Source organism: Strix aluco, chromosome 7 (genome assembly GCF_031877795.1).
Source record: "Strix aluco isolate bStrAlu1 chromosome 7, bStrAlu1.hap1, whole genome shotgun sequence".
NCBI lineage: Eukaryota > Metazoa > Chordata > Aves > Strigiformes > Strigidae > Strix > Strix aluco.
In genome coordinates this window covers 13,325,679-13,577,184 of record NC_133937.1, presented here as the reverse complement: position 1 = coordinate 13,577,184, position 251,506 = coordinate 13,325,679, and the positions used below count along the sequence as shown (strand labels likewise).

General features: G+C 38.1%; 2 protein-coding genes across 6 annotated transcripts; one reads left to right on the top strand and one right to left on the bottom strand.

The window, feature by feature from the left end:
* Nucleotides 1-10,020: 10,020 nt before the first annotated feature.
* On the top strand, nt 10,021-44,410 carry CSGALNACT2 (chondroitin sulfate N-acetylgalactosaminyltransferase 2). The gene is made up of 8 exons (XM_074830513.1): nt 10,021-10,107; nt 27,413-28,658; nt 36,136-36,352; nt 36,882-36,983; nt 37,848-38,026; nt 39,616-39,710; nt 41,129-41,210; nt 42,368-44,410. The coding sequence occupies exons 2-8, from the start codon at nt 27,995-27,997 to the stop codon at nt 42,658-42,660; spliced, it is 1,632 nt and encodes a 543-aa protein (XP_074686614.1). The 5' UTR covers nt 10,021-10,107; nt 27,413-27,994; the 3' UTR covers nt 42,661-44,410.
* Nucleotides 44,411-54,679: 10,269 nt separating this feature from the next.
* Nucleotides 54,680-228,965, bottom strand: RASGEF1A (RasGEF domain family member 1A). 5 transcript variants are annotated; one of them, XM_074830507.1, is made up of 14 exons: nt 228,852-228,965; nt 110,046-110,160; nt 79,422-79,601; nt 72,979-73,107; nt 67,601-67,738; nt 63,920-64,141; nt 63,553-63,627; nt 63,293-63,385; nt 61,436-61,538; nt 61,061-61,140; nt 60,219-60,410; nt 58,597-58,720; nt 58,288-58,360; nt 54,680-57,227 (listed from the first exon to the last, which is right to left on the bottom strand). In XM_074830507.1, exons 2-14 carry the CDS (start codon nt 110,085-110,087, stop codon nt 57,203-57,205), a joined length of 1,476 nt encoding a protein of 491 aa, XP_074686608.1. In that variant the 5' UTR covers nt 110,088-110,160; nt 228,852-228,965; the 3' UTR covers nt 54,680-57,202. The 5 variants fall into 5 exon arrangements, with proteins under 5 accessions (XP_074686608.1, XP_074686612.1, XP_074686610.1 ...); XM_074830511.1 differs by lacking the exons at nt 110,046-110,160; nt 228,852-228,965 and adding an exon at nt 108,367-108,490; XM_074830509.1 differs by lacking the exons at nt 110,046-110,160; nt 228,852-228,965 and adding an exon at nt 82,124-82,372.
* Between the last annotated feature and the right edge of the window lie 22,541 nt (nt 228,966-251,506).

Here is a 251,506-nt window from a genome sequence, read left to right as displayed (position 1 = left end):
CTCATGTTTGAAGCTTGAGGACAAGCTACTGAGTGGGCAGAATGGGCAGAAGACAAATGTGCTACCTCCCAGGCACAGGCCACGCAGAAAGTATCATGTGAAGACTCACAGGGAGGCTCGCTGGGAAACGCAGGTCCAGTCTCACTCATGTTCATAAACCCTGGAATATAACAAAAGCAATCTGAAGAACAGAGGTTCACCTTAAAAGTACAGTCCTGATCTGAACTGAGAACTTAACGTACATGTACCCTCTGACATTGAGAGGTTTGGTACCTAATAAACCTAGCATGGTTTGTGATTGTATGTGCCCAGAGCGCTGAAGTTGTTATGAAAAGTTATTCTTACATGGAATCATAAAATCATAGTATCGTTTAGGTTGGACAAGACCTTAAAGATCATCCCATGGGGTTGTAGCTTACACATCTCTTCCCACAGAAAGCTGTAGCTGTTAAAATCCCTTGGTACTTCCAACACTGGGTTCTCACTGTTAATCATCTGTTTATATGATTCTCTCTAAATGTGCAATGATCACTAGACAAAAATGTTTAGATTTTTAATTTCAACAAATTAAAGCTAGAAACAAGAGGAGGGTTTAGAAATACCAAAATAAACCTTCAGCATCTTTAGGGGCTTCAGAGGTGTGAAACAGATCCAGTCTGTGTTCAGATGCAAAGCACGTTTGGTTGGAGCACATACGCATTTCCCTGAGTTTTTGCTTTTAGACATCTCATTTAGAACAACTCAAGAAACTTTGGACTGCCAAACTTGAATTTTTTATCCCATGATATAGCCACAGATTTGAATTCCTGTAGAAACTTAACCTAGATCTGGATATCAATCAAACATTGCAGTTTCAAGTCTGATTTTTCTGCATTCTGCAGGTCACATAAATACTTGTGAAACCCCTTATATAATTTTTCAGCTGTTCATGCCCTCATGACATGATCGTAGTTGAAAGAGTTTGATATGAGCACTGATTTTCATTTGCAATGTGCTATTTTGATAGCTCCCTGACAATGCAATTTCCTGTCTGAATTTACTATGCTTAAGAAGTATTTCAAATTTTTTAATAAAACTAAATCAAATTAACCTGTATTATAAGCATTTGGTTTGCTAAGAATCTTGCTTGCCTATATTTAGGTAAATTTGAAGGTTATTTTCGGGAAAAAAACCAACAATTCCACTTCCTCTTTCAGATTTTGTGAAGAAGTAAGCTATAGCCCAACACAAATCAATAAAACAGTAGGATACGCTGATCCTAGTCGTTTACCAAATTGCTACCAATAACAAGAATAGTATCCATTTATTCAAGAGTATTTCACAAAAAAGGAAGAGATCTGGAATAACTTCATTACAACCTTACATCTGTTGGGAAGGAAAACATCGAAAGAGTGGAATCCCAAGTAAGTGGTGGCTGATATGACAGACAAGGAGGTTGCTCGAGAGGGCCGCTCTTGTTCCTTGAGAAAGCTGGTAAAGGGTTCGTCTTCTTAAGATGATTGCAAAGTTGGGAAGAGTGTTGTAACAATGGAGATGTGGGAAAAGCGTATGGGAAATATCCAGGAGATAAATATCAGATTTATAGTATATGTTTTTAAAATGTGTATGCAGCTTCAAGAATCAGCCAGAAAGAAGCAAGCAGAGATCACTGTTCTCCAAGATAGTTTCTGTCTGGTCAGGACTGTCAGAGATTGATTTGACCACAGAAGACAAGAATGATTCTTTCTGCTACAGGGTATAAATAATTGAGAGAGATTTTAGCCTTGAGTCAGGAAATTATTCAAACACTTACTTAACTGGTTTTCCTGTGCAGAGAGGCTTTCTGAACAGTGGCCTGGTCCAGACACAGCAAATAGAAAGGCATTAAGTTTATGCTGATGATAAGGATTTTTATTTTAAAACAGGACAGTTGGAAGTCTCACCCTGTGTTGCTCTTCCAGGACCATTTGTTGAAATGAACTGTGACAAATTGTTAAATACTGAGCAGAAACAGATGATGGGGGTTTTTGTAAAAACACTACTGAGAATATTTTAATTTATACTTAAAGGCATTTATTACCATTTTTACATGCACAAAGATAAAGTAAGCAATCAAATTAGATTGCAACAAGTTGTCATCAGAGACAACTTTTTAACCAAACAGAAATAATGTTATTGAATCATTTTAACTTGCTTAACTGAGTCTTTGTTATGCTTTACTAATGTTATGAAATTGAAATGTTTTGAAATGCTAGGCCTTGAACTAGGGATTACTTATAATAGTTACCATTTCAAATGATAATCATATATTTATTAGGCAACACATAAGAGAACACTATTCATGGTATTAGACCTTGAAATGCAGTAATATGAATAGCACATATTATCTTAATTGCTATAAAAGGCATTAAAATTACAGTGAAGACCTTATTATACAGAATTTGAACATAGCTCAGGGGAGCAGAGGGAGAAGGTACAGTACTGTACCCTGCATATTGACCCTATAATCCACATTCCAACAGAAAGCGCACAAAAATATCACATCCCCCGCAGCAATTAAGCAGCACCTTCTCACGTGTCACAGGTAAACAAGAGGCCCTAGTTAATCTGGGTACTGGAGTTAAATTTAAAAACTGAGACTAGAGCTTTTAGCCTCCTTGCTTATTCCAAGCAGTGCCTCGGTGGCTCCCCATCCCCAGCATTAGATTTACTGTGCCCCAACCTACCTCCACAGCAGGGAGGTTGCTGCTGGCCTGGGAAGCTGGGGCAGACAGTTGTGCCAGTTTGTGCCAGGAGGCTGCCGGCAGTCACCCATCTCAGGCAAGGGCTGCCCAAGGACCCCTTCCTTTTGGCACCACCTCAACTTTCCAGAGCCTCAGCCCTGCTGGGTTTTCCCCACATAAACAGCCTATGTGCAGAAGCACAAGCAAGCACCATCCTCATCACCAGTTCTGCCTCATGTCTCCTTATTAGCTGGAGGATTCAGGACATGCTGCTTGGGTTTAGCCCAAGTCTTACCAAACCTTACAGCCAGCCTGTACCAGTTGCAGCTATCAAACATCAGACTTGTGACTGAGAGAGCAAAACTGTAGACATTTGCCCCCCCCCCCCAAAATAATCAGCAGCCTGTTAGCATTCACAGGTTAAGCTATTTTTTTCACCTGCTATACATGGCCAAATGTAATAAACCAGCCTGCATTTGTAATGGAAGATCCTCAGGTTCAGAGTAAACTTGAGTAACTTTAACACAGCCTGCACACAGTTTGTAAGATGTGTGAGTTGCAAAAACTGTCAATTTTAAAAACTTTTTTGTCTCTGTGCTTATCCTGACATAGATATGATTTGTTTCTAAAAGCAGTACAAATTGATGCTTGCCTAGCAGAGTCAAGGATGGTAACTGACATTCCTGAAATGTAAAAAGAAAATAAAAATGGAATAGAAATGTCATTTACAACCATTCAATTCCTTCTAGTAAATGCTTCTGAACTCTGATATTCCTTAATTTAAATGGGGTGCAGGCTGTCAGATCAGGTCTTTGTCATTCTAGTTTTAAAAATAGGAGCAGGAAAGGAGAAGCAGGAACAAATTTTCCTTGCTCTTGAGCAGAAGTGGGAACAAATTCAAGTGAATTTCAAAGCATCTTGCTATTCAGCTGTCCTATTTACATTTCTAATGTAAGATCTTGCTTTGAATTAATTTGATTTGGAGCTCCATTTCACCGACAGATGTGAGACATTGCAAGATTCTTATTAGCAAAGCTTTTTCTTAACAAAGATAAAGACAAAACAATTGTTACAAGCCAAAAATTAAAGAGGAGCTTGTGAGACTGCTAGGAAGGTAGTGCAGTGACATTTGATCCTGACTTTGTAAATCAGTTCATCTTTACCAGTTGGTATTATAATGTTAACAGTGAACTCTCAACAGCGTGCTTTAACACGTTTCTCAAAATCAGACAGTCTTTATGCACCACAGGAACAGGTGCCGATTTTCCTGAAAATCTAAACACAGTGTTTTCAACTGCTCGACTGAGGTATGTTATTTTTTTCTGGTTGTCTGTTGATATTGTATGGTGCCCAGGAGGCATTGACAAGGGAACAGTGTACATCCCATCTTCCTTCAGCCCTGTCTTACCCATTTCAACACTGTGAGAATTTTTCAGTCCTTGATAGTAAATACCATTTTATGGGAGTCATTAATAACATTTTATGGGAGAATAGTTTACAAATACAGAAACTGTTGCACTTAAAAACATTTCAATGATGTATATGCAACAATGAGTGGTACCAGAAACAAGAGAAACAAACATACCTTATTTTATGAACTGTCTGGAGTGAGACCTTCTTTGGGCAGTTACAGACAAGCCTGTAGCTAACACTGTCAAAAAACCCCAACAAAACTGGAGTGCAGTAGATATATATTGCCAAAAATGGGCCAGCACAGTACAGACAATGAACACATGAGAAGTTTCTTTGTTCCTGGTCCTGTCTACTGTACAAACAAACGAACACCGCCTTTGTACTAACTGTTTGCCAGTTTATCAGCATGGATGATCATCTCTGTATTACACCTCCCTACAGCTTTGTCTTTATTTTGTGTGGAAGGTGGTGGTGGTTTTTTTGACAGCTGGACAGGCCCAGTGGTACAACAGATTATGCAGTAAGGCATATTAAATACTGATATACTGAATATTTTGTATAAAACATGAAACACCTCAGATTAAGGAAGCTCAATTATTTCCCTCCATAAAGATACTGTATTTAATGTAGATATTATCTGAGTAACTTGAGCTTTGGTGCATGAGGTTTTCAAGTACAAGAAGGAACCCAACTAGATAACCAACCAAAAGATCTTGATAATTTGTACTCTTATCTTCTCAGACAAGGAGTGCTCATGGAAGACTGTCTGGCTTAAATCTCATATAGCAAATGACCTAACTTATTTCTCTTTCTGCATCGTAGATAGTGAAATCTAGAGTTTTAAAAAGTAATTTAATAAGATTGATTTAAAATATATTACCTTACAGTTTTAACAGGTTACTGTTCTACAGTACTGGAGAAGGAAAAAAAAATGTATGTGTCATTTTTGGTATGTTTTGCGTAGTGTTGAGTCCTCTAGTCAAAGTCGTCCTAATTTGTTTTCCATTCTTGGAAACTTTGTTTCAGAGCTGCTTTCTAGTCAATATACTTGTGATAAAATTGTCTCCTATTTTTAGAAAGATGCCCAAAGCACTTCTTGGCATCATTAGACAGAAGCTATATAGTGAAGGTGTCTTGGAATAGTCAGAAATAAATCAATATAGAATTCTAGCACTACATATATGCATTACTTTCCATACATGTGGTTACTGGTTAGTCTGGTGTGACACTCTTGTGCAGTTGCAAGTGAGCAGCAGAGCCCTGGGCACATGACCCATTGTGCCTGCTGGAAGAAATAATGGCCAGGAAAAATGATCAGCTACCACTGCAGAATATTGCCTGCTGCTCTCAGCTGGAGCAGGCAGCAGAGTTAACACAGCTTCCTGCAACCCCATTCTGCATTCCCATTCCTCTGCAGCACAAACCAAAGTGACACCTGTACTTCTTGTACAGTAATCTTTCTGGGATCCACTTGTTACCATCAAAGAGCTCAGCAAATACTTGTTGCTAACAGTGATTATATATTGATTGCAAAAAGGAGAATTTATTTTAAGAGATTGTATCTGAACAATTCTGATATATCCTTCCATACACTTTTCCAGATACCAATACCATTGATAGTTACACTAAATTATCACTATTCAAAGAAAAAAAATGGACTATAATAAGCATTTTTGTTACCAGAAGAAAGCTTTTTCAGATAGTAGAAAAAATTAAAACTTGTTTACATTCACTTACAGTTGTGATTGTATTATCTTTTCCGATAATGAATGTCTTCTATTTTCATGGATGAGTTTAAAAATTACTGAGTCTGCTTTAATGTATGAAAGGACGCTATATAAATTTAGAGTCAGTTAATACTGTGATTGATACAGTCTGTACAGACTGTTTTCTAATGGGAATTTCTGAAAGGAAGTAATTTAGCAACTGTGATCCCAAAACAGCAGGAAAAAACAATCTATAGCAGTTAATTTCCCAAACATTATATAAATTATATGCTTCTAGGTCCAAAATTTAGTACATTATAATACCAAAGAATTAGTATTTATTTGATACCAAACCGCTACATCAATAAAGGCAGCCCTTCAACATTCATAGACGTAGAGGCCAAAAGTCCAAGCATTGCCAAAATCAAAATGTCACTACAAGGCAAAATAAAGGGAACAATAACAATAACTAGAGGTAGATTACTGCATGGTAGAGTTCCTCTGGTGTGTTGGTACAAAATAAGTTTATATATGCACTGTCTCTGCTAAACCTATGGTAAATCAAGAGATTTTTTTCAGCCTCTAAAGCAGTGAAGTAAAATATCCAGACCTTCCAAGCACCTTTAATACTCATTGTAGATGCCCCACAATGACGGTAAAACAGTAATGGTGTCCTTTTAACTTTGGGAACAAAGCGAGGCCTAGGTTAACTTTTCTGTGACCTGGTTGATGCTCACACTACAGCGTGGACAGCAGAGCGTGAGGTTGAGGTTGGCATTCCCCAAGCCAGACATAAGTTAATTCTACTGTAGTGCACCACCTCTCCTATGACCCCTTATTTCATAGCCCGTAGCAACAAGACGTATTTGGACAGGACCAGTGATAAAGGGTTATGGAATATAATTTAGAATAGAAGTTCAAAATGAGGATTTTAAGGGAAGAAAATATAAATCAAGATGATTAAAGTAGTGTAGTATGGTTTATTTCAGGCTATTAAAAATTCTTTATACTTTTGGTTGCATTGTTCAATATCTGTTATAAATAATTTGCAACAATTAAAACAAGGATAAAGAAAGGGGCTTCAGATGGAATTGTGTTGGAATTATGCTATCAGTAATGCTGAGTTGTGGTCTTTGACAAAAAGCCCTGTGTCAAGGCAAACTAATGACTATTGTTTGGCAATTAAAGCTCTGAATTTTCAGGCAAAATAACAGACCATTTTTCTTATTCCACATGCACATTTCATTTTGGCTCGAGAGGATAAGAGAACAAAAATATCCACTGTTGAAGGATTGCTTTTTTTTTATTTTCTCCTTTGGTCTCATTTACATTACTCCACTTTGGCATCATGTTCTCAGATCAGCTCCTCTCTCTTTCTTTCTATTGTTTCTTCCCCCCCAGCCCACACATATGCTTAAAAAAAAAGAAAAAAAAGAAAAAAGAAAAAACCCAAAAACCACTAGAGGCTGGAGCTAATGCTGTTCTGGAAAAACTCTTTCGAATCAGCTATTGCCAGCCACTTCCTTTCCCCTAACTGTACCAATTTAAGAACAGCATTTACCAAAGTTTAGCAAAACATTTTTTAAAGTCTGTCTCTATGTCTCTAAAATAATCATACTATCATAATATTTTAATAAAATTCAAAGCTCTGTCACCTATATATATATACACTTACTGCTTTCAGATGCTGGGAGGTCTTCAAGTACCTCTCTAAGGAGAATCCCCAGGCTGAAATTAATTGTGTCTTAAAACACAGGCATTTGCTAAATGTTGTATTGCCTACTTTATTCACAAACAAAATGGGAATTCCTCTGTAGGCCTGTAAGACTAACACCAAATAGGAACTACAACATCTGTTAGCATAAATATAAGTCTGAGCTATGAAGGAGTCTCTAATCTTGGAAGAGCTCATTCTGATAGAAGAGTCAGGAAGTTATACACAACAACACTGCAAAAACATTGTTTTTCCTGTCGTGGTAGACTTCTTATACAGAGATGACTATGAATATCCAAACTGTTATTACTAGAGTTTAAGAAACCTATTCTTCTTTTCTTCTCTCAATCTGAAAAAAATAAAATAATCTTTCTGGAAATGAAGGAACACTCGTAAATAGAGGAAACTGGCACTTAAAGCAGAAGAGAAGGTATTCTGTGTACAATCTCCTGTAAGGCACTGTAGAGATCTCCCCACATAGTGGCAACTAGCTCTTACGCAGAAAAGCAGTACCTGGGAAGCCTGAGGACAATATTCAGTGCCTGGTTGCTCTCTGTAGACCGGTTGATGCAGGGCTGTCAGAGTTTGTCTGAGATCTACATTGTAGCGTTAGTTAATTAAATCAGTAATTTCAGTTATTTCCATTCTGTTATATTCTTATACTTCCAAATAATATTATGTCTAGAATACTGCGGTCTCCAGTATCAGCAAAATAACACAGGTGTCTAGTAAACTCCTACCCATTTACCACAACACAGAAAACAAGCAAGAGCTGAGAGATACTCAACAGTCATCTGTAATATGCAACACTGAAACTCTGCATGAGGTTTGGTTTAAAATGGTAGTATATTTACATACTGTTTAAAAAAAGAATGAGCCCACGTTTAGCTAGTTTCAGGAGCGCATATGTGAAAATCTAAAACCTTCTGATAACCCTCTTCTCCATTAGCCTCTTCAAATATATTTTTGATGGACACCTAACTTTGATGATCCAGCCTCATGATAACTTTCAAGGGGTAGGAAAGTGCCCGCATGGACAGCTGGTCACACCAGCCAAGTGTGCCTTCCCTGCTTATGGATCAGAGGAGTGAAGTGAAGCCTGACAGCAATGAGTAGTAAGAGGGTTTCCAGTCCATGTGGAAAAAACCCCATCTGCTTAAAATCACCATTTATTTAAGGTATTCCCTAGAAAGGCCATTGTTTGAGGGCTTGAAGTCTAGACTGAACAGACCAGGTCCTTGGACACGCAGCCCCTCCCAAGCTGCGCAGTGTAGCTATTTATGAATGAACGGGTTTCTGTCTGCCTGAAGACACAGGGCTGCTCTGTGCTAAATGGGGTGCAGACCTCGACAGAGCAATAATGTGACAGGGGAGGGGGCCTCTGCTGCAGAGAGCATCGGGGGCTCCACTCCGGAATGCACTTAGTGCCCCCCTTTCAGGCAGGTGAGCAGACACTGTCAAACCAGCAGTAATGTCAAGTGGGGAGTGCAGGTCTTTACAGAATAAGCCTTTACTTGCTTTTCAGCGTGTATGACTCTTGTTTTGGATGAGCGGGGCCAGAAACATTTAATATATAGTTAAGAAAGAACATTGCTACCTCATCCGCTTCCTGAGCTGTTCTTGGCCTCACCCTTTTAAGCTGCTACAGGCCACCCTTCATGCAGATAGCTGAAAAGTGCACGAGATGCTAAGCCTGACTTCAAGTCAAGCCCTGCAGAAAAATAATAATAAAAAGGAATATAATGAAATGTTCTTCTGGAAATACAGAACTGTAAATGTCTGGGTAAGTAGAAAATACTTATCAGGAAGTTCTGCTTGTTGTAGACCCTGCATCTGCAGCACAAAGACTACACCACAGTTCTAGGGTTTGGTTAACGTTTGAAAAACCGGCGTCACTGTGCTGCTGCTGGGCCCCCGCCAGCCGCCGGTGCCCACGGGTGGCACCGCAGCGCCCGCCGCCTCGCCGAGGCCGCGCCCGGGGAAGCGCCCCGGGGCGGGCCCGGCCAAGGGCAGCGCGGCTGCCGGCGGTCACGGCCGCCGGGGCGCCGAGCGCGCAGCGGCGGGGCCAGCCCGGGCCCGGCGCAGCCCGGCCGCTCGCTCCGGGGCTGGGCTCCGCCGCGCGCCGCTCGCCCCCTGCCCGGGAGACCCGCGGAGCGCGGGGCGGGCCTGCCCCGGCGGCGCTCCCCGGCAGCCACGCGTGGGGACACGTCTCGCACCCCCCACGCGAGCTCTCAACCACGCGCTTCTCGCCTGCCCACGGCGCCCCGCAGCCCAACGCGCCTTCAGCCTCGGGGGGGGCACGGGGGGGCCCCCCCGCCGCGCTAACGGCCGCTCGGCGCCAGCCCCGCCCCCTCGCCCCCTCCCCCCCCCCCCCCGCGGGCCGCCGCCACGTGCGAGGGGTGGGGGCCGCTCCCACAGCGCGGCGGCGGCCGGTGCCGGTGCCGGTCCCGCCCTGGAGGCGGTCGGGGGCGGCCGGTGCCGTCCCCTTTAAGGGCCGCGGCGGAGGCGCCCCGCCCGCTCATTTCCTAGCGCACAGGAAGTGGGGCCGCGGCTCCGCGGCGGGGCCCGCGCGGTGAGTACGGCCGCCCCGCGCCCCCCCCGGCCCTCCCGCTGACCCCGCTCGGCGCCTCCTTCCCCCGCTCCGCTCCCCTCCCCGGCCCGCTGCGCGCCTCGCCCGGCTCCTCGTTCCCTCACCTGCTCGCCGGCCTCGGCCCGCCAAGGGGAGCTGGCCCGCCGCCGCGGGAGGGAGCCCGGCCGGCGGCATCGCAGCCGGGCGGGGGGGAGCGGGGGGTGCGCCCGCGGGCCGGCCGGTGGCCTCCGCTCCGCTGCGCGGGGGCGGCGGTGCCTGGAGGAGAAGCGGCTGGGACCGCTAATCTGGGCTGCGCCGAATCGTCCTCGCGGCGGGGGCCTTGCAGACCGAATTCGGTTTTTATCTTGGCGCTATCTCAACAATAAAATTCATCTCTCTTCCTCCTCACGGTTGCGTTTCCATTGTGTGAACCAGCCTTAAACGCGCCGGGGAGCGCGTTTGTGGAGGTGCCGGCGCCTGGAGGCAGCGCTGAAATGCGCTGAGGCGGAACCTCTCCGCGGGAAGTGTCGCCGCTGCCCACCCCTCCCCTTGCCGCGGGGGTCCGCGGAGCCGGAGCCCTCCGCTCCCAGCCCCCGGGCACGGGCCGCTTGGGCGTTGCGTTTGAACGTGCTCGAACCGCTAGGCACCCCGGTTCCTTCCACCAGCACCCCCCACGCCCCAGAATAGAGGAGTGATGATAAGAGGACACTTAATTATTTTCGGTGGGATGTTTAGGCTTGTTTAACCGTGGCTTACATCTCCTGCTTTTTGTCAGCCAGGTTCTTTCTCAGTAAATTCTGTGCTCTTGTAAACTGTGAAAGTTGGAACGTTTTGATACTGGACATCAAAAATAAAATTGTATCATTGTTACCAGCCTATTAATACTGCAATTAACTCATTTATAGGAGGAATGCTAAAGCAGAAACAGGGGGATTGCAATTTGCAAGACAGTTTTTAAAGCTAGGTATATGAAAAGTTAAATTTGCTACTACGTGTTTTCAGTGAAATATAATCCGGATCTGCTTAATTAACACTTACTGTATTCCATGGTTTTGTAGTTTGTTTGTTTGTGGGTTTCTTCTCTTCAAGCCCCTCTATCAGGCGGAAATTGAGATACTGATCTCTTCTGCTAAGCTTGTAGATGATGGATAAGGACTAAGTGTGTTCTATTGCTCTGCTGGGTAACTCAGAAGAGCTGGAAGAGAGAGGCTGTTTTAACACAGAGTGAATATCCCTCAAGCTAAGGTTATACAGTGAAATTTTTTTTTTCTTGGAGACTGTAAATGCCAGGGCCTGTGAGTAAAGCAGTTTCTTCTTTTTGAGTGTGCACTAACTGAAAGTTCCTATCCTGCTTCAGTGTATTTGAAGGAAACTTCTGGCTTCCCTTTATTTATTAGCTACATAGGGAGTCCCCAAACACTGTCAAAGACAGCGACTTGGAAGCATTCCCAGTAGCTGTCAGTGGAGGTAGATGCGTTTTGTGGATGGGGTGTTAGCTATGGACCTCAATTATACCCTGAGGCTTTTAAGAGAGACTCTTTGCCAGTAAGTCCTTATCGTAAGTATCAGGAGACCCACGCTGAGTGTTGCTACAGCACCACTGTCCCAAACCATCAGTAGGCTGAAAATGGAGTCAATAACAATGATTTTTGAAGTATGGGACTGTGTGGCACAAATAGAAATTGTTTAGCTTGTGTGTTCCTGAAGGAAACCCATGAAAACTTCAGTGTGATTAAGGTTAGTTGACTCTGAATAGTTCTTTCCCTTCCTGATCCCATGACTTTGTTTCAGTATCTTCCTCAGGCTTAAAGGGGGAAGAAAAGAGAGAATCCCAAACCTATCATTAAGGCTGCTGCATCGTGATAGAAGTTGCACCAGGTTATTCTTGAATTTAAGTTACTTGCTTTTAAGTTCCAGCCCTGGGATATGGGTCTTTCCAAGTCAGTGAGAAACATCATCTGAGGGCAGAGTTAAATGATAAGTAGCTGTGGTCTGCTGCCAAAAAAACCCAAAAGCATATATGCCACAACAATTTCTACCCCTGCACCACAGTCTGCTACTTTCATGCTTGCCTGAAGTGTTTGATGGACTTCTTTGTTAAAAGGATCACCAGAATGACCTGAATTTTTGAGAGAGATAAAACTAAACTTGGGGGAGGGAGGGTATGAGAAATACAAGGCTAGTTTTTTTTTTACTGCAGAAAACAAATTGCATAATATTTTTCTTAACTCTGAAACAGTCTCTCATTATGAAGCAAGCTTCATGACTTGCAGTATTTTCTCTTTAAATAGTGCTGAAGCAAGATCATAGAGGTGGGATGAAACTCAGGCTTTGAATAAGGATTTGGCTGGCACTGGAACTGATAATGTGCTTGGCTTTCAGTTAGTTCATCTGTCTTCTACCCTCTTCGAAGACCAGCCCTCCAGAATAAAAGTATGGGAAGAGAACATAATTTGCTTCTGGAAAAATAAAATAACAAATAGACAGGGATTTCGAGCACAAGACTTTCTTTTTAAAAAAAGTCTTCAAAAAAAGAGTTCTCAAAGGGCACAATGGAAAGAAAATGTTTCAGGAGCATAATAGCTTTTGTTAAAAAAATACTGTGCTTTATGCAACTAATTATGTTCTTGTAAGTTCAGTGATGGTTGTAACTCACAAGATGTTCAGAAATGTAATGTTTTTGTGAGGGAATGGGAATATAGCTCTACTTCTGAGTTACAGCTACAGCTTGTAAGAAGAATTTGCAGAAGGGCGCTTCTCATTGTCTGCCAGAGCAGTTTCATTTTGAGCGACGATTAGAAAAGACCAGCACTTCCATTAATATTTTTGTTTGTTAGAAAAATCTGGAAGTGTGCAATGACTGTAATACTCTTAATTTCTTCTTTATGAAGCTCTTTAAAAAACCTAAAAAAACCCAAAAACAAAAAACCAAACTCCCCACATTTCTGAAAGCAGGAACAGTACTCCAAGTTGCAGTCCTTCTTGTTGTGACTGTCTTCTGGTGCAAAAGGAGTGGGACAGGATACTGTCAGAGGCCTTTTTTAGGTGCATTTAGCTGCTGCTTTCATCTGAGCCTGTTAAAAATTTTTATAGTAAGGCTGTGGGTATCTTATACCTAAAAATGTAGATAGACATCTTCATAGTTCTTGGGTATTTTACACCTTGGGTGTCTAATCTAAATCAGTGGTTCTGATGGTTACTGCTATCTGAGAAACCTTTTTTTCAAAGTAAGAATAAGTAGATAATCATTGCAAGCTATATGTAGTCACTAAAAATGAGAGTTTCAAGGGGAAAGGAGAGGCTTCCTAATACTGAAAGATTTTGCTGCATGTGGGAATACGGCATGCTAAAATACATGTGAGAAGCTTGTACTCTTTCTGTGCTGGCACTAGGCTGTCTGTACTGCTTTTTTGTGTATGGCAAGGCTGGCAGGAGACACTTGCTCCACAATTATTTCAGAGTGGAGTATGGTGGGAAGAATATCTTGGAATGATCTCTGCATTACCTTACCTGTTTTTAAAGGCTTTTCCCATTCACAAACAAAATGCTCTGAAACTTATTAGCGAGTTGGTAAAGCTGGCAAGCCATTGCAGGTGCTGTGAGTGCAAATGTGAGCATTGGAAAGAGCATCAATGGAGTGTCAGCGTTTCAAAGCAAAGTTCAGAGCATCCAAATATGACTTGAGGCGAGGAAGCTGTTGTGTGAGGAAATCTCGCATGTACTTTTTTTATCTAACCATTTCCTGCCATTCTTAATCATCTCCAACTGTAATCAAAAATAACTATAGTGATTGACCTGTTTACTCATTAGCATCTGCCTGCAGTACATGTGCCTTCCAGCACCATGCTCCTCTTGGGTATAATTGCTTCCTTTAGCCTCCACCGTGGTTGTGGGGAATTCTTGGTCTGAACCCCATCTGCATCCTGGCTTATGGTCATGGCTGGGCATGTCTCCTCAATAGGTGCATTTGAGAATCTTGTTGCTGGCAGCTGTGTTGGTGGGTGACAGAAAGGGCAGGTCTGCCAGTGTTCTTCTTTCACCTTCCTCCTTCATATTAAATCTTTTACTGGTGGAGTGGGTTGGTGATAAAGGGCAAGTCTGTCTCACTGTTTTTCTTGCCCTTTCTTCCTCCTCTGTTCTAAGCGGTACTGTTTCACTGGTGAAACAACTCTGGAAGAGGATCCTTCTCCTTTATAGTACTGAGCTTTTTGGTAGAGATGTCACTTAAGGCAGCTGTCTGGAAAGCCTGGATCAGCACCTGGCAGACAGCATACATGTCCTTCTGGTGTCAAAAGTGAATCTTCCCATCAGCTTCTCTGCTATGGCCAGAAATGACCTAAGTTGTCAATTAATGCATTACTTCAATAGATGGAGGGATAAAAACGTTTACCTGTGGGAGTTTGAGTACAAGTACACAATAGGTGACTAAAGAAAAAATGTGCAGAACTGAAGTAGCGCAGCTGTCTTAGCAGTGTAGGGATGGCTAGACTGATGCTGGGAGAGGGTTGGGCAGGCAGACACATTTGGCACTTGTTCTCCCAAAAACTAGGGGAACTCATTTTACTCTTAGGCATGCTGCAGAGAATTTCTGTTAAAGGAAACTGATATTCCATTTGTAGAACAGAAATAGAATTCTTTCATGTCTGCTGAACCCTCTGGAGATGGGTCCTGCCACATACTTAATGGCTGTTACAGGCAACAATCCTCTCACTGAGCTGAACATAACTCAAGACTGGTTCTCATGTGTTCAAAGGCAAAGTAATACAATGCAGAACATTTAGGAGTTAAAGGTAGACTTAGAAATATAATACTTGTACATATTAAATATTTCCAGGTAAAATTGCTAAACAGCTTAGGGTTTTTTTATCCCTATTAGATAACTGCTGCTCGTATTTAACTTTGACAAATGAACATGAACCACAAAAGGAAGTTAATGTGTCTGCACTGTTAATCATGATTTTTGTCAAGACAGTAGATCAGCGCTTCCATAAAAGATCAAAGTTGTAGGACACTGCTGGTTTTGGCTGGGATAGAGTTAATTTTCTTCATAGTAGCTGGTATGGGGCTATGTTTTGGATTTGTGCTGGCAACAATGTTGATAACACCGGGATGTTTTCATTATTGCTGAGCAGAGCTTACACAGCTCAAGGCCTTTCCTGCTTCTCACCCCAGCCCACCAGCGAGGAGGCTGGGGGTGCACAAGAAGCTGGGAGGGGACACAGCCAGGACAGCTGACACCAGCTGAGCACAGGGATATCCCAGACCATATGGTGTCATGCTCAGCAGATAAAGCTGGGGGAAGAAGAAGGAAGGGGGGGACGTTCAGAGTGATGGTGTTTGTCTTCCCAAGGGACTGTTACATGTGATGGAGCCCGGCTTTCCTGGAGATGGCTGAACACCTGCCCGCGGGTGGGAAGTGGTGAACAAATTCCTTGTTTTGCTTTGCTTGCGTGCGTGGCTTTTGCTTTTTCTATTACACTATCTTTATCTCAACCCACAAATTTTCTTTTACCCTTCCGATTCTTTCCCCCATCCCACCAGGGGGCAGTAAGCGAGTGGCTGGGTGGTGCTTAGTTGCCACCTGGGGTTAAACTGCAACAGACATCTGAGTTCTCCAGAAAGTTGTATACAAAGCTAGGCTAGTTTTGTATTAATGTATTAGGATCTGGAAATCAGGATGACTGGTCCCAGATAATCTTGTAAGGAAAAAGGGCCCTAATAGTTTTTCAGATGCCAATTACAAGAGAAAGACATGGAAGGACAGTTTCTAGCTTGCAGGTTACAGGAAGCTGTGAGATTTTTAAAGCTGATGGCTGAGGTCCTGCTGTACAGAGGTGCTATAGATAATTCTGTTTGTAGATGCTGTGGGTATATCCTATGACGTTTATCATGTGACAGTTAATAGTAGCAAGGTAACCACAGATTTTCTGCTCCTCCCTATGTGTATCTTCTCTGTAGAAACAGTAGCAATAATACTTAAACAGTTCTGCGTTGGGTTTGTGTTGTTGCAAGGGCAGGTGTTGAGCAGTGGTGCATGGGGAACACTGCTGCATTAAAGCAGTGAAAATGGATTAAAGCAGTGGAAATGAGGTAAACAAGCTTGTGTTTTGAAGCACACTGAAAATGCTAGTCTTGAGCACAGTTTAGAGTCTCTGGAATTGTATGGAGGGCTAAGTCATCAGTTTCTATGAAATCAAATCTGTCCAGGAAGAGTGTTTTGGGTGATAGTTTTCAGATGACTTGTGGTAGCACTTCTGCTGTCTCTTACAAGCAGTGGTGTCAAAAGTAAAACACTTGTCAGCACTTGTTGATACTACTCACAGCCCTGGGGGCAGCAGATGGCTTGCATGTCTTTCTAGGGCTCCAGTAGAGTGGAAATTAAGCCTGCTGAGTGATAGTAGTTTAGTCCATCTTTTGTGTGATCTGGGAGATTCTGATACGGATAGGAGTCTTCTGAAGGAGACATACAATTTGAAAAGTAGGAGGATGAGTATCAGTTGCAGTTGGTGCTGGCTGGACAGAGGCTGGCATGACTGGTGTGCCTGCCTCTTCCCAGCACAGTGTGGAAGCAGTACTCCAGTAAAATACCTGTGCAGGGCAAACTCTGACCCAGCCCTCCCACTGTTTGCCACAGGACTGAGTTTTAACATCCAAAATCTGTATTAGGTTCTGCTATTAAGTGCTACTAAGGATGTTTAAGTTGTTGGGTTTTTTTTTTAGATTTCAGACATAATTCAGTGACTCTGAATTTTTTATGTTTAACCCTTCAGAGTTGCTCCTTAGTTGTGTAAGGTCCTGAACTTCTATTAGTTCTACCTAGCTAGGTGGAGAAGTGCAAGAATGATAGGGATGTAAGTAATCTGTCTGAAGGGACAAGAGGAGAAGGTAACAGAACTTTAAATCAGTGTTTGAATAGAATAATAGAAGTTCCTGCCAGTAAGACCATGTGTCAGATGTGACACTTTGAATAGCTTGCAACAAGTGTCTGTAGTAGCAACCTGTATGTCCCTGCTGTGAAGCAAAACTAACAAAAAAATAAAAAAAAGAAATTGTGGAATATGAGCACAATGGAAGAATGGCACAAGGAACCTGCAAAAACTCCACAGAGGTTTACAGAAACGCCTGACTTCTCTCCAAATCATGATCATCTCTTCTTGAAGAGAAGAGGAGGAACGATGATCCAAGTGGTCCGGTCCAAAGACTGACTTCAGGGACTTGAAAAACAAGGAGAGATGGAGCAGGGTAATGTGAAATGCTGAGTGTTTGGTGTTTCTATTTTTCATATTGATGTCTTTTTCAGTGCAAGGCAACTTTAAAAAAAAAAAAGAATATCAAGATAGATTGGACAAACTGCTAGCTTCTCTGCTTTCAGTGAAGCCTGGTATTGCTAGTGCTTTAAGAGTAAGTTAATGTTTAGTTATAATGTCAAATTGAAAAATTACAGATGACATAAATGCATCTAGCTGTGCTTCTGGAACGCACCAGATGTTTCTCAATCGTTTGGCATCCAGCTTTCACTTCTGGTGACATATTCATGGCTGATTTGTTGTGCTGAAAGCAGAACCAAAACTACTACGCTGATTTTTAGCCATTCTAAAAATATTTGTAGGTTCTGTTCCTCCTTCAATCTTAGATTGATGGACTGAGGAATAGCAAAGTGAGCCCAGTTTTGAATGCCACATCTGAACTTAAGCTAGCTGATTCAGTTTACTTAAGAAAAACTTTAGGGTGATTGATTTTTTCAAGGCAGCATTTTTCTCAGGATTTCTGTATCAAATTGTATTTAAAACTTTCAAGCTAAACTACCAGTTGGACAAAATGCACAGAAATGTCTTCCAGTGGTCAATGTCTTCCCTGGCTAAGAACTGTCCTTTTCCACCTTTACTTTTCATAGTGTAAAAAAATAAATCTGTATGTGATAACCACCTCTTAGGTACCTTTGAGACCCTCGAAGGGAATCTGGTTTGCTCTATAGGAGTTTCAGATTTGCTTTACAAGTGTAAGGAAACTGGATGCATGACCTCTCTCCTTACCTCTCAAAGTGGGAAATCTTCCACTAGGTCTGTGTATGAACTTGGATGACAGCTATCTTTTAAAAATAACACAAGAGTTTACATATATTGGCATTTATATTTTCACTATGCTCAGGGTACAGTAACTACGTTGTCTCGATCTCCATGAATAGAGAACTAGATGATAATCAGAGATGTGAGAAAATGGAAGACAACTTGATTCTGAGAAGGTAGTTAGATGTGGTACTGAGGTGAAGCAATTCCAAAAAAGTCACATCATTCTCAGCTCTTTGTTTTTCCTTTCTACTGTTCCCACAACGGACAATTTCAGTCATGCTCAGTGTTTGGTTTTTTAATGAATAGAAAATAACATCAGTGAAAATGTTGGTATGTTGTGCAAATGCTATGTGCCTGAGCTAGGATCACTAGTTTTTACTGTTCTATTGCATTTGCTGGAGAGTGTTCATCATGTCTGGGCTAAATATTTAGCTGGGGCCTTTTTAAGATGTTTAGAAACTTTTGGGTGTCTAAAGAGTATTTTAGCTTTCTTCATTCACTGTAAGGTGATGCACCTTTAAGTGTAACTGGTTTTCCTGTCCTAAAACCCCTCCTACAGTGTTACGTTTTTGAACACTACTGGGCATCAGTTTTATTTCTGCTTCTTGCTGCAGCTCTTGCTCTAACATACTGAAAGGAGTATAAAGATTTCACTCCATGTACTCTAACAGAGACTACTATGCATCTTTGAAGATAAACTAAAGTTGCCATAAGAACTGTGATTTAGTTTTGCTTAAGCTATGCACCACAGTAATGCAGCTTTCCTTTTACCCTTGATGGAGTGTGCAATGTCATATGCACTGTTTCGAGGTTCTGTCAGCCAGTGCACTGCCATCAATTGGGTGGTGTGGCCTGGACCGGGAGCCCACCTCACTGTCATGTTACGATTGCCCGTATAACTTATGCAGTTCCTCATGGACAGTATGTTGTTAATAAGGTTATTGTAAAGCGTGTGATAAAAGTAGGTCAGATTCTTGCCTAATGCTAATATAAGATATTACATTGTTTGAGATGTTAGCAATACCAGTAGAAAGTGCTTCCCTGATAACTGTACTAAGGTAGCTGCTTGTTCTTTTGTTCCCATTTCTAGGTTGAACTTTAACAACCTATAGGGTAGGCAAAATAAGGGGAAGAAGACTTGCTTCTCTAAGTTTGGAGCTTGTGGATGTTTTGCCAAATTTAAAAAGGGGAATAGTGCCTACAGCAGCTGAGGAGTATAAACTATAGGAAAAGGTGTGTAAATACAAAAGTTATTTATCTTATGGAACCTGAAGGTAGTGAGTGTTTCAGGATAGCTATTCAATAATAATAATAATAATTTAAAAACAAGCAAACAAACAAAACTCCTTCAGCTAGTCTTACCTAGGACATTTTACCTAGCTTCTTTCTTGCCAAGCAGATGTCTCTTCATAAAACTAAAGTGACTACACGTTGACTTTTATTTCCTGGCCTTATCTGAAATAGGATAATACTGACCAGCATAGGTACAGTCTAGCTGGTTGGGTTTCAAGTTCCAATTTCGGTTCAGCAGTTTCCAGACAAATGAGCTTGCTCTGGCTTCACTGAAGCCAAAGCAGGGCTCCTATTCATAAGCTCATTGCTTACTTTGGATGAGGTATGAAGTAAATAGTGTGAATAATGTTGTTCTTTCATTTGTCCACTTAACTATGTAATGGATTTGGTTTTATGTAGGAACAAGTGCCAGAACAGATGATAATTTGCTTGCTTCTCTAACTTATGGGAGATAAAACCACTTCAGCAAAAGACCATTTTTCCCCTTGTCATTTCACAGTAGATTATGTAAGAACTGCATTTAAGCCATTTCAGTACAGTTAACATTTCCTTCATTTGAGGATGACATCATGATTGCTTTTTCCAGGGACTGCTGTGGTAAAAACATCACCATGTCTAGGTTGTTGGATATCGCCTTCTGCTTGCTTTCTCTGCTACATTAGCTGTAGCATTGAGAACGGAGACAGTAAACCCCATATTATTTCCTATTCTGTGGGCTTGGCATGCTGATTTATCTTTTGGTCATCTATGCAGGGTGAGGAAGGGGTATGTGGTGCAGGGGCAGGACAGGTCCTTTGCACTCTCCTGATGGTCTGTGTTGTGAACTTGTTGAAACTGAGGCAGAAATTTCAAGGGAGGTTTGGGAAGGGTGTAAAGATCAAGACCTGCTTGATTGTCCTTCATAGTCTAACCCTAGGTAGACTCAATCTTACTCCACTATTAAAATGAAACCCTACCCTTTTCTATGTTTTCTTCTTAAATAAGGTTAGTATAAAGTGTGCTGCTTCAATTGCACCTCCTGAAGAGATGCAGTTAGTAAACAGGATCAGAGCCTGGAAAAAGGCAGAATTTCTTACCAATAAAGTTTCTCTAGCATTGAAACAAGGGATAAAGGAACTCTGTATATCCTCCCTGAGTACTGGAGTCTCTAATGTGACAGTGGAAACTTGTAGAGAGTTAGTCTTAATTTTATTTTGGAGCAAAGCATTTCTGCTGGCAAAAAGATGATGTTACCTTTGTAAAATAAACCATTTGCATAGGGAATGTTATTTTTTGAGTAATAAATCCTGTGATTGTTGTCACCCATCACTGAAGTAGCTTTTCCCTACAGGTTCCCATGCCTGAACTACTAGTCCCTGGTGTACTAAGAGTACTACTATGATCCTTGTGCCAAAGTCATGAATTGTTTTCCTTCCCGTTCAGAAACTAAACAAATGTCTGAAGTTACCTATTGCAGGTATGCTTGAGCACTTAATAGTTCATCACAGGCTGTTCATAATCATAGAATCATTTAGGTTGGAATAGACCTTTAAGATCAAGTCCAACCATTAACCTAACACTGCCAAGTCCCACTAAACCATGTCCCTAAGCTCCACATCTACACGTCTTTTAAATACCTCCAGGGATGGTGACTCAACCACTTCCCTGGGAAGCCTGTTCCAATGCTTCATAACCCTTTTGGTGAATAAATTTTTCCTAATACCCAATCTAAACCTCCCCTGGTGCAACTTGAGGCTGTTTCTTCTTGTCCTATCACTTGTTACTTGGGAGAGGAGACCAGCACTCACCTTGCTACAACCTCCTTTCAGGTAGTTGTAGAGAGTGTCTAATGTATGCAGTAGTTCTTTTGTTGACTGTGTGGTGGATTTTTTTCTGTCTTTAATTAAAAACAAGCTAAGATGCTCAGTGATCAGTGTGCAGTCATCATTGTCCCCCTGCCCCTCCCCATGGAACTCTGGTTTTGGCAGTGTTTACCAGTGGGAGTTTATAACAGAGAACGTGGAGGGAGACAAAAAAACCCCACCTGTAAGTGAGTAGGAGCAGTGCTAAACTGATAGCTCAGCATTACCTTGGGTTGTTAGTTGATGAGCAGCCAGGTGAGGCTGGCTGCAGTAACTGGATGACAGCATATCTCATACTGCTTGGGAGTCTCCTGTGTGACTGATGGACAGGAGCTGAATGCAACCATTTCTCATATTTATCAAGCAGTTTGAGCTGATAAGTTTATAAGAATTAAGATCACAGATTTTGTGGGGTTGAGTTAGATCTGTTGGAGAGCTGATTCTGTCACCTAGTCTCTCAAGGCAGATGTTTTGTTGTGGGTTCTTTTTTTAACTCTTGGACTTCTGGTTTAGATGTGCAATGTCTGGAAAAACAACTTTCTGTAGAAACTGCTCTGTCCTGTTTGAGGAGTGCTGGTGTGTGCTCTTACAGGTTTTGTCCTATACAGGTTCATCCATGTGAGTATGCCAAGGTAGCATGCCATGCAGGGGGAATGCTGGGAAGGTACAGAAGAGGACATGAGGAAATTTTGATGAAAGTCATAAAAGGTAGCTGGAAGAAAATTTCACTTTAGTGTCAGATAATGTGAGTAACAAAGCTACAGTTCTGTGCTTACAAACTAGACTGCATGTTATGATGAATTGGAACAGTGTATTATGCTCTAAACTTTCAAAAAGCTGAAAATAAGCTGCTGCTTGTGCCTGATGTGATTGATTACAGTGGTTATGATGTGCATAAGCACAACTTTCAAATTCTTTAGGGTTTATTATTAAATTAGTATGGTCTAAAATATTTTGCAATTATTTTCACTTTCCTGCTGGTTTTCTTGAAGGTAGATCTTCTTTCCATAAACTGATAGACTTTCAACTTCTCTCCCATCCAGCAGTGCATGTGTGCTGAGGAGGCAGAACTGTAGCTGAAAGCAAATCAGATGGTAAAATAGTGATAAAAACATGTTATTTACAGTCAGTCCAGTGAGGCTGAGGTACTAGACTAAAGATTTGTTTTCTGTGGAAAGTGAGAACTATGGCCCCTAACTCTCCTCTTGGATATTTTTTTCTCTTCTTTGCTTTTCCCTCTCTATTAACATTCCAAACAGCAGAAGAATCTGACTTTGGTACTCATTTGACTAGAACTGTATAATAAAGCCCTGAACAAATTTCTTTGTGCCTTTTCTGAAGCTGTATGTCAGCAGACTGGCTAAACAGAGATGATGTGTTTCTGTGTACCTAAGGTATGGTTTGAGGTTTCTCACTCTAGGGTTTATGCAAAGATTGTCCACAGCAGCAACTTGCTTTGGTGTTGGTTTCAGCAAGCAAGAAAATAACTGTGTGTGCAATGTTTCTCTAACGTTCACAAGCAATTCTGTTTTCAGTGACACTCTTCAGAGTAAGATGGAATATTCAGGGGATGATATTGGACCTTATGTTTTCATTGTATAATCTGCCAAGGAGAGAAGTATGTGTGTGTGGAGGGGGTTTGAGACAGTGCATATCTGTGGCATCTGGGTGAAATTATGAACAATAAAATAACTTATGAAAATCAGCTGGAATGTCATAAACAGCTAAACTATGACCATCTAGGGCATGCTGAATGAAAAGGATGTATCTGAAGTAGATCATGCTAAAATGAGGAATGTCCATACAGTCTGGCATGAAGCCAAGTACATACTGAATTAGGTCACTGCTTTAAGTGTGAATGTTTCCCTCTTTAGAAAGACATACTCATCCTCTGCAACAAGGAACCAAAACAGAATGCTAATATAATAAAACCAAATTTAAATGCATTTTCAATTAGCATGCTGGTCTATTCCCGTGTGCTTAGGGAATCAATGAGCTCTTTTGTAAGGAACAGAAACATTTCCATAGTTGAATATACATAAGGCCCTGGAAATGCAGAAAGAATAACAACCAGTTGCTTTTGGAAAACTTGCAAATCTTCATAAGCTTTGTATAAGCCTCACATGTCTCATTCTTTGGAGCTTAAAGGGAGTATTGCAGATAGACTTGTTTCGAAGAACTGAAATAAAGTGAAATATCAGCATGTGCAATTTAAAGATTTGGAACTTAAGTCTTTCAACACTGAAATGCTGATCCCAGGGACTTCTTCATGATTACTTATTTCTAGGTAATCTTATTGTTCTTTTTTCATACACTTCAGAATGTATCATGTGACACTGAATTAGTTTTCCTATTGTGATTCTTGGGATCCTGTGTGCTTTTGCTAATTCTGGGGTTTCACAGCCTGCTTTCTCTTGTAGTCATCTTCTACAGTCTGGGAGAGGTTACTGGAATTACTAAAATAGTGCTGTGCCAGACCTAATACATATCAAATTTAGGTTGTAAATATGCAAAACTAATGCTTTCCTGAAAAGAGCATAGTGAAATAGAGGGCTTGTAAACCCTTCATTTCTGATGGGATGAGAATTAAGATTCTTACTGGCTTCACTCACTCCTTGAAGGATGCAAGATGAAATCTGTGTCTGACTCCTTCCTGATGACTCTTCTCAGCAGAAGTAATACTGGGAAAAAAGGGAGATGTTCAGATTGGCTCAGTCCCCACTGCTTTAGCAAACTAACTTACCCCTTCAGCTCTCCATGTGGAATTTAAAATTTTAATGTTTAACATAACTGGTTGCACAAACATTCCTTGCCTTTAAAGGCCACAGGGAAGCTGTAGTGGGAAAAATGCCTGTTCTTTCTGGTGTCACATAAAACCTATTGAAGATAAATAGGCAAGGCCTATCTCTGTGCAGAAAGGCTGTCTTGTTAATAAGATTGTCACTAGCTCACTAGAAAAAGGTTTCAACTAATGAGGGAATAATTAGAGCCTAGAAGGAAAAGAACCAGGGGGCTCTCTGCAGCCCACCACGTGTAGTTTCTATTGCTACAGAAGCGGCTTATTGTTTCCCTTCTCTAAGCACCCCTTAAGGCAGTGCTCCACAAAACAGCCCTCTAGCGTAAATAGGTGAAGTGCCAGTAGGAACACTCAAAAATCTACAGTTATTCATAATCTTTTGCTCTTGCGTTGGTGATGCAATGCAAGCGCCGAGTCCCTGTGGAGGCATGCTGACTTTCTTAATCCATGTTTACCATAATGATGTACATTTGGCCACAGTTAAGAAAGTTAAGAACAGACTTGTTCTTTCACTGCTCCCTGCTGTTGTCTGGGGGAATCTTAATCTCCCAGTACATTGTGTCGTCTTGACACCACATCAGGAAATCTGTTGTCACTTGCTTCTAAGACATGAATGAGACCTAAAGAAACTTAGTGACTCATCGAAGTTGAACACAGGGCAATTTATTGGTAAATCAAGAATTGAATAAAGGCCTACTAGGCTAATGTCCCAGCTTCAGGGATGTCTATTTATTGCTTAACAACAGTTACTGATTGTTTAAAGCTCATGGTGGTAAAAGGTTGTGTGACTTAGGTGGCTTTAAGTTAGAGATTCAGTGATGAACCAAATCTGGCCATGGTTTGCAGCTGCCTGCACTGCCCATTGACAGACTGTACCACGGTAGCCCAAATAATCTCTTAAGACAGTCTTAACTAGAAATATTAGCTCCTGCTTTCTAGTACATGCTTTCATTTTCTTTAATTGTCCTGTGAAAGTGAGGAGAAAGATAAAGGAAAAACACAAAGCTCTATTCTTCATGTCCTGCTGAGCTGTAAGACTCAGCCTTGTTTCCTACCCTGTCACCAGTACCAAAAGCATTTCTTCATAACTTGAAAAGCTGATTTCTGTAGTGGTACAGTAGCTGTGTTTGTGTATACAGTGATGCAAAAACACTGCTGTTCTTGACAACAGTAATCACACTGTGCAGTGAAAAATAGTTGGGGCTGGATTTGTCAATACTTTATGCAAGTCAGGTAGTTTGATCATTTTTCAGTATGCCTTGACTGATCTAAGATGTGCCAGCTTCTGCATGGAGTGGCTTTAGTACAGTCTAGCATGTATCTAGGTTTAAAGAAACATATGGTTCTTTGTTGTTAGTCATGACTTTACCTCTTGCTGTCTAACAGAACAAGAATTCAGGATGAAATGTGAAAAAACATCATATAGGAAACTTTGCACTAAAGAAAACTTGGGATGATATTACATCATTTCTGTGAACTGGTTTTATCCTGTAGACTGCTTTTTCTTCAGTCTCCCTTGATTCACCACATCTGGACCCTGGTCAATAGTCTGAGGATACAGCTGGTGTTGATCACTCTTTATAGATGTTTAACTTGCATTTATATAATGTTGTGTTTGTGCAGTGAGCAGTGACTAAATTCTATCTTATTTGGATCTTAAAAGGATGTAATCTAGAATTCAGTTGATAAAATTGTTACTTAGTTTGTGCCAGAGTGTCCAGTAGCTTTACGTGAGTTCAAAAAGCTTTAGTTTCAGATAACTATTGCCTTTAAGCTGCTGTATTAAAAATTTCTACATAATGGCTCTGATTTGTTCATGAACAGCACTAGAAATACTAATAACTGCTTCAAGCAGTCCTATAGGCTTCAGCTGAACAATTCCAAGGTGTGCAGCTCTTGCAAAACTTAGTGTGTGAGACATGCATGCAAACTTTGGATCAGCTATTGGCAGGCATTGGTGTTGGTGGTATGAATAAATTACTGAATCTTTCAGGCCTTGTTATTGGAGCTTTCTTGCAAGTGAGGATGCTGAATACCATGGTACCACTGATACATGGTACCTGATTCTCACTAAAGCAATATCCTGATGCTGGAAGCTGAATGGAAAGGGAGAAATACTGCAAGGTGTTTGTTGTAAACACATGGAGTGCATCGTGGCACTGTGACCTATTTGCAAGGACAGAAGAGGATGGGGTTTGTGACTGCTGGCAGTGTTAGATAACAATCTGTCCAACCCATATATAAAGAGTATTGGAGTGGGAAATTTTTTTTCTAGGCTCATAAACATACTGAAACTAAACTGAAGTTACTCAAGTCCCAGAACTTCTCCCAAACAATAATTGTACAACACAGTCAAAATGGATGTAGAGCTAATAGATTCTGGGATAAATCTTAATGAGCGTCATTTATTTTACACAACCAGGTTTTACATGAAAGTATTTTATTGATGTTAGAAAGTAGACTAACATGCATTGAACTTACTACTTAGCTCTTTATGCTGTCATTGAAGAGGCCTATAAACCGTTTAGCTGACTATTGTTGCTGAGTAGGATTTTTGGTATCCCCTTCTTGCATAACAGTGGTCTTTCTGCATGGTCTTTTCCTCCAAGACAGTTTAGTCAGTGGTGTAAGAGGGTGACCCATGCAAACGGTCAATGCCTCTTCATGCTAGCCTAACCAAATCAAGAGGTGAAAATGTTAGTGAATGGATAGTCTGAGGCTCCCTTTCATCAGTCAGGGATTGAGTTTGAATTTGAATTTCAGTTGAATTTGACCTATTCTGAAACGCTGTTTCTGTGCACTTTGATATTTAAATCTGCAATACTTTATTCATGAGTGAATAATTATTCCCTAAAATATATTTACTTAAAGTAAAAGCAAATGGAAATGTAGGCTTCCGCTGCTGCTTCAAAATAGTTCTTGGAATTTTTTTTACTTTAGATGAATAGGAGGGGCATGGGTTTTGTTGGTGGTTTTTTCCTCCCACAGAGGAAGACAAAACAAAAAAACCAAGAAGGAATGGGGGAGTTAAAACCAATAAAACTTGATGAGACTAGAAGAACCCTTACTGTTTTAGCCAGCTATGTGAAAAATGTATTTCATTAGACTGCCCATATTGCTATTTTCCAGACACTGTGTCAAAGGGAATCACTGATGGGTAATGCAATGGAAATAATGTTTTCTATTTCTCCTTTTCCCACCCCTTCCCACAGCAATCCTTTGCATCCATGCGTTACAGCTTTGTTCATGTGTTTTTCAAATGACTGGCTGCTTTGTAGTTCTAATATGCACCTTTCCTTTAATTTTAGGTTCTGTCTTCATTTTGCTGACTCAAACCACAGATTCCAAGGAAAGGAGGGGAAGTGGAATAAAATACTCAAGTGCCAGAGGAGAAGCCAGACTAGCCAATGAAAATGACTGTTACTAAACTGTAGACTGCTCTCACACATAGTGGGAGAAGAAATTAGTGTTGCTTCAAAGCTTATAGAATTACTTTTACAGACTTTCCTTACTGAACTTCAAATAGGCTAAAACCCTTCAACTACAGTTGAATTAGGAAATGGGAATATGACTCCATTCTGGTGTCTTCCATCTTCTTCCCGCTCTGCAGGGCTTCTTGTTTGGGGTAGGAAATCCTGAACAAATTGTATGGCATCAACCAAACTTACAGTTGATGGTTATGGATAATACAGGAACCTCAGATTTGTGTCTCTGCAATGACACCCGATTAAGACAAAGGTTGGAAACTGCTCACCAGCTACTTTCTCAAAACTTGTAGTAACTATTACGGTCATGCTTTCTCTCTCTTTCTAAGATTTGAACTCTGGGGTGATGTTCCCTGGAAGGCACAAACAGACAAGTCATCTTTTTGGACTGGAAACAGAAATAATATGAGAATGCCCAGAAGAGGCTTAGTAATTCAAGCCAGGACTCGTTGGCTATTAGTGGGCCTTGCTTTACTATTCAGTTTAGTCTTACTCATGTATTTGCTCGAGTGTGCTCCACAAACAGATGGTAATGGATCTCTACCTGGTGTCGTAGGCGAAAACATGGGTAAAGAATACTATCAAGCTCTCTTGCAGGAACAAGAAGAGCATTATCAAAACCGAGCTACCAGTCTGAAACGTCAGATTGCCCAGTTAAAGCAAGAGCTTCAGGAAATGAGTGATAAATTGAAATCCCTGCAGGAAAAAAAGAGCCCCAAGGTCAATGGTATGAACTACCAGGGCACCAAAGAACAAGCATCCAATGATCTCCTAGAGTTTCTTCATTCCCAGATTGACAAAGCTGAGGTGAGCGTGGGGGCTAAACTGCCTAGTGAATATGGCGTCATTCCTTTTGAAAGCTTTACATCCATGAAAGTGTTCCAGTTGGAGATGGGGCTCACTCGGCATCCAGAAGAGAAACCTGTTAGAAAGGATAAACGAGATGAATTGGTGGAAGTTATTGAGGCTGGCCTAGAGGTTATCAATAATCCAGATGAAGAAGATGGACAAGATGAAGATGATGGAGTAGGAGAGAGGCAGCTGTATAGTGAAAATGATTTCATAGAAGGTATGTTTATTACATGCTTTCCAGCCCATTAACAGAATGTCACAACAGGCATTTAATGGTGTTTGTATTTTGGGGGGTTTTACCTACTTGAATATAGTCTTGAACAGTAATTACACAGTAAGAACCTTTATTTGTAATGATGAGAATATTACTGCTTCATTATCTTGTTTTGAGTAGGGAGCAAGAAATCCATTTCAGAAGGGCTTACCACAAGAAGTGTATGGGGGAAGCTGTATCCACTTAAAATACTGAGACAATTCAAAATTGATTGTAGCTGAAGTCAGTGTAACACAAGTGCTTATGATACTAACTGAAAGACTTCCAGTGAAACTGGTGGAGGTGGAAGCAAGAAATTGATTCATCTCTCTTGTTTCAGCATAGTTAAGCAATTCAATATGAAGCTACAGGGTTTTTCTGCATTCATCTCTATGCCGCCTTTAGTTAATATTCAGGCTTTTGACTCTCTTAGAGGTGGCATACTCATATCAGAGGGAGAGCTTTGCTAGACTAACATGTTCTGGTCATGTCAGCTGAAGAACTTGGTGTCCTGAATAGTTATGGAGTCCACTAAGCTGTGCAACCTTGAACTGTTCTCTTGTTCCCTCTTCAGTTCTCTCTCAGCGCTTTTAAGTTTAATTGCAGAACACCTATTATTATAAAAACAAATATAGCAGTTATGCTTTCGACACTTAGTGACCCTTTAAAAGATGTGTTAGTGATAATTCCTATAGAAGTTGGCTTTCAAGGTACAGTGTAATGCTGATGGAGATAGGTACTAGGGCAGTTTTTGAGAATACTTCTTTTTTGTATTTACAGTATTAAATACAGTTCATGCTGCCATAAAAAAAAACAACAAACAAACAAACAAAAAAAACCCCAAAAAAAACCCACAAAAAACCAAAAAAACCCCCAAAAAACCCCAGAAGTTGGACCATGTTATAAGAGCATTACTGTAAAAGGGATTCTGGATCTCTGCAGTACTGATGTCTGCACTATTAAGCAAACATGCTGGAGAAAGGTACTGTTGGCCTTGAAATAATCAGTTCTTTCAGTCTAAGATGATGTAATTGGTCTGTAGCGCAAAAAGTCTCTGCTTTTAACAGCTACTGTGTTTAAAGTTTAATGCAAGTACTCTTGGTTCCAGAAGGTGGGGCAGGGCGTAGAATCCACTCAACTGTGTTGGTGTAACACAGCCAACACAGTGTTAGGCTCTTTGTATAGTTTTCACTTAAAACCATGTTATTTTGTCTGGAGGTAGTCATTCTTGCAGTCTTTTAATTGTTTTCTTTTTATATTAAGTGTGCAGCTGCTTTTCCTTTGCTGTTTTAGATAGTTCTTATACTCTGGTAGATGGGGTTTTTTTAACATTACTGAAATGGCTGTTTATTTTTCTTAGTGTACTGCCTTTAATGACTGTAGACCTCCAGGAAAGCAAGAAGATTTAGGACCTTAGAACTGTACTTCATACTTCTGCCTGTGGTCACACCAGTATATTGATAATTGGCTTTGGAAATCGAATTAATTTCTTTTTCCTGTAAAGGCAGTCTCTTCAAGCATAGGGTTACAGGAACTATAGAAAAAGAAAAGTGTTTTTATGCTGTAGCTCTTGTGAATGTGTTAGCAACTAGCCGTAGTGATATGTATCTCTGTCTTTTCAGACAGAAGTTGTGGGTTGTGTGGGTGTTCTGTGGTTTTGTATGTGCAAATATTAGACACTGGGCCAGCAAAAAAAAAGGCTGTTTCTGAATATTAGCACCTTTTTTTTTCCTATTGTTCCAAAATTTAGAGGTGAGAAATGGAACCAGCCAGTAGTGGTACCTGCAGGTGCCTTGCCCTGCAACCCTGTGACTGGGCTCTAGCGTGCTACCTCTGTTGTCAGTTTGTGCATCCTTGTTTGATGGAAGTCCAGTTGGAAAGCTGATGCCTTTCTGATTAGAAAATACTGTTCCCTTAAGCTATCATAAACTGATGGATTCAAGTTTCATAGTGGATTTGGTGTGTCTGCTGAAGTAACAACAGTTCCTGTAACTGTCCTAAGAGCACAACTTAAGTTGGTCCTGGATTGGCTTTGCTCATTTAGAGGAACAGTTTTTTAAAGTCAGCTTGAGTTAAAACAAATAGTTTAGATTCTGTATCCTCTTCAATTGCTAATAGATTATTTTGTAATAAGTGATTTAGGACTAAGACTAGAGTCTTATGCAATTTGAAACAGGAAGCTGAGAAATTTGATGTGTGGATTTTTTTTGGTAGAGAGAAAACATGATACTGCGTTAGTTACTACATAACCATCATGTTTTATGTTTAATACAGATTTTGCTTTTGTTCCGACTTGCAAGAATTTTTTCTCAAAACTAATGCATATCTATCTACAAAAACGTATCCACAAAACTGTGCCACAAACACAAGCTAAACTAGAAACAAGCATTTTTATTCCAGAAGTGTTCTAGCTTCCTACCTTAACGGGCTAAATTTTCATGTGGGTATATGTTTGGTTCTGGGAATTATTTCAGCTTTTTTTTCTTAGACTTGCAAAGTACGAGACTAAACCTTGAGCTATGTAATCTTTTGTGGTATGTAATTTCAGGTGTATTAGTAAATCTCTAGAGAACTTGGTGGCTGTTTAAACAAGTTTAGAATCTCTTTTCTTATAGACAGTTTTACCTCATGGCATCTCTTCATCTCCGCTGAATATGTCTGAAGTTCTTTCCCAGCATTTACATTGCCTCTGATGCCCAGTCAGTGAAATATTACTGTTTTGATTTGTAAAAAATCAAGAATTTTTTTAATGTATTTTAGGCTTTACCTATATTGAAGTAACTTGTGACAACATAGACTAATGACAGGAATTTTAATCTGCCTATTTAAATTCGTTTATTTTGTAAATAGTAATTTCAGAAATAAACTTTTCTGGAAAAGTATGCTTAATTACTCAATAATACATAGTAGTCTGAATCTACTGATTCTTACTACTCTAGCACCGGATAGGCCAAAAAACTTCAAAATACATGCTGATGAATGCAAACTTTCTTGTTGCTGCTCTGTTTTTTTGCTCTGTGCCCTAAATTTAACTGTTCATGCTCAGCCACTGCAGTCTCTACATGAAGATATTCTGACTTCTACCAGTGATGCAAGGAAGTTGTATCCACAGTAGGGAGCAACCTGTTCAAGTGTCACTCAGACTGATGTAATTTTTTTATTGTTGCAAGACAAAGTAATAATCCAAATCTGTTTTGGCATTGTGATTGAGCAGAGCGGCCACAGCCACATCATGACTATTGGCAGGCTTTGAGCAGTAACACCAAGTAAAAACACAAGATTTGCAAGTGTGCATTACAACTACAAAGATACTGTCTGAAAGCTTCAAATTCCTTTTTACAAGGCTCAACTGATTTGCTCTGCTGATGAAGAGAAAACCAGCAAGTTTCTCAGCTCTGTAGGACTTGGTTTGCCGCATTGTTACCATTTCTGCTTTGCTGCAACCCAGAAGGAAACTTCCAGAATTCTAATTTTAACAGAACAAAAATCTGACCTTAAGGTCTTGTTCTGCAGTTGCTGTTTGAAAAACACTTTGAAGTTTTTTTCCATAATATTTCCATTAGATCTAAGCATATGAGAAATAGGACTATGCTATTCCCCTTGGATGAAGAGTATCCCTAGAGAGAGTAAAAGTTGCAATATTAGATATTTTCACAAACAATGAACCTAATTGCTGAATTGGGCATTCTAAGATAGTCCTGGATTAAAAATAGATTACTTTGAGATCAGTGTTTGATAATATTGAGAAACAGAGGATAAGTAAGATGGGAAGAGCATAATAGTATTACCTCTGTCCATCCCCTTTCTTCAGAAGCCTGTGACATTAAGTCTTGAATAATGAATTAAAACTCACTGAGGAGCCTTCAAGGACATCTATACTTTACTATCAACATAACCAGTTTATATGGGTTGCATTTATCAGTGTAATGAGTTTATTTTATCAAGAGATTAAAAGCTTTTCCATTGGATAGACATTTAAAATTAACCTTTGGAAAATAGAAGCATTAGCATATTTTCAGAAGTTAATTATGAATTAGCTAATCTCTAATAAAGGTCTTGTTACTGAATGTCTACCAGAATTTGAGTGCTGCTGTTTGGGTCCGTTTCTCTTCTGTGTTTCCAGTTGGAACTGGGCAAAGGCCAGAAACTATCTTTAGGTCTGAATCTCAAGGGAAGACTCCCCACCCATCCTTGGCGTGAAAAAACTGTTTATCCCAATGCTGCAAGCTCAAAGTCAAAACTCTTCCAGAGTCCTTGCCATCAGTGTAGATTGTGTGTCATGCAGATACTCCCCTTAGTATGTCCTGCATAAGACCAGAAACTGGCCAGTGTCCTGGGAACTGAAAAGGAGAATTTTAATGCACACAAAAAAAAGCACATATGTGTTGAATTCCATAGACCAAACACTTCCTTGGTAGCTTTCTTGGTAATTGTAAAACAAGAAATAGTATTCAAGGCAATAGATGAGCAGCTTTTTGGCTTTGTTAGTAATTGATCCCCAGTATTCCTAGATTTAATTTGTTTGGTAAGAAACAGAACTTCTGCAAAGGGAGTAAGCTTCAAGGACCAGGAATAACAGCTGTTAAATTATTTCTGCTGCTTTTTACCACTTTGCTTATAGAACTCTACTTTGGATGGCAGCCAGCGTATGCTAGTTGGAAGGTGAGATAGCGGGTTTTATTACATGAGTCAGTCACAAGTGTTAAAAACCTGAACACACTAAGAAGTAAAACAGATGTGGGTTCTTTTTCTAACTGTTCTCAATTCTGGCTTCTGTATATAGAAGCTTTAATACCATAAAAGTATTCAAATTAGCAGATTACCTATGGAGGTTAGCTCATAGCAAGGAGAATAACTTGATGAGCACACACATACTATTTAAAAGCGTGGCACTGGTAGGATGTTGAGATTCAAAAGTCTGGAACCTTATATTCAGTCTGGAACCTTATATTCCAGCAATTGATCATTGGCAAGGCACTACTCAAATTCAGATTTGCATATTAAGGTCTTCATGAAGTTACAGCAGCACATTTATTTTTTTTAAAGTTAGTTGCATCTAGAAATTTTTATTCTGCACTACAGCCTTCTGTTGTAGGTCAACATCTATTGGCAACTGTGACATGCTTTTTAGAAACTTCATTTACATTGTAAATGGTATTTTCATCTGTAAACAGCTATTAGTAGAGAAAGGACTATAATATACAATACTGAATTAATTTATGCAGGAGTACCGGCGCAAAGTATTTGCCATACACTGCATGAGAGCATGGTGTGCAAACACGGTGGTGCATCAGCTGCTCTAACAACCAAGAAGCTGTTTACAAGCTACAGCACTACAAAGGGTTAGAGTGGAAAAGGATTGAGAAGGATTTAAGATCTTTTTCTGCTTCTGACAGTCAACACTGAACTTTTATTGTTTGCAATGCACTTTTCAGTACTTGTAATTAATACTGATTTGAAACTGTCATGCTTTTCCTGAGCATTAAAATGTGGTGCATATTTTACACAGCTCTGTGTTCACAAAGGAATAAATGTGGATTTCTATCTCTTAAATGAGTGCATTGCAAAACTTTTTGTTCAAAGGGTAAAAAGTATTTAAGTTGAAAGGTTAGATTCAGTCATCATTAACTTTCAGTGTGATGGCACCAGCTTGTTCTGGTACACCCTATCTCCCACAGACTCTGTGGTCGTCACCCACATTTTCTATTGGGTCTGCCAGTGCACCCTCGCCTGCAAGAAAGAGTGCATTATAGAGCTGAATATTGGAGGGGAATAGGGAGCTTGCTGTAAAAGAGAGGTTTTGGGCAGATATAGGACAGGAGCAGAAGGAACATCAATGAATGAAACCAGATTTGGTTTGGGGAGGGAATTAGGTAGGTTTAGGGAAAGGAAGGACTCTTTGCCAAGGAAGCCTGCAATATAGAGGGAAGAAGTTGAGGCAAGGTGATGTATGCATTCCTTTGCTTCTTGTATTGAATGAGAAGGTAATGGAAGGAAGGGAACATGGAGGAATTATTTCTAATTCCTGAGATAAACAAACCCAAGCTGCTCTAAGTTTGAGGACTGCGCCCTTCATGTACCCTAACCCTTCTTGATTTCAGTTGCAAAAAAGACAGTAGCAACAAAAAGGACAACCCTTTGTGTCGCCAGAACAGTTCCATCTATCCTGTGCCCTGCCACCTTCTTTCTGGATGGGAATCTGGGAGAGGATTTCAGCTGCTCTGGAGGCTGGCTTGCAGGAGAAGCAGTTCAGGCCTGCCAGGTGAATGGAAATGCACTAGTTGCATGGTGTAAAGGCAGCTGTGTCCATCACAGTTGGGGATATGCAGCTATTCATAACTTTCTCAGTGGTCTGTGTGGCCAGCTCAACTGAAAGTTGTTTGGTTCATAGTGTAGCTTAAGTTTCTTCTCTATAATATACCTTTTCCTTGTGGCTGAGAGAGGAGAGCAGAGATAGGATGAATGTAAGGCCATTCTGTTGGAGGATTTTTCCTATCATCACTCCTTACTCTCAGGTTAGTATAGATACAGAATTAAGAATGCAGAGCTCAGTTCGGTCAAAGCCACAGATGAGTCTTGGTCTTTTTGTGGTATAAAATTAGAGACACTGTTGGCTTAACTTGTGTTCTTGATGGTCCTTAAATTAAAGGACCATGTTCTGAATGGGATGGATTTTCCTGTCCATTAGGAGTAAAATATCTCTAAATAGGTAATCCTGTTTATAGAGGACTGGCATTGTTTTATCAAACTGTTACAGCTATGTAGAAAAGTACTTCTGCCTACATCCTTAGAGGACCATGGCTATAGTAAAACACCACTGTCTTTACTGGATAGAAATCACTGTAGCTAGTCATCAGCAGTGAAAACAATTTTAAAGCATTCCAGCATTTATCACACAATTTACTTATTTTTTTTTTTTTAGATATCACATTTCAGATTTTGCAGGCTTTGTCAAGCAAGTTACTGTGTCATTTGTTCTGCCCACAGCTTGTGTTGTGTTGATTGCTGGTCAGATGATCTCAGCTTTTACTGTGGACTAGCTCAGGGGAAGATCCTTGGTGAAGGGCTTAAGAACAGGCAATATTAGATTTCAGCCATCCTTTTCCATAGCAAATAGTTGAATTCCCTTTTTGTTGGGAAGACCCAGCTAATACTGCCCAAGAAGTTGATGTAGCACCATAAAACTTGTCATCTCTAAGAAGTGGGGGAAGCTGGATTTTGTGTGGGATTTTTTTTCAGATCTGGTCTAAGAAGGTAGGAGGGTGATTGTGCTTGGTGATGGTTTGTGGATTTTTTTATTTGTTTTTAGGAAGAACCCAGACACTTTGACCCCAAAGCTTTATTTTTATCTTCTTTATAGTTCTTAGGGAAAACAGTGTTTCTGAAATACAATTGCTGGGATCTTTGACTTTACAAATTACTTGTGTGACTTATTCTTCAGGTTACTATCGTACAGAAAGAGATAAGGGGACACAGTATGAGCTGTTTTATAAGAAGATGGATGGCATGGAATACAGGCATGTCACCTTGTTCCGACCTTTTGGACCCCTCATGAAAGTGAAGAGTGAAACGGTCGATATTTCTAGATCAATCATTAACATTATTGTCCCTCTTGCTGGAAGAACTGAGGCATTTGCACAATTTATGCAAAACTTTAGGTAGGTGCATGAGATTATGTAGCGAGCTATATCATTGATTTTCAGTATTTTGTTTCCGTTTTGAAATGAATTTCTGTTCTGGTGGATTTGCAGTAGAACTAATGATTCCAACATTGTGTGCAACTGCCTTGAGATGTTTGTAATTGAATCTATTGTATGGAGAAAACATTCCTTCTAAGAGGATTTAAGAGATTCTCAAATTGTACCAAAACCCCTTTTAGACCAAATGCCAGGGTCCTTGTCAACCTGGATGCAGATGGTCTTGAACATCATTTTTGTATTTACATCAGCTTTTGAGCTCCTGATTATAAAATAAGGTGTTGGAATAAGACACACGGTATTGGAACCTTCTGATTCAAATGGGAAAGATGGGGAAAGAAGAGGAAAAACATCTTTCCTTGTTTTCTTTAGAAGCTAGTTGAAGTCTGACCAGAATACTTAAATCTGCTAATGCAATAGCTTTCAAGTACCTGAAGCTTCTGTTGTGTTGCAAGTAATTGTTAATATCAGCTTATCTTTGTGCTTGTAGGGATGTGTGTATTCATCAGGATAAGCGTGTTCACCTCACAGTGGTGTATTTTGGACAGGATGGGCTATCAGAAGTAAAAAGCATCCTAGAATCTGTTGCTAGGTAAGTGTGCTGATCCAATGTCAGTCAATACAAACAATATTGGTTGGCATTTAAAATGACTTTTAAAAAGAAAGAAATAATAAAAAGAATAAGTTTATGGTCCATTACAGGTTACAGGAAAAGTAAGGTTTATTTACAGTACACTATGGTTGGCATGTTACAGCTTAAGTTGCAAAAGTCTCCTGAAGACTACTAAAAATCAAGTTATAGACCAAAAAAGGCTAACAGATCTTCACTTTGTTCTCTGCAAGCATTGCACTCTGTAGTGTCTCTGAAGTAGACACTTAACTTTGCTTGAAGATATTCCCCAGGTGTATTTCCAATCTCCCTTTGCTGCTCCTTCCCTCTTCTGCAATGAGTACAGGCATGTGTGCTACTGGTATGAAAGAGCAAGGAGAAGCAAACTGACTGGGTCAGGGTGGCATCACCACACAGATGGCCTCTTGCCTCATTGGTTTGGTGATGCCAGGACTCTGGCTTTCCATTTGCCCTCCTCTCTGATGTAGTGAAGATAGAGATATTGCTTTATTAGTCAGGACTTCTTAGATTGTGGGGACAAATTTTAGATGGCATTGTAATTTCAGAGAATTCTTTAATTCACATCAGTTGCCAAAAGGACTTTTTAATCTGTCTGATTAAATGCAAAGTGAAGTAAGACTGAGGTCCACCTTTTTACAGTGTCTAAACTCTGATACTTAAAATAGACAACTAAGTGGAACAGTTACTTTTTTTCTCATCCTGATGATATAACTGTTTTTTTAAAAATTTCCGGAATGAAACTACTGTAAAATGCTGAAAAAGTATAAATGACTGTTCTGCCACACACACAGATATATTTTGGGTTTGGCTCTGTTTTTCTTCTAGAGAAACTAACTTCCACAATTACACGCTTGTCTCTCTGACTGAGGAATTTAACCGAGGCCGAGGACTTGACATGGGTGCCAGAGCCTGGGAAAAGGGCGAGGTCCTGATGTTCTTCTGTGATGTTGATGTTTATTTCACAGCTGAGTTCCTCAACAGTTGTCGCTTAAATGCTGAGCCTGGTATGTTCCTTTACAGTTGCTGTAACCAAGTCTTGTCATCTTGTTTGGCTTAGTTACCTGTGTTGAGCTTATAGAAAACTAACTTGAGTGGTGGACCTTTTTCAATGCCATGCACCTAGGAAAATGAAAACTACTCTGCGCACAAAAGACTGAGAAATAACTTCTGCCTTAGGGTAGCTTGCTTTAAGAACACGTCTTATTTTATACAATAAGTACAATTTTCACATTTTCTTAAGATGTGGCTGTCTAAAAGAAAGCTGGACAGTTTACTTGCTTTAACAATTAGACTGCATGTAAATTTATATAACAAAGCTCAATGTAGCACTTATGGTAGAAGATGATTTTTGTTATACTGAAATCTCGAACAAGTTTGGTTTATGTCTTCTCACACTTGTATGGCCAAGACACATCACATGAACAGTTTTCAGTAGAGCTACACAATGTGCTCCTTACAGAGAATGAGCTAATGTTCCACATTTACATCCCAAGCTCTAAAATTTTCTGACCATTTTTCTCAGTCTGTATGAAGCTTGCTTGTTCTACAAGCTTCTGCCAAGACGGATAAAGCTTTCTTGAGTTAACAAGTGTGCTAGTTAAGACCTTCTCCTGTCAAACATGTGTTTTGGGTTCTTTTTTTTAATGCTTACTCTTGTTCCAGATTTGTTGCAGCCAGAAACCATTTTCTCCAAATGTCAATTTGGAATGAATAGATACTTTTACTTCTTATAATAAACAGTCAAGAAATTCTGCTATAAGCCAGATATTTGGGTTCTGTTCCTTGCTTTTTCTTTCATTTCTGTCTGTCTCTGCACTTCATGAAACAAGTTGTATAAATAATTGGAAAAACTTTGGAGAAGAGCGTCTTGTGAGCTTTCACAAGGAAGGGAGTTTGAGAGACTGCTTGACAGTTCATACTGACAGTTCGTCACCTTTGCTTCAAGCGAGATCTGAAAATGCTTCTCATGTTCAACGTTCATGCTCAAATCAGGGTACTGAGTATTCTCATGGGCTGTCATCAATACCTTTGCAGCACTGATGATGCAAGGGATCCTTGAAAAATATTTGTCTGGCTTCTGTAATAGGCATAGAACTGGTGTCACAGCAGAATCAGGATAATCATGATGCTTAATGCTCTTGCAGGACATCCTGGGATGTACACACTTTTAAATGCTGTGGAAAGAGGCAAGCTCATAAAACTCCAGCTATGCAAGATGTTACTTGGAGTTGATTATTTTTTAGCATTGCTGCATACCATTATTGCAGGGATTTTTCACTGTCATCTCATGATACTGTGATACATAATATATAATATTTTATATGTATATAAGTAGGTATGACTGTATATAAATGTATACCTCTAGAGTATATGCAAGTATGTGTATATATTTTTTTTTTTTAATCCTGTGGGCTCTGCCCCACTAGATGTTATGGGCTACCTAAATGGGAAATCCTAGCAGTTAGACCTTATATTTATTTGTTTTTACTAGCTGGCTAATAGCTAATATTTTACATAAAGAGAATATTTGTGGTTTTCTCTTGCCTTCAGAAGGTATGCCCACAGTGAGTAACAACTACCTTTTGGCTTCCAGGGAAAAAGGTTTTTTATCCTGTGGTATTCAGCCTTTATAATCCTGCTATTGTCTATGCCAACCAAGATATAGCACCCCCTGTGGAGCAACAATTGGTAAGCAGAGTGATTTATTCTGGATAGAATTAGTTGTGCTTTGTATTAAAACAAAATTAAGTGTAACTTAATAGTCTGTTTGAAATCTCTTATGACCTTTGACAGTGTGTATCTAAACACTATTCTCCAGTATGGGCAAAGGACTTGGAAGAAAAGGTTATTAAACAGTGCAAAACTCATTCTTAGATAAACTTGGAGTTCTACCTAGATTTAAAAAAAAAAAAAAAAGGCTGTTAGTCAAATGAAGTTGGTAGTTCTGATCTATTGCTTAAATCTGGCGTGGAAAGCCAGTATTTTAGGATAGTGGCATAACATGGCAGCAACTTTTGTCTCATGTTCCAGCAAACGAAGAAGTGGTGAAAAGAAAAAAACTATGAACAGTGCTTGATAAGCTTCCCTCAGTATCGACTCTCTCTGTTAACTACCAAATGGTAGTTGCAGAAAGTGTGCCATGTAACTCGAGGTGGGCTAAGATGTTCAGTCAGTTGCTGGTTTTGTGCTGTGGACAGCTCTACTCTCTTTACCTTTGTCATCCAACATCTGCCAGAACTGTTACACTGCTGATTACATCTTGCTTTTCAAATGAGAAACACTGCTTCTAGGGAAGCTTGTAGTCAAAATAATAAACAAACCCCACAAACATTCAAGAGAATAGGTTTAAGGATAATTTGGGGTTCAGCAGAAAGAAGGAAGTACTGTGTTTCTGGGTCTGTGTTGCCTGAAGATTGAATGGCCATGGTCAATATCTCTTTAAAGAGACTGCATAAATGAAATTGGGTTTTGCAGCTGGGACTTCTGAGGTAGGTTTAGAGGACAGAAAGGAGAGTGCAACACAGCCTTACTAAATGGAAAATAACCCTCACCCCCTATGTTGTTTTCAAGGATCCTATTGAAAGTAGGAGGGAAGCTTTTGCATATGGTCTTAGGTAGTCACAGCTGAGAGGGGAGTGAAGCTCCTGCCTGACAACTCTGCTGTTTACTTTTTTGAATCAAACAACTTTATGGTTGCTGACTTCAATCGCAAAATTTACTTTTCTTGTCATATCAGAATGTGGCCTTAGAAACCAGGTAGGAATTAGAGTATCAGGAACAGATGATTTGGCAATAGACTACCAAAAATTTACTGCTTAGTGTGAACAGATATATAGAAAATAGAGGTGGTGTGTCAGAAAGGTAAACATGGAAACTGCAATGAGAGTAAGTATTTGGAACTGGATGGCAAAGAACAGCAGGTGAAGTGAACAGCAGATAATTAGGAAGCCCACATCTGTGCATGACCCAGAAATACTAGAAGTGTTATATGCTGTATCCTGCACTGAGCAAATGATTGGAAGAGCTTAACTTTCTACAAAAGCAAGTGCAGTGTACCTCCTTTGATGTATTTTGCATTTCAAAATGATACTGTTTTAAAATTGCAGGTACACAAGAAGGATTCTGGTTTCTGGCGGGATTTTGGCTTTGGGATGACTTGTCAATATCGGACAGACTTTCTGACTGTTGGTAAGATGAAACTGTAAAAACAAAATATTTGTGTTTAAAAATTTATTCTCTGTTCTTATCTAATGACAGGAAAGTAATTCATTTATTTCTTATTTTCCCAACCCCAGCAGTCAGACTTGCTTGACAAGTTTGACCAATGAGATAAATTAGTTTTTCTAGATATTGATGTCCCATCTGATGAGTGTTTAAGTCACAATATTTTTTAGTAACAACACTTCACTCTAGAACTTCTACAAATCTTTCTTTTTTTGTACTTTGTGACTGTCTGAAGAAAATTAATCAAGTTTAAGAAACACGTCCCTCAAGTAAACCACTAACATAGAGAAGAAGCATTAAAATTCTTTCTTTTAAATAACCTTGAGTAGTTGAATATAGTTGTTCGAGGCTTTAGAAATATGCTTTGGCACCCTCTTGTGGCATGCTGCTAAAACTGAGATCAGCTTGGCATGCTTAAATTTGGAAGACTATTGAAGTTAGTCTGCCAGAAAGTGTAATGATATAGCCCAGTGTGCTGTTCAATGGCTTGAATGCAGGCTGATTTCTCATAGCAGTCATATTGCCATGTATATGGTATATGCTAAATGAAGGCTTTGTAATTCTAGAGTTTTGAAATTGTGCATGAGTCTGGGTCGATTTTCATTATGGTCCTGGAAAGGCAAGAGAATTTAAAATGGTGGAACCAAGTTCCTTTCCTTAATCCAGCTTTTTGAGTTGTGACCTATGGAGTAATTGCTGGCATTTTTAGAGAGGGCTTTTCATACGGTGCATGACTGCTTCATTTCCCAGCTGCTAAAATCTATTATGATTGCTAAAAATAACCCAAAAGCATAGCCAGTGAGGTTTGCCTACAGTTTTACACAGCTGTTGCATGAGATGTCATGCATAATGTGATTTGGAGACACTGTTCTAAGAGACTTTCTGAAGCCAGCAGTGCATGATCCTGTGTCCTGGGCAGTTTCCACCGCAAAGGATGTGGTATGCTTGAAGGTCCTCTCCGTCAATTTGGCATGCTTTGGCATGGAGAACTTAGTTAATTGCTCCAGGATTTCTGGTATGTCGTACCAGATTTGATAATAAGTTACACAAGGACTGTTGCTCTTTTTGCCTTACATCTAGCCTGTGTGCCAAAATAATGTTTTCTGATATTGTTTTTATAGGGGGTTTTGACTTGGAAGTGAAAGGCTGGGGTGGTGAGGATGTTCATCTTTACAGAAAGTACTTGCATGGTGACCTTATTGTGATCAGGACACCGGTCCCTGGTCTCTTTCACCTCTGGCATGAGAAACACTGTGCTGACGAACTCACTCCAGAGCAGTATCGCATGTGTATCCAGTCCAAAGCCATGAATGAGGCCTCTCACTCACACCTTGGGATGCTGGTCTTCAGGGAGGAGATCGAGACTCACCTCCGTAAGCAGGCTTACAGGACTAACAGCGAAGCAGTGGGTTAAATGTCACCCCTGTGACATTTGATAACTTCAAATTCACAATGAACCAGCATCATTTTACAGCCTTAATTCAGCTTAAAAATGCAGTGCCTCTCTTTTTCAGTGAAGAAGAGTTTAGAGGGATTTTGGTTCTTGTATTTGTTTTCTGAGTAATTCTTTGACTGATATGCTATTACCTACATATCTTGTAAGTTCAAGCACCTCAAATAAATTGGAAAGCGTATGTAGTTCAAGGAAAGTGTCTGTAGTGTCGATTGGAAAAATCAGCGGAATGTACAACTCAACACTTTTCCACATGGTACATTTCAATTCTTATATTTGCATTATTTTAAGAATTAAATTAAATAACCTTTTGTGTTGTCTTGAGTATTTTCAGTCTGTTTGGCTCACTGCACTGTGACTTTAGAAGGATACTATACTTACACTCCGTTGTAGAAACAAGAGAAAGGTGTGAAAAAGAATCTCACTGGTAAAGGTATACAGGACATGCCGACTGGTACACCAACTGTTCAGGTTGCTGATTTCACAGCAAAGGCTTGGTGCCACATTTGCTTCATCCTTGCTTGCCACATTCACATGGTTGAATACAGAATAATTTGTGTGAAAGGGGGGGAATGAAAATCTAAGTGGAATTTTAGAGCATATAAAGGTAATTTCACACTGCCAAAGAGACACCACCTTATCTTGGTGATGGATCAGACAATTTGGGAATTTTCCAGTTGGGCGTTTCTGGGTCTGGTCTTTTCCCACAGTAGATGTCACATCACAGACTCCCTTCTATAAACTGAACTATGTTATTAAACTCATTTGTTTAAAAATTTTTGGCCACACTCTTCCTTACTCAAAGCCCTTGCCTGTATATCTCTTCCTTTAAGTTGAGGAACCATCTTTTCATTCCCATAAAAATTTATTAGAGGCCCATTTGCTATTATGCCAATATTGTCCTTTTGCTTTCTTTTTCTTTCTGGCATTTTTCTGACATGTTTTTGGAAGGCAGTCATATACTCTTAGCTGTTTCAAGTGACTGAAAAAGCAAGTGCTCTTACAGTCTTTCTTCATACAATGCTCTCCATTCCACTGATTATCCTAGTAGCCTTATTCTTCACTTTTTCAGTTTGAGGGGGTTTTAGGTTTTGGTTTGGTGGTTTTTTTTGGTTTTTCTGGGGTTTTTTTAATCTGGGATTTTTTTGTGTGTGTATTTGGTTTTTTGAGCATGCATAAGCAGAATTATCCTGTGGTCTCATTAGTGCCTTGTACAATGGCACTACTACATTGCTACTTCCCTTTTGGGTATTTTGGGATGCATAAACAGATTAAATGCAGGCAGGTCATTTTTCTCCATGTTGTCTTATATGCTACCATATGGCATGCCTCTCTTTTAATAATTTCTTTATAGAATGAATGCTGAGAATGCTAATTCAGTGGTTAAACCATTTGCATGGTCTCCACTGAATTTAGAAATTGGTTGAAAACCCTTCTCAAACCAGGTAATTAAGATCTGATTATGAATTCAGTTTGCTTCAAGAATTCTGAAGGCAACTAAAGATTTAAATGCTTGATTTCTGAATAGCAGATATGCTGTGCAAATAGTTCTGGGCACTGATCCTTTTTATATGTATATAAAATTTGCCTTTATGTAACTTATTGTGGAGAAGAGTGTACTGTATTGTACTTAGAGTGAAGAGAATGCATTGCAAGACTTCTTGCAGTTGAGATTCTCAATATAATAAATGGAATTTCTGCATTTTATAAATTGTTTTAAGCTGTTTCTTTGAAATGTTTTTACAAGGCAGATGACACACCAGATGCAAGTAATAGTATTCGCAGTGAGAAGTTCAACCAGCTCATTTTTGCATCTCAAGTGAATATCTACCCAGATGAGATACGAAAGTGCAGAGTTAGTTCCCCAGACAACTTAAACTTATACTAGATGTTATTGAACTTTAAGATAGCTTGGTGGTTCCTAACAAAAATGGTAAGGTACCAGTGAGGAAAAGATTAAATACATAGGCATGATGATTTGGGGTAACATATAAGTGGGACCTTCTGCTGAGGCTCCAACCCTTAAGACTTCAGCTGCTACTGCTGTCCTCGCTCTGCTGCACAAGAATAAGCATCCAAAATGCCTCTCACTGACACCACCACTGCTTGGCATGCCCCGGAATGGATACTGTGGTAATGCAGAGGTGTTAAGCATTGCTGCAGCTCAGCTCTTATCACTCAGTCGCTACCCCAGAAGGATCCGGTTGTCCTAGTTTCCATGGTTTGGAAACAGCAGACTGCTGATAGCCAGACCTCATACCTTATGCTGTTTTCCACTGGGTGGTTATGCTTATCAGTAATGGCAAGGAAGGAGAACAGTATAAACTGTCCGCATCTGTGTGATAAAAAACAGTCTATGGTGTCAATGCTGGAAGGCAATCAAGCAAGTCTGAAGCTGAATGCAGTCAACAGGAACCACTTTTGAAAACTTTTTTTCATCATTCCGATGTGGAAGTGAATGCATTGGAGTTAAAAGGAAGTCAGAACTCTTACAAATAGTTAATGTCACAGCTGGGTATTGACAGAAGTAGTCTGAATGACTGATTCTTTGAGGACTCCTGAACTTTCAGGGGACCCTGGCAGGCCTGATCTTTCTCTTGTGTTAGTTCAGCTTTCTGAGTAACTGCCTGTGTAAGCACATGTTGCTATGGCACAGAGCGGCTGGGCAGCTCATTAGGAGCCTAGGCTACCATCACCTATTGCATTCATTGAAAAAGCCACAGATACTGGTATGGGCTATGTGCTGTGTTAAGTCAGTGCAAGGTACTTGCAGCCCAGTAGTAGGAACAACAATAATTTTAAGCATGTAGTCTTCTCAGATGCATTTTGCTGCTGCGTGGTACTGGATTTGGTACACACGTCTCACCATGTGCATGTGCGGGGAAGACGGTTGTACTGCTAACAGTCTGTAGAACATTTACAGCAGGAAAATACTTGGCTCTAATAGTACTTTACAGGTTGTGGGGTAGCTTATTAGCAACTTTGACATTGGAAATCAATTACTTAAAAGCTGTTATTCATGATTTAAAATTTGCACTTCTAGAGAATTATTACTAATCATGCACAGTTCATGTTCCCTAATGACTTAGCATTTTACCTACTCAATTGTCTCTATTATAGAATTAAATTAAAAGTTATAAATAACCACCTTAAACTTAGAGCTTTTAATTAAATCTTGAAATAGGTTTTATAATTCTCAAGTATTTTAACTTTTGCTTTTGGGCTAGGCTACAGGCTTTGACTATTTAGTAAAAACCAAGTTATCTAAAATTCTTACTTTGAGTACTGATTGTCCCTCAATGCATTAATAGGCATTTTTTCAAAGTAAGATTCAATGTTCTCCTGTAAGAAAGGCCCACACTGAACTGAGTTAACCAATGAATATTATGTGGATGGATTATTTTGTCTATTTTTACTGGGATTCCCCAGAAGACAGGATGCTTTATATGTCCCTTGTAACCCCAAAATAGAGAAAAGGTTGAGACCTATGAATTGCAGAGAAAATTATTCTGTTCAGTGTACTACTCCAGAAGTTATTCAGATTTATACAGAAACATCATAAGATCACCATGTGGCAACTGCTTTCCTGGTCCTGTTATGCTTTTCATCATTCTTTGGGAGTTTTTCCAGTAAAAAAACCCTCTGGAAGTGCTTTGCTTTTTCTTGCTCCTCCACCATAGTCTCAGGGAAAGGCATGGATAGAGCCCATTTCAGGACTCGGCTTTTTCAGTTGTTATCAGTTACTGCTGTATTACCCTAAGATAAAGTATATTCTGATCAAGTGTCTTCTCTATGTGGCTGTGGATAACAGTGACACTTTAATTATGCTCCTGAGCTTAACACAAAACTGAGTCAGTACCAGTATTGGTCAGAAAAATATATGAATCTGGAGAGTAGTTTGTTTTCCCAAAGTCCTTAGCATACTTAAAAGAAATTATGTTAAAAGAAATATCCTGAAAACTTGTATGGCTCTTTTCTTCACCACTTTAAATCTCACATCATGTTTCTTGTACTATGTTTCATCCCTCTCTATGTGCTACCTTCCTTATTAACCCAGTCTATTTTCTCTTTTATGTCTCCTCTCTTACATCTTCCAACTCTGTGCCTTCAAGCTTTCAGCCTTTTATGAGCTCCTGTACCGGCTTGTTGGTGACGTAGGAGCCGTCGGGGGTCCCAGCTGACTGAGCAGCAGAGGGGCTGGGTGGTGGTGCCTGGCAAGGGAAAGCCCAGCGGCTGGCCGGACCCTGTGGGCGGGCTGGGAGCTCCCAGGTGGCGCAGGAACTGCTCTCTGCCATTTACCAGCCCTGAGAACTGGCTTTAAACCACAAAGGTCTCCATTTATGAGCTCTGTACTATAGATTAGGCTTTTTTCTTATTTCTGTATTTTTTGTAATATTTCATGCTGAAATACAGTAAATTCTTACAGCAACATGAAGTTCATGGCAAAGAGCAGTAATTTAAGACCATTACTCACACCAGTGTTTGATTGCACACCATTGCTTCTGCTCTAATGGAACTAGAATAGAAATAGTAGGATATGCCTTCATTATAAAGTGAGTTTACAAGTGATTTCAGTTACCTGAGTGTGTTGAACTTCTGATTGCGTTTTGGCATAGCCATGCTGTGATACGAGCGCATGTGTTTGTATATAGCTGTGTTGCTGTTTTGTGATTACTGCTGCGTGCTGTAATACAGGGTAGGTTTGCTCTTTCCCAGTAAAATGTGTGACTCTTCCTTGGAGGTGTTTCCTAACCTCATCCAAGAAAGGGAGGAAATTAGTCATGTTTCAAATATGAAAATCTCTCGCTTGAATAATAAAATCTATTCTGCGTGTTGCTTTAGGCATAAATCTGGCTAAATGGCTGGAAAATGTTAGCTAAGTGTCTAGTCTCAGGCTTGTAACTGCTGGCGGGGGACTGCAGAGATAACGTTATGACCATGTGGATCCGCCGCCGTGTGTTGCGCCTCGGGCTGCAGCCCATGCGGAGAGCACAGCTGCCGGGTCAGACGGCGGGACCGGGGCGGCTGAAGGCTGCAGACGCGGCATCGCTGCCCTCACCGCTGGTGAGAAGCTCCCTGTGGCCAGAGGGGCCGGCTGTCCGGCCTTCTCTTTGGGAGTCTTGGTCGGGGTTTGCTGTCTACTGTAGCCACAAACATGGAATTGAATTAATTGAGGGGGAAGTTAAGCCTTAGGGGTGTGTCTGTCCACACAACAAGTTCGGTAACTTAGTTATTAATGCTTCAGTGTTGATACTGAGTTCAGATTATTGCTGGTCACCTCCAGCCTGAGACAGTGGAAACACAAAACCCATCAGCTTGATGGACCAAGGCCCTTTGGTTGGAGCTACAAGCAATTTCTGGAGAAAGGAAGAGCATCAAGGTTTTGAGTGGTGCACTCGGGTCATTGTCAGTTGGCTCTGACTTGCCCTGCTTTAGGGTGTCAGAAATGGGTGCTTGCCACCCATAGACCATCGCCAGCTCAGCAGAGGAGACCTGCTCTTGGCTTTCCCAAGACATGCTCTGCCTGCAGAGAGAGAATAAAACCCACACTATTCAGGTTGGGCTGCCTGCCGCTGGGGCATTGCAAAGATAAATGAAAATATTGTGCTTTGGAGTCAGAATCAACTGTCTGCCCAGGGTCAGAGCTCAGGTTACATGGCCGGGTGTTGGGCCATGTCCTCATGTTTTGACAGATGCTGTTTGCATAATGCACCATTTCCCTTTTTTAAGCTGTGGTCCAAGTGTAAAAAGCCAGCTGTGTTTTCCTGGCGGAGTCACTGCATTTTAGTGTTAAAGTAGTAAATATAGTAACATTTGTTTAAATAGGAACATGCTCCACTGAATTGAGAGTTTATTTTTTTTTAGCTGTTGTATGCTAGCTGCATTAATTGTAACCTTTTCCAAGGAACTTGCAATCTGGGGAGGCAAGGGGAAGTGTTCTTGATTAAGGGAAGTCAAAACAAGATTAGCTCAGGGCACGCTTTTATGTTAGACCCGTTAGAGGAATGAATTCAGGTTGTGCTTTTGAATTTGCAAACTTGAATTTGTTTGAAAATATGTCAGTCAATGGGACCAGTAGATACTGGTTTGGAGAATCAGAAAATACAGATGAAAAAGTGGAAAAAGTACAGGGAAATACTTAGTTCTGGGTCCATTGCATCCAGAAGAAAATACTTTGTGACTTTTTTTTATTTCATAAAAGCCCATGAACCTTTGGGCTTTGAGATACACACACCTATGAAACTCAAAACTTCTTTGTAAACTGTATTTAAGACTGGAGAGTTGCATAAGGGAAAAAAGAGAAGTGGTGGTTAAGCCCTAATTACTTGTATCAATGCAGAAATACATTTATAATTTCAATTTTAGTGCATACTGGAATATAAACTTTAGAATAAAATTAAACAGATTTTTGCATTGTCAGATCAGTGAATCAAAGGAAAAGAACTTCAAAAAGCCTTTAAAATGATGATTCAGCATAAATGTAGTAACTCATTGACTACTGCATGGGTGTAATGATAAAATCTTTGTGTACAGCCAAGGTGGGATTAGCTTTCATTTGCCTTAGGTGTCCTTGTTGTGAGTGTGACCCCCAACTATATCTTAAAGAGATTAGTCATTCAAATTTTACTCAGCTGTGAAGTAAGAGGAGGAACATGGGGACATGGCTAAAGTTAAGCAGTGTTTGGTTGTTTGGTACATTCCCCTTCCACCCCTGCCTGTGCTGCCCTGATGCTCACCTCCTCCTTGTTAGGCTGGATTGCTTGCAAACTGAAGGGCTCCACCTCTTCCTTCACCAAAAAAGCTTTACAGCAAAAGAGACTAGGCTAAGATGCTGATTTTTACATTTCTGTAGTTCCACTGGCTCTGCAGATCTCAGCTTTTATTGGTATAGTAGCAATTTTTCATAATGCATCACAGCGAGAAGTGCATTTGGGCTATGTGACTGTTGCAGTCCACAGGGCAGCTCTGCAAGGCACACCTGGGAGTGGGCTGGTGCAATCACCCCCCACCCACAAACAAAACTCGCTTGTGCTGTTGGACTTTCCAGGGTCCAGACGTGTTTTAAGTTTTAGTATCATGATTGCGTTTGGTTTCTGTTGAATTTGTATCGGCTAAGAGATGGGCCCTACACTGCCTTTAGGAAGGTGCAGAGCAGTGCTATCCCTCAAGGCCAGGCAATGCTAGAAGAGTGCTTTTTGGGCCTCACCCTGGCCTGCTGTGAGGGGCAGCCATTGCTACAGTGGTTGTGTTTGCAGTAATGATGGCAGCTGTGTGCTTAATTAGGGCCTTGTGGAATAATTGGTTCCCCTCATTTGGTACCTGAAGCTGGCAGAAAATGGTTCTTCTTATTTCCCAAGCAACATAGTCTTTGTCTTGGGTTAGAATAAGGTAAATATTTAATTGATTTTTCTGGGATATACTGCTCTGAGATTACACCAAAAAGTGAATGGTTTTCATCTTTTTAACAGGAGAGCTTGTGTGCTTCTGTAAAGGATGTGTTGTGCTGGGTTTGAAGAATAGGTGTTGTAGCTGGGATCTGTATGGCAGTACCATGCACCAAAAGTACTTCTGAACTGAAGGTAGAATGTTAAATGAGTCCCTTTTATATTTAAGACTAAATGTTTGCATAAGATTGTATTAAAACATAGCCCTGTTATGGTTAGCTTAGACCTGTTCTGGGATAAGTGAAACATGTCCCTCTAAAGTTGAAATAAAGTGCCTAGACTTTCTGGTGACTTAACTGGTTCATTGAACTGCTGTAAGTTTGTATGTAGTATGGTGAATTTTTCAAAATGAGCATTTTTAATCCCAATAGTTTCAAGGTTGTCTTGTAGCTATAAGACTTTTGTGTCTTGCATGACTTACATCTCTTGACCCAGGTCCTCTCTTCTTCAACTCCCAACTGCTGTAAAAACCCTTTGCTGATGCAGGTTAACTTGGTTAAAGGCTTTATCATTTTCTTCCATAAGTAGAATGCTTTGCAGTATATACTGAATTGTATGTAAAAGAGGATGTTAACCCATTCCTGCCATTTGTGATGCCAGTGGCTTACCAAACTCTTTTCAAAACAATCTTGTGTTTATGACTGTGGTGGTGTCTAATCTTTAAAATTCCTTTTTTTTTTTCAATTGCTTTGACATTTGCATGTCCATGGGGGGCACACATGGTTTTTGCTAGCACCTAAGTGTTCTCAGAGTGCTGCTAAAAATGATCATTAAAAAAATAATAAATCTCTGAAGTAAAATAAAATTTCATGTAGAGGCTATAAAGCACCATTCACAGATATAGTGTATGACCTAGCTGGCTCCTGCTGAAGTTGATGGCAAGTGTGCCCAGGCAGCAGAGTCACAATTGTGAAGCAAACATGGAGTTTCTCCTGTGAGAAGTAGTGGTGTGTGTTTGCACAGCATGATGAATGTGGAGGAGACAGGAGGTGAAGGTGTATCGAGCTGTGGAAACACGAGTGAAGGGGCGCAGTGGTGGCTTTGGCCCTGGGAGAGCCAGAGCTCTTGCATGGATTTCCTGCAGCCTTATGCAAACTAAAGTGCCTTCTTTCTGACTTTGTTACAAGCCATGAGAAAAATGATCATATTAAAGGGATAGTTTGAAGGAAAAGAAAAACCTTTGAGACTGCTTGGTGCTCAGGTACGCTCTGGAAGGGAGTTTAGGGACAGATCAAAGTTTAGGCTACTCTCAGCACATGAGTTGCATACTTTCCTGGGCTGACCAGTTATTGGGGAGCCGCTGGGATGGTGTTCTGGCCTGCAAATGCAATCCACATAGAGTAGTTGTTGGGGTTTCTTGTATTTGTTTGCTTTTAAAATCTTGTCTAAGTGACTTTTTAGCTGCTGGGTTCTTGTGCTTGGGGTACTGGGATACTGTGAAATTTCTGGGAAGGTGTATAGGAAAAAAAAAATTGGATTTGTGGATTTATTCGTTACTTGCTTGGATTTCATGTTCTTGAAGCATTTTAGGACTGTTCTTGTTTTTAATTCAGACAAGTTCTTTAGCACTGAAGCTATAATATCCACAGACATGAATAGTTCAATGTTTCATTAAATTCTGCTAGTGCTATAAGTGTTAAAGGCTTCATTCAAATGCATCATTTACAGCTGTGCTTGCTGAATCCCTGTGTTCTGTGGATGCCATTGATGATGTGTTGCACTTCATTTCTCTATTTTAATAGATATTTGGGGAGGCAGACTGTTGTTAGTAATATCTTCTTTGAATTTAATGTAATGTTGTTTAAATATTTAAAAGAAAACTTTCAATCCTGACATTGATGGATTGCAAGAGTCTTTGAACTTACTACCTCCCAGAATCAGAAGAGGTCTTAGTGTGCTCATGTGACAGTGATTAAAAAGATGTTAAATACTTTTCTGTCAGTGTAATGAGATTCTGTTGGATCTCATTGTACTTCTGCCTCCAAACAGAATTATATTAAGATACCTGCTTAATCTGAAGAAGCTGGATTAGAAATATTGGAAGTAATTTTCCACTAAACTTTAAGTTTCTTCTCTCCTGCCCCAGATCAGGCAGGGGTATTTGAAATTGGTGCTTTGGTTTGCCTTCACTTTCAGTTTTCTTTCAATCCTGGGAAATGAGTCTCCATATGTTGCATTGAGTTAGAGTTGTTAAGAGGAATCCTCTGCATGGCAACAACCCTGGGGTTTGGGGTTTTTGTTTGTGGTTTGGGGAGGGGTTTGTGTTGTTTGTTTTTCTTCTGGTAGGTGCTAACAGTTCCAAGTAACTATATACTGGTTTTGCAAAGAACAGAACTTTTTATATAGAAGTGCTTTTATTATTAGTTGTTACAAGCCTAAATATTCTTAATTTTGTAATTAAGAATTATGAAGAAATATTCCTAAGGTATGCATCCTAGTAGATCAGAAACAGTATATTTATTGGCTTAGTATTTTTAAATTAATGTTGCATTTCCTGGTGGTTTGAATTTCTTGGTCGATGAGAAGGCAGAGTATCTGTCTCAGACAATATCAGCACTCTGTGCATGACATAGAACTTGATTGCTTCTTAATGTTTCATGATGAAAATAAACTAATATCCCAAAGTTATTTTGCAGCAATCAACTGCATCCGTTTTCTGTGCAAGAGCTGAATGTGGTATCAAGAAGCCACAAAAATGCTGATGTTAGAAATTGTTTACAACGTTGGAAATTAATAATAGACACATTTGAATTCTTTACTGTTACAAACAATGTTACGGGAATGGTTACGGTTTAGGTAGTACCTCCCGAATGTTGTTCCTCTCTCTTGCAAAGCCCAAGAATCACCCTGGGTTGCAGTGAAGGAAGGGAAACCTCTACAGTGTCAGGGAACCGCTGTTGGAGGCCTGTGGAGATGTGCTGAAACCTCAAAGCGTGCCCAGTTATCTCTGTCCTTCTAGGGACAAGCGTGGAAAGAGTAATTTGAAAACAACTATTGCTAATACTTGCATGCTCACTGGTCTGGAAACTTTCTTGATAGCATGCACTAACGTTTTAGGATGAAGTCTTTCTGCAACTTGACTTTTTTGAATTTTTTTAAAAAAACTTTTTAAGTATCTCTCCGTCCACACAGCCCTACTTAACATCTGCAGAGACCCATAAGACAAACTGTGCTTCCATACACTGTCTGCAGGCTTTTCTGGGAAGCTGGGGTTGCTCTGATAAAATTATATACATTGCAGACTGAAGAAGGAAGATGTGTCTGCATGTCCTCAGAAGAATTACTAATTTCTCTCCAAAAGATGTACTAATATCAGTTGTCAGCTGAATTTTGCTACATGAGTTATTAGGTAAAAGAAAGCTGTTTCTTGGGAACTATTAACTTGATAAATCAAGTTGCTGCTACCATAAATAAAGATATCTTACTGGCATTGAGTTACTGCTTGTCATACTGAGCTGTGCTCTAATGGCAGTAAAGTGTCTGGAAAGCAATTTTATTGTTTACTTTTATGCCTGTGTAAATAGTTAATTTATTGTAATGACTGGATGGGACATAATTGGAAGTGAGTTTTCAAGGATGTAATATGCATATTAATTACGAGTGTGAACTGGCCATCAGGAAGACTCTTGTCTGCTTGATCCTCCTAATGCTGGTAAACATCATTATCTTTTCTAATGAGCTGTGATGACTGGAAGTAGTACTGTTCTGCTCTGGGAGTCTGTTGTGGGTGTCTGGTTACCAAAATAATTTTCCCAGAGTTTTCAACAGGTTAAAAATGCTTACAGGACTTCCAGAGCTCCTGCACTTGCAAGATCTAACTTTTCTTTTTAAGGCTCATATCCCTGAGAAGGGAGGTGGTGTGGGTAGCACTGGGGCAGTGCATCAGGAAGCTGGATTGTCCTCGCAGCTCTGTGCTTGTCTAGTCCTTGTGTGACCTTGGAGAAGTGGCTTTGCTTCTGTAAAGTTGGGCATGAAAAAGGGTAGTGGTTGCAACCAAGGGTCCTGGAGTGTTGAAACGTCAACACAATCTTGCCACAGGAAACCCTGCAGTGTGCTGCAGCCAGCAAACATTTCTGTGTTTTCCTGTTAAAAGGATAAGTATGTAGGAGGAAAAAAAAATGAAATTAAACTCTTGGGTCACATGTAATGCTTTTACACGGTGGAACTGTTAATCACTTTCACTGCGAGAATGAAAATATTTCGTAGCAGACACACTGTATCAAATCCATAAAATGCTATCATAGAGAGCACATTAGAAGTGGCAGCATATTGTAGACTTAGTGTTGCTTTTGTCTTTGGTGGAAGATACTTAAATATTTCATAACGTATCTTTATAAATCAGAAAGAAACCAGTTGATTCATTGTGACTATATTGCCTTCCAGGAGTGGTTCACCCCAGTCAGCTGCTGGTTTGTGGCTTGATCAGTTTGCAAGTGAAAAATAACCATGGAAAAAGTGAAGCCTGGTTGAAGCAAGTTTGGTGTTTTGTTTTTTTTTTTTTATTAATGCAAGCACATCCAGTCAAACACGGAATATCCTGCTTTATGGTACAGCTTTATATTTAGCATTTCAGCTCAGAATAGCAAAACACAGTATTTAAGGAATGTATCAAACTGAGGGAGGAAAAATAGAAAGGAACCAATGTGGATACTGCATTGATTTCAAGTATATACTAGGACTGATTGACCAGTGAAGTGCACATTCATGTGAAAGCTTTTTTATATGTTTACAGAAAGTGTTCTAAAATTGCATTTCAAATATATATTTTTTCTTAAATTTTAAGCATCCCTTTTAAATTTCAATTACATAAACAAAGCTGATATACAATCGCTCTTATAGTGTCTGACAATGTTACTAACTAGAACATCTCTGAAAGTGCAAAACACTGTAATAATACAGTATAAATATTCTTACTCTAATCCAGGGCTGAAGGTCAGTACTTCAGCACAGGAAAAATAGCAGCAGATCATAAGAATTATCCCTTCCCCTTTTCTGGGCTGTTCTTGATAACAGTTAGTATTCTACTTCCTTCTTCACGGCATAACTTGTGGGTTTTTTTTCTCTTTGATGTCAATGCTATGGGAATAGAAAATGTTGATTTATCTCTCTCTTCCTTACTCCAACTTACTCTTCTAATTTTAAGTACTTGTCAAGGGGGGAGTGGAACAGGGAGAGAGGGAAGGCTCTTTAATTTTTCACCGTACTACAAGGCCAATACAGCAAATAATTTCTATGAAGTGATTGCAGATGCCTCATGAAACAGTGGCACTGCTCTTGGTTGTAGGCACTCAGCAAGAAGAGTCTACTGGACTGGAATAAACCAGACCCTCAGTCCAGCAAGTCTTGCCCCTTCTTCAACAGAAGGCGGAATAAGATAAAACCAATCTATCTGATCATTTTTAAAGAAGCTTGTGCAGGGGTCCTCTGCAAGGCTCTATGAGGGAGGCTGTAAACTCCAGAGGGTCTTGTTTAAAAAACCAAAAAAGGTATCTAATTGTCTGGCTCAAGTCATTATCTTTACAATATCCAGCCCTCAAGCCTTAAGAGAACAATTACTGGAAAGGACAGTAGATATTCATGGATAATAATTTATTCATTAGACAAAATTGGTTTTATTCTGAGCCTATTTTTTTCTCTCTATTCAGAGATCAGGTGAGAAAGCAAGTCCTGAACTCTGTATTTTTTCCTGGAAATGAATACCTTGAATCTTTAGATTCCAGTGCTCATTTGGATAAGTGTAAACTCAAGACTAAAAGGAGAAATTAGAAATGGTAAGCATCAGTGGGTTAACAGATCACCTCTAATTCTGGTCCTGACTTGGGTTCAAAGGTTTGACCAATTTCTTAGGGTGTTTTCCCTTAATTTCAATGGGTTCCGGCCCAGACACTTAATCATGGTTTGCAAAATACTAGAAAGACTAGCAATTTTCAAAGGAACCGAGGGAATTACATGACCAGTTCAGTGGTGATCAACTCTTCTCAAGCTTCTTTGGAAATTTTAGCCTTAACTTCAAATTGGAGATCAGAGTTTACTTCCCTCTCCCTAGCTCATCTATGATTTTTATTTTCCAAAAACTGTTATCAAATAAAAAATATTGAGCCTGTTTTGCAGAGATAATCTAGGTTAGACATCCTTCTCTTAAACAAAACCAAAAAAATCCCTGATTTTTAAAAAGGAAAACACAAACTATTCTGACAGCCCAAATTTAAAGGATAGTTCCCAGAAGTTTTAAAACTTAGACATGTGTGCATCTTCACACATGCACGCACACATACTCACACACAGACACACATCCCCCAGCAGTTACCCCATCTTATCTCTTTAAATCATGTAACAAAAATATGTTCGCTGCACCATCAGTGTTACAGGCAGGTATACTCTACTTCATGTGCCATATTCTCCATTTTATTTAAAAAGTACATTGTAGCTGGTTTCAAGACATCCATATTTTTATTTTCTTTACTTCCAGTCCAGCGTAATAGAAGGTACACTAAACAATATCAGTACCTTGTAAGGCACTATTTTCTGATGTAGGAGAGGAACATGCTTACTCCAGATGTCTAAGGCCTTGACTCTACAAACACTTCCTAACACATATGAATGGTATCGCTGATTTGAAGGAGACCCTTCACTTCAAAGCTAGAGAGACAGGTTGAGTGTTCTGTAGGATACTGGTCCAATGGAGTATTTAATCTGAACACTGGCTTTAGCTGGGATGTATGTTTTAATTTTTATTTATTTTGGTGGAAGTAATAAAAAATAAAAATTTGGATGCTGATAGAATAAGATCTCCCCAGGGGTACCATCTCCCATGATACATTTCATCTCTGAGAACAGGGCCCTGCCCTTATATTTAAAATAAAAAACCAAAACCCTCCACTTAAGTGCCTTAAGGTTGACATGTGAAATATTTACCATGTTTTATTTCATAAAAGTTACTGTATTTACAAAACAGACCTCAGCCAGTGAGGTCTTTCTTAGCTCAGTCCAAGTCTTTCGGGTTGTAAAAACACATTCGTTCCATGTGCTTCAAAGTCTGCAGATCAGATCCAAAAATCTCAGGCTCTATTAAGCAGAGTTGTCCTAGAAGAAGAGGTAATAGAAAAGATAATTTTATTTTTTATCATGACAAAAAGTTTTACAGTTTTGGTAAAGTTTGGCAATAGGTCTATCTTGCATCATTAGCTGGAAGCCTTTCTTCGAGGGGTAGGTTTTCAACTGCTATAAACTGGAATACATCTATGAATTCCAATAAAGATGCTGACTTTAAATTAAATGAAAATTTAACTTCTGTAATGTTACTTCAGGCCCTTAAGATGTGCTCAGGCAAATACCATATGTTCCTCTGTCATCCTAAACTACTGCTTGCTGAACAGCGTCAGATTTAATGCAAGGTACATTGTACAGGTGTCGTAAATGAAAAGTTTATGTAGACTTCCTAAGAAACATTGGGATCACTGGGAAACGGTGTCTTGTCTAGGACAATACACTCGTAAAGTAGCTCAACTGCAGCTCAGGACACATAGGCTTCTTCATTCTTTACCTGGTACAGATATGTCAAATCTAAATGTTAAACATGATTTACAAAGGTCTAAATCTATCTTTCTGCCTTGGCCCTCAGTATTAGAAGAAATCTCATCTAAATTAACTGATCTCATCATGTATATGAAAGAGGTGCTTCCCTCTCTGAGGGAGAAGTAGTCATTGAGACTTTCTCCCTTAAGAGTAGGCTGAAAATCAGAGTATTCATATAAAATTTCCTCCTTTTATAAGATTTGTAAGTGCATAGGTATGACAAATGATAGCACCTTCTTAGTTTCTCTATGTATTTGTTGCCCTGAGAAAAGCATGTCTGAAAACTGCTACATATGTAAATTCTCTTAATGTATTTGATAGCCTAGAAAAAGCATATTCTCTTTCATAGTCCCAGCAGTGATCTTGCAGCCTGAACTGATCTGGCTGGAAAAGCTGTATGAAAATTCAAGCCCCACTGAATTTTTCGTATTTGAATTTTGAAGAAAAAATAATTTATATTTGGGCCAAAATGGTCCTAAGCTGGATATGCAAATAGGAGGGAGGAAGCTGATGATCATGTGTCTGTGTAAGTCTGCAAAAAGACTCATGTTCTAAGGAAGCTTCATACCTGAGTGTTTTCCAGCTGTCTTTTTCCATGTGGTTTTCTGGTCCTTCACTTTCAAAGGATGCAATGAACAGAGCTAGTAAATAAAATAACAATCAGATACATGGGTTCTTTAACTGAAAAAAAAATTAAAGTTACAATATAGCATGTGTAACTTAGCAGACTTCATAATGAAGTTTATTCTCATTAGAAGCCAATACAGAAGTGATAATACATACTTATCAAATATTTTTAGCATGTTAATTTTTTGGTCTGCATTTCAACAAGTAGGAAGTCATCATAGGAAATATTATGTTCAGTAAGGGATTTTACCTTCTTCACTATAAATGGGTGCTGTGAGTAGATAGCTCTGGATCTTCTTGTCTTTTTCGAAAGGGCACTCAACCTGCTTCCATGTCAGGAAATCATGAATCTGTCTTGAAATTTCCCAGAATTTCTGCATGAGGTAATTAATATTATTAAAATCATTTTTTTTTCTTTCAAATATTATTTGTTTTGTTTCAATTTCAGAGCCTCTCAGTCTTGTTCTTATTCATGCTGCTTATTACCCCTTACTCAGTCTTCTTGTTATCCTCTCTTCTTCCCTTCATCTCCCCCTCTTGCTCCTAATTCCTCATCTGTTGTTAGCCTCACAAGTTTAGAATAGTGTATCCTTGCTAACTGCCTGGTCTTTTGCATTCAATTCTTTTCATCATCAGCCTTTTCTTCATATATAAGAAAGTGCTATTGGCCTGTTTTCTGCATCATATCTCTAAATTAGCTTGATCAGTAAATGGTTTTACTTACTTTACTTTTTACATTTCTAACCTTCAACTTAAATGAAATGTGACATACCTGATTTTTTCCTAAAGCACTTCTTAAATTTAAAAAATAATCAAAATAACATATAGAAACTATAGATATCCTTTCCTTTCTAGGATCTTAAGAAATGCATAATTCCTTAGGGTTTGTCTTGAATATTCTGTGTGCCCCTGCCTTACCCAGCCTTAATGGCAAAACAGCTTCAAAAGTACTTTTGTGGTCTTTTGGACATGTATGTTTATTAGTCAGGGAGAGAGAATCCAGAACCTGTAGAAGCTCCCTTGAAGACCTGCTAAATACTGTTTGCTGGTTGTGTGTAGCATTTATAGCTAGCGAATCTGATGAGGTTAAATTGGCTAACGTTGATGATTTAGGGTGAAGTTACCTATTACAATTTGATCAGATATTATGGCTTGCTGCCACAGAAAATCTTATTTTCCATTCTTTACTGCCTTCTGCTTCCTCCAATCCCTTTTGAACAGAAGGGCTGAGGAGTGGCAAACTTTTGTCTGCCATCATACATGGTATACTAAGATTCTTACACTTCTTGATTTCAAGTTCTTTCTTTTATCTTAAATGTTGCACGAATACAACATTCCTTGAAGAAATTTCCCTTTCCAATTATCTAATCTTAGACTATTTCTTAATTATTTAAGAAAGTTTTAATGCTGAGACTTTGGCTTCTGAAATTCTTATTTTCCTCTCAATCTTTTCATGCATCAGTTTCGTTAACAAATGTTATTCCAATCAGTTCTGCTTATGTGAATTTTATGTTTTGCAGTTCATCTGTCCCATTTCATGTAAAACTAACAAAAACCAATCTCTATTTCAGTACACTTTAAAACTAATCTTTTAACTGAAGGCAATTACATTCCAGCAGTTTTATGGATTCTCTTCTGTAGATGCAATTGTGGATCTGCTGGATACATAATATAAACATGGCAACTGCAAGCGTTAGCTTTCACAGAGATTTGGTGAAATCATTTCCCCTAGATAATGATATTGCTTTATGTCTAGATCACTGCAATGCTGAAGGAATTGGTAATATAATGAGCTAGAAGTTCAAAACTGGCAATGTTTGTAATGTACAATGTTTAACTAGCATTACAGTTTCAATAATAGCAAAGTCCTACCTTGAAGTTTATCTGCCCATTGGGCAAGCGGTTTGTATGTATTTTGTGCAGAAAGTAGATATCTTTAATAAACAGGTTGAAAACTGGGATGACTATTTTCTCTCGATTGCTGTTGGCAGTCTGAGATCGCTGTGCTGCTCCTTGCAGGGCTGTGCGGTAATTACAAAAGTTGCTGGATGGATCCATGTGATGCTGTTTTTATGGGGGGCAAAAAGGCAGTCAAGTAATATAAGTTTCCTAAAAATAAAAAGCTTTGATCTAACCATCAGAAAGTTCATTCTTTATGAATTTGTTGGGCCCCTTTTTAAGCTTTCAAGATAGAGTACCTTATACTGATCAGGTCTGGGTTCAGGTTTTTCTAACTTCTATCTTGTTTGAAAGGAGGGTTCTGTACTGGCTTTACATCTATGCTTTCCTTCAATGGTTAATGGAAGACTGAAAGCAAATGGTAAATAACTATGAGAAAAACCCAAAACTGTAACTTGCTCTCGCCAATCTTTCTGATGATGATTTCAATTAGGTTTTGTTTTCATTCAGATCTCCACTAGATGGAGTACTCTAATTAAGTTTTAGGCATAGCAAAATAGCATTGTATGAAAACTACCTTGGTGTTAAATTGGAAAAAAAATGCTAGGAAGAAATAGCCTCAAGAAAACTTGCATCCACTTCTCTTTGCAGGTAAGTAGGGGGTCTGAAATTCAGGAAATGATCTCCCTAATGCTTATATGCTAGTGACCATTGAGAGAGGTGCATCCGTGACCTCTGACTTCGTAATTCTACAGCAGAGGTTTGGATTAAACTATTTGGCAGACTTCTGTATGAAGTCTAAACCTTATACATACCTCTAAAACATCAAATTTGGCTGTTTTGACCTTGGACCAAGTTTTCTTTAGCCGTGCCACAGGACTCAAGTTCATGCCAGCTGAATGGAGAGAGAATAGACAAAGAAACAAACAACAGAGTTGAAAAAATATAGGGCTAACATAACTCTTTGTTTATGTATCAGCACCACACATTCTGAAAGGCAGTTCAGCTTGACAAACGGAAGTTGTAGCTAATGCTTACCCACCCACCCATTAATCTGTCACTGGTACATACTGCCCCTGTAGAAGTGTGCATGCTGACGTGGTCAGCCAATTTACAGCCAGTACGAACGTATCTTGCCAGTCAGGTTGTAAAATGGAGTGCCTTTTGTCATCTGTGTTAAGGATACTCACAGATAATAGCCATCATTGAGTTGAAGTTTCCAATATTGAAGCATTCTCTTGCCACATCAATGAAAAATTCTACCATTCTTGTGCGCTGCTTTTTCTTTACAACCTGACAAAAAACAAGATCTGTTAAGAGGGAAGGGGTGGCCTGAATTTTGGATGGGATATTCAGTCAAAGGCATTGTAACAGGTAGATTGAATAGACATTTCAAGACTTTATCCAGCTAAATCTTATGATGATATAGGCCTGGGGGTATTTTTATAAGATTAATTTTTAATAAAATAGCAGAAGTATTTGGCACTACTATCAGTTATCTGTCAAGTTGTGGGGGAGTGTAAATTTTTGTTTATACATAAAGTTCAATGTCTGAGAGAATCCTGTATAAACAAGCTAGACACTTTCAGCAATTTCCTGTTACTGGAAAAGGGAGATAACATGAAGCTGCTATCAGGAAGAATATATGCAAAAAATTTAAACCTCTGAAGAAGGGAGAAAAGCAGTGGACAGACTTAAGACCAGGGGCATGTAACCTGTATGTGAGAGAGAACAATTGCCATGTCCTGAATTTCTCATTTTACTGTGTATATTCTTAAATGACCTCTAGAGAACAGGTAGTGATAATGATCAAATATACAGATTCCCACTCAAGCAAACATGCAAAGGATCTAGCAAGTGGTGTTGAACATTTGCTTTGCAGATTCTTTTATAAATGGCAAAGCAAAATTAATATATAGCACTGTCTCCAAACCTTGTTTTCAAAAGCCATCAGTCTTTCTCTCTCTTTTTTTTTTTTTTAGCTAGTACTTTTGCCTAGATTATATTCATTCATCAAAATTTTTCCCACACTTAGAAGTTTGGTCTGGCTTATACAAAAATGGCTCCTGAGTGGTGACTGCAGAGAATTCACCAAGAAATTCCCTTTTTTAAAAAAACAAAACAAAACAAACCCTCTGGCCTAAATACTTGAACTTCTGTGTCGTATCAGAAGAAAATGGTTCGGTAGTCAATGGCTTGGCTTAGCCCTTGGTATGCTAAAACCTTTTGTTTGACCGGTTTACCGGTATTAGCCACACCAGACAGCTCAGGAAGATGTCTTAGTGTATTTTTGTAATAAATTTCTGCAAGAGCAGGACATCTTAATAGATTAGGATCAATATACCAGACTTCATGAAACTGCAGTAGGCATCTGGATTTCCACAGAAGGGCTACTGACCCAGCAGGAATAGAAAGAAAAATTTCCATTTGCTAGAACAGGGGCATATTAATACAAATCTAGAAAGACAGAAAATACACATGCAAAAAAAAAAAAGTGTTTCTAGCACAGTATACCTTCCATTTCTTTGCTTATTATACAATAGAAGTTACTTTAACTTCTAATACGGCTGTTCTCCCTTTTTTTTTAACCTCTCCAGTAGTCCACTTTCTTACCAGACTTCTGAAGAAAGCTTATTCCCGATCTTTCTGCAACAAAAATGAATATATGACAGTGCTAATGATATCTAAATGCAGCAGAAGGACGGCTGTTTATTACTAAATCTGCATTTAAAGATGAGTATCTTTGAGACTTTATGGATGTATTTTAAAAAAAAAATCCAAAAGAGCTCCTAACTCAAACTCCACACAAGTTCCATTTCACTGCATGTCTAATGTTACTGTGGAAGCTACACAGAACTAGAGAATATATGCAAAGTCAAACATAGCCATGAACTCTTAATCATATAAGCATGCAAAGAATTTAATGCTTGAGTAATGCCATTATCTTTAATTGCACTGCTAATGTTTAAATGTCTATTAGACCACTGCCTGCCTCTTGTCCTTAAGTCCAGGATCACTTTGTTATCTTGTTTCCTACAAATACCTACCCGACAAATCTCTGTAGCCACCAGCATGCTGAGACAATTGAACCAATTGTCATAGGCCTCCAAATTGTAGGTTTTGGTCACATCACCTCGGCACTGCAAGAGAACAGGCTACATGTTAATCCTATCCTGTATCAACTCATCATACCAAAGGATAAGCTTCCTTTTCATGTCTTGCTAAAATCTTGCTGGATATTTTTTAAGGCATGAGCTTAAAGAAGGTTAGAAAATTGTTTCTTTTTCCCTCCATACCCTTCTTGTACCTTGTGATTATCCAGGGAGTCCATGTGGCTGACAATCTGCATCAGATCCTCTGGGTAAATGTTGCTCACCCTTTCCTGTGTTTAGAGAGATGAGAGATGGTCACTGTACAGACAAACAGGGAGTTCAGTGGAAAATACATCAATAAAGCCAAAGTTAGGAGAACGTTTGGTAACCTTCATCTTCCTACAATGTAGATGTGTGTGGTGGTTATTATCAGTGTACCTAATTGTTCTTGTTCAGTACTTGGTATTTTTTGATTCAAAATATTGAAGGCTTTCAGTAAAGCCATAGCAAAATTCATATTCATGAGCATATTAATATTTAGTAAATGGAAAATTAAATCATTCAAACAAATTAGTGTCTCACCAGTTCAATATAGGTCAGCTGCTGTGCCAAGATCAGAGGGTCACAACACACACTCAGGATGTCCTTTTGAGTTGACTGTGGCTTGGTTTTGAGGATGGTGCCTTTGTCAGTAACAGGTTGCCGGAATTTCTCTCTAATTTCCTGGTACTGGCTCCGTGCAGAGAGGGCCATCAGGAGATTCTGTGTCATCTGGCTAATGATCTTTTTCACTGTTCCATTTTCCTAAGTAAAAGGCAGAAACAATGACTGCTAAAATCTTTAGCTCTTGCAGACGCAGATCACCAAAGACTTTCCAACTGAGAAAAATACATGCCTATTATCCATTTTCTTTCATCTTACCTGATCTGATCATCCTGTGACAAACGAACTTGTCCTAGCTGCCCACAAAGCTTCATAATGACATTGTTATGCCTGCCTGCATTCTCAGCTGTCTCACTTGCTTGGCTGGTCTGTTCCTTGTGGCAGTTTTTGGCTAGTACCCCATTTCAAGGGTATCCGTGTAAACAGCTTAAAAGTGGGTACAGTGAAAGGTGGTTGCATTTCTTGCACAAAGCTTCTTGGATCCTCTGTGTACCAAGTGCCAAAAAGCTCCTTCTCATTCTGATCAGACCCAATGATGATCAAGTCTGTCTAGCGCAGGCAGAATCCAGGGAAGTCACATTATGTCCAGGAATATATCCCTAAAATACCCTGGCTTTGGTTTGAACAACTACAGCACCCAAAGATTTAGGTATGAGCACAATATACATCATGTTCTTGAACAACCAAAATGCCTTTCTGTTCATCAGGTGCAGATTTTAAACATAAGATCTATAAGGATACATACTAGTAAAGCCACAGAAATATAATCTCAATGTTTTCACAACTAAGGCAAGCTGAATTCTGCCATTGATTGTTTGTGTCCTATAGACATTTTTCTGAGATCAACTGCAAAGAGCTAACTTGATCACTTTCCTACTCCTCCATTCCTCTCCTGTTACTGCTTTAAATGACCCACGTTCTCTGACCCTGTTCTTCCTGCTGCTGGAAAAAATAATTCTACCAAAGACAGTCCTTCTCCTCTTTCCTACACAACTGTTCTCTTGCTTCCATGCAAATTATTTATCTTGAAGTTAGCCACAAGGTTTAACTGTTAGTTTATAACCTGTGGTGTTGGTTTCTGCCAGTCAACTGGATATACTAGAAAGAACTGCAATGAATCTGTGATCATTCAAAGAAGCCACTAATGTGCAGTGATGACTGAAATTATGTAGCAGATGTGAGAGACGATGACTACCAAATACTTGTATACTGCATGCTATAATTAAGCAATAATAGTGTCAGAATGTTGCTTTACAAGGCAATAATCTGACTCCCAAGTGAAATAAAATGAAAAGCTGAAGGCAGCGTAGCTCATCTTGAGGCAACTGGATTACTGCTGAACAGCAGCTGGCTGGAGCCATTTCTGATATTGTGCTACAAGTGTTCAGAAATGCCAAAGGAGCGTGGTGGGGGGACTAAAATAAAGTGCTAATTCTCCTCTCTGGTATGCTGAGCTTTCCATTGTAAATCATTTGACTTCAGCCGCTATGCCTGACACCCATGTGTCTGGGAGGAAGAAGACTTTCTAGATATGGATCATAGAGAATCAGACTTGAAGGCAGGTGAGAGTATCGCAGATATTATGTGAAAGTGAACAAAGAAACTGCAGTGACATGGAAAACTATGGCTTGCTTAAGCTATTGTGAAAGTATTAGCATCTTAATACTTAGACAAATGCCCTTTAGAGTTTTAGCAGTTTCTTTTCATTACTAGCCTTACCCTAAATTTTCTTACAAATTTGGCAAATAAGTCAGTGAGTGTACAATAATCTGTCCTTGTTTGAGTTCAAACAAGACATCTGTACTTCGTTTGGGGCACAACCCTGGCTGTAGCTATAGCTGTTTGGTATACTGGCTGATATCACTAGGACAGGCACCTGACTGCTTTGTGCGAGTTCTCAGTTGACTTTCTATCCTATGTATGGAGAATATTGTCCTAAGGGGATTTGGAAAAGATTTAAAATACAAAATAAAACCCCAAACCATTATCATAATCCCTTGTTGAAGCACAGTATGGGTAATTTCTTGTGGTAACAAATACTGAGAGCAAGAGGTGTTTTTTTGTCAGTGTCAGATTAGGTTTCCTATGGGTCAGATGTGGCATAGCTCTCCACTGATGAAACTTGACTTGTAGCCTTATTAAGGTGATAAACATGGTGATGCTGTAATTAATAGATGTCATCAGATGCCTCAGACACCAGAGCACTGAGCCATGCCATGAAGATGTGTTTTTCTCAAATGACAATTTATTCATATATAATGGGGGGGGGGGGGGGGGGGGGGAAGGGGAAGAGGAAGAGAGGACACAGCTTCTTTCTAGTTCAAAGTAATAGACAAATTAAATACTAAGATACAGACGCTAAATAAAACCTCTGCCAAGTCCCCTTTCACAGTAGTATCTCTGCCAACATACACCTCTTTGCCCTTGTCTACAATGGGAATAAAAGGCATATTATAATCCTGTTTCTTTTTTCCCCTCCTACTAAGGCACTAGCGTTTCATAGTAGCATCCAGGTAAACAGTTTTGCTGATACAACAAAACTGACATACTTCCTTTTGACTTGGTAACACCTAATTTTATTGTGTCCTATCACTGATTCATGCAGTGCTGTCAAACCTGTTGTTCTTCATTTTCTCTGGACTTGAATCAACACAAACACATAATACAATTGTTTTTCCATTTCCTGCTACTTGTTCTCAAAAATATCTTGAAGTTGTGGCTTTAAAAACAAGGAGAAGCTTCTACTTCTATATAAGTAAGCCTTCATGTTCATACAAACACTTTACAATTAATTCCTTTGCAGTTCTTGATTATATCCTTCCTTCTGTCTATTGGTAGTTACAGTGACGTTCTCAAAGAGAAAAAAGTGTAGGCTTTGTGTGTGTTGGAGGAAAAAAAACCCACAAAACCAAACCAGTAACCAACAAAACAGAAAACTAACAGCTCTTGTTTTATTTGAGTTTGCTTTATCTGCTTGCTTTAGAAAAGTCTTTTATGAGGTCTTGTTTTCTTCAGAGGCAAGAAACTCAGAGCTGTTCAGACTGCTGATTGACTAGCTAGCAGAGCTCAAATATAACTTTCTTTGTGGAAATACTGTGCATTTCACCTGAAACACAGCAACAAAACAGTTGCTGATTATTGTTAGGAACTATCAAATAATACGCATCTTCACCTTGAGCAAGAGTATATTTGATAGAACTGGTTGATATGAATCGTGGGACTTAAGACATATAGAGTAGTAACAAAGTACAAAGGATGGTACATAATTCATATGAAAGTTAACTATACTTTGCCATTACAGTCACTGTTTTTTCTTTTCTCCTTCTGCACCACATCCGTTTTTCATATCATCGTGACTATTTTGCCTCTTTTACACTTGGTGACTATATATAGACAGTTTCTGCTATTGGGCCATCAAGTTAATCGCTCAGTCTGTGTCCTGCAGTTACACTGACAGCTTAGCAACTGCTGCCGTAGTCCATTTAGAAAATATTGCATGCAGGAGCAAGGGTTTGTATATAATATGATAAACTATATATAAAGGTTGACAAATATTGCTTTACCACTTCATGGGTTTTTTTCTCCCCGCCCCACCCCTACCTCATCACATTGTGTGATCCTGTGAGCAATCTCTTTCAACTCTTTCATGGATTTTTCATCTTGGAAATCATAGGGGAAAGTTTCAGTCCATTCCTTCAGGAGCTGAATGATTTTGGCAGCGAAGGATTTTAGCTTTGCCTAGAAAGAAACAATGAGTTGATTACTGACTGTAGACCTTTCTGACTTCAGAGTAAAGTAGCTGATGAAGGTTCACAAAAAACTAGAGACACCCTTGAAAATACTTTGCACTACAAGTATGTGAAGGGGATAAAAAAGAACATATTTAACTGTGAGCCAGGTTCCTAAATAGTATGATTTAGCCTCCTTTCATGATAGCTTGGTAACATCTCTTACCAAACACTTTGAAGATATTTTCAAGGTTAGTTGTATAAAGCCAGGAAGATGACAGAATAATTTGTGACTTATTTGATCGAAGTCAATGGGGCTTAAGCTGATTTATGCCATCTGAGGCAGCAGTACCTTAGCGTTTGAATTCAAATGCATACAGACTGCAGCACTCTACCAAGCATCTTTCATGAGAAATGTTCACAAAGACATTTTTGTTCTATAGAATTTATCAGACCCTCCAGATTGAGCTGTATATTAAAATAAATGAATGACAGGAAAGATGTGTGTGTTCTCTCCATGACATCTAAATCAAAATGGACTTTGAAATAAAAAGTATTGGCTCTTATTCAAAAAGCTATCAACCACAGAAAGGGGAGGGAGAGCTATTTTCTAAGTTCTTCTGTTACCCATGAATCTTCTAAGCCTTTTCATCAGTTAGACCTGAATTGGATGCCAATTACTCCACTGTCATAGCAATAGAGAGCAGCATCAGTAAATCCAAGGGAGCACTCTTAGAAAATTGGGAGTGTGAGTGCTAAGAATGCTTTTAATGAACAAGAAGAATCAAAACTTAATTCAGGCTGTATTTATCCTCTCCCTCCAACTTGTGATGCACTGAGGAAAAAGGATGTTTCCATTTGTATTTACCTCCCTACTTGTCCCACTAGTCCCACTACACAGCAGTTCCTTCTCCCCATGCACAATGCACTTTCCTCACTGCACTCTCAGCCTCTTAGGGGTTACAGAAGGCGACTTAGCATGTGAGTGTCACTACAGGAAATTGCTGTATTTTCTTTTAAGACAAATAGAGAATGTCTTCCAAGAATTGATAGGAACTTCTGCCAAAACTTCATCTGATCATAGTATGTCCCAATTTATTTAATCAAAACCAAAAGCCAACCAAACTAAGCTATTTTTTTGAACTTTTTTTACATCTCACTGGTATATAATCAGTGGGAATATTAATACTGATTAATAAGAAATTCGAAGTTAAACCATGCACCCTTGAATCCTCAATCGGAAAATGACCCAGTGCTCCTTGTAAGTCTGAAGGGAATTTTCTTGCTGTTTTTTCAGAGCTGCAAATTGTGCTCTGCTAGCATGCTTTCCCTAGCTGTTTTTATTGATAGCGTTTAATTGATCCTGCTAGTGAGAGAAGCACAGAATAGTTGGATAGTGAGGGCAAAAAGAAAACATCACAATTCTCTTTGCCAGCAGTAGGCATTCTTGCAAAGCCATTCCTGCCAATGCTGCTTCTGTGGACTCCCAGGTTCAAGGTATTTCTAAGCAATGTAGGACAGAGTTCCAGATTATAGTCGTCTGTCCTCTGAACTTCCATTTTTGTCTGCCTTGGGGAAAAGACAATTTATACTACTTTGCTAGGAAATGCACAGAGCCTGACATTATTAAAAGAATGATCTGTAGGTGGTGATAGAGAATTAATTAGCCAGTGTGCTTCCATTCAATTAAGGTTAATAGATACATGCCTTCTCCACTTCTGTCTAACAAAAGTTGCTACGGAACTGGTTTTTGGTATTAATTATCCTGACTATCCTTTCTTTTTAACTTTTGAAACTGAAAAAGGAGGGATGGGGGCAGGAAGGTTCCAAAACCCTTCCTTAGGCCATGGCATCTCATCTCATGTATCTACTCATGAGTTGCTAGGGTTTGCTTCCTTCACAATAGAAAGCTAGGCATCTCTTGCAACACGAATTGCAAACCATATTACTCCTCATGTAATTACTCTTCAGGCACGGAAAAAGCTTAATGTTTTAGCAGATGCTTTTAATGCTCATGAAAATAAGGTATGCTTTCTGAAAGCAACACTAAAAAAACCATCAATATAGCAAAACATGAGATTCCTGTTTCACGTGCACTGCAATGAAACCCAAAGCAGCGTGACAGGCTTGATGCACATAATCTGTGATAACCTAGATATAAATCACACAGATATGTGGGTAGCAGCACATATTTCCCTTTTTGTCATGGTTGCAATAAACCTACCAACCTACTTTTTCTGTAGTCCTACTCCAGATGTCAGCCTCCCCTTGTGAGGCCTGACACAGAGTTCTCTGGAGTCTATAGGAATACTTCTCCCATAAATATTTATTTGAGAAGCAAAATACTTCTATTAAGTACTGTAGATCAGCACTGTTCTGCATGAGACAAGACAGACAGGACTGAGAAACAGCTACCAATCAGAAAGGAGGGCAATGGCAGTACTGTGCTTGTAGGAAAGGGAGTTTTAATGAAAATGACCCAGTTATAAATATTGGTTTGATTTTTGGCTTTTAGGAGGAGAACTTACTGGCAACAAAAACTGAGGGAAATCATAATTTTTCAAGGGACTGATGTATTCCAAGACAGGCAAGACAAGCTTTAGTAGAAATTAACTTCTCTTTTTATTTCTTACTACTTGAAATTTTGATTTCAAAAATACCCTCAAGCTGCAGAAATAATGCACCACAGTTTTAACAACAGGTTTTTCCACTTGAATAATACTATGCATAATACTATGATTTCTGTGACAATCTTGTTTAGGTCCTTCCAATCTCTAATGTGCTTATGGAGTTAAATTTTATCCTTTATGGTCAAGCTTAACTACTGACTTGTATATTCTAATTGATGTCTTAAACTGTGAAATCCTTCCTTTTTATGAGCAGCCAGAAGGACTCTAAGCAGGCTCCAAGACATCCCAGAGTGTTTTTCTTTTTAATCCACTTTTCTCTGACTTGTTTTCTATAGGACTCTTTGGCTAGTCAGGACTGTCAAAAACAAAGGAATTCTAAATATTGTGGTGCATAACCTCAAAACCTGGCTCCTTGCCACTTTTTCAGTTCAGACACTATCCAGGCTATAAGTCAGCCAGCTTCTTGTCTTAAGAGATCTGCATAAGCAAACTCTATCAGAAATGATCAGAGCTGCTTTAACTACTTTTGCCACCAGCTATTTCCTGTTAGAGCCACTTAATTAGAAGGTGTTGGTAGCTCATGATACCTTAATGGGTTATGACTATGAATACTGAGAGTGTCTTGAGTCAAGAATTTCTATGCTGCAAGTGAAACGAGCTTTTATTTGTTGCTAGACAGAAAAACAAATGTTTGCAAATGCTAGTGGCCAAACTATTCTGTAAAACATATAGATGCTTGCAGTAGAGGACAGTAAAGTACTCATTTGAGAAGGATGTCAGAATTTCATGTAGTGTTTTTCAAGAATTTTGTGTTTAGTGGGCAGGAAAAAATTACAGATTATATCAAGGGGGTAGGAAGGGATCAAGGCCATAGCAGAAAAAGCAACCAGCAAAGTATGTGAATTAAAGCAGCCTCCCAAACGCTCATGTTTTATTGTCACCCTGATGTTTGTTGGTTTTCCTGTAGGCCCATTTCCAAATTGTCAGCAGAAGGTGTAAGAGTGTGGGTGTTTGGAATATGAGCTGCTCTATTTTACATCCTGTTGTTAGGGTGTAATGCTATTTCATTTCAATGTGGAAGCATGATTTTTTTTTTTTTTAACACATCTGCTGAAAAGACAGAATGATACTTATCTTAATACTACTAATATCTTATCTTAAACAGCCAGGTGATTTAGTCCCCAGATACTGTTTTAATTTTAAAATCTCCTAAGTGCATTGTTATTTGCAAAAGTTTCATTTTATATCCCATTATTTTTAAATCCAAGTATTTCAGATATATTCTGACACTAGCTACTGACAGCAGTCTTCCTCTTCATATATGTACTTGAGTTTTACTCATTCCACGTTTCAGACAGTCCCAGCATCTCTTACAAGTTCCTACTCCGTTGTTTAGTTACATGTTGCTGAGGAACCACTACAATTTACAGAGCATCAGTGTGAAGTTGCTTAGTCATGACCTAGTTTGGCAGTGGCGATAGAAACAGGTATCACCTCTGTGTACAAAGCTGGATGCAGTGGTTCTTGCACCCTCTCTCCCCAAGCCCCTGAACTCCCCAGCACCTACATGATGAGTTACATGCTATTTGGCAAGTAGATCAGGGGACATGAATGAAAGTCATTTTGCACCAAGTGGTTACTTTTTCCTGTGGAGTAATTTTGTGATGTAATATGAGACTGCACCCCAGGAATAATAAAGGAGAACGAAGCCTTTAAGTCGGTATTGCTGTCAAAAACTCTGTATTGCCAAAACACAGGGTTAACTTTTGTGCTCCCCACTCGGAGTTCTGATATACCAGGGAGAAAACAAAATGGGACCATCAACATGCTGAAGATTAGGAATGTGAGCATGTAATTTCTCACCATAGAAGAATGGATCCAAAACATGCCAAGGATTTGACCAATTTAGGTCTTTAAATACTTGTTGATTTAATCTTGTTTCTGACACTCTTATGTGCATCCCAGCTTGGACTATTCTGGTACTTCAATTTCAGTCAGAAGCCCTTCAATACACGCTTTCCGTAACGGTGAGACTTAGATGGATTTAGGTTTATATCATAAACTGACCCAGCTTGGTTTAATCGGTTGTAGTAAACCTGCATAGTCACATGTGTCAGCACAGGCTACCATTTTAAGTAGTGCATCCCTTAATTTTCATGAGAGGCAACTTTCTGATTTAATGTTACACCAACTTAAAACACCCCACCAATAACCTCCAGCAGAGCACTCAACTCTAACAGGATGGTGAGGGTGCCTGGAGAAAGGGGAATCAGATTCAAGAAAGACCTAACTTGGTGAAAGCTCAAAAGTGCAAAGCAACTTGCTGGGCAGGTTTCACAGCAGATACACATTGCTGCAGTGCACAGCACCGACTTGTAGCTCATGAGCAAAGTTTTATTTCCAGCCACTGTATCCGACTGGTAAGGTAGCACATAATCTATGTTTGTGGCTATCAAAGAGGCAACAGTACTTCAAGGAAAAAGACCCAAATAAAAATGCATCCAATGCTGCCAATTACAATTTATCCTTTATCAATCTATTTAGCTTTACCATGAGAAGGAGAAAGTGGAAAACAAATGATAGTAGCACAGCTAACAGAAGGACATAATGGTTCATTTACCTTTTCTGCCTCAGTCCCCATTTCTAGCTGCTGCTTCTGTTTAATGCAGATCTGCCCCACTTTAGCCAGGAGCTCGTGTGGGTGAATGAAGACTCGTGAGCTCAATAGGAAAGTGAAGATGTAAGTCCTCTGTGGAAGAAGAGAAAAAAAAAAAAAGAGTTGAATAACTTTAGCAGAAATAATCTGTCTTCCTTGAAAAAACTATTCCATAAACCACAAATGTAACTTTCCTTCATTTAAACTTTTTATATTTTTTTCCTGTCTCTGAAGACATGGTGGTCTTTTCTAGCTCTGTTAACAGCCTTGAAGCCTACAGCATTTCCTTTTAACTGTGGTGTTTTCAGATTCCCAAATTATTTCCCTTTAAAATACCAAACTTAATATGCCTAACTAGTCATCACTCAACAAAAAGACAGATGAAATATGTCCAGTGTAGTCTGTTATACCTCTTGAACACCACTATTTCTGCTGCTTTGTTTCTTTAAGAGTGATTGTTTTTCATTGAGCTGCAGAAAACTGATTCATGTGTATTCCAAACCAGAGCTGTAATTTCTACATGTATGGGGGTTTTTTGTTCCTTTTTCCCACAATCACTGACAGAAGCTTTAGCTTGGGTTGTGGCCATATGACAATAATTTAGTTTTAAGATTGACTTCACTTATCTGGGGCCTGTTTCAGAGTTGCTTGAGTACGTACACTGCTAATAAATGCCAAGCTCATTAGAATATAGCCTCTCCATTTGCCATTTAAAAGCTGTAATGTATTCTGAATCGTACTCTGGACAGTTTAGTTGGGTATGAAGGCATTCTCGCTTCTAGTCTTGCTTCAGTGTTTGAAACTTGGCTTCTGTATTTGAATGTAATTGCCTGAGTAATGACAGCAGCATCTCATAAGCACTTCTGTTTTTCCTTTAGGCTTTTTGACAAAATTTGGAGTCAGGAAATTGCAGGGGATCTCCGTGACAATGGATTTCAATTAACCTTTGCTATGTTTGCAGTGTGTACTGTTACTTGCACCCTGTTTTTAGAAATGTGATTTGGGAGGCCACAGCCAAGTGTGCATATAAATAATCAGTGTGTGCATGTACCACCTTGGACTGGGCAAGTAAATTGAGACATCTAAAAACTTAAGATAAGTTGTCTAAAATATGACATCTCTACTATTAGCTACCGAATTCTGCTGCTTGCAGTCTCTGAAACGCACTTGTTAAACAGTAATGATATCTTGAGGACTCCAAAAAGGTTATGGGGTTTATCTCTCTAATCACAATAAAGAGTGCTAAAAAAAGAATATTTGGGAAAAAAGAATATTTGGGGTTTTTTAACGTAATAAAGTTAACTAAAAGTCATGGTGTTCTGGGAGCGAACAGTATAATAGATTAAGCATATATCTATTAAACACCCAACTCTGTCCTGAGCTTGTGGAGGAAGCTAATGAAAGAACAGAGTGGAGTGTGATACAGCAGAGGCATTTAAAATGCTCGTTCTGATTTGAAGATCCTATTAACACTGGGGTTCATGTATTAAATTAGGAATAGAATTAATTCTGTACAATCAAAACTGGAGTTAATCCATAGTCTTTGCCTTGTCTATTGTTTATGAATAGAGGAAGAGAGGAGAAGGGTTAACTGGATGGACAGTTTGGGCCAGGTTCTTGAGTAGTGCTTCCACTGATACCTACAGAGGATGGACAGCTGGGCCACCTAACAATCAGGCTCTTGGTGACTATGAGCAGGTGGCCAGGGCAGTGGCTGGACACTGACAGCATGGCCTTTCTTCTTGATGGCATGGTTGCAATCATACCACACAAGTGTACGTTGGGAAAACTTAAGAAACTGGGCTTCTATTTGGTATTTTTTTACTGTCTCTCTTCAGAATTTCAGAGTTTATTTTTACATTTACAATGACAAAAAACTGAAGTTTGTTAATTTTAAAAAGAAATTCAAAGTAGCTCTTATACCTGCGTCTGGAAACAGTTGATGACATTGTGTAAGCTTTGGAGAAGCTTTATAAAAATCTATAGTAGTGTATGAGGTGTGTTACGAGCACTAAAATTAGACTGAAGAGCTAACCTCATTCACAAAAGGGGGCTTAGCTGTGTTATGGGACAATGTGTCAGATCTTTAATTCTTATGTATGTAAGAACGATCCCTAAACTGATACAGTCCCCATTCAGAATGAAAGCAAGAGAAAGAATAGTGTCAGGTTGTGAGATCGGGGGGAGGGAGAGGGGGGGGGGGGGGCTGGCTGTTGGTAGGGTATTTTTTGGTTTAGACTATACCTGGTTATCCTCTTGTTTTTTGTAGCCAACTTCTGTGTTCATTTCTATCAGTGTCGTCCCTAAACTTAAAACTGTGAGTCTGGAATATCTGGGAAAGGAATTTAGCTGTTGGGTGTGGTAGTTGTATGAAAATTTTTGTTCTGGAAATATGAAGCAGCCCTTACTTTTACCATATTTTGTATTTGAGATACATGCGGAATAAAAAAAAAAATGCACTTTGATATTTTCATCCCTTCCCCACATTCTTGTTTTGGGAGTTTAGAAGCCTGTCTGAAAGATGCCTGTATGTGTAAGTAGCAGGGAACCACAACTTAAGCCACGTTGCCCTGCCAGTGACCTTCGCTCTGATAAGCTGGAACACATTCTTCTAAGGAAAGATATAATTTTGCTTCTCATACTAATTCTAGTCTTGGTCTCCTTGGTGGAAGTTTGTGTGATGTGGGGCAGTATTTATCCAGAGTGACTCTGAGAAAAGCCCACTTGAAGTATCATTTCCCTATTATCACACTGCAAGACGAGTGTGACCCAGATGACCTGTGCTTTTCTTTGTTTTCTTTGACAATGTTTTATATGCTGTTCAAAAAAAGTGACAAACTGGCAAGATGCAGGAAGATACATGGCCATAAAAGAGCGTACTTTCCATTTTATGCTTGCTGATGTCTCTCTGTAATCAGTAATATCTGTACTGGACCCATGCAATGCTTTTCCAAACAACACTGGACTAGGTTTTAGAAACAAATTATTATTACTGCTGGAACCCATCTGCTGTATTTTTATTCAATTTTTTTAAATCACTTAACTGGAACTAGGTTCAGTACTTTGGAAAACAAAATTGTTCCATTATGGTCAATCAAGACATGCAGTTTTACAATATACTGGCACCTAACTGGGGTGTGTGTGTGTGTGTGTAATACTTTTATTGCTTATGCTGGCATAGACAGAGAGTAACTGCAATTAAAATTAAAAATTGATAGGTCTGACAGCAGTAGTGACCCCCATCTCATTGCCTCTCTGCTAATAGCTACTCCCTATCCAATAAAGAAAACTGAGGTTGAACTAAGCTGTACCTTTCAGCTTACCAGTAGGTCTTGGGGGTTAGGAACACAGGTGTTTTGGACAGGAAATATTTCATACTAATGTCAGATGCTTTATTTAGATCAAGGATTTCTGTGATTTGTTGCACCTGTACTACTATACACATATAAGCTCAATGTGTTAAGAGTGTAAAAACCTACACTGTCTCATAGGCAGTCCCCTAATTATGAAGATCACAGTTTGCAGAAAGAAATTCAGCTATGAAGCCAGCTGATTTGACAAAGGATGATTAAAAAATGCTTCCATAAGCTATGAGATTGAAAGTTAAGCTCCATTTATCCTACAAAAGCGACAGGTATTTGGGAGGAGTGGCAAAAAAAAAAAAACCCTTTCTATGCTTGGAACAACATAAGCTGATACAAAAGGGGCTTGTGCTTTACAAGAGAATAAGAAGCCAGATTCCTTTAGTGCCTAAAGTTGTTGCTAAGAGATGAGCTGAATTATATTTAAAAAAAAAAAAAAAAAAAAGAGAGAGTGTGAGTGCACAAGACTAAAGAAGGAATTGTTACTCTCTGACCCAAGAATGCACTGATGTCGTCTTGAGGAGAGAAAAAAAAAAAATATATTTTCTTTGTGTGCTCGCTGCTCATTCTGGAACTTCTTGTTTGTGAAATATTTTCTTGAAACATTTTCTTGCTTGGGCACAAGGGTTGCAGACTGGTACATTCCATTCCTAACCTCCCGAACTCCTCCGTCTCATGAGTATACATTTTTCTATGTGCTGAACAAATCCCTGCACACAAACAAGCCTCAAAAGAGCAGTACACAAATGTAGGCCCTTATCTTTCCCATCCTCCCTTGCCTGTCTCGTGTTCTGCCAACATGGCAAATAACATTTTTGTTTTGCCTCTGTAGCCAGCACAGAAAGATATTCTGTGTTTGCTTTCTTCCCCACCCCCATCCAAAAATTTGGATGAGTACTGCAATTTACAGATATGTCACTCTGAAACTAAGGTAATCTCTGCTAATGTTACCAATAGCTTCTCTTGGGGCAAATTAGTTCATGATGCCTTGCTGCCTTTCTTTGTATGTGTAGTCAGAGACATGAGACTGAGAGGTGTTTATACCTTTCTCTTGAACACACAGCATCGGCTGCTCTTTTGACAGGATATCAGGGTAAATGGCTATCACTATCCCTCTGGCAACTTCCCTAAGAATAGAACGGAGCATGAAATTAAGTATAAACATGCAAGTAAACTGAAACAGAAAACTTGAAGATGACTTAAATACAGCTCTTTTTTATGTTGTTCAAAGCTTATTTATCTACTCGTTTTATAATTGATCCTTTCAGCTAAATTGGGTGATCTGATTTAACTAAAAGAATGTGTCCTGCTGTAGAAGAGATGAATTTGGTTTAATGCTGTTTTCCATCTCTGTTTCCCTGGAGTTCGCTTGATCTGCTTCTGTTGTATCTCTCTCAGCTGTCAGCTTGCTGTCTATTTAAACTGCAGCCTCCCAGGGTGGGGGTCTGTGACTGCTTGGTTTGCAGTGCTCCCTTGCACAGGGTATGGGACAGCACCATGGAAACTAGCCACATTCCAAAATAAGTTGTAGACCCCTTAAGTAATGCTCACTTTATGGAACCATTTTTAGAGTAGCTGTGTTATAAATACAAGTTACTGTGTTTAAAAGTTACAATAAAGGAGGTGTATTAGCAGCTACTTAAACTTAGCTATAGTTCACAAATCCAAGCAGCAAGTAACTATATTCTAGTATCACACAAAAGACAAGGAACTGACTCATTGGAAGGCTTAACTACAGCAGCCTAAAGATATTTCACTGGTATACCACATCAGCTCTACCTGCTGCTTTTCTGCACTTCTGTTCTACAATATGTATTCGGGGGCAGGGAGCAGAGATTTAATGTCTAACAATGGTTATCCCTCCCTGTCTTATAGAAGACTTGATACTAAGTCAGCATCTGTCAAAGGTAGTGCAATGGTATGTTAGCCATATTTAAATGCAAGGTTTAGGATTACCTTGGAACTGGACTATTAAAACATCCTGCGTTTGCTTTGTTAAATCTTTTACTGATGATTGCTGGCAATTCTGCTAAGTTTATACCCACTGAACTCTCATATGGGGAGTCCCTTTCTTGTGCATGCTGATTGTGAAGATGGGTGGTGTATACGTGGGAGCTTGGAGGGACTTTATCATGACTGATGTGAAACCACAGTAAAAAGTTCTACATGGATTAGAGTGAGAAACATACAAGAAGATACAGCATGGCCCACTACTGCAAGCGTTAAGTTCAACATACAAGTTAATAGCGACTGCAATTTCCCACCCCCTTGTTAGTCTTTACAAAGAACTAGGATGCTTCTGCCACAGATGCCACTTTTTAAGAGCTCAAAGGGAATACATGCTGTATATCCCCTCTGATCTTTGGCAGCTTGTTTAAATAACATTTTTCATTAATGGGTACAAGGCGTAATTTTAAGTGATAAAGCGATCTCTCAAATATCCTAGGTTCAGAATCTTATTGCATGCCCTCGAGTTATATTATAAGTAGTATTTGCTTCAGGGGACTGCACTGAGGATGTTTAATCAGTTGCAAAATCATTTTCAGGCTCAGGAACATACATTTTTACAGTGCTGGCCAATTAAAATGTCTTGAGAAAGAGAGTGTTTTTATTAAAATCTATTTTTGGTTTTTTTCTGATGGTTTAACTAGGAGATGCATAGAGAATTAAGGAGAAAAATACTAGAGCTGATTTCAGGTCTGCTTCCCTAGGTAGGAGCTGGTTAGTAGTTAATCTTGGCTGCATTAGAGCTAAAGCAGCTTAGAGGGATTGGAAATTCTGTGGTTAATGCTGCTTTTAATTGGTTCTTAAGGCAGCCATTTGGGTTCAACACGGCTTTATCTTTCTAACAAGTGTTCTCATTTAAAAACAGAAAGGAGAGTATCCCCGTTGAGCAACATCTTTAGTGAATGAATATCGTGAGTAAAATGGATGCATCTTTAGCCTACATCTTAATCTTGAATCAGATGGAGGTAGAATTTCTTGAGGAAGCACTAATGCAGGAAAACTATAGGAAGAAAAAAAAGCCCTTCAGTGGCTACTTACATCTGGATAATAGTCCATGGTGGGCACCAGGCGCTCTATCAAGGCCTCCAGTGATCCAGAAACAAGGTTCCCATCCTGATAAACAGGGTCGACACACCTCTCTCCCATATCTGGCTGCACTTGTCCACTACAACTGGAACCAAGCATGCTGGAAAATATTGGCGTCTGGGGCATAGTTTCCTGCAGAAGCAGCAAAAAACAGAGGGTTAAGCTTTCTTTCAGGATGTCTTACGTGTGGGTTTTACAGAGGCATACATTAAACACAATTACATATTTGACTGAATGCAGCCTGGGCATTTGAGCTAAGTTCTGAATCCAAGCTGTCAGACATCTGTAAGCTGGCTTTGGGGTTTGAAATGCACCTTAAACTATGTCACGAAGGTTGTAGATGAAGAAGCTGTAAGAATTTTCTTCACTGTACTTAATTTCTCCTTTCTCCCCCGTCACTATAGAGGGATGAAAATGCAAAATGCTTTCTGAATTTCAAAGATACTGAAGTAGTGCCTTACTAAACAAACAAACAATACTGTGACTTAATGTACCTCTTTTTTTTGAAGTCAGATCTTTGGCTAAAATACTTGACTTGTGGTATAAATCCTCCACCACTTCCGTAGCTAGATGTAATCCAGGTCTCGACAGAATGCATGTTCTCCTGCACATAGATATCACTGGAAACAGTGGGGAACATACTGTCTGAAAAAAATTCTCTTTTTTTTTTCTGGTACATGAAACCATGAACTGGATGGAACTGAATGCTGTGACATATACTGTAATATATAACTCTAATGAGAGTCTCTTTGGAGATTTTTGTTTAGGAAACAAACCTGCTGTCGCAATAGAAAAACCACACAAAGGTTTGGGGTTTCCACCTCCCTCCCCTTGGCCGGAAGCTCTATCAGTATACAGTAGTTACCAACTGTGAGTAAACTACGGGAGTTTTTCTGTTTGTTTGTTTTAAACTGGCTACAGCTTAAATATATGCAGAAGGCTAAACAAAATATCCTGCTACTGTATGCAAAGGCTGCAAATACTATTCAGCATCAGTATCAAAACACTTCCCCCTGTCTGCTGCAATAGTTAAGACTGTTTAGAACATAAAGTGAAAAGAAGGCAGTGTTAACTCCTTAGCTGCTGTCTCACCATCTATGAAACAAACATGGTATTGTCACACTCTGAAAAGCACTTACATAGATGAAAAGGATTAGGCCACTTCCAGTACCTCTAAACTGACAGCTGTTTCTAACTGCAATAGTGTCTTCCACATAAGTTCTCTCTTTAGCAATTTTTCAAAAACCAGTTTAAGAACTGAAAACCTTAAATGCTGTAAGGGTTTTTTAATTATTTTTTTTGTTAGGTAGCACTTGAAACAACTGCAGAGCAAAACTGTACTTTGTATTCTTTTAATGCAAGGCACATTCTTCCTCCCAAATGCTCCAAAGTGATCATTCACGTTTACAACCTAGGATACAAAACATTTGTCTGTTTTTAAGCTCAGATGAATGTATTAACAATACTTGTTCATCAAGGTGACAGATTTATTTATGTATCAGGCTGATAAGTAGAATTGTTCTGTGGCATTAACCAGAAGACCTTTCTGTATTAATACATGATACAGATATAAGGGAAGTGTAATTCCTTTTAAGTCAAAATATAGCAGCTGTTTAATAGCAACCAGGGAGACTACTCTGAGGAATTAAGTTCAGTTTCAGAAGTTCAGGACATACAGTCAAATAAAACAGAAAATGCAGGATCTAGTGCCATATCAAAAGAGATGAAAAATTACAATTCTGCACCAACAGGCATTAAGGTTACTCAGTATTTCACAGATTTGTTAGGCCTAAGCTTTGCAGTACACAACAATCTGACAAATCGCTGGAGCATATGATGAAGACAACAGCTTTGCTATGCATACTATGTAACTCGCCAGTAATTTGGAGTTTTTTTTCCCTTTTAAGGTCCAAGAGATAGAGCTGAAGGCTACTTCTGAGGCTGGACAGACTGTGATGGGTACTTCTGGCTAGTAATATCAAGTTTCACAGGGTCTTAAGGGAATTTAACCACCAATTAAGCACCCACTGAAAAGATGCTTTAGGAGGAAACGCGTCCCGGTTTTGCCATCAAGTGTTTTAAACTCCTTTAAGACGTTCGTTGTTGCATCGGTTTTGCTTTTAAAGACGCTTTGCAAGAGCAGCCTGTACCGATCCTGCCGGATTGCCCTGGCTCCCCCGGCGGGGCTGGCTGCTGCCACCCGCACCCCCTCCCCCCGACAGCCCGAGGCCGCGGTCCGCCGGGTGCCCCCGCGCTGAGGGGGAGGCAGCCGCCGCGGGGAGGGCAGTTCATACCTCCGGCAGCAGCCCCGGCGCTCTCAGCCTGTCACCCGTACGTCTCTTCGCAACGCGCCGTTCTGCCCCCACACACAAGCCCCCGGCTCCGCGAGGGCGGGCGGCGGCGGCCGCAGCCGGCGCCCTCAGGCAGCACCTGCCACCTGCCGCCCCCCGCGCCGTAGCCCCGCCGCTCCGCCGCTGCCGGCCAGGGGAGACGCTCGCTCCGCCGCGGGGGAAGTTCTGAGGCGAACCCACCGCCCCCCCCCCCCCCCCACCTTCGACCGTTACGGGGTTTTCCCCGAGCCGCCAGCCCGGGGCTCTGCCCGCACACGGCGGGTGGGGGTCACGGCGGCAGCGACCGACCCGGCGCGCGCTTACCCTCATTTTCCTGAGCGCCGTGTACATACGCGTAGGCAGGGGCAGCGGCGGCCCGCGGCTGACAGCTCTGACAGCTCTGCCCGCCCGTGGCGGAGCTGCCGCTCGCCCGCCCGCCCGTGGCGGCCGCCCGGCCCCGCTCCCGCCGCCCGTGACGTCAGGGCCCAGCGCGGCGCCCTGTTGGCTGAGCGCGAGCGTGGCCGGTTCAAACGGAGCCGAGTCACCGCGGCGGGGGCGCGCGGAGCCCCGCGGGGGCTGTCACCCCCTTCCCGCGGCGGGGCTTACGCTGGCCTGCCCGTTCAGTTTGACTCAACGGTACTTTTTCTTTTAACATTTGATTTTTCTGGGGGGTTTTGGGGTGTGTATTTTGGTTGGTTGGCTTTTTCCCATTTTGGTTGGTATTGGTTTGTGTTTTTTTTTTTTCACACCCCCCCCCCCCCCTTCCTCCCAGAAAAACCTTCTTGAGCCACCAGGCCGCTCGTTGTTCACACCCCAAGCCCCGTGTGGGTTTCTGAAAGCCCCTCGCCCGCGGGTGCTTTCCCACCTCCGGTGGGGAGGCCTCGAGGGACAGCGCGGTCCCGTCCGCCGGCAGCTCCCGCCGTGGCGAGGGCCACGTGCTGCTCGCGCGGCGCGGCCTCGTGCCAGCGGCGCGGGACGGGACTCTCCCAGCGAAGCTGGTTACCCCAGCACACACCGTAGCACCCGCCGCAATTACTGCAGCACGAGGGATACCACCCAACCCTCCCTGCTAATAATTGTTTTTATTCTTCTTTCTGCTAGAGCTGTTTCTCTTTTCAGCTTCCCTGAGCCAGTCATCTGATCGTTTTGGGCTGGTCACCGGCCGTAAGGCTGCTGCTGGACCAGCCCCTGTTGTTTCACAGGCAGGTCTGGATGCATATCTAGAATCTGATCTCCCATGGAAACACTCGGTGGGTGAATCCAGCCGTACCACAAATTCCCCCGCCTATATCCAGGAGCAACTGAGGGTTCCCATCTTTGCAGCCTTCCACCACATAAGCATATTTTCCCATCCTGTTTCTCATTTTACTTTGATTCGGGTGTTTTAGTATTTGCCCCATTGTCTCCAGGCATTCATTAATTTTATTTTTATTATTAAATGTATTTTTTTAATGTGTCTGAATATGTAATAGAAGGGTTTACAGGTTTTCACAGTGATTAATGTGGGAAAAGCCTTTTTGTAAGTAAGCATGCCAGTCTAGGTAGGTGGGCAGGGCAAACAAATTTGGGAACGTGCACATACTCAAGAGTATAAGGAATACATTCATGTTTGCTCACCATTGGAGGACAAGCACTGTCATCCATCCTAAACACGCAATAATTTTAAAAAGATTTGTGGCTATTCATCATCTTTACTGCTTGCCTACTGAATTCCTTCTTGGTTTCCAAATCTTAACAGATCTGCTATCGTATTTATTTTCCTTATTTAAAATGAACTTTTAAATGACAACTTGAAAAGTCAGTCCTTTTCCTCCCTGCCAAGTCTGCTTTGCTCTTAGTCTCACTCTAATATCTTAGCTGTATTCCACAACTTTTAGAGCATGCAGGCATTGTAGCGGATCTGATACCTGTTTACTCTGAGGCTTCCCTCAGTTACAGCACGCTGTCTGCCTCGGACACCATGGAAGTCCCAGGCAGTGTGAGCTTTGAATCCAGCGGTCTGACCTGCTGCAGTACTGCATTAGGATGTTAGTGTAGAATGCTAGAGGAGGGTGAGGGACAAGTTTTGTCAAGTCTGATTAAAAGATCTTTAAGATATTTATAAACAGTTATCAAAAGCATGAGGTAGGAATTCATAGGCTAACACTGTATAATAAATATGATAATATTCCTTTCTGAAGGCTATGAATGCTCTTTAATAACTCATCTAATACTTACAGCGAAGAACAACACGAAGCCCACAAATAAGTACGCATGAAAACAAGTATCAGATCTCGTTCTGTTTCTGTGCTAATCTGTTTTCCCACCTTACTCAAATATTTGCTGAGACTTGTAGAAGTATACAACCATTAATCTTAGTAAAACATACATAGTTGATTGAGCTCTAGTCACAAATTCAATCTGTTGTATAAACAAAACCTGATCTTTTGGGTTTTGGGTTTTTTTTGACATCAGAAATTAGATCTATCCTGTTATTGGAAGTAAGAGATATAGGAATTTAGAAACGTTCTAATAGAATTAAGGAAAATTATACTAGCTAGGCACACTCTCTCTTCTCTGAGAGTCATGTATCCGTACTCTGGTCTGTAGGCAAAGGCCTGTTATACCACCGTGCAATAAGCACCCTAAAGAGCACCTAGGGTTTCTACCGAGGTTTGGAATACGTGACAGGCTGTGCCTCTTCCCCAGAGTACAGATTGCATAGGAGCTGCTTCTTGCCATAGTTGGACAAAATCCAAAGTAATATATGTAGGGACAAATGGCCAAGACTTATTATGTTCTCTACAGTTTCTTAGATTGTGCTTATTGGCACCATATCAAAGTGTTTTTCATACTCCTCCAGTTCAGCAGATTCTGTTTAGATTTTTTTGTACATATACGTAAAGGGGTGTGTGTATGTGTGGGTATATTTCTTGTTTATATACATACCTGTGTATGTGTAGATAAATGCTGGGGTGTGTGTTAGAGAATGCAAGTTCAGGGAAATGTTTTTTTTTTTTTTTTTTTTCCTTTTCTAGCATACATAACGCTTAGTTGTGGGGACACTGTATTGTGTAGTCTTGCAATGTTGTTTGAGTGATAGTTTTTATAAATCAGAGGAGCTGAAGACCTAAATTCAGCTTGTATAGCATGTAACAGATGAATCATGTTATCTTTTTATTTCTATTTTTCTTTCTGTAAAGTGTGGATAATGACCTTTAGCTATCTATATTTTGAATGTTGAAATCTGTCGATACAGAAACTCTCTAAGGTCTAATTGTTTTTGTAGTTATGTAAGTTCTGTTCCTCAACAAATTGCTTGCATTTTGAAGATGTTTTCATTAGGTATTGCCTCATGTTACTGGTGGGTGGACCCTAGAGCAAGTTTAATCAGGAGAGCCTGTACTTGTTATGTAGCTTACTTTGGAGGCAACACTGCTGTGGTTCAATCCAGCTGGTCAGAGGAGTATCTCGCTGCAGAGTGAGTCAGCAGCAGTCACGCCAAGACTGTCTCAACCGTGAAGGTTGCTTCAGCCTCTCATTCATATATATATATATATATATATATATAAACCCCCACATGTTCTGTTATCTTACGACTAACGAACTGGATTGACATTTGCAGTATGCATTTGGGTTCTATTCCTGCTTGTGCTACAGACTTGCTGGACAAATTGTTTAATCCCACTGTGCCTCAGTATTCATCTGTGAGATGTTGATAAGGACATTTTCACACTGTTGCACTTACTTTGTATGTTTTTATATTTGGACAGTAAAATTTTGCTTTACTGGGTTTGAATACAATTTCTTAGTACAGTTACATCTCCTTAAATTGAAAGCTTCTGGTCAATAACTTGGTAAAATTAAGGAATATTAGCAAAGAAAAATGAGTGAAAGTGAAGGAGAAATCGATTTGGGAGTGAAGATTATGAAGTTAGATGTGAGAGTCAGAGAAGAAGAAACTTGAGAATTTTCCACTGGTCTTAGAAAAAAGCATTTAGGAAACAACTTACTCAAATGTGCTTGTGTGTATATTTGAAACGTAACCGTGCTTAAGAAAAGCAAGTAACCACAAATTTCGTTAGTGCTGATCTGAGGCTATAACCTCAAATATAAAGGGACTCTCCTAGAAATGCTGTCTTTGGAGCTGTCATTGTCAAGCTACTCAAGTCACTTGTTGGTCACCTTCCACACAGATCTGGCTATTATTAACCTTTGGTTTCATTTAACAGAGTATGTCAACATGATTTAAAGCCCCAGCATCTATGGTGAAGGAAGCAAAGAGGGACAAAACCAGAGGAGTCAGCATGGAAAACAAACTTAATTCTGTATAGCATTCTTCATAGTGTTGATTAAATAACAAAATGGGATCAAGTCTTCATCTGTCCGTTCCCATCCTTTTACATACACAGTAGGATGAATACGGCACGTTGCTTTGGTCTTTGAAGCACAACTGGTTTAGTGCATAACCTTGTTTCTTACTCTGAGGCTGAGTCTGAACTGATAGCCAGTGATCTACAGGCCTTGAAAGTGGCCGGGGTATAGAGGGTCACTGTGTTTGCATGTTATATTCAGTTCCAGTAGTACATTATACCCACAGAGCAGTATGATTCCAGAAACAGTTTTGTATGCCCATCACCTTAACAAGTATAGTTATAGCAGTATATTCTGGTTCTTGCAATTTGGAAGGCTTTAAGGCATATAGCCTAATATTGTCATTTGGAACATGAAAAAAGAATGGTGAATTAAAAATGCATATTCATGGCTTTTATTGATTGATGACCTTGGTTATAGACTGAACTGTTTTATCTGGACCTGAAATAAAGAATTTGTCCATGAAATGCCACTAAACTCCACAAGCAGTAACAATAGCCTCAGGTGGGGCTTTTGCATGAACACAAGCTAGTATGGACCATTTGTAAGAATTTATAATTTAACGAGTAGAATGAACCTAGAGCTTCAAAGCCTCAGGCGAATGTCTTTAGGGAACACTAGGGTTTTGGTCTTATCTGTAGGGCTGCACAGATGTTCAAGATTTCCTTGTTGCATACAAATTTTAAGATTTGAAAGCCACTTTTAGATTAATTTAAAGACTTCTAAATTTCAGAGATTCATGCTGCAGAATAACTCGATGGCACATTAATAACTTGGCAGAAGATGGGAGTGGGAGAAAAGAGTTTCAAATCATGGTTCTGAACTGAGCAAATCTTTTTAAGCTTGATGCTTGAAGTGAGGTTGAACACTCTGTCAGTCTGTGGTTGTTATTGACCGTGCCTTTGACTCTCTCTCTGACCTGGGACACGACGAATCTTTCCATGTAATAGTTTTGTCAGGGCCAATGAATGTTGTTTGAAAATGGCGTTTTCCATTTCTAAAATGTTTTACTGAAGGGATCTTGACCAACTCTACCCCTGAGATACCCAGCAATTTTCAGAACAAACCAAGCTGAAAATAGAAGAAGTAGTTAAGATGTGGTTCATCACTATGTCTGTTTTCAGTTCTACCTGAAAGGGAAAACTAGTTGTGAAAATTCGGTTACATATCTGTGGAGCAAACTGTTTTCACTGGCATAAGGTCAGCCCTGTGACACCATTGAGAATAACTGTTTGCTGAGCAGTGTGAAACTGATTTTTCACTGATGCTCAGCACTGTAGCTCCCCCTTGGAGTGAAAGGAAAGCTCTTCCCCAGAATTTAGGGAGGATATGGTGCTAATCCCCAGTTTTTTGTGCCTCTGCCAAAATAGGAGATTTAACATAATCTGACACAAATTGATTATGATACTGGTGTTTGGCTGTTAATTAGTGACTGAGCTTTTAATATTTATTTTGGCATAGCTGCCTGAAGAAGTTCAGTACTAGTCAGTTTGGTTCCTGATTTTTGTAGATGCTCTGGTTGTAGAATTCTGTAATTTTTAGGAATTATCTTGCCTGCTAATTAAGATTTAAGGTACATCCAGTTGGGAAACAACATATCATGGATGTTCTTATATTTTTGATTGGTGTGGATGAATCAGCTTTGGTTAAAAGAAAAAAGAAAAAAAAAAAAGAAAAAAGGGGTGATCCTCCTTTGAATCAGTGATGTAGCAAGAGAAACATCTTACAGGGGTTTGAGGACCTCAGGTCATTTAAATGCATAGGAGAGCTGGTCAGAGAGTGAATGAAAAGATTTCAGAAAAAGATAGTCTGCTATTGTTAAGCTCTGCTTAAAGGAGCTGCTACAACTTGTCATGCAGAAATGATAATTTAGGCAATCAGGGTGTAGTTGAACAGCTGCTTCTACTATAGTTGTAGATTTATTCCATTCTTATTCATGTTATGTTTTCTGGAGATGATGGAGTCTGCTCACTGTTTCTCATGTCTTGTTTTCCAAGAGAGGGCAGAAAAAGCATTAAAAAACCTGGTTTTAATGTTTGTCAGTGAGTCTGATTTTGACTATAATGTGGAAGGACAGAAGTATGTTAATGTAATATGCACCCTTTTTATTAATTTTATTTAGGGTCTTTTTAAGCTGAATGTTTAAAAGCAACTGATATTCTCTTTTAAATTGAGTTCAAGCTTGGGTTCAAGATGAAGGAGTTCTGGTCTTATCCTAGCTAGTGTGTCCTTCACTTGCATATTCATGCTTGCTTCGACACCAGCTATTCCAAGAATGTGCCACCGTGCAGAAAGTGAAAATCAATTATGCCAAGAAGGGAGCATGTACATACATCAGCATTTTGATGCCCAGGGGAAGAAAAATCTGCATGTCTGCTGATGTCAATCTTGTTGATATGGTATTTTTGTAAATGCACGTGGGTTGCTATTTCTTTTAACCAGCTCAACAAAAAAGAAGTTTATTTTTAGTGTTATAAGCTTCAGGGCATCACAATTAGCAGATCAAAATTGCCAGCCTGACTAGCCAACCTTCTGTTTGCTTTAGCAGAAACTATGACAGCAACATTGTTAGCATTCTCACAGGTATTTTGGAAGATTCATTAAGGTCAGTGATGGGATGAATTTCTGTTTTTTCTTCCTGTTTTCAATCTCTTTGGTTTTACAAATCTTATTTTACAGCTGATGGTGAGAAATACGGGGCTGATGAGCTCACTTGCAGCTGTAGTAGTATACAAATGAATTTCTATTACACATGTGATGTCTCTGTCTTACCTGAATTACTGCAAGTAATTCAGTTCCTGTACCCCTCTATTGCTAGGATCCTTTTTGCTGACACAGCCAAGAAGTTTAGCAGCAATTATTAGGGAAGTTTTAGAGTGGATTAAAATCTACTCAGTTTACAGGGCAGTTAATGGCTGTTGGCTTAATTCTAATTACTTTGGAATAGAATCAAGATATGATAGTCTTAACAGTATCTTGAGCAAAAGATATGGAGAAATATTGAGAAAATAAAGTTAAATATGGTTTAATTTTAGCAAGAAGTTGTCACCAAATTAAGTATTCAAAAATTAATTTATTTTTAAGAAAGCATTTTGATGAATAACAAGAGCTAGCGAACAGATGGATGAGCCCCCAAGCCTACTTAGAAATGTGCGTATAGATGAGACTATCAGCTGCAGTGTGTTTCAGCACAGTTTGAGCTACTTGGGAAGGACTTGCACTATCGTATCACAAACAGTGAATAAACAAATGTATATTGAGTTGATGCTGAGTAGTACAGAATATAGGATATTGTCTCATATATATGTATATTTATCCTAGGACACAGCCTCAGACTATCCAAGCATAAACCATTGAACAAGAAACACTAAAGTATGATGATCCTGTATAGTCTGATTTGCACTGGATTAAGCTGAGTTAAGGTGAACAAATCCCCTGCTATATATGTATTAATGTTAAAGTAAAAAAAATAATAATTCAGGGCTACCTGTGTATGCTAGTGAAATTAACTGAACAATTACTTAGTCTTCTGTTTTGCTAAAGTGTCTTGACATAAATCAAAGAATTAATATGACTGAGCTACTTTGGCCCAACCCTTTATGACAATATCTGTACAAGGAAATAAATGTAAATGAACTACAAATAAAAAAGATTCAGTGTCTTCCTGGAGCTTTTATTTTCCTTGTGCTCTGTGTTGATCAAGTCATAAATCAAATAACTGATGATGAAAAAACAATGTGTGCCTTGAACCTGTTTGGCTTTGCCATTTAGGACTGGCACTCATTTGAGAGCTAGCTATATCATAGGATACCAAGTTTCGATAATTTCCATTTGAATATATTTTTTCTGAACACTTAGTTACTTTGTCAGTAGGATAACAATTATTGAATTTGTCACCCTTTTCTTTGCCTTTTTCAGGTTCACTGTGCCAATATTACAAATCATTATTGGTTTATTATTTTACTTACATATTATAATTGATGTTCTTTTCCCTCCTGCTCAGCAGAAGGGGAATCAAACAGTATAAAACAAATATAGTGAATTCAAGAGCCCTGTAATTTCTGATGTGTCTGGGTTTCAACCTTACTGCTGCAGTTTGCCTCGCTCCAGTGGCATGAAACAGGTATCAGGTCAGCTAGCAACTTCAGAGGGGATTCCCCAGGCATGAACATGTGGGAAACTTAAAGCTGATATTGTTTCCCCAGGGGAAGCTTGTTCCTTCTGGTGCTCACTTGTGTTCCCCATTAGACTAGGATCTTGGGTCTGCAAAAGCTGTGCATACAATGTGCAGAGCCTGTTTTAGCTCAGGTTTGGAGACTTTTTTTAAACTTATCTGTGTTTACTTTTTTAAATTATTATTGTTTTCATTTGTGCAGGAATGCCAAAGCTCCCTAAAATAAACAGTCATGCTGGTAAAAGATTTTTGGAACTAGAGTTCAGAAGACTGTAATCTCTGTAGAATTCACAGAGTACTCCCATGGTTGATGCTATTTTCCCTGTATTTCCTGCTTTCCTAACTACCTTTTTTCTCCAGAGCTAGACAAGATGGAAATGAGTCCAGATTGTGGAAATATCTGAGGAGAGAAACTATAGAGAAATATAGGCTGGGTTTGTGAAACAGATAGCCATCTGTAAGAAATGGCTGCAGTAAAAATAAATGTAATGAATTATTAAGTGGTGTTCAGAAGAGTGGCCTCCACTTGTTCAGGAAAATATAGGTAACTCTGCTATTTAGTCTTCTCTCTGTAAACTTTTGAAATAAACTGGCATAGCTGTACATGCAAAATGTAAAATGTTACATAAAGCTCGTGCATATATATATACACACACATATTACATAATAATTAAAACATAACAAAAAAAAATTTCAATTACTTTGGATAATAGTGAAAGCATGGGGTGAGTTGGTTGGTTGGTTGGTTTTTACTCTTCTATGTCCCTCTGTGGTGCCCCTATGTGTCCTGAACTGATACACAGTTACCTACTGTCTGAGTGAGATTTGAGCTGGTGGTTTAAACATAAAAGCTTTCTATGTCATGACAGATTTCCTGGGCAGTCTATTCATAATGCCCTTAACTTCCCTAAGTATATGGGGGTTTTGATCAGGTAGTATTCCTACACTTCTATAAGATCTATACGCAGAAAAATAATTTCAAAGTGCCTTGCCTTCAAATGCAGCCATTTAATAGTAACGACTTCAGAGTGTTGCAGTACTGATTCATAATTTGAGAACATTCACTGAAAATTGGAATTATTTCTTGTGTAGGAGACTAATTCCTTATGAGCATTTTATCATTTTCTCTTTTCTCATTAGTGGCCCCCACAGAATATGTGCATGGCAAAGATGAGCTAGAAATCCTAAATTTACAAGACATCCCACTGGGAGTTAGTTGCGCAATAGATTTAACTAAAAGGAAATCAGGCAGCCTAATCCTGAAGTAAAAAATACATCTTGGTGCGTGTGAAGTGTTGCGAAGGCATTAAGTTACTTAAATAACTACATTTCCAAATTCATTAATGAAGTCTAGCCTAATTTTAATCAGCGAGATTTAAAAATGGTTTATTGTGTGTTTTCAACATAAGTGTTTTATAGAGGTACATTAATCAGGAGAGTTCTCTACCTAACTGGAGACACTATATTCTATCATTTTATGTTGTTCCAAGAATGATTTTAGCATAAGATTAAACATTAGAGACAAAATTCTCCCATGATTACACACCAGTCTGCATCATATCACTGAAATAAGTAGGCTGAGGAATTCCTTGTCATATTCGACTTTGTGCAAGACCTGTCCAGAAAAGGGGAAAAATCACATTGTTCCTACTTCTGTGTTTCTTATCAGATCTGCTCTTTCACTGGCATAAAATTTGGGTGACACAGGAGAAATTTGAGACTATAGAGGCACTCAAGCGTTGGCAGTTTACATGTCTCTGTTTTAAGTTGAGCACAATCCTGCTGTATGCCCTTGGTAGATGAAGTCAAATGCCTATGACCTCTCACACCTACATCTATTGAAGTAAAGAAGGGTTTGTTCAGGTGAAGCTGTTGGTTCTAAGAAACTGAATTGTTTCTTAGAACCAAATTGATGAAAATCACCATATATCCTAATGCTTTTTATTGGCAGTTATTTTCTAAAGTAAATGACAGCCTAGAATTGCCCTAGCATTGCATGATATAGAAGATAATAATTCATAATAGCTGGTACATTAATTAACTTTTATAACAGATGTTCTATGAATTTGTTGAAATGTGTGCTTTATTGTTTTGTAGTTTCCAGTGAGTCTACCGAATGATATGATTTTTTGTTGTTGCTAAAGCTTGTTTACTGATACTAAAAATCTAGAGGATATTGGATTGTTTTACATAGTCACTTCATTTTTAGGGTTTGCAAAATACTAGCAAACGAACTGAAATGAGTGAAGGAAGGCAACACAAGATTTCAAAAAGGGCGTCTGGAAATAACAGTACAGATAACTTCATGCAGAAACCATGAAAAATCATCTCTGGCCTGTTGTCAGCTACCCTTCTCAAAACTGTCAATAGCAAGGCACTGAGCCTAAGTGCCCAACCAGAAAGGCTTACTTCAGATTGCCCACAGTTACAAAGAACTATGAAGATACAAGGTAAATAATGGAAAACAGGTCTCTGATAAGAGTGCAGAAAACAAAGTAGTAGACATACGTATCTTATCATTCTTACAATCTGCACTATCAAGATTATCTTTTGAGATTTAATCTTTTTCACAAAATCCACAAAGTGAAGTAGAATTGCAGCAATATAAGGCAATGGTGGAATACCCACTGGACATCTTTATCTAGAATGTAGCATAGACATCCAAGCAAGAAGAGCTTATCCAACTAGAAGCATTACTACCTGGAAGTCATTTATTTCTTAATTAAAATGCTAGATTTTCAGGAAATTGGTAATCTTTCTGAAATGAGTGGAAATAGACTGCTTAGGCTAGTGTGTTGACGTATGTGTTGGCTTTTGAACCTTCCAGGATTCGTCTTTTGACCTGCAACTAACTCCTAGGCTACTATGGTAAATGACAAGGGTTTTGACATGGTTATTTCTTCTAAAAAGCCTCATAAAGAAGTTAGAGGAAGTTTCACAAAAAACTTCAGCTTCTAATATTATCCTGAAAACATCAGAATTGCATCTGAAGGCAATTTATAATCTGTCAGAAAACTGTTTTGACATATGTTTTGTTAATTGAACTTCTGAGGATGTGCAATTCCAATGTGTCTGTTTAAGGAAGCAGAGTTGCTTACCTGTTTCACATATTCACAGCTAAGCTAAACTTTCATCTTTATTCTGCTCAGCATTGCTGTTTCTACTAAAACGTAATACATTATTCATAAGTGCTTCTAATTTTGGCCTAACTTTGAACTGAAGATAATTGGAATGTCTCCAATTGTCTTATACGTTCACACATCAAAGAGCATCAAGTCAGCATTGTTCTTGTGGTATATGTATGTGTGTGTTTTAAGGAGTGAGGAAATACTGTTTTGCTAGTGATATTGGGACACTCCCCATATTTCTTTCAAAAATAAATAATAAATTCATAATACAGATCTGGGTCTTAGTAGAAAACTCATTGGAGGCAACATAACTCATCTAAGTGATTTCAGTAGGTTTTAGATAAAGCCCCAAGTAAAGGTTGATTTTTTTTCAGTTACCTAATCACTCCCCTTTGGTGCTGCAAGACTGTTATGCAGAAATCATCAACACTTCCAGGTATCCTTGGTATCCTTTATTTGCTTTTCTTCCTTTCCCCATCCAAATTCAACCCAAAATCAAGCGAAACTGGTAAGGAGTGCAATGAGAATCAGGAGATACTTGCAGTTCAAGTATGGGATTTGCTGGGTAATTTTATTGAGTATTGCTTGGGTGGATGCAGTGTGCAAGGTCCTGCTTTTCTGATTTAGCCTCTGATGCACAGCAAGTTTGTGGCTTGAAGTGACACCTGTTTCCTAAGAAACTGAGAATATAAGACAACACATGGGTTCTCCTGCAGAAATAGGAGATATGCTGGTTATCTAAGACTTTGATGAGCAGGGTTTAGATCTGGGCTAAAGAGTGCTGCTTGAACTGCTTTGCGTTGCAGCTGGTTTGAATCTGACCACATCAAATGAAGGAAACTCGCAGAGGCTCAAGTGCAACACGTGCCTAATTCTTGTTAGAAATTTTGCAAATATCCCATAATAACTACAGTTGTTTAAACCTTCATGCAACCTCACAAACGTTAGTGCCTTTTTCTCCCTGCAAGCTAGATGCAGTTACAAAGAACCTCTCACTAGCATACGCTTATAGACATTTGCAGTGTATGAAATTATGAATACTGGGTTTTGGGGATTAACATGTTAAGCACTGAAGTGCTTTACTGTATAATTTATGGTAAACTATATCACTTTTTTCTGCAGTCACAAGTTACTATTTTCATTACTGAGTTAAATGGCCTCATCTTTTTTTATTAATGTTTTCCTTATAATCCCTTCCTCTATATTGTGATGATACACTTGACTTTCAAAGTCAAATTCTGCATGTATTTTGTGTTTTAAACGAAGCTACAGATTGTCTCATTAACATGCCTAGCAAGAGCAAAAAATTAAAGAAAGTTTGGATATACTCTGTCAAAGTGACTGTTAATATCTTACACATCTAGGAGCTCCACCGAATCATAGCACTCCAAATGTTACAGCACTGAAGTTACACCCCAAGTCAATACACCTAAGTAGTAATTAATCTTGAAGTTGCCCATTCAGTTTCCTACCAAGATCTCTTCTCAGTTTAGAAGATAACCAAAGTTATTACAGACTGCAAATGGTTGCTGTATCTTCCTTGGCAACAGATAAAAACTAGCAAAATACAGTTTGAACTGGATTCAGGCATCCGTAGATACCAGAAAGATTAGTACCTATAACTGAAAATCTAGTCCCTTGCTTTATAAATAGATCACAGTTCTTTTCTACACCTTTCAATTTTTCTTTTCATATTGTTGATGGATAAATAGTAGATATTGATTAAAAAAATAATAATTTCTCCCTTCCAAAGAATGATTCATACCATGCCTGTCGGGCAGTCAGGTAGTTGACTTAAAAGTCACCTACTTGTTTTTAGAAAGTAGTTATTAGGTGGGTTTAGTACTTTGGTTTCATATTTTGATCAAAATGAGTTCTTTTGAAATTGATTTCTGAAAAGATGAAGTAGTTGAAAAGGAAAGATGTTTAACAAGTCCATTATGCTCAAATGCTCCCAAGAACAGTTTTCAAGGTGATAGCTTCAATTTTTCTATGATATTGTTTGCGTTTGTATAAATTAGGTGTCGTCTTGGGTTTTATCATACTTTGAATTTTATCAGACTTCGGGCAATATCCTGAACACACATGCATCTGTATGGCCAGAAAGCTCCAGTAGTTACTAGTTTGGATTTTGTGTCAAAGTCTTGTCTGAGAGGATGCTGTAAATTAGTGCACTGTTACATGCTAACTGGGGAGCTTACGGGTAGATCCATGCCTCATTTTTTGAGTACAAGTAAAATTGTACCCTTGGTTGTGTGAACTCTGGTCTAAGAATTGGTCTGGAATGTTACAGTAGGATAAAATAATTGAGTTTGCCTTTGAGGAACAAAATAGCCATTCCCTGAAGTTACAGCTGAGGATTGGTCCACACACTGAAATAGCTGAAGCCTTCTTACTTCAAAAGATTTGGCTACAAGTGAGTGAGTTTAAAGCTTTTTCTGTAACTATGTTGCTTTTGAAAGATTTAAATATTAATTCAACTACTAATAGTATTCTATCTTTTAAAACCATCAGTCAGGTCTTTAAAATTTGATACTTTACAATTCACACAACAAAGGACATGCATTTACACTGCTGCTATAATAATTATATTTCACATTTTTTTATTTAAGCTTTTTTTATGCTTAAATATCTTAAAATTCACTGAAGGCATCTATGCCCAAATTATTTGAACAGGAGTTTAGATTCTATCCCTTTAAAGTACATGTCAAGGCTTAGACACACAGTTGCTGTGTTGCCCTTTACCTACAAGCAAGTACTATCATGGGCATTTGTAATATGTGAGGATTTCTTTCAAGTGTATTTTTGTTGTCTTTTTGCCTTTTTTTTTTCATATCAAAAGAGTAACTTTTAACAGAAATAGCTAGCTTGCAATACAGTCCTCAAAACTGAGCTAAGTAATCTGCTCACATTTCTCATCGCTTTGAGAAGTGTTCCTGTATAGTTATGGCAAACATCCCAACATCATCTTTCATATCCTTTTAGTGATAATCTGTGTTCAGCTTTCAGCTGCAAAGGACTAAAAAAACATTTCAAGCCCACACAAAGTCTGACGAGAGCTCATGGCTGTGTACAATTTAGAACAGCAAACTGCATGCTCCCTGTTGCAGCAGTGAAGATGGTCAGGATTTTATTTATTTAGTATTTTTAAGCATTATTCAAATACAGCTGATATTCACCAGAAAAAAAACCTGAAAATGAACAATGTTTTTAGTTCCATGCTAGCAGGACAAATAATTTGATAAGACTATGAGAAAATAGGGGGGTAAGGGTGGATTAAAGATGTAGAGTTTTGTTCTTAACATGTTGGTGAACAATAAGAAAAGAAAAATCAGCCCAGGAAAGGCACCACTTACCTTGCAAGCTTTTAACCTTTCCTCAAAGGCCTGTCCTGCAAACCCCTTGAACAAGTCCCATGTTCAGCTACCAGCATTTTTTGCTACCTATCTTTTCTTTCCCCTCCTCCAACCATCTTCTTCCCCCTTCCCCCAACTTCCTATTAAAAGGAAAGCTACCAAGAGCTCATAAGTAACAGGCTCATGCTTTCAATCAAAGGAGAGAGCTGAATAGCCTTCCACTCGGAGTGAGTGCAGCGGATCTAGAGTCAGGGCCCCTTCATTAATGAGAAAGGAATCTGTTCACCTTCTGCAATCTTTCAGCACTCCCTGAAACTGCCTGAACCACACAACTTGCATTTCTCATAAATTTCCCCACCATGGCCACAGTTTCATTTCTCTCTCTCTTGAAAACCAGATATGTAAAGGTAATTCCCCTGCTCTTGCACAGGTAGATCCTGAGGTTCCTGATCTTTATTTGCTCATTAGGAGATGCCATTTCAAATTAATTCCCTCCTTTGCCTAGCCCCCAAACCCTTGGTTTCAGTGAAAAAGTTAGTTGATCTTAGAATTATATGCAAGGAAAACTAACATTGGTGTCAGGCTTGCCAGGCATGTGTGCAGGGCAGGTCCAAACACTGGTTTTGATTCTCAAGCTCAGTGGTTTCCACTCACAGCTTTTTCACTCAAACCTCTTGTTTCAGCTCACACCAACTGAGTTTTGGTTTGAGTTTATAGGGGTTAGAACAAACCTTGGAAATTCAAATGCAAAGCTCCACCGGAACAGCTGCTGTTCTCTCTTTTGGTCCAAACTACGTTACCACCTAAAATGCTAAAACCATGCTTAGCTCCTGAAACTTAGCTCAGATATAGTGAAAACCTCATTAACCTAGCAATGATACCTGCTTGGTCTGAGAGATTTTATTAGCTGATTTTTTTGCACTACTTCTATATTATAAATATTAATAAGACCTCAACACCTCACCATGTGAGTAATTGTATATCTTCATTCCACAGGTGGTCAGAAATAGAAAGACATTCTTTGTCATTATTTCAAAAATGAATATTTTACTATGTCTGTATCTATTCTATGTCTATAATGTTAAAGGAATAGTTACTGTCAATAAGAGAATTAATAAACCAGTGAGGAAAGGTATCATATGTCACTTCAGTCAAATGGGTCCCAAGCTTGCACAGAACAAGTATCCAGTTTTTATTCTATGGATGGTCTCATATATAATACTTTGGTCTCAGGACCAATGTTTTGGTAACACTCCTGCTATGATAACATACGTAAACATAAATGACTTGGCTTGTGACAAGTATGGGTGAAGATGCTTGTGTCTGAGAATGTGCATTGAAAAGGAATGGAAATTGATAAGAAATGCATGCTTTATAGATTCAGTGTAGCTGAATACTGGTTTAGGTTTTGCTAGTGCCTTTGACCTCAGGCAGTTTGGTTCTCATTATAATATGCAAACACTTATGGTCAAAAATTCAGACTGAATTGGCTAAATTCAGACTTCTGTTGATCTTTAGATCCATTCCACTTCAAGACTTATCTTTTTCTATCCATACATAACTGATAGTGAAAAATTTTTTGTTAATTTCCCTGGTGGAATCAGGAGAAAAAGTCATAATACCTAAGAAAGAGGAAACAAATTTTTGATTGTTGAGCTCTGTTTGTTATTTTATGTTGATAGTACATACACCTCGAGGATGTAGTGATTAACTGAAAATCTAAGTGAAAACTACCTAGAATTCTTGAATAAGAGATAACTTGTCAAAACAAGGCCTGGGCAATAAAGATTTCCATGGGAGAAAAGAACAACTAGAGAATGCACAACTGGAGTACTGTGTATGTGATGTTAATTGCTGTTGGTGCTGATTGCTTGCTAATTTAAATAGATATTGTGAGTGCTCAAAACCAGGGTATGAAGTACTGGCAGTAGCTTTCTCTGCCTGACAATCATATAAAAGAATAATTTGTGATTAGAATTACAGATATAGCTGTAAGATTATAGACACAACCAACTATGTTTCCCTCTTTTCCCCTTCCAGTTATTTTTTTCCATGCCTAAAGTAACTTAATTGAGGATTGAAAATAATTGGATCAGAACATAAGGATGAAGGTATCCCAAGTAGAGGTCAGTAGTATTGTAGCAGTAAGTTAAGATGCTGGTGTATTATTGCAAAGTACATCACTGCAGCAAGCAACTGTAAAATCTGCCAAACGGAGTGCCAGTTTGTTGTGAGTCAGTCACTGGCACACGAAACAGCCGATCAGTTGTTCCTGGTGTCAGTGGTGAATATCCTTAAGAGCACATACTTGTGCTCCTGCCGGTGCCTACTCCTCCAGCTGTTCAGCGGCAGTGCCGGCTGGCACGCTCCATAGCAGCCTACACAGCAGAGGGGAAGCATTCACTTCTGCTCTTTAGGCTTGTTTTTATACTAGCAAGCATTTTTTTCCTTGTCACCATTTCAAATCAGGGAAGGGAGCTGCAGCTTGCCAGGACTGCGCTTGGGCTGTGACCTCCAACTGCTCCCATAACCAGGCTCCCAGGGCGGCTGCTGTGCTCCTCTCTCCTGCCTGGGGAGCTCGGCCTCCCTGCCAAACCTCGTGCCCTAACACATCCCAGCTGGCCTGTGCAGCCTCACAGTCCTACTTGCTATGCTCTGCCCTTTGAAAAAATTAAGAAATCAAAGATTTTAAAGCATAAAATTTCTCCTCTGTCATTGCTTGGCACTAGTGTTGCTTTGAATGTAGCTAGTATTCTCTTGTACTTCAAACAAGCCACTAAAACGGCAGGTTAATTCTCACAACACACCTCTCACCAGCTGAGCTGTGTGTGTGCACGTGAGCTGCAGGAGTGCCTTGAGGCCCCATCCTGCAGCTGTGCCAAAACCAGGCAGCAAGGAGGTGTTCTGGCCGCTGTCCCCAGCTTCTCTGTGTTGTTATGTGGGGAAACTGAGGAAAGCAGAATTGGGGGGAATAGCTGGCCTAGGTCACACACTACATGAATCATGGGGCTGGAAGGAGAGCCTGGGTGGCCTTGACCTTTCACCGGCCACCTCCTTCCTCTTCCCAAGCCCCAGGTGTCATCTGAACATCTGACTTCTGTTTTGCAGCCTTGCTTAGCTTCCCCCCTTCTGGAAGCACGGGGATCATTCGAGCCCCTATGGTGCAGTGATCTGCTTTTTTCAGGGTTTTTCCAGTTAGGCTCACCATCAAGAACAAAACTCCCAGGCATAGCTGAAGCTCCTTGCAATGATTAAAACTGCACTGCACCCACAGCAAATGGCACAAAAATATTTCAAGGACTGCTCGATCATGAACCGTTCCCTGCAGCTGTGCCCGGAAGAAGTTTATTTAAAACTTGTGTTCCTATTTCAGCTTTCTGAGAGAAGCATTCAGGCTCTTTTAAATTCTGCCCAATAGAAACTAAATTGAATCTTAACTGTCATCTATCTCTTATATTCTTGCTATTTTAGAATCTATTAAAAGCTTGTTTACTGTTACATGGGATGCTCTGTTTTTTCAGGTAGGCAAAGAATGTGATCCTTTGAATTATTTAAGGTTGTGTTGGAACAGTTACCTGTTTACTTTTCTGTTGCTACTAAAATTCCAAAAAGGCTAAGGGGGTAAAATAGGCCTGTGTTTAGTCACGCAAACAACCCTGCAACTCCCATCATTGCCACACAGGAAGGTCTGTCCTTAAACCAATTTAAAATTTGGGGCTGTGAGCCTTTGCCTTCTGTTTTGTTACTGCTAAGGTTAACGAGTCAAGGGTCAGGGCATTAATCAGTGACTATGGTGCAGAAAAGAGTTGCTAAACTTGTGGTGAAATATGAGCTTGCTGTCATGGGAACAGAGTGGGAACGGCAGCCTTTGGGAAGAGCCAGCCTTACCAAGCAAGCTACCAGCAAGGGGGAGAGCCTCGTAAGGGCACCTCTGCCTGGAGCACTGGTTTAGTGCTGATGTACATCTGTGCATGTGGGTACTCTGCATTTAATCTTCATTTTTATGGATTCTCCTGTATCCTTTAACAAGTCAGTAGCCTGCCAGAGTCTGTTCCCTAAAAATTAATGTCAGTCATCAAATGCCTGATTATTGTTGCTTAGTCTGAATGGTGGGAGAGTACCAAGTAGTTAGGGTGAACTCTGCAATCCCAAAAATTTCTGAGGTGTTATCTTTGCCCAGCAGTAACTGAAGCTCTAAATCCTTCTTTACTCAGACTGCTGACAAGTTTCCTTTAGCACAAACAACCCTTTAAGAAAGGAGCTGTTAGCAGTGTGTACAGGTTTCACAGTGCAGTTCTGAGTCACAATACTGGAAGGTCCTGAGGAGATGTAATGTCCATCAATTTGTTCTTATTAATTATAAGAGAGGACTGCTTCATGCAGATTATCCCTTTCTTTCATGCACTCAGCCTTCTTTATTTACTTTTTTCTCGTTTAATTTGCGAACAAAACAGGAAGATGTTGCTTTTATAAAGAGATCTATCTAAATTAAGAGATTATTATTTATTTCTTTAGAATATGCAAATCAAATTTCATGTTCTCATTCAAAGCAGAGACTCTTTTCTCCTGGGTATCGCCAGTCTACAGGGAAAGTTATTGCACTTTAATATAATTCCTGAACCATTAATCACACTGACTATAGTTTTGCAAGAGGCAAAGCTTTAGTTGCTTACAGTCCATTCTTTAAACTTAAGCTATTTATTTACTGTGCATCCTCTCTCCTCCCTTAAGTCCTTCAGAAATGAAAAATGTAAGGGGATACCAGTTCCTTCTCTCCTTTAAGTATGCAAACACTATTTTCAGAGGGTTTTTTCTGTGGCATAAAGCAAGGTCAAAAGATGTGGCAGAAGGTAATATAAAATAATGTGTCCAAATTAAATTCTGGTTATAATTTAGAAGCATTCAGTACTGTCATTTGTTTTGTACTCCTGAAACACATATGGATGCCCCATAGCACAAGTCAGAGAAACCTGTCAATTGCTTTAATTTGTCCATAGTCTCTGTAGCTCCCAGGGACTTGGACACAATGCAGAGATAACTGGGGTCTGGGCATACCCCACCGCACTTTACTGTATTTGTCTGCTGCTTTGCTATCCTAACTTGCCCATGTCCCTTCTCTACAAGTAGTGCAGACTTACTCTTCTCATTTCAAGTGATCATCAAAGGTGGTGATAGATGTTATTCAGTGTTACCTCTGAAGACATCATCAGCATGTGAGGTAAATAATGCTACCCTCGATGTGTTATGGCTATTCTAGTTTATTCTCAAAAATCCAGTTTGGCTAAAATAGTTGCATGTATTACTGAGAGACTTGCAGTACCAGCTTTAGGATTCAGTTACTCTGTGTTGTAAGACAGTCTATTATTGGCATTAAAAAAAGAAGTAAAGTTCATTTCTGTTATTGCTTGGTGGCAAAAACTGTAATGGGATGCCTATTGCTGATGATAAACATGTACAGTCCTGAAAGCAAATGAAATTTTAGACAGACTATTCCTGGCCTGTATTTTCCTAACTTCTTGCCCTTTGGGGGCTAAATTGTATTGGTATTGCTTTTTTCAGATTATTTTTATTTCATTCTAAGACCTCATTCTCATTTTAAAAAAAGAATTAAAACTTATATCAGCAAATCAGACTTATTTTCAATCTGTTATTTTTCACTGTCAGTTTTCTAACCTATTTCCTTCCTCAAGGGACTTAAGTATATGAATTTCTAAATACAGAGATAGGCAGTATTTCTCCTTCTTCTATTCCTTTTCTAAGGGTTTTGGTTTTTTTGCTGTGGGTTTTTTTTTTTTTTTTTTATGCCTGTGAGGCTGGAGCCCTGGAGATTTCAAGCTTCTTTCATCCTCCAAAATGTCAGCAATTTCAGAGAAGTGGGTTCCTGTACATGTCTTTTTACATGCTCTACAGTACTCTTCAAACTTGACTTGCAAGCTCTTTCTCTGCAGGTGAGAAGGGAGTGCGAGCAGGGGATGCATTTATACCTTTGACTCTGGCTGAAACAGTCACCAGGGAGAGGAAAGTACCCTGGCACAAGCAAGCTGTGCATAGTCCAAAAGAATGACGCTGCTTTTTGCATCTCTTTTTGTGGCCTACTTCTGAAGTTTGCAAAGTAGCAAACTCATGCAGCTGAGATCCAGCTTTAGGATGTCTTGGTTTTCTGTTCTTGTAGTGGAAAGAGATTTTAGAAACCATCAAACAAAACCAGCTGTGTCAAGTTCATTTCTGTTGCAGTCTGTGATCTACACACTGCAAGAACTCTCAGCCTTCAGCTAATGTTTCTTCTTTCTGGACAGAGTTGGAGATTGTAAGGCTTGTGTGTGTGGGTCTAGCATGTCTCTTCATTTAGACCAGAAGATGATGGGGGCTGAAGGGAAGCAGGGAATGGGAATAAATCCTATTCCTGGTAACCAAACTTGGCAGTGATAATGAAGTAATTGATAGGAAAGGGATGTAATTAAGAATGCTACAAAAGACAGCTGGGCCAGATTAGTATGGAGAAGGGAACAAGGCAGAGAGCAGGTATGTGCTGGGGGGAGCAGCAGGAGAGGTGGATGAACTGGGAAAATAGTACTTGTAAGGAGGGAATGTAGAAAAGAGGATGAAGAGATAGGAACGAAGAAGTGGGACAAGCCCAAGTAGAGTGTGTAATAATCTTTGACCTTAAAGCATAAAAGCCATTTAAAACTTGTCAAAAGTTATTTTCTCCACAGATGCATAGTGCATATTACTTTCTTAGATGAAGGAAAGGTGCATGCCATGTTAATATGAACTAAGAGTTTCAAGACAAATGTCCTCTTAGATTTGTGTGATCTACTCTGGGCAAAAATAAATGGCTGTGTTTAAAACAAAAATACCCGTGTGCAACAAAAATATTGATTTACTTTTTTTTTGTTTGTCTATTATGATATTTAGGAATGTTCACTTTTTCCTTTTGGTCTGTGCTCAGGATTTTCTTATTTCGTGTGAGGGGTGCAGCTGTTGTACCACTTCTATTTTAATGGTATGAGCAAGGGCATAAGTGTAATGTAATTAGACGATATTGTTTGGCAATTCAGGTAAGGATCTTCTAAACATTTTTCTTTGGGAGATGACCTGCACCCTTCCAAGGAAAAATCTTCTAATTCTCCGTCTGCCCCAGATTTTCAGCCTTTAAAGCATAAAAAATTAATCCACTATTCCTCGGTAATCTTCCTTCACATCCTTCAGGTGCAAACCGTATTTTTTGGATTTAAAAGCTGTTATTGAATGTTAATTGAAGTCTGCACAGTAATAACCTACAGGCAAGATTCTGCAAAGCATGAAGATCCATTGTTTGAGTTTCTTGGAGTTTGGAGTAATCTTTATGGCTATAGATAGATGAGTCTCTTTCAATTTAAGTATCCTAGAGCATATTTAAGGCAAGTTTATTTAAACTGAATCCATAATCAATTATTGCTCTTTCCCTGTTCTCTCTTCATTTTTAAAGTCTTTTTCAATGGAACTTTAATTGCCCTGTCAAATCTTTCACTAATATACAAAAATTTTCTATTAGAAAAAAGCTAGGATTATATTAAGAGAAACTCTACTCCTTTTTTTTTTTTTTTTTCCTGAGTGAAAGAAAGCATGACCAATTTAAGAACAGGGTGAAAGAATTTCTTTGACAATTTTGAAGAAAGTTTAGCAGTTGTGAAAAGGATCAAAGTAGCAACCTGGAATTTGTATTTTCATAGGTACATCTAGGTAATAACAGTTTATGTAGAAGAAAATCCCAGATTTTTCTTTTATTTTTCCTCTTGATAGGGCTTTTCATGAGAGCTTGTGGTTCCCAGGCTATCACAGTGTGTGTCATCCTGTCTCGGATGGTGTTACTGAGTGTGACAGATGTACTACAATTTCCCTGCTGCAAATAGGAATGTTTATTTTACTTATAGGATGCTAATTGCTTAGCTGTTGTATTTTGCAAAGCTCTGTGAAGATAAGGAGGAGGACGGAACGCTTGGAAGAAAGAAAAAATCAAACCATAGTTTTCGTGCTGTCAGAGGAGTGGGTGTTACACGTGGGAGGTAAAGGTGTAGGGAAAATGAGTGACATTTACTGAACTTAGTTCTCAGGCTCCTTGTAATTCAGATGTGCCTACTGATGGTATTTGTAGAGTAGCCCATGTGTGAAAGAGGAAAAAATGATCTTATACTTAAAAAGGAAAAAAAAATCTCTAACCTCTATTCAGTCCAAATCAAAAAACATATTTAGCAATTCAGAGTAGTTCTTTATGCCTTCAGAACTGTCAAATCTGTCACATACAAAGGCTACATCAATGAAGAGCATGTACTATATTAGAGGTGTTTAATGCTGATAAGTAAAGCCTATTGAAAATGTAAGAACAGGTATAGGGGTCTTTAGCTATTGACTGCTATGATTACTGACTGCCATATGGTTCAGTTACACAGTTCTCTGACTTGAAATATCATCAGCTATCCTGCATGAGTGTAATATCTAAAACTAAACATACTGCAGGAGACAGCTGATATAAGGATTCACAGAGAGCAAACCTACTGGCTCTTTATTTACTCTTTGGGTACTCTGTGGGTGAAATGAGCTAGGCAGCGCTTCAACCATGTTGTTATTTACTCCAGTGAAAGAAATAAAAATATTTAATGTGTTATTTTCATGCTATTAAGATCCCAATGGCTAACTACTGTGAAGAAGATAATGTAATATTTAGTTGTCAAGTTTGGGATTAATGGATTAGGATGCATAGTTAGTAAAAATCAGCACTTGTCACAACTATGCAAGTCCCATGAGCTATAGCCATCTTAAACATCTCTGTGTTCCAGTCATTTTCAATTTTGTTCCCTACACTGCAGAATTTCCCAGGAGATGTGATGGGTCAGTAGCAGGCCAAAGAAGAACTTCAGACCTAATCTAATCAATATTGTGACAAATGTAATGAAAGAAGCTATGTCTCCTTGGAATCCCAGTACATTTTATCAGCTCTGCTCCTAATGGGATGAGACAGCGAGGTTGATCTCTGTCTCCTTAGGACAGGAGAGAAATTGTGCAAGGGCTTGTGCAAGGATGGCTGTGTGACAAAGGGTAATCTAACTCCATGAAGATCACAGCTAAAGATTGAAACTAGAGCTCCTTACTTACACGTCAAACATTAAATAGTTATTTTAATAACCTTCATTTTCCAGTGAACTGTTTATGCATTTATTATATTTTCAACTACTCTAATGTTATTTCTATTAAAAGTGATGGTAACTTCTTCTGTTTCAGTGGAAAGGTCCTGAAATTGGTTTCACAAATTAGAAAGCAGTAGTCACTGGCTTTAATATGTATTCCAAGCAAAGCACTTTCACTTCAGTCCTCTGTAATGGTTTTATATTTTATTTTCAGTTGCTCCCTTTTGCAATCACATACAACTAGATCACTTGTGCCTCCAGTACATGCCATTTCTGTGAGGCTAAAGTCAATGATTTTTACTTCTTTTGTCCTGTAATTTGCTCCTTTAGTACTTCTTTATCCTAAATTTAGCTGCTACCTTAGTAGTCTTCAGTGATGAATTCTGGTGTGTAATCTCAAATTTTTGTGCCATTCTAGTTTTGAGGTGGCAGCTTTGCTAAAGATTGTTTTTGTGATAACCTCACTTTCTGTGCTCAGGATTGTATATATCATTACCAAACTTGACAGTTTCTGTCTTTAATTATTCTGCTTTCTCTGACCAGCTAGGTTTATCGAGACCCTCTGTGTTTTGACTCATCTTGTCTGTTGTCTTTATAGTTTCTCTGTTCTTAAGTGTTGTCCACATACTGTGATGCTACCTCTATCAGGTTATTCTCAAGTCATTTGCTTGCCCTGTCCCTTTACCCTTAACTTTCTACCTCAGGATGAATGGTAATTACTGTCAAAATGATCTCATGCATAGAAATCCTGTGAACATGTAGACTATTGTTTGGATATCTGGAAACTATCCAAACTAGAGATATTACTATCATAACTATCAATGGTGGTCAAGAAGCTCTTGCATCTTATTCCTTTTCCTTGGGAAGATAACCTTTAAAGTATCTTGTGAAAATTTACCAGTTTCTTCTCTACACATAATATTTTAACATGAAAGATTATATTGCTTGTCCTTTAATTTAAGAGCAAGTTGTTTCTGAATCTCATTTTCAATTATTGAAGTTTTCTGTATAAGGATTTCCATAAATTGCCTTGATATGTTAATAGTGGAGCAAAGCTGCCTTATACTTTTTACTAATCCTGCAATTACATTCTGTAGAGCCTTTTTACTTTCCTTAATATGAAACTAAACCCCCCTCTCACCTGCTCCTTTACATAACCAATGCACTAAGAATTATGGACATGACAGCTAAATCCAGCCTTTAAATCCTAGGCATAGTAGCTATGTGCTATTGCTGCTCACTGTTTCTTTCTAATAAGCTGTAAGCAGTGCAATATCTTGTTAGGTAATTTGAAAATTGTTTCTCAAGGGATTGCGTGGCTTATGTGCATCAGGTCCCTATCAATCCACTTAAAGCTTAAATTCACCAGACTGAGAAACTCAGTGCAGGATTGCATCTCAGTTGCTGCAGCAGAAACATTCATTTTCCTGTAAGGTATTTTTGATCTAGCAGAAGTTATACTGAAAATACCTCTGAACCACATTTTCTGGAGATGGCAAATCCTACTGTGCCTGAAAATAAGAGCTCTCACTTTCTAATTGTTTTTATTTGTAGTATACCAAAGCCTGCTATTCTTTTGATCTTACAGAAAATATTTTAAATTCTGTTGCATAAACTATCAGAAGGCATATTTTGTTGCAATTCAAATGTACTGTTACTTCTGAAATTTCAGTGTTGTTATTGCTGTTGTTATTAATTAACTTGGAAAAAAAGGTACTGAGAAAGATATTTTGTCTCAAAGATTTCAATCTTTGACTCAAATATCTGAAACTTGATTATTGATGACCTGGCACTACCTGAGTTTGGGATGGGCTGACCCCAAAAGGCAAATTCGAACATCCCTGGAAAGCTGAACTTTGATTCTGTGCTTAGGGCTTCTCAGTGTACAGCATCACTTTAAAGTTGCCTGCACAATACTGAAACCATCCCACTTGGTGAATATTCATTCAAATCAATGTTTCTGTCTTTTCTGGTATTCCACTTGAGGAAAAAAAAAAAAATTCATGTACCACAATAACATGAAATATCCACCTCTGCTTCCATTTCTTCACGACAGCATTGTATAAAGCCACCAACATATTATCTTCCTTATGGATGGTATCAATTCATTACATACAATCCAAGTATGACATAATACACAGAATAAACAGTGAATTTATAAACTGCATCACAATTTTAAATGTGCTTTCTCTGTAACATAGTATTAAATTACTTGGACTAAATCATGCATGGCTAGATGTCTCTCGACGGCTGAACTCTGCCATCACTGCAGTAGCAATACTTAGCAGAGAGATGCTGTCATTGTACCTTGCCCAGAGGTGTATATACCTCCTAAAACACTAGCAGCACAAGGAAACAGATAGTATAGAGCACAGCACTGTGCAAAACTTACCGTGGTCTCAAGGACCATGTCTTCTCGGAGCTGGGGCACCCCACAGGCTGGAGTCTGTCCCTGCTTTATGCTGCCACAGAAGCAAAGAGCTGCTTCACTGCTCCTCTTTCACCTCTATGTTCAGGCAAAGCGTGCTGGGGACTGTGGTGAGCCCTGTGTTTTCCATGACAATTATAGCCGAGAAAAACTGAAAGTACTACGGAAGGTAGTGCACGAGAGGAAATTCTGAGTCTCAGCTTTCCACTACGTAGGGGTCATGTGCTGGGCTGGTGGGTATGACTGGGAACTTCCATTCCTGTCCTTCTTGAGCTATAGTGAAACCAAGGCTGTTTTGCTGTTTTCTCTACATATAGATTTACAGGAATTGACATGCCAGTTCAGACCCGTGTACAGATTTTGTGAAAGAAAGGAAGTAGGTTTTGGGCAGACATTTCTAACTGACTGCTTTCTTATATCATTGCTGCTAAAATGTCTCAAAAATTCTGTTTTTGGTTTGGTATGATTTTAGAGCAGCATCTCTCAAATGTCTTAATTTGATTATCTTTTTTTGAAAAATATAAAATTCCTACAAAGCTGCCTGGTAATTGTTTACGGTGTTTTCTATAGAAATCTGGCAGCCAGGAACCAACATTCTGGAATTAAACTTGTTGAGTCGTTTTTTTTTTTTTTTTAATCAGTTTTCATTTGACCATTCTTTGGACTTGATTTTTGCTCAGTAATGTTTACAGTATACCAAACATTCTTCAGAAGCTCGGTTAAATCATACAGAAAAAATACTAGATGTATTCTGGTTGGAAACCTGAATTGATTTCCCAAATGGTATTTGATAAGTAAAATAATAAGAAGGAAGGAATTCTACTCCATATATGTCTACAGTGTGAAATCTTCCAAGCAGAGGCAAATCAGGAAATAGCAAAAGGAATTTTCTATGTAGGTAATGTTAGTTTGTAGTTAATGAAGACAGCATGTCAGCAGTGAGGTGGTTTTTGTTTTGTATAAATGTATAGAAATTTAAATAAGGATGTAGAAATAAGGAGACTAGAGAAACTGGACAATTGGCAAAGAAAATGAGGAAGAAAGCACAAAGGTGATTGTGAAAAACAGTGACGTACCTTTAGGGAAATGGAGTTGGCATTTCCATAGAGGAAATGTGGAGGAATAGTTTAGAAAGGGAAGGTAACAAGATAGGGACATGATTATATGCTGGTAGAATACATTTGAAAGAGGGTACTGGAATACATTTAATTTAATCTTGCATGGGGCATAGTATCTGAAATGAACAATAGTAATGGATAAGAAGGATTTGACTTTTACAAGTGATGTGTGTTTAGATGAGATTAGAGAATTGGATGTTGGAGAAATGGGTAACTGAGGAGCACATAATGAGTCAGTTAATCAGAGATTTGTCTGAAGTGATGGAAGGAAAGGATGGGCAGGGGACAGGGGGAGAGCAAGGGGGTTTTGAAAGGAAATATCAACAATACTGAATTTTCCAAGATTCATTCTTCTGCACTTGCTTAAGTCTTTTGATGTCTGAACTAATTTTTATTCAAGTCTAAGGCTGTCCAGTGTGATTTCTGAACAATATAAATCTTTAACTATAAATTATCCTACACCACTGCTTTCAAGTAAAAAATAAACTTTTATGTAAGAATCATAAAAAGTAAAATAATACTTACTTTGCATTTCTTTACAGCAACATTGCACAGTGGTTCTGCCATCCAGCCTTTCCCAGTAGGTGGACTTCCAGCTATTTCACTCTATGATTTTTGTCATGTGTCTTGCCTCCTTCCCCTTAAAATGAGTGGTGCAATGGATTACTATTCAGAACACACTGTTATTTTCCACTGAAAATGCATTGTAGTAACAGAACAAAATTTGACATGCATAGATTTAGGGGGGAGAGGGTCATAATAAGAAGGAAATAGCACAAATTATAGTATTACAAAAAAGGGGAAAAGGCAGAATTTTTAATACTAGATGCCAAGAGATGGGCAATGGGAAAGGAGTTGGAAGGGTTAAACCCCCCCACCCCGGTCTCCCAATGAGAACGGTTTTCTAATAGTCATTAAGAAGCAATATCTAGTAAAATATCAATAATATTTACATTGCTAAGTTGACTGGTTATTAAACTCCACGCTGAAAACTGTTTAACAAAAGCCTTGGGATTTAGAATTTTATTCCTTAGTGCAGTTACGGTGATAGAAGAATAATAATTTTATTTTCTTCTTGAGAAGTACTGCAGCAGCATAAAGGAAAGTGACAGCACAATCATATCTCATCAGAATGATGGATAAATCAGTAACTATATATGTTTAATATCTACTAAACTATCTTAAATGTGACATAAAAATAAAGAATATAGAGAACCTGGCAACCATTCTGTTGACAACTAAGATAAAATGGACTGAAGAGAATCCAGGTCTGAGCTGTTTCAAGACACTGTAGTTATGATAAACACGCAATAACTCACCACAGACCAACTTCAAAACAGACTCATAGGTTTTTTTAGTAGGACTTGGGTTTTTTTCAAATTTTTTTCTACAGGAAACTCACTGTTGCTGTGTTACTAAGCTGAACGTTATGTTGTGATTAGTACCACTGAGTTGGGTGCAGGTGTTTGTAGTTTCAAGGTGCTTTTTTTTCTCTCCTAAATAGGAAATTAAAGTAAAGCTTTGAGTGTGCTGGCTGGCGTTAGCCACACCGATCTGTTACAGCTGAAGCTCTTTTCCTTCAGTGATGGCACTAACCTGAGTTGTTCTTCTCTTAGCAGGAATCTCTGTAGCATTGAGACCTCTGCCTTTTCCAAATTGGAATTACTCACTGGAGTTAGATATTGGGAAATCTTGACAGACAAGCGGAATAATCACACAAAACTCATTTCCCTCGAAAGTCAGACTGAAAAATAGCGCTTATTTGAACAAAAAATGTTATGTGACTAAGTGTATAAATATTTTATAATATTTTACACCAAGTAGGCTAACAGTCAGTTATGAGAGTGATAATGGCTTCATGTCCATGAGGAATCAAGGACTAAATAATCATATTACTTTGTACCTTCAAGTCTGAGTTTTCCAAAGTGATTCAATGTCATCAATGAATTTTGTTTTCAGTTAGTGCTTGATCAATCTCTTAGTTTAAACTATCTTTTAAAAAACTTCTAGGACTCCTGTGGTCTCAGTTGGGTTAATTTAAATCAAAGTAACTGTTTTCAAAGCAAAATCTGATTTATTTGATTTTCATTATACAAACAGAAGGAAATATAGAAAGTAAGCAAGAAACATGAAAAATGCAATTCTCAGTTGGCTGTAGATTGTTCTGCTGCTTTCATATAATACAAGGTTTTTCCTGTGTTAGTGATATCAGTGAAGAAATGCTGCTTCACTTCCATGCTAACAGCTGCAGATTTTTCCTGGAACTGAAGTGAAAATATTGTTTTGTTTGTAATTTTTTTTTTAAATCAATGAATACACCCCTGATTCAGGAGAGCTTCTCCAATGGCTTTGAGGATGAAGATGACTTCCATATAAATAATTCAGAGACCTTCTGGCAGGCCTTTTAAGCTCTGCTGCAGATGCTATCAGAACTTAATGCAGTAGGAGCATACAATTGTGTTTAGATTGTGTTATTAGTAAACACAGTTACTGGGAAGCCAGCTATGCTTATGCAACTTCCTTGTAAAGATTTCTTTTTTCAGTAAAGCCTAAAATGCTCTAATACCAGAGTACTGACTTCCCATTGTAGGGTATCTCCTTTTGATTTTCATGCCTACTCATGAGGATGACAAATGAGTGAGACATACATCATCTTGCCCAAAAGTCAGAGAAAGCCTCTTAATGCCGCAGCCTAAATGTGATCCCTGTGCAGTTACCAGGCAAGTTTGTCTTGACCTTCAGCTTTAGCAAAACGTGACCTTTTGTGGTTGCTGCATTATGAGTTAGGCATACGCATGAGTGCAATCAACACTTACTCTGTCATTTCTTATTCTGCTTCTCGCAACCGCATATCACACTTGAAAAGACTGAATGGGCTTGGCTTCGGTGGAAGGTGGATGTGCCTATATAGGGTTAAACTAGGCTGCGACTTCAAAAAACTGCAGGCAGCCAGCTTCCCTTTTTGTAAAGAGAACAGTTTCCAGCCACCACTGATACTGCAATATCCACTGTGTACGTAAAGTGGAAACCCCCATCCCCCTCAAGACTTTATGCAGTGGAACCTACAGCAAGTGTAAAAACATAATGGTATGTTTATTTTTGGAGAAGTGGTAAACTACTGTGGGAGTAAAAAGTTCTCATGGTTTTTTTCACCATCTGCCCAGTTACTTGTATACAGTGGTTTGGAGGAAAAGACCAAAAAAGCTAATAAAATCCCAAAGAAATCACTGAATCTTGGGGGATATTTTTTGCAGAACTTAGTATTAGAGAATATATACTTGGAATTAAAGGTATACTTGGAATTAGAGAATACAGCAGTGATGTCTCTTCTGCTGCATCTTCCTTGTTGAGATATTATGATAATATTAAAATAATTCCCCAAATATAGTTTTTAAATGTGTAAGTGCTGTTTATTGTCAAACGCAAACAGTTGTGATTTTTCCTAATATGAAAGACCAATGTATGCTGCAGGCTTAAAATTAGGGGCATTACCCAAGAAAGTTGTAAAGTACAATTGAACAAAAGATGTGTCTTATTTGGATAGATTATGATTAATATTTCTAATTGTGAACACAGACACAGTCTTCTTGTGTCATTGGAAGTCACTGACTTTAGAAAGAGACACTTTTTCTTCCATTTTTCATATGTGAAGATTGGCTCCAAGTGTTTGGCAACAGAGTCCATTTCTGAATGTTACTACTGCAGTTTAGTTTTGATGGAGTATTATTTCTAAGCAATGCCAAGGTTGCTGCAACATATGAATATGGATTTCATTTTATTTTTTTGTACCTGTATAGTGCCTATATTTTGACTTGCACTTCATTATGACGCTAAAAGTTATCTATCTTGGTGTCTCCTCTTGGTTGGTACTGGTTTGTTATTATCGTTCATCAGTACCATTGATTCTGCTGTTAGCAAAATGGAACTTTAGAGGAGGAGGATGGGAAATCCAGAGAGTTTTAACAGTTTATTTCTAATTAGTTGAGGACCATGAGCAGTTGGATAGCAAAAGATATATTGTTTGCTGCATAGGAAGTTGTGTCATAGTGTAGGTTCTTGTAAGTCCAGCAGGTTGACTGACATCTGAGAGATGGAGTAGTCATGGAAGATAGTGCTGAGACCTTTTCAGTTGGCTGCCTCTTGGGGCTACTTGCTGTGTTTTAGTCTAGGGCCACAGACGAGTAACCTCAGCAGTGTCAGCGCTGTTGTGCCAATGGAGAAGTTAGACTTCTCTGGCAACCTGCTGCATCTGTGGTATCTCCCAGGCATTGGAGGCTGCTGCAATGGCTGTTACAGGACCCTCTGGCAGACCCATGTGTAGTGACTGCTTTGGGGAAAATACTGACCTAGAACAAGCTGTTACTGGATTTTCATTGCTTTTTGCCAAAGGGGAGAAGATGCTAGTCATGAGAGCAGAAAAGCCAAACAGTGTGGTCTGATACGAGATGGGTAACCACTTGGTATGGAAAAGATGGTTATTAATCCATTATTCTATTACTCTACTATTACTTTTGGAAGGGATTTGTAAGGATTGGAGGAACTAAGCATATTTTGATGTTGAGACTTTTATTTTTTAATGTAAACTTGGGATAGTTAAAAGAATAGTTACGATTTTTCAATATGCAGGAATTCGTACGTTCTTTATTTTAAATCATTTATCGAGTAGCGAAGATTTTGAGGAAATAGTTCTTTGAACTATTTCTCATACATTGTGAATAAAACTGTTCCCTTTCAGATTTATTTAAAGTAGCAAAGAGGAAGCACTCTTAAAAAAAAAGACCCAGAATATCATTACATGGTCTGATTTGAGGCTTTCTGAAGAATGTCTTTGATTGTCCAACACAGCTTGTTGTTTAAGAGACTGTTGGTGAGAAAGAGAAACTTTGTGCTTCTAACCAGCTTCCATATTTGAAAGAGAGCCTCTTTTTTCTGATAATCCTGACAACAGGATGAATACTAGGTTTGATTATGTTTGTCAGTTACACTTTGAAAATAAAACAAACCTGGAAATGTATCAGGAAAACATACAGATTATGACTGATACTATTTCAAGTTTTCCCTTTAAAATGGAGATAAATTTCCCTTTAGCTATCCCTGGTACATTGCTTATAGGTTAATGGCTAGCAAATGAAGTGAAAATTGGTAATTCCTTACAAGTCTCTAAGAGCACATCTTCACTGTGCAGTGGAGAATCACACAGATACGCCAGGTTGTGCCGCCTTGAGCTGCTGCCTGCATGCAGTGTGGATCAATGCTGTCAGAAGCATTTGCTTACACGTGGAAGTATTACAGCAGCATTAGCCCAATATTGTGCCAAGGTTTTACACCAGAGAGTGGACTTAGGTCTGTAGAGCTAACTGCAACGTTTAGACCCTTAATAAAATGGACAAAATGTACTGGACAAATCTCACTTTGACAGTTATTTTATATGCGTGCAAGAAGATGGAGTGATCCTACTTCTTCTGATGGTGCTTTGGAAAGTGACCCTGGGATGTTGTATTTCAACCTCAGGCTTTACTTATAGTTCTCATTTCATGCAAAAAGCTGCTCTTAAGACTCCCAACCCTTGTTCCTCCCTGTAACACCTGTTCAATTACATAGTCAATTTTTAAAAAGCTTGGAGAGACACAGGCTGAAATAAAATGTTTTCCTCCATACTTATTTCACTGTAAGGTCTTTTCTTTTGTTGTTAAGCAAAGACACTGTGGGTAATGTAATTCCCATAGGGTTTTCTGCAATTTGTTGAAGACGTTCTTGTCATACTGATGTAGATGGTATTAAATGTTTTTACTGCAGTGAGAATACTTCTCAGAAGTACGTAATGTAAAATACAGATGTGGACCTTAGGCCACAACCTGCATGGCCCCATCTCTGCCAGGGCCCATCAGGTATGAGCCAAGCACCACTATAGTGTAAATAATAGCTAGACAGATGTTATTTGTGGAGACCTTTAAGGGTGGCAATGAATGTTTTGGCCCCCTGAGTACGAAACAGCTGTGTGCTATCAGTGGCAGAGTTTTGCCCATATTGGCATGGGCTGCAAAGACTACAATCCCCTGTTCTCTGTGTAACAGATTAGAGCAGAATGTTGGTCCTTTACAAAGAAATTCAATGTTTTGCTACCCTTAATAATTATGGAAGATACAGTAAGGCATATATGCACACTGACAGTTTAACTACATACCACTCCTATAAATCTGATTAAAACAAGATATTCTTGGGAGTGTCTGAAGACACAAGTTGAGACCAAGTCTATTTTATGCTTCTGCTGTAGATTCCTTTGTGAGCTGTGTGTTAACTCCCTTGTCTCTGGTTTCATATTCACATGACTATATTGGCATTGACTCTTCTTATATTTGTGAAGTATTCTTGGAGAAGTGGAGGATGGAATTTATATTTTTCCATTAAGAAAATTCAAGTTTCATCTCTATCCATGTCCTAATGAACACTTTCATTTCAGTACTTAAAACTGGAAATGGGCAACTAATTGGCAAGGCTGTACTATGCCTCACTGTTTCATTGTGTAGAACTCTTTATGATGCTGAATACAGTGCTTAAATTACTTGTACTAAGTCTGCTGCTTTTTTTGTTTAAAAGCATTTCTATTTGCAAGTCAGAAGGGGAAGTCTGGCTGTAGAATTGCTGTAGACTTTTCAGGAAATCGGCTATTTACTGGGGATTTCCTTGGTGAAGCAGATTGCTTGGCATGGACTCAATGTTTGCAAGTTTTGAGCCAAATTTTCAGTGGCCTATCTCTATTCCTGGACACTCTCTCCATTTCTGATCATTTTTCTTAGCACAAATATTTATACTCAGATCACACTGGAACATTGATTTACTCTAAAAGCAAGTGTTGTCTCTGGTGAATCCCTTTATATTTGCATTAATGATGAACCATCCTTTGTCTCTTACTAAATGCTCTGGTTGAAAATTTGTGTTAAAATGTAGGGGTGGGTTTTTGTTTTGTCTTATTGTGAGGGCCGTGTTTTGCTTTATTTATGTTCAGGTGGTTCACTATAGCTTGACTGCTCAATGAGAGCAATCAGTGTATGAGCTGGTGCTTTCAGCTATTATCTGTTGCCGCAGTTTTGTGTTTTCTGATGTCCCTCAGTGTGAGTCCCAGAATAGAATGAGGATCCTCTGAAGAGCGAAGAGCGTGAGGCCTCAGGCGGTCACCACATGTGACCAAAGCAGAAGCTGTGGAAAAAGCAACTATCCCTAATTCTGAAAGGGAAAACCCAGCAGCTCAAGTGAAAAAAAATCCAGCCTGGAAAGCACCGAACAATTTCTCATGTAAATCTTCAGCATTTTTCTTGTTTACAGGCAACTCCAAACTCTTGATCTCAAAATGGTTTGTACAGCCACAATATGAGAATTGCTATAAAAGGTGTTTGAAAGTGATAATGTGGAAGAAGGTGAACAGGTTTGAGAAGAAAGAAAAATTCCAAGAAAAAAAGCAATATGAAAGAGAGTGCCAGCACACTTCTGGAAAGAAGTGGGGCTGGTGTTGCAGCCAGGATGTGTTTCATTGGATTGAAGTGAAAAGGAAGTGAAGAAGACCTTGGACTTTGCACACATTATAAAGCCATGAAAAGCCAGACATACAGTAAGAGTTCGAAATTCTCTGCTAATAAAATATTGCTATTATGGTAATGCAGGCTTACAAAATAAGTGTGGCCATTTCAGGATCTGGGCTGAGGGCCAGCAGACAGTGAACTCTGCTTCTAGCACGAATCACGATGTTGTTTCTCTCAGTGACATGTTGTTTTCCTGGTAGATGCAAAAGGCCACTCTATGGAAGATTGACTTGAAGCTTGCTGTGACAAATGAGACAAAACACAAAAGCCACAACTTGGTCACCATTCCACAGCACTCTACAGAAAATGCACCAGGAAAGCCTCAGCTGGCAGATTCTTATCTTATGGCTGTATGCTACATACAGGAGAGAGACCACGCTTCTCAAATATCAGTATAAGGTGGTAAAAGAAAATGCAAGGCACTTGGCTTCAAAATACTAAGCAGTTAATTTTGTTGGTCATATTCTTCCTTTTCTGAGCATTTGCTTGACCATATTTTGTATGTGTGTGCTTTGGCATTCCTTTGTCACATAATTCTGGTGGAAGCATCCCCTGACTCTTATAGTTTATGTTTCTGGATGGAGTTTTCTTCGCTAAAGCTCAAGCTGCATCTCCTTCTTTGGATTGTTTTAGTATGCCACACTGTACTGTGGTGCCTTTATCTATCTATTTATGTATTTATTTCAAACAGTGAGTGTTAGGCTGTGCTCTAGTGCTTTGGGAGTGAAGAATCATGCAGAATGAAGAAACAGAGAGAATTAGAAACTCTGTGTGTCCCATGATATTACACCCCTCGTTAGGCTGGATAAAAGTACGGGAAAAACATTGGAAACCAGTGCTGTGCTGAGGGTAGTCTGCATCTCATGAGGACTCTATCATGTAGTGTAGCATCATTGATAATGTGTAGCTGATTCAGGGTATTGAGAAGTTACTGATTCCTACTTATTGGACAATGTCTTCTGTTTAGTATGTTTATATTAAAATGTCTTTAAATTAGTTTAATGAGGTTTTTTCTTCTAATGTTTAAAAGTATAATGCATAATATCACAGGCAACTATAAAAAGCCTAGGGATTTTACTAACAAATTATAAGAAATAATTTAGAAAACTTATCTTCAAAAAAACCCAAACAGAAAACAGCAGTCACCTTTCCTTCAAGCAACTCTGCATCTCTTTACCCTCATTTTCTCATAACCAGTGGGTGACAGGGTAGCGTATGATTTGATGTTGAGACTTTCTCACAACAGAAATGTCTCCATTCTAGTTTACAGTTTGAAAAACTGTCAGTGTATATTTCTATTTCTTAGAAAAACTTCTCATTAACACTCTATGCTTGCTGTGATGAGAAAAACATGAGCAAGAAAGACACCCTGGATAATTACAGAAATGAGACAGTCATCACAGTGAAGAGACACAGGAAAAAGAAAAAAAAGAAAAATCACTAGTGGTTGCTGAAAATTATTATTAAGACTTGTACTTCCAAATCCCTCCTCTGTTGTAGCAATTACTTTGTGCATCAATTGCCAGCACCTGTTAAGAGTTCTTTGCATTTAGGTTTTCCCACTGTGCAAGGTAATACCTTCTTGGCTTTTGTTTTGGTTTGGGTTGGGGTTTTTTTTTGTTTTGTTTTGCTTTTATTCTTTTTCTTTTATCTTTTCTTTTTGGACATGTTTTCCCTGCCACTGATGATGTGGGAGGTGCAAGTCAGGCATGGTGAGCACTTGGGTACCCAGGAGTGGTTTTCCCAACAGCAGCAACACAAGTAAAAGGCTCCCGAGGGCAAAGCCAGGTGCTGGTGTGCCCACTGCATCACTGCGGGCCACCTCCATGCAGATACACCCCTCCTGCCCTTTCATCCTTTGGTTTTATCCTTTGCTCAGGAGAATCAGCCTCAATCTGGCAGTAACACGGTGAAGTTCAGAGGTGAACAGGCATCCTGGTAGCTGTCTATGAGCTTGTTTAGCAGAGCATAATATCTACTCTTTGTCATATGTCCATCTATGCTTCAGGAGAAAGGCATGTGCAAGTGTAACAAGAGCAAATACAAGCTGAACTGATCAAGAATAAAGGTGAGAAATGCTATTTCTCTCCCACCTGATTATGTTAGGCATTTATTTTCATAAGTCCATGTGTTGGTTTGTGCTTGGTATTTAGTGGAAATTTAACACGATCCGCTAATTTTGGTGGCCGCAGTGAGCTGACCACCAAAAAGGCATCATCTTATGATTTTTTAATGCATGAGCTGATGTACCAGGTGCATATAATGTAGTTCTGGCCACTGCTGTAGTCCCTGGAAAGTGTCAGGGCCTAAGGCATATCTAAATGACAGATTTAATAAGAGTAAACTTCAAAGTCACCATTAGAAATTACATTTTAATTTAACTTTCAGGCCCAAGAAGGTGACAGTGTGTGAGATTCTCAGCTGAATTAATTGTTAATTCCATTAAAATCATTACATCAGTTGAAAATGAGGCTCAGTGCCACACAAGGCGATGTATGTCAATAGATGACTTCGGAGCCATGTCTGATACTCCTGCCTTCCACAAACCTGCAGCTTGATTCTTGTTCAGGCACTGGGGATATGTTTCCATGGATGAGCACAGAGCAATTTGCTGCCAGCAGTTGGGCTTGGCAGTTCATGGAAAGTGCGATCTGAGAACCCTAGAAGGATTTTGACCTACAGGTGCGCCCACAGAGTGACAGATCATGTAGGCCAAGCATCATGTTGTTCTAACTTGTTTGCTTAGCAGATTCCAGGTGGCAGCTGCCATATAGCCAACCGGCTAAGAGACACTTTGCTGGTTCTGCCCTGCTTGCACAGATATAGGCTGCTTTTATCCCACCCCTCTGTCGTATCCTCAGGGACTTGACCAATCATTCTATTTTCATGCATTCACCTTTTTTCTTAGTGTCAAAACAAAGGCTTTGTGTAAACCCTTTTGTTTCTGAAATCAGTGTTAAGTATTTGTGAGACATCTTTGGTCTAAGGACTCTAAAGCATGCTACAAATAACCAATTAATCTTTACTGTGGGGAGAAGGACTTAGATTATTTTTGAGCAGCAAGGTTTGCTGGCTACAAGATGTTCAACGAATTACTTAAAATAGGGCACAAAGACTCAGAGTGCTCTTTGCTTTTCAGGATAACAATAATTTAGTACTCTTCCTTCATAGACTGAGAAGCATTCCAAAAACATAAGCAGTACCAGTGACTTTATTTTTTAAATAAGGCAATGAGTTCTCTGTTTAGTTATTTTTGTCTGATGCCATTCTGAGTTAACAGCAAAGCCAATCCAGCTCCCAGGACATCTAGTCCTGTGACCCACTCAGCTCATTTATTGGTACAAAACCCACAAAGAAACCCATAGCAATACTGTCTCTCTTTGTTTGACCTTTCATCACTCCTTTGTAGGTACATGTGGGAGAACTCTTTTTCATGCAGATTTCCAGTAGAGATAATGTATCGTTTGTACAAGAGAAGTAATTTCAAGCACCTCTTAGCTTTCACTGAACTGGAAAGAGATTTCATTTAAAAAAAAAGTTTTGTAAAGCTTGTTCATAATTAACCATAGACCTATGAAAGTGAATTGCAATTTCTTATAGATAGTTAATGTAGGCATATGTTCTACTGTGGAGGCCTTTAACAAGCCTGGTGCAATTTCATCCACTGAGGTCAGTATCAGAGTGCCAAAATATTTTAAAATATTTTTTCTGAATCTTCTTAAATCCTTCCTTGTCATCATTACGTGATACTAAATACATCTTAGATGATTTGGAAGACAGGATTTATTATTTTTTTTTTATTTTTTCTGCAGCTGAAAAAGGAGCTTTTCCCAATTAGCAAATGTTTAATCTGAATGAAGAGTAGAATTTTTTCCTCATTTTTTTTTATTTCACTGATTACTGTAGCATGTAGGGTCACTAGGAATGATTCTACACTAAAAGTGAAGTTCTTTGAATATTTTTTTTTTTCTGGACTGTATTATCTTTTCATGGTGTGTGCTTTTCTTGAGAAGAATGTTATACAATTTAATTTTAGGATAGGTATGGATTAAATAGGTTTTTCAGTTTTTACTTCTGAATTATATGGATTATCTCATTAAGCTATTATCATTTATAAGTCTGTTGTCTAAACCTTTCTGCTTTTACATCTATTTTATACAATGGAGACTTTCAGTGTTGGGGTTTGTTTTGTCTTGGAAATATTTCAGGAAAAGCATCATAGAAATGAGGCCTGGAAGTGACCTGAGACATCATTTAAAATCCACCCAAGATAAGGTACACAGTATTCTTGGCACATGACTTTGAAATGGCTCTTTAGAGGTTTTAATGAAAGATTTGTTATGTGTGTTGTAAACAAAACAATTGCAGTCTTTCCTCATAGGATATTTTCCAGCATTTTTCATTTTTCTTGCTTTTCTGTGGATGCTTCCTGGATTTTTATAGTTTGGAGCTCAAATTTGAGCGCTGCATTACAGCTGGAGACACATCAGCATTGAAAAGACCGGAATAGTTACCACCACTGCTTGCATATAACATTCCTCTCATCTCTTAAAATTATTTTTTAGCAATCACACTGAGTTATATTACTGGCTCATATTGTGATCTGCTACACCTCCTGCTTACTGAGTTCCTCTGTGTGAGTGCATTTGCTATCAGTTCTCTCAGCTCATCGAGCATGTGTCTAATTTGAACTTTGTCCTGTTATTTTTAAATTCTAGTTTGCCAGGAACACTTTGAATTTAAATGCTGTTTTCCCAAGTACATCTCCTCCCACTTTGATAACATGCCTAAATTTCTCATGTGTAATTTATATCATTGTTGATGATGTTAAAAAAATACTGAATAGACTGGGCAGAATACAGTGTAGACCCCATATAATCCCTGTGGAGACAGCTTGCTAACACAGCAAGCCACTGGTAACTGTGGCTCCATTATAATTTTCCAGCTGATTGTGGATCCTGCTTATGCTGATTCCCTGTGGAGGCAACTTTCTTAGTCTCCATTTAAGAATGCCCTCTGTGGCAGACCAGATAGTTTGAGCATTGTTATGTCGCTCCTACTGGTGTATCCTAGTTGCTAGGCCAGTTATCCTGTCACAGAAGGAAGTTAAACTGGTTTGACATCATCTGTTCTTGACAAGTTCATATTGGCTATTTCTCATTACTTTATTGTGCTCTAGGGAGCTTACAAATGGATTGTTTTTCTTCCTGGGTCGTCCTGAACACTACAGTTAGTGTCCTTGTATGTAATACAATGAGTCCCTCCTGCTTCCATCATTTAAAATGCTGCATTTATGTTTCTCCAGTAATCTAGCATCTCCCCTTCTGTGCTCTTTGCTGGTTACAAAATAGAACGTTATGGAACTGGCACAAATAGAATATTGGAAAACTAATTACATATCTATTCTCATGAGCTTCTCATCTAAATACTGCAGCTATTAGAGGATTAATTAGCTTGAACAAACATCAAATATTTACAGCTAACTGATTTTTCAGCTTTACATCATGCACAATAATATTAAGCTAAATTTGGTGTGATTTTTGCACACAAACTTCAACAACGGCTACTCCTTGGTACAGTACATTTAGTTTTCAGGACAACTTTTGCTGGTTTTGTACCAACACATTAACTGCCATGCTAAGCTGCCCTGTTCCAAATAATATACACTTCAGCCTGTTCAACAGCTCCTGAAAGAAGCACGTCTGTGATCCACCTTAACAGCTGCTGCTCAAATATGTCCAAGTATATTTGACAAAAATGATTAACAATAAAAAGTGTTGCTGATCTATTTGCATTTCTCAGACCTAAAGATACACAAAAAATAGAGCAAAATGGGTGTAACTGAAATGTCAGAAGAGGTTTCCTTTTCCATATTTGCATAATCTGTGCAAAGCCTACTTTGCTGTATTCCATATCCTTCTTCAAGTCCTTATTTATAAAGAATGCATGTAGCCATTTAAAATTTGTTGTTTCATTCAAGTTGAAGAGTTTATTCCCAGGTTTACTAGTAAGCATGCTTGCAAGCAGTTGCAGGAATGTGCTTCCAGGAAATCTGCTACATTTCTTCTGAACATTATAATAAATTCAATTGATGGCATTTGAAAGAGCAAAACCCTTTGAGTCTTCTTTTTGTACCCATTCATGGTGTCCTGTTTCATGAACATCTTGTTGCCTCCTGTAACTCTCACCTGCGCTCTTTAACCCTGAAAATTGCCATTGTTTGTTTATTTTAGGACTACAGATTATGGTAAATGACCCTCTGACTGCATTAGTTCTAATAAAAACATTAAGATAAGGTATTCTTTGGATGCAAACTGCTTAGATTACATTTGTAGAAAGAATTCATCTGTGTCATTTAATGTCAACTCTATTTCAGAATTGAATTTGTAGACAGTTGCTATCAGTGTTCTTCCTAGCACCTTACAATCCTGCTGTGAAAAAGTTTGTCCTGAATAAAGACAAGTACAATTTATCATTTAGAACTTGTATTTTTAAGGAGTCTGTCAGCCAAGAAGACAAGGTCTTTTGTGGCTGGAGCTGAATATAACAAAGCACAACAATGAAGCATCTCATTCAGAAATATTAGGGAGTTGTTCTGAGCTTTTGTCTCTTGGGTTTGGATTTGGCTTTCCTGGATTTGACCTCTTTTTGAAGTTGGTAGGGAGATTTCTGTTGACATCAAGGGAAAATTGATCAGATCTCTCATGAACAGATCCTGTTAAAAGTCACAAATTTAGCAGGATTGTTGCTGGCTAAAGATCACCTGAATGTCATCAGCCTGCTATAAATGGGTCTGCTGGTGTGATTTAATCATGGACAATCTCCATTCTGTTGATGAGCGTTTTCCTATGCAATGATAACGACCAGAACCATTAATAATATGTGTGATAACTTGTGTGTAGAGATTTAACACCATAATTCCAATTTCTGGAGAGCAGAGGGTCACAATTAAGGAAGCTTACTAGGCTACTAATTTATTTTTCAGTATTAACAGAAAAATACAGATTGTTAATCACGCTGCTCTGAAAATAACGATGAGCATGCTGGGAACCAAAAATACCACTATGGGTTATTCCCCAACACATTTCTGAGAAGGTCCTTCACAAAATGTTCAAGGTAGGGTAGCCTGTAGAAGCTTGCAGAACTTGCAGAGCTACTACTTAAAATATTGTGTGTAAAGGAAGGAATCGTGCTTGGTGTTAAAAATAAACTTTTGTCTTTTAGAGTGTAAATTCATATTCTCTGACCTTTTGGAGCATTTCTTTAATTCACACAATCAATTCTGAGTATACCTTTCCATATGTTCAGACCTAGATTTATTTCTTTGTGTTATAAAGTTTTTATAATTACATAGTTAAATGTCTCTTCTCTCTTTTTGTCAGTTTAGAAAAGAAGCATTCTTTATTTGGAGAGGCTTGCCATCTCTTTTGCTCCCACTTATTTAAATCTTATTATTGCTGGAAATTGCCTTTATATTTTGCTTCAGAAAACTTTATTTGACAGTTATGAGTTTTCAGTTTGCTGAATCAGCTGTAAACCTTTCTGTGCTGTAGTAATGATGATCTTTAAAGGTAAAAGTGATTAGCTCATAAACAGATCTTTAATTTCTTTTTAGATTAACAGTTTGATATGGCCCACCAAGACAGTTTTGGGTTGTTTGGTTTTGTTTGGTTTTGGGTTTTTTGACATATGCATAATAGTATTTTTCCTGATCACTATCAGCAATTTTGTTGTTTTTGCATTGTTCATGACTTGCTAAAGAAATAAAAAGGAAAGAAGTAATTGCTGAAATAGTTTGTACTTTAGAAAACAGGAGGTGACATGAATACATTACTCTCTCTTAGGTCTCAATTCACAAACTCCTCTATAGCACTGGCATCCACTGAGTTTAGGCATGTACTGATCTGAACTGGGATATTGGGTTTATCCAAAACAATATGAAAATTCTAAGTTTATCTTAACTGATAGTAGGAGTGCTGTGACACCTTAGGGATATGGGATCTGAGATTTAGAAAGGACTTTGAATGGGAAGCACTGTTGTTAAAGTACTATGTTCAGTGTGTTAAGCAAAATGTGTAATATTTCAGTTCATTGTACTTCCTTAATGTATATACTTGTGGTAGAATAATAACTGAAAATAACACTGCTACAAACTGTAAAGTAGTGTCTCTATCCGCATACCATCAGCTAGTGTTGTCTTGATTCCAGCTTTACTATTTAACCAGAGGTTGACCAGGAGCGATGCATTATTGTGTGTGATGTGTTGGTATTAGAGTCTAGATGGTTCTGTTAAAACTGTATGGCTACTGGGGTGGGGTGTGTATGTATGTGTATGTATATATAAAATTGCATTATTTAAAAAACTTCATAGTGCTTGCCATAATCTCATTTGGATTAATTAATTGTACTTGAGTAGTTTTACGTGTGAAATGCTCATGGTGATCACAATATAGGCGGAGAAAAGAGTGAGATGCAATAGCTATCGGAAAGTAGTTCACATTCCCATAGTCACTCAGAAATATAACTTGAGATGAACATAATAACAACTGTACAGATGCAATACACTGTACAGAAGCAATAAATTAATCCTATAGGACTGTACACAGTTTGAGCACTTCAAATAAACATCAGCTTTTTGTTGACTTGTTTTTTCCCAGTAGGCCTTTGATTATTGTAAGGGAGGACAGGCTACAGACCTATCTTTCAGTCACAGCCGATCTGTGGAAAAGAGTGCAGTGATGTTGCAGGCTAGGGAGTATAAAAAGTTACAGAGCAGGGAAAGATAAGAAGTGCCTTTGAAGCTAATCTTATTTGCCTTCTGAGGACTATCATATTGTGGTGCTGTTAGCAGTCTCTGATTGTAAGATTTCTGTCATGTAGATATGAAGTTGAATATATGAAATCTCTTTTTCTGCTACACATAGCAATACAAAGGATCAATGAATTCTCCAAATGGTATAGAGAAAAAAATCTGCATCCAGAATTTGAGCTGAAGCAGTCAAGAACAGGGCTAATCATATTTGCATTAAAGGAATGTTCTTTTTTTTTTTTTTTTTTTTTTTTTAATTATTCCTATCTGACTTAGTAAACTCTTCTTCCAGAAGTGTGGGGTTTGTTTCTAGAACGGTGGTTGTTTGTCCTCAAGAGTTGTTCTTTCTCGAATCTTCCAAAGCAAAACTGATACTCTGTGCATTTAGCACATAGCTTACAAACTCAGTTTGCTTTATTAGTCTGTGTATTTCAGTAGTAAAGCTAAAAAATGCATGCTTTTCTCTCACAATATATCAAGGAAAAGTGCTTTCTCTTTTTGATGCGAGAGCATTTTTGTTCTTTAAAATGTATTGATACAAATCTTATTTTGATATTTTGTAATGTATGACGAATGGTAGATACTGCTGAATATGCATTGAGTTGCTCTTGGTTGGTTGACTCGGGAAATAAAATTGGTAAAAGTAGAGTGTTTTGTTTGTACAGTTCATATTCTGGGTAATGCCAAAGGAGAAACCTTCACTCCTACGTTGCCTTCACACCTGAAAAGCCTCCAGTTGTACTTACTTTCGGAAGTCACTCTAATTTCAGCCTCTTTCCTCTGGTCCCTGTTCTACAGGGTGCGCAGGGGAGAGGAAATCCCCAGAAGCAATTCCAGTCCTTATTGCCACCTATGCAGCATTCATTGTCCACTAAATGTTGCCCATCCAGCAATTAAGCACCATGCAGCTGCTCTTTCACATCTCCCCCCTTCCAGGGTGATGGGGAGGAGAATCAAATAAAACTGGTGGGTTGAGATAAGACCAGTTTAATAACTAAACTAAACTAAAAATATATAAAAAATTATAAAATATAATAGCGACAACAGCAATAATAAAATATAATAATTGTAATGAAAAGAAACATAAAAAAAAAAAGAGAAAAATAAATCCCAAGAAAAGACAAGTGATGCACAATGCAGTTGCTCACCACCCACTGACCAATGCCCAAGCAGTGATCCCCTCCTCCTGGCCAACTCCCTCCAGTGTATATACTGAGCATGATAGTCTATGGTATGGAATATCCCTTTGGCTAGTTCAGGTCAGCTGTTCCGGCTACGCTTACTCCCAGCTTCTTGTCACCTGCTTGCTGGCAGAGCATGGGAAACTGAAAAATCCTTAATTTAGGATAAGCAGTACTTAGCAACAACTAAAACATCAGCAGCCTGTTATCAACATTATTCTCACACTGAATCCAAAATACAGCACTGTACCAGCGCCCCAGACGTGACGTCAGCATGGTATTGAATAACCTGGCTAGAGGTCCCTCCCCACTGCTGGGGAAATTTAACCCTATCCTAGCTGAACCAGGACAACCAGCTACTAGGAAGAAAATTAACTGTACCAACCAAAACCAGGACAGGTAGTTTGACGAGCTTCCTACTGACTGTGTGTGTTGAAATGGCTTGGTGAAAAACACAATCTGTGGTGGGAATCAATGAGAAAGGAAGGCGCAAAATATATGGCCAGGAGCAAGTGGGTGCAGAGGCAGGACTGGAGGGGCCAGCAATCAGGCAGGCTTGGTCTGCTGTGGGACTGCAGCCTCAGTGGCTGCCCCAGGTATTTACCTCTCTGGAATTTGGTTTCCAAAATGAACTAACACCTTTATTCCTTGTCACTTAAATTCATAGACCTCTACATGTTTTGGCCCAGGAGGCTCAATTAAAGATTTACTGGAAAGCTGTAAAAGAATTGTAAGCAGAAGTCTGTCTGTAAGCTGTAAGAGATCTGCTGTGGCGTTCTTTCTGTTGTTCCCATTTACAAATTTCCAAAGGACTAGAAACAATCTGTCCTGGATTTATTTTGTTTCTAGATGAGATTTTTTTTTTTGTCTTCAACTAGCAAAGAAATATAAAAAAGTTTTATTAATGAATATGCTAGCAACTGAGGATCTCACATAAAAATGCATTTTGACAAACTTCATATTGCAAGGCTTGCTAAAAAATTTGGTATTCCTTAAAATTTACCAGTTCAGTATGTGTCTGATAACCAATCATCTCCAAGTGTCCTTCCTCAGAGTTTCTTTTTTTGTTCATCATCTGTCACTGCTTGTGATAAAATAGTTTTGGGATTTAATGATGTATCCCAAATCTCAAACTTTCCTAAACATTCAGTACTGTCCCTGTACGTGTTCATCTAGATGTAACTTTTGGTGCAGTAAAACTGTAGTATGGAAATGCAGATAATGAATATTGATATTTCCAATTATTTCCTAATGTTCCATTCAGTTTTTAATCCTCAACAATTTTCTCTAGCTACACCCAGTTACACCCATGGAATTCACAGATATGTGTAATAAACCTAACAGATTATTGATTTGCTTTTATAGTTCCCTTTCTCACTTGTTAACTGCCACTGCAAGGATATTTTACTTGGAAACGTATGAAAGTAAAATATCTGACTTTGCTGTTCTTGATATTTGATTTTTGGATGCCTACTAGAATTGGCTGCGGTATGAAGCATATTTTTCCTTCACGTCAGCCTGATGAATTAGACACTATTGCTTAGCATATTAGAAGAAGAAACTAAGAAATATAGATTGATTCAAATTTATACACCTATTTTCAAATACAAAAATTGTTTGGCTGCTATTTTGCACAAAACCAAAAGAAAATATATTGTTTTGCAGTGGGGTGGTTTTACATCCTGTGTTGTAAAGCCTATTTGTTACTTGAGATGCATTTCTACCTGCCTTTTCTATCTGAGAAGACTGGGTTGACGAGTAATGGATCCAGTCACCTGTGGGTGGAAAGGTATCCCTATCATAAAGAACAGAAGGAGAAGACCTTTGCTCATAGCCTTAGCAGAAAGGACAAGGATTAATTCTGCATAGACTAGGATACCCTTTCAAATTTTCAAATCAACAGGAGGGCAGCATGTGTAAGGAAAACTTGTCCTGAGGATGCCTGTGCCATGTCTATTATTTGGATAAACAGGCTGCCTTATTCAGAGTATCCATCAGTTTGTCATTTCCCCTACATATTGAAATTCACCTTGAAATATAACGAAGAGTTTTTCTTATCAGCTCTGGAAAAGCCCATAGATGCAAAAGAAAGAAAAGTGCAAGAACATCTTATATGTCATACTTCTATTAAGTGATGTCATAGAACCACTTCTGATAATTTTATGTACTGCGTTTTATGAAAATTTCTAGCTAATGCAAAGTAAACTCTGACAAAAGTCCTTATGATAATTTTTGGTGTGTGTTGCTCCACAAAGGCATCCACAAGGTCATCTTAAAAGAATTTTGTACAGAGCTGATAAGAACCTAGTCTGTAAATGGTCTCTTACTGAAAACAACATTATACTTAGTTTTTATTCATTATTAATTTCCCATAAACAGTATCTGTGGTTTTAATATTAAGCTCTGTGAAGGGAGCCATAAAACTTGTTGCACAATGATGGTGTGTGGATAGTTTAACCCTTTGTTCTTCCAGAACTTCTACTGCCAGCACAATCATAAGATACTGCCAATTATTATAAATGATGTTTGCATTTGAAGGAGCTGTGTTTTGCCAAGTTGTGTGAATATGTACCGAAAACATAATGTGCTGGTTCAACCAAGCGCTGCTCAGTGTATAATTTTAGCTGGGTGAATCATTATATTGTGCTAAAAGCTTGCTACAACCTTATTGCTGTAAAGCATTAACACAGAGTCTGTAGGCCTCCATCTCCATTAAGTGAAATTCCATTATAAATGCATCTCTAATGACATGTATTTTGCTGTGGACTAGTAAATGCTTTTTCCCCACCAAGCATTTCACTTCTACATGCGGGGCACTCTGTGGTAAATAAAGGTTTTGTGAATTAGTGCGATGTGGGAGATGCTTAAAAATCTATAACTGAATCTTCCATGTTACTCCCAACACCAATGTTTTGATTGGAAACCTTACAGATTAATTCATTGAACGCAGAACCATATGGCAGTGATAAAGCATAGCACAGACCCTGCGAGTTGCACACACAGCAGTAATTGGGAATGGTAGATAATGCAGAAGTCATAAATCTCAAAAGCATAAACATCAGCTAAATATCTACATAAAATTACTGACTGTGTCTGTATTTCAGGGTTCTGTTGTTTTATACATTTTTTTCTTTTGAAAAGAAAACCAAAATGGAAAGGTGTAAAATATGTGTTAAACCTAATACTGTTTGTTCAAGTAAATATGTAAAAGCTGCATGAAAACAGATGCTCACAGAAATTTCTGCAGTGATCTATTTAAGAATAGCTGCCACAGAGTAAAGTAACTACAGTAACACACAGTGCTTGATACTTCCTGTGATAAAAGATACAAGGGAGAGAACTGCCAATGGTATGTGCAGTTGTTACAATTTTTAGTGTCACAGTGTATTAGAAAACTGTTTCAAACACCCACAGGAGGCAGCACATTGGTAGTGAGTTGCTGAAAGTTGTACAAGACTGCTCATATTGGGTACTCTCAGGTAGACCAAACAGTAGCATTATTCCTGGCATACTTATTCCTCTCAGAGCTTAATCAAATCATTGCCAAAGTGTTTTTCTGAAAAAAAAAAAAAAAAAAAAAAAAAATTGCCATCCATTCATTCATTGGAATGGAAAAAAAGAGCCATTTCAGGAAGATATAAGAGACAGCAATAGCTAATTTACCCATTCCATCTAGGGGTCCTACACAGGAAATGAGAGAATGCATCATATCCAGATTCACACTGTAGAGACATTTTAAAGTAGTGAAGGTGCAACTAGTTAATTTAGAAGCTGAAGCAAACAATATGGATTAGTAGCCAGGAGCAAGTGCTTTGCTTCTCCAGTGGCCCAAATCTGTAAAGATGTTAGACAGAAAGCCATCAAAGGTCACTGAAATACTGGCCATCACTTACTCTGTTGAGGCAACAAGGTCGTGGCTATGCACTACTGTAATAATTATAATGGGATTTGATTGTTATGGCTCTGAAATGCTGCACAGCATGAGGCAGTCCTTAGGGAACACACCTGCTGGGAAACAACTTAAATGCAACCTATTTGGGATCTCCTGATATTTCTGTACTCAGAAATTATTGGGAATTTGGAAGAACTCTATATTTTCCTGCAAACCCAGATTAAGCTAATAAACTAGCTCTCTTTTGGTTTAAAAGCTTTAGATGATTGGTTTTGTTCAAGCTAAGGAGTAAAATTTAAGCCATACAAAAAGACAGATATGTTAACCATAGTTGCTGCTTGACTGTCTAATCTCTGAAATACTTGTTTTCTTCTGAAAAATAATGTAATCTAAAACCACATTAAGTTCTTCATGTTACAGCAAGTTTCATTAGGACTTGAGCCTCATTGCTGTCTTCCTAATAATCTCAGTTGAAGCTGTGGTTTAGATCCTATAATTTACTTTCAAAAAAAATTTATTTTTTCCTGCATCTAATAATAGAATAATAGATAGGAAGGGTTCTTTCTCCTCAAGAGATTACCTAGTTTAGCACCCTACACCAAGGAAGATCAGATTTACCTTTAAATTTCCTAGTGGATATTTTTTCTGAACTATTTGCAAATATTAAGAAGGAATTGTACTAAGAAATTTGTTTAAAATTTTCATGTAACTTGGGGGTATTTTCTATAAGGAGACTCTTACCATTCCTTACTCCTCTTTCCCCTTTGTAATGTCCAATGGTGAGTTCATTTCTGCATTCTGCAAAACTTGCACTCTTTTGTCAGACCAGGACTGCACCAATACCTGCCCTGTTCAAGTGATTCAGTAAGAACAGATCAACATTTTCACAATATATAACCTTAACGCTTGCTGCAAATAGAGATCTTTTCTTTGTGGCCTCCTTTTTCCTCCCCTTCCTCACGCCCAATGTACATGTGGCCATTGAGAACAATTCATATTTTATGGCAATTTTTTACTTATTGGAAAATGAAGTTTGGTCTTTAAATGAAACAGTCCAGTTGCATTTCCCAAAATGTATTTTAATTTCTGCTTCTCTCTCCTCTGCACTGTGTATTGTCTACATCCTTTGCACTGTGAAGAACTCCAGTTTGAGCCCAGTATCCCATTTGAACATGTTGATAAGGCAGGCATGATTACCTCTCCTATCTTGCATATAGCATATAATGTTCCTGTCATTACCATCCAAGACTGCTTTTATTTTTTTCTGCAGTGTTACATAATTGACTCAACTATGATTCATGTCAGCACTCTGGTAGTTTTCAGCAGTGCTGCAGTGTAGGCTGACAAGTTCTCCTCCTTCACATTTCAAAAACTGTTATTCTGTCCTTTAATCCAAAGGATTTAAGTTGTGCTCTCCACATTCCAAGTTACCATTTGGAAAACTCAGACATTAAAGAAGCATCTAATGGTACATGCTAGTCTTCCAAGAGAAACTACTTATAAATACTAATGCTGAAGGTGGTTAGTTTTAAACTGTGTTGTAAAATAAATGAAACCCTTTTCCTTGCTGTTCAAGTCAAGGGTATATGTGAATGAGGTCAGATGAGTTGCTTTGAAGCACCAGTTGTGGCTGAGGAATGACATTTTTCACATGCAAAGCGCTTGTTTGTAGGTCAAGTGTAGAAGTGACTAAGTCTTAATGCTGTAAAGTAAATTAATGGTTGTATCAACTCAATCTGAAAGGTTAGGAGTTCCATAGATTATCAAAAATGTCATCTTTATCATAAGATTAGCAGGAGGAGGCAAAGATTATGTTGACCTTGAAACAGAGTTCTGTTATTATTTACAAGATGATCCATTCAAGCTCAGTCACATTTGTTTAACAAAGTACCTTATATGTATGTCAGTTTCTGCCCAAGTATGCCTGGCCTTTTGCTTTCTATAGGAAATTGTCTTAGGAATTACCAAGGCTAGTGTCCTTTTTTTAACATTCGTTTCTTATTTTCTAACATACACAACTTCTGCTTCACTGGAATTGCAGAAAAAAAGGGCTAATAAGTTTTTAAAATTCTTGCTTGGAGGTTTATAAGCTATTGCTAATGTGAGTATATTCCATTAGCAACCACTTGACTAATTTTGCTGCTTAACTTGCTATGAAAATTGGTCCTAATATATTTAATCTTGTTGCTTGCTTTCTCTTGAAATACCCAGTTGCCCAAATGTTATATGGCATCATATATCAGCAAATGACTTTGTGTAATACTGTTTGTTTGAGAAATATATTCCTTAGTGTCTGTCTACATTAGTAAAACATAATTTATCTTGATTTAGAGTACTAGTATTTCCTGCTCAAGGGATAAAACCTCTTGGATCATTGTACACTAGAGAAATCCGTATCCTTTCACAATTTTGTCTGTGTAAACATATCTTCTCTGAGTTTCCAATATCTAAATATTTTCAAAGAAGTTCTGTGATTACAATAAACAAAGGGAAGAATTACATAAGTTGTGCTGCCTTAAAGACAACTAGCAGCACTCTAGGACTGGACTGAGACCTCCAAATAATTTTTCTAGTCTGAGGGACTCAGCTTCTGTCTTAACTTTCTTTTAAATGCTTTTTTGGCTCATGTTACAGATACTTTTGCTGCCCTGGCTATTCTGTTTTTATTCTCTCTATAGTCAGCGCATACCGGAGAAATACACATCTTAATGTGTCAAATCATCCCTGAGAGAAAAGCCTGAATTTGTGAAGTCCTCCAAGATCAGGGAAAACCTGGTAGGAAAACAGCCTACTTATGTTTCTGTCCCAGGTTCAGGAACACTAAGACACATACGTCTAGCCTAAACTATTATAATGTGTACTAAACAAAGAGAAGCCAATGCTTACATAAATTAAGTAGCCATGTCAGCTGAATGGCCTGGTTACAACCCAGTACCAAAACATAATTGTTTCAACTAGTCACTTGGTTAAATAGGTGGAATTCCTACATCACTTTTATAAAGCATCAGACTAAGCTTGTACAGGTGTTCTGCCCAAACATTTTCTCCCTGAGAAATCCATACTTGGTTAAAACAAAATATTTCAGAATAATAAATTTTTTTCTGTATTATTCATTTGAACAATATGACTTTCCTTTAACAATGAATGAAAACATAAGCAAGCTATTTTTACAGTTCTTTTGAGTTAGAAAAGTTAAGGCACATTGCATTTTGTCACTGAAAAGCAGGGATAGATGTCAGAAGAGGGGTGTTTGTGTTTCTCAAAGGGATTTTACCTTTTTTTCTGTTTGGAAAGTTTTTTCTTTTCCTTTTTCTTTTTATGAAATCATTCAATGGTTTCTGAAACGAAACACTGAAAATGTGCTGAGTAAGAATCCCTGTACACTTCTGAGTTAGCTGTTACATTCCTCTTAGTCTCTCAACAATACCCTGGATGTCTGGGGCCGCATAGTGTAGGTCTCTAAAAGGGCTGGAGTATTTTTCTTTAAAGAAGTCTTGTGCCATTCTCCTTCAGTTTCTTTAATCTGGGATTGACTTGTCAGTTTTGATTTGGTGTCACAGGGAGCAGTTATTTCTATTTTAAAGAAATGCCAAACCCATTTGATTGAAATATTTGGCAAAAGAAGGAATTCAAACTAGTGCCTTCGGAAGCTTATATAATGGGCTGATGTTTTCTTTCTTCCCTTGACTCTTGCTGCATTAAAAGCAATGTGGAAAATATGCAAATATAACAAAACCTTTCAGAATGGAAGAGGAGAGAATAAAAGCTGCTCAAAACCTATGGGGAAATTCAAAGATATTCTGTTGATTTTTCCACCAAGACCAATAAGGTCTTTTAAATTCCAACCCAGAAAGAAGAGGAGCAGCTTTAAAGAAAATGACTGACACACGATTTTAAGAGAGAATCCTAGGATTTATTGGGTCATGCACGTTCCGATTGATTTCAGTGTCTCTAATTCTACAAAGGCTCTGTAAAAAGTTAGGGATGAAACTGCTTGTTTTTAGAACAGGACAGCATCAATTAAAACATGTTTTTTATTTAGAAGGCATTTTAGTTGGATGCTACTTGTGTAACAGAAACAGGCTTAAGAGATTTTCTACATTGGATCTCAAACTTGCAATCCAAAGTTTGATGCCAAGTAAGAAACTTCAGAGCTGCAAAGAGGAGATAATAGTACCTTCTCCCATAGCAGGGTGTAGTAAAGACTCTTGGTGAAACACTTGGATACTAAAGTGATGGCCACTGAGGGAAAGCTCCGTTGGAAAGGTTCCTGTCTTAAAGCAGTTTTTGATTAGTATGCAATTTGCCATTATGTCTTATGTCACTATGTGGTAGTTTACACTGAACAGAGAGACTAAACCAAATCGTTAACTGACGTCTGGTTCACTGAGCGCTGCCTATTGTGTACACATAGCAAGCAAAGTACAGTTATGTTACTTGAAGACTGGATCACAACATCCAGAGGGTGAAGTCAAGATTATACAGACTTCTCTAATCATGGCCTTCCCTAATTTTGGAATGCTTTACTTGTACATGCAATGATTACTACAATCATTTTGCAGCCTTAATAATCTTCTCCTTAGCACACTCTTTTCATTATGCTTTTGTATTCCATCTCTTCTTCACACATAACATAGGAAGATATATGTTCCATTTTTGCTCAGTAGCACTTTGTTGTTCCAGATTTCCCACTCTAATTAAATGAGAAAGAATAAGTAATCCGGGAACCATGACCCACAGTACACAAAAATTATAGTAGAAGACTCAAAGTATGTGTATATATTTTATGTTTTTGTGATTTAGGTCTGTGTTTGCATGCATAATTGTTCAAGAAAGTCCCTCTTTAATATGTATTATTTCAGTCTTTGCATTTAGTCATCTGTCTTCTCCCTTCTCTCTTCCCCCAACAATTTCTGATCACTATGGAATGAAAAATGTCACTGAACCATATGTAAACTCTTGAAGCTATCAATGCAAATTCCTCACGTTTTTCAGGGGAGGAGAGTTTTTGGCATGCACCACCAGTTTATGCAATATCTATATCCTCCATAATGCTGCAGTTTGTTTAATGGTTTATGTTGTTTGACATTGCCCACCAAAAAACCAAAAAAAGCATGATAACAGTGCTTACTGATGCAGTGTTACTCTTCCAGCAATTTAACATAGAGACTTTTAACATTAAGTCAATCACTATATAAAATCTGCTATGGAAACAGCTCATCTGAACAGCTTGAAGATTGGGATGCTGTAGCTGTCACACTAAAGCAGTGTAAATTGAATGTGAGATTGTAAGCTTAGTCTTACTATTTCCTTAAGTTTCTGATATCTGGATTGGGGGTTCTTTATTAACTGCTAACAAGAAAATATTTCACATGCAGTCATGTGTAGGTAGGAGTAAGGGGACTCAGTTGCCTGTGTGATGTTCTGAAGAGGCAGTTTCTTTGGGGGAGAAGTAATAGTTGATTCTTATTTTGGAGCTGCAATGTGCTGCAATGAAGTTGCATTTCTGTTCTTAGTTCTGTGTCTTCTGAGGTACCAAGCAAATATATGAGAGTATGTAGATGCGGAAGAGATTGGAGGCTTTCTTCACTGGCTATTACTGTTGGTCTGTTGAAGACCACCACTGGAAAGAAGCTTCTTTTAAGAAAGGAGAGAAAAATAGTACTGTATTATGCCCCTTAAAAATCCTGAGTGAAGCAAGGGACAAGAGAAGCTTTCTAGCTCTTACTGTGTGGTGTTGCAGTCAGAGTATTTGATATATAGGTATATATTTATGCAAGGAAGCTGAGAAATCTCTCCATTAGTACTGATCAGTATGTGCACAGTCTGGCATCACATAAAGTGGTTGTTGCTGCCTGATTTAGCTTGGATGTATAGCCACTCCTCCCCTTCCTCACTCACTGAGCAGCTACCATATTTTCTCAGCAAGACTTCGCTTAGAGCCATGACTGTTCTTGAATGACGTCGCAAAGCTTGAAATGGCAATTTAGCAGTAAGGCCGAGCCGGTTTTCAGTGCAGTGCTACTTAGAATGGCTCTGGTGCATGGTGTTCCTGCATTAGGCAGCAGGGGTATTTCAGCACCAGAGTCATTTCAACATCAGTGTCAATACTTAATGCAGTACTGCAATGCCAAATCATAGAACTTTGTCTTTGGACTAGACATTTCTCTTGTAGGAGCTGTTATTTAGAGTGGATCAGAATTTTAATTTCACTTTATGCAATTTAGATTCTACTCTGGTTGATGCCAACCTTTTCTTGAAGCACTTAATCCATTAACTACTCATCTTTCAGGGAATGGTATAATGCCTTTCCAGATTAAGATTAAGACAAAATCAGACTTTTCCTCAGATTTAACTGCTGCTTGCACATAAGCAATCATCTTCTTTCTACTAAACTAACAGTATTGTCATTAAATGAGTAGCAGGCCTAAAGTCAGTCATCTTTGTCAATAATGTCCATTGCTGACAATACAGTTGAGTTGATGTTATCCTGCTGAAGTGAAACATGAAGAGGAAAGCAGCAGATCAATGATGCTTTCTGATCTTGCTGAAGAAAATAATTTTAGCCTGGAAAAGAAAGTTAAATTCCTTTGATCGGTGCCATATGCTTGAGTTTACGGCTTTTGTGTTCCCTCTTAGCTTGATCAGATTGAAAGTGGGATAATTATCAGTGAGGGTTAGAAATAAAATAATCAGTTTGCTATGTCAAAATATCTTCATTTTTATGTCAATCATGCTGTCTTTCTGGTATAGTGAAAATCAACTCTGGGTTTAACAGCAACAGCACAATAATTGAACTTCAACCCTTTCCTTGCAATTGGTTGTGGAAGTCACCAGCCTGTTTTGCCTTGTGGACAGGGTAATAGTGCATACATTTCTAACTAATGGCTGGTATGCTGGTATTAAGGTTGAAGGGTTTGTATTGGTAAAAATTATAAGCATAGTCCCCCCTTTCCTCCAAATCAGAGAATAATCAGAGTGTAAATATTCCTTTCTTATTCATCTCCATTTTTTCCCAATAAGATTCAAATATGTATCATCTGTACTACAGAGTTTGATCAGAATTGTTATTTCAATGTTAACTTTGAATGATCAGATACAATAGCTTAAATTGACTTTGACAGTTGCATGTTTTGGAGAGATATCAGTGAGTCTGCAGTGAGTTTATTGACATTATCTATACTGATGTAACGACATTTATAAAGGTAAGTAAAAAGTACAACAAATAGTGCTACTGCATGTCCTACTATGTACCTGTGCTTCACACCCCCCGTGGATATAAAAAAAAAAGAAAGACAGTAATTTAACTGGTTTTGAAACAGTAAAAATTTTGCATTACACTATTTGCAAAACAAGTAAGAGCAAACATTTGGCCTTGTAGCTATGGTCATCCACTCCTTGTGACTTCATTAAGAGTTTGTCTGGTTGAGTTTGTCTCTGGAAATGTGTGCCTCTAATTAAAGAACTTCTAATTGCTTAAGAAATGTTATGACCCTAAAGGCTATTATAAAACCAAGAATATATAAGATACTTAAGGGAAGCACTAAAACCTCTAGTGAGACTGTGTTCTTTGTACTGTATTTTATTATATAATTTTAAGCAAAGCTCCAGCAGTCGTAGGTGTTAGGAAAAGATGATAAGAGATTGTTGCTATAGATGACTTGTATTGCCATGGAAATACTGTTCTTCAGAAGTAATAAGCCTCCTTCCTATTATGCATTATGGACTGCTAATAAAGCATATTAAAAAAAGAAAAAGCAAAAAAAAAGTAAATTAACTTACTTGAGAAATAGGCAATAATAAATGTTAGGATAATGAAACAAGATACAGGGTTGGATAGCAAAATTGCATTTGTTTTACAATGGGCAGTTACACAATTATCAGATGATTAGTCTTTGAACATTTTCCAAAATTAGGTTGGTACAGAAGAATAAAATTTGTTTTTTGGTTTTGGCACATTGTGATTCATTTCATAAAATCAATATGCGAGAAATCTGCTTTCAATACCGTCTGGCAGGTCTTTTTTCCCCCTAGATTTCAATTGTGCATATATTATCTGATAGGATAATATATTAACTGTTGGTAACTAAAGAATGTGTCATGATTTGTATAGAAATGGGCTATTTGTTCTTCACTCTGGTTTTAATTTGCATAAGAGTAGATAACTGTTGTTCTTCTGCAAAGGGATAATAGAATCAACACAAGTGTGAAAGTGTTTGAGAAGTGTTTATTAGTGGAAGCATTCATTATTTTTCATTCTTGGAAATTTCATTTATTAATATTTGAGAATAAACTCCTTTCCCTGATTTACTGTCACACTTCTGGGAAAGCCTAAAAGCTATATCTAGACAGTTCTTAAGAGGTTTATTTATTTCCATTTCACTACCTTTTTTTTAAAAAAAAATCTTAAAATACTGAAAGAAGGATGAGAGGAGACATGTGCTGTGTCTTATTCTTGTCTGCTGAAGCCACTGAGAGTCTGTTGGTTGACTACAGTTGGTTTTGGACTTCTCAAAATGGGGAAAGAGATTTCAGTCTTCCCATTTTCTGTGATCTTCAGCATGGGGATAAAAGGGTATGAAAACAAGTATACATAAACAATTTAGAGTAGAAAAGTGTTACTGTAGCTAGCTGGTTGAAAGCACTGTCATAAGACATTACCTAAGGCAAATAATTTATCTTTGTTCAAATAAGTATAATGGAGACAATTCTGTTGCCTCAACCAGGGTAACAAGAGAAAGTCAAGACAGTTCTTGCTAATGGAGTATCTTCTTTTTATGGAAAACAGTCTGATTTTGACAACTCTTTTTAAAGAATTGTTGTTGAATTGGAGAAGTTCGTCATTACCATTGCATGTCTACTGATTGTGTCACAATCTCAACAGGCATGTAAATCTTGTAATGGCACAGTAATAATTTCAGCTGTTTTAGGAATGAGAAAATCTCCAGCTTCGTTGTGATTGGGATAAACGCTACAGACTTGATCCTGACTTGGGTTAAAGGAGTCATTCACCTATCAATTCCCTCTCTCCACAAATACAGAGCATTTAAGGTATGTCAGTTTTCCCCTCTATTTCTTTCTTTTCTAGTACAACTGAGGAAAGGCATCACCTACTGACACACAGATAAGATATGCAGAAGCAGGATTCTGAACATTGAGCATTGACAAAAAAAGGGAAACCTAAATTAATGCATTTCCCCAAATCCTCATAGAACAGGTATTTTTGCCAGTTCTTTTAGGTGTGCCCTGTAACTGTAAGAAAACAGGCTGGGTCCTGTTTTGCAGTCTTTGCCCTTTATTGGAATTCTGGAGCTCTAATTCTATGAAGTGTAGGCTATATCCACATGCTTTTATTAAAGCAGGCAGAAAAAAAAATGTGCTGCGTAGGTTTTGTTTTTTTCAACCAATTTTTCTAAAAGAGCTTTAAAAATGCTCAACTTGTTGTAAAAAAGAAACAAGTCAAATGTGCTGCAAACATTTTATATAGTGAGGCGCTGTCTTCCTCTGAAGTATTTCAATACCCTGGTTGCCATGGCAAGAGAGAAAAAGAATAAAAAATTCCTGCAGCGAATACCTTTATAACTCCAAAATCATCACTCAGCAGGGCTGTGTGCTTAATAACTCATAAAAAATACTGTGGATTTTTCAGAAGGTCAGGAAGGAATTTCTCCACTGATTTGTCTCATTCTGTTCAGATGATTTCACATGTTGCTAAAGAGCAGAGGTGACCAGGAGGGGTAGCTATATGATGGTGTGATTTTTAGCTGTGACGTGGGTGTGAGCGTGTTCAAACCTTCAGGCAAAGAGAGCCTGGTTCCCTGGCACAGCACAGAGGAAGGTGGGATGGAGCGGTGCCGCTCCAAGCAGCGTGAGTGGCGTGGGACTGCTAGTGTCTCTTGTGCCTCCTCCTATGCAAAGAGGAGGAGGAGAGACTGGGCAGCACGTTTTTCAGCCTGAGGATGTTTTTGTTAGCTGATACAGTTGAAAGACTATGCTTGTGCAGACTCACGATCAGCGAAGGGTCCCTGAACCCATGTGCCTTGTAGCTCCAAAGAAGGCCACTTACATCTGTCAGTTGACACCTTTCACAGCTGTGAGCTGTCCCCTTTGTGCCAGGCCCTGGCCGGCTCACACTCCTGGCATGCTAACAGGCTTGAGTACCTCTATGTTATGCCATGTACAAATGCTTAAGATTTCCAAAAGCTCTGGGCTTTATGCTGGAAGTGGGGGAACATATTTTCTCAGTGAATACAGGGTAGACATCTCCAATGTCCTGGCTATTTTAAAAACATCCCAAGTCCTCCTAAGCCACAGGAATGTAATTTTTGAAGCTTTTCCAAAGAAGCCTGACCCAGAGGCACTTGATACCCAATAAATCATGTTAGTACTTGGAGCATTTCACAGAGTTCAGGTTGAGACCTGCAGTAGGGTGATGGCATTTTGAGACTTTCAGTGATAGATGAGAGTGCCCACAGTCATAACAACTTGATGCAGCATCCTACTGCTAGCACCATCTGCTACAATTTTTAAATATAGAAGGGGATTTTTCTTAGTCAGCATGTTTCTGTCAGAACTAGCTCTTCATAGACCTAATCTGAATGTCTCTGCACAGCTTCAAACTTCCATCAGCTTTCTAATGGAATAACACAACACAGTCTAGTCTTTTCAAAGATTAGACTTTGATTTGCCTTTTCTTAGCAAATGGAATAAATTTTTACTCTTCAGTGATTTCTGTGGCTGTGTCTGCACTTATGTCTAAAATGTTTCCTGTCTTTGCACTATCATTTATATTTCTATCAAGAATGATTTTAGGGTTTGAGAAGCCATCAACTGCTGAAATATGCAAAGAGTTGCGATTTTTTTCCCTTTAATATTACTACCATAAAGCAAAATCTATGGTAACACCATCAGACAGCTACCAACCTTATTTAGCTTCAGCTCAGTCCCAATTTTTATTTAATGGATGTCTCAAAAATGTGTATGAAAGCAATGCCAAATAGCCATGGCAACTCTCTGCAAAACGCCAGATAACTTTTCTAAGATTGTTTAAGCATAGGATTGTTGTCAGCTAGGAACATCTTTGTAAAACATTCTGAAAGCCACAGACAAAAATACCTGGTTTTATGGTATTGCTTGTTGGTAGTTAAGGTAGTGCTGTGCAAGTACTGATCCCAGTACTGCAGGTAGCTCCCTCTCTGCTTATTGTGCCAATGAAGCTTCTTGGCATCTAAACTTTGCATCACTCACACTGTCCAATATTTCTGAACATGAGGACAAACACACTCAGAGGCAACAGCAATCCATGCTGCAGGAAAATCTTTTTCCTGAGCTGACAGAGGGCTTAGGCCTATATAAGCCATCAAACAAGCTAGTCCTATCCACTGGCAGTATTTCCTCTTCCCTCCCCAGGAGACAAAACTGTTCTGTTCCCTGCTGAAACTTTTTATACACTGCTGCAGGCTCAGGGTGGGCTCAGGCAATGGCCAGGATGAGGTGTGATGATGACTGGTCGTTCTCCCAAATCCGTAAGACACACACGGTTGTTCAAGGAGTCCACAACTTGTCCTCACCTTCAGAGGCCCTTTTTCCCCCCCTTATGTCCCTTGGACCCCAAGGAAGGTGCGACACAATAGGGATGTCCTGCAGGATTGACACCTGCAGGCCACTTCTTCCTCTGATTGTTTCCCCATGTTCCTTCAAACACTTCCTTCCCTTGCTGCCCCTAAATAGCAGCTCAAGAAACTAAACAGACAATGAATTGTCAACTGTGTAAATAAAATAGAATTTTACATATGTATGTTGTACTTGCAAATCTTAGGACTTTAGCCTAGTCTACTTAAGAAAGATTTTACGTTCGGTGTTTGTTAGGATCTTGCTAAGCAGTTGGTCATTTTGCGGAGGTGTGTGCCTGTCTGTCTTCTCAAAATATTTTATGGTATAGTTATACTGTATTGACCTGAGATTCATCAATAGTTTGAACAAGTAAACAGATGATTTGGAAATGCTCATTTATTTATGTAACAGTCCATAATGTCACATTCTGAGGCTGTTCATCCTGCAATTATATACCTCATTTAGTTGCTGAACTGAGAATATATGTGTGTATTAGTTAAATATCCTCTTGAAAAACAGCTACAGTAATTATTCTTCCTAGCTACATATCATATCTAACATATAAAATGAAAGAACAAAGTCACTAGCTGAAGCCTTGGACAGCAGATGAAATGTATGACTAATAAAGCCTGAAAACCAAGATTGGTGTAAACATTATGATTATCCTGGCCAATGTGAGTTTAAGAAGCCTGAGATTATTTTGCTTGAATAGTCTTAATGAGAAAGAGAGTGAGAATCATGTGCTAGCAGAGCAACATGCGGTAGGTGCTCTTTGGAGTGGGGTTGTCAGCCCTTAAGGAGATTGTTACTTCAATGTTGCTTTCTCTCTGAATAGCACATTTACAAAATAGAAATAACAAGTTCTATTTTTCTGCATCTGCTGTTCATCAAATCCCTCTGTATATGCTTTTTGTCTTTTTTTTAACACTTGTGAATTAGCACAGCAAGCTTCAGCCTTCACTGGCCGAAGTAAGTGCTGCAGTAAAATGCAAGTAAAGGACTCCAAAGGAGGGGACTATACTGTGAAGTGTAATGACAGCAAGTGTGAATGTCAGGGCTAATCCCTGAGATTTTGTCTGTCTTTTGAAATTTGAATTCAGTACATGACTGAGAAGAAATAAGGCTCAGTATCTATTTATTTTCACAAGAAGAAAGTCTGCAGTTAGGTTTCCTATAATGGCATTTTACTTATGCACAGGACGAGTACAAACGGCCAGAGGGCAGGAGACTAGGAATGATGGATTCATGGGATTATAGGATAGTCATGATAAAAGGGACCTCAGGCAATCATGTAGTCCAGCCTCCTGCTCACTTGTTTTATTTCTTTGTTTTGCCAGGATTCTTGTCTGGTTTCAAGTAGATGGTTCAAATTTTCTGTGCTTTATATTTCAACAGAGGAATAATATAAGATTATCAAATGCATCACCTGAATGGTAGTCAACTTCATGAAGTCTTGTGAGAGCTAAAATAAACAATATTTCTTTAAATATGAATACTATTGTTGTTCTAGCTAAATCATATATGGCACCAAACAATTAGCTGAGTAATCAGAACCAATTTCTGTAAGCCTACATGGCAATAGCTACAGTTAGTGACAAAAGCAGAATATCTGACTCAAGTGGTCCATTGCACTTCCGAGGATGATTCCCCTTTAAGAATTGTTGTAGTTAAGTGCTCAAATGACTTAATAAATACAAAGTACATTTTGTCCATCTCTGAAGCAGATTGCATTTCTGATCTAGCCTTCCTATTCACATTGTTAAATTTGTTAAGAGATATTTATCTGATTTGAGAGATGTTGAGCTCTGGTAAGGTTGCAATGAATGTTGAACTTGCAAGGAACTCACAGATGATCTAAGAACAGCCATGGGCTTCACTGACTTTTGTATTAGCTCTCTGACTTCCAGAGCAGTTAGTACCTAGCCTGTAATGATGTCTTGTGGGATCTTCATCAATCCTGGCCTACCTCAGGCAGTTGCATGGCAGACAGGAACCACATTGCAGGAGTGAGTACTGGAGTCAGAGTTGACGCTGGCTGACATGAATGATCAAATGATCAAATTGCAGGTGATATATAGTACAAAATTTACAACCCCGCCTGCTGTGAAATGTTTTGGGGAAACTGAAATTCTCTAAACAACCTCGGGAAGCAAATATTTCTAAAGCTACAGAACTGGTGGAAACGTGATAATATATCGGTTCCACATAACTCTTATCAGTAAATTATAGCTATAAGAAAGTTACTGGGAAGATAATGCTGGACACTGAAGGATTCCTATTTTTGAAGCACTTTTCACAAAAGTGACACCTAATGTGCCATCTATCTTGATAGATTTTCTTTTACTAGATGATACAAAGATAAATCCACAAGGGGGAAAAACCTCTTATGCTTGTGTATTGTTAGGCATCAGCAAATGCTCCTTTGAATAGTGTGTGACCTTAATTTCTGGAGAATTATATATTCTGTAATGCATAGCTTGTGATTTCATTTACTTCTGTATTTATTTTTTTGTTTGTTTTATATCTCTATGTTGTATTTTGCATCTACTGTCCATAATATACACGAGTTCAGTGCTCTAATTTCAGACTTCAAATACGTATCATCTCCCTACGTAGTTTTTTTTTAGATTCAAATTAAGACTACTAGAATTGTTGCAAATCACATTAAAGGGAAAAGTTGGTCCCTGAAAGTTCTTACCTCCTTAGTACATTTTAAATTCTGAAATCCCTAAGATTTATATCAATTTACTAAGAAGGCAACTGATGACTAAAATTTTCAGGTGTTCAAATTTGATGATAACTGTACACATTTATTTGGGAAAGGGCTCCAAAAAGCAGATATTTCATTAAACTTTTACACAAAGTTTTCACCTGCATTCTTGACTAGAAGGCTCTCCATGTTCTTGCCTTGAGCAGAGAGCTTCTGGTTTTACTGTTTGAGAGCATGCCAAAATCACTCATTCTTATTTCTTTCCCCAAGTTTAGCTTGTGCTCTGGGGTGGAAACTTAAATTAGTTCACAGAAGAGCGTATTTGTTCTTTCTTAGCTGATGTGCCAGTTTATTGTTTGGGTAATGACTATTAGCGGGAGAAGTAATTTTTATATTGTAGATCTCTATACTATATTTTTTTAATAGAAACTTGTGAGGCATTAAAATTGTCATCTTGGTTTTACCTTATGAACTCCAATAGAGTTGGATTAAGAGCACTTACTTCTTTTTTAATCAGTTATTTGATAATAACATGTCCATTCAGCAGACTTGTCTCCCAAAGCCACCAGGGTGATTGACAGATCATGCTCCCTTGGAACTCATCTGCACTTTACAAATCTGTTCATGAATGCTTATCTGTTCCCAACAGATATAATGAATCTTTCCCCTGCTATTCAAGATCCTATTATTCATACCCACTTTCTTTTGACCAGTAATATTAAAACCAACCTTTTCAGTGTAAAATTTCTATACCCAGATAATCACAATATAATGAGGAAGCATCAAGTCTATAAAAAGTGGATGACAGAAAATTTAGTGGTTTTTTTTTCCTTTTAATTTACTGTTAAAAATGGACAAAGAATGGAATCATAATTGGGTGCGTGACAATTTTCTTAATATAATTCTACTTATGATGACATCAAAAACTCAACACTTGTCAAGAAGAGTTTTTAAAATTGGTTTTCTGTGCACTTACTGATGGACAGTTTCCCAGCTTGTGATAGTTGTTAAGGACAGCATTCATATGCAAGATGGTTAACAGTATTGAATTACTAAAATTTACAGACACTTCCCCTTACAAGTTGGGGTTTTTTTTGCAGATTTTTTGTGTTACTATTTTTGTAGGTTGTTTTATTTTAATTTCAGCTATTTCTGATAACAAATTCAGAAACAGAAATACAGGATTTTTCTTCTGCTAATACATTTAAGTGGCCATTTCTTAGAATAGTATTAGTGCACTTCATAGCAGGCCTTTATAATGCAGTAAGAAGAAAGTTGTCATTATATTTCTGGTGGATTTGCCAGATGGAGGTATAGGTGTCTGGGCTTCATAGCCTGTGCTCAGTGAGTTCATTAAATCCAGGAAGCACTGAGCTTATTAGGCAGGTGCTGCACCTGCCTAGTGACAGGGTGACTTTTGTGTGCTGCAGAGCAGCTTTGTGGGAGCACAGTGGCATGTCTGGGTGGCTGCAGCTGGGCTGTGGGATGCACACAATGTACAAAATTCTCTACTTATGCCTGGGCAAAACATTCAAATGGGGAAGATAAATGTGTGTTGGGCATGTGCTAATCCAAACGATCCATACACAATTCCAACCTGTTTGGTGCACATATGAGACCAGCTAAGCATATTTTTATCCCCTAGAAAGAATGACAGCAGCTATAGCTGTCTTTGTCAGACAAAATGCTCTGGTTTTGATTAAAATAAAAAAGGTTTATTCACAGTTGGGTGTTTGGTTTGCTTTCTTCATTATAAATTGCAGTCTAAAAAATGACCTTTGGAGAAAGAAAATTCATCTTACTGAAATGCATCCTGTGGACTTTTTTTTTTTTTTTTAGTTGAATGAGATGTTGTTGGAATTGATATATTTCTATGGAGTTTTACAGTGTAAGTTACCAATTTTTCAACAAACTAGTTGATTGCTGCTGACTCACACTGGGGTGTGAGCTAAAACTTCTGGAGTTTTTCCATTTGTCCATTTGTACAGAATAAAGGCTGTATTTTATGTATTATTAGACTTGCAGTGTCAAGTATTAATAATTTGAGATCTTAAATTTTGTGGTTACTTTTAGAACTTAACAGCTTTTACAACTTCTGCTTCTTTTATGTGTATGTTATTTTTTTACTCTAATCACTGTAGTGGGTTTTTTTCTATACAATCTTTGATTCATTTAAGTATAGAATAGCTCTCCTTTGTGAGCATGACTGTTTTGTCAAACCTCTGTATCGTGTTGTACACATTGGGAAAGTTACACTTTTGGAGACAGAAATGCATGAAGAAATGCAACATTTTAAGCTGTTGAATGCTATCTTGGAAAAATGGGTTTTCTCACAGTCTTTATCACATGCAGATGCTGTCATGACATATGTGTACAAAAGGACTAGATGAAAGTTTTGTAGGACCTTTTTGTTATTTGTTTTGTATAATGTTCCAATGTATAACTATTTGGCTTGGCAACTTTACTAAAGGTTTCCTAACGTACTTCTTCCTTTGTTCCCTATAATGCATGACTTATAAAAATTTATATTTCCTTCTTTTTTTGTTCCCACTCAAATCTCGTTTACTGTTTGATCGGTTACATTGAGGAAATTCTTTCCATTTTGCAACAAAGTCAGAGGATGAGAGTGTGTGCTCTGACAATATTCTTTTATTAACCTGAGTAGCTTACATTACATACAGTATTGTATGTCTTATTTTTTGTGTTGCTTATTGCTTGAAAAAGTTTTAGGAACGTTGATTTCCTCTATGTGCTTTGTTCAAGCAGCTATGCAAATAATTCCCCTGCCTGAAAGTGATATAAAATCTGCTGGAGCCCATGTAGAGTAGAAATAAATTCCTACAGGTCAGACAGGTCTTTGGGATGGTGATGATCTATGACAAGCATGGTAGAGTCCTGTCTGCTACAAAATTTTCCAAAACCATCAACTGATTCTACAAAGCTCCCAGATTTTTAGTCTGTTTATGGTTTTAGATCTTAGGGGAAATTAATTCAGCGATGTTGAGATACATGTGGATTCTTTCAGAATTAGAATTATAATTAAAATTTAAATTAAAATTAGTCATTATGAACATATAGGGTGGTTTGAGATGCAAATACCCCAAATAAAAATGATGAGTGTTTCAAATTTATATATCTATCTGTCAGCAAACAAGTCCCCATCTCTCTTCTGTTATACTGTTTCTTAGCAACTGCTGTATTTCTCTTTGAGCTAGTGTTTCCTTGACAATACTCGTGGCATATTGTACATGTATATAAGGCACTTCATTCAAATGGCTTTACAGTCCAAGAATCTACTTGTAAAGCATCATTGAAATGCAGCTATTGTTTGGCAAAAAGAAGTAAGCCAGCACAGCACTGTTGCATGATTTGGTAGAAGGAATGGGAGAATAGGAAACAGCAGTTTGGGATAATCATGACAGGGATCCCTTCAGATATAACAAAGAGAAAGTCTCTGGCTAAAACTCACCGTTTCTGTCTTCAAGTTAGCAAGGTGTCTCTCAGACTGGTGAAGGAAAGCAAATAAATAGTCGACCTTGTTAGGGCATCATTTGAGCAGAACAGTGAAGTTCAGCTAAGTTATCATTTGCTTTGTTCCTGGGGAATTTTACAAACCTCTAGTCCTTCTGTAGTCTAAACCTCTTTACATACTATGTTGAAATTATTAATCCCCTTCCCTACATCCTGTCTTCACCCTGCGTGCCCAAGACCCTAGGTTTCTGCACTGTTAAATAGTTGAACCTCTCTGTGGCAAACTGTCAAACTAGCTATGCCTAACTGCATATCCCTGGCCTTGTCAGCTCCCACATTGTGAGTAAGCAACGACTGTAATCCAGCTGCCTGTGATTTGGTTTTAAAACACAGACAAGGTGCTACCTTTCTTGAGATCTAAATATATCAACAAAAATCTTGTTTTTAGGGGATTTCACCAGGCAAGTTGCTCTAAGTTTCTGTATTTCTGTATTCTAATATTAAGAAATGAACATTCTTGCTGCTACCTAAGAATCTTGTTAAAGATTTGCAACCATTTCCCAACTCAGGGAAATCAGAATTTTTGTTTAGGGTAACTATCGGGTCCAGACAGAGAAACACTGTTATTTTTCAGCTCCCCTATTATGATTCTTTGTTGATATTATCCATCTAGTTTTCCAGACAGTTTGTTCTTAAGAGGTAGTAAAGGACATGAACTCTGAGATACTTTTAATTGTATGTTTCTTTCAATTTTTCATGTTTGCAGCTTTTGTTGCTTTCCGTTTCCATTTGTCTCCTTTAATTTTGTGAACAGAAAGAATTTGGAAGCTTAAGGCTATTGGTCTGGAACTGCTCATCAGCCAGACAAATTTGTCATGGATTGTGATTTAACATTTTGCTTCATCTATTTTCTTCAGAGAATGATTGCAGTTTAATGTTATTTTGCATTCCAAGTAGTTGTAGATTCCCTGTCTTTTATCAGCCCATAAGACTTCTTTCTGAGCTCTCAAAAAGTCCTTCAGTAGCTCTCAAAACTCTGTCATTTGGTATGCTAAAAAGCAGGTTGAAATTTCAATGGTAATTTGTTACAGAGAAATCCATGAAATTTGAATAAATCAGTAAATTCCTCTTTCCATCACCAACCCATTTTAATAACATGAGCATTGTTAAAAGTTTAGTTTATGCATCTATTACTGATTGCACGTTAGTTTGGCACACTACCCTAGAAGTACTGTCTTGAAAATCAGATCAAGAGCTGAAAATTGGTGTGCAATAAAGATTTTAATGGAAAATTAAATGACTACAATTGGCTGTTATCTGATTAAGCTACATGAAATGGATATCAATTTGGGGCTGGATGCCATATATTTGCATTATTCAAATGTGTTTCCACCTTTGGGGAAAACAAAACAAAACAACCAAAACCAACCCTAGTTGATATACTTTGGCATATCCGCTGAGAAGACAAAGCAAGGAAAGCAATTGCTTGGGGAATCTCTGATGGCTCAGATGCAGGACAGTAAGAAAAGAACTACTGCAGCTGCTTCTGTAGTCTGCTCTGCTGAATTTGTGCTGAACTGTTTCCATCCTGTGATTAATGGTGAAGTTTATTTTATGGAGCTGTCATTTTGGCATCTTTCACTAGTACAGCAATCACTTTAAGGAAAAAAAAAAAAAAAAACCAAACCAAAACAAAAAAAAGGGGGGGGGGACTTAAATTGGCCCCTTTATTTTTGTAATCAAGAACAGGATGCACCAGCTTTTAGCTCTAACTGGCCCATTATGTACACTTGAGAAATGAGTCAGAACCTTTTAGAATAGATTCTTGTTGGTGGGAAGACGGACAGACTCAAATTCCCAGATATGAACATGCTTCAGTGTTTTTATATGGTAGTGAGATCCAAAGCAGCAAGGGAAGAACTTTGAAGTTCTTGGTTTAGAGTTCATAGATATGCTAAAGTGATGATAACTTTATCTGAGACGTGTTTGTAATGACATGGTGACACCATTAGATGTGTCAGTTAACGTAGCATGTTGGGTGCTTAGCTACTGAGTAAAAGTCAGTCTCTAGTGCACTCCATCAACATTTTCAGTCCATTCTTTTCAGAGCTTGATAGTTTCACTCCATTCTTTTCCTCAGAATCTGTTATCTTTGTTTCATATATTACTGAATAACAATGGTTCTGGTTTTAGAGCATGTGTTTAATCAAATTACATGATCTTCTCTTTTGTGTGTGTTTTCTCTTAAGTGATAGATCAGTGCTCATGCAAGGGTTTCGGTCTTTTTTTTTTTTTTTTTTTGTCATTCTGATTTCTCACTAATTTTGTATGTATGCTGTATTTGAAATGCTCTACCCTCCAGAGTGAGAAACTAAGTATGAGTAGCTATGGGTTAGATAATGCATATCTTCCTGGTCCTATTTATGACTGACTCTGCCGTTTTATTTTGTGTTCTTTGCCACTCGGAATGTTATTGCCATGTCTGCATTTCTGCCTTCCTATCTAAAATTTCCACTTCTAAATAGAGGTTACACCCTCCACTGAGCAAAAAACTGAACCTTTAGTTCAGTCAAAAGACTGTCAGTAGCGAGGTATAGGCCTTATTTGCCCACAGGAATGATTCTGATTGTGTAAAATTGAAGAGATATAAAATTCAGTTCCCTAATTAAAATTTGCCTTCTCCATTTGCCCAGAATCAGTTTTGAATCTGTTATTGAATTTGAGAAATATCTACCAAAAGAAGCTACTTATAGGAGCAAATGTTCTACCACAGTTAGATTTCTGCTTTCATTGCTTTCGATTTTCCAAAAGGAAAATGCTTCTTGGGTACAAATTTAAAAGATGAATTGCAAAGAACTTATTTTTGATTTAGAGCAATCTGTTACATTAGCTATGTGAAGTACAGGGGTTTCTGCCTCCTTCTGTTGTACACCAGAGTGACATTATTATTTGCCACTCACTGCAATGATCTACAACCTGGGTAGAAAAAGAAATGCACTCCAATGCATTAAAAAAAAAAATAAAATCATACTATTACCATTTCAGTTTCTTTTTCCCTTAAATCTTGTTTTATTTTAGTCATCTCAGTCAGTGGGATGATAAAGATTGTCTTGCTTATAGCATTTGTTTTGAACCCCCCAAGCAGATTCCAATTAGTTTCTAAGAGCTTATCCAAAAGTATGGTCTTTTGGAAAGGATGGTCTCTGGGACAAAATATTTGCTAGAAGCTTTTTATAACTCAACTTCCTTATAGTTTATGGTGTATGTCAAACTGGTGTTTATGTGTGGCAGTGTTTGGATGTGCAAAGACATGTTCTTTTATGTTTGCATCTTGCTCCTTGTTGTCAGTACCTTCATAACCTTCAGAATCAGTCAGGATTTGATCATTTTGTTTAAGTTGCAGTTTTGACTAGCAATAGGTTTTTAATTAAGTGACAGCAAAACTAAACCAACCAAACAAAAAAACCCATGTGAAATGGTCAGCTATGAACCAGCCTTTGGCTTTCTGAAGCAACTACACAAGCACCTGTGCTAGCACAAGAAGGACTAGCAGGTAGGTGGGGTGCAAGGGAAAGAACAATGCCAGACTCTGATAGCTTGAAGTGTAGTTGTTTTTGGCTTTAGCTTGCCTTGTTCAGGAGGCATTTGATTCAATGAAGGACCAGATTTTCCATCTGTTCTGGCATTTATTTGGGCATAATTCGCTAAATCCTATAACCCTTGAAGTGATGTGAACCTTTCCTTTAGAGGGTCATATATTGGTAGCAGGTCTGGTCTAACTCATGCTCCTGTGGTTTTGCTCATAATTTTTTTTCTCCTGGTTTTTAGAGCTGCAGGATTTTAATTGTTTGAAAACAGGCAAGGTAAACTCTCTAATCTTGGAAACTGAAGGAACTTGCATGATTGTGACTTGTTTGGCAGGCTACTTAAATGTCTTTTATTGCTGCACAAAGTTATGGAGTCACCTGTTTGAGTACAAAGAAGTTTAGCAGAGCTAGACTTGCCTTCTGGCAATTTTTATTTGTGTACATACTTTCCAACATATTACATAGTTTGGGGCTTTTTTTTAACGTACATCTATTTTTTAAAGTGCTTTGAAATTTACAGATCAAAACACAATGTACATATAAGTGTTATGATTATGAAGTCATACAATATGTAAAGGGTTGGAACTAAGTGTTTGCTAAAGACATTCTGCCCAGGATGAAAAATTTATTCAAAGAAAACCATAACAGAAATCAGTTGCTCTCTTTAGTCAATATCAATAATGCTAGAGATTATGGAACAGGAAAAGGCATTAATATGTCAATAGATGATGAGGAAGAATGATGCAAATCACGTTTTTGATTTTGTCACTATGCATGCATTTGGCAACTTGACTCTGTATCAAGAATAGCATTAGCAAAGAGATTATCTTGCCCATTGACAGCGTTAACTGGAATAGAATGAGTCTTAAAGTGGATTTTATATAAGAGGGACATACAGTTAGGAGACTGTAGGCAGATTGACAAGAAATGAGCCTATAATCTTAAATGTCCGTAAAAGGAAACAAAACTGATTTTCATTGACTGGTTTCACTAACAGATATAGAAAATCAAACTCTAAATAAAAGCAGGAAAATTCAAATTAAATTCACCATCCAGATAGAAACTGAGGATGTGCTAATAACTAGAAAAGAGATAATGCTGAAGCATTCCTGAAGAGCTAAATACTAAACTGAATATTAGGAAGAAAATTCTCTATGTTAAAGGCATACTGAATTTAGACGGCAACAGTAAGTACAAGACTCAGAAGAAGGAATCCTAAAGCAAGTAAAAAGCACAGCAAAACCCCACTAATCCTCTCATAATGCTATCTTTAATGAACCAAAAGCAGGAACTGACTGCTCTAGGAAGAAGCACAGTTGGAATAAAAATATCTGGATAAACTGCAGCAGTCCAGTAGGATTTATGAAATTGATGACGCTTGAACCCTAATTCTGATTCCAACATCTATAACTAAATACTAACTTACTGTTCTGTATGTTTTAACATTTTCTTCTGCACTAATTATTGTTTAGGGAAGATTTAGACTGCTAGAGAGATAGCAGTTAGAAATCTTACTGACATGTAGATAAGGCTCCACTTCTGCTCCCATTATCATGTATCCAGATCTTCAGTGTGATTGAAGAGCAGGCAGGAAAATATGTCTATATTTGTTAGATTGCTTGCAGTAAATAATTCAGCCATCTCTGCTAACTACACAACTCTGCCAAAATAGTTCAATATCGTACTACTATGTTACCTTAGATTAAAATTAATGCAGAACACTGTGCATGGTTTCCTTGTGCTCTCTGTCTGAAGAAATAAATGTTTTGATGAACGTTAAATACAAATATGTCTTTTTCTACAGCAGGAAATTTTCAAGGCCTGGCCTTGGAGTTCATTTGTGAAAGGATGTTATAAGTCTGTATATAAAACTGAATCTTTTGGAAAGAATGTAGGATACTATAATAATGGGATTACCTGTGTTAAGAACAAAAACCACATTAAAATAATAGCATAAAACTTGCTTTTAAATTTTACTTAAAGATTTTAATCTTGGTCCAGAGGGTTAAAGGCTAATATATAAAAGAGGCCTAAGTCTGAAGAGTTGTTAAAATGCTCATGAATGCTTGGTTCAGGTCTGCCTTTGTGAAAGCTCAGCTCAGACTCATCATGGTCTTTGACTGAGGTTGAAGCATTCAATGGCTTTTTCTTTCTACCGACTGTGATCAGATACTTCATGTAATTGGTGGGTATACTAGGGAAGACAGCAGACTGGAATAGCACATTAAAACTAGCAATAAATAAATAATCACTAATGTTATAAAATACACAGGTTCTGAGTTAGTTAATTCCAGATTATGTGAAGAACTAACTACAGCAGTATTGCTGAAATGTTAGTGAACATTTTTGTGATGGAGGGAGGATGGTATCCCAGCCAACCAGAGTGAAAATGCAGGCTCAGACAGCTGAACAGGAGGAAAAGACACAAATAAATCTGAAGTCTATTAGTCTGTTGTATAACTGTGATACTTGAAAAAAAACCCATGAGAGCAAATGTTTCAACAGTCAGTTTTTGGGGCCCAGGGGGCACTCACAGGTCTCACTGGCCCTGACCCTTTTCCCCTGGAGTCTTCCCCCCACCCTGCCCATGGCTCAGGACTCAGCTTCAGCCCAGCACAGTGCCATCAGCTCCCCACAGCCCTGCCCAGCCGTAGGCCCCACTGAGCTGGGCTTACCCGTGTCCCCTGGCTGGGGCAGCAGTTGGGCCCTGACCCTAGGCCCTGCCCTGCTGCACCATGGGGAGCCCCTGGAGCATTTTGTTTTATTGTTTGGCAACTAAAGTATAGAAGAAAATCCATGGGAAATAAATCCTGTAAATCATTATGTTACTTGCCAGTGTTTTGTGACAGTGAGTACTGGAGAAACTCAAAGCATTAGTCAAGATTAACTACTCCTCACTTCTTGTACTGAACAAGTATTTACATCAGAAATACCTGCTATAAAAGCATGTAATGCCCAATAACACAAAATAAAGAAAAGATAATTTCTTGGGGTTGGGAATGACCAGTATTTGCCATAAAATGCTGTATATGAAGTTCTGGTTTGAATGAAGATTCCTTTGTCTTTGGAGCACACCATAATATTTAAAATGCAGATAAAGGATAGAAATAAATGATTAAGAATTGCTAACCATACTGTCATCTCAAATTCTTGGACTGAACAAAAACAAGATGTCTGGTCATACTTGTGGCAATTAGAGAAATTGAGAATTTGCACTGTAAGTAATGTCTCAACATTCTTTGTTGTGTACAACCTTTGAAATTGCTTAAATAGTGCAATTCACAACCAAACCAATCTCACAGTGTTTATATTTCAGCTGCATACTTTTGAAAACAAGCTGAAGTGACCAACCTAAATTCAAATGGAGTGAGGTTTACCTATGTGACCCATTTAGGCTGACTGGAGCTGTAGTTGGCCTATAATTTGTCATTTCAAACTGATAAGTCACTGACTACGGATTTTCAATTTATTCATTTTCTTGATGAAATTGGCAGTTACAGAATATAGTTGGTGAATGTATGCAATTTGTTTCCAGTGTGTTTTCACCTTAAGCATATAACCTTTGGGAAGTGCATTGAAAGTTGTTCAAATGCTGCTTTGGGGTCTACCCTCAGCTAATACTTCTGGAGTTTTAATAGTCTGAACTGTTTAAAATTTACCCAAGGATGGGAAAAAAATATCATTAGCCAAGGTGAAACAATTACGCTGCTGCTCCCCTGCCTATTAGCAGATTCCAGCTATTGTGGATTAGTTATCATCCATCAGATTCTATAAAAATTAAATCTCCCTCCTTTCTCGGCTATTGCTTAGACCTACCATCCCCATTTCTCCTTTTCTGTAATATGTCATGGTATAGCTCTTGTACTCTTGTGAATTGTTTATAATATTCCCTTATTGTACTTAGTTCTTTGCAAAGGTTCCAACTTTCACTGTATGTTTACTTATGTTAGTATGCCCTTCCCTTTTTCTCAAATCTCTCATATTTCAGTAATCTCTCCATTTAAATAATGTCAACTCTTTTCTCTGCTACCTAGATAGAGAGGAGACTTGTAATTTATTTTGTTGATTCCTACAGGGAAGCAACCACTGTTAAGACTAATAAGACTGAGGGGAGAAAAAGATGGCACCACTCTGCAGGTAGATTATAATAATATTATAGATTGTTACAAAGATTAAATCATGTAATCTTTTTACTCAAAGTACAAATGCACATATTTAAACATTTCAGTTCCAAAATTATGGCTATGTTTTACAAATTTGGAGGAGAATTATTTTGTGTCAGAATTAATGAATGTCTGTCTTATCCAGGAGAAGGAATCTGTAACATCATCTTCTGAGAAAGGATTTTGTCTTTGTTATTTTAGGTCTTTACTGGGTGTCAGTTCTTGAATGAGGACAGAAGAGAGAAATGTACAAATATGCTGCTTTGCCATTTTCAAAATAAAGTAGTGGAAGTTTGTGGCATCCACTTGTAGAAGCTTGTAGACAACAAGTGGTTTATGATAATTTACACTAACAGTTCAGAAAAAAAAGATATTCATTACTGTGAGATTTTAATGATGTTACACTCTTGATAGCAACCCCACTTTTCTGTCCTCTCATTACTACATACGCTTGCAGGTGGACTTTACTGAGGTTGTTAACTATATACAAAACTTGGTTTATGTTTTCCATCAGATTTAGAGTTTGGTGCACAGGATTGGATTTGCCTAAGGTTTAAACCTTTGCAGGCACGGTCATATTGCAAAGCAAGGGAGGGGACTTTTACTTAAGTAGAAAAGCAATGCACGTTTATGAAGGAAAATTTAAAAAAAGTTAATAATAAAACTCATGTGAGAGGATGCATCAGGACCCTTTACTTTATCTATTGTATCAAATGTCAGAAAAAGCCTCAATTATTAGCAGAATAATCCTATCAATGCCTGTTAATTTGGAATCTTGTAGAAATATCCTGCTGGTTAGCTCATGTTGATGGCCGAAGGTAACGCAGCACTGATACTGATTTAACAAACGCTGGATGCATGACAGTCAAATGTTAAAGAAGGTGCGTTGGTGGTGCCTCCTAAAACTAAAATCAACAAGGCTCTGGGGGAAAATGGTGTAGTTGTGCAGCTCACAGGTGGTTGTAGAGGGTTACTTTAAGACCTGAAAGTACAGCAATACTTTCTGGAATGGTAATGTAAATTAATCCCCATGAATATCTTCTTTCAAATTTACTAACATTGCTAAGAGCTAAACTAGGAGCTTAGTCCTACAAGTTTTTTCTGTGTTTCTGTACTTGGGAAAGCTTTCAGTCTGCCCTGCTGCACAGTGATTCAAGAAAACATAAAATGTATTAGGTTAAAAATGGTTTTGCTACTATTTCCTTGTGTTATACCTACTTTCTATCAAATAGGTTGTTTAGCATAATCAAGTCAAACTAAAAGTATAATTAATTGCAGCTGGTACTTAAAGTTACTGCTTCAGTTTCAGACTGAGGGAGAATTTGTGGAGACAAAATTTGTCTGTTTTTCTCAGCAATATCCATTGGTCTAATTTAAAATAAATAAATTTTTGCACAAATTATATGGTAGCACAAAATATATATTAAATGAGACAACCTTACAGCAATAGAGATTTTTCTTTATTTACACCTACCTGAATTCTTTCAGCTGTAATAACACTAATGACTTCTAATGCAGCAGCAGACTGTTTACTTCACTCTAATCAAACTGAGATGAAGGAAATGCCCATTACAGACAGGTGTTTCAAATGCATAATCATTTCCTTTTGTGGATAACCACACTGAAATCCCTAATTCTCAGGGGTCGGAGGACATGGCACATTCTCATAGGGAGGCTTCTCCCTCTGAGCTGACATTTTAGGCTAGGCTTGGGAAAAGAAGACTCTGCATTTGTTATACCCTTTCTTCTATACTCTGTGCCTCCATAACTGTGTGTCTAAGTTTTTTCCAAAAAATTAATATTCACCATAGCCCAAGTGGAATACCAGACTCACCCAGTTTACCATATAGTAAGCATTATAGTAGTGTCCTAGAGATCCCCCGCTTTACATCATTCAATGAAGATGATGCTTTTGTCACAAAGTGCTGTTGAAGCCTTCTTGCTGAAAACAAATGTACAGTCAGAAAGATGTAGGAGTTAGTCAAGTATTAGCTTTGTCACTTTTCCCCACAGATTTAATAACATAATTGCGAGACCGTTATTATCCTGATTAGGTTTCCATAACAATGAATGTTGCTCTTATCTTTGGTCTTCAAATGGGCCCTGCCATTCATGGACTTAAAAAGAAAAAATTAAAAAAAAAAATCCCAAACCAAATCCTTAGAATACTAGGCACCTGAACTATGAGGTGCTACACTGTTGAGATACCACGTAACTTGCAATAAGTAGAAGGCAATCTTGTATAAATGCAAAAGGCAACCCTGCAAAAGTTCAATGACACCGGTAAAATTAAAAATATGTTCTTCCCTCATGGTGTTATAGTAATGTGAATAAAAAATCATAGCTTATTTCACTGATTGGGGTATGATGATATAATACCTTTTTGTTAAGCGAAACAGGGTTTGTGTCAGGGCTTTGAAGTAGGTTATTGAGAAATATTAGAGGCAGGAAAAATTGCAAAATATGTTGAAATGTTACATAACAGTTGCCCAAAGGATTTGAAATTATTGTGTGAGTTGAGAACATCAGCCTGGAGTGCCCGGTAGCCATTAACTAAGACACTTGTGAACGTGCTTGGGAAGAGCTCTAATGCTTCCATTGTACTGTGTAGTACACAAAGAACTCTGTAATGGCAGTGGGCTGCTGTGGCATTTTCAACCATTTTTCTTTTGTGGGTGAAAGGTGTAGTTACAAACATTTTTTTTCTGAAGAACAAGGAGAAAGCATAAAGGATCTGTGCAAAGAAACCATTTGATTCACTGCACCTGCACAATGCACAGAGACTGCAGTTCTACAGTTGTTATTAATGTTCTTTATTTGTGCACACTGGTCATTTGAAGTGCTTGTCTAAATTCATTCTTTGTTTGTAATTTGGTACTAACTATTTTACTAATTTCTTCTTTTTTCATGTCTACAAACTGTCACTGATGGATGACATTTTTCCCAGATGTATTTCACAGAGAATTTATCAAATAATTTCATCAGCTCATTAACAAGAAATTGTGAATATTGGTTATAGGAAAACTGGCTGAATGTTCTGTCCCAGCTGCATGGTCCTAGATCCTGTGCTGACATAGGAGGTGTTTCATTAACTTCCATCACATTTTATTCCTTTGCATTTATTATTTTTGTTATTTCACTGGAAGAGCTCCTTGTTGAATTGGGTTTGGTGTGAATGCTTGCAAGAAGTGAATTCTGTTTACATGAATTGTGCTGCCAGTAACTTTATTCATTTAGAAATGCTGCCAGTAAATAGACTATTCAGAGAAACTAAACACAGATGCTCATACATACAATGGCAGATTAATTTAAAATTTCAACTAGTATTCATAGAAAATTGTTTTTGGTATTTTCGCAGACCTATTTGGAGTAGTAAAATAAAAATTATTTTCCTTGTTCATGATATTATGACTGGGTGCAATGTATGTTGTGTGTATGCTCTTGGCCACTGTTAAAGAGCAACTAACCAATGTCAGGGATTTATTTTCAGTATAGCTTGCTAGTTTTTTGAAGAAAAGCTGTAATACCAGCTATTTTAGAAAATAGATTTAAAATGGTACAAAGACCTTCAAACAGCTTGAGGCCCAAAAAGCACCTAAAAAAGGCATTTTTTTAATATTCATTAAATTTGTCTGTGGCTAGGCATTTAACTCTATCAGATAATTTCTATGAACTTATAAAAAAAGTAAGTTTCTCCTTTGTGGGCATTTGCATTTGGTAAAGCGATGATTATAAAATGGCTGCTATTATCTGATGTGGGCTTTGTGCTGTTACTAAACAAGCATAGGAAATATGGTAGAGAAGAAGTTAGGCGAAAATCATTCCAACATTGTTCTTTGTCTTTTGTACCTTGCTACATAAATCTTTTCCATATATAAAGTAACCTTAGTCATCTAAATTTAAGACAAAGAAATAGTGCCTAAAACTGCAGATCACTTGAGACTTCTTTGGTGCTAATTAACTTACTTAGCTCAGTTGGTTGGCAAATTTTAATCAGTATAAAAGCTCCTGTGGATATTTTAATCTGTTTTCATTTTAAAAGCAGAAACATACAGTTCTTTAAAAGATGTGTGACTTTCTGTACTCATTTGAGAAATTAATGTTTTCATGTGCAGACATACATTTAGTTTCATAATCACGCATTTTCAAACTTAACCCCTTGCAAACATTGACAGAGTTATTGTGCTGGGAACAGTCAGCCTATTTCCTGAAGACCTTGCCTTTTTAATCTTAACCAGAAAAAAAATGGGTGTTTGCAAGTATTTCTACTAAAATGACCCAGATAATAGTACAATCTCTTAAGCTTTCAAAATGTGTTGATAAATTTTTTAAAGTATAGGGCCTATCTCATTTAGACTTTTAATGTTTGTCTTTAATAATTAGAATAACAAAAGCTAGAGGGTAGTTGGTCTGCCTTCAGACATGCAACTTCACGTCTTTGCCTCTCTGTGCTATTCTTCACATTTTACCCCATTAGAAATTGCTACCTAATTCAACTCTAAATGACTCCCAGTATTCTCTAAAACTATTATAATTTTTTAGTTGAAATAGTTGATGTAGTCCAATCCCAGTCTTATGAGATTGCAAGCCTGGGTATCATATAGTCCCTCGTGAGTAGTAAAAAAAGGCCACTATGAGGCAAGGAAGTGAAATCCTTCTGGGTGTGATATGGCTGTCCATTAGTCAAACTATTAATGAACCGTTAATGAGTAATTTAAAAAGCAATCTTAATATGCATGCTTTTGTGAAACAGACATATGTAAAAGCATTTATATTGCATATTCTGCATGTGGATCAAAGGCTTAACAAATTGGAATGCTTCTTTCCCAGTTATTCCACTGTTTCTCTGTTTTCATTTCTAGCTTTGTCCTACAAGGCAAGCGTGGGAGTCTCAAAGTTATGGATATTTCTCCCTATGAATTCTATGAAGTCAGGTTAATGATAAATGATCGGTCATCACTGATGATACCAGAGTCACATCTTAGAGCTTACTAATGCTGACAGATAAATAAGATTCAAAATACAGTGTCCATGTCTCATTTACCAAGTGGTATTAATTTATCAAGTGATAGTTCCAAGTGCAAAAGCTGGATTTAACAATGTTTTAATACACTTGGGCTAGATTTTGAAATTTTGTGCTAAGAGCAAATAAGGTGCAGTTTTATCATTTTGACTGTGTCATTTTGGTTCACTTGTCTCACTATTACTATTCACTATCACTGTTATCATTCAATGTAGTTTTAATTTTCTATAAATTCTTGAATGAAACAAGTCAAAGCTCACAAAATTTATGTGGAGTGCATTTAATCTCATTTCATGTGTTGCTTGAAAATGAGACTTTTTAGCAAAATATTTCATATTAATTAGAAGACATACCCCCCTCCCCCCAAGCCCTGTAACACTGATGTAAGATAACCTGCAATATTCTGCTCCAAAAAAATTTCTTCACATGATAGAAACAGTAGGAGGGGAACCCAGAAAAGAGCACATCCTTACTAGCTTTCCCCTGAGTCAATGCTGTTTGCTCTAAAATATATAAAGAGGCATCCACAGAGTCGTTTTTCTCAGAGCCCCTGTGATAGCTCTGGAGCATACCAAGAAGAGCTTTCCTGAAGTTTGGCCGCAGCAGCAGTACAGTATCAGTTTGTGGTATGTTTTCTACCTCTGCTAGAGGGATTGAGTTTTCTGCCAATATAACCTGGCTTGCTGATATGCTAGTCATTGTCGTTTGGAGGAAGGAACAAGTGGGGTGGAAATGGTGCCTTGGTTGTGGTTGCTCTCTGGAGCAACAACATCAGTGCCCAGATACTGAGGAGAAAGGGAAGAGAGGATTTCCACCCATTGTATTTAGGAAATGTCTTCACTGATTATGAAGGCTCTTAAGTAGAAGTCCTTTCCTGCACTTTCAGTTAAAATCTAGTTTTATTGCATTTCCACTGGGGGATCATCTCAGTTAAGTCAGTATCAGCTCAGCGTATGTTTCTGTTATGCTGAAAAGAGCAGAACTCTGCTCTCCACAAGTATTGCATCAGAAAATACAGTTATAGCTATGACAAAACGAGGATGTTGTGCCACTTTCTGTGACAAAATAAGTCTGACTGAAGAGAGTGAATATATGTGAATGTACTGTTCATTCATTTGCATTTTACAAAATTGCCTCTTTTTGTATTAGCGCTGTGCATAATATCAACCTATGTGTCAACACATTAGCTGCATTTGCATTGGATTTCCTTTTTGCAGCAGTCATCAAAAATGTTTCTGTGTTCACGTTTAATCAGTATTACACACCTGGGAATGACTATTAATATAGTAGGATTTAAAATTACTTTTCTGGCTGATAATTAAAATATAAGAACTTCACACATCAGTAAAAATCCATATTGCCTGGGAAGTTATGGAGTAAATATATCTAAAAGAAAAAAGGGTAGATGTAGCACACAGGTTATGTTTGTACAGTATTGCCATATGAGGATGGTAGAGGACAAAGAAAGGTTGGCATGCAGAGAACAGCTGCATTGAGGCAGCCTTCTGCAGATCCTAATAAACCTTTAATTTCATCTCGGAGTGCCTGACTAGTGAGGTGTTGTCACTTCAGAAAACCCAGGTCGAATCCCTCCGGGAACATGCTACGGTGAGTACCAAGTGGACATCCCCTTTTTTCACCTGTCCACCTCCGCTTTTCTGGGCTGTACCACAGGAGGCAACAGCCTCTGCTGGAAAATCGCCATCTCCTCTGACTGCCTTAAACTAGGGCTGTCCAAATTCTCACAGCACCTCCCTACTGCGTTTCCTTCCCCTCTTCCTGAGGCTTGCAAGGGGATATTGTCCTTGTCCTTCAAGCACTTCCAGGCCAGAGCAATGCCCCTGACTGGCTGGGGGCTTTCACTGCTTCACAGATTAGCTGTGCCGTGCTTCTTCAGGAGTAAGGAAGCCTGTCCCTGGTTTTGATGCTGCAGTAGTGCTGACAGCAGTAATGCCATGCAGAAAACCAAGTATTAAAGGCAGCACGTTTTTGCTTTTTGGATGTAAATTGATCCTCTCTGCAATGTTTCAGATGTATGGCACAGCTGGGGAAGCTCGGTATTCAGCATTATCTCTGAAGTGATAGAAGTAAGGGCAGATGCTGGACTTGGTTCAGGTTAGGATATCTTGGCTTGCCCTGCTTTTTGTGACATTCAAGTGATGTAATTGATATGGCAGCAATAGTATACGAAATGAATGCTCTATTAATAACTTCCCTTTAATAGCCACTTAACCCAGAACCTTAGCTTGGTATTGAAACGTTCACTGATAGTGCTTTGCAGCAATTGTACTGACACCGTGTCTTAAAAGTTAATGGGATGCCTAGGAACAAATGTTTGTCAAGATTGACAACTTTTAGAGGTTTGTTTTAGGTACAGTTTGTCTTGGTGTAAGAGACTTGAAAATATGTCCCCAGTGTATTCTGGTTCTTTTTCATCCTTTCTCTCAGTTCTGTGCATGGAGTGATTTCCCTACCAAATTTGCAAAGGTATTATTTGTTCCTTATTCTATATCTCCTTTAATAACTCTCTTCATTTGTAACACTAGTAGAAAGCCGGTTAGTTTTATATACCCATATTATATATATACAAATACAAAACATTTACATTATATAAATTTGTTAGCTATGTATGGAAAAAAATGCATGTTGTTTGTAATTTCCATTTTCCAGTCTATAAATTCTTTTATTTCTCTGTATTCAACAGCAGTATGTATGTTATCAGTGCTATAGATGCAGTCTGTACCAAGGTGTTCTAAAAAGTGGTAATACGGATACAAAATGTTAAAAACCAAGAATAAATACTATTTGCCAATCCCAGAATAAAATGAGGGCAAAGTTATGGTTTTGAACTTTGGGAATTTTAGTAATTTTGATCTTGTTAGAATAAAGTCTCCATTACTTATTTATCTTAATCTGTTGGTCAAGCCTTAATTATGCTTGGACATATGTTTTCCTGCATTTACACAACTGAGGGATGAGAGAAGAATGCATGAGACCAAATATTTACCAAAAAGCATTCAGAAAGTTATACATAAAGCACCCTTGAACAATGAAAAGCTGCTTTAGGATTTAAATTAATTCATACTAGCTAAAACAGGGAAGGTATCCAAGAATTTTAAAATTTGCCACAATATTTGTATTAGGGACAGGGACAGTTAAGTCAATTTTAGATTTAAAGAGAAGCGACCTACACCTTCAGCCACACTTAGATTTAAATAGCATCTGAATTTAGAAGTGATGACTGTAATTGTAAAAGATGTGTGTACCTGGGCAGGCACCCTGCTGACCTTGTAATGAATTTTTGCAAAAGCCCCATCTTGTATACAGCACAGAGAGACATGTAGAAAAATTTGAGGTCGAAGGAGTGGAATATCCACACCTAAGAAACTTGTTGAATTGTCTCCTCATTTTCACTTGAACCAAGCGTGTCTAATTTTAATTAATGCTATAGCATTTACATTAATATGTAAATGTACATAAAATTGCTTGTCATTTTTATCTGGTCAAAAGACCTAACCTTAGAGGTTTTTTAATAATATTTTTGAGTTATGCTGTTTCTACTTTATAACATTGTATGTGGTTTTTGCAACACATGTACATGCGTATGTTTTTACCAGTTGTAATCCTCTGTGACATAGCTGACAGTGTTTTCTGTCATTTGATTCATAGTGCTTTGTAGTCTAAAAAAATCTTAGTGTAAATAAAGTTACTCTCTCATATAGAGTCCTGTTTAGTCAAAGAAATATCTGATGAGATGGAAGCTGGAATGAACCTTGTTACACTTTGAGCAACAGACCTGTAGCTTTTTGCTAAATCTTATATTTTTTGAAATATTTTCTGAGATAAGTTACCTACAGCATGTAAAAGACCATCTACCATAGGAAGGAAATTTTATGTATTCAGTTTTCATTTTGTTTATAGATGTGACACGTTACAGACACGTAAGTCTTATTTCGCATACTGTGTCAGAGTGTGGTGAACCACTCTTGTCAAGCAGTTTGCTCACAAGGGTAATCCAACTGATCACTTATGTTTAAAGTTTATCTATCTATTGAAAAGTAAGAAAAGTTGTGGCTAAGATCTGCAGAAAAGAAATCATTATACTGAACAAATCTTACATAAGCAAGGAGCTCAAAAGATGCAGCTGAAAATGTGATGAATCACACTTTAACTGTGTGATGGAATATACATTCTGGAAAAGAATGATACCAGTCTAAAATGGGTGCACTTAATACATACGAGATAAAGGCAAATGCCAGTTTATGTCTAGTTTGGAAAGGATTGTAATGTAGAGGGCTTCAGGATTTTTCTGCCATTCAGGACATCTCTGCTACACTAGTGTTGCAGTATGACCTTGGAAAGGTCGCACAGTTGCTATGATTTTCTTTCTCTAGAATGGAAAAAATATATGACCTTTCTTGTAAATGTTTCCAGATCCTTTCATGGATACCACATAATTCTAGAACGACTCAACTGAAGACTTTCAATACTTTTCAGTCAAAAAGGATACATTTTTGACAAAATATTTCCCTTCATTTTTTATTAACTGTTGTATTATTTTTTAATATAATGTTACAGTAAGAAGTATTGAATCAGTTGTGTGTATGTGGTTAGTATTTGTGTGTGTCTTGCTCTTGCTCTGCATACCTCAGGAGAAAAGAGAAATTAAAAATGCTGAACATCACCAACTTTTAACAGCAAAGTTAGAGAAATGACTGATCATCTGAGGCCAGTAGTAAAGTGCTGTATACTGGTGTTTAACACAGTACTTTGTATGTAATATAAATCAGGAAAAAAAGTGTTACTATGATGATTTAATTTCAAATTCTTTTGCTGCAGAAGGCCTTGAACTCTCTATCTAGGCTTTCTCATACTGCATGCAAAATCACACTCTTCGATTTTTCTTTTTAAGGATATGGATTGCCTTTGGTGCAAGGAAAGGTTAATAGAAGCTTTCCTTGATGCACTGGACCAAAACTGAAGAGTTAAATGCAGATCTCCATCTGAACTACGTAGTAGCTCCTTTGAAACAGTGCAGGCAGCTGACAGTCTGGCTCTGACAACTCCAATTCTGCAAGTACTTATGTGTGTCTAAACTGCTTTAAAATGAGTGCAACTTAAGCATACACTTAATGTTAATTACATGCTTAAGTGCTTTTCAGAACTGATGCTTTAAGTAATTCAGTAGATCATATATATTGGAAGCAGCTCTTACCAACACTGCAAATATTGTACTACAGTTTTATAGTCCTCAGGTCTTTGCAATGCAACGGCAGAATTGAATTATAACCTAGGTCACAGCCTGCAGTTTTATTCTTATCCTGGGATTTTTCCACCTTTTGTTTGCATTTTCTGTTACATAACTAGTATTTTAGTTCTTAAAATTTCCAGGCTTTTTTCTCACCACTTTACACTCAGAAGTAAAGTAGATGCCTGTGGGGAGAGGAAAAAGGAAGGGGGAGTGCAAGAGGTAAAATGAATCATGCCTGTGCACGAACAGGGATGTGGTAGCTATTTATACTGTAGTATAAATACCAGATTAGTAGGATTTAAAATGTTATTGCTCTGTAGGTCTTAAAAGGCATTATAAACTCTTAGGTTAGTTCTGCTTGACTACTTTCAAGGTAGAGTTATTTAAGAAGACAGACATTTTCTTTCATTTTTAAGAAGATTTCTAGCACATAATGGCTTTCCTGGACCCATAAACTATTTCCCCACCCACTGCTTGCTCTTTGAAAGAGGGGCTGTTTTCTGCTTGCCAAGGAGAACTGCCCACTGACAACCTCACTCCTAATCTTACTAGCTCTCAAATGATTCATTGCAGATTGGTGGACGCTGTTCTCGTAATCCTCAAACACATTTGGCAACCTGTCTGTATTATGCAGTCAGCACTGGCTATGGATTTGCCATTCCTTAAGGAGGAGGGTACTCTGCTTGTCCTATTACCCCCAAACCGCTTGTATTATGTGGGGGAAATAGTCTGTTATTTCTTGCTAAGTAAAAGGATAACTTTTTTATTACAGATTTGGCAACAAATTCCTGGAAGAAGAAACAAAAGGTGTTGTCAAGAGGTATCGAAACATGCCTCTATATTTCTTAGCAAAAGTCTTTCCTGTCAGAGCAAATAACACAATCCCGAAATGCACAATGCCATTCTGAAAGTTATTTCTTATACTCAATCCCTTTCCTTGGTCAATGACACCAACTGGCACACCTCATTTATTAGGTAACTACTAAAAGCAATTATCTACAAAGCAGTCTCTGAAGCAGAGTTGTCTCTTCTGATTATTCCTTTCAGACTTCTAGCCCTGTGTGGCAGTAAAAAATGCAAACAAGGCTTTTCTAGTCTTGTTCAGCATACGGCCAGTTACGGTATATCAGGGATGCTCTGCTATGTATAAGTTTATTTCCATATTATATCCTAGTTTAGGAAGTTTGTAATTCAGTTGATACTAGGTTTCTCTTGCAGATGTCTTAGGAAGAAAAACCATCTCTGTCTCTCTCAACATTTTGGCATACAATTCATCCTTCACTTGACATGCTTTATTTTATCTGTTCTACATCAGACACATTTTTTGTCTTGATGATTTTCTTGCCTGTGAGGTGAGAGCTAAATGTCAGTCATTGTGCGTGACAAATTACTTTTCTCTTGTGCAGATTACCTTGAAAACGCTAAAGGTGCTGTTGGCAGTAGAGTAGACTGATAACAGGGTTCAGGAGGGGATTCTTGTTTCAGCAGTAGCCAAGGAGGGTGAGAACTGACTGCAGGCTTGAGAGGGGAGCCTCAAAAAACAGTCTAGGCTATTCATGGTGCATGCTGAGAGATGTTATAATTGTAAAAGGAAGCATTTGTTAGTGAAAATTATTTAGGAAATGAGTAGGAAAGGAACAAGAATTCTTTACAACTCGTATACAGACAACACTTGCAGACCCTCTTATTTCAGTCATTTATTAATGTCTGGAACCAGAAGCTGCTGCCTGTGTTAGAAGCTGGCTAGACTGAAGGCTGGTGGGCTTAAGGTAGCAATGTCCTCAGATTCCTCTGAGGACGAACATGGTGTTGATATCAGTGCCATTGTTAAACCATCCCATTGAAATGGATTTGGGACTGGAGGTAATGCAAAGCATTTTTAATAGTCCCAATGGAAAGTCTACAGAAGTAGAGGAATCAACAAGTAAAGCTGTTCAGGAAACCTATTGTCCCTGGAAAAAAGGGCATCTTCATGTCGTGGCTGTAGGTGTCAGGTAAAGACACTAATATGTAAAGCATATGTGGGACCTGAGCTGCTGGTATGACAAATCCCTGGAATATAGAGTAGCAGGCTGGGAGCAACTGAATCTTTTATCAGGCTAATTAGTGGTTAAACAAAACAGTTGTGTCGGGATTAGCTTTCTGGTAGAACTGATGTACACTTCAAGAGGTGTCAAGCACTTGCCACCTAATGTTTTAAAGAATTCATGCAAGTGGTTTTGTCTATGGGAACTAATTATCTTTGCCCATAATCGTCTGTAGTCATGGTATGATTCTAGCCACCTGGGAATATCTACAGTTTATTTTGCTGTAGTGCCATGATTTCTTTTAGGGGAAAAACAAAAACCAAAAAACCACCACAGATATGCTGGGATGTACATGTATTTAATATGTAGGAGGTCTAACTATTGCCGTCATCAAAAAAATAGTAATGGCTTTTTTCTTTTTTAGACTGGATGAAAGTATGACATAGATGATTGGTCAGATCTTTGTAGAGTTCAGTTTTTGATTGTAGAGGTCTGCTAGTCTAGGGTTTGAAAGACAGGAATGTAATTCCTCACAGACTGTGTGAGCTCCCTGTGTTGTTTATGGATGATTTAGAATGGGACTGTGATAATTCTGTAGCTCTCAGGGAATGAATACTTGAAAATGTTGTGCTGGTACCCCACTGGATGGAGTCACACACAGACAAAATGAATGCGAATGAAGAACAATGCAGAGAATTCCATATAGTACTTTATTTCTTTATTCTGCTTCTCTCTTGCTCAGGAGTCAGAAAAGTGCTCTCCTTGAAGCACTGTGCATGGAATGGTTTCCATTCCTCTCTCTTTTTCAGCTAACTGTTAAGAACAGTGGATTAATGTTTTCAAATCAAAATTGCTGCTCTGCAGGGTTATTTTATTATGTGAGGTGCATGTTCAAGTGTGCATAATTTCACAGATTAAACCCACAGGCTTTTGCTTTCCTGTGCCTAAAAACATGATCTATAAAGAACTGATTTTGCCTGACCTGTTTCAATATGTAAATACATTTTCACCTTACTTACTAAAAAGTATATTTGAGATCTATATCATCAAAATTAATCTTCAGACTCAGTATATTTGTAGGGAAAGGTGAAGAAGAGATGAAAATCCATCAAACTGGCTTAATTTCCAGTTGGACTGAATACAGTTTCAGTGATCTCAATCATAACAAATAGTGCCAGTTTTTAGAAGTATTGCCATAGTCAAGTGAGAGAATTTTTTTAGACAGCCTTTTTAATTCACCAGCTGTAAATGATTATGTAATAACAGCATTATATCAAATTAAGGAAAAATCAATGTCTCTGGAGAAAAGGACTGGGACACCAGGGCTTTCATCTTTAAACACCTGGTTCAGCTCCAGCATGGGGCCATGCTGTCCCCTTCCTGGAAGGCTCTAACAGAGAGACATGTTTCCTCCCTGGATGGATGGTTCAGCACTGGAAGAAGCTGCCTATGGGGGCTCTCATGGACTCTCATCCCTGGAGGTATTCAAGGCTCAGCTGGGCAGAGACACAGCTGATCCAACGTTGTTAACAGCCTTGAGTTGAATGGGAGGTTACATCTGATGACCGCCAGCGGTCTCTTCCAAACAACTTTTCTAAGGTTCTGTGATAAACTTTATTGTTCATAAGTGTTACATTTACATGATGGACATCTTGAAATAAGTTTACTAAGTTGCAGGGTTTGTCCTGTTACAGAGGAGAAAAAAACTTTGCTCCCCCCACCCCCAGCTGTCATGACACTGATGGAAAACAGATATCCTATCAGTGCCATTTTCTCCCCTGCCTGGTTCTGTCAGGAGCCACATTTTCAGCCCACTGCCATTGTTGTATCCTTTCTGACTGCATGCTGAAATTCAGTTCTGAGCTGCCATCACTTAATAAATTGGCAGTCAGGGTTGTTTCACGGCAGAGAATTCCCTTTGGTAAAAATGCGAGATGTGCACATGTGTAGTATCCATGTGACATTAGTTACTGGTCAGAATATGGGTCTTGATGTAGTGTTCCAAGTTCACCAGCACTCGTTTTCACTAGAGTTATCCCTCCCCAGAGCAGAGAGGTTGCAAGAAAGTGCTGGTTGCCTGAGAGAAAGAAACCAGATTGTACCTGACTTCCTGTGGTTGCTCTGTTTCTCTGGAAAGCATTTCTACAGCCCCTAACTGTGTACAATAGCTCGGTCACCTTACTGATTTGAGCTGCCTGATCCATGTCATCTTTTAATGAGCTACTTCTAAAACATCTGCAGGAGACCTTTTCGGGAAGTCACGCGTGTGCTGCTGCACACCAATATAGGTGTACCTGTTACTTGCCCTAGGGCCACCTGTCAACAAGCTTAGCTCAGGACATACAAGTACTAGGAGCCATTTGGGAGAGGGCAGTTTACAATATTTGCAAAAATTTCTTTTGTGTGTTTGTGTTTGCTTTACCTACTCCTAATTCACATGCACAATGATATATTTTGGTTGCCTGGCAACCAGCTGGAGGCATATGGGATGGAAACTGCGACTTAAGTATAAGGATTTGGTTTTCTTTTCAGTCAGTGTCAGAATAGGTGATACTATGTTCAGATTGATTAATATTTGGTGTGCGTGTATTATTGCATCACTATTTTTAATATTGATAAGGAATGATATTAACTGCCTTGGTTGCTTGGACAGGAAAGCAGGGTACTTGCTAGAGCCCATGCTAGGCAGTCTCTGTGAAAGTCGCCCCCCAAGCAGCTCTGCCACTGCTGCTTTGTCCTGTCCTGAGCACTCCTGTCCTGCCTCCAAGCACATGCTAGTGGTAACCAGAAGCTGAGTGGTCTCTGGAGGGGGAATAAAAATACCACACCCACTGAAAATGAGCAGACAAAAGAGAAAATTTCCAAAATGCTGTGTTTCTCTTGGGATGGGGTTTTTGTTTCTTTCCTGCCTGTGAAAATGAATTATTAATAGCACTAGCTTTCTAACCAGGGGCTAGTCAGAACCAATATTTGTGTCAGTATACGTTTCAGTTTTTCAATGTCAAATTCTTTCATTCAGGTACAAAATAAAACACTTGAATCGTGAAAATATAATCTGTATATAGCCATTGTCATTAATTTTTATAGAAAATGAAAGAAAGGTGAAATATATCCAGTGTCATACCATGGTAACTGATGTCCTTTCTGACATGTCATATGATGCACTGCTACTGTGCAATGTAATAAAGAGGTAATAACATTTGAAACTCTTTTTTAAAAACAAAGTAGAGAGGAAATGGATTTTGACTGTGGGATAAGGAAAAGCATCTGAGAGTCCTGATGTGCCTCCATGTGACCTAAAAAGTAGTTCTGAATTGTTAGAATTTCCACCAAAAAAAAGACATTCAGAGTTCTTTTTGGCTCTAAATCTTAATTGGTTTGATTTTTCAAATGCCTTGAGCAATCAGTGTGATATCAAGTGCCACCAAGGTCAGTGAGGTTGCTTATGGTGTCATGTACTGCCCAGGGGTTGATAGGCTGCTAACCTTGCAGTTGCACACTGTGAGTGTGATTCCATTTTCTGGAGTAGAGGCCAGCTGTCAAAATGAATGTTTTTGTTACGTGCACAAATGGGGATCTGAATAAGATTATTAAGGGGTTTTGCTGTTGAATTTGTTTTTCCTTCTCCTGGAAAAATAAGGCAGTATTAGATGCAGGCAGAGGCATCTTTCTTGCCATTTTCCTTCTCTCTCAAAATGTTCTTTTACACTTCTAATTTGTGAAAACACTTTTGGACTCTGAGAAGTACAAAAATATGTCCATGTAAATATGAGAAATAGGATGATAGTCAGTAAAAGACCCAGGGGTACAAAGCAGTAATTAAGATAGCACATCAAGATGCATCAGACTAGTTCACTACTTTCTAAATTCAATGTGATAATTACAGAGAAGGATCGTCAAGGATCCTCTGGGCTAGTATTGAAAGAGATACAAAGATTAGATCACTATCTGTGAGAGAGAATATAAAGTCCAGGCCTTTATACTGCTGACCTTTAATCCAGCAGATGCTGACCTACCACATTTGCTGTCAACTGACACTGTAAGATAGGTGGGGCAGTGTATATGCTGCCTGACCAACAGCCAGCACTTTGCAGCAGCGTCACTAAGGGTCGGTGCCAGTTGCATTTTGACACCTCAAAAACTCTTTGACCTGCAGAGATTCTGCCAATAGTTTTGCTGCCAAACTGATTGATGCCAATGTCAAGCTTACTGAGGTCATCAAACAAAGCCCTAACACTGGCAGGTATTTTGCTTCACACACATTTCACTGGTAGGGCAAGGGAACGGGAGAGTGGAGACTGCAGTGTGCAAGTCAGCTATACTTAAACTCTTTTGCAAGCAGTACTTGTCTACCTGCACCACAGCAGTCATTCTCCAACTTGACTTTCTAGTTTTGGAGGGTTCCTACCAATGCTGATGGTGAATTCTGCAGCAGTGAGTTAACATATATTTAAGCCGTATCCTACGTTTATAACTCTCCCCCCTTCTTGGTTTTTAATATGGGGCATGTGTTTGGTTCTTGCATGTCTACATTCTAGTAATAAGTGAAAAAATTAATTTGTAAACATAAGGGGATAATTTGAAATTGATTTCTGTACTTTTGGTTGCTGTTGGTTGTTTCCATGCTGGTAAATAGGAACTATGAGACTGCTACATGTCTTACAAAGTAATTTTATACCATATGCTCTGTGCTTGCAGATAAAGTTGCTGTAATCAGTGATAGCAAGTGTATTACTTTGCGTAACATCAATGTGAGTTATAATTGATGTCTAGCAGTTTGGAAACAGCTCTTATCAAGAACGTACAAAGATTATAGCACAATCATTGGTGGTTTAAATAGTCTCACAGAGATTGTCTGGTGCTTCCTATTGGGTATCTGACAGTTCTTAACATATGTAGGTTGACACTTTTGTTACAAAGCAAACTTCAGTTACTCATTTCTAAAAATGTGTTCAAAACCATTAAGTGTTTGCCTTCAGCACAATCAGGACCATGTCATTCATTCAGGGGCTTGTTAAAGGAATGCGAGCATTCAAAATAGAAAATTCATTCCAAAGGCTGCTGCAGCTGTGTATGCCACTCCATCCCTTGTACACTTGGTAGAAAAGGAGTTTAATATTATTATTTTGTGTATGTTCCTGTTACCATATCTTCCCTTTTTGCCACCAGTGGCTGCTCATATCTGTATTTATTTAATGTGTTATCATAATGATGTAGTGCATAAGCTCTTTGGTGTTTGTCTCTACTCCTGCCTCTTTTGTGTCTGGGATCTTGGGGCTGAACCTCATACTGACTCCTAAGAAACCTGGCCTGGAAACCCTAACCAGATTCTAGGTCAGTGGGCTTGGTCAAATGTTGGTATATACATACTAAAATCTTTAAGAGATGATGTATTACATGGATAAATGGAATGGGATAAGAAAACATAAAAGATAGGAAAAAAGCTAGTATTATGTCCTATTTGCAGAGGGAGCACCAAGACCCATCTTGGAGAGTATTTGACAGAGGTAGGAATTACAGCTGTGTACCAAAGTTAGTAGACCAGTGCCCACAGTCCTATCATCTTTTTTAATAATAATAACGGATCATTAACCAAGCCTGGAAGTGTTTGATGCCCTAATTTGGGAAGGACCTATGGTTTATGAGCCATGGCTTTGAGTGTGTCTCTTGTGCTTGTCAAACGCTACATGAGGGATTAGGCAGTGGCTGCTAAAGGTGCCAAAGGTAATCCTGCTTTAGGAACAATTCACATGCCCTTAATATTCCTGCTCTGAGCTGGAACAAAGGAGCCCCAGGAGTTGTATCTTCTCCTGAGTTGATGACACCTGCCACCTTGAGTTGCAAAGGTCTAGCCAACCTAGAAATCAAAGCCTCCCAAGAGAACACTTCTGTTCTACTTTAAGCTCTTTTCTCTTTCCTTTCCTCTTAGAATCGCTTCCTTTTTTTCATTTTATGTTTCCTTGTCTGCAGTTCTCATTTATTTCAACTTTCTATGTCTTTGCCTCTTTTGGTGGCTCGTTTGATATATATGATTGGTAATATAGATCATGTATTTTCCCCTCTCTGATTACTTATGGGATGTTTTCAGACTTGAACATCAATAACTTTTTTTAACTAAACATTATTCTAAATTCTAATTAATTCATTTAATAAAAATCTGACCATTCCTGGATGTTTTAGTAAATAGCTAGGGTTTACTATGATAATTGTGTATAACAGCGAATAATATAACTACACAGAAAAGTGTCATTTTGTAGAAATACTGTTATTTTTTGTGAAGCCAGATATGTGATTAATTTTTGGAACTAGAATAATTGTTAACTGGATGTAACATGACTTCTTTTTTCTTCATTAATCAGAAGTGCTTTTAGAACATGTATTTCTGTCACTTACCTTATAAAGTATATAAAACTGTTAACAATATTTTTTCCAGTAGAGTATGGCTATTCAACAAGATATTAAGGTCAAATGCTTGTTCAGTTTTTATTCAGACTTTAGTGAGGCAGAATTGTAATTTATGTCAGTCTAAGATTTTTTTTTTTTTTTCTGTTAAGCAATTTAGCTAAAGACTGGTTCTAAATTGCAGATATTTGTCCCTAGTTACCAAGTTTTGGCTCTATCCTCTCACTATAGTTCACAGCCTATACTTCCCAGAAAACCAAGCATAATCATTGTTTGTTGACTCTTCAGAGACAATTTAGCACTGCTTTTCTACAGTACTTCTGGATGTGAAGTGAAAGAACATTTAATTTGCCTGACATGCACCTCTGCCATTCAAGATGGATGCAATCAGCTGAGCAGCTGACAGGCTGCAGTCCTACATTTGTACTTATAATTTTTTAATCTAAAGACTCTAGGTTTTGAAAAAATGGCTTGGTTCCCTTTGCAACCTACTGGCTAATTAATCATGGTTACAGAGTGCTGTTGCAGGCAGCTTCTTACAACGTTTGATTAATAATAAGTGCTGAAATAGGGAATGTGTTACAGTGAGCAGGCTCACATCTGGCAAGTCATCATGGCTACTTGCTGCTCTGCACTGTAAGCAGTTTTTCCCCCAAAAATGTGTTGACCTGATTTTATGCTGTTAAATTCTTGAGTTATAGTTACTACCTTGTAGTGTACATCATATGTCCAATTCACAGTTTGAGACTGTGAGATGCAGACATAAACTGAGACTGCTGTGCAGGCATTTAGAGATCTCTCAGCTCACCAACTATTTTTTTTTCTTTTTTAAGCAAAATGTTTTAAGTATCAGATGGGCAAATTTGTCAGTGACTGCAAATTTTGTCCACATCTAATCAGCAGTGCAATTATTTTTAAACAAATGCTTCTGAATTTAAAAGAAGATTCTGAATTCTGAATTTTATGTGATTAAATATTTAAGGAAAAAGTTGAGCTAAAATAGTTCATTGAATTAGAGTGCCAGAACACTGCTCTCAGGGAAAATGTGGTCCCATTTTTTTCTCGGCTGAGAGAGGTTAGGTACTTCCACAAGCAAATGGTCTTTTTGTGGATTCATCATCTTTTTATTTCCCTAGACTTCCAATCAAGCTCTTCTTGTGTGGATCTCCCATATTTTTAATTGTGAACCGTTTCTCTCTGTATATCATATAGCAAAACAAATTATTGCAGAACATACATGTTCCTTAAAAAAAAAAAAAAAAAAGCCAACAAAGAAAACCCCAAAACCACCAACCACACCAAAACAAAAAAAATTCCACTTTTTTTTTTGAGTCCTTTCTACATCTACACTAAGGCAAAACTAGGAATGGCAAGTGACTAGCATTAAAGAAAAATGTTTTGATAGTACCTGACAGGCATCTGTGTAACAGTTACATCACAGAAAATTATAATACAAAAATAAATCAAGAATCTCCTGAAACACCTAAGCAAGGACTAAATACATCATAATTTCCAGCATAAACTTTATGAGACTATCTTTCAGGTGTTTAAAGACAGAAACTACATCACAGGTACTTTAGATTGCTTGATGGATGTACTTTTGAGACATTAAATGTTTAAATTCTTATTATAGGTTGAATTGCTTGCAAAGTACAATTGAATATATTCCAGATTACTAAGGGGGGTTTTGTTTTGAGAGAGGAGAAGATTATACTTGATACCCCTTTAAATTAGGGCTGAGACTTAGCCTGCCAGAGTACGTTACTTCATTTTCAGTAGTTAAGTTTTAGCCTAATGAAAACTGGAAGGAAGGGGTCATGGTACCACAACAGCAGACTATCTGTTTGCATAATGTGCTGTGATAAACTTTGAAATCTGTCACTATTTATGTATGTGCATATTAATTGTTAATTATGCCAACATTCATGATGGTAAACTTGTTACCCATTTTACCATCTGTGCTTCTTATTGTTTATTTCTTTTTTTTCCCCCTAATATCGCTGCAATAAGGAAAACTTGACTTGGAGTTAGAAAAGAATTTGTACCACCTTTCTCTGTGAGCCATGGAGGGAAGGATTGGCATGATGTCAATATGAGTGCTAGTAATCAATTGTGAGTCATTTCATGATATATAATGAGAGTTTTCCTTGTCCTCAATTCAGAGCTATTTTCAGTACTGACTCAGAATGGTCTAACACCAAGATTTATAATCAGCTTTCATCCCTTCCTGTTGTTTCCATTGGGGTATATTATCTTAACCATAAAAGCAGTAAAATAGTCATTTGTAAAAGCAAAGCTATCCTGGTAATCATGCTGAATTGTTCTGATAGCCCATGTCAATGGAAGAAAACATGTGACTGAATAGTACTGCAGCACTGTAAAAATTAGGTCTCCGGCAAGATTAATAGGATGCTTATAGCAAAGGTGGTTCCTTCCAGATGGGCCAGACCAAACAGCATTAAGACATTTTATACTTGTTCGATCTTGACAACTCAACCCTGATATCACTGAAGTTTTAAAATTTAATGAACATAAATGTTACTATCTATACAAGTATATAGTCTAAAATAGCGAAGGCTTTCTTACCACCCCACCTTCCATGAACCAACACTTTAATGACTCAGATATGTCTGTTTATATGACATAACAGGACTTGGACTATATTTTTATATGATAAAAGATAGTTCCTCTTAGGTGGAAACAATATAAAATCTAAATATGCAAGATTGGGACTGAAGTATAGGAAGGGGTAAACTGTTCTTTATCACAATACAAGAGTGTTGGAAAAGCTACTGTAGTCTTTGTCTCTGGAGTGCCCTGTCCTTCTTGAAACATAGCCTGCAAAAGGTCGCTTTTAATTTCCTGAATTGGGCTAAGAACAGAGCAACAATATAAAAGAAGTAAAATATATTAGCAGAACTCATGAAATTAGTACAATAAGCATATATGCAAGTTTATATACATCTCTGCTGCCATATTCAGTATCTATCTGTATCTGCAAATATTTCAAAGCTAAGATACTCACAGACAGAAGCTGCTGGTGCTTAAAGGTGCAGGATGTAAAATCCCTGTTAGGGCTGAAAAGCCTCCCTGGGATCAGGAACTGTAATCCAATCATGTAATAGGATTGATATAAATATAATCCTATTAGTAATCCATGTGCTTGCATGTCAGAATGAACAGTGAATAAAGGCTGGAAGATGTTTGGGTCATGTTGCTCTTTCAAAACAGAAAATCAATGTGCACCATTGTAATATACACTGATTTAAAAGGCGAATTTTGGTGTAGGCAGCAACTTCATGCTATAAATTAATTTTGCTAAAGGTTCTGAGCTGTCAGTTGTTGGGGTTTTTTTTTCCCCTCTCTTTTTTCTCTTCCAGCAATGTTAAAAATGAAGGCTGAAATGATTTAGTTTTCAATAAACCTCATTGTCCATGATAGATGCAAAACAACAAATGATACCATATGAAGTAAACCCCTGTATCGTTTCAGAAGGGAGAAATCATCTATGTGTAAAATAGCATTGTATGCAGCTGATATGAATAAAGCTGAATGGCTCATGACATGTAATTAGCACAGTTATAGTATATTAATCCCTTAACAATGTAAAAGCCAGCAACCATTTGTTGAAAGCCAAGTATATATATGGTGAATGACCTGGATTGCTGAGTCTCTTGAATTGCAGTCATGAAGAACTTGGCAAATTAAGTGCCTTTGACCTTTCCTGACACATTAAGCTTGCAAAGAAGACACTGCAAACATTTTATGCAAATATCATGCCAAAGAAGTGCTGGTAGGAGCTTTTTTTGGCTCACTTCTTGTCAGTCTTGAGGTAGGAGACACCCAAAAAAGGAACTGCACTCCACAATTTTTCTAGTTTTGAACCCTGAACCAAGATAAAAGTATTACAGTAGGCCAACAAATCTCCTTTTCATTTCTCAAAACACACCAGGTACCACATTCCTTCATGTAGCTGATTTTGTTTCAGAAGTAGTGCTAAATGCATTTTTGCATACGGTGTAAGGTAGGAAGTTTTGTTCTGTTTGTCTATGTGGTATAGCTATCAACTATGTTAATCTGACTTTGGTGAACAGACTTATAAACTATGCCCTCATAAGCGAGCATGTATGCAAACATATTTATATGTGCAAATGTTATTTTAATTATAATTAAATAAGTAGGAAGTTAGACTGGATTATCTGCTCATCCCTTGACATGGTGTTTCCAGTTCAGGATCTGCAAAGCCTTGTGGGTAATCTTTGCGCTACTGCCACCCAGGAGATACCTCAGTGCTGTCTTCAGGAGCAATGTGTATTCCAAGTGGGAAAACATTTAAATTACTATCCTATCAGCATATCAGTATCTGATAAACCAGGAGCAAAAAGAACTGTAAAAAAAATCAAGGTGCGTGCCACTTGAACATCTAGAGGTGTATCAGTCTGTACTCTGTTGACTAGAAGAGTTTTTTCCAGCTTTGGTCTAAGTAGTGAGATACTCTGCAAAGATTGCTAGATGTTGGGAATGTGCATTAGTTACGTTGCTATCTGGGGTTACTGTGATTTCAGTATGTATCTTCTCTACTCAGATTTAATACAGTAGAAAGAGACAATCCCTCATTAAAAAAGGTCAATAGTCTAAGTAGACAAACAATTTATATTCTTTCTAAAGGTAATAGGAAAGGGAATAAAGGAAAAGAGGCAGAGAAATGCTTGGAATTTAGTTCATGTCTTTTGAATCCCAGACAAATACTTATGATCTCAAGACTCTCAGGTCCCTAGAATTTGATTTCTCTAGAAAAATTTCATTTAGTAGGTTCCCATTTTATACTTTCATCCTGAAGCAGCCTATTTTGCATCATTACAATATGGACATAGAGAAATTAATTTTGTGGGTGGGCTATTGGAGGAAATGGTTGTCTGGTTTTAAGTGTGGTTTATGTTAAAGGCTAATATTAGGTCAATATGCAGTATTTCACAAATTTCACACCTTTTCTAAACCTAGTTGAGGAGGAACTCATTGCGGTTTGTCCTCATCATTCTTGAATTATCTCCTGATATAAGTATATGATTTATCAGTGGTGACAGATGCTGCCTTGGCTTTGCAGTTCCTGTTATGTTAATGGGTCATAGTTTGGTGGAAAACAGCTTTTCTCAAATGGCCTGTCCTTGTTCAACAGCACTGAATTATTGTTGCACTAGCTTTAGTTTCTTCTTATAATTAACTTTCAAATGTGCTGTAGGAACATAAGGAGCAAACAAACTCATTTTACAGCAACCTGTAAATGAAACAATTTCCAAAACAAAACTGACAGTTAATACCAAGCAGTAGTGCAACTTGCTGCCACTAGAGAGAGTCATGTAATGAATTACCCATGAACATGAAATATTGATGAATAACTAACATTACCTCACTTCATTCTCTTCATATATACTGTGCACAAACGTGTCTAGAATAAGGGCGGGAGAAGGGAACAGAACAGCTTTCAAAGTTTACTGACAAAGTTTACTTTCTTATCTCCTTTAACTATTTTCTTGTGTTTTCTGATTAGTCATGCAGGTTACTTATCAGTGCCTGATTACTACTTTTATGTAGTTTACCATTTTTTTGATGATGTGATCTATTCTAAGATCTGTTCTAATTAATCTTTTAAAAATAACAGTGTTCAACATCTCCATGCTCCTAATCCAAGTCTTTGTAGACATTACTAGTGGAGGTCTACATTGTATGGTGTATCACAAAGAAACTAATTTAAAAGTTTATTTCTTTTAAGTAGCAATGAGTGGTACTGGAAAAAAATGTTCCTATTAAGCTCCTTTTATAATCATACACTATGGATAACTATAATGTAGTACCGAACCATATGCTTTCATTATATTTACTTGTGTTGCAAAATGTTCAGCCTTTAGTGCTTTAAGAAAAATTATTTATGCAGGTCAGAGCTACAAAAATCTTGGTTTTTAACCTCAAGTTTATTTAGAGCATCTATCCTTGTAAATGTGGCTAGATAACAACCGTTTCCTACGAAGCAAAATTGTTATTTTAACCCCTATTTTAAAAAATCTTTAGGGTAAAGCTATTTTGTAACCATAATCTTTTTTAGTCAAACACTGATGATGTACTAGTGTATCTGAGATCAAAACCATACATTTTGCAACATGCCATAATTTTTTATGCATAAATGTTGGCTGTACAAATACAGGAAACTATCATAATTGTAATAACTGAAAAATAGTATTTAGCTTATGCATAGAGCTCTTGAAATCCATGCAGTTATACATTTTCCTTTCTATTAAAACTGAGATGTCTGAGGCACAAAGAAGCATGGCTTGTTCCAGGTGGCCTATCAATGCAGTGAAAGAACTAATTGAGCCCTATGCCCTGGAGACCCAGTGTGTTAATGCTTCCATGATTTGGATAATAGAAATTTATCAGAAAAGGAAAATTGAAAGAAGATACATTTTTACAATGTTTATCACTTTATTTTCTAGCATTATGAGCTTTATGATGCTCCCATGAAGGTCATTGCATAGGGGCATCTGGGGAAACCTTGGGGTTAGAGAGAATGATGGATGATAGGGCTTCTCACAGTAAACAGTTGCAAAGACTTTTTAGAGTGTTTTTTGGAGAAAAGCAAAAGAGAAACCATACATGGACAAATCTTGCCTTAAAAAAAATCCAAAACCAAACAAACCAACCTTAAAAAACACCAAACAAAGAAAAAAACCCACAAGGCAGCAGGACCTGGGTATTGCAAAGAAATCTTGGCTCCATCAACAAGACAAGAAAAACACTAAACCTTAGGAAGCACTTCCATAATAATAGAAGTATTTATGACTTAGGATGATTCTTCTAGAAGGAAAAATGATCCCACAAGCATGTGATATTGTTTGTGATCACACACACAGTTTCTGTATAATGCCAGTTCTCTTTTCTAGATGCTATGCTACACACAAATTGGCAGCTATTTTTAATGGGGTTCAAGCAAGTGTGACGTTAAGACTAGAAATAAAAGCAGTGAGAAGAATATCAGTTTCAGAGATCAGGAAGAAACACATCTCAGTTTGATCAATTATAGTGTTAATTTTTCTGCATTAACAAGACTCAACTTTTTACTACTGGACCAGGAACATGGTGTAAAACTGCTAACTGATTAAGGCTGTGCTGGATTGTGGTTACCATTATCGGTGGCTTTTATGTGAGGGTTGGGTTTGAGGTTTTTCTTTTTCTTTCTTTTGGTTTACTATTTCAAATGAGGGAATTATTGGATTAGTGTTTCCTATTTTATTGATGTTAGGATGTTCTTTCTGTTCCAGCAAGCTTTTACATTTTAAGAAACCAGCAGGTCTGAAAGCTCTATTCCTTGAACAAATTACGCTGAGGTTTTCCTCTACTGCCACTGATAGCAGTTGTTTAAAAAATAAGTAGAGATAAATAAAAAGCCCTTTGACCAAATCAATACTTAGATAAGAGATATTTATGCACCTTTTAATTTAATTTACATAGGGCCAGATTTATCTTCCTTGAGAAACCAATCCTATGTTTAGAAGGCGGCAGCCTGCAAGCATATGGTGCTCTGCTAAATGTGTTGGACACAGGATTTAGCTTCATGTTTCAAAAACATGTCCATATAATTACAGGTCAGCTCTACAGAGGGTAACATCATAATTAAAATTTCAAAAAGATCAGGCCTACCTAAGTCCTAAAATTGATGATCTTGTTTGACAAAAGATAAAACAGAAATGCTAGGGTAATCTGTGCTCTAATCTAAATTCTACCTACTGCAGTAGAAGGAATAGGAAAAGGCTTTGTAGAAAAGGGGAGATATTACCTCACTATTTAGAAACAGATGATTGGGTTGATTTGTTGCAATTTTATTAGACTGTCATACTGTTGATTTTTTACCTATAAAGATCTGGAGGAAAAGTTAAGTCCTACTAATGGGAACATAAATACCATCTGATAGCTAGCGCAGTAGCATTAACTGGGAATTGTTTTTAAAGCTGAGGCTTGACCCTTTGAGTTGCTGAATGTTCAAAACTCCCATGAACTGTACTGAAAACATTTCTGTCTAATCAACTTCAATCATGTGGGGGTCTCAATAACTGCTTTCTATGACTGACATTTTGTGTAATCTGTGTTCATGACTGATTTCAACCAGGAGTTGAATTTACTCAACATCCCTTTTCACTGATGAATGTGTAGTAAACCCCCAAATCACTTCTAATAAAATGCCCTTTGAATGTGAATTATAAACCATGGGATTGTGAAACATAGAGAAACAGCTGGTCAAAGACAAACCATTTGGGAACATTATTGAAATGTTTCACTGATTTTATTTATATATTTATTTAATCTTCTCAGTATTCATCTGTACACACTGGAAGTTTAGAATTTTTTTTAGACATCTTATTTAAATTCCTTTGCTTTTGCCTTTTTTATTCCATCTTTTTATAAATTTACACTGGCTGGCTTCCCTCTAGCATGGACTCCTGCATCAAATTGCTGAAGCAGTTTCTCCACTAAATGCATAGAAACTAGTAAATCCAGACATCCTTACAGTATCTTCAAAATATGATAAAATAGCCATCTTCACAATATGTCTAGCTTTTGTCCCATTTGTGTTATGGTTACAATAATGAACTCATCTGCTTGAGAAGCTTGGTTGGTTTTTGCTCATTATTTCAGATAACTTCTGCACTCTGTGCTGACAGATAGAAACAAGTTGTTAGTACTGAAGTTGCATGTATGCAGTAAAAAAAAAAAAAAATTAATTCCCCTTTATATGTTTGATTTTTTTTTTCCCCCCCACTTAAGAGGTTAACACCCAGAGATGAATTTAATACTTTGTGGCATGTCAATGTGACTAGATTGTGAGGAGTGAAGTCATTTAGAAAAGTTCTTTGTGAAAGTAATTTTTCAAACCTGAGATTGATATCTACAGAGTGAGATATTTTTCAGTTTAGATCATAACATAATTTGGTAACAATCTGGGGGTTTTTTTGTTACTGGCTCAGCTAAAATGAAATAAAAGATGAACCTATGCAATGAATTCACAGCAATTAATTCACTGATAATCTACACAATACTAGAAATTAAATCAATTGTAACTGTTTATTCTTCTCTCCCCCTCCCACCAGCTCCAAATCCCTCTTATCCATTATGCAGCCTAAAAATCTTCTTATCAGATCTCAGGGTTGTACTCCCAATTCAGACCTGGTATGAATGTTCTTTGCAACTTTCCACTCAGTTTCTCTCTTCTGTCAGTCTCTCACAGATTCCCAAGCATTTAAAAAATAATAGCTATGAAATTCCCCTGAAATTCCCCAAGAAGTTTTAATAGAGGTCATAGATACCTGGCATCTAAAAAAAGGATTTTTCCTTGTGGTGCTAGTCAAATCAGTATTTGCTGAATACATACCAAAGATAAGTAGTATGTTTGTTACTTTTTTTTTTTTTTAACATGTCAACAAAATGATGCTTTAAATTCTCTGTTTCACTTCACTCTATTTCCGCTGGGTATTTCCAATGGGGATTGCATGACCACTTACAGAATTATGTTATACATGTAAAAGACAGCCTGATTTATTTGTAGAAGAGGTACTAGAAAAATCAGAGATAACAGGTAACATTTTTATACCAAGGAAAAGCTAATTTCCTGGTGTCACAGAGGAGCCTGGACCTGATAAGGATGTTATGTGCTGGTAGCTGAGTAGTTCTTGGGCATTACGACATATGTGATACTGATGGTGAAAGAAAAACCTGTGTGGAAGATAGCTTAATTTGATTACATAGTTAGGCATTCTCCCATTTTTTTTAGACAATAGATGAAGAAAATATTTTTTAATACGTAAATTGATTTTAAAGTATCTTTCCTGTCTTTCACTGATGTTTTTTTGCATACCTGAAGGATTACAGATTAAATGAAATAAAAAATTACAAAGTTAATCTGATACCCTTTATTTGGGAAATCTAATAATTTATAAAAACATTAAGATATTAATTAACTAAATAGCAAAACACATCTCTGAAGAGGTATGACTGAACCATCCAACAGCTGGCTATCAAAAGATATGATGAGGTTTTGACATACCCAAATCATAATCAATTGTAGTTCACATAATTACATCTGGATTTTCTACAGATTTTGATATGCAAAGCTCCATTTTAGTTAATGGTTGGTAGTTCTTTAGAGGAAAGTATATATCACTGGGTTTACCTTCTGTCAAAACACACTTCTCACTGGCTCGGTATTTATGAGACTCTAAAGTGTGCAGCATAGTCTGTCTTTAATCCATTGCAATTCATGCATATCGTTGATGCTCAATGTCATGATTCTATGGGAATATAAGATCATGTATTAAGTGATGAAGTAGTGGTCAATTAAGAATATACTTGAACTGAGTTTAGGCTAAGTTTGTGTTTAGAATTTACAGTCATGTAATTAGTAATCAAAACCTTTGCCTTCAAATTCAACTGTCTCGAGGCAGTTTCTGATGAGCTCTGTTTAGACACCTTTAACAATAAGCAGAAAATTGTCTTTCCAGCTGACGTGTTGTAAATTAGGGCAGAGTAACACTCATCTGTCATCTATGGTGGTTTGATCAAAGTATGTTTTAGAGAGCAATACAGGGAAACCTTAATCGTTGTGTTACATGCTCATTACTGTGGTGGTGGTGAGTATGGTGACACATTAACCAAGCTGTGTTTGGTTCCACTTTGCTGTGGAACAGGGATTTCAGGGATCTCTTTTTAGTAAGGAAAAATTAATATATAGTGGGCTGTTAGCATAGCATACTGTTACCCAGCCATCATTATTTGGGAGCCCACTACATGCAAAGCAGCCTTTGATTGGAGGGTTCAGAAAAATAGCCATGATTTGGGGAAGTTTTCCAGTGATCAAACTGACATGAGTTAACAAGAGTGGCAGACTGCAGAAGAATGAATCTATAACTTTAGTTTTTCCATGTAAGCTGTTTTCCTCTATTCAGTGTGACTCAAAATATACGAGATTAAACTCAACAGACAAAAGATTCTGTCAGGTTACTTAGTCTTTTGACTGAAAATGGGAAATATTTTCAGAACTGTGATGGAATCTTTTGCCAAAACAAGTATAAAATTTTCAGAAAATGCCAGTGCCTTGACTTAAAACTTTACCATTTTCACTAAAGTTTGTCTTTCACTTATGTCCATCATCCAATCTGTCACAATTATAAGCATTTGCACCACTGACCCCACCCTGCTTCTCTAATGGCTGATAGGGAGAAACAGTAACACCCAATTTGAATGTCAAAGATGCAGATTCAAATCCCCACTCTGCCCAATTTGAAGCAAAGACTAAGCTTGGGAGGTCTGTCTCTGATTAAGACAATAGAACTAACCTTAATATTATTATATTAATATCTCATCTTCCTGACTTAAATTTTCATGAAATTTTTCCTATTGGTGCCCTAAAGCTTGTAAAGATTTTTCCACAAAACTTTTTTCCTTTGAAGAAAATGCTGATTTGATTTTTCAATAACAAAAGCAGCTTACAGCAAATTTTCAAATTACTGTTCCTAATATTTTTAACCTGCTGAAACACTTAACGTTGACCTTGTTTTTCATCTTAAAACATGTGAAAATTTTTCTGAATAAAATTAGGTGTTTCACATCTCTCATAGTAAATTCCTTGTGTAGGGTTGTCTTAGATGGCTCTTTATAAGCACTGAGATTTTGTACTGTAATTGATTGGACCTTTATGTAATATTGTCTGGTATATGCATTTTTCAAACTTCAGTACAATAATTCTACTGATACTAAAAAGAGAGCTTTTAAGAGATACATAGGAAAAATAAGGTGTTTTGGGGCATAGATCAAAGGAATATTCACTAGCTTCTACCTAGGTTACAGAAGGTTTTACTTTCTCTAGAACAATTGTAACCAAATCCCTAGATTTGACAGCTCATAACATCATGTTGAATAGCCACTCTCCTATCATTAGAGTTGCCTGCACTGTGCTGGGTTGGCTTTACACTGCACACCCAACTTATTGTGCTCATCGGGATCTTGCCACAGCCATCACTCTCAAGGCAGTTTGACACATATTTAGAGGATTGCTAAGGTGCCAATAAGCCTTAAATTCCCCCCACTGCTAAAATTCCCCCAATAATAAAAAGTTATTTCCTTTAACATTTGAAAAGGCAAACCCAGTTCTGAAATGTAAGATATCCTCGAACATCCAGTCTTGTGAAAAAGCTGCATTGCATTTACTTTTGCATAAACTCAGTGTCTGCAGGTTCCTGTAAGCACTATCTATGCTGTACTGCTGCTTAAGGAGATACTCTCAGTGATCAGAATCTGATGGGAAATGTGAAACAGTGGCAATGCTAACATTTTCTCACAAGATTTTCTGCCAAGTTCTGCAGACTCAGAAAACTTGGAGAAACATCAGATTTTTAATTTTTTTAAAAACATTTATTCCAAACATCTGTCAACTCATGATCTGTTTAAGGTACTCCCATCACTGGTCTAAACTCCTGGGGGTTAGCACACACAGTCATCTAGTTTTTCTAACCAGAAATCCCACCAAGGAGATAGCAAACTTTGTCATCTAATCTGAAAGTTCATCTTCTTTCGATCAATATCAATCCTGTAGTGTAAACAAAAAAATTTAGTGCCTGAAATCTAGAATAGGAGGCCTTGATATTGCTACCAGTTGTTGTGTGGGGGCAGATAGGTCGGTGGGGAGTGGCCTGTGTAGAACAGCCTGCAGGACTGATCTGTGAAGAATGCCTGACGGTGTAAATTAGGGATATATGGTTATTTATGGAAGTACCATTCTTGTAATGCTACTGTGTGAGAGTGCAGAGAAACAGGAAGGACGTCTGGGGCAGTAGTGTTTTAACCTGTTACGGTAGGATGTGCTACAGCTTGCATGTTATAGCCCTTGCTTTTTGGGAGCATGTTCTGAAGATGATGACGCTGGTGCCTGGGTGCACTATACAGTTTCTTCAGGTGTCATCCCTGAAGTATGAGGAGTTGGGCAAGAACTGACTGGCAGTGCAATGCTTTTGAGCCATTTCATGACAGAATATTTGGATCTTTTATGTTGTTGCACTGAATTTCAAGTTATGCTTCTATCTGTGTGCTTGGACTCCTAGTAAGAGCATTGTCCTGGTAAGCTTTTTCTCCCTGTCCTGCAGCATTTAATGCACCACTCAGAACAGAATCTGTCTCATGGTGAATAAGCTATTTAAGAATGAAAAGAAAACAAACTCTCCAAGTGCATAACCTTAAAGAAATTTTAATTAATGTCAGCAGGGAAATCTCTGTGGGGAAAAAAATGGAACTGTAAAGTGTTTGTTCTGGTTTCACAAAGTCTTTCTGCCTCTCCCCTCCCCAGCTGGTTTCCTGCACAGATAAAAACCACAGTCTCCAAATGTAGAGAGATAAATATTGGCAGCTCTCAGGTTTGCTTTTCATCTCATGCCTGATGGGAAAATACCAGTCAGTTTTCAAGCTTTTCTAAGTGAGCGTTTAGGGGCTTATTCACCAGACTTTGAATTTCTGGTAAACTGTTCCCTGCAGCTTTGGTTGTGAGACACAAAATTCATTTGTATCCCATTTTAAGTTTTTGATTTGCTGCCTAAATTATTATGAGTAGATTCTTAGAGGGATTTTTTGGTTTGGGGTTGGGTTTGTTCCTTTTTTTTTAAACTCTCCTGAGCTTTACTCAAATTGTTGTAGGCAGACTTTTTGAGGCATACCCTCTAACATGGTTTTAGTTACTGACAAACCTCATCTTTTTGTTTCCATAATGTTTCCATAAAAATATCCATGAAAGTTTCTAAAATATTTGCTAATGAGAAATTAATTTTGCTGTATTTTATGGACCATGAAAAATTATTCCAATGAATCAGCATTGCTGCCAGCCCAAAAAGGTGCATTACCTATGGCTAGTATGACTATAAAACAGGATAGGTGGAAAGCTATTATACAAATAAACACCAGAAAGACTTTAACTCAGAAGAAATTTCAGCCAATGTTTAATGTGCTTGTTTATAGCAGCAAATTTAGGTAATCTAAGTGGTGGTGGTTTTCAAGAAAGCCACATATGCATATTATTTCTAAGGTAGGGCAGCCCCTGAAAAGAACCATTTCCATGATAGGGACAGTTAAAACCTTTAATAAGAAGAAGAATACAATGTAAGGAAATTAAGTTCTATCTGCCTGATTTCACTGCACTACACAGACCACGCTTAAATGACTCAATGGTAGGAACCATGCTGCATTTTTAACTGATTAACTTTTCTTTTTTCCTCAAGGGAAACCTTTGTTCTCCTGTCATGTTTATTAATTTTTTTATCTATGTAATTCAGTGGGATAAAGTGCAGACATCCAAATAAGTGACTGGAGAGAGCTGATGCCTGATAGTTGGTCATGTATTTGCTCTTAACCCAAGGTGAATGAAGGAATTTAAGTTAACTCTGTTTTACTAATGACTAATCTAGTGTGGTTGGCTTTACTTTATCTAAGAGCACTCACACAGCCCATTGCTGTTCACATGTTTATGCATGGTGACTTGGGGTAACTTGTTCCTGTCAGAGCCCTGAGTTATATGGGCTGCTGGTTTACCAGAGAAAAATTATGATGGTGATTTTAAAATACTGATTTCATTCCAAGTGCTTTAGAGTCTTTCTCACTGATACTTTCTGTTGTTTTCTTTAGTTGTAAAAACTGTTTTGAAGTCAGACATGACAAGAGGTTTTTTTCTTATTAACTATTTTGCATTGTAATTTAGGTCCTCAGTCTTATACAAAGAGACTTACTCTTTCCTAGTCTTGTAGAGACTATTAGAAAGATAGATATGTTTGTTTTAAAGGGGGATTATTTCTTCCATTTAAGATTTTGATTATATGTAATTGTACAGGGTCTGGCTGAGCTGGAATTGGTTTTCCCCTGTAGCAGCCCTCATGGTGCTGTGTTTTATGTTGGGAGCTGGCAGGGTGTTGATAGCACACTGGTGTTGTGGCTATTGCTGAGTAGTGCTTACACAGCACCAAGGCTCTTTCCGACATCTTCCTCCCCCAGTGGGACGGGGTGGGCAAGGTCTTGGGAGGGGACACAACCAGGACAGCTGACCCGAACTGACCAAAGGGATATTCCATACCATATGACGTCTGCTCAAGTATAAAGCTGGGAGAAAGGAGGAAGGGGAGGAGGGGGTGGGGTGTCACCCTTGGTCCTCCGAGGCAACCGCTACGTGTATCAGAGCCCTGCTTCCTGAGAAGGCCCGACATCACCTGTTCATGGGAAGTAGAGAATAAATCTGTTTTCTTTTTTTTTTGCTTCCATGTACAGACCTTTGCTTCGCTTTGCTTATATTAAAACTGCTTTTGTTTTACCCACAAGGGTTGGGGTTTGGTTTTTTTTCCCTATCTTATATTCTTTCCCCTCTTTGCCCTGTTGAGAAAAAAGAGGGAAGGGGGGGAAGTGATAGAGCGACTTGGTGGGTACCTGGCATTTAGCCAGGGTCAAACCACCACAGTAACATTATTAATATAGTACTGTGAACTAACCCTCTAAAGTAACAGAACAAAAATAACAAAGAATATTTATTTTCATGTCAGAATGGAGAAACTTCCTTAATGTTAGCACAGGATTATTAATTGTATGTCACAGTCCTGTGGGCTGTTAGGAAGCTGGTGCTGTAAATGGGGCTGATGTTGTGTATTTGATGGGAAACAACTGGATATGAACATACAGCAAGATCACACAATACTGCAGTCCTGCTTGCTTTAATCTTTCTTTTTACTCTCCTTTTTTCCCCTTTTTGTTCTTAATTTTTCCTTTTCCCTTTTATTTTAATAGGTGTTTTCAGCAGGTGACAGACTTGCAGCTGATTCCTAAATCTGTGCATGGGGAAGAGCCATTAATCTAATCCTTTTCTCCTTCATAGTGTCAGATCATAATTCCCCTGCTCCTGTTAGGCAAAAAAACCCAAGTGAATGACAGCGTCAAGCAGATGCAAGAACAAATCTGCATCTTTACTTACAAATGACTCTCCTTCCAGTAATGATCTCCTAGCCTGATGGTACAGGAGGCTTCTCCACACGCTGCTTAGATCCAGTTCCCTTACATTATTTAGATCATCTAAAGGCCTTGATCCAGCTCACTAGTGGGTACGATATGGTACTTCTGATTTCTTTATAATCACAATTTTATTTAAATTTTATTTAAATTATTTAAAATTATTTAAATTCCAAATGTTTAAAATGGTAGGGCTGCAGGCCTGCCAGAGTGCTGATTTTGTCACCTGAAATTGAGAGTATATGGTTTATGCCTCAGGGCACAAGGTTATGTAAAGTGCGCAAGGTTTAAAGGATGTGTCTGGAGGACTGTATAGGTTAGAAAGAAGGAAAAGCTGGCCTGGTCTGGCCCATGATTTCTGCTGAGAGTGTTCTGCAGTGAATTATCCTTCAACAGAACTGGTATTATTCTCTGTGAAGTAGTGGGTATTTTTGTTAACAGGCAGATATTAGAGGAAATCTATTTTTGAGCTTAGTGACTAAGTTGGAACTTCGTTATTCCTCTCAGAAGGTGTTTTATCCATTGCTACGAGGCTGTGCTGCTATTTAGAATGAACAATTTTGCAGGAACCTGAGTATCTTCACTCTGAAAATCTCAACGTTTTTGTTGTATTAAAAATGCTATAGGGATGAGGTGCATTACAGATAACCTTGCAACACGGTACAAGAAGAGAATGGAGACACTGGCATCATAGCAGTGAATTCTGCACATCGTGATTTCAGAGTTTTGCAGTATAGTTGATACCAACATGCACTGATGTGGTGCTACAGAAGTCAGAAAATATATCAATAGGTGCTATATAATTTCCAAAGATAGATAATAAATTACCACATTTTTTAAGAAACTGTATTTTCCCTTATACATCTGCTTTTTCTCTTTCATCAGAGGGAGATTCAGATTGCTTGAAAACATTGTAATCTCGTTGCCCCAATAATTTGGTTTGAAAACATGATTCAGTTTTATATCTTCTACACATCTTCTAAAGATATGATCATAAAATGGCCGACTATACTTTAGTGGGGCTAAAAGATGACTTTTGTCATTGGATGGTAACTCCATCTAAGAAGAAAAGATACTCTCTGAAATAATTGAATGGGAACAATCATGGATTAACTGAAAATCTGATAAAGACAACTCAATACCTAATTAGTCTCTTTGTTGCATGTTTTGAAGCTTGAGGTTCATCATTAATGAAAGTAATTAAGTGAACAAGTATTTTATCACCAACAGCATTCTAAGAGAAGGGGACAGGTTGGCAGTAAAGGGATGGGACAAAGGCATGGGTGGATCAATAACATGAAGGTCTGCCTTTCCTAATGACAAGTGCTTCAAGTTATAATTGCTTGGATAGCACCCAGAGAATCTAAGGTGAAGTGTGCAGAGATAAATTAAGATGGAGGATTTATGCAATAATCTTGTGAAGGTGACCACTGTACTTTGAATTGACATTTTTTTGTTGCTTAGAGAACTTATTAATCAGTCATGTAACTTATTAGAGCTTGTCCAAAGGACAGACTGAATAGGCTCTGCTTAGCAACTCCTAATATAGTTCTGATTTTCTCTTGACAGCCAAGGTTAAATTGCAAATTTGTACTGCAACTCATTACTATCTGCAAAGGATTAGCCTTTATACTGTCATTCTTGCTTCATTATATTAAAGGTCATTTGCCAGTTGTCACTCTTCTAAAATGAAAAGAATCTACACCTTACTTAAAAACCCAATTGTTCAAGAAAATATGCTGATAAAGACAAAATATTTGCCAGGGCTAACAGTAAGATATTGGACTGACCTCTGTGGCATTTGCTAGTCAAAACACTTAGTACATAGGATTAAAGTGGGCAAAGGTATTTTGATATATATTACATTTTGAACATGAAACAGCTATTAGAAATTCTAGATCTCATAGACTTAAAAACAAAGGAGGATTCTCTTGGGCAGATCTGTATGACAAGACTAAAACTGAATATTTAGTGCCCACTGATCTTGGATCATGCAGAAAGACCAGGAAATTCACAGTATAATTAGTTGAGGAAATACAAAAAGTGTGATTTAGTTTTGCAGAAACTTACTGCATAGAAACAGATAACTCCCAAATAGCACCTAGTGTCTTATGTCCTAACAAAAGGATTAATTTGCATTGGAGGGATGATGGAAATAAATGGAGCTGCACAGTTGCCTTACTGTTAATGTATGCATCGGAAGTGCATGACAGTTTTTCATGAAGGTCTGATTGTAAATGTCCATGTAGGAACTGAAGAGCAAGGAACATTTCTGAAAAATTCTGAAACTTGTTTGAGATACCTGTTAGCATCAAAAGGTACTTGGGGAAAGGGATTGTTTTTAATCTAACATTCTATATTTGAGGCTGGGTCTTCCATAAGATCTGTTTAGAGAAGAGAATAGAAAAGCAAAAAGAATAAAGACAATAGTTTCATGGGACAGGAGCTGTGGAGCTCAACGTGATAGAAAATAATGGTAAAAGGGGACACTTTCAGAATCCAGGCATGACTGGGATATAATTTGCAATTGGGAGATAAACACTTGAGTCATTCCCAGCAAGCTGGAAACTCCCTGTGGTAGTGTGACTCAGAAATGAATGCATTTGTAAGTGTTTCCATGGTAATATGCTCCTCCACAATTTTTATTCATATCTGGCAGCAGTGTACAACATTCCTCAGAAAGGCAGAGGCTGTGGCAAAGAACAGGTATCTGTCAGCTCTGTTACTAATGTCTGTAATACAGGAGCATTTGGTGTCAAAGACCTTTTTTTCCTTTTTTGGGGTACAGGCTCTTGATTAAGTTGGTAGAAAGGCCTGGGCTTGGAAGCAAGTTGACCTTTCAAATATTATCTATACTGGCATTTTTTAAAAAGCTGGGGGAAGATTTAGGAAAGGGATGTAAATAATTGGCAAGTAGAGAAGAGCAAATGATTATCAAGTTCATCTATTATAGCTGACACAGAGACTCCTGGCCATTTTGGGCCATGAATGAGTGGCATATCAGAAGAAGGAAAATAAATAAGAAAAGGAAAGGATTAGCTTACAGGTGACTGAAAAATAAAGGTGTTGCAGCAATGTGAGAGTTACAGCTCACTGATCCTTAAACTATTTTTGACACTCCAGTGGCATATTGATTCAAAAGGTTGTTACATGGGAAGGAAGATGTATAGACCTACAGAGAGGTTGGTAAATTGTTGAATAAAATAGTTATCATGGGTTCATGGGCTTTTGGGGACTTCTAGCTATGTTGTAAAATGAGATTATTTTACCAGAAAATTCTTGTTAAAAGTTCTATTGTTATTGCCAAAATCTATGGTCTGTCACAGCAATTAGATGCCTGTATAATGGTACTGGTAGGTGATCACTGAACTGAACTGGAGTTATCCTAGACTTCAAACAACCTGACATGCCTGTGCTATCTGGGAGAAAATAGAACTAAAGCAAAGAGGTTTTGAAAGCCTTTGAAACCATTCCAGCAGGTGTACTGTTACATGTGCTGTCTCAGAAGCTGCGAATATTCTGAATCATTCTTCTTACACTAATGATATAATTTAGAAACCACGTGCCATTCTTTACCTCCCCTTTACCACTTCTTTAGCAGGCAATTTTATCACTAAGTGAAAAACATGTGTTTCTCTCTTGAACTGAAAACTTTTGGTTTCTCTGATAGCAGAGGTGAATACGGGACTCTCTAAAGTCTCGTGAGCCATGAAGTATAAAAGTGAGGAGCAGAAATGCTTTTAGCACGTAGACTTCTCTACAGTGTGGGGTTTGCAAAGGAAGGGAAAAAAGGTACCAGCATAGCTCTGCAGAATCTGCTGCAGGGATGAATGAGGGGTGTTAAGCTCAGGTCTGGTGTGTTTAGATTCTGTGAAGTTACTCCGGCAAATCTAGCCCAGGTTGTCTCAAATGATCTCTTCAGAAAACATTACAGAGTTAACATGTGGGACTTTTTTAAAGGTCCCAGCTGTACTTTACAGATGGAATTGTGGTTGGGTATGTATGCATGATCAAGGATGATGATTTACCACTCTGGGTGACACGCTCTGTGCTGGCTGTTGGCTGCCTTCAGAAAGGCTTCTGCAATTCTTTACTGCACTCTCTCTGTAACCTGTTCAGTGTTTCAGGTAAAAGATAAATAGGGATTTTGTAGTAATTATAGTGACAGGAAATCCATTCATGCTAACTGTAGTTATGACTACTAATGGTTATGGCCAGTATGTGATCTGGAGAAACAGCCTGCATTTAGCTCGTGCCACATGGTTCAGTGGAAGTAAATTGGGTGTTATAGAGGTAAAATATTAAACACATATTTCTTAGCACACCAGTTGCCAAATGAACACTAGATACATGTAAAATACATATACACAAATTACATACATATAGAATATAAAGAAATTTTTATATCTTTTTATTTATAGTTGCCCATATACAAACCTTTCTATATGGCTGTTAGTAAACCATATTTTGAATCTGCACTTATACCTGGTGCGTCTCTGGATTTCAGAATCTAAAAATCAGAACTTTCCATTATAAAGTCTAACTATATAGTCTAACATACCCTAAAGTAAGGCTGACAGTATTAAAGTTTTTATGTAGAGACTTTCAGCAGTAACAACTAGAAAGAGTGTTTCAGCAACGAGCAGAAGGGAATTCAGTCTGACAATTAGGTGTCTGATTGGTTTTGTCCTTAATTCAAGAAAAAGAAGATGATTCTGTTAATGACATAATAAAAGCATGTGACCTTGTTAGTTTAAAATGTTTGTAAATTTGATAATAACTTGAGTGTCTTCATAAAACATTGGTGGAGGCAGGCTAGTTTTTTTTTCCACATAGTTGCTAAAATTCAGGTTAGTTAAATGATTGACATTGTAACTTTAGCAATATCATAATAAAAGAATATGCATGCTGACTTAATCAACAGCATAAGATAGTTAAACTGATACAGGTTAGCAGTGTTGTACAAGTTGAATACATTAGGGAAGACCATGTTGAAATGAGAGAGAGAGGATGGGGCAATTGATTCCCTAAGATGTTTCATGCACGTTAGAAAATTTTATTTGTTTTCTCTTATGTTATCTTTGGGAATTCCTAATATGTTTAAAATTTAAGGCTTTCTTCATATCCTTTCTGACATTTGACTCCATTTTTGTAGTCTTGCACGTGTTTAAATGTGTGGTTCTTAACCTGCACATAGTCTGTGGAAAAGTTGAAAATCACACATTTAAACCTGGGAATCTTTGATAAATAGTTGCAAGTAGCAACCAAATGTACTTTGTTAAAATATTTTAGAATTATTTCTAAGTATGTTATCATTATTTTCTTTAATGGCTGTGAAAGAGAATATGAATTTGACCTTTTGTAAACACTTTCCCACCACTCCAAACTAATGAGTGTTTGATATGCAAATTCTCATTACAGAGGGAGCTGTGGATGATTTTCTGATAAAACCTTGCTGCATGCTGAGAAAGTATTAGCCTTTTTAAATTCCCAGAATAGGTTATATCAGTGCAATAACTCATTATATTTTGTCTGCTAATTGGGCCTTTTAATTTAATTGCAGTGCAACAGAATAGTATCAGGGAAAACAATAAAAATAAAATGAGCAACAGGTTTGTTGGATAAATGAGAACAAATCCACTGCATTTCTGTTTTAGCATCCAATCAACTTCTGTAATTGTTTATAACTGACTAGCATCTCTCTAAATCCACCATTAGGGCAGAAAGTGCAAAGATACAGTAATCTAATAGCTTGCAATCTTGCAATGTTCCATGACCATAACTTTTTTTGTTTAAAAATTTGATTTTTTTTAAAAAAAGAGGAAAAAATTACATTTATGTAGTTACAATACAATTCCCCCAGAAGATGCCCTATGTCTTAGCTCCACTTTTGCCTCTATTCACCATTTTATAAAATGGTGATAAGAGTTCTTCCATAAGACCCACTGTGACAATACAGACATTTTTGAGAAGCTCTCAAAAACATATGCCAAAAATTGCTTAAGTGGCTTAGACATGTCTTAGCACACAACAAAATATAGATTCTTGCAAAAAAATTGTAAGTGCAATTGTGAGATTTTGTGATATGATAATAATTAGCTGTTGGTAGAGAAATTTAATAATTGTAAAGAAAAATGGTTTTATATAAGAAATTGATGTTTGGTATTTTGTTCTCTATGTCTGTACTGTCATAGTGACTGAATATAATATAGAAATCACAGTAAGAAGAACTGAGTCCCAGATTTATAATGTCTTTTTAGTGCACATCCTTGTGGTAAATTTTAGGTGGGTGGATTTTGTAGCCCCCCTGCTGACATAAGTTTCCTGTGATGACTCGTGAGCTTATTAAACAAAAGATAAAAGCAACAGTATTTTTTTAAAACTACAATTATTTTTATGGTCACCCCAGATGGTACCTTTTTTCAAAAGGGAAGAATTAAGTTTTCATCTGATAATGACTGGTCACCAGAATAGACAGAAACATTTTTACTTGAATGTAATAATTTGTATAAGAACTGCAGGTTAGAAAATACAGCTCATCTAAAGGATGCTGGAAAATGAAAAAGGCTTCCTTAAGCCCTTTGCCTTCAGTGAGTTTTGGATTAAGCCTGTGGGTAAGTGCAAAGCAAAAGTGTATGCTGAACATGTATGATGAATTAGGTAGCTGAAGACCATCACACATCTGGATGACTGATGTGCTATGGTGTTTAGCAAAAGAAGACACCACTTTGAAATGAACTTATGTGACCTGAGAAATTTATTTGTGGGAAGAACAAATGAATGTGAAGAATGAGGTCATTCTGATGCTGTCAGGGAATCTAGAGCAACTATGAACCTGAAAATAATGATGAACATAACTCAGAAGGTTTTGTACAGATAAGCATTCAAGTGACTAGAAAGCAGTAAGAGCAGAGGTGCACTGAAATTTAATGGAACCTATTTCAAAGTTCAGAAATGCATTCAGGTTGTGCTGGATTTTCTAGAGTTCAAGACTGGTTAACATTGAAAGAGGTGTTTCATCCTTCGTTATAAAGAAGGCATCCAATTTCGAATGCAATGCTCCTTTACAAACCTCGAGGACTTAACTATGTGTTTAGATCTAACTGAAATAAAGGGGAATAGCATGTATACTGAAGTGCTCTGTTGAATACAATACAGTGCAGCCAAAGAGTATCGATGGTAGGTCAGTATACTTGTAGGGGCCCATCCTTGTACAAATTTTTCTATCCTGTGCAGTTTGCCACATGGAATTTATTAAGATTTTCTTCTGTTAAGTGTTGAGGTACAACTTACAGATTCTTTGCTCCCCCATTTGAACCCCTAACCATGCCCCAGCTGACTAAAACAGGGCATGATGAATGCAAGAGTTAATGTTAATTAGTTGAGACAAGCCTTAGTCTTAATGAGATCTTGGGCTCATATAGATGACTGGGCTTTATCTGGAGGAAAGAATAGGGTGGTCATCATATTCTGTATACTCTAATAAGAGGAATTTGCAGTAAGCATTTTTGTTGTTGTCTTGGTTACTGTCATGCTCTTGCCATAAACCATAGAGCTAGCGTAATCTCATCTGCGCATGTGGACTGTGATCTGAAAAGCTCTGAAAGACCCTTCTTTATTCTTATTACTGCAGTTTTAGATTGTACTATGAACTTTGCATAGCCAAATTTCACTGTTAACATTGGAAAATTGATGCTCTGTCATTTTGTTCTCTCTAGGCAGACTTATGCCCTTTAAAAAGTGATTAAATACATCTTTTAGTTCAAAGGGAAATTAATTATTTTTGTATTTAGTTAATATTCCCATTAATAGATCTTCCTATCTATTAGGGAAGATATTATTTTCTGTCCAGGCAAATGTCACTAAGACAATTACCTGGTTTCTGTTATCACAGTATCTGAGCAGCCCATACCATAACTGCAGTTATCTCCTGCACGCTTATGTTGTTTGCCTTTTTCCTGAGTCACAGAAAAAAGTATAACTTATGGCAGCAACAGGATGTTGACTCTGTAGCTGCAGAGTGCCAGCGTGTGACTCTAATGAGATGTTTCCTTCTTTAGAAAACTGACAATACAATACTCGGTCATCCTTGCCTGTATCATTTTCTGTAAGGAGCTTGTTGCCATAGTGGGGAATGTTGTGATTATTTCTAATTATTATTACTGGTGCCTGATTTTTTTTTCCATACTCTCTGCTACAGAAGTAAAAGCATTAATTCATTCCTGAAGGAGACCTGCATGAAGGTGGCGGCAATGATAGTACCATAACTGAAAGTGCTGAATGAACAGCAAACTCTTTTGTAGAAGTGGACTTTTGTCCTCTATACCTTTATTGATGAACTAATCAGATTGGGCAGGCTCCAAGTTCCCAGAACAGATAAAGAAACTTTGACAAGAATGAAACACTGCCTGTGAGCTCAGAGGAATGCACACTGATTAAATCAGGTTACGACAAAGGCTTCTGGACAGCCATTTCATCTGTTCCCAATTATGGTAGGTACTTGGAACAAGTGGACCTCCCAAAACTTGCAAGGAAAACTTGCAGAGAGGTCCTAAGCACTTCTTTTTTTTACCCTTTCCCTCTTGTCTTATGTTTGCTTGAACAAATAGCTTTTTGTTTTGAAGAGTCCCTTCATACTTCAATAGAAATCAATGAGAGATCAAAGTACAATTACTTACTGATAGAACATAGGTGATAATTGGATGGTTGTGACCTAGGGACTCCATTTATATATGGGGTTGTGCATAGGCATACGATGGTTGCATTATTATTTTCATGAGTGGAAGTGTTCAGAGTACCATGAGAGAGATGATTTCTAATTGGCAGCTGAAAGTACTGAAAATTTCACGGGGGACCATTCCTCCAAGCCAATTTTATGGATTCACGGTTCTCAACTGTTCATTAACTGGTCAATCCAACTCATATTTTACTAAGTCGGTCCTTTTCATAATAGAATATAATTATGCTCATCGATCTACTAATTAGGATGAACTTACTTTTTCTAGTGGGACATTTTCTACCGAGAGACATACTAGTTACTCAAGAAAGTCCTTTTACGGTGTTAAAGATTTGTTCATCATCCTTTCATCTGAAAAATCCTCCTGCTTTTGATTTGCTACATTATAATCTCTATGCAATGAATAGAGGTGAAATAAGCAGTAAAATCAAAACCAGCAATCATGATCATTTGTCCTTTGCTGTAGCTGTGTCCAAACACATAACCTAGAATGGCATTAAAAGCCTAGCTTTAATGTTGATGCATAGTGAAGGATGTACGTAGTCAGCTAATCATGTTAAATGCAATTACTCTCTATAGATTGCCTGTATGTTCCATGTCTTTAGAGAGAAAGAAAATGTTGCCTCTTTTTGTAAACACACTTTTTGATGATATCTGTTGAGGGTGTTGAAAATAAAAATGTTCAGTAATGAAGTAACATTTAGTAACCTTAATCTTCAAGGAGATGTACTTATCAATACAAGATGTATCCTTATCAATAAGGATAATATTTTCTCTAGAGCATGCAGAGAAGATATGCCTTGACTTTTGTAAGAATAAAAAAAAAAAAAAGTTTGTCTAGTATATTAGAATTTTGTCAGGTCTGTGTGCTGCTATAAAGTGGAACCTTCCACTTTAAAATATTTTTCATTTAATTTGATGGTCATAAAAATCCTTGGCTGAAAGTTGTGGATAATGTATCTTCTGTGTTCCCAGAGCTAAGGGAGAAATGTTAGAGAGGTATTTCCTTTGAATATGCATTTAAATTTTTAAATGAGGTTGCTTTGGTAATGGACATACCCCCTTTGAGGTCTGTGTAGCACAGATGTTTGTGCAATGAGATATAAATGTTCATACTTGTGGTTATAATGGGTTTTAAGCATTCTTATTGGCAATGTTCTAGAAAAAAGTTGGGATTCAATGAGTAAAAGATGAGCAAAAATAAACACACCTTCATGAATATTCTGGGGCACTATAGTTAGAGAGTATCTAAATATTAATTAGACCAACAATGTGTGTATGTGGGGATGACCCATAGTTACTTCTCTCTATAAATGCACGTCCTAGTTTATACTTGTGTCTGTTGCTATAACTCTCATTAAATCTATTTTCCTAAAATTATTCATTAATAAAATTAGAGTATCTCTACATATTGGAGAATTTTGGGAGTGTGCTATACACTAGCCTCTGGATGGTACCCAGCTCTTAATTACCATGACACCTGGGCTTATTGTGAGGTGGGTTAGACAACATGGTACTTAAGAACATCTGCAGCCATATGGTGTTCTTCACAGGTCAGCATTCCCAATATTGCAGTTTCTGGTGGAGTACTGGGTGATGTAAGTACTTGTGGGAAATTACAGGGCTTTGACATAGGTTAGGAAGCAGTTGGCTTTAAAAAAAATAAATGTGGCTTTACTTGGAGAAGTATCTAACTTAAGACAAAACTGGGTAGAGGATGACAGAGATAACCAAACTGCAGTCTAACCAGGACACTGTCTGATCTGAGGCTTTTGACCTACACTTGTGAAATTGTTCAGGGACTTTGGTAGCCAGGAGACACTATACTATTGATTCATTATCTTCTCAAATTACAATCTCCTTGAATATGGGAAGTGGTTTTCTGCTTCTTACTTAATGCCGAGTCAGTTTTACCTTAGCTATTTTGAAAGTGTGATACTATGAAAGTGCAGTGTGGTATAGTTGCAGGCAGAGGCAGGTTAATTAGGCAACTGAATAAAATTATAAATCCTTTGTAGGTTAGCTTTTTTGGGATAGCATGCCTTGCTGGAAACATGGTGCATGATTCACTTTGCTGAATTTAATTGTGACTAAATTCAAGTGCTACTGCAAGTTTTAGAGTCCTGGATTCATGCAGCCTTTTCTGACATCATAAATAACATCTGTTGGTACTTTCTGGAACAGCAAATATGCAGGTTTGAAGCCTTGGGCATACAAAATCTGTTGTAGGCCCTTTAGTTTTTGGATTTAAAAATATAAATTTATTTATCTGTAAATGTATCTCCTCTAAACATTTTTTTCCATGTACAATTAATAGTATGCAGATGCATTTTTAATGAAGTGTTATATGAATGAAAAACTCCTGAAAAACATAAAGGAAATAATTCCTTGTCAAGTATATCTTGTTGGAACACACTGCTTACACTGAAATGTAGAGCTCAATGTGTATGAATAAGATTTTTACTTATTCTCATAACACATTTGACAGCTATAAAATGCTTCCATGGAAAGACATTAAAATAGCAGTAATGAAAAGCTGGCAGTGGCCTGGCATCAAATTACTCTTTACTAGTCAATATTGTAACATTTGGAGAAAAGTTGGGTGTAGCACCTCTCTATCAAAGGTCTATTTGTGTATCTTCATCTGTACGTTCTGTTCTTTCCAATGACAGTTTAGTATCTGCGCAGAGATGTTGCTTTTATTATTAGGCATTGCCTGAGATAAAATGCTACTTTCTAATACGCCTGAAATATTCTAGGCTTTACAGATCAGTTCTATCCCTAATAAAAGTAATTTGAAAACAAGTTCAGCAGAGGAATTTTTCCTTTTTCAAGAGGAAATAAAGAAAGATTATAGGTGGTGTGTGTTCTCTCCAAGGTCTTCTCTGGCCGTGTGCATTTTCTGTCTTTTGTCATTGCTTGTTCTGTCTGGTATGTACAGCTGCTCACAGGGCCGTTGACAAGGAGGAGGATGGCCACAAGATAGTATTATCCTATTTCTGTTACACAAAGTTGCAAATAAAAAGCTTCTGTATGGTGCAGTCATGTCTGCCGTTAGTTGAGCATATTTTTTTTTCCTCTAATGTGCTTTGGGTGGATTTATTTAATGAGGCCCTACCTCTTTCTGGCTGTCCACAAGGACAGCAACAGGTGGTATGCAAAGCAACCTGAATCAGATCTCTAAACTGTTTTTCCTACTTTTGAGCAACTTCGTTTTGGGTGGAAAACAACAGCTATTTTAATGATTTGCAAATGAGCTGGGTGGAAAATGTCAAAGATTGTCACAATAAATTACCCAGCAGCCAACAGAAAAAATAATAATTTTGAAACCAATACCTAAGCTTAGCTGTCAAATACTATTCCCAGACTTCAATGAGTAATGAAACTATATGAAAAATGGAGTACTCTGAGGAGAAATTAAATTTCTGTCATTGATTAATTCAATAGGCTTTGCTTGCAGACTAGAGGAATATGCAAAAAAGTTTTTCAGCTAGATTTAGTTTATGGAAGAGTCTTCCTCTTCTATGGTCAGTGCTCTGAGAAACCATGTGCCTTGATGGGTTTGGTTTCAAAGTCTAACACATTTGACAGAAAACTACACTGTATTATAACGATATTGGTCAGATGAGAGTTGTGCTGGTTTTGGCTGGGGTAGTGTTAATTTTCTTCCTAGTAGCTAGTATGGGGCAATGTTTTGGATTTGTGCTGAAAGCAGTGTTGATAACACAGGATGATTTCGTTACTGCTGAGCAGAGCTTACACAGCTCAAGGCCTTTCCTGCCTCTCACCCCACCCCACCAGCGAGGAGGCTGGGGGTGCACAAGAAGCTGGGAGGGGACACAGCCAGGACAGCTGACACCAACTGAGCACAGGGATATCCCAGACCATACGGCATCATGCTCAGCAACAAAACTAGGAGGAAGGTTGGTTGGGGGGCCACTGCTCAGGGAATGACTGGGCAGTGGTTGGTTGGTGGTGAGAAATTGTTTTTATTTGTATCACTTGTCTTTCTTGGATTTTATTTCTCTCTCTTTGTTATTTTCCTTTTCACTACAAATTTTATTGTTATTATTATTATTTTCTTTAAATTATTAAACTGTTCTTATCTCAGCCCACGAGTTTTCTCACTTTTACTCTTCCAATTCTCTTCTCCCCCATCCTGCTGGGGGCGGGGGTGGGGGGGAGTGAGCGAGCGGCTGTGTGGTGCTTAGCTGCTGGCTGGGGTTGAACCATGACCAGCACAGATGGGAGTCGTTAGAGAAATGTATGTGGCTCTGCTAGGCTTTCATGAAAAAGGGTATCAATTGAAAAGTTGTTTGTAGAAGCATAGTTTATACCTTTTAATATTATTTTTTTCTATGTTTCCATTTGCACCTTTTCATTATACTTTCTTCCAATTATTAATTCAAGATGGTGTCTAGTTCTAGAATGTACACTGGATGATTAAAAACAAAGGGCACATACTGTGACTCTGCAACCTTCTGCAGTTAAGCCATTCATGCTATGTGTTTATGTTTGTTTCTTTGCCACAGAGCTTATGTATTCATGTGTGTGTGAAGGATCTGATTACTTTGCACAACTGTGCAATATAGAGGGATGTTGGATATCAGAAATGTGTCCTGAGAAAATGTTATCCAACATGCATATTAGACAACAGGGTTATGTGTTCAGAAAACCAGTATTGTTTTTGCCACAAGGCTAACACATCTTCAATGAATGAACGTTTCTTAGAAAATGTTGTGTTTTAAAATCTTGTATGCATTGGTAATAATGCTTCTGGACTGAATGTAAACACGGAAGGGAAATGATAGGCTGTTATTCCTATTTCTCCATCTTATGTGGCACACAGCTGAACAATAAAAATGGTGGATGTGACCTCAAAAAAAATTATTTCAGTAACAGAGGTTTTGCATCTCTTTTTAAAAATAATTTTTTCTACTTGTTCACTCAGGCCAAAATGGAGGGGGTGACACGTGTTCAAAGTGTGGTCAGCCAAATAAAAATACTCCTTGATTGCCACATCCTGTGTCAGTGAATTTCAGTCTAGATATGTTAAATGAAATACCTGGTTTTGTTTGTTTTTAACTTGCTACCTAATAATTTCATCTGATGCACTCTACTTGTATTTTCACATCGAGAATAGAACTAACAACTTTATTCTTCCTGTTGCTTATTGTTTTATAGACTTCTGCAAAATCATCCCTTGATCATACCTTATATCTCTAAACCAGATGGCACAATCTTAGTCTGCTTAGTTTTCCTTATATTAAAGATATTCTCTAACTTCTACTGGTTCCAAAAAATGTTTGGAGAAGCATTTTTTTCTTTTCCTTATTAATTTAATGCTTGTAAAACTGCTGTTAGAGCAGAGGTGCTTGTTTGTACATAAAATAGGTGATTCAAGGTTATATCAATGCCAGTATTCTTACATTCTTCCTGCCCTTTTGGCCTATTTTCCTCTTGCAAAGTGCCAGTTCATATAGGTGTGGACAACATTAGTCTCACATGTTTTTCCATGCCACCTACTGAATCAGTCCATCTCACACACACACACATGTAAATTTGGCAGTTTCTTGTGATATGGTAGCCTTGATGCGCAGATTATACTTTGGTTTCAAGCCAAAAAATATTGCTGGCAACCATTTTATTTCATTAAATATGATGTTCAATACTGAAGTGACTAGCTACTTGTCTGTTAAAATTTTGTTTGATTCATCATTAGTTCTTTATCTGCTTGATTATTATCTATGTTCCTACTATAACTTTTATCGGGGTTCCATTGCATGCAATTACATTTCCAGAACAGGGAATATTCTTCTGTTACTTGTGATGATGGATCTTCATTGGATACTATAAATAAACCTTTTGATGACCTAAAATATTCAGTCCTCTGTACATTGGCTTTCTGTGATTTGTTTTGCTGAGCAGATTTAGCGTGAAAGCATGGAAAAAAATCCATGTTTTTCTGAAACTACTCTTTCATTTTGAGTCTTTTGTTGCTAAGATCAAAAGGTGTATTACTAAGGATCATACTATAAGAAATTATCACTACATGTTTGAAAAGGCTTCTCTGCAGAATCAGACTTATCATTTAAGTAGAGCTATTTCATTAGAGGTTAGTGAATCTTTTAATAAGGTCAAGTACGCATTTTTTAATGCTATTCAAATAATGCTTATATTATTCTTTCTTCTGTCCTGTTATGCCATCTTTTATTAGTGCCTTGGCTTTTCCTACTGTATAGTCCCCAGTCTCCTTCGTATTATCTTTTTGCTCTGCTCTTTCATTATCAACAATATTCACACTCTGAATTTCCCATGTAAACTTCTCTATAGGAAATAACTTTGTATCAACTGGGATTTTAACCTAACCCTGATAATGAAACTATCATTTCTCATTGTGTGCAATACTAGATGTTTTACTGCAGTAGGTGTGCATTAGTGTTTATGCATATCTTTTACATGTTCACGTTGTCCTGTTTTGAGTATAATTATCATTTTCTAGGCTGAAATGTTCTACTATGGGGTATCCATTTAATTTATTATTTATTTTAAGGAAACTGTGTGTAAATTGATTAAAATGTCTGAAGTAGGTGTGGAGGGTGAACTAGGTTGTTGAGAAGTTGCATAATTGAAGAATGAGTGAATGAGTGGCACATAGGTTATATCTAACAACACATATTTCTAGAATTTGGGGTTTATTTTCAGGCAATTTTTATGAAGTCAGAATAGATTTTGCATTTACCTTTTTTGCTACAGAGAGGCTGATATATATTAGCTGCAGAATTACAAGGAGCAACTTTGAACTCTTCATTTCATAGACAGTTGTCCAAGAACTAAACACCTAAGTGAGAGTGAGCATTTCCTTTACAAATTCATTATATATTCCTGTTACTTGTTTGTAGTTTTCACAGCTCTCATTGAGTTTGCTTCCTGGTGAAACTGATACTTACTGTACAAGAAATTTAGTAGGGGTATTATCTGTGAAACCTTAGGGGCTCAGAAGCACCCACTCCAAGAACCACAAGCAAATGATAATGCTGCAACTTGAGCTAAACCAAGTTTTCTAATAGAATTAGCACACAGCGCAAACACAGAGGAGGAAAGAATGAGATATTTTAATGTGCATCTTGACCTCTGGGAACCAAGAAGAGCTAATGTACAAAGATCTTTAAGCCCACCAGTGATAAGTAGTTACGAATGGGGTTTAAAACACAGCATCTGTTTAACATAGTAGAACACTGCCAAACTGTTGAGGACAAATAACTTCCTTGCTCTAGTCTGGAATATATTGAACAGCTTGAGCCAAAGAACAATCAGTTTATTGGCAGGGGGTGGAAAAATGTACTTGGCTTTCCCCTCATATAAGTACATAGCTGAGAGGAATACAGAGACATGGATAAAGAAAAACAAACAAAAAAACCACTGTATTAAAAGATGCATTGATTTATATCCACTGAGATTGAGAGTAGTTTAATCTCTCTAATATCTAATGCTGTCTAAAAATGAGACGGATTCTAAATATGTAAACAAAAAGAAACCAAACAACTCTTGAAATAGGTTAGTTTAGTTGCAGTTGCTACCCACACTTGGATGCAATGAAAAAAATGGGAAATGATGTACACATGGCCACCCAGTGAAGATGCTAGAAAATTGCCAACTCTGACATCAAGTGAGAGGAAGATGGTGATTAACACCACATGTCATACTAAAAGGGTAGTTTTGCATTCAGGACGAATCATGGGACAAAAATGTGCAACTTGCCTTTTACTCACTGAGTGAGAGAGATGAAAGGAGTAAGAGAAAGTGAAGACAAGAGCTGGTGAATATTGCAAGGACAGAGAATAGCTGCTGAACTTTTGAGAAGTGAAAAGGACAGTTTTCCTCATTTTTACTCCTTGCTGACATAGGGTGAAGACTTCTAGTGTTCATTTAGTTTAGTCTTGAAACTTGTCAATTTTCCCTGAAATAAATAATTTAAATAAATAAATGCAGTTGTCTTGAGAAAGTAGGAAAAATGGTCTTGGTAATACATTCATCATAAATGCTCTACTTGTAAGGAGGTTATTGTACTAGCACAATTTAAATGAGAGAGTTATAGTAATTTCACTTTTTTCTTCACAAATATAGTGTCATTTCTTATCTAAATAGAAACCTTTATACATTGCAAAAGCAAAGTTAGTATGTCTTCATATGCATCTGAGTTACATGTAAAACCCTCCTCTCCCTTTTATACATGCCTTCTTCCCTTTAACTGAATTATTCATTGATCTTTCCTATGCATGGAATGTTCTTCTACAAATATCTCTGGGTTATTTTTGGCACACCCTAGGATCATAGGATAAATCATATTGGAAGGGACCTCAGAAGGTCTCTAGTTCAATCTCCTATGAGGTCAAACCAGGTTGCTCAGAGCTTTCTCTGGTCTTGAAAACCTCCAAAAATGGTGATGGAAAACCTTTCTGGGCAACTTGTTCCACCACTTGGCTGTCTTCATGACAAAAAGTTTCTTTATATCCAGTCTGAACCTCTTTTCTGTTTTTTTAACTTATACCCATTGTCTCCTATCAAGTACTACTGTAATAAGCTTGGCTCCATCCTCTTGACAACCTTCTCAAGGAATATTTCGTATCTTAATATTGTTTGTTCTCCAGATTTAAAAAACAGCAATCGGGGCTCTTCTGACCTAGCCCTAGATTATAGCTGTTATACCTCTCTCCTGTGTTGAGCAATTGACTTTTCTACTGTTTGTCACTTTTAGTAAGCATGAGTCTTAACAGTCACTTTTACTGCGTTACACTTCCTTCTTTTAGACTTTTTTGAAGTATCTGGCACTTTGCAGGCACTACAAAAAACCCAAAACATTGTAGTCTGAACAGACGGGTTGTAATAATTTCTAGACTGCTCTTCTACCTGCATCATCTTTCTGACCAGTGACTCAAGTTGATTGCATTGATGCTTGTGCAGTGGTGCCTGATTTTAGCTTTAAGCTTAAAGAAGAGCATTTGAGTGTGTGTCAGGTCTTGCTCGGGCATATTTTCAATTGGGCAGTTACTATTATTTACTTTTGTGTAACCTGTTGAACCTACCCCAAGCTTGTGATGAACTTTGTGTAATAGTAGGGCAAACAAGCTCTAGACAAAAAGAGCATTAACTGATAGTAAGGACATTTATGTTTTGGTATGTTTCCACACGAATGAGGGAAATAGTCATAGAAATGTCTTGCCCAAGGTCATGCAGGTGGGAATTGAAGCTAGCTCTTCAGACAGTGATGCAAATACTGCAGCCATTCTATGTTGTCCTTGTATCCTTCTCCCCTCTATTCAGGCTGCTTCTTGCTGATAAGCATGAGGATGTTTTTCAGGGTGTGACTCTCAGCAGAGTTTTGTCTGCGTGCCTGTGTGAGAGAGATTGAGACTGGTGGGGTGGTATAGCTGCCTTTCCTTTCAACTTCTACTTCTGAATCTTCCCAAATGACTGCACTATTTCATGGCTTCCAGTAAGGGTCTTAAAATCACTGTTTAAAAACCTCAGAAAGGAACCACCCGCAGAATACCTGTTGTATGGAAAATGATCTAGTACGGCAAAAAAATCTAGTATTTCTTTTTCCTCTCTGTTGTCATATTATTGCTGTCCTCTTCAAAAGGTCTTGTATTCTGTGCATGTTGAGATAGCACGAAGTCATGCAATATTGATGGTGATTTCCTTTTTCTTAGCATAGAAATTAAGAATAGTATAAATCGGGCAGTAGCAATATTCAAATGGGGTAATGTCTTTTAAACATTCCCAGCAGCAAACTATAGCACTAAAGGTTAGGGCTATGCATGATTCACTAACACGCTCCTTTCCATGTATGTATCACAACTGAAATAAAGAAACTATGAAAGCAGAGGCCAGGATATCTCTTAGGGGTGTCTGTTAAAATAATGAAACACAAGGGTGGATCACAAGATTAATAATATTAAATATTAAATAATAAATAATCTTTTTTTTCTCTGGTTATTATGACAAAAATTTGTTACTATCTCACAGCTGTTTGGCTCTTCGTGTGCAATAAACTGACGGGTCTGGCTGGTGACTTGTGGGCAGCTGTCCACACCGTGCAGCTGGCACTCCCTGACAATCGTTCAGTAAGGCCAAGTTTTGTATGGGTGTGGATGTGCAGTGCTGCCCTTATGCTTAAATCTGTCCCCTTGTGGACATGATTGATATAATTTGGCTGTCAGAGCTGTGGAGGCAGCTTGCACTTCTACTGTGCGTGCTATACTTGTCTCTGCTCTAATGGAGTGGTTCAATTTCTGTGGCTGTATAAGCCTGGCATCTATCTCAAGCACAATAAAAATTCCTTGAACATGTCACATGTGCACTTTTCCTTAATTACCAAAAGAGTATTTCTCAATTAAAAAAAAAAGATTCTTATATTAACCGACTTCTCATATAGAGTGTAATTTGATACAGTGGGCACGCAGTTGGTAGTTGGTCACAAAAGCCAAAGGGCTGCTTTTTTGGTTTGTTTGTTTGTTTTGTGGTTTTTCTGTTTACCTGAAATCTGCCAAAACTGTCTACTGCTCTAAATCTTTGGGACCTCATGTAGTGTCATGCAGAGATGCCTATACTTGCTTTGCCTCTAAAAGGGACTAATGAACCTGGAGGGAGGAGTACATTAAGGCAGGTCTGTTACTTTACTGGCTGGCATGCTTAGGGTATCTCTGCATAGCATTACATTATGTGGTACTGATGTGATACATCTGAAGAATAACTTTTTGTCAGACCATACTCTTAGTCCTCTTGTGGTTCAGCTTGGTTTGATGTTCTACTGCCAAGAGATCAGTTACTCAATATATGATAATTTGCTTGAACTTTGGAAATCTGAATGTTTAGATCTTGCTTGCAACCCTGGTGTCAGATCATTTGCATGTGACCAGCCAAGTATGGAAGAAAGATCAGCTGCAGAAAGTCCTTTTTCTTATATATGTTTTCTTATATATGCCTCTTATATATGCCTTTTCTTATATATGCCTCTTCTGTTTTAAATCACAATGTTAACTCTTGACTGGAAAAAGCTCCACCTTTTCCAATTAAATGTCTTACAAAAACCAACAATTTCTTTAAACAAAGAAAATTTTTGAAAAAATCTTATAGTAATGCTGGTGAAGCATGCTGGCCTGTGAAAACTACTGTTAATAAGATGTAAATACTGCATAAGCTGATGGACATTTAATATCCATTTGATAGTTTTTACACCCTTGGTAGTTTTTAATCCTAGAGTCCCACACTATGCAGTTATGGCATAAAATATATCTATCTAAATTCTCCCTGAAGTGTTATGTGGACGTATTTTTCCTTCACAGCAATCCTGAAAATATAGATTGTGGTGATGTTGAGAGCTGTCAAACTGCTGTTCGGTCTGCCTGGGGTAGGTGAAGTAAATCTGCTCTACAGCATATTAGGCTTGTGAGCTATTTTTAAAATGGGAGCTGTTCTATAAATGTTTTAGGCATAATTAGAATATATTGGGAGAGAACTCCCTGTGGAAATAAGCACAGAGTCTGGTTGGCTGGTGCAGGGTCTCCAAGGTGTTACTTGCAGCAGACACATAAAAGGTATAAAGAGCTCAGTCAGTTTTAAAGGTAGGTGAAATAAGCAGCTGTAAGGTGATATGGCTTGCAAAGAAGGAAAGAAAGGAAATTTGCCCTGGTGGCACATTTGCTATTTGACACAATGAATATTTGATGGTAAAATTGTCAACATGTTAAAGCTAATCTTTCTAACCCTTTACAAAGGCTTGGGAAGCTAACAGGGGAGGGAAGGAGAAAACAAATAACTCTTTCTAGCAGCACCTATTTCAACTTGGTTTTTCAGTATTTGTGGAAAAAGAAGAGTGGGCTCAAATAGCTGAACCCAAGTTTATCTATGGCTTGTTAGCTTTATCAAACCAACCAGATATGGATGAAAGATGCCCGATGGAAACAGGATTTATTGCAGAAGTAAAAAGAAATTGTAGGTAGAAAGACTAGTGCCTTACCCTCTTTCCAGATAATAGTAGTCTGTTTTTAGCTAAACAGAAAGTACATTTGTTTGATAGAAAATAAGGAAAAACAGGACTTAATTTAATTTACCTGCTGTAAGAATCTTCCGTACAATTTTATCTCAGGATTCTAGTATCTTCCTCAGGTATGAATGGACAGTGGAGTGGAAATGTGTAATTGTAGCAGTCTAAAATGTTGGCTGCCAGGTGTCATGAGAGTGCACTTCTGTTGAACAGTTTTTGACATGGTGCTAGTTAAGAGTTTGGAAGAAAGCCATTTTTGGAGCTAGTATAATACCTATGTGAAGTGGAAAGCAAATTTAGTGCAGGAGGTAAGTCACTCCTTTGGCTAAGGAGATGAGATATACGAATTCAAAATAATCCTTCAGCCAGCTAAGGTGTTGGGTTTGGGTTTTTTTTAAGCAAGTGTCTGTACACATATGCTGTGGTTGTATTTAAATAGGTCCATAAATTCTTTGCCTTTTATATGACATTGTTTGGGAAACTTCATCTCTCCTACTCAGCTGAGCAAATGCTTAAGTGTTGAGAATAGTTGATCACCTCTTCATGTTTACTATGGTCTGTGGGTGATCATGCCCCAGACTTCTCCTGTCCCTTTGAGATGGGATCTTAGTTTCTTTATCCTTAAAACATGGCCATATTTCAAATTAATAGTTTTGACTGATACTTGAAGTGCTTTGAAGGAAGTATGAAGTTGGAAGGGACTACAGAAGTACAAACTGTTATCACTATTATGCTTCAGCTAAAATTAAATTTTGCTCTCTCTAGAAAGAAAATCTGCCAAAGTTAATATTTAATCCAGTATCAGCAATTTATTCAAGAAATGCATATGAACCACAAAAATCATGCAGTAGAAATGTTCAGGTGTTGAAGTCTGCATAATTTAGCCTTTATAAATCTTTACATTTTAAAGGAACCAACAGATTCATCATTAATTTTTGAATGATGTACAGAACATTCTCTCCCCCTTTCCATCTGTCTCAGAAGATTATCTTTTTCCTTGCCCTTTTTTCCCCCTTCAGAGCAAAAATGCTAAGTAATCCTGAAGACAGGAACTGTATTTATAGTCCCCCAGCTAACTCACTGAGAGAAGCATTAATGCAAATCAGTTTATGCCTTTTAAAGAATGCTGCAGTCATGTGATGCACTTCTCAGGCATGAAAGATAAGGTATATCAAATTTAGAGTCTCTTGATATAGGTATATCCTCTTCAACAGAAACCTTTGCAGTTATGAAATGAGAACTATGCAATAAGGAAAAACAAAAGTGGTGGATTTATGTTAGCGAATAAGCATATATTTTAAGGGAGAGAAAAAAGCTAATAAAAAACCTGTTAGACTATCCCCAACTCCTGATAATCACATCATTTGTGTAAAGTCTATGCCGCTATTTGTTAATATGGTTGCCATGGCAACTGAAACCCTACATCTCTTCAAGGTAAAATCAGAAGTGCAGTGAATGTGGAAACACAAGAACCGACTTTACACATACACAAATGCATGCTTTGTCTATTCTGCCTCTTTTCACAATAGGTAATGACTAAAGCTTTTCTCTTCATTTTCTTTTCCATTCTGGCACTGGGAAGTGTAATTGTGAGTACCGAGTGGTAAAATGTGAAACCCACTGGGGGACTGAGAGACTACTACCTGCTGGACTGCCAGCGATTTCTTCGACAGATGGTATCAGGTCTCAAAAGGGTCTAATTGGCTTATCATAGCCAATGCACATGTTACAAGTGCTTAGATAAAGCCAGCAAATACACATTAGCTTGATGACTTGATTTTGAAGCTGTGCTTTTAAAGAAAAATTATAGGCAATACAGTACAACCCCATTTGAAAGAGCTGGATTCGAGCCTTTCTGAGCCTGCCAGCCTTTGCTGGAGTCCTACTGCAAATTACTAAAAATGGTCAATCTCACTATCAAACTATGGTCAGTCTTACAAGCTGGCACAACCTGTGCATTTGCATGGGAAACTCCGTGCTGTCCCTACTATAGGTGTTAGCCTGCTGCATCACTTGTAAACTGACAAAGTCTAGGTGACTTCATAGGAGCTGTCTCAAAAGATCCCTCTGAGGTAAATGTGTCTTTTATGGGTATTTCTAAGAGGCCTCCATTTGAAGATCTTGGCATACGTAACATTTAAGTAAAACTCCTCTGGTCCTCTGGCACGTGTACAAGCAAAGACTAGACTGCTGAGCTGGCTAAGGAAGTGACAGGTGAAAAGCAGCTTCTAGCAGGGTCTGGACTGGGGAATCAATAGGATCAGTTTTCTCTAGTTCAGCAGGGAATTAAGTTCAATATATCAGAATAAAAATATCTGTTTGAAAATACAGGATTTGTTTTGCTCCTATCCAGTTGTTTTCTATTTCAAAAGATGTTCTGAAGTTAGGCATCTGAGGACTCTCAGGGGTTGTTCTGAGGGTCAAAGAACTTCAGAAGTCCAAAGGACAGAGAGTGGCTGATCTGAAGGTGCTTTTGGTCAGGGCATAATGCAGATGTACCAAGGACAGAGCAGATAAACTCATCCTACCATTCCAGTCCGCTGTACCAACTGGCACAGCCAAATAATTCATTGCATATAAGGGTTTTTGGTTTTGTTTTTGTTTTCAATTGCCTTTAAAAAATATATTGGCTACTGTGCCATCATGAAGCTTCCTGTAGGTCCACAATGCTGCCTCTAAAATAAGAAAAGAGCTATCGGATTCTCAGGCTGATATGTACTAGATGCCTTCTTTGTTATCAGTCTAAGAGAAGATGCTAAGGAGATGCTGGTAGATGGCCCATCTGTGTGAATACAAAATGGGACCTATGTAAGGAAGGTTGGCATATCACATTGCCTCATTATGCTTCCTTACTAAATTCCCATACATATATATATGAAATATATATTCAGATATAAATGTATGAAATGGGCTAATTAATGTTCAATCACTTGGACTTTTTTTTTTTAAACTAAATTCAGACACAGAGGCACATTATCTCATGGGAGTTCTCAGGGAAGATCAGCTAATGTTTCTAAATCATTGTCATGTTGTCATGATCTGTAAAATATTCATGATTCATATACTGTAGTTTAAGGAAAGTCATGGAATTCAGGAAATTACAATTTTGTGGGAGGTGGTATAGTCTCATTAATGAGCTACATCTGTCAGTTTTAACGAGCACAAGGACTTGTCCCTGTTTTTTTCCACAGGACTTATGAACAAAATAAGTCCATTGCTAAGAAAAATAACTAAAACTGTCTCTACTTAAAATATGGGGTTTTTTCCTTTTTTTTTTTTTTTTTCTTTTGTCCATTTCCTTGTGGTTCTCTAGATAGCAGAGGTGGTTCTCTAGATGCCAGATGAAGCCGTTCAGTGCCTGTGAAACAGCACTGACTTCGCAGCTTGTCAGTACTCCTTCTGGACCTTTCACCCACTATGATTTGCCAGAAGGTGATTCTGGCAAATTTTTCATGCAGCTGCCTAGTTAAGCTGGCTAGCAAAGCCTGCCTTAGCCATAAAAATAAGCCATTCATTTATGTGTTGTGTAGTCTTCAAGTTTTCAAAAATCTTCATAGTCCTGGATTGAAACTGCTTTTTTCTACTTCAGGAGTTCCAGAATGTGTGTGTCCTCAGTGGGCAGCTTAACTTAAAAACAGTAACAAGAACAAACAAACAAAAACCATCAGAGAAGCTAATTGTCTCTGTCTTTGACATATAATATGCCATCCAGGAAAAAGTAGCAAACATTAAAACACAAACCAAAAAACCCTCCAAAACTCTTGTCAGTTTTTACAAACTTGCAAATGCAAGAGGATAAAACCGTGAATTTGAAAGAATCTATGGGCTTGTCATGTGCAGACCATACAGGGAGAATAATTCTGAATCTAAAACCAAAATTAAAAGACCTTTTTCCCTGTGCAGTTTTTGCATGATTTTTGCAAGATTTTAAGGCCGGAAACCTTCAAATGAACCTGGGCACAGAGATGCTTTATCAGATGGCAAAAGGAAATTATTCTGTGGAGAATGACTTTCAGAGATTCACTGTATTCATGTAGTTACTATTAGCATACTGCGAACAGGGGCACAGAAGCTGCTTTTGTGGATTTACACAATGAGATTATGGAAGAGTGGAGATTATAGAAAGGGAGCAGACCCAGGAACCCACAGAGTATTATTCGTTGATCATGATACTGAAACAGAACTGCTTTCAAATCCTTATTCAGTTCCACGGTTCCTTGTAGGGTTAGGCACAGATTCGCACATCTTCTGTAACATTTGTTTGACTGCTTGTGGGATAGGCTTATTTGTGACTCTCCAGGACTTGGTCAGCAGTCTATATGACAAGTAATATTCTGATTTTTGTCATGCTTGGATTTTGTGTTGTTTCAGTTTACAAGTTGTTTTCAATTTGAACTTTGTTTTTCCAGTTGCTACTGTGTTAGAAAGTTACAAAAATATCAGTATATATCAATTAGCTGCACTGTTCTTAAATTACTTTTTGTATGAAACCGTGAGGTTTGTGGTTGTGTAGGTCCACTCTTCTGGAAAGAAACAGGTATGCCAAAAGGTTTCTCTGAACTATTTATATATAGGGCGAGTAAACAGTCTACAGAAACCAATACAGTGGCATCCTGTGTCTCCAAATTAGCAAGTAACTAGAGTTTGATTAAAATTGATATTGGATTCAGCAAGTCAGAGAGTTCTCACCTAACACAATCTATAAAATTAATCAGCCACAAAATACCACATGCAGATTGGCAAGGTCTTCATCCAAAAAGTTTTAGAAAATAAGCACAACTGGCACTTCAGATCCCCAGTACATATGAGAACAATATGCTTCACAGCAGTTTGTCACAAAATAGCATGCATATTAACAACTCATTAAGACTGCCACATGTGCAATAAATGCACATACATATGATGCTATTCCTGGGAGTGCTGCTCCATTGTATGGATTGGTTATGGTGTCCATTGTCACTTAGAGTCCCCTCTATAAGTAAATGCTTGTTTTCCGTTTCACAGATGCTATTTGGAGTGTAGCAGGGTATAAGCCTGCACAAGAAGTTTGTTGTGATAGTTTAAAGGCATCAGCATTGCAAGTGCCATTGTTTCACCCCTGGAGAACCCAAAGGAAAGTAATGTGATAATCTGTTTGGTTTTTAAGTTGTATGGTAAAACCTTAAAAACTACGGCAGGACAGGCTAGATGAGTTCCTCCATAGCTCTGCATCCCAGTAGAGACCTGGCTGAGAACAAAGCTCCTAGTCAGTGATCCTATGAAAAGAAGGTACATGTTTTTCTAGTTGCAAAATGCCGTCTCTCTTCAAAGCACTGTTCTTAGGTCTCTCATTAGTGCTCCCCACACCAGTGTTCATAAACCGTCTTCTGATGTGCTGTACAAGCTCTGCAGAAGGAGGGAGTGTAGTACTCCTTGCAATTTTCAGCTCCAGGTAAACAGTCTTCACAATAGTATTAAAAATCTCCATCCCAGGTTGCTCCAGGACAGTAGTCCAGGAGCTTATTTCCCAACCTCTCATTTACTAACCATGAACCAGTATCAATGTTAGATGGCCTGGGGAAGATAATTTATAGACTTTTATACTGGATAAGGCTTTCTGTTGCCATACTGTGATGCTGAAGGAATGGGGCAAATTTTTTGTCCAGGTCTGTGATTATTTCATGCCAAGCTTCTGGAGTAACTATATCTGCAAACAAACAAAATCCTACATTGCACTAATTGGCCTGCTCCCTGGGTACACAGGGAATTTCTGTCCCAGAGTTGTCAAAATCCGTTTTATAACCTTCTTGGCAGTTTCCAACATCCTTACACATTGCTGCAATCTCCAAAATGGTTTTCCTGGACTGTTTGTGCAGTAAATGCTTCTCTGGACATCCTTCAGCATGTGCTGGCTGCAGTCAGCAGGATCTCCCTTAGTCAGTCCATACACCCAGCCCTCTGGAGAGGGATCCACAGGCGATGTGACCTTAGTGAGACTGAACAGTGGGGTGGATAGGTATACAGTGTACTGCAATTCAGAATGATACTTACTGTTGTTCAAACAAGTTTATAATAAAATATTTTTAAATAGTCCTGCAACACTGAGAAGGTAGTAATGAGTGTTGTTTTTTTCTGGTGCCTCCTTTCTCATTGCTCCAGACCAGTCCTTTTGCTCAGATGATTCTTTACATCAAGGTCAGTTCGTTCATGACTAGAGAGCAAAGTTTCCTTCTCCCTAGAATTTAGTTTCTAAGCCTCAGATATACTGCACTGTAAGACATGAGATGGTTAGAACTGATTTTAGAATATTATTGTTCATGATCATTGTTTCGTATGTTCCAAGGTTGCTACATCATACTTGTTTATAATTACCATCTCCACTTCACCAATGTATTTTGAATGTTTGGGTGATTTGAATTGAAGAAGGGTTTAGTTTCATGTGTTTCTTTTTTCCTTTTTTATCTTTCTTCCCGCCTCCCCCTCCTTTCCCCCCACAAACAAAAGCAATTTAATCTGGCAATTTAATTTAGAAATCAATTATAGTAGATAACTCTTATACTCAATGCCCGTTAAGTATAGAGTGTAATTATTTGACTAAACAGTGCTGCATGTTTTGACTTTAAACAATTTGGCCCTCATAGTTAATTTATATGTTCTCATTTGTGCTTGGACTTCAAATGAGCGTTAGCAGATGTTGGCAAGAGGAAGGAGCTAACCACTGTGCAAGTTTGTGGCCCATACTTGGTGACTTCCAGCAAGATATATCATTACCCTCAAGAATTCTTGATTAAAAATCACTCCTCCTCTTTTCGGTTCGGTCAGCAGAACACTGAATCTAATTTTATAACAGTGTTGACCTAATTTTAGGAAACTAAGTTCCTGTGGGGCCTGTATTACTCCCTAGCCTATTTTCTGCAAGCCCCTCTTACAAGGGAATAGCTGAGGCTTGCCTTGGAGTCTAAAAACCATAACCAAAGGCCACACTTACAGATATTTTCATCTAGGCTCTTCTTGCTTGCATGAGAAGTACCCCGCTGTAACCTTTCCTTTAAGGTTTTGTTTAGGCAGCGGTTATCATGGTTTATTGCTGCTTGTGGTCACAGTAAGGGATGGAGCACAAAGGGAAATAAAATTATCTGAATTCCTTTCAATCAAATACATTTCCCAGTCATGCTTATTTTGAATGCTAGTATTCAAGCCTGCTTGAGTATCTCTCGTTATGATGTGAAAGTTTAGGCCTATAAATACTAAATTAAATAGATCATAGCTAACTAAACAAGTGATTTCTAGGAAAGGCAAGTGATTTTGTTCATTCACATCCTTATTTATTGCACAAACATTTATACAAATGCGAGGGGTTATCTTCAGCCATTTTTCTTGGATCACAGACAATCCCTTTTTTTAAAAACAGTGATGATTCTTACAGCAACAGCTGGAGAACAGAGTGAGCTGAAAGAAAGTGTTCCTTTCAAGGAAGCTAAGCACACACCATTCCTGCTTCCCTTTGACACAGTGAAATACCATTGTTCGGCTATTGCTTACACACTTTTCCTGTTTTAAGGTACCTGACTTGTGTCTCTTGAATAGGATCCATTGTCTGTGATAAACTGTGAATAGGCGATGATGAAGTGGTGGCTTCCTGGAAAGGAGCAGAATTAATCTTCACAATTCCCCATCCCTTATAAAAAAGCCTTCTGACAATTTGAAAACTGACAAGTGTGAGCGTTGTTAAAATTCATGTGGCTTGGAAAAAAGCCCTGTCGGATTGTCCATTTAAGCTCATTTTTAGGCTGGAAGCTTTTATTAGCTAGTTACAAATATATTTATTTTTAAAAAGAAATTATTGACCTTTAAAACCCTGGGGTTGGCTGCTGCCTGGCTTATTGGAGACTTGGTTATTTATATTCACAGAGGCCTAGGTAAGAGCTGGAAGTTTAGAGTCAGAGCCTAAGCAATGATCAGAAGGGTGGGTGATGAAAACACTGTATTTACATGAAATATAATTAAACAAGACTGACTGCAGAAGACTGAGATACCACTTCAGGACATTGGTCTACATTCCAGAGTGGGGGACCTTGAACTTTGTTTCCTTGCTTCTTCCACCCCCCCGCCCCGGGACAATTCTCATACCATCTGCAGTTTCAAAAATTTGCTTTATTCTTAAAATTTGCTTTATGCTTAAAAAGTAATAACTTTTAAAAGTAATATTAGGCCCTACCCTATAAGCAGTTTGGTACTCACAGAAATGTGTGTGATTGTAGGTTTCTGAATGAGGGCTGAATGTATGTATCACTAATTGTTGTATTTACCAGAGGAGGACTTGGCTATTTCTGCTGTGTCTTTTTGTATTTATATTTTCACCTCAGGAAATAAATTGTTTCCTAAGTTCAGGCAGAGGAACAATTTTCTGGCTGTCAAAACATATCAAGAAGCGATATATGAATGGGATATTAGTTACTGAGTTAACAGTACAGATCTGAGCATAAAAACTGTTGTTACTTAGCAGCTATAGATTGATGATAGATTAAATAATACATATTGGGTTGTTTTTCTATTGATTATTCTTTTGGTTTTCCTTACTTAAAATGCTTAGTTAATATCACAGAATTTCCCATCCCCAGCAGGTTAACTGGCATAGAAGGCTTGGCTCTGCATATTGAAGATGTTCAGTGAAAAGAGGTTGTCATGATTTAGCATGGCTCTGCGTTACAACAGGTGAAAATCAAATCCCTACATAGTTCTACAGCTTTCAATTTTTGTACTAGTGATATACTAGCACCCACATTTCTTCCCTTCATTATTTCTTTAGCAGACTACAGATGTCTACTATTTCAGTATTTTTAAGGAGATGTTCACACCATATTCTTTATATTTCAGTGGTGGCTCCTAGGTCTTTTCTTTCTTTTCTGCATCACAAAATCCATTGTCCCATACCTCCACCATCTACAAGATTCTGTTCCTTCTGGATGCCTACCCTTGTGTACTGGCAGTGGGAGACTAAAAGGCAGCGTGGATTCTGCTGTTTTGACAATTTATGGATACTGAACCGTCCAACAGAAGGATCAGAATTCATGTTCCCTATCCCACTGCCACAGAGAAAATCCATTTGTCCTGCAGCGCTTCAGAATGGTGACTGTCAAGACTACAAAAGATGTTGAACTGATTTTGTAATGTACTATAAAGTAATGTCATAGTGACAACCATCTTTTGCTCTGGTATCTGTTCTCTAGCACCACCAATCCCCACGTGCCCCCCACCCCCACCCCAGCAGGCATTATCCCTGCTTTCATTGCACAAGGATTGTGAGCTGAAGGTGCAGATGCTGTGTCACAAGGTCTGCATCTAAAGACATATGTTTCAGTTCCCACCCACAGTATGGACCATAGGACAGCTACAGATTTGGGGGAGATGACATCTGTAACATCACCTATATATTCTATTTGCCACTTTATTTCACTCCATTTGTATTTGTTTTCTTTTTCTTTTGTATTCATTTGTAACTTAATCCTTAATTCTTTACTGATTCTTTCCTAAATCCACTGTAAGTCTGGGAAATGTTGAGAGTAAAAGAGGGGAGCAAGTACTTTTTCATTTCTCCTTTTCCTTCCCTCTCATTTCTTTCCTTCATTTTCCAATGAGGTCTATCGCTCCCTTTCTCCCTCAGCTGTAGTTATTTTATTCATTAGCAGAGCAATGCTGCAAATGGATATTTCAGGTGGCAGTAGGGAGCAGAGAATGGCTGAAGGAACTGAGGAGTTTTTCTCTGTCTGTAGATCTAATCATGATGCTGCACAGGGATATTAGTCTCTCCTGGTCCTGTTCTCTCCTACTGCACAAAAGCCAACCTTTCATTTTCTGAATCCTTTATGGTGTGCATGCATTTGGCTCCAAGAACTTTATAGACTCCCTTTGCAAGAAAGTGCACAAAGAGAGTTAACATTTGCATTTACCTTTTGAGGTGCAGCACTGATAAACTTTTGATTAATGTTAAACCTAGTAGTTTTTTCTCTTTCCCCATTAGGGTATCTAGGAACAATATGCTGAAGGAAAAGTACATTATTCAGGGAGGGCGGAAAAAAAAGTAATAATGTGATGTTGTTGCAATTCTCCTGAGACTTCTAGAATTATTAATAACTTTTTTTTAATAGCAAGTGGTAGAAGTGGCTGTCATCTGTGTTGAATTCTAGCTCACGTTCTCTAATCACTTTCCCTTTCTTTTTAATGTTTCTCTTAGCTTTCTGTGAGAAACGCATTTTGAGATTAAATTACCATGCTTAGACAGGGTGAATGTGTTGCAAGGTAGGGGGCTTTAGATTAGCTGGTTTGAGGTATGTGCAGGGAGCAGAAGAGAATGATTCCACTCTGTTCTGATCAGTATTTGTAAGGTCCTGCACTTGCAGCCTGTATTACCATTTTCAAGTTCTGAAACTATTGTTATAACAATAGACTTATCTATTCAAGATACTAGGCTTGACACAGGTAAAACTGGATGAAATTACAGGGTTACTGTAGTATGTTGGAAGTCAGACTCTGTATTTTTCAGTGGTCCCATTCAGCTTTAATATTTATGGATCTTTCTGTTAAGTTTTTGTCTTTTTTCATCAAATATCAAACTTCATTGCAAGCACAAATATTCTACTTAATTATTTTCAACTCCTGAGGTTTCAAACCCATTAAACAGCAGAGAGGCTCAGTAATTGTTTTATTACTAATACTGAAAGTGTAATAATACTAGTGGCAACAGAGGACAGTGAGCAAAGCAATAAGAAAAATGTAAAGGCATAAATGGCATCATTAAAGCTGTTTCACAAAAGATAAACACGACAGTCAGGTTAATATTTCAGACCACAGATAAAAGTTTTAATTAACTCTTCCTTCCATTTCCCTGGTGAAGAAACTAGCTGTAGAATTATTTGGCTTTCTTAGAAGTCCAAGGCTTTCTGTATTGTTTCCTTTCCTTTCAAGTCAATTACCAGCTATAATGAAGTAAACTACTATAACGTAGTAGATGCTTTCTGCAGTTCCTGGTAACATAGAGGTTGTCTTTTTTTAGCCCAATATTTTTGTCGGTTCCCAGTTCTGTTCTGTCCTGGCCTCTAAGGGCAGCAGATGGGGTACACACTGTTCCTGATGCATCCTGGTGGGATATGGCATGGCTCTGCTGCACACCACTACAGTGGTGTCCCCAAGAAGGAAGCCTGAACTGTGTCCGGGTATGGCAGGGTCTTATGTGTTTTATGACCTTAACGGTGTCCTGGAGTTTTATGGGATAATTTCTAGTTTACTACACATTCAGTATAGTAGACGTGACATAGTGGTGATAGTAAAGTTGTGAGGATGTGGTTGTAAGCAAGGCAGAGTTTGTAGGTACTTTAGCAACTGAAGAAAGGCTAGTCTGCTCAAAGCTTCCATGTCCTTTTCTGTTTACCTGAGGATGCCTATTTAAATTTATTATTTCTGCCTACAACCTTACCTCAAAGATGATCAGATGTGATTTGTGAAGCTGCAGTTGTATTTCTGGTTTTTTGCTTCTTTAGCATCTGGAACTGTTATGGTGTTATGCATGCACATGTATGTAAACACAGCACAAAGGTTCATGTGGTTTTTGAGAGTTTTATCTTTTAAAATTTCATGACAGCACTTTTAATGTTTAGAACCTAGAAAAAAACTTGAGTCTTTTCACTGCAAAAGATGGAATGAAGTCTGTAACATTTATCTCAGTTGCTGTTTCCACTACACGCTTTATTTGTGCCCTTGTACATCTTGATGCATTGGTCTTGTCCTGTAAAATTCCAGTGTATCTGCAGCATGCAAATTCATCCTTTGCTATATGGTTTCAAGTACTGTGTGGCTACAGGCTCCAGGCTTCTTTATAAATCAACAATCTCAGTAATTTTGTTAGTAAAACCTGCTCCTGGGTGGCTTTTACACTGGTTGCTTCACCCTGTGGATCATGGTATTGTCCTCTGTGTAACCTATGTATCACTTGGATGGTACATGCTTCGCTAAACGTTACCTGACATTGCTGGTGCCCTCAGGAATAAGAACATTTTTCTCATATACACACCATTAACATGACAAGGTTGGGAAAGACACAAGTAGAAATAGGAAGAAAAAGCTACAGAGAGCTTGCTGAGTATAGCCAAAAATTCAGATTGTGTCTAAGATCAATTTCAGATGTGTCATCCCTAGAACTGCTTTAGAGAATGTACTCTTTGCTTTCAGAACTGTTTCCCTTTGAACTGTTATTCGTTTATTCACACAGATTGTCTTTAATGCAGCATTCCTAAACTAGCCAATAACTCAATAATGAAATCGCCTCAAAAACTAAAGATAATACATGCCTAGCATACTTAGTTTCCTCGTAATTTTGGAAATTTAAATTACAGTCAAAGGAAAAGAAACAAGCTGATATGAAGTTAAAAGACTTTTTACATGTTAATGAAATGAACAAGGAGAAAATTTTTTCTATTGTTTCATTTGTTGAAAGACAGTTTTGACAAGTCCGAATTATAAGACAAAGTTCAAAAGTATGGGAAAAGCTATTTTGTGGTGAACACAATATTGTTTTTATTTTGCTTGAGCAAGAGAGAACTAAAATGGTGCCTTGGAAACTGCACCATCTGTGTTTTATCTGGGACAAAATACAGAGCACTGTTTGAAATAAATAAATACTACAGATTTTAATGAAAAAGGCATTAGTCCTAACAAAATAATCAAATAGAAACTGAAAATTGCTGGCATTATTTTAAAGAAGAGTCTGTGAAAATTCAGTTGTGATTGAAATGGATATATTACCTTGTATTTATATTAGGTTCTGACACTACTTTCACACATGTATCCTGAGATACACCACACATTTCTTACTCCTTTATGCTTCAGTTGGTTGTACTCTTCACTGGTGTAGTTGGTCAAAGGTTCAAATTCTATTGGACTGAAAATGTAACAAGAGTGTGGTCAAGTTTGTTGAGCAATACAAAAACTGAAGGCAAAGAAAGCAATAGTACCTCTCCAACAGATTCATTTAACCCTAATTTACGGGATGTTTGAAACCAAGACTTCTTTACTCTGAGGAAAGAAAAATGCTCTCATCAAAAAGTAATGTCTAATCGTAATGGTTAGATGCCTGTTTTGTATATCATATATGCCTTACTTTCATCCCTATGAACATACTTGATCTTAGACTAAGATTAGGTTCGATCTTAATTGATAGACTATGTTACAAGAAGTTTCTGGAAAGCAATATAGCAAGTGTGCGAAATGTCCCCTGTTCTAAAACTAGCTCCTGTGTATAGTTCAACTTAAAATACCATTTTAGTGAAGATTTATAGAACTGTTCAAAATATTACCTGTAGGTACTGTTTGTTTACCTTTTAACAAAGTACTATGCAATGAGGAGGAGGTAATCTTGACTCTGTCCAGTGTGCAATGAATAGAGCTACAGCTGCCTGAGTTACAGTGACATTAATAGTGAACCATGAAAGTGGCTAAGTGTGCTTGTTGCAATAGAGAGTGAAATTTTACCCATCTTTGCATGCCTGTGTGGAGGAGAGTATGTTTTAGCAAGTAGTTGGGATAAATTTGATACCTTTCTAGAGGTTGTTATCAAGAGCTGGTATGTTTCTGATGTGTAAAAACTTGTTAATTTGTTTAGAGCTCTTCATCTTTGGATGGAGCTTTACTTTCAAATGAAATTTACAGAAATAAGTGAGAAGTGAAGTAAAGCAGCTTCTATTTAAGCTGATTTTTTGAGCTGAAGAACTTGGCTGAACCTTCACCTTTTCTGAATGAATTTATGAGTCAAAATCCACTTAACTTCTGCCTTTCCTGACTTCAGTTTGTGGAGGTGAACTGCCAAGAGGGACATGAAACTCAGAGCTGAGGGGATCCCTAGCCACTCATCAAAGCAGCTGCCTGACTCCAGTCTGTGGCTGGTCTAACCTTTTTAGGCTCAATCAGAGCTCCAGAGTTGAGCATCTCTGTCTTAGGGATGTTTCCTATGGATTTCGGTATAGCAGCTATGTGTCTTATACCCCTTGAACATGAAGTTACAGTGACAGTGGACTCTCTATTTGGACTAAGACAGGCAGGACAGTAGGTAGAACTGTACTAGCTGCTCTTTAGCAGTGAGACTAATTTCCCTCTTGCTGTCCTCCCATCTCACCAGTAAAAGAATGACCCAAGAGCCTGATCATAGCTAAATAGTACTGGAAGTGCTTGCTTGTTTATTTTGGTGAAAATATTACACCAGAAATGAAGCTTCCCAGGAAGGCCAGCAATAACCCTGTAAAACCCATACAACTCATCTGGACCATAGCCAGACCATTTTTCGACAGTGATATGAAATGCCATACTTTTCCTTAATAATTCATGTTGCAACCAAGAAGCCTCAAATTAAAGCATGTGCTTCTGCTTTACAAACAGCTCCTTGCACATGTGCTGACTTCACAGCTGCTTCCTGCAGTCTTTGACTTCTGTAATTAGAACAACCAGAGAGCCCAGCTAATGATATTAAACTAACTGGTCCACAAGTCTAGAATGTCATTTATCTCAAGGGTTTAATTTGCTGAGTATGGGGCAGCACGATACAAGGTTTGCATGCGTGATGGATGTAACTTGATTTTTTTAGCTCTTGTTGCTAAGTTACAATAAACTGTTATCACAGTACATCGTCTGCATTTAAATGGATGCAGATTCCACCTGAAAAGAGCCATACTGATGAAATCTGATAATATACTCATGTCTCTCACAGACAGGAAAATAAAACAGAAAAACCCAACTTGTGAACAGAATAATTTTGTATTCAAGACATTAGCCAGACAGGCTCAAAAATAACTGTTCAGACCCCAGAGCCTATGACATGTGCTACAGTAGCAAGCGACTAAGAGCTTGCATACAATAAATAGCTACTAATTTAAAAATAAGTTGCATGAATATTATCACGTGCTTAAAGACAGAATCACAATGACTTGTTGTTTGAATTGCACTTTTGAGTTATATTCCCTGGAAATAATCTGATACCCTTGCAGTCAGATATCATATCTAAATGCTGAGAAAAAAAGGTAAATTAAAAAAAAAAAGTACTGAAGTCTCTGCAGTTGTCCAAATGATTAGAAATAATCTTAAAGCATAATACTGGTAAATGCTTTCCACTTTTAGTGGAAAAATGTACCATATTCTGATGGAAAATGAGGTAGAATCTATGCTGACAAGTCAAGCCATTGTCCTACCTCCTCCTGAAGATCCGTACCGAAGTCCTTTAAGTTCTCTGAAATAAGAATCTGTTTTCCCCTAATCTATTTAAAAGATTGCATGGAGGGGCAGTAACTAAGGGGAGTGTTTACTACTGCCATCTTTGAGTTCATGCCAAAAATATTGATGCTGGTCAACAGAGCGTGGGTCTTGGTGACTACCTGGAAGCTGAACAGTGTTCAGTGTTAACTGCTGATACCTGTTTGGTCATCTCCATTGATGTGATCGATGTGGGACCTGTCATTGTCTTTGAGTAGAGATTCCATTTCATAGCAATAATGTCAGGGCAGTTCTTTGTGGGTTTAACAGTCAACACTCAACTGATTGCAAGTACACAGGAGGTCTGAACAACTAGAACATGTAAGACATTGCAGAAAAATACTGTATAATGTATAAGAAACATAGGTACATCCAATTACAATTGCAACACTTGCCACAGTACAGAGAACATGTAAACCAAATGAAATGTCTTCACTGCAGTTAGACCACTAAAGATCCAAAGGTAAGATTGTGCGATTCTGCAATGGGCACTAGCTAGTCTGATATTCTGTTTTATAGACTTAGAAAAGCAGGATGCTGGGTTCATTTTAAAGGTGTCACCCTCTGAAGTAAGCCATTTGGTAAAACCATTGGATTGACAGAAATTAAGCTGTTAGACATTCAGTGAAATCTTTTCATTAAAATCACAACTAAAAACTGTCAATCAGCCCCAGCAGAAACCTGCTTAGATAACTCTGCTTGATATCCTGTACTTCCTTAGAAAATGGAAGAAGGGAATTTTGCCAGGATTTCAGAACTGGGAGAAGCAGCTTCTCCCTTTACTTTAAATTGCTGTGCCAGAGACACGTACCGTCCTTGCAAAAATCCTCCTGCAACGCTGAATTTTTGATTCACAGCAGAAAAACCAGAGAGAGGAACACAGCCAGAATACGCAGCGCAGCGCTGCGTGTGCTCCCGCAGACTTGTTCTGGTGGTTTCAGCGGGCACTACTTTTGAAAAGCCTGCACATGGATCATATCTCTCTGATCCTACGAGAATCCCCCAGAGGGAGGGGAAATGACAGGGAAGCGTTTCCGTGGACTGTGGAATTTCAACTCGTTAAAGTGATGAAACAACTGCCGTGGGAACGAACCCGCACGGAGCCCATGGCGGGCGCCCGGTACGCTGTATTCCCGGCGGCGGAACACAAAAGCCCGATCGTTTTAGCAATATTGAGAAGCTTCTTGTATTCCCCGAAGCAGGTGGTGGTGCTGCCGTAAAAGTTGCATTAAGGGGAGAAAATGCCGTCTCCAGGCTCTGTTTTGAGCTGCCGCCCCTCCGGGCGGGCGCAGCCGGGAGGCGCGCACAGGGTTAAGGCCGGGCGGGCAGAGGCCGATGGCACGGCACGGCACGGCATGGCATGGCACGGCACGGCACAGCACAGCATGGCTCGCCCGCCGCGCCGGGGCCAGCGGCAGCGCCAGCTCGGGTGGGTGCCCAGCGCGGCCCCCGCCGGGCGTCGGGCGGCTTCTGGGCAAAAAAAGACTTTTAAAGCTCTTACCTTGGTCTAGTCCAGTGTAGCTTTTTGGTTGCTGTCCGTCCGCTGCCAGAAAGAGAGAAATGAGTGCCAGATTCCAGTGAGTCATCCTAAACGGCAGAGCGGGCTCCTCTCCGCACCGGCTGCTGGCTGCCTCCGCCGTCTGACAGCTGCCGCCTGGCGCGGGGACGCGCGCGGCCCATTCCGCAGCCCGCGGCGGGGGGGGGGGGGGGGGGCGCGGGAGCGGAGCCGGCGCCGAGGGGCGGCGGGAGAGGCAGAGGCGGGAACGTACCATGTGGCTGCTGCCCCCCGTCTCCGCCCGCGGCGCAGCCCCGCAGCGCGCTGCCCAAAAGTTACTTTTCAGTACGTGATGCGCTCTCTGATTTCAGAGCCTCCCCGCTCCTGCCCTCTTCGCAGTCTGTGCGCAGAGGTACTTCTCGGCATTTCGGCGATAGCATCACCATCGCTCTCTTCTGGAGGCCGGCATGGATGCTGTACGCAGTGTGTTCAGTAAAGGGAGTCTGTCTTGTGGCTGTGTGAAAAGCAGCTCTTGGTTTCTTGCAGCAGATTTATAGGCGGTTTATCTGAAGTGGGAAACCAAGGGCAAGGGCGGTAATTCTGGCATCAGAGGGAAGAAATAGGAAAAAGATGTTGGGAAGCACAAAATCGTACCTAAGGTTGTTGGGGAGGGAGACGTTTCTTGGTGACTCCTAATAGAAAGGAAGGTTGGGATAATTTCTGAACCTCTGATTTATCATCCTTGGATGTACCTCTGCAGACCAGAACTCAGTGCTAGAGGCAGGACCCTACCTGAGGATTCCTGAAATAATTCTCAAGAGGAAAAAGCAAGCTGTTGGAGTAGGTAACATTGAACTAAATGGCAGAAATTTCTCTGGGGAAATACTGCTAGTTTCTAATCACCCTAAGTCTCCAAAGTACAGTTTAATAATTTCATTACACTCATACCCCTTGTATGCATATGTTTGTTCATACAAATATTTTCTTAGGAAACTAGTGCGGGATAGCTTCACAGAAGCTGGTGATTGCTATAAATACTTCAGTGTCACTAGGCAAGAGGAAGAAGTATTTAGGTTCCCACTGTTTGCTAACTAGTTCTTAGCCTCTATCAAAGGGTAAGTCTGGAAGGCTTTTGTGGGCTTTTGAAGGCTCTTCATTAAAATATTTGTAGCAGAACCTTAAGAAAATCGAAAGTGCTACTACTCTCTGTCAAGCTATGGCCAGATGCTCTGAATATTTGTTAAATTCATCTGCATCTAAAAAGAGTGGTGTTTCATATTTTGTATTCCTGCAGTGTGAATGTGAGTGGATGGTCTGAATTCTGATTGTCACATAATTCCCAAAGAAAACTAGGGAAGGAAATAAAACATAGCAGCATAAAGGTGGAAGAGCTAAAATACATATGTATTCTTGATTAGAAAACTGAATGTATGATAGCTTCACATCTACTCCAAATGATTGCACCAGTTAAATATCCATTAGGTGTTCTGCCTGTGTTTCCCTCTGCAGAGTACAGGATGATGTTTTCTTTTACTCTGGTGTTATTGGATAGGGATGGTCCTGTGAGAACGAGTTATGAGGTCTTCAGATATTTTTTTTAACATTTGGTTTAATTATATATATAGCTCTGACTTTGCAAAAGATACTAGGGATTTACCAGCCTCATAATTCATAATGAAGCAGAACAGCAGCCCATATCCAAGAGTTTCAGAAATGTTTCCTTAGGCTGATTTGCAGGCAATCTCATACTTTGGGTTTTTTTCACTGTAAATTTGAACCACCACAGCAACATTTTTTTTTTTTTTTTTTTAACCCATAAATTTCCACATCTAAAGCTGCATGGTGGCATGAACAGTGTATACCTGTGAGCTGTGTGCTGGTGTAGAGTATAAGGAGCTTTGTCCTTCAGGCTGTGAGTGAACAGCATGAAGAATATCCACAAGAGTGTTTAATCTGAACTCCCTGTGGACATAAATTCATCAGGAGAAATAGGTCTTTGGTACCATTGGGTAGTGACCAATGAAGTGATGACCCACAAGAAGTGTGTCATCAGGGATCATTAACTGTGTGTAAGATGTCTATCCAGGGTTCGTCCAGGTCTCTTAGAAGTCAACCAGAATTGTATGTGAATTCAAGATTAGCTGCGTAGTAGACCTCAGCTGAAAAATGTTTGGGTAGGAGAAGAAAAGGACTTTGTGCCATGGAGTACGTCTGTTGCAACAAGGACTATGCTTCAGACACCCTATATGGTACTGGAGTTGTCCCTTATGATCCTGTACTGTTGGGAAGACTCGGTGGAGAGAGGCAATGCAGGGACAGGTATCAATGACATGGTACCACAAAATAATTAAACACATTTTTCTGAAGTGACAGCCAGTGGCAGCTGAAGCTGTGTATCCTCCATGGTAGGGTGGGAGTGCATAGAGATGTCCGGAGGTGTCTGGAGCCAGGTCTGAAGGTGCGCTGGGAGTCTGGGGTGCTGACACCTAACAACAAACGGGCTGAGGAGCAACAGGGTGATAGAAGGATGCTTGTCCTTGGATACGAAACTGAACTTGGATTAATTATCTGCTGATGTAGACTAATATTTTGTAAGACTATTCTCCTAAACTTTAATTAAAATTTTATTAAAATTGTTCCAATTTCTTCCATGCTGGTTGTTTCCCTTCTGTCTGCTTGATATTGCGTAGAGGATGCTCAGTAACCATGTGAACTCTGTCTGCAGATGTGAACCTGAGCTGTATGTTTTGAAGAGATCTTTAGTTAATTGAACTCATTTGTTATTGTTGCCAGTATCACCTGGCAAAACAATAACATACATATATGTTTCTGCCCACATAACTGATGTTTCTGTAGTCAGAAGTTGGCAGTTTACCCAGGCATTTACTGATGGAGAAGAAATGAAGCAGATGGATATAATCAATTGTTGTCTTTTTTGGAGCAATTAAAGTGACTGTAATTGACATTCATGCATGTTCAGAGAACCACAAACTTGGTAGATTATTCTGTAGTACAGTTCATTCTACCTTTCACACTGATAGAAATCTCACTATATTGCCAACTCATGTTCCTATCAACAAGACACGAACATTAATATCAATATGAAAAATGTTTTAAAAGTAGGAAGGACTCGCTTGAAATCTTTCTTTCTTTCTTTCTATAGCCTTGTCCTTTAAATCCCTGAGGGGATGCGGTATTAGTTCTTTGCAAATTCTGTTCTCCATTGAAATTTGATCCAGTGTGAGAGGTTAAGGAATAGTAGACCCAGTTTGGCTCCAGTTTGGCTGGGAAGGTTACTGCTATTGTTTTGGCAATCAATGTTTGTAATGGAGTAGCAATATGGAGTAAATTCTAATTCCAATTACACTTGTACAGCTTGATATTACAAGAGCTGCATGAGTAAGACTTCTTTCTCAGATGTCTTTTTTTTTTAGCATTACCCACGACTTTTTGTAAAAGCACTAGCTGATGACAGGAATGGTATTTTCTGGGGAGGTTGGTTGACATCCTTCTTGGGAGCTGATAGTGACTATTTGGGTATGCCAGAATAGTCCTTAGGATATCAGTTGCCAAAATAATTGGAAGTCTTTGCTCCAGAGATAATGAGCAGGTCAAAAATTAAGTTAATTTGTAAGTCAGAAGTCGACAGGGTTGCATACAAAAACTTGTAGTACAAACGCATTTGACTGTAGCTGCCATAAAGTCCAGGCTGCTTGGGGAAGCCGTGACATCTGTATCATTGCAGTATTCAAAACCAGTTGAGGCAAACACAGGAACACAAGAGGGCATCCAGAAGAGAGAACATATTTTACTCTGAATATGGCTGCTGTGATTTTCTTTCCTTCCCATGTGCAAAACAGTCACTGAATAGACAAATGGAATGAGGTCAGAGCAGGTCCTTTTCCTTGACTTATCGTTGAATGCAGCAAAATCACTTGATTGTAGAATCACATTTTGGACTGTTTAGATTTATCTTTTGAGTAGCTGGATACCTTCCAAGAAATTACTGAAATCTCTGGAAACCAGTGGTTTTACTGAGTTCTTCTTAAGCAGTATAAGCCATGTGCTTGATTCTTACTCTTCCTCATCCAAGTTGTTATTGCTTCTCAATTTCATCCCTTCACACCTCTTTGTCTTTAGTTGCAAATAGAGAAAAAAGCTTTTTTTTTTTTTTTATAATTTTGCCTTTTTCTTTCAAAGGCATACGTTTTTGTGTTTAGTTGCAGTTAAGACTCCAGATAAAGTTACACTTAAGTCAAAATTTTGCACTTCAATCTAGGTGCTGAAAAAATTATTTTAAACTCCAGGAACAAATTCCAAGAATTGGTACTGCTATATCTCTTCTTGCAGACATTATTTTGAGGTTGAAGTAATGGAGTTTGAGTTATGGAAAGTAATATAGACTTGAGAGAAACTTTAACCTTGACTGTTAAGGGCGAACCTACTCCAGTGGTGATCTGCTAGGTACAGAAATCATTTGATTTACAAAGTACAATTCTAGAGTGCAAAACTATTACAAAAGTTGTATTTTTTTGTCAATACCCAGTTTTGCAGCTTGAAGCATTACATTTGGTGTTAGAAATGTATTCAAGAATCTGAACTTACTGTAACACTGCTATTTTTTGAATGGCAGCTATTATGTCCATAAAATTATTCATATGAAAAAAAATATGCTTTTTAAACCAATGAAATAAATGTATGAATGAGTGTTTCAGCTGAAAAGATGGCTGTACACAGCTGCCATTGGCTATGCATAGATATCTATGTTACTGCTTATTTTTTAAATGTGAGGAATGGCATTGAGGGAGAACACGATGACCATGTAAAAAAGAGAAAGGACTTTTTGTCTGTAGATAAGTAAGCTGGAATATTTACTGGTGAGAATATTTCATGATTGCTGAAGCTGACTGAAAAGCTGAAATTTTAATTTCTTACAAAACTAGTAAGATAAAAAAAATCTCCATTCTGTGAAAAGATGGACATTTTTTAAAATCACAATTTAGAAAAAAGGCACTGCATTGTGTTGCTTTCACTCCTATACCACAATGCAGCTAAACCTGTGTCAATTTTGGTTTTGCCTGCACTGTCTCTGAATACTACTGTGGTATGGATTTCTCGGTTGCCCCCGGCAACCTATTCCAGTAGTTCTTTATTTTTGTTGTTAGAAAGTTTGGGGTTTTCTTTTTTCCTGATGTCTAATGCAGTGCTTCATCAAAATACATTGACCATCACTTTTTGTCCTAATTGTACAGAAGGGAAGCTGACTAATCCTTTACTTGTCTGCAGCAGCTTTTTAGGCAATTGTGTCCACCCACATCTCATCTTCGTGAGGTGGGCAACCCATCTCTGAAAAAATTTGCCTCTCACTATATTGTCACATGATAGGATACTTTAGAAAACAGATGGATGGTCTTCCTGCAGAGTATTCAAGTGAACTTAATTCTGTAGCGCTGTATCAGTGAATCAATAGCCCTGAGCATCAAGGAGATGATCTCAGGTTTCTAAAGCAGTAGCCGTGATATATAACATGCACTATGTGATTTTACATGGATGCTGAGCCCTTGAAAACAGATTTTGTAACATGTTTGTTATACTGTAGCTTAATTCAGTTGCAGTTTCCATTGTGAAACAGTATTTCAGTGTCTGAAAAAAATCCCCTTGGTTCAGTTGTTGTTTAAGGACTTGAGCCCTAATTGGTTTTTTTTTTTTTTTCTTTCTCTATAAAATTGTGACAAAAAATATTTTGGTCACTTTAGAAGACTTTTGCAGTCTAATTCATGCATGATTATAGACGAAAACTCTCAACATTTACCTCTCATAGAAAGATGCAAAACTCAAAGGCTGAAAAATCTTTAGCAAAATAATTTTCACACTGGAAAATCAACAGTCCGTTCAAATGCTAGGCTATCAGGACTTTTTTCCACTTCTTTCCTCCTCCTTTTCCACTGGAAATATGTCTGTTTTGGTATAACATCTGGAATAGTTCATCCAGATGAATGAAAGTTCACCTCAGATGAATGACAGATTCAGATCCGTCCAGTATTTATGGTTAAGATTCTTCTCAGAAACCAACTTCAAATTTGTGTCTTAAATTGAATGACAAAGGGACTGTCCGTGACTCGGAGAAGTTGGAAGGTATGCCATATCAAATGTTATTCCAGATTACTAAAATGTCTTCATTTTAGATTGCCATAGAACCCAAATAAATTTGATGTTTAAAAAAACCCCAAAGCCCCAAGAAGGAGCTGTCAAGGGAACAGATAGTTGAATAAGGGGTATTTATTCAGGTTCTCAGGTAAATTGGATGCCTTTTCTCACCAGCACACTTCAGTTTTATTCTTCTTAGAGGCTAGCATGAGTGATTGTCTGCTGTTTATTCAAAAGCACTAAAAGTGCCCTGTGGCAAGTGCACTCATACTGAGGTATACTCAGACTGATATTTGGGTAGTGCTAAGTGTTCCAGAAACTTGGGGTATCTGAAGTTGGGGGCCCAAAACTGGAAAATGTACATCTCATTTCCTTTTTGTATTACAGTGATACAATCCTACATACGAAGACCCTTCTCTAAAAATCTTAGTGCTTTCCCTAAAACATTGTGGAAACATCTTTCTCAACCCCAGACTAGCATTTTTCACTTTTGCAGTGTGGGAAAAGATTCAGAAGGAATTAAATTGCTTTGGTTTTTGTTCTGTTAATGAAATCAGTTGTTTCAATGAGAGGAATATAGTTATATTTTAGAATAAATTGTTCAGAGCCTTGAAATTCTGAGTAATTGGTATCTGCTGTTAGCAAAATATTTACGTACCTATACCCTAGAAAAACTACTTAATAATCTGTCATTTCTTATCTCCTCGATGGGTAAAGCTTAGAAAATGCAGCTTGCTTCACTGAGCTGGCGTTTGTTGCTGGCAGAATTGGTACTTGATGCCACTCCAGTTTGCTTTTGTAGGGGAAAGTAACAACACAATCTTTCCTGGCACAGTAGCTATTTTGGGCTCAAGAGGTAATGAGAGGTTAAAGAGTGTGAAGAAGGGTTCCAGCTACCTGGTTTTGATGGCCCATGCATCCCAGAAATTTAATTACATATTAATGGCTGTTTTCTGTGCTATTAATGTTGTGAAATGGCCTGTGAGGGAGATGGTCTCAATTAGCCCTTGCATTAACTTTTTGTCATTAATGTGTGACAGCATTGATGCTTTTAATTGCATGAGACTTGTGGAGAGCTCCGAGTAATCACACAGGGATGCCCAGTTTGACTGAAGTCTAGCCTCTGAGGTCATAGCAATAAAGAACAATTGGGTTTGTTTTTTAAAAACATCCAGAAATAGGGCAAGTGGAAAGAGATATTCTATTTTTACAACACTAGGAGTGTTTTGGAGCCAGCTATTATTTCGAAGTAAACCTTTCCTTTTTAATGATAGAGAAACTATCAGTGGCTTATTTTTAAAATCTTAGGAAACTTCAACTTGATTTTCTTGTCTGCCCTTCATTTCTTTTCTGTTGACTCTCTCTCTTCCAGTGGCTCAGCCTTTTAAAGGTTTCCTGCCTTCTTGTGGATACCCAATCTGTTATGCAACATAGTGACAGAATAGCCTAGTCACCATGACATCATACTCAAGGGTCAATATTTTTAATGCAGGTAGAATTTAAGGGAAAATCTTTAGTGCTAAATGATTCTATTTTTATCTGCTTAAAATCTCCTGATTTTTGCAACAGGAGGAACAGGACTGTGAAAAGGATCTGCTTGGTTTATGGGATATCATAGAATTAGTTTCATGTATTCATTAAAGATGTGATTGTTGTTCAACCTTACTGAATAGATTTATTGAAGTTACAGTGATATAAGGTTTTTGTTTTTAGGGAAAGTATTAGTTTGGAATATTTCACCCCCTGAAATTATATCTAATTTACCCCTAAATCTATGTGTTTTCCCTTGAAGATTGCATATTACTGAGGCCAGGCTATGTAGTTTGCAGTTTCTTAACATGTTCTTTATTAAATACAGTTTACTATGTTTTCTCTTCTCTTGCCATGCAGTACCATACCAGGTCAGTTAACATTGTTAGAAAACCTGGCTTATGCATTTACCGTGTCACATTTACAATACTAGTTCCTTTGCAGTCTGAGCTGGAGGTCAGTCCCTACTTACCCTGATGCTTCTTTTCTGAATTTTGCTTCCAATCAATGTGGATATTTTCATTTCAATACACAGATGCTTCAGTTTCTGTTTTATCAGTCTTGTATGGGAAACAAGCAAAGGATTTATTTAACTTTTCCTGGTCGTCTTCCAAATGTGTGAACACTGCTATTTGTTTCAATATAATTTCCAAATTTTAACTAGCTTGACTTTCTACAATTCTTGCCTCTACTACAGCAATTTTTAAAATCTATTTTATTCATCTCTACTTTTTTTGACATTTGAAGTGTACCATTCTCCCTTTTTGTCTGAAGCAACTTGCTATTGCTCCACCCAGTAATATTTTCCAGCCTAAGACTGCTCTTCACCAACATCAGTCTAACAAAAAGCAAACAAATTTGTTGGCTACAACATTGATAAATATCTGGATTATCATTATTAACCACTTCCCCCCCCCCCCCCCCCCCCCCGCCACCTGGTACCTGGACAATTAGTCTTCCAGAATAACACAAATCCTGGTTCTTTTTGCCTCTGTAGTAAGAGTAAAAAGATTTCTATCTGCTTATATTCAGTCCTAATGATATGTAATACTGTCTCAATTTTCCTCCAGAACCACCTCTTTATAATCATTCCCTAGAGGCATTATATAAATTGACTCTGTTTTATCCATACTGTGGTTTTACCAGCAGAAATGTTACTCATTCTTAATGTACAGATCTGTTATGCTTACTTAATCTTTTCTTACATGCAACACATGTTTGTTAACCCTATGTTTGTTTCGTCCTTCAGAACTTATTCTCAGTCCTCTGCTTTTGTTGCCTTGCTCCCTGTTCTCGCAGGTATTTCAGTGTGCCTTAGTCCCTTTCAGTAGCGAGCACTGTGTTCTCACCAGTGTTCATTGCCATCAATCTTTATTGCCATGCACAACATGGCTAGGCACAAGTCTCAGTGTACCTAAAGGGCCTATGGTTGCATATTAACCCTTGATCTCTTTAATGCCACATTTTAAATCATACATCTATGAGATCTTGCTATCCCTGTATACGTGTGTAATTCAGCAGTAATTTTAGAAAGTAGGTATGTAGCATCACATTTTAATTGCTAAAATACATTTTAGTTTTGTCTGGATGATGTGAAATAATGTTACATCAAATTTTAGAAGTATTAATTAAAAGTAACTCCCAAATAAAGAGTGGATGCCTGTTTTAACAAATAAAGAATCTGTTTAATGAATGTTAGGAATATCAATAGCAGTTTAGACAGGCTACTTACTGAGGACAGCCAATCTTCCTTGACACAGGAAGGCTATGGGGGTGGAAAAAGGTTCATTTATTGATTTTTAAAGCTGAAGAGTTAGAGAGACATTAGTGAAAAATGCCAGTAGTATTTTTTTTTTTTAAGCAAAATTGACTTGCAGCAAACTTCCAAGAAGTTCCTATTATTAAAACAATTTATCGCTTAGTTGAGAAAAGTTTCACAGTAGCTGAATGGATGGTTGGTGTAGGTATTCTTGCATAAAAAAAAAAAACAAAACTGTATAAATCCTGAGGCAATGGTTGTCTGTCTTCTTCCTCAGCTGAAACATTAGAGTAGAATAAAGGCTGATTTTTTTTTTCCTACTATATGCATGAATTGAATTAGATTTGTTCTATTTTACATTCATTTATTTTTCTGTATTTATATTTATGTCAAAATCACTTCATATCTTTATTCATTGTAAATTCACCATTTTGTTTCTAAGCTTCAACAAACTTGTATGGTAGGAGATAACTTCTTTGCCAGTGCTCCTAAAATATCTTTAAAGAACAATCTAAATGGATCAATAAATCATCTAATTAGAATAATTCTCTTTCTTCTAGTTTTGATTTATATGGCAGTAAATCCTATCTGAAACTAGCAAATGGAAAAAAGTTCTTCTGCACCATGAAAGCTTTGTTACGTGCAGAATATTCTTGTAGTAGTGTGTGTATATATGTAGTGTAACTTCAATTTTAAGTCCTCAGTAGCTTTGAAATTAGTGGTTTTATTTATTTTTAAATTAAGTGATTTTATTTATCAACCCCTAATGAAGTCAGGCTTTTGCAGTGTATATCATGTTTTTGTAAATGTCACTGGCCCAAGGTCCCACCACATTCTGCCACACCCTCAATTCCATGTAATAATTTACCGTTCGGCTTTCACTGTAGAAATCATCATTGGTTTTCCTTTCAATTTTCAGCTTATTTACTGCTGTCATGATTAGGCTTTTTATTACCATGCAGAAACCTATAGAAAAAACAGAAAATGGACTGGTGAACATCAAAGGTAAAAAGCACTGGGAACATAGGAAGACCGTTCTCTACTTTGCCAGACCAGTGCTGCCAATCTTCATGGAGTTTCACTTGCAAAACTGAACTGAGCTGTGTTAACTGAAAAACTGTAAAGTTTATAGAGGGTTAATTTTTATGGAGTTATTAACCAAAGCAGCATATTCCCTACCAAACCAAAAATATAACTCACTAATGTAAATCATGGGTCTGCTAGAATGTGTTTGTGTCAGAATTATAATATTACCTTTTATAAGCGAAAAATATATTTTCCCTTTGGTTTTTTTGCATGTGAACATGCATGAGCACACACAAATCTAATTCTGTATCAGAAGGGTGCTCAGCATAGAAAATCACAGCTGACCTGGTTAGAATTTGGCAAAGTGGAAAAGAGTCTTATGATGGAGGAATTTGGCAGAAAGCTTTCTTTCTGTCTTTCTAATATTTTTTCCTCCTACATATGCTATAATAATCAATGACTCTGTTATAAATATGAATAACAGTGAAAATGAATAACACATTATGCGATTAACTGTCTAAACCAAAGGCGATGCAGCTATTTTTACTGTGATTTAGTGAATCTTGTGGAAAGGTTTCATGCTAGACTGTTACATCTACTAGTCAGAAATGGTTTGTAGTATCAGGGATATAATCATATGTAATGACAGAAATGGAGAGGGAAGTAAAGAGAGTGACAGTTTGATTAATAATGACAATTCCGAGTGTGCTGTTTCTAAGCCTTGCCCAATTAAGACATTTAGATGTCATTTTTAATTTTCACAAATTTGAGCTAGTAGAAAAGGTAGTGTTAGTCTTTCCAAATTCATGAAGACCAGACCTCTACATCTGTTAGACAAACCATGGCTGGCTGTTTCAGTAACCTTTCTAATTGAATGGTGGGTGAGATTTAAGTGCAACTGTATTCCTGTCATGCATATTCACGTGCTAGATAGAAATATTTTCTCCTGACTGTTGAGTAAGTTTGCATCTATTTTTTCACTGCAGAAGCTGAAATACGTATTTTAATAAGTATGGTAAGGTTTTAAAATTTAAAAAGAAATAATCTGAGTAATTTCACTAGAAGGAGAAACTTGGAGAGTTTTCTCTGGTGGTGTGTTAACTTTGATATCAGCAGAACTTGAAATCTGAACACCTATGTATAGGATGTTCTTGATATAATTTTAAAAATACATATTTTTATTAGTATTGATATAGTGGGTGCAGATAAACCACAACAAACAAAAAGAATTAACTTTTCTCAGGTATGGCATCTGCTAGTTCTAATTCTGCCCTGTCCTTGTCCTTCATACATTGAGGTGATCAAACAGATAAAGATCAGAAAAATAATCTGGGCATTGTGTGTAGGGCCAGAAGTATATGCTGATAATTTATATAAGCCTAGGTAATTCAGAAGTTTAACCCAAACATCCGAATCATCTGTTATTTCTGCAACACCATTGTATTTTCTTTCCAAAATAGTCTAATTCAGCCACAGTTCAAGTAGTGGAAAAAGAACCATAATGTTCTTACTATGAGGAGCTGTTCCTATATCCAAAGTTAGCAGTGGAGGCGTATGATTCCCATTTCCTCTTACTATTCTGGTCAGAATGAAACAATACCTAAAACTGAGTATTTTTGGACCTTCCATCCAGCAGTGGGGCCTACTTGAGGAGTCCTTCTGGCTGGCCAGCCTGGAGGTCTTTCCAGATGCCTGACTTTACTCTGGATTGAATTCTGTTCTTGCCTTGCAAGAAGGTAACTCTTGCAGAATTTACCACCTCTTCCCTACGTCTGCCCCACAACCTGAATTTGTCCCATAACTGCAGCTGTGCAAAATACCAGGTACATGAATGAGATAACTTGTTCTTAATGGTGGTAACTAATATAAAATTTGTAATCTTTTTAATTTCACACGTAATTCAGAAATAATAGTTACCAATTTGACCAGTCTACAGTTGAAAATGTATTGCTTTTCAAGGGGATAAGATCAGTTCTCAGCAGGTCTTTTAGTTTCAGGGAATGGACAGCAGATACTCAGGAGAACTGGCATATAGAAAGAGCTACACCAAGGAAACCATGTGAACCAAACCAACTTTTATTAGCCATAAACAAAACGTATCATGACTAAGAAGCCTTTATTAGCACCGCTTTTAATACTGCTACCAAAAATATCTATACCTAGAGCTACTGAAAACATCTCAATTTGTAAGACTGGCTTGTAGCAGTCTAAATGAATTTTGGCTGTGTGACTGGGTGGACAGAAGGGGCTATAGCACCAGTCACCTCTGTGGCAGATGTAGCAACCTACTTTTCTGTTTTGTGCTAACTCCATGCCACAGTACTCAACGTGCCTTTGGGAACAAGACACACAGTAGCTGTGTTTTACTTTATTAAGTAAATTTATTTAATAAAAGAAGTTAATTAAACATCTTGCATGGGTAATCTCTTTCAGCGTAGGCTTTTGGAGAATTCATTGCTTTTACTTTTCGTTTCTTTTCTTTAACTAATACTTTTGTTTCACTGAATTCCAGAATCAGTCCATCTGCATTAAAAATTATTTCACAGTTTCTGATCAGAAAGTGTATGTCAGGAGAGGTTCTGAAGTTTCTCATGAGCTGAGGATTCATCTCTTTCTCTCAAGGAAATGAGCCAAAAATATCCTTTCCAAAGGATGTTTGAATTCTATTTTTTTTTCCTCAAAAAAACCAAACTGGGTTTGGGGTATTGTGGGGTTTTTTTTCTAATTTCCCAACAAACTGGTATTTCTCCAGGGTATAACAAAAGTTTTATTTATTTTATTTAAATGAAATTTTGTTTTGTAAATGAAACATGGTATTAATGCTACAATATCTGTATTTGAGACTTCAAAGATACAGTCTTTCTAAAGAAAAATAGGGAATATGGGCATATTTTCTAGTGTGATAAATATTGCTATTTTTGAAAAGAAATCCTGTACAAATTTAAAATACATGAAACTAAAATTCACTGATAAAAACTTTGCCAATCTTAGTCTTCGTTTACCCCACCTTGGCACGTTAATTTGTTGAGCCAACTCTTCCATGTTTCAAAACATCCAGGAAACCTATTAGACCTCAAATCTGTGTTCTATTACCTGGCTTTGCAGTTATTTTTGTAATTATCTCAAATTTATTTTCTTGTTCACCTGGTTTTGTGCCACTTCTCAGTTAAATGTGATTTCTTTTCTTCTGCAAATAAAGTCTGATTAGGAGGGGTCATTTCTTTCCTATGTGAGTATTTCTCAATTAAGTGATTAGCAAATTTGGCTGGGAGGTTTTTGTCCTTTCTTTCTGCTTCAGTATTTTTTCCCTACTTGAAAGAGAGGTTTCAAGAATCCCCATCACCCCGTTGCTCTCCTGTTGTTTGTTTCTTGTCAAATACCTGCCTGCTCAATGCATTTTTAATAATGTCACAGTTTTTGTTTGCTCATTTATGAATTTGATTTTGTTCCAAAATTTGTTTTATGTATGGAAGAGCCTTTACAGCTTTACTGAAAGATGTTAAAGGTCACCTATGTTTTGTTTTGCAACCATGTATATCTTCTACTTCATCAACAAAACAGCATAAAATGTCTGAATACGGTTGGCAATTATTTATTTTTCAAAATTGACCAACATTTTTAAAGAAAATTTGAAATTTTCCCACATGATAAAAAAATACGTAGAATGTTCTTTATCTAATCTTGAAAATCTTTACTCTCTTTTATATTTTGCTAGGGATTGCTATTTGCAATAAATATTGGTGCTGTTCTTTTTGTTGCAAATTTTCAACTACACAAAGATATTTACCCAAAAGAGTTCCCCAGATGTGGCACGCATCTTGGGGGTAAGTGTATTAATTCATCCCTTTATTTTCGTATTTGTTTTTCTAAAGATTTTGCTGCAGCTGCAGTCACTTTGTGAATTATGAAAAGTATTGAGGCCAGCAATTAACATCTAAATCCTTTCTTCAAACTGAAAGGGCAATTTATATTTAAAGAAAGTTATATTTGGTATTTAGGAGATTAAGCCTTCTATAGGCCGGAATATTAGTTCACCCAGTCATGCAGTTCAATAACTGACCCTTACTAGCTATCACTATTAGATCAGTTTAAACATAAAAGGTGAAAACCTATTTTAATAAAAGTTGTTGGCAAAGCTCCCAGTGACCTTAGCAGAGCCAGGATTTAGATGGAGAAAATGCCTCTCAGAATTATTTTCTGATTTGCAGAAAAAAAAAATTCATGCTTATTTCCACAAGGAAAATAAAACTGGAAATGCAATAGACGAATGATTTTATCACGAACTTCTACTTTTCTCTTTTTTCCCTATGCATGTCTCAGCTGGATGAAATATTTTAATCTTTACTTGAAGTGTTAGTACTGAGTATGTAGGTCTTCACAAAACAAAATCTGAAACCCAGCCAGCTGATCTTGTGAAAAAACTTCCACTGCTCTGTAATATAGGCTGGAAACTGCAATAAAACGATGGATTTTTGCATTCTAATTTGAAAACACTTTTTCATTGGTCCTATGGAAGAAGAGAGGAACACAGAACTTTAAAATCTGCACTGCAACTCTCACTATAAACTCTGGCAGAGTTGCTTTACTGTCTGAGATGCATGTTTGAGTGTGTAATTTCACAGATTAAACCTATAGGCTATCAGTTTCCCTGTGTCTAATAAACATGATCTATGCAGAGTTGATTTTTCTTGGACAGTTTCAAGACGAAAACATATTTTTATCTATTTTTCTAAAGTGTTTGTTGAGGTCATTTCACATACTGCAGCAGAAGAGGTGAATGTTCAGTGTTTTCATGAGATAGATGAGAGGCGAGATGATAAAATCTTGCTCAAATGAGTTGGCCTGCACCAAATTAATCCAATTTCAATGAAAAAATGAGACTGAAAAAAAATCATGTGCAAGAAAGGCAAGGCACAAGCACAAAGCCTATTTTTTTTCATAAGGCCCATGTAACATTTTGTTTTTCTTCTTCCATTTTGGATATCATTCTGTAACATGCGCTGCACTCCCATCAAATGTTGGGGTAGAGGCAAGTCAGATCCTTTTATCTTTTTTTTCCCCCCTCTTTCTCTTTTTTAATACTACTCTGAGTCCCTCTGTATTGTTCCTTGCCCTTCAGCTGCACAGACACCAAATGCACACGAAAAAGCCAAACAGGTTGATTCTGTACAAGTTATCTGAGCAATGACTAGATGGTAAGCTATTCAACTGGTCATCTAGGACGTGCCTCCTATCACAACCTCTGGTGAAATTGGTCTTATCAGTCATTTGGTTTTGTTCCTCCTTCTGACTAGATCGCTCCAACCAGCAAAAGAGACTCGGCAATAATGGGGGTTTTGAACAATATTTTCCTATTATTACTTAAAGATGTATTGTAAAGGCTGTAAAGGCTGTCTAACATTGATCCAGAACATGGATTTACACAAACTTTCACCATATTTTTTGCAATACTTTCTGCCCTCCTATTTATTCAAAGGTGTCAGTCATTTTCTATTCCTATAATAAATGTCTGAAATACAAAATTTGTGAAACTTGGTGAGATGTTTGCTGCATCTGTGCTGATCCATTTTCCAGTCAGTCTCTGATTGAAAGAGTAGGAAGAATCTGAAGAGCAAAAGAGAAGTTTTTCTCAGTTGCAGACTGACTTTTCTAAGAGGCGTTAGAAGGAAGTCCTATCTCTGATACTTCATACAGCTTTTCTTGCTTTTTATGTCAAAAATTTGGATGCATGCATTCAATAGAAAAAACTATGCTATTAACATATCTAGTCATTAAATTAACATGTTAGTTCCAAACCACATTTTCAATAAGCGAGAGGAATCCTCTCCAGTGAGAAAGAGACTCTATTGGAAACTTTATAAATGCATTCTGCCTTTTCACTTCATCATGGACTTGGCTGAGTGAGGCTGCATTACTTGATTTTGAACCCGATGCTTAATCTATTTTTTAAAAGTGTGTTTGGACTACATTAGCATTTGAGCTACCTAAATAATTATTTTCATTGTGTGTCCATGTAGGAGAGAGGGAGTGTTAGTGCATTTTTTCAATATCTGTAGTTATTGGTATATGTAAATCTGGAAGGGGGGGAGGGAAACAAGTTGTTTAGTGACCTAGGGCACCTTTTTCAGATATGTCTGTGCTGATAGAGACTGGAGGAAAAAGGGTAATTCTAGACAATTTTCAGCAATGTATAAAGAGCTGAAGATTTTTACAGCTCTGTTATAAATATATAATTGATTTTCCTTTAGATTCTTTTCTGGGTGAATAATACAGAAAAATGAGGAAGCACATGAAGATGAGTTTTAATGCTGAAGATTTTCCACTTGTTCACACACAGTAAATAAACTTTAAGCATTGAGGATGTAAGTATGAGCTCTCATTGTGTTATAATACAGATCAAAATATCTGCACATACATCTTTTGTGATAGTATAACATGTATAACATTTTCTTTCCAAGATGACCATGTGTTTACTTGATCTATTTACCACTGTTTAAATTATTATACAATATATAGTACCAGTAGCAATTTTGCCCAAGCAGGGATGAGTTAAGATAATTATTATAAGGGAATTTTCAGATTTCTCAGCTCTTGAGTACTTGCTTTCTCAATTAACAGGGTTTTTATTAGGGGAGCTAGAGATACATATGATGACCTAGTAGAGAATCAGGATTTGTGTTTATCTATGAGTTCATCGTGCTTCCCTATCTACTAACAGAAGCTACTAGGAAAAAAACAGTAGTTCACTATCAGCTAATCAGACATAATATAGGTAGATAACAGAATAAACATGTTTAAATAAGTCCCATACATATGTCTTAATAAAAATATATTTAAACTTACTTTTAAGCCCAATAATTTTTAATTGATGTGGCATCAATTTAATTCCATAATAAAATTGATATAACACAGAAATCTTATGTGTAACTTTCTTATCAAATCTGGCATGTGATTTAAGCTGACCATGAGTCTTTATTTTTTTATTTAAAAAGCTAGAAAAATCATGTCATTGTAAATATAACTGAAGAGGTTTCTAAAACATGGCAGTAAATTTTCCTCTTTGTTCTTACAGCTTGAGTCATCAGTAGGGTTAAAAAGAGAAGTGGTTGTCTAGCAACACTAACATCTGTATTTCTCGTTTTGGTAGTACTAACCTAGCAGCATCTACAGCTATTGGGAACACATAGTTTGGAGGTTTTTCTTACAGCTCCTTATATGAAGCATAATGCATTTTTAGTGGTAGGCAAGAAACTAAGTATGACCTTTGTTTTAAAAAGATTGTGTTGCCATTTTAATATCTCAGTAATGCACATATACAGTAATTTTTAAAAGGTAATTTAAAAAAAAAATTTAAATTGTATTCCTCAGAAATAATTCCTGACTGTAGATTGAATAATTCAAATTCATAAATTACAGTAGGTGTCCTGTGGATTAATTTGTGTATCACTGAAAATATAAGGTATTTTCAGCTCTTTTTTTTCAGGTATTTTTTATCAAGTGACAACCAGATTTATATGATGATATTTTCTGCTGAATTAATATTCTTTGCACTTCTTATCCTCAGTAGACTGAGGTATCTAGTGACCAAATTTCTTTAAAGCAGACGAACAGCAGGCTAAAAGAATAAGGGAGGAGATTGACTGAACTTGGGAAAAGATTGATTTCAAGATATTAAGTGTAAACAAAAGACAAATTCTCAAATGTGGAAAGGGTTCAGAGGATGATAAGAATGGAGGAAGATGTTACATCAAAAAAGAACTACTAGGAAGATACAGTCAAAATCTAAGAGGAAGGAACAAGAAGTAGAGAAGTCTTGGAAATAGTAATGTAGTTCTTAATTGGATTCCGATGTGAATTCAGGTGTGGAAGATGTAGTTAACGTGGTCCTGTGTAACTAAGGTAAATTAATAGCTCATTGGTGTTATGCTTGCATAGGGAAGACATCAGTGAAATGCTATTACTAAAGCTGCTCAAAAATAGGCTGAATAGAGTCGTTCTGTTTGTTAATTAGTAGTTTGGTATTTATACAGTAAAAAACTTTAATTCCCAGGATAGAGGTGGGGTTTTTTTCAGAGGCAATGGAGTGATAGTGATGTTTTCTTTAGATCACATATTTCTAAATCTGTATATTTCATTTTGAAGTATAGAATTTTGAAGAAAAAAAAAAAAAACCAAAAACACCATAAGAACTGGGATACTAGATTTCATTAAAAGTTCTCCTGGCTCAGTATCTTGCTTGTGACAGGTAAGAAATGTTGCACATATAGAAAAACCTGCCTTTGGTATATCTTTCTCTCTTCTGGGAAGTAGTTTTGGGACATCTCAAATCAGAGGCTGCATGTGAATCATTGTTTTTATGGGTACTGTTGGATGTGTTGTCCATTAATGTTTCTCCTTCCATTTTGGATCAATTCATACTTTGGGTCTATCTGAATAGGAAGCTTCAACACATTTTTGTTTTGTAATTTCTTCTGCTTGTTTTAGCTAGCTGCCTCATAACAACACTGATTTGCCTACATATCTTGTATGATGAGAAATAGTAAATATTCATTTCCCACTCACTTTCTCTGTACTATTCATGATTTTGTAGCTTTCTATGATAGTTCTTCTCAGTCATTAATTCCTTGAAAAATACCTCTCTTGGGTGGCAAGCGCAGTGCTATGAAGCCTAGGATAGCTGTCTGCCTCACCCCAGCAGGTAGGGCATAGTGTGTCCATTTACACTGAGTCCAGAGAACAGCTGGCCAAGAAATATGTCTGTGGGGAGCCTTTAAAAAATGTAAATTACAACCTGGGACATTATTTATGCCATATATGGTGAGCAAGATAATCAGAAGTACTTTACACGTCATTAAGAGGACTTGTTACTTGCAACTGGTAACATAAAAATTCTTGGAGTAATGTAAGGTTTTTAATAATCTTATAAGAAAAAGAAATCTTTCCTCTTTCCAAAGATATTGGCATTCATTGATTTTTCTCAGATATTGCATTTAAGTCTCCCAGAAATTTTTGTAAATCTTGGGCAAATATTATCAACCCTGGATAGATTTTTCAATAAACTGAAGTATTTTAGAATATTCCCTCCAAGATATATGTGTAAATGCAGTGGATTCTTATCTGAAGCTTAGAAAGTCGATGTCATACTTTGAGAATGTATATCTGATTATCACAGAAAACCATTAAGTGTGCGAATGACTGAAAAGTTGAAATATTGGAGTGTAATATCTGATGTTTAAGTTGAGCAGCCTTGGTACATTTAATTACATGTCTGATGAAGGTTTCATGGAATAGTTATCTTTCCTAGTTTTGCTATGAGTTGATTAAAGGTTTAACAGAGGAGTTATAAATACGTAGTTGTACTATATTTGCACTGTTTTCTGGGGTCAATAGCTATATGGACAACACCAATCTTGTAAGAAATCTCCTTGTCACAGTGGTTGCAGATGACACTGTACACAGCTGCTGTCTCATCTACAGGTGGGCTAATCGGACACACTGATCTGATGTTTCCTCTTTTGGAGACAGGAAAACATTGAGGTCCTGCTTGCATATGGTTATGGAGAAACTTATCATGTTTGGACGTGACTAAAGTCCCCTTATGGAAGTTTGCTCTGCAGTTTCAACAGAATGAAATTTGAGTAGGTAGGGGCTAACCCTCCACCGCACCCCACGCCATAGAGATGGTGTCAAGCTTTGGGAATTTGTAAGCAAAGGAGATGAGGGAGAGTAAAATAACTCAAGGCAGGACTGAAGATGTAAGATGATGTTTGAGGAATGAGATGGGAACCATAATGGTGGGAGTTTGAGGAAGGAGGGCTTCCTTTGCTTTCCTTCCCAAAGCTCTGCTTGGTGGGTCATTGTCCTGAGAGTAACAGGACCTGGCTCAGTCCTCTGCCAGAGCAGCCCATGTAATCTTCAGGTCTTTCTGTGGTTTTATTACTATTCATAAATAGTCAATAACAGCAGTACTTCCCCATCTACTCCCTTTATGAATAGGTACATTTGAAGCTGTGAAACATGAAAAAAAATGCTGTGATTAAACTGATACAAACCCCTAAATGGAAAGGGACAAGAATTATAGTGAGGTTTCACAAGTGCTTGAATTAAGGTTCCACACCTGATCTTGTTAACAGCAAAAATTTTCAGTTTACATAGCTGAAGTAGGTATAGCACCATATTTTTTAGACAAGCAACTGATGAAGTACATTACAAGGAAATATAGTCAGCATCAGCAAAGCAAGTGTAGGTGCTTACTGGAGGGTGAAACAAAACAAATGAAAAACTGCAATCCTGAAATATTTTCTCTAGAGATCATATGGACTTTTTCCTTCCCTTCAATCACCTTGCCATCTCACAGTCATCTTTCCCTTGCTCATAGTTGTTTAAGTTTGTGCTGGTTAGAACTAGAACTTAATTTGCCGCTATAGGAGTCATGTGGTTCTTTGAAGGAAAGCATGCTTTTCAGTTGCTGTTAATGCATTTACTTTTCACACATTCAGATCATCGGGTTATTCTTTTGTATAGAGCCAATTGCAAGGGCTTTTTTTTTTCATATTTCAGAATAATATTGTCAGGTTATATCTCAAGGAAGTTAGAGTTTGTAGGACTGTAGGTTAGAGCAAGTAATGGTTTAACTGACATAATTTCAGCAAGGTTTATTATACTCATCTCTAAACAGGCAAATTGATTTATTCTTCTGAGTACTTCCCTGAGTCTAGAATCTTCCCTGCACATTAAGGCTACTGTGAACAGTCATATTTAAGCAAATGCCTGTCCTGTATGATCCATAGAACCATACTGTAACATAATAATTGGCATATCACAGCACAATCTCCACAGCTCGGTACAAATTAGCAAAGCTCTCTAAATATGTTGGTGCTACTGTAGGATGTCTTGTTGCCAGAATTTTCTCTAGACTAGTTTTAAACTTACACTGAGAATCATGCTGTTCTTCCTGTGAGACCATTCATTGCACAGTGTTGCACTCTTATTGCCTTACTGAGTAACAGCCTAGGCCTCAGTGTTTAAAACTTGTACTAGAACTCAACCCCACATGCCAGCATATTGCAGACATAGGCATGCATAATTCATCTTTTATTTTCATTGTTAATACCCTTTCAGGTATTTGCAGGCTGTTATGTCTTCCCATCCTGTCTCCATTTTCAGCTAGCCAGGTTAATAAATATTTAATTATATAAATTTTCCATCATAAATCAGTTCTTCCATGCTCTAATCTGTTCTGCTGTTTTTTTTCTTAACTCACTGCAATTTGTCAGTCTTACAGCTAACATTATGTCCTGCACTGGATTCATTCTTTATAGTGTGCTCACACTAAAAACTGTCCAAAGGTCAGGCAATTATAATTTCTGCACTCCGTGCTGAGTTGTCTTCAAGGATTTTAGCCTGCAACTGGACTAAGCCTGTGTTGTTTTTCGGTATTGCTGCAACATGGGAGTATGTGTCGCCCACGCTTCTCTTTTGCTGTTAGTATTTCTTAGATTTCTTCCACTCGGAGAATAGCCAACTACACGTTGATTTCTATCTCCCTAGGTGTTTTTTATGTGCATTTTTTAAAACTGAAACTCCTGCTGTCATTTTCTGCCCACTAATGCCTCTGGCTCTGTCACTAACATTTCTCAGCTCTGACTGATACTCACAACTCTTGCTGATTTAGTATTGTCTGCAAATTACACCAGAGCATTATAAAGATATTAAAAGAAAGGCAGAGCTCGTTAAAGGATTCTAGAAGACATCTTTTCCAAAACCAAGTATGTTCTCATCAACCATCTCATCTGTTGTTTCCAGAGGATTTGCCATAGCAGAAATCAAAGCTCATGCTTAAAACAAATAATAATCTTCACTTTCTGATTGGTATCTTTTTTTTAGTATTCTTCCCTGGTCTTTAAAGTACAAAGTTGAATAAATATATGGTGTGTATATAAGAAAGCCTGGCAAGAGATTTGTCTCATTGCAAAATTAAGGTTAGAAGTCAGCTTATTTAAGGGGGTCTCCTTATTAAAAGGAAATGGGAGAATTCTTCAACAGGAAAAGATGAAGCCTCCAGAGTTCTTCACACTCAGAAAACTATAACATGTTGTCCTTAGACATGTTTTGGAGTATTGCTGTACTCCTTGGTGCTATTCCTGTACAGTTCTAGTAATTTGGCTGGATTTCCCTGGCTGTCCTTCCAGGTGTCATG

Excerpts from the sequence above, each read along its gene's own strand:
- CSGALNACT2 (XM_074830513.1), top strand. The coding sequence starts at position 27,995 with ATGAGAATGCCCAGAAGAGGCTTAGTAATTCAAGCCAGGACTCGTTGG. Across the intron at positions 36,984-37,847 it reads ATCCTAGAATCTGTTGCTAG|AGAAACTAACTTCCACAATT; the intron begins GTAAGTGTGCTG and ends TTTTTCTTCTAG. Across the intron at positions 38,027-39,615 it reads TCGCTTAAATGCTGAGCCTG|GGAAAAAGGTTTTTTATCCT; the intron begins GTATGTTCCTTT and ends TTTGGCTTCCAG.
- RASGEF1A (XM_074830507.1), bottom strand. The coding sequence starts at position 110,087 with ATGGCAGAACCACTGTGCAATGTTGCTGTAAAGAAATGCAAA. Across the intron at positions 79,602-110,045 it reads TTGCTGTAAAGAAATGCAAA|GAAACTATGCCCCAGACGCC; the intron begins GTAAGTATTATT and ends CTGCTTCTGCAG. Across the intron at positions 60,411-61,060 it reads CCAAATTTGATGTTTTAGAG|CATCACATGGATCCATCCAG; the intron begins GTATGTATAAGG and ends CCATAAAAACAG.